Consider the following 288358-nt stretch of genomic DNA (forward strand, 5'->3'; position numbering starts at 1 on the left):
CCTGCAACTAGGAACGGCAACTGGACCTGGAGCTGAGCTGCGCCCTCCACATCTAAGACTGAAAGGACAACAACTTGACTTGGAAAAAAGGCCTGGAAGTACACACTGTTCCCCAATAAAGTCCTGTTAAAAAAAAAAAAAAAGACAAGAAATTCTACTCAGAAATGGCAAGAGAAACTTTAGAAAGAGATCAGCAGTGAAACATTAGGTAACTGGGATGCAGCAATCACTGAAAGATATTTGCTTTCTCAATATATAGTTTATTCATTTTTAATTACACAGTAGTAGTTCTAAAAATAAAATCAAAACACCATGGCTATATTAAGATTCCCTTTGATCCCAGTTTTGCTCTTCTGGTTACCTTTTCAAAACTATCTTCTATTTTTTGCTTAGTACGATAATACTTTCACATGTATCTTTTAACTCCCAGGCCTACTACAATACTTTCACATGTATCTTTTAACTTAAAAATACAATATTATTTGTGTAAGAATGCATGTTCACACAAATGGAATCAGGCTGAACATATCATTCATTTTTCTCTACTATGTTCTAGGTATTATTCTAAATACTAGGGATGCAGCAAAATAAAATCCTATTCTCATGGAACTTGCATCATCCTGCAATTTTCTTTTTAAAGTTATTATCATTTTTTGAGTTTTATTTATGCTGATACATGTAGATCTAGTGTATTTCTTTTAATTATATGATGTTATTCATAGTATTTCATTCCCTTTCTGATGGACATTCAGATTTACCATATTTGCTGTGTATAATGCTCACTTTTATGCCCAAATTTGTGAGGGAAAAATAAGGATGTGCATTATACATGGGTAGTACTAATTCCGTATCTGTAAAAATGTTTTTAATTCTTTTATTTATGCTTATGAGTTAAAAGTGTAACTCTAGAAATCAATAACAAAATCCACACGCAAAATAATACCCTGAAATACGATAACTGGTTTTGTTGATCTTACAATGAACTGGCAGTGACAAAGAGTTCTTGGCCTTCTATGATGCATATTGTAAATTTATTACTGGTACATAAAATATCTTGTACCATAATATGTTAAAAGATAAATGCTAAAATTCCTTTATAATACAAAAAACAAGCACCTAAATATAAACAAATCAAAATTTGAATTAAAATATTAAAATGAAAGATATTTTCCCCCTGAACGTTTGGGCCAACAATGTGGGTGCGCATTATATACAGGAGCACATTATACATGGGAGTGCATTATACATGGCAAAATATGGTACATCAATTAGAATGTTGTCTACTGCAAGTAACAGAAAATATGACTCATAGTGACATAAATATTAAGGATATTTATTATCTCACATCACAGAAAGCCCAGAAGTGGAATGGTCTCCAGATTATATATATATATATATATATATATATATATATATAAAACACAAACACACACACACACAAACACACACACACACACACACACACACACACACACACACACACACGAGGTCTGACAATTAAGTTTGTGAACTTTGTTGCAACGATGTTGCTAACCTTTTTTGATGTCAGAGGGATTATTCATTATGAATTTGTATCAACTGGGCAAACAGTTAACCAAGTTTTCTATTTGGAAGTGCTGAAAAGGCTTCACGAAAAAGTTAGACGGCCTGAACTTTTCGCCAACACTTCATGGCTCTTGCATCACGACAATGCACCAGCTCACACGGCACTGTCTGTGAGGGAGTGTTTAGATAGTAAACAAATAACTGTATTGGAACACCCTTGCTACTCACCTGATCTGGCCCCCAATGACTTCTTTCTTCACTGGAAGATAAAGGATATATTGAAAGGAAGACATTTTGATGACATTCAGGGCCTCAAGGGTAATATGACAACAGCTTTGATGGCCATTCCAGAAAAAGAGTTCCAAAATTGCTTTGAAGGATGGACTAGGCGCTGGCATCGGGGCATAGCTTCCCAAGGGGAGTACTTCGAAGGTGATCGTAGTGATATTCAGCAATGAGGTATGTAGCACTTTTTCTGGATGAGTTCGCAAATTTAATCCTCAGACCTTGTGAGCGTGTGTGTGTGTGTGTGTGTGTGTGTGTCAGGGCCCTCACCTGATTTTCTGCTTTTTTCTTTTCTAAGCTGTGTATTAGTTCTCTGTTGTTATGCAACAAATTGCCCCCAAAATTAGTGTCTTAAAACATAAACATAGTTTCAGTGGGTTAGGAATTTTGGCATGGCTTAACCTGGAGGTACCTTTGACCTCGGTTTCTTACAAGGTTGTGATCAAGCTGTCACCATGGATAGGTGTGGGGGGGAAATCCTCTCCCACATGTGGGTCTTTACACATGATTACCTCAGGACATGGCATTTGGATTCCCCCACATTGAGCACATTCAGAGGGTGAGAGTGCCCAGGAAGGAAGCCACAATCTTTTTATAACCTAGTTTTGGAAATGACATCCCCTCACTATGCCTTATTATATTTTTAAAAAGTGAGTCATTAAGTCTAGTCAGTAGTCCACCTTCCAGGGAGAGGAGGGGATTACACAGAGTGTGATTGCCAGGAGGCAGGATGATTGGGGGCCATCTTGGAGGCTGCCTACCATAAGCTGGCTCTCCTCAGTGTTGCAAAATGGCTGCCAGCAACAATTGCATCACCATTCTTCTCTGAAGTAGGATGCTCCAAACGGACCTTTTTGGCCCTGCACTGAAACTTTTTCTGATCTCCCCTACTTCACAATTCAATTCAATCAACATGTATTGGGTGTTTGCTTTTGCCCAGGCTCTTTGCTACTTGCTAGGGTTACATGGATCATGTCTTCAGAAGGCCCACAGTATTACAGAAGAGATAGGTATACAGTAAACAGTTGCAGTACCATGGGTGACCAAATGTCCCAGAAGCTGAGGAAGCAAGCAGGAGAAATGAACTAGGGTTAGAAGAGGCAGATGAAAAATTGGCCGAGCTGGATTGTGGAGGATCACTTGGAGGTAGGTGACCTGGGGGGATAGGAAAAGGGCATTCCAGAATTAAATGTTACAAAAAAGTACTGAGAATAATGTATAGATCCACTGCCCAACTGTTAACATTTTATTATTTTTAGATTTCCTTTTTTTTTAAAAGAAATCATGACAGATCTATCTGAAGTCCTGTTTATCCCCTATCCCCATCCATCCTGGGTTCCACCTCTACCCTCTCCTGCCTATTATCATATCATTATCATGGTGTGTATTGATCTAGCCATCTAGTTCATTTTCTATGCGCACATATATTTTCTATAATCAGCATATAGTGTCATTCTATGTAATTTTAAATTTACATATATCATTTCACTGTACATATTTGTTGGCATGTTGCTATTTCAATAACTCATGAGCTATCAAATGTTGCTACTTATAGGACTCATTTATTTTGTTGTAATATTTTATTGTAGGAACATATCATATTTTATTAATCCATGTCTTATTGGACATTTCCATTGTTTATATTTTTTGCAACGAAGCAGGCTTCAACGTGAATGTCTTCTTGTGCACACCTGTAGCAGTTTCTTCCTGTATTTTTCTAGACATGAAATTGCTGTGATAAAGTGCACATTTTAAATTTCACCCAAAGTAGCTGTTCTCATTTTACACTGTATCTGAGATCTCTTAAGAGTTGCTGTTTCTCAGATTCCCTCCCTCCTTTGAAATGATCAGACTAACATTTACAGAGAAAGCTTTCAAGTGTTCATATGAACAGATAATTTCAGTGTTAACTCTAGACACATGCAAAGAAAGGGCCAGAGGAGGCTTGATGTGGCAGAGAAGACTTTGACAAGTTTACTGTAATGTTTGGGGGCCTTTGTGCTACTACTGTTTGGTTTCCCTCAAAGTGCTAGCGAACAGGCACTCTGATAGAGCACCAGGATGGGTCCCTGCCGCTGTTGGAGATCGGATCCACTTGCCCCGCCTCGCGCAGTTGGTACGTCCTGGCGGTGGCTTCTCCCCGCGGTGCGCGTTGGTTCCGTTCCCGGACGCCTGCGCCTGCGCCTGCGCACGCCTGTAGAGCGCGTCGCCTCTTGGTAGCGGCCAGCTTCGCGCGTGCTCGCTCGCTTACCCGCCGGTTCCCAGCTCCTGACGTGCCGCGGGCGCTCGCGACCCCCAGCGCCCCGGAGGAGGGGCTCAGCGGAGTGGCGTGGGCCCGTTGGTGAGTACCTGCCGCCTCCGCATTCCCCAACCAGCCCTCTTCCCACCTCGTCTTCCTCACGGGGCTCGCGGCCCGCTCCTCACCCGCAAGGGCGCCCCTAAAGCGGGGATAGGGCCCTCTCGACGCTGAGTCGGGCCTTTCGGGTCTCCAGGTGGGCGCCTCCCCACGCAGGTGTGGCCCCTCGGGATGTCGTGTGGGCACCTCCTGACGCCGGGGTGGGCTCTTCGAGAAGCTGGGGATGGCCCCTGGGACGCCGGGTGGGCGCCCCCCGACGACGGGGTGGGCCCTTCGAGACGCCGGTGATGGCCCCTCGGGATGCGCGGTGGGCTTCCGCCCTCGGGTGACGGGCTCTACCCCCTCACCCCGGGAGTGCGGCCTTCATCCTCCTGGGCGGGACGTTCTGTAATTCCCGCTCTCCGCGGAAGGGCTCTGCTCCCCGCCTGCTCGTTGAAGGCGTCTGCCTCCCGCGGAACCCCAGGAGGAGGCTCCGTCCCACTGCCTCTCGGGAGTTAGGGCAACAGTCGCTTAGTCGCTGCCTTCTCACGCCCCTCCCTCCTCCGGGCTACTGTTTTGTCGGGGAGCGATTCTTGCATTAACTAGTTATTTTGCCAGAAAGCAAGATTTTCCTTGGAAATCCTTATCGTCATTTTCCACTTTCCCCTACAGCAGAACTGGTGCGTTTCCCTTCTGTGCGATGACAGTGTTTCAAGCCTTTTACACACACGCATATTTAATTTTCACGAATAGGTGCGAGACAGTGCTCTTCAATTTACAGATGATCAAAGACACACATTTCGCTAGTGGTAGAGCTGGTTTTGAATGAAGGCAGCTTGACTCCAGTGTTCCTGTGTTTAGTATTATGTCATACTGAATGACACCCAGGAAAAAATGGAAGTTTTATGCTTCTGTTTTTAGTTTTTCCTGTCAGGGAGGAGGTAGTGCTTTGTAGTTGAATGAAAGAATGTGTTTTTGGAATCAGACACATCGGACTTCAATTCTCAACATGGTCTTTTACCAGTTTAACCTCTTACCAACTGGTTGATTTTGAGTAATTTTCCTAATGTATAAAAAAATTGATAAAAATTGTTTATAAAAATAGTGTAAAATAATGATACCTACCACATAGAGTTATTGGGGGGAATATCCTCTAATGTGTGTGAGGTACCTAGAATAGTGTCAAAGGACTCAATAAATAACTATAATTTAGTTGTTACTCAAAGTGTTTGGATTCTGTTCTTACACACTTGTCCTAAACTGAGGCTGAGTATGAACTGGGAAATAAAACATCAGGGGTGTGTGTCGATGCTGGTGTATATTTACCTTTTTTTTAAATTAGAGAACCATCAAGCTGATGTGATCAGTTGATAAAGAGCTTGGTACGAAATTTCTTTTCTCTTTTTAATTTTTAAATGTGTGTTTTTCCAGGACTCACCAGCTCCAAGTTAAGGCGTTGTTTTGAATCTAGTTGTGGAGGGCGCAGCTCACTGGCCCATGTGGGAATCCAGTCTGGGACCTTGGTATATGAGCGAACCAGCCGCCCCCAAATTTCTTGAATAGTGGCTTGTTTAGGGGTAAGAGTCAATCATGTATAAAGTATTGTTGTTAAGGTCCCTGTGCCCCCAAGCTTTCCAAGCAATTTTGACAGGTTTGGTAGGTAGAATGTTAAGATTTTAAATTATCTTGTCAGTGATTGTTCTTCAGATAGATTAAGATGATGGATGTGCTGAAAGGAAAAGACAAATATCCCAAATTGGAGATTTTTAAGGACACTATCAAAGTGAAATAAGTATTGGGTCATCTTTCCTGCTTGTGCATTCTTTTAGAGACATTTTATTCCTAAATGTCATGATTATGAAGAGGCTGTTGGCATCCAGACTCTACTCCTCCTTTATAGACACTGAGCGGTAATTCATTCTATAGTTTCAGTTCAAGTAATTGAAGATAAGCTGTTATTTTAGTGAGTTCTTCATTTTGAAGAGTAGCAATTTAAATAGTTCAGTTATAGGCTGGCTTGCTTGTTTGAATGGCTGAGCAGTGACCTTTTTTACTCTTAGAAATACTTTGGAAACTGGCTAAATCTCATGAAGCACTGGAATTTTGGAATCTGTATCTGGGGCGCCTTTTCTTAATGCTTCTTATTGATCCTTTATCTGCTGTGGTTCTTTGAAAACCTACTTTGAATCTGCAGGTGGTTCTGTGCTAAGGAGAAGAGTTTTTATTTATATACAACTTTAATAAATTACATACATATATTTGTATGGGTGTAGCTGCCCTTACTATCAGATTTGAGCATATTGGTTTAAACAACTCTAGGGTATAGGAAACATTAACTAAGATGGAAACTATTCCATATAAGGTGTTTTCCTAGGGCAGTATGATTCCTCCAGTCTTCCTCCATGCTAATTGCCACTTCCAAGTTCTACTCATGCTATTATTCTATTAGATTCAAAGATCACCTTAAGTCTTACGATCCTCCATATAGCTTTCTTCAGTCTATAATAATTTTGTCCTTCTGTGCCTTTATATAATATTTAATAATTTTAATATATACTTTATGCTATTAATTCAGCAAATGTTTATGTGTGTATACCATACATCAGGGAGCAGTTCTAGTTAGAAGAGGTGTAAAGATTAAGCCATGGGGTATTGGAGTCAGATTTTGGAGACGAGAGCCAGAGGTGGAAGTGCCTGCTTTGTGACTGGGCAAGTTACTTCTGAAGCTATGTTTCCCCATAATAATTATATTTACTTCTTAGGTTTTTATGAGGATTAAAATATCCATTCATTCACAAACATTTATTAAACATTAAAAAACCTGTATTTAATACAGTTTAAAGGTATTTAATATAGTGAAGTGAACCAATCTTAACTGTACTGCTTAATGTATACCTCCATGTACCTACCACCCAAATCGAGATTTAGAACATTTCCAGCACCCTAGAAGGCTCCCTTGTTCCCCTTCCCAGTTAGTACCCTTCACGGGTAACCAGTGTTCTAACTTAGTCACCATAGGTAAATTTTTTTTTTAAACAGCTTTATTGAGATATAATTAATATACCATACAATTCACCCATTTAATTGTACAATTCAATGAATTAGTATTTTCACAGTTGTATAACCATCATAACACTCAATTTTAGAACATTTTCATCACCCCAAAGAGAAACTCCACACTCCTAAGCCATCAGTACCCAATCCCACTGAGCCCTAAGGAATCACTGCTCTACTTTCTGTCTATAGATTTACCAATCTGGATATTTCATATAAATGGAACCATACCATAATACATGATCTTTAAGGATTGGCTTCTTCCACTTAGCATGATGTTTTCAAGCTTTATCCATGTTGTTGCGTGTACTAGTAGTTCATTCTTTTTTATTGCAAATAATATTCTGTTGTATGGATATATCACATTTTATTCCTTCATCAATTGATGGACATTTGGGTTTCCAGTTTAAGGCTCTCATGAATAATGCTGTTACGTAAATTTGTGTACAAGTTTTTGTGTGGACGTAAGTTTTAATTTCTTTTGGCTATTTACCTAGGAGTGGAATTGCTGAGTTGTACCGTAACTCTAATTTTAGCATTTTTGAGGAGCTGCTAGACTGTTTTCTAGAGGCTTCATTATTTTACATATTCACCAACCAGCAGCATATGCGTATGTAGCACTTTTTCTAGGATGAGTTCTAGAACTTAGTTGTCAGACCTGTATGAGGGTTCAATTTCTCCACATTCTTGCCTGCACTTATTATTATGTGTCATTTTGGTTATAGCTGTTCTGGTGGGTGTAAAGTGGTATCTCATTGCACTTTTGATTTGCATTTTCTTGATGGCTAATAATATAGAGCATCTTTTCATGTGCTTATTCGCCATTTGTAAATTTTGTAGAAATGTATACTTAGATCCTTTGGCTAATTTTTATTGGGTTATTTGCCGTTTTATTTTTGAGTTCTAAGAGTTATTATTATTATTTTTTTAATATGTTCTATGTGCAAGTCCCTTATCAGATGTGATTTGCAAAAAGTTTTTCCAATTCTGTGGACTATCCTTTCACTCCCCCCCCCCCACTGATTGTCAAATCATCTTTAATTGAAATATTTTCCTTTGTAGTTCTTAACTAGCTGGGCATTCCACTGCACCACTGTTGATGTCATGAGGGTGGCAGCCATCAACATTGAAGCCCACAGACTGAGCAGTTCCCAAGATCTATTTATTGGTTCCAGAGAGTTCTCTAGCTAAAGAGCAGTGCTGCATCTGTTGGGCAATGTTGACAATCTCATCAAAAGTGATAGTTCCACTGTACTTAATGTTTTTTTGCTTCTTTCTGTCTCTTGGTTCTTTGAGGGCTTTGATGATCAGGGCAGAGGCAGATCCACCTCAATCTGGGCCTGTCTGTTCTGCATGGTCAGTTTCACTGTAATCCTCAGACCCTTTTAGCAATGTCATCACCAACTTTTTTTGGAGACAGACGCAGGGGGCCGATCTTGGCGGCCAGAGCAGATGTAGCACTGACTTCCCCACAGGTGCACCTCAGGTATATGACTTTGATCTCTTTGGGGTTGAACTTTGAACTTTGGCGGCCTGGTGGAGGTGGCTGGTGTCAGATGAAACTGGATTCCCGACCAGGATGGAAGAAAGTTGCTCCTTGGCCTCCTTGCAGCCGAAAGCCAAAAAGCTCCTTTCACTTTCTTGATAGTGCCCTTTGAAACACAAAAGTTCTTAATTTTTGATGATGTCTAGTTCATCTAGTTTTTCTTTTTTCTGCTTGTGCTTTTGATGTTATATGTAAGACACCATTACTTAATTCAAACTCATACAGATTTATGCCGATGTTTTCTTCTGTGAATTGTGTAATTCTAGCTCTTACACTTGAGTGTTTGATCCATTTTGAGTTAATTTTTCTGTGATGTGAGGTAGAGGTCCAATTTTATTCTTTTGCATCTGACTCTGCAGTTTCCCCAGCACCATATGTTGAAAAAGACTATTCTTTTCCTGTTTTTTAAAATTAAATTTATTGGGGTGACAGTGGTTAGTAAAATTACATAGGTTTCAAGTGTACACTTCTGTAATACATCATTTATATATCACATTGTGTGCTTACCACCTAGAGTCAGTTCTCTTTCCATCACCATATATTTGATCCCCTTTACCCTCTTCTACTATCTCCCCTCCCTCCTTACTCTTTGTAACCACTAAACTATTATCTGTCTATGAATTTTTGTTTGTTTGTCTTGTTTCTTTGTTGCTTTCAGTTTTATGTCTCACATATGAGTGAAGTCATATGGTTCTCGACTTTTTGTCTTGTTTCACTTAGCATAATGATCTCAAGATCCATCCGTGTTGTCCCAAATGGCAGTATTTCAATTTTTTTCTTTTCCTGTTGAATGGCCTTGGCACCTTGTTGAAAATCAATTGACTGTAAATGTGAGCATATATTTCTGGGCTTTCATTTTTATTCCATTGTTCTATATGTTCATTCTTATGCCAGTGCCACACTGTCTTAATTACTGTAGCATTTTAAGTACATATTGAAATCAGGAAGTGTGAGTCCTCCAACTTTGTTCTTTTTCAAGATTGTTTGGATTATTTAGGGAACCTTGAATTTCCATGTGAACTTGAGGATCAGCTTGTCAATTTCCGCACAAAACCAACTAGTATTTCATTAGGGATTGCATTGAATCTGTATGTCCATTTGAGGAGTATTGATATCTTAATATTAAGTCTTCTGATCCTTGAACATTGGATACCTTTGCACTTACTTAGACCATCTTTAATTTCTTTCAAAATGTTTTATAGTTTTCAGAATATAAATTTTGCATGTCTTTTGTTAAAGTTATGCCTAAGTATTTTATTCCTTATGATGCTGTTGTACATGAAATTTTCTTAATTTCATTTTCAGATTGTTCATTGCAAGTATAGAACTACGCTTTATTTTGTTTATTTATCTTTGTATTCTGTAACCTTACTGAACTTGCTTTTTTTTTTTTTTTTTTAACTCCCTTTCTTCTGCCTCCGCCCCCTCACTCCAGTTCAAGCCGTTGTTTCTCAGTCTAGTTGTGTAGGACACAGCTCCCTGGCCCATGCTGGTATTATGAGCCTTGCGCTCCCCCGGCTGAGGCAGTTGGTCGCCAGTCGTCGGTCAGCTGCTCACAGCTGCTCACGGCAGCTGTTGCCGGCTGCCGACCACTCGCGCTGGCTGCCGGCCATTCATGGCAGCACATGGCAGCACAGGCCAACCTCCGGCTGCTCATGGCAGCCCAGCTCCAGGAAGAACTGTTGTTCACAGTTTTAGCTGCAGAGGCTGCAGCTCACCGGCCCATGTGGGAATCGAACCAGTGGCCTTCAGCGCTAGGAGCAGGGCACTCCAACCACCTGAGCCACCGGGCCGGCCCAAACTTGATTCTTCTAATAGTTTTTAGAGGATTCCTTAGAATTTCTTACATAAAAGACCTTTGCATCTAAGAATAGAGATAGTTTTACTTCTTCCTTTCCAAGTTGGGTGTCTTTTCTTTTTCTTGCCTAGTTACCCTCACTAGAACCTCCAGTACCATGTTGAACAGAAGAGGTGAGAGTAGACATCCTTGTCTTGTACCTGATCTAAGGGGAAATTTTTCAGTCTTTCACCATTAAGTATGATATTAATTGTGGGTTTTTAGATTATATATGTTATATAATCTGAATCTGTTCTGTTAAAATCATCAAAGATCTCCTTGACATCAAATCCATGTGCTTCTCACCTTTCGTTTCACCAACAAATATTTTCTCCTGTGGCTTGTCTTTTTGTTTTCTTAATGGTGTCTTTTGAAGAACAGAAGTTTTAAATTTCAGTGAAGTCCATTTATGTATTTTAAAAAATTCCACGGTTTGTACTTTTTGTATCCTGAAAATCTTTACTTACTCAAAGTCTCAAGGATTTTCTTACCTTTTTAAAATCTTGTATCCCTGCTGATAACTTTTGTAGCACAATCCATAATATATGCATATTTGTAAATTATGTATGTGTACTAATATACTTATGTATATTAGAAAGCATACACACAAAAAATTTAAAAATGTAAAAAAGATTAGTCAAAGAACTTGGGTAATACAAAGTAAATATGCTTATTAAATAAAAAACACTGGAAGACTTGTGTCCATTTAAACCTCTGGATTGCTTCTGAACATGAAGGGGTTTAGCTAGATTGTTGGTAGTTATTTTGTGTCTTGAGCCCCTTTGAGAATTGGATGAAGCCTATAAAATTTTCCCCAAAGAATATACAGAAACAAGACAATTTTGCACAAAATTTCAAGGAGTGGGTGACTCCTTTGAGGCCTATCCATACATGCTTTAAAGCTTGTGGATTGACGGATTAAGAATGTTTAACCTGGGCGGCTGGATGGCTCAGTTGGTGAGAGCACAAGCTCTTAGCAACAGGGTTGCTGGTTCGATTCCCACATGGGATGGTGGGCTGTGCCCCCTGGCTCCCCGCCCCCAACTAGATTGAAAATGGCGACTGGACTTGGAGCTGAGTTGCACCCTCCACAGCTAGATTGAAGGACTTGACTTGGAGCTGATGGGTCCTGGAAAAAACACACTGTTACCCAATAAAAATAAAAACAAAAACAAAAAACTGCTTAGCCTGCAGTTCTCTAAGTATCAATCTAAGATCTGTTTATCTTTAATTTGCCAGATTCCATATACTTTCCCCTCAGGTAACTTTGCTGTTTCTCTTGGTTCCCAAAGAGATTTGTTTTCTTTTCTTTGGGTGATTTTCATTATGACAGTATCAGACCTACATCTAAGAAGGTGGGGTAAGGTGAGTGGTTAAAACTTGAGACTTTAGTCATTTAGATATATGGCACCATTTGTACAAAGTTTAGTGTTGTGTTTTTTTTTTTTCTTTCCATTTCTATTATAGTTTGGTCTTTAGAGAACTGCCCCCTATTGTGAATTACCATTAATATTGTTTTAATTCGGGAATTAAAAATATATCATCCTATTTGTCTTATGATAACTTGATAAGTTAAATGCTTCTATATATTTGTATTTAATGTGATTTTTTTCCTTGCAAATTGACAGTTCATGTCTAGTTATCAATTTGTATGTACGTACTATTTATATACTAGATCGTTAACCCTTTTTCATATATACTATTAATATATGTATTTCTCTAGTTCTCTTATTACTCTATTTAAGTACAGAATTAAAAATTTATATCTAGTTTAAATTTTTGATCTTTCCTGTGTGATTTCTTTAAGACTTAAGTTATTTAAAAATATGCATTAAGAATAGAAAATAAATTTGTGTTTATGTTTCTGTTGTGATTGGAAATGATTTTGAAATGACTCGGGAATGGAAGCATCTGTGTATATTACTGTCCTCCCATAATACTAGGATTGCACAGATTCTTTTTGATAAACAGGTATAACAACTGTCTAAAGCTATTTGAGAAGTTTGTAAGACAGTTAAAGTTGCTTTATTTAAATCAGTGACTAAGCCAGTGATTCTCTGCTTTGGTTATAAAATAAAATCATCTTTTTTTTCTTTAAATTTAGGTAAAATTCACGTAACATAAAACCCAACATTTAAAAAAAACAAGCCCAACATTTTAATAGTTTTAATATGTACAATTTAGTGGCTTTTAGTACATTGAGAATGTGCAAGTATTACCACTTTCTAATTCCAGAACATTTTCATCATCCCCCGCAAAGCCCTGGATAGCTATTAAGCAGTCACTGCACGTTTCCCTCTCTGCCAGCCCCCTAGTAATAGTAATCTGCTTTCTCTCTCTACAGATTTGCCTGTTGTAGATATTTCATGTAAATAGAATCACACAGTGTTTGGGCTTTTGTGATTGGTTCATTCACTTAACATGTTCTCAGAGTTCATTCATGTTTTAGTATTTATCACTACTTCATGCCTTTTTTTTTTTTTTTACCCCACGGCAGCTGTACCATTTTATATTCCCATCAGCAGTGTACTAGGCTTCCAGTTTCTCCATATCCTCATCAACAGTTGTTATTTTCCATTTTCTTAAATAGCCATCACATTGTGCACTTTGTATTTCCTTAATGACTAATGACATTGAGCATCTTTTTATGTGCTTACTAGTCCTTTGTGTTTCTGGAGAAATATCTATTCAGCTTTTTTACCCATTTTTAAGTTGGTTTATTTGCCTTTTTACTATTGAGTTGCAAGTGTTCTTTTTATATTCTGGATACGATTATTTTATCACATAGATGATTTTCAAATACTTTTTTCTATTCTTTTTTTTGTTTCACTTTCTTGAAATTATGGTTTGAAGCACAAAGGTTTTTAATTTAGATGAAGCCCAATTTATCTATTATTTTTGTTACTTATGCTTTTCATATCTTATGTAACAAACATTGCCTATTCAAGATCACAAAGATTTATGACGATATTTGACTTAAGAATTTTACCTAAATCTTACATTTAGGTCTTTGATCCATTTTTTGCATTTTTTGTATATATGAGGTAGAAGCCCTCTACACTTGTTGAAAAGACTATACTTTCCCCATTGAATTATCTTGGCACCCTTGTTGAAAATTGACAGTAAATGTGTAGGTGTTTTCTGTTTTGTTCCATTGATCTTTACGTCTCTGTCCTTGTGCCAGTGCCACATTGGCTGTTTTGGACCTTTGTGTTTCCTTGTGAATTTTAGGATCAGCTTGTCTATTTCCACAATAAAATCTAATAAGAGATTTTATTAGGGATTATGTTGCATCTGTAGAGCAATTTGGGGAATATTGCTGTCTTAACAATATCAAGTCTTCCAATTAATGAACAATGGATATTTTTGCATTTATTTAGATCTTTAATTTCTTTCAACATTATTTTTAAGTTTTCAGTTGCAAATCTTGTACTTCCTTTATTAAATTTATTCCTGAGCATTTTATTATTTTTGACGTTATTAGAAATTGAATTTTTTAAATTCCATTTTGAATTGTGTATTGCTAGTCGATAGCAATACAAGTGATTTTTGTACATTGACCTTGAGTCCTGCAATATTGCTGACCTCGTTCATTATAATAGTTTTTGTAGATTTCTTAAATTTTTAAAAAAATACAAGATCATGTAAACTATAATAGTTCTACTTCTTCCTTTCCAATTTGGATGTCTCGTATTTCTTTTTGAATAGTTGACCTGCCTAGAATCTCCAGTGTAAATTAATTAAAGTTCAGAGAAATGATGAAATCAGGCATTGTTGTGTTGTTCCTGTCTTAAGGAGAAAGCATTATCTTTTACCTTTAAGTATATTAGCTGTGGGTTTTTTGGATGTGTCCTTTATCAGGTTGAGATGTTGGTATTTAAAAATATCTTAGATAAATTATAATATGTACTCAAGAAAAACAATTATCTGGGCCGGCCCGGTGACTCAGGCAGTTGGAGCTCCGTGCTCCTAACGCCGGAAGGCTGCTGGTTCAATTCCAGCATGGCCAATGGGCTCATGGGTCAATGGGCTCTCAACCACAGGGTTGCGGGTTCAACTCCTCGACTCTCACATGGGATGGTGGGCTGCGCCCCCTGCAAGTAACAACAGCAACTGGACCTGGAGCTGAGCTGCACCCTCCACAACTAAGATTGAAAGGACAACAGCTTGACTTGGAAAAAGATCTGGAAATACACACTGTTGCCCAATAAAGTCCTGTTCCCCTTCCCCAATAAAATCTTTTAAAAAAAAATAAAGAAAGAAAGAAAACCAATTATCTAAGTTAATGTTTAAGGAACTAGGATAAGTTATTATTCCTACTGAAATTTTACTAAAGAGATGAGATTTATACATTTTCCTCTATAGCAAAATATATAAATTTTTTATATATTTTCTCTATAGAAAAATTATATACATTTTAATGAGTAGTGGAAAATTTCAGAAATCCAGCTTTACTTCTGTTTGATGGCTATCTTTTTTTGGGGGGGGGAAGGGGAAGAGGACTTTATTGGGGAACAGTGTGTACTTCCAGGACTTTTCTCCGGTCAAGTTGTTGTCCTTTCAGTCTTCGTTGTGGAGGGCACAGCTCAGCTTTATGTTCAGTTGCCATTGCTAGTTGCAGGGGGCACAGCCCACCATCCCTTGCGGGACTTGAGGAATTGAACTGGCAACCTTGTGGTTGAGAGCCCGCACTCCAACCAACTGAGCCATCTTGGAGGCAGCTCAGCTCAAGGTGCCGTGTTCAATTTTAGTTGCAGGGGGCGCTGCCCACCATCCTTTGCGGGACTCGAGGAATTGAACTGGCAACCTTGTGGTGGAGAGCCCACTGGCCCATGTGGGAATTGAACCGGTAGCCTTCGGAGTTAGGAGGACGGAGCTCCAACTGCCTGAGCCACCCGGCTGCCCCGGTTATCTTTTTTTTATATATGACTAAATTACAAATAGCATCTAGAAAATTTATACTTTGAGTAAATTATTTGTCTTTGTATTTCAGTTAAAAGGATGCCACGGAGAAAGAAAAAAATCAAAGAAGCCTCTGAAGCGCAGAACCTGGAGAAGAAAGATACAGAAACTACTGATCCTGTCAATGTAAAGCGGAAGCGTAAACTTGAAGATGGATTCATTGTGATATCCGATAGCGATGGAGAGGTCAGTATTCTGTAGAGTGGAGTTCTGGGTCTCAAACTAGGCCTTCTAATCCAAGACTGGTTTGTTTTGCCATTAAACCTTAATGCCAGCTTGCCAGACCGTGCAGTTTTTACTTAGCTTCATTTTGATTTGCAAATGGAATTAAGAATTAAAGAAAGTAATCGTACTGTTTGGCTGAGGATGGATCATAGATCCTTAGTTTTGTAATATATTAAGCCAAGATGATGTTTTATAGCTATTTGAATACATCAAATGTAAACCTTAATTGTTGTATGTCTGGGAAGTGAGAGAAAGGGAATGTAAATGCTCTCTAAGTCGCTGGATATATTCTATCTAATGTGGTAGTAACTAGCTACCTGTAGCTATTTAAATTTAAATTAAAGTTCAATAAAAGTGAAAATGAGTTCCTCTGTTGCACTAGTCACATTTCAAGTGATCAAAGCCACATGACTAGTATCTGCTGTGTTAGACAGTGCAGTTATAGAATATTTCTCTTATTTTAGAAATCGTTTTTATTCCCATCCCTCTACCCTCCTCCCCTTTGGCAAACATCAGAATGTTCTCTATATCTATGGGTCTGTTTTGTTTATTTATTTAGTTTTAGATTATGCATATGAGGGAAATGATATGGTATTTGTCTTTCTCTGACTTATTTCACTCAGCACAGTACCCTCTAGGTCCATCCATGTTGTTGCAAATGGCAAGATTTCATTCTTTTTTAATTGCTGATTAATATTCCATTGTATGTATACCACATCTTCTTTACCCATTCATCTATTGATTGTAGAAAGCTGTATTTGACAGTGCTCTCTAGATCTTAATGTCTCTCTTTTGTTTCCTATTCCATTTGTTTATTGGAGATTTCCACCTTCCTGTAGATCACATACAATAAGGCAGTGAACTAAGTCACTGTTTTTTCCTCCAACTTCTCTTTCTTCTTTTATCACATTTGATAGTAGAATTACTCATTTGCCTCAAGTTATAAATCTCAGAATTATCTTTAACTTTCCTCTTTCTCATCTTTTATACCTAATCATTCACCACAAGCTTTTAGTTTTTACCTCTTAAATGACACTACACAGATCTGTCCTTCCTCTTTCATTTCTACTTCTCCTTAATCATCTGTTAATTTAGTTCTTGCAGTGGACTGAACTTGCTTCTCTGCCTTCAGTTTTGTCTCTACATTTCACTTAGCTTACTCTAATTTTCTTGTAAAAGTTCAGATTTTAGATCTTTGTACTTGATAACTTAAAAATCTATGACTCCATGAGATCAGTTTAGAATTTTTATATGGTATACTCTATCGGAGCCGTCACAATATAGTCTCATTTATATTCTTTTTGTTTTTTTCTTTCCTTTTTTTATTTTTACTATTTTTCTTTTTTCTTCTTTTTGTCTTCATTTGTATGCTTAACAGCAGTGCACTCTTTGTCCTTTTGCCAAGATTATTATCACTTTTTTTTATTTTTCCCAATTTGATAAAACATTGTATATTTTTAATAATCAGCAAAATTGAGATTTTTTTCAAATCTCTCTTGGGTATTTTTATTTTTTTTAAATTTCTCATAGTCCAGTTTTTAACTAGGATTTTGACTAAATAGTTTTGTTTTTTTTTAAAGGTGTAAAAGTATAAAGAAGAAAACAAGCAATCCATCAATTCTACCACTTGGATAACCCATCTTAATATTAACACAAAAAAATAGTTATACACATACAGATATGTTAAAAAGTTACATGCATGTTAAAAATCAGTTCAGAATAAAAACAGTTCAAAACTGTTTGAAAACAAAACAGCAGAGAAAGGTATAAAATGAATATGTGTACCTTAGTTATTGTACATTTAATGAAAGTAATAATGTCTTCTGTATTCTTCCAGAGGAAAAAATCTTTATGCATATACCATCAATAAAAACGTTTACAGGAAAGGAATCATGCTACACATACTATTTTGCTTTTTCACTTAATACTTCTTAGAGATCTTTCTATAACAGCACATACATATCATCATTAAATTTTTTACAGTTGTCAAATATGTCAAACATAAAGGAGAATGCATAAAATGTAAATGCATAGTTTTATAAAATAACCTGAACACCTGTATTTACCACCTTAGAAACCCTCTTGACTTAGTGTGATCCTCTCCAATTGCATCCCTTTCCATTCATCTAAAGGTAACTGCTGTATGTTTTGTCTTTCTATGCTTTTCTTTATAATTCTGTCATATTTATTTGTATCTCTAAACAGTGTACATCTATATTGAAAAATTTGAGTCTCAGTGGATAGACCTTTCTATCAATGTTTTTCTATAATCCTTTATCCAAAGATTTACAATTTGAAATTGTAAACTAAAATCTTGTCTATAAAAGGGTTTGTTTTGGGATTTTTTGTTTTGTTACATTGATGTATCACATATTTTTGAAATAATTGTTCAGTTGATTACTTTGGGTTTTTAGGTAGGTACTTGTGTCTGCTAATAATGATCAGTTTCTCTCTTCCTTACCTCATTTTTTTGTTTCATTGCATTGACTATATAGCCTCCAGAGTAATGTTGGTTGATATTAGTGACAGGGTACAATTTGTCTTGATTTTAAATTTAACTATAGAAGTATTCTGATGTTTTGCAATTTTTTTCATATTTCTGTCCTTTACAGAAATATCCTTTAATTACTTATTTACTATTAGTATTTTTAGGAAGGGATGTTTAATCAAATAGCTTTTGATTACTTAGCAAGATGACGATGGTATAGTTTTTCTTCTTTAATTAGTTAATATTTTATGTCATTAATACATTGTCTAATGCTGGAACATCTTTGCATTTCTGGAGGAAATCTTACTTGGTCATGATGTATTACATTAAGGAGAATGTGAGGAGTGGTATAAGGAAATCTCTGGATTGTCATTCCAACATTTTTACAAATCTAATTATTCCAAACCAAAAATTGTATTGAAATAAAAGGATGAAGTAAGACTTTTCAGATACACTAATGCCGAAAGAATTCATCACCAGCAGACTCACTCACAAGAAATGTTAAAGTCCTTTAGGCAGCAGGAACACTGCTGTGGACTGGATTATTTCGCCCTCAAAATATTTGTATGTTGAAGCACTAACCTCCAACGTGATGGTATTTAGAGTTGTCTCCTTTGAGGGTAATTATGGTTAGATGAGGTCATGATGGTGTGCCCTCATGATGGGATTAATGCCCCTATAGGAAGATATACCAGAAAGCTTGTTCTCTTTCTCCCAGTGCACGTGGGGGTGGGGGAGCATATGAGTACACAGTGAGAAGGTAGCCACCTGCAACCTTCAGAGAGAATCCTCACCAAATGTTGACCCTGCTGGCACCTTGATCTTGGACTTCCAGTCTCCAGAACTGTGAGAAAATAAATTTCTGTTGTTAAAGCCACCTAATCTACGGTATTTTGTTATGGTAGCCCAATCAGACCAAAACAAACATGATATCAGATGTAAATATGGAGTTACATAAGGAATGAAGAACACCAAAAATGAAAACTACACGATAAAAATATGATTGTTTATCTTCAAAAGAAAAACTTGCCTATTTAAACAAAATAATAATGTATTATGGGGTTTACAATACATGTACAAGTAAAATGCATGACTAACAGTTCAGGGAGTATTAATTAAAGTAAACTATCATAAGATTCTTATACATGAAATAGTATGACATCACTTGATAGTAGACTGTGATAGGCTAAATATGCATACTAAAACCCCTAAATCGCTAAAATAACAGTTATAGCTGGCATGTCAAAAAGGTAGATTAGGGCCGGCCCGTGGCTCAGGCAGTTGGAATTCTGTGCTCCTAATGCCGAAGGCTGCCGGTTCGATTCCCACATGGGCCAGTGGGTTCTCAACCACAAGTTTGCCAGTTCGACTCCTCAACTCCCGCAAAGGATGGTGGGCTCCACCCCCTGCAACTAACAATAGCAACTGGACCTGGAGCTGAGCTGCGCCCTCCACAACTAAGATTGAAAGGACAACAGCTTGACTTGGGAAAAATCCTGGAAGTACACATTGTTCCCCAATAAAGTCCTGTTCCCCTTACCCAGTAAAATCTTTTTTTTTATTTAAAAAAAGGTAGATTAAATGGGATTGTAAAATAATACTTGATTAATCCAAAAGAAGGCCCTCCCCAAAAACTTCAAAAAAAGTACACAAAGAACAGACGGAACAACTTGAAAACAAGTGGCAAGATGACAAACTCATATCTAATCATATCAGTAATCACAAAACATGAATGATCTAATCACCCAAATTAGAGGCAGAGACCAGATGATAATAAAGCAAGACTCAGCTATACATGCAGCCTACAGGAAATGCACTTGAAATGTAAAGATACAAATAGGTTTAAAATAAGAGGATGGAAAAAGAAATACCATGGTAATACAGGTCAAAAGAATGTTTGATAGCCACAACGTAATGGAAATAACAAAGAAAGCAAACACAGGCACGAAGCCAGCATTAAGAAAATATCACCCAGTAAAGAGATAGAAAAGTCTTTGAAGGATTCTACACTAAATAACTAGGTTGATGCACCTATAATATAAAGTACATTTAAATTTACAATACTTTTCAGTTGAAATATTGAGACTGTTGAAAGTTTTAAAATTTATAGGCATAGGTTTTGATGTTTAAAACAATTTGAGGGAGACAATCCTTTTACTTTGCTTAAAATTAAACAGCTAATTATACTTGTGTAAAATTAACAGCTACATCATATAGTAGAAAAGTGGACAGTCCATTTAGAAAATGATAACACTGCTCAGAATTATGGTTCTGGCATATTTTCAATTAGTGTGTATATGTTAATGTGTAATTGATAGTAGAAAAAAATATTTTAAAAACTACTTGTATAAACCTTTCCCCCAAATACTATAGTTTTTGTGCATAGTTTTTAAAAATTTGGATTTACAAACTGTCTTTTCATTCATGTGTTTTCTAGAAGTTGAAAATTTTTATGATAGATAAAATATTACTTCTATATATAAGTACTGACCCTCTCCTTTCATCAAAAGTTCATTTATAATCTCCCACTCTACACTGTGTTACATTATCCCCGCTTCTCTGTAATAATATGTGTGGTATGTATGTCTTTCTATATCATAACCAGAAAACCATCTTAGGTTGAAGTGACAACTTTACAAAGTAAAAAATTCATGTGTTTTTAAAGATAATTAATTTTATGCCTTGGCATTCAGAAAATCACGTGACTTTTCCCGAAAAGAGCAGAATGGGTTATATGTAAGAATGAATCTGGCTCTAAGGTTATTAATCCTCTTGAAATCAATCATCTAAGATCCTATGTAAACACGAGTAGATAAAATTCAAAACGAAATGATAAAAGTCTATTTTTGTTTTTGTTTTAAAGTCACACTCATTAAGAAAGTGATTTAAGTAGTATTTTTTAATTAGAAAAAAAAATCCATGATGCTTGTATAGTCAATCTGAATATCATATAAGGAAACTAACCTATCTGAAAATATGGCTATATTAGAGGGGAATTTTATTCTCATTTCTGCATCATATACGTGACAGGGTTAAAAAGAATGGAAATACCCATTTCTTCAAGGCAGTGAAAAAAGAGTGACTAGTACTTTGATAGTCTATATATAAACATATGTGAACTAAATCAGGATAAACCAATGTTAAAACAAAATTAATGGGTTATATTAACCAAAGGATAGTGTTTCTAAAATACCATTTTGAATATTAGGTCATTTGGTAATTTTCAATAACTAAAAGATACATTTCATGTTGTAAAACTAAATAAATGGGGGGAAATGGCTTAATATAAAACAGATAATTGCAGGCCTGTGGTTTTTAAATTACAAATAAAAAGCGTTTGCATGTGACATGCATTGTATGTTTTTACCTCATGGATAACTGTTTTCATCTACAGATGGAAAATCTGAATTATTTCAATAATGGGATGTTTTGCTTTTCAGAGGTCATAAAATGGAACTAGGACTCATTGTTTTAAAGGAATTATACAAACCAATCATTCTGTGTTTGGTCCTTAATACAATTTTAATTTGAACAGATTTATTGTAGTTAAGTAATGTTAACATGTAAGCTTGTTTCACTAAAGACTTTTCCTATCAATAAAAAAAAGAAGAAAACTGGAGTAGCCATATTAATGCCATAAGAAGTAGATGTCATTAACTATTATCTCAGTTACAGTTTTTTGGTTTCTGAGTTTTTTTGTTTGGTTTGGTGTGACAGTTCTATTTATTTGAAACAGTATTAAGTCCTATTGCTAGAATAGGTTACTACAAAAAAGATATTCTGAAAGAAAAATAACTTGGCATTATATATAACCAACTAATTTAAAGTATTGCTATTTAAATTACACACCAAGAACATGTACTGTGCAGACACAGGTTTTTCTGTTCATTTATTTTTCTTTATTGAAGTGGATTGATTTGATAGAGGTGTTGAATTACTATGTTTGCTATACATATTATTTAATAATTTTATTCAGAAAAAAAAGAAGTAGATGTTGGAGTAAAGAATATTGCCAGTGATAAAACAAGGTTATTTCATAATGATAAAGGGGTCAATTATCAAGAAAAGGTGAAAATCCTAAATGTTTACACACCTAATAGCAAAACTTCAAAATAGATGAAACAAAAACTGATAGAACTAAAAGAAGAAATAGACAAATCCACAATTACAGTAAAAACCTTTACTACCGCCCTCAAAATATCAGCAGAATATCAGTAAGGATATAGGTTTGACAACCCTATCAACTAACTTGATCAGGTTGACATTTACAGAAAACACCACCCAATACACACATTCCTCTCAAGTATATACAGACTATTAACCAAGATAAATGATATTGTGGGCCATAAAAAGTTTCCATCAATTGCTTTTTTTTTTTTTTTGAAGATGTTCTTTTTTCCCCCCTTTGTTCCACCTCCCCCCTCTCTCCCCTTCCAGTTCAAGCCGTTGTTTCTCAGTCTAGTTGTGCAGGACACAGCTCCCTGGCCCCTGCTGGTATTATGAGCCTTGTGCTCTCCCCGGCTGAGGCAGTCGGTCTCCAGTTGTTGGTGGGCTGCTCACGGCAGCCACCGGCTGCTCATGGCGGCACACAGTAGCCCACAGCAGCCAACGGCCCCACTCAGCGGCCCAGGACAGCTCACACCAACCTCTGGCTGCTCAAGGCAGCCCAGCTCCTGGGAGAGTTGTTGTTCACAATCTTAGCTGTAGAGGGCGCTGCTCACTGGCCCATGTGGGAATGGAACCGGCGAGCACAGCGTTAGGAACTCGCAGCTCCAACCACCTGAGCCACTGGGCCGGCCCTCCATCAATTTTAAAAGGATTCAAATTGTACAAAGTATACAGCTGACCAATGGAATTAAATTAGTAACAGAAAAATCTCTAGAAAAAATTTTAAATATTTGGAAACTAAATACCATACTTCTAAAGAACCGACAGGTCAAAGAAGAAATCAAAAGGGAAATTAGAAGGTATTTTGAATTAAATGCAAATGAAAACACAATATATTAAGAATTTGTAGGACATTTTAGTAACACTTAAGGGGAAATTATAGCATTAAACACCTATGTTAGAAAAGAAAAAAAGTCTCCAATTAATGACTTTAGCCTTCACATTAAGAAGTAGAATCAGAAAAAGAAAGTAAGCAGAAGAAAAAAAATAGTAAAGATCAAAGTGGAAATAAATAAAACAGAAAACAGAAAATCAATAAGGCAAAAGTGATAAACCAGACTGATGAGGATGAAAAAGAAATGATCAATATCAGGAATGAGAGAAGTGATATTAGTATTCATTCTACAGATTTTACAAAAAGGATAAGGGAGTATTGTAAACAACTTTATGTCAAGAAATTGAACAATGTAGTTGAAATAGATAAGTTCTTTGAAAGATACAATCAAAACTCACACAAGAAGGAGATAACTTGAATAGCCTTATATGTATTAATGAAATTGTTGAAGTCCTTCACACAAACAAAACTTCAAGCCCAGATGACTTAACTGGTAAATTCTATGAAACCTTTAAGTGAGAAATAATACCAGTTCTACTGAAACTCTTACAAACAACTGAAGATGTATCTCCCAACTCATTCTAATACAGCCAAACTAGCCCTGACATCAAAAGCAGACAAAGACATTTTAAGAAAAGAAACCTACAGACCAATAACCCTCATGAACATAGCTACTAAAATCCTAAATAAAATTTTAGCAAATCAAATCCAACAATATTAAAAAGGATAATACATCATGAGCAAGTGGAGTTTATCCCAAGAATTCTGTATTTGTTTAACATTGAAAGATCAATGTAATTCACCATTATCAAACTTGAAAAGAAAATTTATAAGTTCATCTCAATACATGGAGAAAAAACTGACAAAATCCAATATCCAGTTTTGATTGGAACTCTCAGCAACTAGGAGCAGAAGAGAACTTCAACCTGATAAAAGGCATCTATGAAAAATCTACAGCTAACAAAAGCTGGTTCTTTCTAAGGATCAATAAAATTGATAAACCTCTAGCTAGATTGACAAATAAAAATAAAAATACTGGGAATAAAAGAGGGTAATTATAGACTCAAACATGAAAAGGAAATAAGGGAATATTACAAAAACTCTGTGCACATAAATTCGACAACTGAGACTTGGATAAATTTTTTGAAAGACAAACTACCAAAGGTTACTCAAGAAAAAAAGATAACCAGAATAGTTGTACATCTATTAAATTGAATTGGTAGTTTAAAACCTCCAAAAATATTAATTACATACTCAAGAATTTAATTATTATGCTATCCCTAAAATACTAAAAAGGACTTTGTAGGGAAAGTCATCATAAATACACCTTAATTCTTTCTAGTCTCAACAGATACCAAATACAGAAGCATTGTTATCATCCATTTGGTGACAATGTTCTGAAACAAAAATTAAGACATAGTCTAAGACAAAGAATTTTTATAATCTTCAGGGTATAAGAAAGTCTTGGAATAGTTTGGATGTTGAAATGACAAAACTTCTGGATTATTTCTATGGTTGGGGAGACCTAGAGATAGGACAATTGAAGTTGGAGCTGTTTGTAAAATTCCTGAACAATCTGTTTTTAACCATTTAAATCAAGTTGGAAAAACAACTTGAAAGACAGTGATTAGTTGGCCAATTTTTAAAAAGGTTTACGGCTTATAGTACCAAAGGAAAATATGTTTAATGCTCTTAACTAAGAAAGGGTTCACTAAAATATACGTTCCATGAGAACAGCAAGTTTGTGTTGCTCATCGCTGTATCTCCAGCCCCTAAAATAGTATCTGACAGATAGCAAGATGCTCAGTGATGTTGAATGTTGAATAAATGTTGAATTAATAAACATACAAAAAATGAAAAATTTTAATTATTACCAGTTTGAGGACTTACAAACATAATAACTTTAGATTAAAATCTTCAATGTTAATATCTGCAAAAGAATTTGAAGAGATAGAACATATTTACTGAATCAGTAAGCTATTTTTTTGTACAAAAAACATTGAAGCAGTGCCTAAGCTAAAGGCTGGGAAAAACTGCTTCTGGGTATATGGCTGATTTTAATTTAAGGTAACATCTTACATTACTACAGTACATTTCTCAGAACTAAGACATTAAAATTAGTACATTACTATTAACTAAACTCCACACTTTATTTGGTTTCACCTGTTTTTCCACTATGACCTTTTTTTCTGTTCTAGGATCTAATTCAAGATACCATATTACATTTAGTAACCTTAATTTTTGGAAGAGTTTTCTGCTTATAGAATTTTAGGTTGATACTTTTTTCTTTGTATTTTAAAAGATTTGGCTCCACTGTTTTCTTGTTTGTATTGTTACTAACAAGAAATCTGATGTAACCCTTATGTTTCCCTCTGTACATGTCTGTTTTCTCTGGATGGTTTTAAGATTTTATCTTTATCACTGGTTTTAAACAATTTTAGTGTGATGTGCTTTTTAAATTTATGGTATTTCTTGTTCCTGTGGTTCATTGAACTTCCTGGATCTGTTGATTTATAATTTTAATCAGTTTGAAATATTATCAGCCATTACTCCATCAAATATTTTTCCTGCCCCTTACCCCCTACAGAGACTGTATATTAGGCCACTTAAAATAGTCCCACAGTTCACTGACGTTCTTTTCATATTTGGGGTGTTGCTTCAGTCTCATTTCAACTACTCAACAGCCACATGTGACGAGTCCTCGCTTCCATATTTGACCCACAGATATTCTGCCGTTACAGATAGGTCCGCTGGCTTGCCCTGCTCCTTTAAGAGATAACCAGGACTAATAGTATCCTGCCTTAAGTCTGTTTACCTGGGACACCGAGAAATCCAAGCCTCCCGGGCATCTCTCATCACCTAGAGTCTCATCCCCGCCTGACTCGAATCTGTCACCTGGGGGGGGAGGGGGCTTTTCTGATCTGACTCAATCACCTATTCTTACTCTCCCTCTGGAATTCCTGTCAGGGATCAACAAAATTCCCACCGTTCCCAACGTCCTCTGAAAGTTCCCTTCGTGGTCTTGCTCTCACTGAAAGATCCTCTGAGGAGAGTGCTTCTCCTTGGACCTTTTCAAGTCCTGGCTTGTTTCTTCTTCCTAACATCACAGTACTACTGGCTGGGGGTGGGGTACATATCCTCTTACTCCTCGTTGTTGCTTCCAGGCGACGGGAAAAATGTAGTGTGAAGCACAAATCATCGTGCTACCCGACCCTGAAGCAGTCATCTCCTATCTTCCTGGTCACCTGCCCCCCACCAGCCACCCACACGTCCCAGCCCAGCCATTCACTGAAAATTTTCACACGTCACTCACCGTCTTTCTCTTCACCACGCCTGCCATCATTCTTGGTGATTTCAATATATACTGTATCAGACTGAAGCACAGGAAGTTGCAGTTTTTGTGGGTTCGACCTAAGGTAGGATCCGTCCGATACTCGGGCCTCTCAGTTGCTCGACCTCTGGGCTGTCGCTCCCGTAGATCACACCTTTTATCTCAGCCTTTCTCAGGTCAGGTGCTGAGAGAGGGGTAAGCCTAATACCCTGCGGCACCGCCTGCATCGAAAGTGGCTGGTACCAGTTTTGTACCATCCTTGGGAGAAGTAAGGTCACAAGAGTCTGTTCTGTTCATCTTCCGTGTTCCGTGTTCCAGGGAGGAACCCTGGTTGAGCCTGTCAGTAATCGTGCCACTTGCAAGGTCTCAGTTTCAGATGTCTATTCTCTTATCACCGTGGCCACCACCAGTCTTTCCAGCTCACGCCCTCGAGTAGCCTAACTCCAGTAACTCTTCAGCCCTCGAGGACGTCTAACTCCAGACGGTCGGTCACCTTTTCCCTGCCCATTACCCTGTCACGTCCTCACTTTCCCTCTTACCTAACTTAGTCCTCACGGTTATCATATTAACAATTCCCTCCAATATGCTCTCGGCTTATTTCTAATTTCTCTTCTACTCCCTGCAAAACCCAATTTTGGTTCAGTCCAACCAACCCTCCACTGTTCTGTGTTTCTACCTAAGCAGCACGGCAGTGCCGACTACAGCCTTCAGGTGGCTCCTCAGCCCTGCCTGGCGGTGCCGGTCTGTTGGCACAGGTTGTTGTTGCACTTCCCGCGGACTATTTCTCATCTTCTCCGCTACCCTCACACCTCCAATGTCCATCCCGACTGCTAGCGGCATTCTTTTTTGTTTCAATGTAACACCTTTATTGAGATATGACATATTGCATAATTCACTAATTTCAGGTATAGTTCAGTGGTTTTCAGTATGTCCAGAGTTGTACGGCCATCACCACAATCAATTTCAGAACATTTTTGGTAACCAAAAATGAAATCTGTTCTTATTAGCAGTCATTCTCCATTTTCCCCCAAACTCCCAGTCCTAGGCAACCACTAACCTGCTGTCTGTATCTGTGGATTTGCCTATTCTGGGCATGTCCTGTAAATGGAATCATACAATATGTGTGGGCTTTTGTGGCTGGCTTCCTTCACTTAACACATGTTTTTAAGGTTCACGCATACTATAGCATGTATCAGTACTTCATTCCTTTTATTATTTTTTTTACAACGTGTACACCACTTTCCATTCCCATCAACAATACTAGGGTTCCAATTTCTCTATGTTAGCCAACACTTATTTTCTGTTGAAAATATTATAACCTCCCAGTTGAGTACGTAGTGGTAGCTCATTGGTTTTGATTTGCATTTCCCTAATGGCTAATGATATTATCCTTTTATGTGCTTGTTGGCCATTTGTATATCTTCTTTGGAGAAATGTCTATTCAAGTCCATTGACCATTTATAAATTGCATTGCCTGTCTTTTTTTTTTTGGTTGTTGAGTGGGAAGTATATTTTTTATATTCTGTGCCAACAGACCGGCACCGCCAGGCAGGGCTGAGGAGCCACCTGAAGCTATTTGCTTTCCTTCTTTGAGTTGTCTTTTTACTTTCTTGATGGTGTCCTTTGATTCCCAAAAGTCCAAAATTTTTTTGAAGTCCAGTTTATCCATTGTTTTTCTTTGTTGCTTGTGCTTTTGGAGATTGATCCCTAAGAGCTTTATTATTTTAGTTCTTACATGTACTTCTTTGATCCATTTTGAGCTAATTTTTGTATATGATGTGTGATAGTAATGTGCGTTTGAAGTTGGAAAATATACTGGAGGAGCCAAAAAAATGTATACACATGACTTATATTCATCTTTTGTTTTTGGTATATATTATTTCAATCTTAATACAATTTTTTCCTTTCTTAAAATGTATGTACTTTTTTGGCACCCTATGTACATAACATAAAATTTACCATTGTAACCATTTTTAAGTGTATTGTTCAGTGACGTTAAGTGTATTCACAGTTGTTGAATTGCAGTTCTTTATATATTGTGGATAGTAACACCGTATCGGGTAAATGATTTGTACTTGTTTTTCCATTCTGTAGTTGCCTTTTCACTCTGTTGATAGTGTCCTTTGATGCACAGTAGATTTAAATTTTGAAATACTTCAGTTTATCTGTGTTTTATTTTGTTGCTTGTGGTTTTGGTGTGATATCCAACAAATCATTGCCTAACCCATCGTCATGAAGCTTTCCCCCAGGCTTTCTTCTAAGAGTTTTAAAATTTTATCTCACATTTAGGTCTTTGATTCATTTTTTGTTAGCTTTTGTATATGGTGTAAGATAGGGGTCCAACTTTCTTCTTTTGCATGTGGGTATCTAGTTTCCCTGCACCATTGTTGGTATTTTAACTTTTAACCTGTCTGTGTCTTTATATTTTAATTGGTTGTCTTGTAGACAGCATATGATTTGGTCAATTTTTATACAATCTGACAATTACTCTTTTAAAACTGGTGTGTTTAGACTCCTTATATTTAATAAATTATTGCTGTACTTTAATTAAAATCTACCATCTTACTGGAACAGGAAGAAGAATTTTTAAGCACTTTCAATAGGATTGTGGTATTTAAAATTTTTATTCAAAATGAGCTAGAATCCTGTATTTCTTTTTTTTTAAAATAAATTTTATTGGGGAGTATTGGGGAACAGTGTGTTTCTCCAGGGCCCATCAGCTCCAAGTCGTTGTCCTTCAATCTAGTTGTGGAGGGCGCAGCTCGGCTCCAAGTCCAGTCGCCGTTTTCAATCTTTAGTTTCAGGGGGTGCAACCCATCATCCCATGGATGGGAATTGAACCAGCAACCTTGTTGTTGAGAGCTTGCACTCTAACCAGCTGAGCCATCCGGCTGCCCCTCTGGAGGCTCAGCAGCAGCTCGTTGTCTTCAATCTAGTTATGGAGGGTGCAGCTCACTGACCCATGTGGGAATTGAACCAGCAACCCCTGGAATCCTGTATTTCAAAATTCATCTTTGATCCTTCTTGGTAGCCAGTTCCCAGCAATTTTTCCTGTAAAGTTATAGTTACATTTCAGTTATCTTTTGAAAGAAATGAAATTGAGATCCATGAATTTCCTATAGGCTAATTTTTTTTGAAGTCACATAAAATTCAAAAGGTCAAATTTGTAAGGTCTTAGATAAATAACTATTTGTGGATGTGTAATGTCAAGATTACCATGTATTTTATTGATGTTTGTTATAAAATTATAGAACATATCACAATCTGCAGAATATTCTTCCAATAATCTTTCATTTCTGGCCTTTGATCTTATCTTCCATTGAATTCCTCCCTTGCATGGGAGCATTAAGTTTATTGAAAATACTGAAGATATCAGACAAATAAACAAGTCTTACTTTCCACTTACATCTTAAGAAGTTGCAGAAACGCTAAGCATTCATTTTGTAGTTTAGAATTCTCCACAGAACTTTTTCCGTTAGTAATATCTTATATATCATCAAGTAATAACAGTTGTTTATGATCCATTTACATATCACACAATAAAGAGAATTTTCTTGAATTGAATGCGTTAGCCTTAATCTTTCTGTAATTTATAATTTCTACTATGCACAGTATTTAGCTGACACTTTTTTCAGTAATGGAATTAGTACATTAACATTCTGGCACAGGCTCCTTAATCGAGGAAATTTTCCTGTTACTACTTCTGGCTACATAAAGTTTAAAAGTTTAATTCTTTATGGTTGGTTTTAAATGGTTCAAAATTTAGTTAAGTTTGTCAGAAATGAAGCTGAAAGAATTTTTCTACCATGAAGCTCATCACACATTTCCTAAAAGTATTCTGTGTTGCCAGTATCTGTGCATTCATGAAGTTGCAATGAAAATTACGTTGCTAGCTTTGTTTTATTAATTGGTCTTCTCCATCGTGATCAAGCTGTGTTGTCATATGAATATGGTACTTGAGCTACCTTCTTTGCCAGATTCACCCAGCATTTCCAAGTTGATAGCTTTGCTCTTTTACTAATTTCTTGACAATTGTGTACAATTTTTTGATCTTAGTAAATCTAGTATTTGTAAGAAATCTACAAAGTACTAATTATATATGAAACATTGAGCATCTGTTTCAGCTTATTCTTTCATAATACTCTTTCATAGAATTCTTTTGATTTTGAACTTATTCTTTTGTTTTGTAGATAAATGTTTAAGTTTTGATAGTTTCATTAGTTAGTGTATATTTAGAAATAAGATACTCTGATTGTTAAACTTCATAAATTGTGAGTTGAAAACTAAAACTAGAATGAAACTTTTGCCCTTTATTTCTTCACAATCACTTGGATCATCGGTTGTTTTATGCTACATTCAGAAAGATTTGCCTTTTCTTAATGACAAAAATCCACTGAAGCTGTTTCGAAATCTGTAAATTAGGATTAAAAATAAATAATATGAGCTTTACTTTTCTTGTTTAGCTAATAGTATTAAAGCATAATTTAAAAAATAGACTTGATTAAAAATGAAAATTATAGTTAATATAATTTATAAATGTCTGCATTTTTTCAGATATTTATATACTTTAGATTTTCATAAATAACTAAGCTTAAAATACCACAAATTATAATTTGGTCCTTTTGCGAATGACTGGTCTGCAGCTTTCACCATGGAAGTCCTCTTATCACGTGCATGGATGTTATAGCAATGTCAAATTGCTGGATAGGTTTCTAAATGCTTATTCTCAATTTCTGTGCTTATTTTATTGCAGCCCAATAACAAACAGTTTGCTGATTGTCACCCATGTGTAAATCATACTTTGAGTAGCATTGATTGAGGTGGTTTACAGTCTTACAATGACAAAACATTCTACTCGGAACGTAATTGTGCACATCTTTGTGCTAATGTGTGAGCGTATCTGTAGAATCAATTCCTTGAAATGTATTGCTGGACAAAGGGTCTGTATATGATGAGGTTGTTGCTAATTTACCCTCTAAACATTGCATCTATTTTATCCCATCAGTAGTATGAGAGTACCTGTTTTTGCACAGTAAGCATTTCATATAACACTTTCAGTTTTACTACTAGTATAGGTAAAAGGAAATAATATCTATATAATTGTTTTGATTTGCATTTCCAAAATGAAGTTGAGCATCTTCCCACATATTTATGAGCCCCTGTGTATGTTTTTCTATGAAGTGTCTTATCATATTCTTTCCTATGGGCAGAGGCTAAATATTGATCTTTTTATTGATTTTAAGTGCACTTTTATATAGTCATGCGCCTCTTAATGACAGGATACATTCCGAGAAATGCATGGGTAGGAGGTTTCATTGTTGTGCGCGTATCATAGAATGGACTTACACACACCTAGGCGGTATAGTCTGCTACACCTAGGCTATGTGGTGTAGCCTCCTGGCCTACAAGCCTGTATAGCATGTTACTGTACAAAACAACACCAGATTCATCAATCATAAGATAAAATGATGCAGTCAAGAGGCTGCTGCTGGTGTAACACAGCACAGTGTTTTACGGAAAACTTTTCTTTATAAGTAGAAAGAGTACATTCAGTTGGTTAGAGTGTGAGCTCTGGACAACGGGTTGCCAGTTCGATTCCCACACGGGCCAGTGAGCTGCGCCCTCTGCAACTAGAATGAAGACAATGAGCTGCTGCTGAGCTGCCACTGAGTTCCTGGGCGGCCGAATGGCCCAGTTTGTTGGAGTGCATGCTTTTAACCGCAAGGTTGCTGGTTCGACTCCCGCAAGGGATGGTGGGCTGCACCCCTTGCAACTAAGATTGAAAAATGGCAACTGGACTTGGAGCTGATGGGTCCTGTTCCCCAATAAAGTCCTGTTCCCCTTCCCCAATAAAATCTTAAAATAAATAAATAAAGTAACAATGAAATATAGTAAATATATAAACCAGTAACATAGTTGTTTATGGTGATCAAGTATCATGTACTGTACGCATTGTCTGTACTATGCATTTATATGACTAGCAGCACAGTAGATTTGTTTATACCATTACCACAATCGTGTAATTGGTTGTGTGCGACATTACCATGGCTCTGATGTCACTCAGTGATAGGACTTTTCAGCTCCATTGTAATCTTATGTCATGTATGCCGTCTGTCATTGACCGAAATGTCTTTATGCGGCACATGACTGTATAAGGAAAATTAGCCCCTTATCTGACAAAATGTTGCCTACTTTCCCTCAGTTGTTCTGTGGTTTTGTTAAGTACAGATTTAAAACAAATGAATATGCAGAGTTAAACGTTACTGATTTTTAAACCTCGAATCAAGCTTTTTCTGAACTTGGGTGCGTGCTTATTGCTATTTTGCAGAATGACCAGTTTTTACATGAGCATGTATATGACACATAATAATGTGAATATATTTAAAATTTTTATTTCTATGGTACTTACTGGTGCTAGATCTACATTTTTTTGTACTGTAAATGATATTTTACTAATGTTTTTCTGTGAATATTTACAACCACTGTTTCTTCAGAGGTTTAGCGGCCTCTTAGCTATAGAGGAGATTTTCTGAAAGAGTACTACTTTTAATGGTAGCTATCCTGATCCTATTTCTTGTTTTGCAACAGGAACCAAAGGAGGAGAATGGATTGGGATTGCAGAAAACGAAGACAAAACAGTCGAATAGAGCAAAGTGTTTGGCTAAAAGAAAAATTGCACGTATGTTTTTATTTCTGTGTTGAGAACGGTTTAGAAATTGCAATAGTCATAGAATTGACACTAGTGTTTCTTCATTAGGAAGAGATTTCTCTGAATAAGGATGTATGTGCTTCCTCTTTATTCTGGATTCTGTTAAAATTTTTAGGAGTCACAATTACCTGTAGCTTATACAATTGACTTATTAGAGGCAGAGCGTGCAATTAAAAATATGACCTTTAGGGGTGGCCGCGTGGTGCTGGTAGCACCAAGGTTGCCGGTTCGATTCCCGCCTGGGCTACTGTGAGCTGTGCCTTCCTTAAAAAAGTGACCTGTAGAGTTAGCCACATTTGGATTTGAATCCTCTCTTCAGCCCTTACTATGTGGATTTCAGGCAAATCACTGCTTTCAGCCCACCTCTGTTTCCTTGTCAATAAAATGGAGATAATTTGACTTACTTAGAAAGTCACTTAGTAAAATTGTAAGGGAAAAACTCTTCTGTGTGTTTCCTCCCAGTATTTCACTCTGGTCATCAGATGTGTAGGGTTTTTCCCCCACACCGAGAGATAGTATCAGATCCCCCAGATTAGGGGCTCGGTCCCACCGGACTACCCCTACTTCACACAGCAATTGCAAGTCCAGGTTGTTACCTCTGCTCTGACCGACTGGCTCTAAATTAGAAGTTCCCATGACTTCCTCTTTATTTGCTAGAATGGTTTACAGAACTCAAGGAAACAGTTTACTTATTAGATGACTGCATTCTATTTTTTTTTTTTTAAAGGCTATGACTCAGGAACAGCCACATACAAGAGATGCCTAGGGCAAGATATGGGGGTAGGGGTATGAAGCTTTCATGCCCTCTCCAGGAGTGCCACCCTCTCAGTACCTCTACATATTCACCAATCCGGAAGCTTTCCAAACCCTGTAGTTGAAGGACATTTATGGAGGCTTCATTAATGCATGTATGATGATTGGACATTGGTGGTTAATTCAACCTTCAGTCAGCCCCTTTCCCCTCCATGGAGATTGGGGGGTGGGGCTAAAAGTTCCAAACCTCTAATTACAATGGTTGATTCTCCTGGTAACCAGCCTCCATCCTTTAGGGCTTTCCAAAAGTAAGCTCATTAACATAAACTCAGGAGTGGTTGAGAGGGGCTTGTTATAAATAACAAAATATACCTTTATTGCTCTTTTCACTTAGGAAATTCAAGGGTTTTAGGAGCTCTGTGCCAGGGAACAAAGACTAAATATATATTTATTATTATAAATTACAATATCACAAAAATCCTTTGTTGATGGTTTTGATCAATTGTGAAGATATTTATTTATTTAAAGTTGTTTCATGCTAGTTCATTGGGGGGGCAGGGTTCCATTTTCATTCCTTAATGGATTTTTATGTGTTTTTCACATGCTTCTTCATTCCTTAGTTCATCTAGCTCTGAAGGGTTACTCAATGTCATTTTAATCAACCAGCCATCTTCATAACAAGATTTGTTGACAAGACCTGGATTTTATGCAAAAGCGTCGTTAATTTCAGTTACTGCTCCTGATAGAGAACAGAGTTCACTACCAGGTTTCACACTTTCCAAAGCACCAAACTCATCTTGTTCAATTTTGTCCCAACTTCAGGGAGACTATAGTAAACAACATTTCTCAAAGCTTCGTATGCAAAACTGTTGTTTCCCACTGTTCCAGTGACATTTTCTATTGTTATCCATTAACGTTTGTGAATTTATGCACTGAGCAGAGCGGGGATGGGCTGGTACCAGTGTCTGGACAGTGCCCACCCTCAGCCCCCAGGGTTGCAGCGGCCAGGGCATGGTGCGTGCAGTGGCCCACTCCTCACCACTTCCAGTGCCAAGTAGGCAGGGGGGTGAGGGGTGGAGGGGGTGGTTCAAGGCACAGCTCCTCGGACCCCTGCAAGCTGGCTAGATTGGGACACGGAAGCCAATAATAATTACATTTTTGTATTTTAATGTGATGTGAAATGTTCAAGTATGTCAGTGAATTTTTCAAAAAGTATGTATGATAACTAGTTGAAATTATTACAACAGTTGATTGAAGATAAACAAGGCTTTTTTTCACTATAAACTTGAGTTTTGGTGATTTAAGGTATAATTCTCAGCCTTGTAAAATTAATCAAAACAGCTCTTTGTTGTTACATCACATAATTACGTCTAGAGGTGGCTGTCACTATGGTTAGATTTGTTGAAAGTACTCAACTTACTCAGACTTGAAAATTATTGATAATAGTTACTTTTTAAGATGCGATAATCTTTATCAATTGAAGTTAAGTTTTTGCCACCATTGGTAGACTGTTGGTCTGGTTGGTAAATCTGGATCTTTATAGTCAAATTGGGTTTTACTTGTTTATTTAGTCATGCTTTTTTTATCCAGTCTGACAGTCCTTTTTATCTTTTTATCTAGGCTGACAACTTCTTTTACATTCACAATTGTATTAAAATCTGCCATTTTGAAAGCTGTTGATGTGTTCTGTTTCTTTTTCTGTCCTTTTTAGTATTTGCTGAGTATTATTTTATGATTCCATTTCACTTGTATTTGTATGTCTTTTAAAAATTTAGTAGTTCCCCTGGAGTTTACAATACACAAATTTAATAAATCACAGTCACCGTCAAATACTGTTAATTGCTTCACGTGTAGTGTAAAAGACTGTGTAACTCCCAATTACTTTCTGCCCTCTTTTGTGCTATTTTTGCAATATATTTTACTTTTGCTTATGTTATAAATACACAATACATTGATACTCTTTTGCTTTAGATAGTTGTCTTTTAGAGCAATGGAGATAAAAAATAAAGAATTGCGTACTTTTTGCTATCCCAAGGGCTATTTCTTTGCATAGATCCCAGTATCGTATTTTTTTTCTGCTGGAAGAGCTTCCTTTATCACTTCTTATAATGTAGACAAGTTGCTAATTCTCTTTTTGTTTGTGTGAGAAAGTCTTTATTTCTCCTTCTTTATGGTAATTGCTTTAAGATGTAACTCACCATGTAATTCATCATACAATGTATTCATCATTTAAAGTGTACAGTGGTTTTTGGTATATTAACAGTGTTGTGCAACCATCACCACGGTCTAATTCTAGAACATTTTCATCACCCCTAAAAGAAACCCCATACACTTAGCAGTCAGTCAAAACCCTCATTCCGCCCAACTCTAAGTAACTACTAAATCTGTTTTCCATCTCCATAGATTTGTCTGTTGTGGACATTTCCATATAAAGGAAATCTCATAATATGTGTTTTTTTGTGTGATTTCTTTTTTTCACTTAATGTTTTTAAGTTTATCCATGTTTTGTCTTGTGTCGGTACTTTATTCCTTTATTGTCAAATATTGTTCCAATATATTGCTATACCACATTTTTAAATGTATTATTTGATATACACTTGGGTTATTTCCTACTCTTTGGCTATTATGACTAAAGTTGCTGTGAACATTCATGTACAAGTTTTTGTGTGGACATAGGTTTTTATTCTTTGTGGTATATACTTAGGTGGAATTACTGGTTCATGTGGTAACTCACTATTTAATCATTTGAGAAACTGCCAGACTGCTCACTAAAGTGGCCACAGCGTGTTACGTTTCCACATTCCTGCCAAAACTACTAGTGCTACTTTTTGTTGTTATGGCCATGCTAGTGGGAATGTAGTGGTTGTGGTTTTTCATTTCCCTCATGACTAATGATGTTGAGCATCTTTTCATGTGCCTATTGGCCATTTGGCTATCATCTTTGGAGAAATGTCTATTCAGATCCTTTGCTCATTAAAAAATTTTTGTGTTAAAATACACATAACATAAAATACACTGTTTTAACCATTTAAAAATGTTTTTATCATGAAGTGGTGTTCAATTTTGTCAAATGCTTTCCCTATGTCTGCTGAGATGATTTGTGTGGGTTTTGTCTTTTATTCTTTTGATTTGGTGTATTAATTGATTTTCGTATGTTATATCAGCCTTGCATTTCTGAGATAAATTCTACTTTGAGGAACTCAGAAACTAAATGAAAACTCAATAAATGTATATTTCTCTCCACTCTTTTGCTTGCATGGTTTCTGTGAAGTCAGATGTAATTCTTATCTTTGTTTTTCTCTTTAGGTAAGATATTTTATCCTATGGCTTCTTTCAGAATTTCTTATGTTAGATTTTCCATAGTTTGAAAATGATGTGTCTAGGTGTAGGGGTTGTTTTTGTATGTTTTAAAAATTTTTTTACTATTTTTTGTTCTCTGAGCTTTCTGGGTCTAGGATTTAGTATTTGACATTAATTTGGGGGAAATTCTGAGTCATTGTTTCACATACTGCTATTGCTCTTCTCTTTCTTTTCCCTCTAGTAATTCCATTATGTGTTTGTTACTCATTTTGTAGTTGTCCCACAGTCCTTGGATAGTCTACTTTCTTTTCAGTCTTTGTTCTCTTTATTTCGTTTTGGCAGTTTCTATTACTATATCCTCAACCTCAGATTCTTTTCTCAGTTGTGTTCAATGTACTAATTGAAGACATTCTTCATTTCTGTTAGTGTGTTTTTGATCTGTAGCATTTCTTTTTGGTTGTTTCTTAGGATTTACATCTCTATTCACATTCCCCATCTGGCCTTGCATGCTCTCTACTTTATCCATTAGAGCCTTTTAGCATATTAATCATAGTTGCTTTAAATTCCCAGTCTGATAATCCCAACATCTCTACCACGTCTGGTTCTGATGATTACTCTGTTTTTTGTGTTTTTTTTTTGCCTTTTAGTGTGTCTTGTAATTTTTTCTTCATAGCTAGACATGATGTACCAGGTAAAAGAAACTACTGTAAATAGACCTTTTAGTAATGGGGGTAAGCTGAAGCATTTGATAGTTCTATGATTATGTCTCAGTCTTTCAGTGAGCCTGTGCCTCTGGACTGTGAACTTCACAAGTGTTTCCAGTTTTTTTTCCTTTCCCTCTTAGGTGGGACAGGATGGCTAGAGTAGGTTGGAGTTTGGTATTGCCCTTTTCCCGTGTCAGTTAGACTCTGATCAATTCAAGCTCTGGTTAACTAGTTTCTTTCCTTCTTTCTTTCTTTCTTTTTTTTTAACTAGTTTCTACTAGGACAGGTCTTGTTAAAAAGAACAGAGTACTCGGGCATATTTCACAATAGTTCCTTTTTCCCTCCCTGTGGGATGCTCAAGAGGAATTTCCCCCCATATTTATTGTGAGAACCTGGTTGAGCTCTTCAAGATAAAACTCACAAAAAAGTGTGGGGGCCCCCTATGAGAGTTCCCCTGGAGGTTTTAACTCTTAGAATTGTCCACACTGAGCCTCCAGCAATTTTTCAATTATAGTTTTCCTACGCTGGGACTGGTTTCTGTGGCAGTTTCCAGTATTGAATCTGCTCTGATAAGCCATGAGCCAGTATTCCCCTCTCTCTCCACCTTGGGGGCAGCAGTTTGTTCCAAGTTCTTTACATGTACAACCAGAAATCAGTGAGTAGTCCCCAATATACTCATTTAGCTTTTACACACTTTATCATTTTTATGCATTTATGATTAGCATTTTGGTAATTTCTGAGTCTCTTGAGTTAACATGCTGTAATTTATTTAACCATTGCCTTGTTTTAGGCATTTAAGTCAGTGCTCTTATAGATAAGTGTAGTGAACATCTTTTTGTGTTTAGCACTTTTCTGTTTTTCAGTGATTGCTTAGGGTAAATTTCCAGAAGTGGTATTGCTTTGTTTGAGAATGTGCATCTGTAAGGGTTATGACACAGTGCCTTTTTGCTTTCAAAAGTGTCTTATAAATTTACATTGTAACTGACAACATATAGGTATATCAGTTTTACCACAGTTGCAGAGTTATATCTGTTTTAGAAAAGAAAGTTCATAGGAAAAGATTTGGGTGGGAAAATAATTTAGGTTGTATGTTTTTTTGTTATATGAAATATTTTTTCAGCCATTTTAAATACTCACAAGTTATATTACAGGTTCTCTTGATATGTACTATCTGGTCTGTGTTCTGGATTGTTAACAGTCTGTTTGCACATCTCAGTGGGAGGCCACCCTGAATGTTGGGAAATGTTAATCTTCATAAATTTTGACCAGCGTAATCAGCTTCACACCAATTGTGTACTGCTCTGTTTAGCTTAGCAGAATCATTTCATAAGCCAAATGGAGCCAGTTCAGTTGGAGAGTCTAAGGTTGATACTTGCTGACAGTTTCCTTAAGGAAGCATGCTCCCAGGTGGGGTTCCAATTTGTTTTTATATAGTAGAGAGGTCAGGTAAAATGTTTTAATTAACAGTGATGTTTATTGGATTTTAGTCTCAGATTAAGGTTGATAAGTGAGAATAAGAGACAGTAACTAATAAATGAGTATCTTTTTAACTCTGATTTAATTCTGATTGATTTAATTCTGAGTGGTTAAGGTAAATTTGTAATGGTAGCTTTGTCAAGTTTTGTGGCTGTGTGCTGTCAGTAAAATATACATAAAATGACTTAGATAATCTGAATTAAAGGTTTGGGTTTCATTAATATGTAACGAATAAATTAATTATTACTAGTAACAATTATTGAGTACCAATGTGCCAAGTAGTATTCTAAGTGTTTTTTCTTTATTTTTAATTGGGGAAGGGGGGAACAGGACTTTATTGGGGAACAGTGTGTACTTCCAGGCCTTTTTTCCAAGTCAAGTTGTCCTTTCAGTCTTAGTTGTGGAGGGCGCAGCTCAGCTCCAGGTCCAATTGCCGTTGCTAGTTGCAGGGTGCACAGCCCACCATCCCTTGTAGGAGTCGAAACCGGCAACCTTGTGGTTGAGAGGACGCGCAGGCGGCGGAGCCCACCATCCCTTGTGGGACTCGAGGAATTGAACTGGCAACCTTGTGGTTGAGAGCCTACTGGCCCACGTGGGAATTGAACCGGCAGCCTTCGGAGTTTGGAGCATGGAGCTCTAACTGCCTGAGCCACCGGGCCGGCCCCCAAGTTGTCAAATTTATTGGCATAAAACTGTCTGTGTTATTCCCTTCTTATTGTTATTTTCCTGACTGTAGAATCTGTGGTGATGTATCTCCTCTTTCATTCCTGATATTGTTAATTTGTGGTTTCTTTTTTTACCTTGATAAGTCTACTTAGAGTTTTATAAATTTTATTGACCTTTTCATAGAACCAATTTTGTTTCTAATTTTTTTTCTCTAGTGTATGTCATCTTCTGTTTTGTTGATTTCTGCTCTTTATATTTGTTTCTACTTACTTTGGGTTAATTTCACTCTTTATTTTCTAGTTTCTTAAAGTGGGAGGCTTTTGGATCACTGATTTTAAACTTTTCTAATATGATCCTGTAAAGCTATACATTTCTCTTTAAACATTGTATTAGGTGCATCCCACAAATTTTGATGTTTTCATTCTCATTAAAGTTATTTCAAATTCCATTGTGTGCATTTTTTAATGTTTGGATTCAATTTTAGGGATCCCTCATCCTTATTGATTTTATTTTACTTTTTAAAAATATGTATAACATTTGCATGATTCTGTAAGTCTCAAAGATACACGAAAAGGTATAGTCAGAGAAGAGTCACTCCCTCTTACCCCTTTCACCTGTTCCCAATTGCATGTAGGTAACCATGTGGATTGGTTTCTGACTTACCCTGCTTGTGTCATTTTTTTTGCAAAAACAAACAGGTGTATGTATTTTTAAAAATTTCTCCTTTCTTACACAAAAGGTAGCATACTATATATATATATATATATATACTCTTTTGTACTTTGCTTTTTTTTCTTTTTCCCTTTAACCTAATATCGTTTTGAAATCATTCTATTCCTGGTCTATAGATATCTTTCTGATTCTTTTTTTACAGTTATATGTATGTGTACCAGAGTTTGTTTAAGCATTGTCCTATGTGGGTCAGTAAGTAGATTCCACTATTTTATAAATTCAAACAATGCTGTGATGAAAAATGCAGTGCTCATTTACTTTTCTTCTAATTAGAAGTCTATCTTTAGAGTAAATTGCTGGAATTGGTTTTGCTGGGTCATATATGTAGTTTGTTAGACATTGCGAAAATCCTGTCCATGTGCATTATACAAAATGGTGATATTCTGTCATTTCTTTTACATTTTTATTAGCTGGAATAATTTTTTTAAAGAGAAACTTCTCTTCATCTATTTCGTTACCCAGTAGTATAGCTTGTGTTAGAAGAGTAGAACAAAAACTTGATTCTCTATTCTTTTATTTATCAGTTTTCAAAATAATTGATTCACTAACATTCTTCAACAATGACCAGTTGTGTTTTTTTTAAGTGTCATGAACTTACAGATTTAAACATATTTAATGTATTTTAATTTACTGCATTCCTTATTTTTATTGATGTTCGTTCCAGTTGTTCCATTTTTGACCAGTAAGAACCTTTTTAAGTTGACTGTTAAATCTTTTGATATGACCCTAGTAGTGTCTGATAGATTTCTTTGCTCACAGGTACGACATATTCTAGTTCATCTTCTACATTTCTAGCTCCAGACTTGGAATCAGCCATTTCTCCAAGATACCCCAGTTACTTTTAGTGGAAAATGGTGTTTGTAGATCACATTTTGGTCAGTAAGGATGGTCTTTTCTACTGGGTAAATAAGAGGATACTGAAGACTAAAATGGTTCTGATTGAGCATAAAGCAGTGTGATATGTAACAAAAAGTGCTGGAGTGGAAGTTCATCTGTTTATTCATTCACCAAATAATTGACAGTAAACAAAATAAGCAAGAACTTGGCCTTCACGGGATCTCCGTCTAATTAATCCAAGATTCTTGTTGTAACTTCTGCTACTGATCTTGGCCAACACCTTACCTTTTGGGGCTTTCCTTGTTTATAAGATTATAAAATTGTATTAAATGGTCTGTAGTGTCTTCACTTGAGAAGTTTAATAATTCTGTTTCTTGCCTCTATGCTTATTCATTGTTTGTTGTGTCCCTCCCCTCTCCCCTATCCTCTTACAGAAATGACAGAAGACGAGCAGTTTGCTCTGGCTCTCAAAATGAGTGAGCAGGAAGCTAGGGAGGTGAACAGCCAGGAGGAGGAGGAAGAGGAGCTCTTGAGGAAAGCCATTGCGGAAAGCCTTAATGTAAATATGCTGTGTTGAAACAGTTTATGAGGATTGATAAGCGATATTCTATTACTTCTGTGGTGTTATGGGGGTTTCAACTAATAGTTCCCATAATAATTTTTAAAGCCCATGTTGAATTGTTGGTGAACCCAATTTGAAGTGTTTTGTTAATTCTATGTGAAAGAGTTTTCTTCCACCTTACAGATTTTCAGTCTATGGCTTAAGAGAGCCGTAGTAGTTGGCAGCTTCTGAAAAGAGTTACCGATTACCAAGAAACCAAAAGGGGCAAGATAAGATGCTTGCCTCCCGTTTTGTGGGGAGAGCAAAGGGAATGAGAACCAGAGGGGGGTTATGGAGAGAAAGAATGGACAGTTTTAAATTTTTTCAAATAATGTTAAATGATGATATGAATACTCGTATGTGTAATTGAAATTATTTTAAATGTGAAGGATATTTGTCGATGGTAAGTCCAGAGCCATTTATGCCATCCACTTCTCTGTATTAGAAAGGGGTTTAGTATAGTGATCTAATACAGCACTTTGCACATAGTAAACAGTCAGTACACATTGTGGAATTCATTTGAACTGAGCATCTGCATTTTAAAGAGGAGACTCTCTTAGGGACAGTGGCCTCCCGTTTTTGTCCTTCCCGTGACCCTTCATGTATAGCTGTTGTAATAATAAACCTGGTCTGGTGTGGGATCACTTGTTTCAGAGTTGCCGGCCTTCTGATGCTTCTGCTACCAGATCTCGACTTCTGGCCACTGGACCATCTTCACAATCCCACCAAGAGAAAACCACAGACTCTGGGACCACTGAAGGCATGTCTCCCTGTTTTGACTCCTTGCACTCATCAAGTAGAACCATATCACAGGGATCTCATACTGAGACTAGATATACAGAAATTCCAGAAATTCCTTGGGTGGTATTAAAGAGGTTAAATCAGAAAGTAGTTGAGGTCTCACTAATATCCAGCATACTTTCATCTCCAAGGAAAAACCAACATTTGGTTAAACCCAAAGAAGAGCCTTTTTTTAACTCACATTATGTAATTCTTGGTAAGTGAGAACTTACCAAGCCCTCTTAATAAAAAACAGTTTGTCCTTAGCCTTACTTTTTCTCAAATACCTACAGGCATATGGCAGCTGGTACCTCCATCACTGTTTAAAGGCTCACATATCAGTCAGGGAAACGAGGCTGAGGAAAGAGAGGAGCCTTGGGACCACACTGAAAACACTGAAGAGGAGCCGGTCTCTGGCAGCTCAGGAAGCTGGGACCAGTCAAGCCAGCCAGTGTTTGAGAATGAGAACGTTAAATGTTTTGACAGATGTACTGGCCACTTGGCTGAGCACACACAGTGTGGGAAGCCACAGGAAAGTACTGGGAGGGGTTGTGCTTTTCACGAAGCTGCACCGGGTAGGGGGGACACATCTAAGCACTGTCTGCCTACCTCAGTGGATGCCAAAGGTCTCCAGGACAGTGGGGGCACTGTGCACTACTTCTGGGGTATTCCATTCTGTCCTGCTGGAGTAGACCCCAACCAATACACCAAGGTCATTCTCTGCCAGTTGGAGGTTTACCAAAAGAGCCTGAAAATGGCTCAGAGGCAGCTCTTTAAAAAAAAAGGATTTGGGGAACCAGTGTTACCTAGACCTCCTTCTCTGACCCAGAATGAATGTGGCCAAGGAGATCAGGCTAGTGAAAAAAATGAAGGCATCTCAGAAGATATGGGAGATGAAGACAAAGAGGAGGAGAGGCAGGAGTCTAGGGCATCTGTCTGGCACTCAAAAACCAAGGATTTCCAAGAAAGCCCAATTAAAAGCTTGAAAGAGAAACTTTTGTTGGAGGAAGAACCAACAACCAGTCATGGTCAGGTAAGGGTCGGTGATGCTGTGATTAGGATGATTTATTCACAGATTAAACGAAGATTTTAGCTATCTGTTATTTTTATGATCTTCCCCTTTATTTTTTTTTTCCCTCCCTTCTTCCGCCTCCCCTCCCTGCCACACACACTCAGGTTCAAGCCGTTGTTTCTTAGTCTAGTTGTGTAGGACACAGCTCCCTGGCCCATGCTGGTGTTATGAGCCTTGCGCTCCCCCGGCTGAGGCAGTCAGTTGCCAGTTGTTGGTAGGCCGCTCAGAGCAGCTCAGGGCAGCTCTTTCTGGCTGCCCACGATGGCTGCCAGCCACTCATACTGGCTGCCGGCTGCTCATGGCAGCACACAGCAGCTCACAATGGTTGCCGGCCACTGACCCGGCTACCAGCCACTCACCGCGGCGCACAGCAGCCCGCCGCAACACTCAGCCGCCAGACAGCTCACGCCCACCTCAGGCTGCTCATGGCAGCCCAGCTCCAGGGAGAGCTGTTGTTCACAGTCTTAGCTGTAGAGGGCGCAGCTCACTGGTCCATGTGGGAATCGAACTGGTGACCTCAGCGTTAGGAGCAGGGTGCTCCAACCACCTGAGCCACTGGGCTGGCACCTTCTTTATTTTTAATGTAACATACTGTGGAAAATTAGGAAAGTACAGAAGAGTTTAAAGAAAAATTACCTATAATCCCAGCACCAAGAGGCAGTTATTATTTGTATACATATAAAAATAGCTTTTATTTTTAAGTTTTCAACAAAATGAAGACTCTTTTGTATAAGCTTTGTTCTCCCCCCCCCCACTTAAATAGTTTATCTTAGGTCTTTTCCTATTAACTATGTTTGAAGACATTCTATCATATGGATGCACCATATTTGTCTTTTGTGCTTTAAAATTTTTGTTTCTAAAAAGTTAAATTTTGAATGGGTAATAATGTTCACATGGCTCAAAATTTAAAAAAGATATAAATAAATCGTTGGTCTCTTACTCCCATCCCCAGCCAACCAGTTCCCCTCTGTGGCGTCAACTTTTATTACTAGTTTCTAGTATATCCTTCCAAGATATTTCATGTAGTAGAATCAACTTTTACACAGAGCATAGCATACTCTACACATTATTATGCCTTTTTCATTTAATATCTCTATGACATCTTCCATAACACTACATAAAGAATTTCCTTTTTTGGGTGTATAATATGTTGGATAAATATTTTATCCAGTGCTTCTATAGGTGGACATTTAGGTTGTTTCTAATATTTTACTATTAAAAACACTACTGCAGTGGTTACTCTTGTTCAGAAGATTTTTTTCATTCACATGGGAGATATTTGTAGAATAATTTGTTGTAGATGTAATTGGATTAAAGTATATATGTGTTTATAGTTTTGTTATCTGTTGTCAAATTGTCTTCCATAGAGGTTGTATAAATGTATACTCACTGCAATGTATGATGCGTACGAGCTTACCCATACTCATACCCGTACAGTATTACCAGGGTCTCTTGATCTTTGTTAATCTGAGAGAGAAAAAATACCTCAGTGCAGTCTAACTTGTCATTTTTCTTACTACGTGTGTAGTTGAGACTCATTTGTATTTTCTTTTCTGTGTTTTAGATATTGTGGGCATTTTTCTTTTCTGACAATCTTTTGCTTAGTGGTTTGTAGGCATTCTTTGTGTGTTAGGGAAGTGGTCCTTTGTAACTGGAAGTAGAGGTAGTTTTGCAGTTTATTCTTTCCTCCACATAATGGTTTATTTCTGATTTTGCTTGTGGTGACCTTCTTTACTGAAAACAGTCCCTTGTTTGGGGACAGTTAGGTTGCCTTGTCATTTTCTGACATCTAGGTTATGTTATATGTGAAAGCTTATATTTATTTACTGAAAACAGTCCTTGATTTGGGGACACTTAGGTTGCCTTTTTTGTCGTTTTCTGACATCTAGGTTATATCTGAAAGCTTATTAATTGTTTTCTCTGAGTATTATAAAAGCAATCATATAATTTCAAACTCTATAAACTATAAATATAAAGACTACTCTGTTTTGTGACTATACTTTTTTGTTGCTATTGCTGTTACTGGACTCTTGAGTTTTGGTTTGGTTTTGCTGTTACCCTATTTGTTCTGTCTCTTATGATAAGGGTTCAAGAAATGGTAGCTGTGAGAAATTTCATAATAGTGTACAGAGCATGGATTTGGAGTTGAAATTTTGACATTTTTGTTTTTGTAACTGGGTGCCTTTTAGCAAGCCATTTAACCTCTGAAGCTCAGTTTTTACATGTATAAAATCATATCTTTCATTAGTTTTAATGATTAAAGTGAATTATGTAAAATTCCTAGTACAATGCTTAGGACACTCAGTAAATGGTAGTTTGCTCTAAGGGACCAGAAGGTCATCCGTTAAGAGTAACCTATGGGAATCATTCTTCATTCACATTATACAAAGATTACTGTATGGGAAGAGAAAGCATTTTTCTTCACAGTTCTTCTAGTGACTTGCCTCTTTTCCAAAGGAAAGTTAGGTTATGCTTATGATAACATCTTTTGTTTCTTAGTTCTTTGCAATTTAGAGACGCTTTCCCTTAAAAGAATAAATTAACTCCACTGAGTTAACACAATGATTTATTGTAATTCAAGTTGTTAGCTTGAAAGATCCCAGGGGCCAGAGTTCTAGAGCATATAGACTTGTGTCAAGTTCCAAAGTTTGAAAACAGTGCCTTTGGAATAGCGTGGACGTGGTCACAACCTAGTGACTGGCCTTATTAGACTGAAGTTCTTACTTCATGAACAGGCCACCAAATACTACAAATAGTATTATTAATTGCTGCTATTTGGCTACAACTAACCAAATCATGATAGCTTAATTAAAACGAGGACTTTATTATAAGGAAACAGGGTGCCTCATAAATTTTGAAACAGGATGGTACCCAAGCCTGGAGAAGGTACTGGGTCTAGAAAATCATCTGTAATTTTTCTGTATCTCAGTGCTAAATTGTATCTGCTTCAGCTTTCTCCTTGCAGACCATCTTCCTTTGCTTCTCTGTTTCACGTGGTATAATAGTGGAAAACACTGATTGTCCAGCTCCCAAACTTAAGTACAGTTTACAGGAGATTTACTCTCTTCCAGTTCCAATTTCAAATGTCTAGAAAAGGACTTATGGCCCATTTGAGGTTAACAGCCCTCACCATCCCAGTTGGGTGTGGCCTGAAGGGGTATGTGTCAAATTGTACGAATGACTATGAGCCCACTGCTCTAACGTAATGGAAGGAATGAGGGGCCGTCCTCAGTAAAAGGAGACCAGGCTGACAACATAGTAGGTATCCATTGTAATCATTAAAATTAATTGTAGAAATCACTTAGAATTATTGAAAAATGCTGAAAAGTTTGAAGAGTGAAGTTGAGAGCACCCACAGTTCTACTATCCAGTGATGTATTCCTTCGTCTTTTTTTCTATACCTATATTTTGTATGGTTTCGATTATATTTTTATATTTTTGTATTTTAAAGTAAAAACATTATTTAAACATTGCCTTGTGATATTAAAATTATTTATAGATTTCATTTTTAATGACTACCTAATATTCTGGCCTATGATTTACCATAATATTTTAACCATTTTCCTTTTGTTGGATGTTTTGGTTGTGATAAACGTCTTTCTAAATAAAACTTTTCTTTATTTAAAACTAGTGTCCTTAGGGGTAGGGAACCAGAAAAATGTGGGTGAGAGTTATGAACATAAAACAAACAAAAAAAAGACCTGCTATTTATTGCCAGATTGCTTTTCAGAAAGGTTGCTCAGATTTGTACTCCTTCCTTCCAACAATGTATGAGACTGCCTACTTCACTTTAGCCTTGCCAACATAGAATAGTATCTTTAAAAAACAAAAGAAATAAACTTACTAATTTTATAGGCAAATAATGAAGGCATTAACGATTGTAATTTCACCTCTTGTACTTGATCTTTTGCATTCAGGAACTGTGGGTAGAAATAATTTGTTTTTTGTTTTGTTTTTTCTTTAAAGTTTATTGGGGCGACAATTGTTAGTAAAGTTACATAGATTTCAGGTGTACAATTCTGTAATACATTAATGTATATCTCACATTGTGTGTTGAGAGAATTTGTTTTTATTAAACATTTTCTATTGATTTTGGCTTCGCTGAAGCTGCCCATTTTTGAGACTACTTGGTTGATAGAGGTAGCAAGACAGTCCCGGGACTCAGAAAAACATTCACCCTGGGACACATTGTTTATATGAGGGTTGTAAAAGCTTTACAATCAGAGGGGAACTGGTTTCTGGCATCACTGAGGTCATAGGGAAGTTGTTAATGCAAAGGTCATCTTGATGTCTGTATAGCAGGGAGGTGGAGGGCTAGTAAATTGATGTAGTGAATACTTTTTAGTATCTTAATTTTTCAGTCCTGATACTGGAATTTGTTTCCCAGAAATGACCAAATTGTGTGGGGGTATGAGAGCTGACTGACTAACCAAACTTCAAGCTGACATGTACACCAAATGACAGTTTGTTAATTTATTATGGAAGAGACATTTTCAGTGATCACAATACTCAGGTACACCATCTAGTGTCCTTCCTCTGGGATGAGGTGTGTGCAACCTGAAATAGTAATCAGAAAATAGAAATTTTAAGGGATGATTCAACTAGTTTATGGAAAGACCTGATTAGCGACCAGTGCTTGACAACAGAGGACATTTCTATGTGTCTGTTTACTTTCACTTCCCAGGCCGTGGTGTTGAAGACACTGCTTGATTCTGGATCTTTGGATTTTTCCTTTAAGATGTTTTGCAAACTACCCTTTTTCCATTAACATTATTTCTTCAGGCAGAGTGTTATGTTTTGATTAGGCCACAGTTTCCTTAAAGTTACATTCCTAGCATGCTCGAGGTATAAGTTTAGAAATTAAAAATGATTTAATGAAGTAAAGACATTCTTGGGATATGTTGAAATGGTTGGGAAGAAGAGTAAAACAATATAACCGTGGTGGTTAAAGCATGGATTTTGGACTCAGACAGGTCCTAGTTCTACTTTTCACCAACTCCGTAATTTTGGGCAAATTATTTAAACCTGTCAAAATTGTACTTTCCTCATTTCTAAAATAATTTAATGGTTTTTGCCTCAAAAGTTTCTTGTGAGGATTAAAGGAGATAATGCATGTAAGTGATTAGCAAGAGCCTGGCTTATAATTGGTGTACAATAATTTAAAAAAAATGTACTCTGGGGAAGGTAGAGATATGCTTTAGCCGAAGGTGGAGGCGGAAATGAAGGTATCTTATACCTTAATGCAGGGGTGTCCAAACTTTTTTCAACGTTTTTTACCAAGGACCATATGCGGTAAAATACACAAACAGCCGGGCCACTCACTCGAGGTGAAGTACATACTGCTTCACCTGGTTTATTTAAGTTAACTAAATATATTTTTGGAATTGGTTGCAGGCCAATTAACAATGGATTGCGAACCGCAGTTGGCCCGTGGGCCGCAGTTTTGACACCCCTGCCTTAATGCCTTGATTCTTCTCAAGCAAGTCATTCTAAGAAGGCTATTAAATGGACACTAGGTGTCAGTATTTACCTTTTTTGAGATTTCAGGAATGAAACTGTCACTACCGAGTTAAAACAAATAGGTGAAGTATTTATTGCTGTTGTATTTTAGTCCATTTGACAGTTTTGTTGAACCCTTATTTTTCATAATGGCTACATTCCTGATCATTGTACAGCTTTATCTTCCCTTTGACTGAAGGGATTCCGTTTTTTTAGTTTATTTCATCATTTACCAGAGTGGTAGATGCCTAACTTGTTTAGGTTATTTATATCCTGTTAGGAGAACCTGTAAACTTCAGCCAGTAGCTTTTCATCTGTTGGAAGAATCCTCACAGCCCAGGCACTTCCTCAGAAGTCCACCTACGTAGGCAGTAGCTGCCTTCTCTGTGCTCTTCTGTGTAACTCCATTTAATGAGTTGACATTTGTACCAACTCTACCATGAATCAAAGAAAATGATCTTTTCCTTATCCACTCTCTACTTGTTATGTTTCTTAAAAGATATCCCTGCAGCTAGATACCAAAACCATAGTGGCAGATTTGTAGCAAAAGAATCTTGCTTTTCTTCTTTAAAGTTTATTGGGGCGACAATTGTTTATAAAGGTACATAGATTTTAGGTGTACAATTCTGTAATACATTATCTATATCTCACACTTTGTGTTCACCACCCAGAGTCAGTTCTCTTTCCATCACCATATATTAGACCCCCTTTACCCTCTTCTAGAGCCCTGCTCCCCTCTCCCCACTTGCCTTCTGGTAACCCGAAAGGAATCTTTAGGACCTTCCCTTTAGGATATTCTTTTACGACTTGGTTGTGCCCAGAGAGTCTTTTGTGGATTGCACTGTTTTTCCCAACTCAGTATTTCCATTGAAAACTGGACTTTTCTCTCTGTTTCTTCCTTCCACAACCGAAGCTTTATAACTGCTTTTCTGAAGTCAGTTCATTTGACTGACCAATTAATATTTATGTTTTGCATTTTACAAAGTACATAGCATATCTTATTTAATTCTCACAGTAACACTCTGTGAGGCAATCATTAATACCCATTTTAAGATGAGGCCACAAATTCAAATGTGACTTACCCAAGATTATAAAGTTAGTAGGTGATTCACCTATAATTTAAATCTCAGTCTTCTGACTCCACAGGATATGTTCTTCTTACTGAAACTTACTGATTTTATATAAAATGTTTTTTCTTATTGCCAGTTGCTGAGTGATAATGTCGAACAATTAATTAAAAAAAATAGGAGAGAAACTAGTCATCTGTGCCTTTATATTTATAACGTTACATATTTCTTTGCAGTCTTCCCAAGGGCTATTTGTTGAAGAAACTTCTGAAGAAGGAAACTCTGTACCTGCCTCACAAAGGTAAGATTATACGTTGTTATGGGTCGGAATTCTCCGATGGTGCCAGAATAAGAGAGATAAACCACATGAGTGAGACTGTATAGGGACAGCTTGCCAGGGATTTTTTTTTTTAGCTCGTTATAAGCACAGACTAGGAGAAATCATTATCTCTCAGTTCTCAAATATGCATCTCACAGAAGCCTAGACTATTTGGGTAAAAGAAATCTGGGTTTTTCTTGTTGGTTTTCTTGTTCAATCCAGCCATCTTGGCACAATCCCATTTACACTATTCCCTGAAAAGTGATTATATCCTGCTACTCTCTTAACTATGCTAGCTTCCTACCGTGTTTCCCTGAAAATAAGACCTAACCGGAAAATAAGCCCTAGTGTGATTTTTCAGGATGACATCCCCCAAGTGTAAGCTCTAATGCATCGTTTGGAGCAAAACTTAATGTAAGACCCGGTCTTATTTTCGGGGAAACATGGTGTGCCAATTTGAAGGTTTTAAACTGATTTCTTTATGCTCCTTCTCGTCCTTATATTCCTTTTGTTTCCTCTGCTTATGCTAATTTTATCTGCATATCCAAAACATGCACATTCTTTAAGTCTACTCTTAAGACTTACCTCCTCTTTGAAGCCTTCATGTTATTCAGGCCACACAGAACCTGTGTGACTCCCACTCTCGTGCCTATGCCACTTTCATTCTGATTGTATCTCATCTTCCCTTTAAATGGGTATTTGCATTACCTCCTCAGTTAATCTCGATGATTGATTAATGGGGGTTTTCCATCTTAGGTCTTCTCGCTTTAATTACATATAATAGTTGACGGGTTACAAACTGCACTATTAACCAGATCAGGCTTCCAGTTACTTTCCCCTTTATCCAGTAGTTGAGCTTTGGGGATTACTCAAGAGCTTAATCTTATGTTGAGTGACCTTCATCTCCCACATGGAAGTTGAGGCCCAGTTGCCATTTGCTGGAATTTAGTTGGTGTTCCTAGGCTTTTGGTTAAGTTAATAGTAGTAGCTCTTCCTGAGCTGAAGAATATGGTTTTGGTTTGATTCTCCTGCTGTTGAGACAGTTTTGGAAGTGGTTTTAACTGGAGTAGGCATTCTGCTTCCCGCAGGCTTCTCTGCTTTGTTGTAGGGAGCCTTGTGCAGAGCAGATGTAGGTTTTAATAAATGATTATATGCTTTGTCACCAGGAGAGAGTTGGAATTGCAGGCAATGCGATTTGACTTCAAATTGATTAGCCCATTTTATAAATGTCAGCAAATTGTTTTGTGATGGACCTTTGAATAGAGCCCTAATGTTACATGCAGAGTAAACTGTGTCTGGCTTGGGTTTATAACAAATGCTATGAGATGTTTTATTTAGAGAGAGAAATCACTTGTGGTTTCCTATCAGGATTTAGTTATTTATCATGACTCAGTCGTGGTTATTTTCTCTTCTCTGTGCTTCGGGGTTGATGTGAGGGTTTGCATCCTCATACAGACGTGATCAAACTAATCGTGAAAGGTCTGACGCATGAGAGGGCTTGATAGCTCAGATGCTCAGATTTCTCAGCCTTCTGTCCTGTGTCGGGAAGAGATGGCATTCCATGAGCAGGCAGGGTAAACCCGAAGGCCGGATGAGGGGAGCCATTGATAATTACGTTCTTCTCAGAAGACATAGTCCACTTGTGTGGGCAGATTTTCGCTGTAGGGCAATTTGGAACTGTATCTTATTTTTGTTGCTTGGAAAGCCACATCTTGAGATAAAGAAGATATTTAACTGCAAGGTGCAGGAAAAGCTCATGTGTTGTCAGGAGAATCTCCATATCTTCTCTTATGAGTTTATAGATATCTAGCCTTCAAAAGGCTCAGCTGGAGGCTATGAAACACCTTGGACATCTTCATATAGGAGTGGAGTTTTTGTCTTCTGTGGTTTCATAGATAGTCCTTACCTTTCACCCTTCCTTTGCAAAGACTCCAAAAGGGGGTTTCTTTTCATTCAGTGATTTTACTGGAACCAAAGTTGTAAGTATGTTTATTTCCCCTATTTCTGGCTTGGAGTTTTCACTACTGATTCCTTGCTTCCCTGTTGTGCTTTTGTGGTATTGGACAGCAGGTATCAGATTACCTGTGGCTTTATTAATAACTCACCGTTGCTTTTGGTCCTGTGTTCTGATTCATTTTACTGGGAATTCACTTGGGGTTTGGTTCTTTTTCAGCATTGCTGCTTTGACAAGTAAGAGAGACTCAGTCTTTATGCCAGAGAATTCTGCAGAGGAAGATACTGTGTGTCCTGGTAAGTACCCCACTGTGATTTCACTGAATTTCTGATCCCTAGCTATCTACCTTTTTGTGCCTATTAATTTTCCTGACTTTTCCAACCCACCCCCAGGAAATTTATGTGTGATTGGTTGTGTGTATCTCCACACATACATATGTATATACACATACATTGTGCACACACACTTTTTTTTTAACGGACTTTGAATCTGATTCTCAATCTTTTCTCTTAGAGATATTTGAGTTTTGAAATTAACATGGCTCTTTTGTCTGCATGTTTGGTTATTAGGCTCATCAGCGATGGCAGCAAAGCATCGGAAATAGCACTTAATTGTACATTCAGGGCTAAGAGGACTTTATGTTTTGGTTTATGGATTCTCAAAGTTGGGCTGTTCTCAAAGTGGCCTGTCATTTAGCAGATTTTTCTCAGAGCTTTTTATTTTGCATTGCCACTCACAAGGAATTATATAGGGAGTCAAGAAATTGAATTTTGTGCACTGTTTTGTTTATTGACTTATATTTTAATCTCAGACAAACATTTAACCTGATTAAGCACTGTACTTTGCTTTTTGTTAATTGTAGAGATGAAAAGACGTGTATCTTGCTTTAGGACGTATAAGAGCTGTTCATTCAGAGATGCACATGAATATATTTTGATAAACCAATAATTTTAAACGAACTAAGATACTAAGAGAACTCTTGAGTTGAATCATTGTATACTATGAACAATATTGTGTGATATGAACCACTACTTTCTAAGGAATTTGTTTTAGCTTGTATTTTCTTAAAAGTGGGCCTATTACATTTATCAGTAACCTCATTCACGTGAGATTGAGTGGATTTCCTATTAATGTTTAAACTCTTTGGGCAGCAAGTGGTGTACAAACGTTATTATAAGTCATACCTAGTTTTCCTTTAGGTCTCATATAACCTGTCAGGGTCAGAGAGACTAGTATAAACTAAGTTTGAGTTTCTGTGGAAAAAAACATGAAAGAAACAAAAATAAGAAAACTATGGATACAGAAGAGACCACCTTGAGACTAGTAGGAGGGTCTGTGGAATGGGCTGGTTCCATACCCATGTATGACCATTAAAAATCAGGAGGGATATCTGAGCTGCGGAAGTTCCCCCTGGAGGAGCAAGGGGTCCCAGCCCCTACACCAGGCTCCCCAGCCCAGGGGTTCAGTGCTGGGGAGAGAATTCCCTATAACTTCTGGCTGTGAAAACGAGCAGAGGTTGTAGCTGAGTGGGACTAGAGCAGTTGTGGTCCCAAGAGCTCCTCTTAAAGGGCCTGTGACTTACTCGCTGATGGACTCACTCGCTCTGAGTTCCAGCACTGGGGTAGCAGCTTGAAAGGTGCCAGGGACATATGGGGAGAAACTGAGCTGTCTGGCTGCAGGGCGAGAGCTGGAAGGGCACCTTTCTCCCAGTGGAGGAGCTGGTGGAAACCAGTGTTTCTTTGTTGAGCCTGTCCCCATCCCGCATGCAGACACAGGCAGCTGCCGTATCTCAGTGTCCATCAACACAGCTAACACCGTTCGTTGGCCCTAATTCCCTGAGACCCCGCCCCACCCAACTTTTGGACATACCAAAGCTGCTTCTGGTGGCTTTTCCATATAAACGGCTTGTCTTGGCTTATCCAGCGGACTTTCCCAAAATCTCTCAAAGGTTCACAAAACCCAAACATGTAGCATCTGGCTTCAGCATATCCTGTATCTCTGGCTCAGCATCCCTAAACCTGACAGTAGCGACAGCTGGCGTCGGTTTGTAGCTTGGCCTCTTGAGGAACCCTCAAGTCCAGTGTGGTGGCAGTCATCTGTGGATGGCTTTGTGGTTCATGCCAGATGGCTCTGGGCAGGGCACAGGCTGTGGCTGAACCTGGCCTGAGGTGGGGTTCCTCCCAGGAGGCCCTGGGGCTGGTACGCCCGGAGGCCAGCTTCAGACCCAGGTGGAGCATCACCCAGCCACCTCCGGGGATATCACAGCCAAAGGACACACTGGGCAGGCACCAGAGCATGCTACAGTGAATCCTGCTTTTGTGGGGTCAGTCTCTGCATAGCAGCTCCTTTACTGTACTCACAGCCAATCAGCCCGAAGGTCAATCCCTCCCATTAATGTGCAGACAGCAACTAAGGCTCAACTACAACAGGAGGGTACACACAACTCATACAAGAGACACACCTGGAGCATCCAGCTCAGGTGACCAGGAAGAGTGCACCACTGGGCCCCACAGCACACCTACTACATAAGGCCCCTTTTCTAAGACTGGGAGACATAGCAGCTCTACCTAATACATAGACACAAACACAGGGAAGCAGCCAAAATGGGGAGACAAAGAAACATGTCCCGAATAAAAGAACAGAACAAAGCTCCAGAAAAAGAACTAAACAAACTAGAGACAAGCAATCTACCAGATGCATTGTTCAAAACACTAGTTATAAGGATGCTTATTGAACTCAGGGAAAACTTCAACAAAGATATAGGAAACATAAAAATGGAGATAAAGAAACATAAAAAAGAACCAGTCAGAAATAAAGAATACAATAGCTGAAATGAAGACTATATTAGAGGGCATCAGCAGTATATTACATGAAGCAGAGGATCAAATCAGTGATTTAGAAGATAAGGAAGCAGAAAACACCCAATCAAAACAGCAAAAAGAAAAAAGAATCTAAAAAAATGAGGACAGTTTAAGGGGTCTCTGGGACAACATCAAGCATACTAACATTCACATCATAGGGGTGCCAGAAGGAGAAGAGACAGAGCAAGGAATTGAGAACCTATTTGAAGAAATAATGCCTGGAAATTTCCCTAGCCTGGTAAAAGAAATAAATATACAAGCCCAGGAAGTGCTGAGAATCTAAAACAAGATGAACCCAAAGAGGCCCACACCAAGACACATCATAAATTAAAATACCGAAGGTTGAATACAAAGGAAGAATCTTAAAAGCAGCAAGAGAAAAACTGTTAGTTACTTACTAGGGAGCTCCCGTAAGACTGTCAGCTGATTTCTCAACAGAAACTTTGCAGGCCAGAAGGGAGTGGCAGGAAGTATTCAAAGTGATGGAAAGCAAGGACCTACAACCAAGATTACCCAGCAAAGCTATCATTTAGAATCGAAGGACAGATGAAGAGCTTCCCAGACAAAAAGATAAAGGAGTTCATCAACATCAAACCAGAATTACAAGGAATCTTAGAGGGACTTATTTAAGATGAAAAAAAAGGTGAATAATAAAATGGTAATAACTACATATCTATCAATAATTACTTTAAATGTAAGTGGATTAAATGATCCAATCAAAAGGTAGGCTGGCTGAATGGATAAGAAAACAAGACCCTTACATATGCTGCCTGTAAGAGACTCACTTCAGATCGAAAGACACATACAGACTGAAAGTAAAGGGATGAGGAAAAGATATTTTATGAAAATGGAAGTGAAAAAACAGCTGTGGTAGCAGAGAAAATAATTCTTTAAAACAGAGGCTATAACAAGAGACAAAGAAGTACCCAGTAATCCCATTTCTGGGTAATTATCTGAAAAACCCCAAATGCTACTTTGAGGGGATGAATGTATCCATATGTTCATTGCAGCATTGCTTACAATGGCCAAGATGTGGAGGCAGCCTGGATGTGTATCGATGGACGAGTGGATAATGTGTAGGTGGTAATATATACAATGGAATATTGCTCGGCCAGGGAAGGGAATGAATGGGTTCTTGCCATCTGCAGTGGCATGGATAAACCTGGAGGATACTGTGCTGAGTGGAGTATGTCAGATAAAGACAGATGCAATGTGATTTTGCTTATGTGTGGAATCTAAAGAACAAAATAAACAAAACAGAAACAAACTCATAGATACAGAGAACATTTTGATGGTTGCCAAATGGGAGGAGGTTTGGGGGTGGGTGACAAAGGGGAAGGGATTAAGAAGTACAAATTGGTAGTTACAGAATAGTCCTGGATGTAAAGTAAAGCACAGGGAATATAGTCAATAATATGGTAATGACTATGTATGGTGTCAGGTGGGTACTAGACTAGTTAGGGGGATCACTTCTTAAATTACATAAATGTCTACCCACTATGCTATACACCTGAATTTAATATAAAATATTGAATGTCAACTGTAATTGAAAAATTAAAAAGGAGGGGGAAAGGTGAAGGGGAATAGAAGGTTCAAATTTCTAGGTATAAAACAAATAAGTCATGCGGATGTCATTCACAGCATAGAGAATATAGTCAATAATATTGTGATAGTGTGGTATGGTGTACGGTGTCAGGTGGTTTCTGGACTTACGGTGATCACTTCTTTAGGTATATAAATGTTGAATAACTATGGTGTATGCCTGAAACTAATTTTATATTATATGTTAGCTATATTTTAATAAAGTTTTTAAAAAAGAAGAAAAGTATGTCTTGTAAATACTTGAAAACATTTGGCAGCATATCATAAAGTTTAACTTGTTGGTTTTTATTGAAAGTGTTTTCTTAATTCATCTGAAATGTATTGGGATTAGTGCCTAATGATACCTACTAAGAGACCCATTATTAAGTGCTCCAGTTTTGGTAGGAGCACTCCGGAATGCTGTGCTTATGCCATCCTGCTCGGAAGTCACTCAGTTTGTTTAGGAAGATGGCGTGTGACGTCACCCTGGGATCTCGCAGGAGGAACCTGAAAATACAATAGTCTTGAAAGCCCTAGTCAATAAGAGAGGAAAAAGCAAGACCTTTATGACTGAGGTTAGATAACTTTTACGATCATGACTTGCTGTTATTAGCCTGCTAATTAAGTTCAACTGTTTGCTGACATAAGCCACTTCTAAATTAGATTGCAAAATACTGTTTTACTAAGGAAGTGTAACTGTTCCTGTTGCTAAGGAAGCGTAACTTCTTGGTGGAGCTAGACTCCTGAGTCCTATGTAATTCTAAAAATAAAATTTAGAAGCTGTGCATCTAAATGTCCAAAAATTCTGTTCTAAATGGGTGAAACACAGATTGAGTGTAGTACTTATTTTGTGTTACATATTTCTGACAGTTCCAAGGGTCTGATATTCAAAATTATAGCATCTTTTTAGAATTACTCTGTCGAAGAAGCAGGATTATATAGCCTTATGCCCCCATTGTGTATGATAACAGCGTTGTTTATTTCTAAGGAACTAATGCCCTCTTAAATTGTCTTTATAGTTGAACATTTTAGCCATTCACAGAAAAACTTAATTAAAGGCCTTTTATTGTTACAGGAGTGCAAACAGTGAGCAGCTATTATTTTTTAACAGACTGTCTTTTTTGGTAATGACTCTCAGAGAAACTTGACAAAGACTTTGAAGTTTATGCACTGTAATCCTTTTTCTAATAAAGTAGTAAAATTTGTGTGTGTGTGTATCCAGTTTTCAAAAAATTATGATGTATTAAACTGTAGTTAACATTAGAAATGTATTTAATCCTTCTTTTTGATTGAGAAGCTACCTCAGTGTCTTGCAGGTACTTTATTTGCCCAACATTGGCCGTTCATTGTATTTGTGAAGCACAGAAGTACCAGTTAGATGTACAGTGTATATAACAGAGAACTTACTGGATTTGTGTTCTGAGGCACGTTTCTTTTCCAGATTTATTGTCCTTCTTTGAAATATAGTTATTGTTCTTTTGTTATATTAAGAGATGGGGGTCTAGACCAGAGGTTGGAAAAGTTTTTCTATAAATGACTAGATAATAAGTATAGGTTGGTGCAAAAGCAATTGCGGTTTTTGCAATTACTTTTAACCTTTTAAATTGCAGTTGCTTTGCACCAACCTAATATTTAGGCTTTGTGTGCCATGCAGTCTCTGTTGAAACTACTCAACTCTGTCATTTTAGCACAAAAGCAACCATAGACAATACAAAGAAGAATGAGTGTGGCTGTGTTCCAATAAAAATTTATTAACAAAAACAGGCAGCTGGCTAGATTTGCCTCATCAGCTATAGTATGCTGACCCCGGAACTGTGAGACTCTGAGGGACCCCATCTTACATCTCCATATTGCTAGTAGCTCCAGGCTATTACAATGCCTGGAACTTATTGAATAAATATTTGTTTAATTAATGTTGAGTGAATAGATGCTGCTTAAAAAATAAAGAAAGATATCTTTGTTGAGAATGTATTTTCTTTTTCTGCTTCCAATTTTTGTTGTCTCTCATCATCTCTCTAACCTCAGAACTAAAATTGGCAGGTTTTTGTTTTTTGTCAAAGTTAATCTATTTTAAAACCACAGCTCTGCTGGAAAGAAGCCAAATGAATGAATGGATAAACAAACTGATATATCCACAGTGGAATACAACTCAGCTGTAAAAAGGGATGAACTACTGATACATGTAATAACATAGATGCTTCTCAAACACATATACTAAATGAAAGAAGTAAGACACAAAAGACGATACATGACATTCTAGAAAAGGCAAAACTATAGGAACATAAAGTAGATTGGTCATAGCAGGGAGCCAAACGTGAGAGGATTGACTGCAAAGGGGTACACTTTAGGGGTGCTAGAAAGAGAGAACTTTTTGGGGTGCTAGAAATGTTTTATATCTTGATCGTGGTGGTAATGACGTGGTATAAATAATACCATGTATAAATTACATGTATTTGTCAAAACATATCAAATTACATACTGAAAATCGGTGAATTCTGTTGTATGTAAATTATGCCTCAGTAAAGCTTTAAGAAGAAACAAACTAGATCTCTGTTGCCACTGCAATATTACCATAACTTAAGCTTTAGGGGAAATAGATGTTTGTTTTTTTAATTGTGAAAATACAAAATGAAAATTAATGAGATTTAAATTTTTTAATTACAGAGACACAACTAAGTTCCCCTGAAACTTTTGACCTTGAAAGAGAAGTCTCTCCAGGTAGCAGAGAGACCGTGGATGAAGTAAGAATAATAATGGCAGATAAGGAGGTGAATATTCTCTCTAATTTTTTTCTGTGTTTCTGTCTATTGGTAGCCCTCTCCGATGCTACATTGACCTTGGCTGAAAAGATTTAGGTGACAGAGGGTTGCAGCTTTTAGGACGCTTATCTCAGAGAGAGATTCTTATAGTTAGGATCAGTTCAGCATTGTTTCCAAAAATAACAGTAGTGACCATTTCTTGAGTCTTTTAATAGGCTTTATTATTTCTATTACAGATGGGGAAACGGAAGCTTAGGATGTTTAAGTAATTTGTTCAAATTCAAGCTGCCAGTATTGGTAGAACTAGAATTTGAACACAGATTTCTCTCTGAAGTCTGAGGTATTTTATTTTCCATTATATACTGATAAGTAACAGAGATGAACAGTCTTGGAAATCGTTACTATATTTGTAAGTTACTATATTTGTAAGTAGCCCTAATTTGTAGATGTGATCAGAAATGCAAAGTCAGAATATCAGCATGATAAAATAAGCAAATCTCTATTTGCAATACTACCTTTCCTAACTTCACATTAACCATAAAGCTGTTTGACATAAGTTTACACTTCTGATTAAGGTTCTCTGTATATTTTTCATATTGAGACTGATAAAACATTTAATTACCAAGAGTTCCTTTAAATAATTTAAAGACTTTAAAATCTGTTGTTGTGAAAGCAGCCTGAGAATTAAACTGATTTTTCTGTGGAAATAAAGAATTTGGTTACGTTTGTATTATATATACTATCTTTTCCTGAGTACCTTAAAAAGGCTACATTCTTACTCCTTTCTATACTCTAGGTTTTTTGAAAACAGTTTTTACAGTAGAGGTTAGATCCTCTCCCTAGTTTCTGCACTGCAGGTAACTGGGTAGAAATTCTGCTTTCATGAATCATGCACACGGCTTGGTTTCCTGGAGCCCGATCTGTCACAACTGACAGACCAAGATTCCCTGATGCCAGTGGTGGTAGGAAAGATGATGAGACTTCATGCAGCAGAGTGACTAAGGGACAGATCCTGCTAGACAATGTCAAAATGGCCTCAGGTCCTTTTCCTAGGGAGGGACCAGAACCTTCTAAATGGTAATGGGGGAACAGAGTGTTATTAACACAGTCATCCCAACATATAGAAGAAGCTCTCTCTGCAAGCCTTTAGTTAAAGCTGATTTCTTACCCATCCGTGACTGCGAAGGAGACTGTTCTTTGGGGCAAAAAGCATGAACCCTATTTAGAATTTATAGTGTATATGTCTGTACCACTACACATGAAATAGATGGAATTGTATGGCCTTTCCTGCACTGAATGTCCTCCTTTTGTGTTGCTCTTTGCTGATATCTGTGGATGTCTCTAAATCGTCTTAAAAGTTCCATTAAAAGAAGTTAGAGATGCTGTAGTTTTTAAGTAATCACTTACTAGTTACAAGTCACTTACTAGAAAGATAGAAAATCTGCACATGTTATATATATAAAGATAGTATAATGGGTATAGACTTTTGCCCTTAGAATCTGTGTATAGGGTCATTTGTCCTAAGGTTTTTATTTATTTATTGGAAGGTAGTTTGGTGTAGTGCAAGGAGCATGAGTATTGGAATTAGGTGGCATAACTTTGAATCCCAATCCCACCACTTAGCTTTGTAACCTTGGGCAAATTATTAATCATTTTATTCATTTATTTAGCAGATAATATAGTTAGTATACTGCAATCCAGTCGTCATTTTAGACTCTTGAGCTATGAAGATAAATAAGACAAAAATAGTTCCTGTCCTCAAAGGGTCCTGTTACGGGAGGAGACAGACACAGAAACAGAAAATTATAATTACAATGTGGTCTGACAAGTGTAATGATAGAGAGATAGAGGCCTAGGAGCATAGACGAGTAATGTTTTTCTGGATTTCAGTTCTTCGTATGTATAATGGAGCTATTCACTGGGTTTCTCTGAAGATGAAATTCGATAAAGAATGTAAGACACAGAGATTTGGCACAAGTAGAAGTGTGCATGTGGAACCAGTTATTATCCTCCTGCTTTGTAATGTATCGTGTCTGTTCAGTGATATTACCTTACTAATGACAGAGAACTGCTCGACAGTATTCGACAGTTACCTTACTAATGACAGAACTGCTCGACAGTATTCCAGAGATATTTGGAATACCTGTGGCAGAACTGTAATCTCTCTTGATTTGATTTCCTGCAGTGGTCAGGTTCCTTTGGAAGTAATGTTTTCTGAATATCTTGCCTGAGAGTTTCCCTTACTTGGAGTCTCAGATAATCTGTCCTCAGAAAAGTTAATCGATATTATTCAGAACCAAACAGCCTGTTTAGTCCATTGGTTTTTTTTTTTTTTTTTTTTTTTTAAGATTTTATTGGGGAAGGGGAACAGGACTTTATTGGGGAACAATGGTCAAATTGTTGTCCTTTCAATCTTAGTTGTGGGGGGTTATGTTCAGCTTCAAGTTGTTGTTCTTTCAGTCTTAGTTGTGGAGGGCGCAGCTCAGCTCCAGGTTCAGTTGCCGTTGCTAGTTGCAGGGGGCACAGCCCACCATCCCTTGCGGGAGTCGAACCGGCAACCTTGTGGTTGAGAGGACAGGCTCCAACCAACTGAGCCATCTGGGAGCTCAGCGGCAGCTCAGCTCAAGGTGCCGTGTTCAATTTTAGTTGCAGGGGGCGCTGCCCACCATCCCTTGCGGGACTCGAGGAATTGAACTGGCAACCTTGTGGTTGAGAGCCCGCGCTCCAACCAACAACTGAGCCATCCGGGAGGCAGCTCAGCTCAAGGTGCCGTGTTCAATCTTAGTTGCAGGGGGCAGAGCCCACCATCCCTTGCGGGACTCGAGGAATTGAACTGGCAACCTTGTGGTTGAGAGCCCACAGGCCCATGTGGGAATCGAACCGGCAGCCTTCGGAGTTAGGAGCACGGAGCTCTAACCGCCTGAGCCACCGGGCCGGCCCCTAGTCCATTGGTTTTTAAGTAAACTGTGTTTTGAGTCCTATCGGAAGAGGAGACAGATCTAAACAAACGGCTTTCTTAGCTACACATGTGATTGGTGGGGGAGGGGGAGGAGGTGGTGATTTGTAGGACATACTTTTATTTTCACTGGCTTCATTTCTTGAGGTGAAGTTTCTTTTGAGGCCAGAAGGTAAGAGCTCTTTAAGAGATGAAGGTTCAGTGTCCAACCACCTCTTTTGAAAATGGCTGTATAGTGTTTTAAAAGAAGTGGAAGCCGTTCTGCTGAGACTGAATCCCTGACTGCATGGTCCTAATAAAAGGTGTTTTGCTTGTATTTTTTTCTCTTGTGGTTCCTCCATTGTAGTTAATATTTAAATAGACCATTTTAATGATGCTGGAAAAAATCTTATTTTAATATAAAAATGTTTAGAAACCTTCTGGGTTGCCTATGAGTGTGAATGAAAGTCATCTTGTATTCACAATAGGACAATAGACAGACTATCCCCTCTTGAATGCATTAATGGTTGAAGGTACATTCTGTACGTTTTATAGAGCTGGTGATGGATACAAAGGAGCGTAGCACTGTGACATTCCTGTCATATAACATTTCTGCACTTGGTGAACTTTAGAATGCCTAGTAACTGCCCAGTCACCACTAACTTTCAGTAACCCAGCCTACGTGCAAATTTTAGGATATATTGATTTTTCTCCCCTTTGCTCAAATGGCTTTACATACACAAGAAACTTTTCATTGTAAAACTTACGAACAGAGGAACCTGGGTTTGTGAGAAGCTGTGACTAAGCTTGGAATAAGTACCACTGAGAACTTGTAAACCCACTTGACTCCCCACCTCCTAGAGAAGGATAACAGTGCCTGGCACAGTCAGCTTCCAGAAACAAAGTGGGAGGGTGTGCTTTTTGCTCTTGCCGCGCCAGGGCCGAATGAAGTACTGAAGGTTCTGATGCCACACGGGCCTAGGCTTGAGTCCAGGTGGTCTACTTACTAGCTCTGTGATCGGTAGGTTACTTGGCCTTTCCAAGCCTCAGTTTCCTCTTCTGTAATACAGCAGCTCGTAGTACCTTTGCCAGCAGGGTTGTTGTGAGGGATGCAGATGGAAAATGCTTGGCCACGCCTGGCATTGTATGGGAGCTCAACCACCGTTAGTTCCTTTCTTATCTTTTTTTTCCCTTTCAGAGTATGTTTTCTTAAGTAAAAGGCAGGTATGTTGAAAACGTTTTCTGGCAATTGTAGAAACTACTTGACTTGGTATTTAGATGGCCTGTTTCCCACTCTGCTGGGGCACGTTCACAAGCAGCAGATTTTAGGGATGGCCTAAAACTTATAGAGACCAAAAACACCAAAAAAACCCAGTTGGCTTAGAGCTCAGATTATCTACCCATTGCTGTTTTGGTCCTGTTTTGTTCTTGTACCAGAGAAGATGGTTTATTTTTTCCCTGTAGTAAGGCATAAGGACAGCCCAGGTGCTCCTTGCTCTTAAATGGAAGCAATGGCTATGCAGGACAGTTTCACATTGATTGGATAGGACATGCTGTCCTTTGAAGCAAGTGTTAGGCAGTAATGCTGCACTGCTCACTCATACTGTTGAATTAATCACTGCAGAGTTCTCAGTTCTGACCTGTAAAGGTAAAATATAACTGCCTCTGCGAGATACTGGTGACTATAGGAAAAATGGTGACTATAGAATACTGAGGGGCAAAAGAGATCAGGTATAAGAATGGCTTTGGCAGAATTCTCTTAATGACTTTTCTTGGGCCTTCTGAAATATTTAGGTCTCAGTTGTGTTTCCTCTTTCAATCCATGTCACAAAACACAAGAGGTGGTATGTTTTACTGGTCTAAGCTGAGGCTTTAGTTCTTAAATTTTCATTGTGCTGCTTTTGCTTAGAGCTCTTATTTTCTAACTCCTTATGTCTGAAGTCACTTACAATATCACCGTTCATTTGTCAGATTGCAAAAATGTCTTTGAGATGCTGTTGATATATACAGACTGTTGAAACACAGCAGACACGGTGCACTATCCCAGTGCAGACAGTGCCTTGCAGTGCGATCGGAGAGGCACGCCCTCAGTTTTTGGAGCCAGATAGGCCTTGGTTTGAGTTTTAGCTTTGCCACTTATTTGTTCTGTAACTTTGGGCAAGTTCCTTTACTGTGTTGGACAACTCTTTTTCATGTGTTAAAAGGGTATGTCAATACCTTTGTAAGGTACTATGAGGATTATATGAGTATTACATGCAGAGTGCTTAGCACATACTAGGTAGGCACTAAATGTCTCTCAATCCTCAGTCCTGAATTTGGCAAACTGGTATTGTTTCTTTGAAAGTACATGAAGTATGGGATGGAGTCTCTTGCGGTTCTTTGGGGGAAAATTTATTTTATAAAGTAAAGCTGTTACAGTTGCCATTTGTCATGTTCTTCAGGTTGGTAACAGGGAAGATGCTGAGAAGGAAATACCTGCTTTTACCTTCTCAGCCAATACCAACATATCCTGCCCACTATGTGACCAAGGCTTCCCACCCACAAAGATCGAGCACCATGCCATGTACTGCAATGGGCTGATGGAGCAAGATACAGGTAAAGACTTAAACCAGGACTCTTCCTTGTCTGTGCGATGGCTTTGTAATAGTGTACAATACAGTGCAGGAAAAACAGACAACTCTTCTTCAAAGTTATAGTTGTTGGTTTTTTATTTTGTTTTCTATCTAGTTAATTCTCTAGCACTTTCCATGTTCTTTATTACTTTGGCAGGTATTTTATTTTGTTGCACATACCTGAGGAAAAGGGGAAGGCAACATTCATCTTTTAATGTTTCAACTTGTCCCTTGCCATAGGTGAGCCCAAAATCAGTGCTTATAGCCCAGACCTTACATCTCAACTTACATATTCAAATATTGAGACTCCTATGGAACTTGAGGAACTAAGTTCAAGAGTTGACCATTTTTCATTCAAAATAAGCCCTTTGTGGAAGTGTGTGTGTGTGTGTGTGTGTGTGTGTGTGTGTAAATTCTACCTAAAGACAGCAGCTGAAAAATACTCCTAATTTCCACGTATGTCCTACATGTGCCTGCTGCCTCACCCTGGAGCTGTTGGTTATCTCTTGAAGAGTGTATGCACCTAAAGCCTTAGTTTTGATGCAGTGTGAGATACTGGCCAAGAGAATTTGCTTGTTCATTACAGCCCTTGAAATTCCACCCCTGATCTATCTATGACTTTAAACTCTAAACATGTACAATAGTGTCAGCACAGTTTTCTGTGGTCCAACATGCTGAATGTAACCATACCTTAGATGATCAATATTGTTGCATCATTTTTCTCAGTGCAGTTTGATTTCCATAAGTTAGAGGTATTTAATCTGAAATTGTATAATTATGAGGTATTTTATAAATTAAGAGTTCCAGGAAAGAAAGTTACATGTTATTTAATTTTTCTAAAGTAATACACTTCTTATTTATTAAATAAGGAAGTACTGAAACTTATAATTTAAGTAAATTTGTTGATTTTTCTGATTATAAAGTAGTATATGTTAATAATAATAATAATAATGGCTTACATTTATTGAATACTTAAAACGAGTCAGACACTATTTACATAAGTGGGACCATGCTGTATATATATTATTCTGCAACTTGTCTTTTTTTATTTAACAGTAAATAATCTTTCCATGTGTAGATACATTTTTTATATAGTTGAGATCTGACGGTATGTAAAATTTTGTATTTTGCTTTTTCTATTTATAGCATAAAATTTCCTCCATGAGTCACTAAAAGTTAGATATAAAAATATTTTTAATGCCTACATATTTTATAATCCGATTTGCTTCCATTTACTTAACTGTTATGTATTTAGAATGCTTCAAGTTGAACCTTATGCACTGAGCCTTATGCCTAAAGTTGTTGCTTTATTTTGGGGTTGTTTTATTTTATATTTGGGGTATTTTGGGGTTATTTCCTAAGATATTCCTAGTTTGGGTGGTAGTAAAAAAGATGGGCTCTGGAGTTCAGTCAGTCTGACGTGGACTCCCACCTTCGTCACTCACTAGTGTATGACCCCATGCTAGTTTCCAAGCTTCCCTTTATGCATCTGTCAAATAATAGTAATGACCTTCTTTAGTTTTTGTGAGGTTAAGTGAGATATTTTAATAGGGCTCAGCACAGCGCCTAGCACATAGTAAGTACTTAAGAACTTGTAGCTGCTGTTACTACTCCCAGTAGTGGAATTACTACCGTGTTTCCCCGAAAATAAGACCGGGTCTTACATTAATTTTTGCTCCAAAAGACACATTAGGACTTATGTTCAGGGGATGTCATCCTGAAAAATCATGCTAGGGCTTATTTTCCAGTTAGGTCTTATTTTTGGGGAAACACAGTAGGTCAGAGATTTTGTCATCATTTTCAAGGATCTTTATGAATAGTATTATAGTCTTTTTTAACTACATTGAAAAGTGAAAACCTAAACCTGGTCATCAACTTCTTAATAGAAGAATGCTGAAGGCCTAGGATTCTAGATGCAGTTTTAATTTGACTTAGCTCTTCAGTCAGATTTTTAGCACAGCGTTCCAGTGCCTGAAAGAATTCTGGGGCTGGGCGCTTGGTGATCAGAGAAGGAAGAGACTATCTTGTCTGTCTCACCGAACATGCTTATTCAATCGGTATTAGTTATGTGAGTCAACAACCTACTCAGCATTGAGGTCCAGAAATAAATGAGTTTGAGAAGCTGAATGCCTCTTGAGCTCCAGGAATAGGTGACCTTCTGATCAGAATTATTAGGAGCAGTATAAAGCCGCTCCGACTGACATCTTCCAGACTGAACTCTTGATAGGTTGTCCTTAAACAGGAAGCTTTCGTATTCATTACCATCAGACATCTTTCAGCTATGTAATATTTGCTTTTTAAGCCTGTTCTCCTTACTGGGGTGTGGTGGGATAACTCACAGCCCCAAATATTTGCTGTTGAAATTGATTCGGGCTTGTTTCTGAGTTTTTCCAAACCAAATGCAGACTTATACCACCAGAACCAGGTCATTCTCCTTGAACTTGAGAAGCTGACACCATCAGATTTGGACCAAGTTGATTGAGACTTGCATCGTCATCCATTCAGGGAAAGCCTTTCCAGGTTCTCTATATTCTATTGGACCAAGGGTCAGTGACCCTGCCTAATACTACTTAATTGTATTTACACTTTGGTCTGGAGGACTCTTTCAGACATTATAGATGTGTGTTTTCGGATATAACTGGAAGCCCTTATATTTTTGGCACTGTATATCTTACAGCTCTGATCCAAATGTCTCAGACCTCTATCCAAAGACATCTGCTGTGTCCCGAATGATAGTCACACTTGGTTTTTCATAGGGAAAGTTGTTTTAAAAATTAGCTCAGAAGTATAATAAAGACAAATCTAGAATACTACAAACTTCTTTTCAACACCAGCTTTCTACCTAGAACCAGAGATTTGATTCCTTTCTGTCACCTACTGCCTTGTAACTTTAATTCATCTAGATATTAGACCTTATGTGGGTTACTAAAGAGGTTTAAGACAAGATTTCTGCAGCTAAGAAGCTTGCCGTCTCACTGGGGAGATAAGCATTAACCTAAGAAGTTAATTACAGGGTGACACAAAGTGAATGATTGTGTACCCCAAATGAATGACCCTGACAATAAGTGCAAGAGGAAAGAGCAGAGCTGCAGTGAATAGGGATGGTGTCCCGGAGAGAGTGGGCTTAGCCTGGGCTGTAAAGGCTGGATAGGTTTGGGTAAACCCACAGTAAAGTGGGGGTCTCTTTATCCTCCTGTGGGTTAGATAAGATAGGAGGCAATGGAAATCGCACTAAAGAACAGCTCCCTCTTCATCTTAGTAGTGTTAGCTTGCTAACCTAAGTTACTCTCTCTGGTGACATTTTAGGCTCTGTGAGAGAATTTGGCGGATGGAGGAGGGAGTCCTCACTGGAACTGTCCCAGTCTCTGCTTACTCCTCTGCTTGCCTAGGAACAGAATTTGGGGCCACAGGTAGGGTGGGGAAGTTAGAGGAATTATGCATTATGCAAAGTACCTACTAGTATGCCTGGCATAGGTCCTCAGTAAGTTTGCTATTTGGTTTTTCTACCAGCTTGCCTGCCCCTGTTTTCCTGGGGCAGTAGTGATTGCCCTGGTTCCTCTCAGCTTTATAACTGGAGACAGAGGCCAAGCCCTCAGCCTAATTTTGTAATCTTTGGTAAAAGGAAACCTCTACTACTATGGAGGGGAAAGAGTTACTCTTGAAGATGCATAACCCAGGCTGGGAGACCATTCGCCCAACGCCTCAGGGTATGAAATAGAGAGGTCTTACCTCAGACTTAGGTAGCCAGCTTTCCCTGCCTTCCTGTTTTCCCCCAAATCTGGTCCTAGACATGCTTGGTTTGGTTGGCTGTGTAAAAAAATAGTAATTAGAGTCATTTACATGAAGTGTCTACCATTTATGCCGACTTACCGTGCAGCACAATGACAATTATGCATATCATTAAATATGTGTCTGATTAACTTTGCTGTAAGTTTTATTTGATTATAATACTACACTCTGGTTAAGTTGGCTCAGTCTGTACTCACTCTGTTGCTCAATGACACAGCTATCAATTCACAACTATGGAAAAATTAGAGGGAATGGTCTTTAAAGGCATTGTTTGAGGCTTTGCTAAATTAATCTAGACTAGAACAAAGGCAGGTTGCCTTTGCATTTGCTTTCTGGAAAATGTCTTTGATACCATTTTTATTGAAACACCTAGAAAGGATAAGGCTCTTCATTTACTTATTCGATAAATATTAAGTACCAACTATATACCAGATACAGTGAACAGAATATACAGATCCCTGTTCTCATGGAGCTTTTATTCTAGTAGTAGGATACTGACAATAAACAAATAAACATACAATATGTCAAGTAGTAATACATATTTTGGAGAAAAACAGAAAGCAAAGAAGGGAGGGGATAGGGAGTCTGAGGTCACGAGGTAACAATTTTAAAATAGGTGTCCTGGGAAGGTCGCATTGAGAAGGTGGCATTTGAACAAGAGACCTAAAAGAAGCATGGGAGTAAGCTAACAGGACTTTGAGGTGGAGAAGAGTGTTACAGGCTGATGGAACAGTAAGTGTGAAGACCCTGCCCTAAAGTGTGAACAGGCACGGTGTGTATGTGTAAGGAATGACAAAAAAGCCAGTGTGGCTGGAGTGGAGTAACTGAGAGAGACAAACAGACCGGAGAGGTAATTGGGGAGGGGACCAGTGGACAGATCACATGGGGCTCTTAGGCCATAGTAAGGACTTCAGCTTTTACTCTCAGCAAAGGAGGACCATTGGAGGAATCTGATCAAAGAAAATTAATATTTGAACACAGGGTCACTCTGGCTGCTGTGTGAATCGATTGTCGGGGTGAGGGACAAAGGTGGAAGCTGGGAGAACAGCCAACATTTTGTTTTTGGCCATATGATAGCGTGGGAGAAACACGGGCTATGGAACTAGGTGGAGCTGAACTTAAATTTCAGCTGTAATACTGTCAGCCGGGTGATATTTGAGAAGTTACCTTACCTCTTTGAGGCTCAAGTGCCTTGTTTGTAAAATTAGTCTGACATCATCAGGATTATCATGAGAATCAGAGACACTTTATAAAGTATCTAGTGCTGTATCTAGATTGTAACAGACATTCAGTAAATGATAGCTGCTGCTATTATTTGAATATTTTTCCTGCCTGTGTAGTCTCTGTGAGGTCCGTCAGCCAGGCAGAGCTAAGGGAGAGATGAAAGGCAGGGAAAGGCAACCTGATTGTTAAAGTGGTAAGAAAAAACTAGTGGGAAATAGATCATAGGAGAGTTAGGGAAGCTCTCTGTATGCACTCGGGGCCTACATACTGGGTGTGGCTTAGGTCAGGATAATGCCAGGAGTAATTTTCTCTTCATGGATATCTCCTGGGAAAATAATGGTGTGTAAGTAAGTGGGTGGGTGGAGCTAATAGAGAAGGACAGACTAGAATTGGCTCAACTTGGGAGATTCGGCAAAAATCATAAGATGTGAACCTCGATAAGTAAAACATTTCTTAAATTAGACAAAATTGATTTTTTTTCTGTTTTATATACTTGTATTTGCCAACCTAAATGTAATTTGTACCTCCTTCAGTCCTCTCACTTCTATTAATGTGGCTTTTGTGCTACCTAGGACAATATTGCTATTGACACCTAACTCCTGAAGATGTTAACTATATGCTATTGGGAAGTACCATGGGTTTAGTAGAAATAACATGGATTTGGGAGACAGACTAACCTGTGAAGAGATACACAAATCCAAACACACTGAGATTACAGTGCAGTTGGGTACATAAGACGTGCACATGACTAAATGTAACACAAGGTCAAATATAAGGGACATACAGATAAAATCCTGTGGTTTCAGAGGAAATGTGATTGGCGACGACTGAGAGAGAAGGGCATTAATGTAAAGGACAGTAGGCAAAAATCACATAAATAGAAAAATGTGAAGGGTGTATAGGAAAGCAAGAGATTCAATGTGGTTGTAGTGTGGGCATTATGAACGGAAATAGCAGGCAACTGGAGAACGACAAATGTCACTTGAGTTATGTGGGTTAATACGGGCAGTTTTTTCCAACTGTAAACATTATTGTATGCTTACTCCACTGTAGTATGTGGGACTCTTTTAGATGTAAGTGTTGGAAATATAGTTCAAATAACCTTAAGCAAAAAAGAGACAGTTGGCACAATTGGGAAGTCTGGTGTAGGCTTCAGGCAGAGCTGATGTCTCCATCTTCTGGCTCCATTTGTCTGTATTCAACAGATAGGCTTTTTCCAAGGAGCAAGCAAAATGTTTGCCAGCAGCCATAGACTTAGCCTTTAATGACGAGAAGGAGAACACACAAAGCAGGCTAAAGAAAGACTGATTGGCTTAAGTGTCCACCCCTGGCCTAGTCACTATAACCAAGTGGATGGGTATGTGTGTATCGTTTATAAGTCAGAACAAGTAATGGAAAATTCTGTTAGTATCTATCAGAAAATGCTATCAATCACAGTAACAGAAAACACCATTAACAATGGGTTTAACATGTAGTTTTTCTTTTTCTCACATAACAAGATGTCAAGATTGAGGCAGTAACTCAGTGATGTAATGAGAGGCTTTTCTCTTTGGGTTGGTTCTGCAGTCCTTGACTTGTGGCTTCTTGACTTACAGTTTCAAGATGGCTGCTGCATCTCTAGACCTCACATCTGTGTTCCAGGGAGAGAAAGGATAAAAGGGAATGACTGCAGATTCTGACTACTACAATTATATTAGAATGCAATCCAATACTCATTCCTATAATCTCATGGAATTGAGTTTATTCCAAATTGTGGTAGAATTAGGTTGGTTATAAGTTTAGTATTTGTTCATGTCTTTTACGTGTGTGTTCATATGTCTTTATGTGTATAAAATTATACTATCAGAAGTCATTGATTAGTTGCCTTCAGCTTAACAAATGTTTGTGTCCTGGTATTAGTGAAGTATTGTGCTAGGGCCTAGGGGTGTGCTCAAGAGGTGGAAAGGAGCTGAATGGGACCTCAAATTTGTATTCAGGGAATTCATAGTCCATTGAGGCAAACAGACCTGGGCATGACTAAGTATGATACAAATTGGTGAAGTGCTAAAACAAAGGTAGTAACCACTCACAAGATTGTTGAGAAAAAGGACATTCTTACTTCTCTGTTCCCCTAATATCAAGCATGGGTTTTTTTACCTTCCCCCCAACCCCCGGTCTAAAATAGCAATGAGCCTTATAATGTATAAATTGTCTGAACTTCTGATTAGTTATTTCTTGAAACTGGATTACTAAAAGTAGAATTACTGGATTATATGTATAAAGTTTTCAGATTGCTTTCTGGAAGGTTATGCTCATTTAAATTCTCACTAGTAACATGAGAGTATTACTCTCATCACACCATTCCAAATACTGAGAAATAATCTTTTCTTTTTTTTAAAAGCATGGCATGTTTATAGGTAAACAATGGCATTTCATTATACTTTATATTTCTTTGATTAGTAGTAAAGTTGAATATTTTTTCTTTTTAAAAAAAGCCAATTTATATTTCTTCTTTGAAGACTTGTTCTTTAAGTATCTATTGGGTTCTTAGTATTTTGCTTATCAGTTTATATAAGTTCTTTGTAAGTCATTTGCCTTTAGCATCAAAGGTGCTTTCCGGATTTTTTTCACACACCTATCAGTTTTTACCAAGTTTCCAGATTTATGCTTGGGATGGCAACCCCCTTCTTGTGTGAATGCTGTGAAAGCTTTTATTTCTTGAAGCACAAGCAGTGCTGATCCTGCAGAAAGTCCTAATCGGTATGAATAGAAGTGGCACTAACATGGGAAAAAAGAGTGTTGGAATCCATGCAGAATTAAGAGGGGAGTGGGCAACAAGAAGAGAGGATAAAGAAGTCATTGCCACTGGTAATGAGAGGAGGAAGCTAAAAGGGAGGAGGAGGAGGGGGCCTGGTATAGGGGTCGTCTTAGTTGTCTTCTGAAAACTTTTCAACCTTTCTGTGGAGCATTTCCTCATATCGGCCCCACTATGGCGCGTTCATAAAGTTGCTGTGTGACGAGGCATGTGAAAGGGCAGTCGGAATGCATGCCAGGTCCTCAGTGCCTCGCTCTTCCCGTCTTGTTCCTGTCGTGACTCTGCTTACCTCCACTCATTGTGCCTGCTGCTGAAGAGCCAGGCCTCGGGATTGCTTTGAGCAGTTCTGTTTGGTTTGGTTTTGTTTTCTGCCAGATGTGCTTATTCCTTCCTTGAAAAATAAATTAGCTCTTATTAGCACTTGAGTTAATTCTCAAAGTACTATGTGTTGAAGATATATTAACAGCTAAAAATCACTTTAGAGAAGTTCTCTCACTCATGATCTAGTCATACTTTTAAATTTAGGCATCTAGAGCATTTTGAGAAAGAAGAAAGGCCAAGAAATTAATATTAGGTCAATCATTTCCATTAGAACTACCGTGTTTCCCCAAAAATAAGACCTAGCCGGACAATCAGCTCTAATGTGTCTTGTGGAGCAAAAATTAATATAAGACCCGGTCTTATTTTACTATAATATAAGGCCAGGTCTTATATAATGTAATATAATATAATACATAATATAATACCAGGTCTTATATTAATTTTTGCCCCAAAAGATGCATTAGAGCTGATTGTCTAGCTAGGTCTTATTTTTGGGGAAACATGGCATCTTAGAGCTGCAGTCAGGACAATAATTACCTTAGAGAATAAGTATTATCTCCATTTTACCTGTGAGGAACCTGGTATCAGAGAGGTTTAGTACTTGTCCAGCATCAGACAGTTAGTTAATCAGCAGGAGAGCCAGGGCCCATGCCCAGGTCTGCCTGTCTCCAGAGCTAGCATTCCTCTTCATTGCTGTGTTCTGTCTGCCTTCCCCTCTGTAGAGATGGGGACATCCACACTCAGGGGAAAGTTTGAGGAGACCATAGAAGCCTCAGTAAGTTTTAGGAATGTAGAGTAGTAGAATCCTTCACCTCTGAATGCAAACACGAAATCTCATATCATTAGAATTGACCTTGTCAGCTTTTCAATTACTTGGAAGAAACAGTTTGATGGATTCAGACTATTTCCTGGTGAACAGAGTTAATGTGACATAAGTCACCTCTGGGAAAGCATGTGTGCAAAGTCAAAGGGTCAGACGAACTATCAGAATTACTTCTTTGGTGGCTGTGGAGATCGATTATTCACAGGCTGACTTGCTACTAAGGAATTTTCTAAGGGCCTAATTAATATAAAGGAAATACTTGATAGCAAGATATTATTTTTGCGTTAAATAAAAAGATTTAATTTGCCAAGTCTTTATAAATCATACCTAATTTTAAGCAACAATAGCTACCATTTATGAGCACGTGCTATACACTAGTAAATTGGATTGTTTGACCTTTTATTGTTGAGACAAGAATTCCTCATATGTCCTGAATACCAGTCATTTGTCAAATATATTTTGTACAGATATTTTCTTCTAGTCTGTGACATGCCTATTCATTTTCCTAGTGGTGTATGGAACAGAACTTCTAAGTCTAAATATCAGTGTTTTTTTTTATAGTTATTGTTTTCTGTTTGGGTTTATGACACATCTTGAATTGATTTTTGTATGTGGAGTGAGGTAAGGGATGAGGTTTATTTCTTCCGTATGGATATCTAGTCATTCCAGCATCGTTTGTTGAAGATTTCCCTTTCATTGGGTTACTTTGGTGCCTTTGTAGAAATTCAGATGATTATATAAGTGCAGACTTCTGTCTGGGTTCTTTGTTCTAGTTCATTTTGATCTGTTTGTTTTTACTTATGCCTATACCACAAGTATGTTGACTACACATAGTCCCATAGTAAGTCTTGAAGTCAGATACCTTTGTTCTCTTTTTAAAGATTGCTATGGATATTCTAGTCCTTTGCATTTCCAAAAATATTTTAGAGCCAACTTGTAAGTATTTTGTTTAGTTTCCAACTTTACCTCTAGTAATATTTTCTTGATGTATATTTCATCTGCTAGAACAACTAGGCATGGTTCTAGCAATTTCAACTCTTTTATGCCTAACATATGCCTGGATATCCTTTTTCTGTTCATTTACTTTGAACATACTTGTGTTTTTAAAGTGCATCTCTGGTAGATAGCATACCATTGGGTCATGCCTTTTATTTTTGACAGTCTCTAATTTTTAATTGGAAATTCAGTTAATTAACATTTAATCATTGAGATAGTTGGATTTAGGTATACCATTGTATTGTTTTCTGTTTGTCCATTTTGTTTTTTCAGATTTTTTTTCTTTCCTGCCTTTTATTGATTATTTGAATATGTTATAGAATTGCTTTTTTTGTTTGTTTTTGCTATACCTCTGCATTTTTAGTGGCTGCTCTAGGGATGGTAGACTTTCATAGTCTACTTAGAGTTAATACCACTTTATGAAAACTGTAGAAAATCTTGTAACTGTATTAGGTCCATTTACTACCCTCTCCTTTCTTTTATGCTCTAGTTGTCATATGTACAGCTACATACAGTATAAACCCCTTAAAACATAGTTTTGCTTTAAACAGCCCTGTGTATTTTAAAGAAATTGAGAGGAAAATAGTCTTTCACATTTACTGGATATTTACCATTTCTGATACTCTTCAGTTTTTCCTGATGATCTGAATCCATATGGAGTCATCACCTTTAGCCCGAAGAATTGCTGTTAGCATTTTTTATAGTGTGAGTCTACTGGCAACAAACTTCCTTACACTCTTATTATCTGGTAAGGGAGCCCTCTTCTGGGTTATAGATTGCCGGATTCTTGCTGTGTCCACAGGTGGTGGAATGAGAGAACTCTGGTCTCATGAGCCCTTTATAAGGGCACTGATCCCATTGCATGGAGGCTCCGCCCTCATGCCCTAATCACCGCCCAGAGCCCCCACATTCTAATACCATCACATTAGGGGTTAGGATTTCAACGTATGAATTTTGGAGGAACATAAACATTCAGTCCATAACATAGCACATCAGGGAGCAAATGATATTTGTACTATTAGGATTGTTAAATTTGAACCTGTCTCTTAGGTGGTGTCTGTCAGACAGATTTTCATCTGTAAAGATACCTTTTCCCTTTTGTGATCAGTAATGCCATCTGTAGGGTAGTACTTTGAGGCTGTATGAATATCCTGTTCCCAAGTAGGCATTCACCCGTGGTTTTAGCATCCATTGGTGATTCTTGCTCAAATTAGTTTTTTTTTTACTAATTATTAGTTATTATAGTAGTGAATGGTGATTTTTTTAATTTTTATTTTATGCCTGTCATTCTTCTATGTTAATTAGCTAACATTCTTCTGTAGAGGAACTTTTTCTCTCTTCCCCAGTTAATATTTTTTTAATGTGGTATAGACTCATGGTTTCATTTTTTAAATTTAATGTGTTATAATTCATTCTTTCAGCAGTCATTTCGATGTTCAAGTTGTTCCAAATGTGAAAGTCTTCTGTAACCTTTTGGCATATGCCTGTTAGTTCTTTGAGCACTTCCTTTTTATTATAAGAGGTCGTGGGGTTACCTTGACTTTTCCTGCTTCATCCCTGGAATTTGCCATTTATCCAAGGGCTGCACTTGTAATCATTGGCTGTTTTTTCTTCTAACAGTTTTTTAAAAGTAGAACATCTTTATTATAGAAGAATTTAGGGAAATTTTACTCAGAAAAAATTCATCCATGAACCAGCCGAATTCAAACAACTCTGTGAAGAGTTTGATGTGAATCCTTTTCTTACTTTTATTTTTCTTTTAAACTTTTATTTATTTAGGTGTATTTTTCCAAGACCATCAGCTCCAAGTCGTAGTTGTTTCAATCTAATTGTGGAGGGCGCAGCTCACAGTGGCCCCTGTGGGGATCGAACTGGCAACCCTGTTGTTAAAAGCACTGTGCTCTAACCAACTAAGCTAACAGGCCACCCCCTTCCTTACTTTTTTGTTTTTAAATAGTTAGCTTTTAACAGCAGGCTTTATTTTGAGCCTGTATTTTATTTTTATTGTTTAATAGTATAATGAATCCCTGTGAACCCATTTTGCAGCTTTAGCAGTTATCAATATATGGCCAGTCTTTTTTCATGTACAATTTGCCTCCCATCCCACCACCCCCAATACATTTTTTTGAAGCAATTTTCAGGCCTAGCATTTCATCTATAAATATTTTAATATGTATCTAAAAGACAAGGACTATTAAAAAAAAATAAAGCCACAGTACCATTATCACACCAGTCAGCATCTCCCTTTTCCCAATTATCTCATAATTTTTTTAATGGTTTGTTCAAATTCGGGTCTAAACAAGGTTCATATAATACATTTGGTTGATGTCTCTCTTAAGTCTCTTTTAATCTATGTTATCCTCCTCTCTCTTTTTTCCCCATTATGGTTTATTTGTTAAAGAGATTGGCTTTTTGTCTTTTAGAATTTCCCTCTTGGATTTTGCTGATTGTTTCCCTGTTCTATCTTTAACATATTCTTCTGTTCTAGACTATAATTTCTGGAAACTTCTAGGTAGAGTAGAGGTTCGATCAGATTTAGTTTATTTCATTTTTTTGACAAGAGTATTTTATAAGGTGGTATTATATATTTCATATTGCATCAGATTGGGAGGCACAAACTATCTGGTTATCTTTCTTTTATGATGTTAAGATTGACCAGTGGGATCAACCTAATCTATCCATTAGAAAGCCCAGCTTTCAACTAATGTTCACTGATGATCATTGCCTAGATCAGTTATTTCATTTAGGGTGTCTCTCAGTATTTAAACAATTTTGTAAATGATTGAAGTGGTATATGCTCATTGAAAAAAAATTGGCAACATAGAAAATTAAGGATCCAAAAATAATCACCCAAAACCCAACCCCCTCTCCCTCCTGAATTACAGTTGATATGTTGGTATATTGCCTTTCAGTCTTTAGTTTGAATTCTGGCATATTATTTTATTCTGTATTTGAAAATTGGGTTGTTTAAATGTTTTATTGTTATAAATAATACTTTGATAAAATACCTTTGTCTTAACGATCTCATCTAAATTCAGATGATTTCCTCAGAGTAGATTCCCAAAGTATAATTCATGGGTCAGAAGATTGAATTATTTCAAAATTCTAGATATATATTGTCAAATTGCTTAAATAAAAATTGCAGCTGTTAAAGAAAAAGATTGAGCAATAAATATTACACACAAGTACTAGTAGGAACTAGACAAGGGGTTGTTTTTCTAAGACCTCTAAATTATTCAGTACCTCACAGACTGAGAAATTTTGTTCATAAAAATATAATGGTTCTAGACCCTTTATTTTTATATCCTAAATAGGAATTGTGTGGTTTTAAGATTTTTCTCAGTATTTACTCTTCCCTTTAGCCTTGGGGTTGGGGGCACTGCTAAGAATATTTTTATATGAATATTTTTGTCTTCATGTGGAAAGGTGTTGAGCAAGCCATGCCAGACACTTCAGATGCAGGGGTAACTGCAGCAGCACTGAAGGTTAAGATCAAGAGCTCAAAATTCAGGTGTACCTCTTGAGAAATAAAGCTTATCTTTAAACTTGAAAAGACATTGCTACAACTTGAATATGGACAGGGGGCCTCTGTGGCTTCTCTGTAGCAAAGTAGGCAGTTTAGTATTGTGGTACTGGCTTTGGAGTCTTAACAGACTTGGAATCATAGCCTAGTCCAGGTAGTTACAGGATTGAGCCTTCTGAGCCCTTATTTGCTCATCTGTAAAATGAACCCAGGGATGCCTGCCTTTTTAGGGTGTTTATAATTAGGAACTATCAACATACTCATTAGGATTTTTGAGATAGAAACTGTCTCTGGTAGAATAAGATTATCAAGTCTAGTACCTGAGAGAACAATAAGAATTTATTTATTGAGTGGAGTGAGGCAGATAGGGCCTTCCCATTGCAAGTGTTATTTCAGATCAGGCTCTGGAGACATTTTCATCTAAGTTATAAAACTATTTTATTCTTTTATTTTTATTTTTTAAGATTTTATTGGGGAAGGGGAACAGGATTTTTATTGGGGAACAGTGTGTACTTCAGGGACTTTTTCCAAGTCAAGTTGTTGTACTTTCAATCGTAGTTGTGGAGGGCGCAGCTCAGCTCCAGGTCCAGTTGCCGTTGTTAGTTGCCGTTGTTAGTTGCAGGGGGCGAAGCCCACCATCCCTTGCGGGAGTCGAGGAGTCAAACTGGCAGCCTTGTGGTTGAGAGCCCACGCTCCAACCAACTGAGCCATCTGGCCACCTGGGAGCTAAGTGGCAGCTCATTGACTTCATTCTAGTTGCAGAGGGCGCAGCTCACTGGCCTATGCGGGAATCGAACCAGCACCCTGCTGCCCAGAGCTTGCACTCTAACCAGCTGAGCCACCCGTCCGCCCATTTTGTTGCTCTTAAAGCCAAGAAAATACTCCACCAAACTTGTTAATAAGAAACTACCTTACCAAATTGATTCATTAAATATACATTTATATTGAGGGTCAATTTTATGCCAGGAATGTGGAATTCTGAAATGATGAAGAGACATTCTGCTGGGGGAGATAAATAGGTAAAGCAATAATTAGGACGTTGTGTAAGAAGTGCTATGATAGATTTTCACATAGGGTCCTGTTCAAGTGCAGAGACTGGGGTCTCCCTACGTCAGGGAAGGTCCTGGGTACTGCCTCTGGTAATGAGGGGCTGGAGTTATTCTTGGAGCAGTATGAAAGGTGGGTTGGAGGGATTGAGACTAGAAACAGGGAGATGAGTAATGAAGCAGTGGCAGTGGGAGTGGATAGATTTGATCTGAGAATCTTTTGATGAGAGAATCAATCAAACTTTGTGACTCAGGGTCGGGATGAGAGGAGGCAGCTTTGGCTCAGATTTCTGGCTAAGCCCACTGCAGGATGCTCAAATTAGAGAGTCCCCCTGAATAATTCATAAGACAACAGTGTTGTTTATAATGTATTATTTATACTCCTTTAACTGACAGCACCAATCAATATTTATTTAGCACCTACTATAACCCAGATACTGTTATACAAGCTGAGATACACCACTGAACAAAAGAGAATTCTGTGCTCTCCTGAAACTTACATTCTCATGGGGGGAAAACAGATAATAAGATTTGAGGAAAATAAGGCAAGAACAAGGATAGACAATGTCCAGGGCAGGGAACGTGTGTGTGTGGGGGCTCTTAAATAAGAAGATCACGGAAGACTTCTTGAGCTGATATTTGAATAGTCATTCCAGGTAAAGGGGATATGTATAAAGGCCCGAATGCAAGTGTGTGTTTGGCATGTTTCTTAGTGCCACAGGGAAGTCACAATAACTGAAATGGGATGAACAATAGGGGAAAAGCGCGGGAAGCAGAGGTCAGATCACGTGGGGTTTTGCACTTTATTCTGAATATGATGAAAAGCCATAGAAGGGTTGAGAGCAAGGGAGTGATGTAATCTGACTTTGTCTACTGTGTGGAAAGTAGTCTGTAGGAGGGACAGGAGCAAAGTAGAAGCGAACAGACTACGCAGGAGGCTGCTCAGTGTTACAGGCAGGGTCCAATGCTTACTTGGGTCAGTGATCGCTGTGAGGTGAAGAAGTTGTCAAATTTGGGATGTGTTTTGAAAGTCAGACCTACAAGATTTGTTGGGAGTGGGAGAAAGAGAAAACTCAATGGTTACACCAAGGTTTTATACCCAAGCAACTGAGTTAATGATGACTCCATGTGTTGAGATTGGGAGATACAAAGGATCCACAATAGCCAAAAAACAGTCTTGAAAAAGAACAAAGCTGAGGGTTCACACGTCCCGATTTTACAACTTATTAAGACAGCGTGGTACTGACAAAGATAGGTATATAGATCAATGTAATAGAATTGAGAGTCCAGAATTAAAACTGTACATTTATGAACAATCACTTTTTGACAAAGATATCAGGACAGTTCAGTAGGTGATAAATAGTCTTTTCAACAAATGTTGCTGGGACAACTGAATGGCCACATGCAAAAGAAGTTGGACCCTTACCTCACACCACATACAAACGATGGATCAAAGACCTAAATGTAAGTGCTAAAACTGTAAAACTCTCCTGGGGGTAAATCTCCATGACCTTAGATTTGGCAAAAGATTCTTAGCTTCTTAGACACCAAAAGCACCAGCAAAAGGAGAAAAAAAATATATTAGTTGGACTCCATCAAATTTTAAAACTGTCGTGCACCAAAGGACATTATTAAGAAAGTGAAAAGAAAACCTACAGAATGGGAGAAAATAGTTGCAAATCCTGTTTGTACGGATCTAGATTCCAGAATATATAAAGACCTCTTGCCATTCAACAACAAAAAAAAGATAAACAACCCAATTGAAGCAAAGGACTTGAATTGACATTTCTCCAAAGAAGATACACAAATGACCAACAAGCACATGAAAAGATATAATCAACGTCATTAGTCACTAGGGAAATGCAAGTCAAAGGCACAGTGAGGTCACACCTCGTAGCCACTAGGATGGCTATTAAAAAACAAACAAATCTGAAAATAACAAAGGTTGGCAAGAATGTGGAGAAATTGGAATAACAGTATATTGTTGGTAGGAATGTGGAATGGTGCAACCACAGTGGGAAAACAAGGAATGAAGTACTGATACATGCTATAGTATGCGTGAACCTTAAAAACATGTGTTAAGTGAAGGAAGCCAGCCACAAAAGCCCACACATATTGTATGATTCCATTTACAGGACATGCCCAGAATAGGCAAATCCACAGATACAGACAGCAGGTTAGTGGTTGCCTAGGACTGGGAGTTTGGGGGAAAATGGAGAATGACTTCTAATAAGAACAGATTTCATTTTTGGTTACCAAAAATGTTCTGAAATTGATTGTGGTGATGGCCGTACAACTCTGGACATACTGAAAACCACTGAACTATACCTGAAATTAGTGAATTATGCAATATGTCATATCTCAATAAAGGTGTTACATTGAAACAAAAAAGAATGCCGCTAGCAGTCGGGATGGACATTGGAGGTGTGAGGGTAGCGGAGAAGATGAGAAATAGTCCGCGGGAAGTGCAACAACAACCTGTGCCAACAGACCGGCACCGCCAGGCAGGGCTGAGGAGCCACCTGAAGGCTGTAGTCGGCACTGCCGTGCTGCTTAGGTAGAAACACAGAACAGTGGAGGGTTGGTTGGACTGAACCAAAATTGGGTTTTGCAGGGAGTAGAAGAGAAATTAGAAATAAGCCGAGAGCATATTGGAGGGAATTGTTAATATGATAACCGTGAGGACTAAGTTAGGTAAGAGGGAAAGTGAGGACGTGACAGGGTAATGGGCAGGGAAAAGGTGACCGACCGTCTGGAGTTAGACGTCCTCGAGGGCTGAAGAGTTACTGGAGTTAGGCTACTCGAGGGCGTGAGCTGGAAAGACTGGTGGTGGCCACGGTGATAAGAGAATAGACATCTGAAACTGAGACCTTGCAAGTGGCACGATTACTGACAGGCTCAACCAGGGTTCCTCCCTGGAACACGGAACACGGAAGATGAACAGAACAGACTCTTGTGACCTTACTTCTCCCAAGGATGGTACAAAACTGGTACCAGCCACTTTCGATGCAGGCGGTGCCGCAGGGTATTAGGCTTACCCCTCTCTCAGCACCTGACCTGAGAAAGGCTGAGATAAAAGGTGTGATCTACGGGAGCGACAGCCCAGAGGTCGAGCAACTGAGAGGCCCGAGTATTGGACGGATCCTACCTTAGGTCGAACCCACAAAAACTGCAACTTCCTGTGCTTCAGTCTGATACAGTATATATTGAAATCACCAAGAATGATGGCAGGCGTGGTGAAGAGAAAGACGGTGAGTGACGTGTGAAAATTTTCAGTGAATGGCCGGGCTGGGACGTGTGGGTGGCTGGTGGGGGGCAGGTGACCAGGAAGATAGGAGATGACTGCTTCAGGGTCGGGTAGCACGATGATTTGTGCTTCACACTACATTTTTCCCGTCGCCTGGAAGCAACAACGAGGAGTAAGAGGATATGTACCCCACCCCCAGCCAGTAGTACTGTGATGTTAGGAAGAAGAAACAAGCCAGGACTTGAAAAGGTCCAAGGAGAAGCACTCTCCTCAGAGGATCTTTCAGTGAGAGCAAGACCACGAAGGGAACTTTCAGAGGACGTTGGGAACGGTGGGAATTTTGTTGATCCCTGACAGGAATTCCAGAGGGAGAGTAAGAATAGGTGATTGAGTCAGATCAGAAAAGCCCCCTCCCCCCCCAGGTGACAGATTCGAGTCAGGCGGGGATGAGACTCTAGGTGATGAGAGATGCCCGGGAGGCTTGGATTTCTCGGTGTCCCAGGTAAACAGACTTAAGGCAGGATACTATTAGTCCTGGTTATCTCTTAAAGGAGCAGGGCAAGCCAGCGGACCTATCTGTAACGGCAGAATATCTGTGGGTCAAATATGGAAGCGAGGACTCGTCACATGTGTCCGTCGAGTAGTTGAAATGTGGCTCATTGCACTGAGGAGCTGAATTTTAAATCATTTTAAATTCTAATTAAAATTTAAATAGCCACGTCTCTCAGAGAATGGTAGATAATTTGTTCTATTGATAGCCTTTCGGTTGGGATTGGTCTCTTAGGGGAGGCCAGCAGCGTTGGTTGAGGCAGGTGGCAGGCGCCCTGCAGGTGGAGCTCGCCGGCCCTCCCTCTTAGCACGTCCGGGAACCTACACAAGTGTGTGGCCGCCTGCTGTTTTCTGCTCAGGCAGTTTGCAGGTTAAGGGAGGCAAATGGAGGAGACTAACCGCTGTCATTCTCCTGAATCTCTCTTCTTTGTGTATAAAATTTCTACTCTTCCCGGGAGCCATTGTTTTCACTATTAACAGTTCTAGGCCACGTGTGTGTGTGTGTGTGTGTGTATACACACACACATATATATACACACATACTTATGTGTGTGTGCATGTATGTATGTATGTTATTTTTTCAGTTTCAGGTGTACAAAACAACATAGTGGTTAGACATAGTGGTTTATGTAGCTCACAAAGTAATAACCTCAATAAGTCTATTACCCATCTGACACTATACATAGCTGTTAGGCTGTAGGCCATGTTTTTATTTTTGATGGTTTGTCTTTGGATTTTGGAAACAAATGTGCTGATGCTTATATAGTATTTATAATTGTTCTGTGATACTTCGGTTATTTGTCCATTTTGTTTGTACAAATTAGTATGGGACCACTTAAGACTAAGACCTAACCCAAATTATAGACAGGCTGGCAAGGGCTTGCTCTAAGGATGAGCAGAAATGTTTGGATAAGGTTAAGAAATAAGTCTGGAAGAATAATGGTGACAATTATATAATAATAATAATAATAATAATAATTTAGGTTTGCTGAATGCTTTCTGTGGCCTGGACACTCATATCTTATTTGGGTTATCTGATGTGATCCCTACCAAAATTCATGAGGGCAGATGCTATGTCCTCTCGTTTTGTGGGTAAGTCAGCCAATACACAGAGCAGTTACTTGCGTGTGGCGACACAGCTAGTAGAGTCCCAGTTTGGATACCATTTTGTCCATTTCTGAAGTTGGCGCACTCTATTCTGCGAGGCGTTACTGCTTCCTTGTGTCTTCACAGTGCCAGGACAGGTCCCAAGCGCAGCTCCTTAGAGTGTTTTCCAGCCGGGGTATGTAAAGGGCTGAGTACATGTCGTCGGTTTATATAGGTGGCTGTCTCAGCTCTCAGCGATGCCCCTCCTCTCCTCCATTTGACTTACATTACACTAGTAGTTGTTTTCCTGGTAGGTGTCTTCAGACTCCATTGTTTCCTTTTGAAATCTTGGGCTGTTGTCACTACCAGTAAGGGTTTTGGATTTCAGTTTCATACTGAAGTCTCTGCCTGCAGCTAGTTGAAATGGCTGTCTCAGCCCTCATAAACTGGAGTTGGAGGCTCCTTTAGAACAACTTACACTTTTCTGCTCCTTTGCAGGGGCAGTAGGTTTCAAAGGAAAAACTTTACTGCAAGGCCCAGTCCAGTGCACCACAATCATAACATTTAATAATAGAATTAGCATATAATTCCCAGCCATCTACCAAGTCTCTCTCCTCAGATTCTTCTCCACCTGCCACTCACTTACCACTTATTACTTTTTCTCTTCTCGTCCTTTACCTTCTTATTTCTCAGGAGAGGCAGCCTGCTCTTGTAGAAGGACATAAGCTTCTTTCCAGTCAGACTTGCATTGCATTCCTGGTGCCATGATGGCGGCTGTTTTGTTACTGTTTTAGCTTTGTGATCTTGATCAGGTTATTTACTATTCCTTCATCTATACAATACAGATAATGATATATGCCTTGCAGGGTTCTGTTGTAAGGATTAGAGATTATGTTTATAAAGGCCCTGGTACAGAGTAGGCCCTCATAAAACAAGGACCTACTTTTTCCCCTTGAATCCACTGCTGTGATTTAATTTGGCAAATATTTATTAGTGTTTAATATATGCTAGGTTCTGCTAAGGATGCTGAAGAGATCAAAACAAAACCCAGAATCTCTGAATTCAGAAAGTTGTACGGTATAGAAAGGAGACCGAGACAAACAAATAACAGCAGAAATGTGCTAGGTGCAATAGAGGTATACATAAAGTGCTAGAAGCAAATAATTCTTTTTCTAGCCCTGTCTGTGGAGTGGTTTCCAAGTATTTCTTTTGGAAAAATACTTGGTAGTCAAGATGGGGGACAAATGGAAAGAGAGAGAAAAAAACAACCCTTAAAGTTTTCTGTAATCTGTGAGGTGCCAACCTTTTAAGAATTGATTTCAGCAAGGCACTAGATAAAACCTCTCATGAAGTCTTTGTACATAAGATGGAGAAATGTGGGCTAGCTGATAGAATAGAAGGTGGATTTGAAGGTAGATATACAACTATGTCCAGGATGTTTTTCTCCTGCAGTACTTTATTTTTACTTATAAAATCTCTGGGTTGGAAGGAACCTTAGAAATAGATTATCTACTATCTCTATAATATTGTCTCTTTTATCCCCCTTTTAATTTTTAATTCAGCAGGACAGAAAAGGATGTAGTAAAAAATATGCCTCCCTCCTCTTCCAGTCCTTACGTCATCCTCCCCAGTGGCAAACACTATTAATAGTTGCTTGTGTGTATGATCTTGTTTTATTATGCACATCTCTTTGCACTTGGTATTACAGTTATTTGAGTGTATGTGCTCTCTCCCTTTGTAAATTGTAAGCTCCATAAGAGCAAGGGTCCTGCCTCACAATTTCCTGTGTCTCCCCAAATTACTTGCACATTGAAGATTCTCTCTAAATATTTGCTTGATGAAGTATTTAAAGGAGACTTGGACCAGGGGGAAGAAGACAGGTTTCTCTGGTAACGTGCACAGTTTTCTGTCCTTGGCCATAGCTTTACCACCATTCTTCCCCCCAGTGACTTGGATGAAAATGTAGAAAGTATGCTTGTCATATATTCAGAGGACACAAAGCTAGCAAAGAGAGCGAATAGCATCAGATGACAGGATCAAGACTGCAGATGATCTAACAGACTGAATGTTCACCTGGAAACAGGGAGAAATATAAAGTCCTGTGTTTAAGGGGGGAAAATACCCAACAGCATAGTTACCCAAGTATAGAATTAGGAGACCTGTCTTGATGACATTTTGTTTGAAAATGATTTGGGAGGATAGGGGATGGACCTTAATTACCTTTAAGCTCAATTTAAACCAACAGTATATATACCAGGATTGTCAGTCAGTAAAGCCAACAGCCTTGGCTAAGTTAGTAGAATGGGTCTGAGCGGGGTAGTTTATGGTTCTTATGTTCTCTTTACTGGTAAGATTGCTTGTTGAGTATTGGGTCTACTTTGGGGTGCCACACATATAACGAGAGACAGAAATTGGGGTGTATGTAGAGGAAGTTAACTAGGAAGGTAAAACATGGGTATAGAAATCAGACCGATATAAATTGTATCCTGGGTTCTACTACTTACCAGCTGTAGTAACTTGGCGAAGTCAGTTCCTCTGAGTTTGTTGCCATACCTTTAAAACAGGGCAGAATCATAATACCGATCTGGAGGATTGTTTCAAGGATTAGAAGTAACCTAGGCACTCAAGGTTCTGCAACCCAAGTCTCATTCGAGATTGGTTCAATGACTAGATACAGTCCCTGTTTTGAAGAAGGTTACATTTTTGTAGGGAAGATAACTGAGTAAATCCAAGATTGTAATGCAGTTAAGTGTTAGAGTTGACCTGTGAAAAAGGGGGGCAAACGTATTCATAGAGCCTCCAGTAAGTACAGATTGAGCCAGGTTGTTGTGTAGCAGTAAAATGGGTTTCCCTAGGAGGAAGAGAATTCCCCTCAGTGAGTGGATAGTCACATTGAAAACTGTATGATTACTTGTCAGGGATACTCACAGAAGGCATTTTTTTATGAGTGGGAGGTTGGACTAGAGGGTAGGCAAACAAACTATGGTAGCTGGGAGCCAAATCCAGCCAGAAATCTGTTTGTTTGTTTGTTTGTTTGTTTGTTTGTTTGTTTGTTTTAATAAGTTTTATTGGAACACACCACACCTAGTTATTTATGCATCGTTTATGGCTGCCTTCTTGCCACAGTGCAGAGTTCACTAGTGGTGACAGAGACCAGATGGCCTGCCAAGCCTAAGGTATTTACTGTCTGACCCTTTACAGAAAGTTTGCTGACCCTTGGACTAGATCAGGGGTGTCCAAACTTTTTTCAACATTTTTCACCAAGAGCCATATGCGGTAAAATACACAAACTGCCGGGCCACTCACTCGAGGTGAAGTACGTATTGCCTCACCTGGTTTATTTAAGTAAACTAAATATATTTTGGAATTTGCTGCGGGCCAATAAAAAATGGATTGCGGGCTGCAGTTGGCCCGTGGGCCGCAGTTTGGACACCCCTGGACTAGATAAATGCTTCACAGTCTCAATTACTTTGTGAACTAATAACTTTCCTAAATTCTCTGTCATGAGAATTTCAAGTGTCAAGAGGGAAGAAGGCAAGATTTGAAATGAGATGGTCACAGTTTTTTTTTGTTACTGCAAAGAATGAAGATGGGAAAACAGTTGGTTAAATAACCTCCAAGATCTTTTAAGAGACTATGATTTTATAAACAGATGCCTTTTGGTATAAGATAAAGTATTTGTATGCCACCGGGACCGGGACCAAAGGTGTTCATACCCGTCTAGAATTGGGAGGTGGTTGGTGTAGTAGAAAAGGCTAGTTGTGTTTGCGTTCTCAGTTCCAGTGTCCTCACTTGTAAATGGAACACTTTGCAGAGTTTTGTAAAGATTGGAGATAATGTGGGCACTCAGGTGTAGCTACTATTACTGTGCCTCACAGAGCACCTCATTGGGATGTGGTCACATCAATCAGAATTTTAATTGGGAAAGTAGAAAGCCCTCCCTCGAGGGCTGCAGGTTGGGGTAGTACACAAAAACCTTTCTTGGTGTAGATGAGGTCTGTAGGGGATAAATAGATCTCATTAGCAAATACGGGACTGTGTTGTGGTTGGCAGCGTCAGTACATTCATCACGGGCGTTACTCTCTTTATTAGAAAGGCTGAGGCTTCTCAGTGCACGTCTCCCAGTGGAATTGGATTTTAAACTTTGCTTCTTCCTATACATTTTGTCTGTTATATTCAGAGTCTACCTAACAGTTTTTCTTCTTCTTTTTTTGTTTTTGTTTTGTTGTTGTTGTTGCAAGTGTTGACTCGGAGACAAAAAGAGGCCAAGGAAAAGAGTGCCAGTGGGCCAGCTGCCCAGGCTTTCCTGGACATTGACAAGTAAGTAAGTACGCTGTGTTCAGAGTTCCTCTTGGTTTTTGTTGTTTGTTTGTTTGTTATACATTTTATTGGGGAATATTGGGGGACAGTGTGTTTCTCCAAGCAGTTGTCCTTCAGTCTAGTTGTGGAGGGCGCAGCTCACTGGCCCATGTGGGAATTGAACCGGCAGCCCTGTTCAGAGCTCTCGCGCTCTAACCAGCTGAGCCATCCGGCCGCCCCAAGAGTTCCTCTTGTTTGGTAGACCATTGCTTGGACCAAATAAAGTGACTAATTCCTCCCTCACCTCTCTTGGGTTTCTTTGGCCTGCCAATCACTTTGATGCTTGGATACCTTAGTTTCTTTTTCTTATTCCCGGTTTATGTCAGTGTAGGTGGCCTCTGTAGATCCCTTTTTATTACCCTAAAAAAGTCCTGCTATCCATTCCACTTCCTCATTGCTGTTAGCTTTGGAATCAGAGTGTAAGCAAAAAAAGGAAAGCTAAATTTCAACATGCCAGTTTCATAAAGCAGTTTAGGTTGTGGTGATTTAACAGAACACAGGAAAGCAAGAAAATGTGTCACACTTATACCAAATGAAGGATGTTGGGTTATGTTACTAACGTATGCAACTTTAATTTTGTTTAACACTAGTTGCCAAAATAAACTTTATTCCCTATAACTTAGTGTGTGTATATGTAATAGTTTATTATGTATAGTTAATCCCACTGTTTCGGCTACAATAAAACTGATGTTGAAATTTAAAAACTTTTTCTATGAATTTGCATATTGGTGTTTGGCGCTTTGGGGAAGCAGTGAGCTGTTTTGCGATGTAGTGGTACAGAAGCTGAATTGCAAAAAGTTGGGCAATATAGAAACTTCCTGGGTTGTGGGTTGTGGCTTGACTAAGAAAGCACATTGTAGGGGGCCTGGGAGGGTCAGGCTTAAGTGCTGCCTCCCGAAAGTGAAGACTTTATTTACCAACAGTACCTTAGAGCTGTTTAGTCACTAGGTGGAAACATTTATCTTTGAAACCCTGATCTCAGACCTTAGATTTTAGAGTTGTCTTCTGTAATCCAGTTGAGCAGAGCTGATCACTTGCTCCTTTTGGAATCCTGCTGTCATGGGGACATTCCTCTAGGACTGGATTCATCACAGTGTACTGCAGTAATTATTTTTGTTTCTTTTGGACATTTCTGTTTCCCTGGCTAGGCTGTTAGTTATTTGAAGGCAGATACTTGCCTTCATTCATGCTTTACTCCCCGGCATCTAATAAAATGTGTCTGAGTCAGCAGTAACAATTATAGCTATTTGTTGAGCACCTAATACTGTATACCAGCCATTGTGCTACGTGTTTTATTTACTATATAACTCTCACAATAGCTGGTAAGGTAGTTACTTTTTTTTTTCTTTTTTTTTAAAATAAAGAAACTGAAGAGAAATTATAATTGGTTAAGGTCATGTGGTCAGAACTGGCACAGCCTATCTGACTTAAGTGCCTTCCGGTGCTGCGTCTCTCACGCAGGAGGCATTAATGAATGCTTTTTATATTCGTTGATAAACCTTGAAAGCTACACTGGTCTAGCTTTTCTCATAAGGCAGAGTTTTGCTTGCATTCTCTCAGATGATTAAGTACTTGAGAAACTTAACTTCTATTTAAAAGACCTCCAGAGAAATTTTTTCTTAGAGCTAATCCAAATCTCTCTTGCAGTAGAGATTGAATAGTACCAGCCAGAAAGAGAAGTCTAAGATAGCAAACTTTGGAAAGTTTTCTTCAGCTTCTTAAAACTAAGGTGATCTGACATGGCTTCTGACAATTATTAGCTATAGGACCTTGAGGAGAATAGTATCTTCCTAATAGGGCTAAATAATTAATTGAGAAATAGTGTTTAAAGGGCCTTCCACCAATTCTCACCACAGAGGAAACACTTAATAAATGTTCATTTTCTTCCTTTGTCTCCACGATTCCATTTTCACCAATGCCCAATAAACATTACCTCAAGGATACAATTTCCTCTTTCCACAAATGCAACTCTTATAAAAAGATAAAAATAACTATGTATATAAAATTATGGAGAAGCCTCTGGCAGAACCACATGCTTTTGTAACTTCCTAGTTAATACTGCAGGTTGTAGAATTAAGGAAGTTGGCATATGGATGGATTTGATTTACTAATCAGACAAGTTCATCCACCCTGGCAAAATTGTTATCTTGATTTAATGCTCTTGGTGCTCCCTTTTCTGTCTAAATTTTAACTTCCCTTTGAAAAAACTATTACACTTAATTTCAGATGAGTTTGACAGATATTTTATGTCTAAAGAGCAGACAGCGTTGTTTGTGATAGTTAAAAGAGCTGATTTCATTACCATCTCACTGCTGCAACAGCAGGGTACAGAGAATCAGCCAGGGAAAACCGCTAATCACTCAGTCCTTTTGATTGGTGTTGGGTTAGTTTTATTGGCAGTCCCACTGAGCGAGTCTGCATTGGTTGACGTGCCTTCTCAGCAGAATAACTTTGAGATGTAAAAACACAATTTGAGACTTATCCAGGAGCCCAGCGGCAAAAGCAAATTTTAAAACTGCTTTTTCTTCTGATTGGCTAGGAATGAGAAGTGCTATCTCTGTAAATCCCTAGTCCCATTCAAAGAGTACCAGTGTCATGTAGAGTCCTGTCTCCAGCTTGCAAGGTGTAATCAAAGAGATGGGCCTGAAGAGAGTGAGAGAGTATGCTCAGACGTGCAGACCAAACGGCAGCAGCGGCCGAGGAACCCAAAGGTATGTGTGGAGTGTTGTAGGGAAGGCTGCCTGACCCTCCACAGCTTTGTTCTGGGCTTTTTTTCTCCCTTCTTGTCCTCCCTCCTTTTCTTCTGTTTATCTTGAAACAAGATTTATGCTTCTTAAAATTAGTTTTTTTTTAAATAAAAAATATATGCTCATTGTAGGAACTACGGGAAATTTAAAAAAAAGTATGAAGAATTGAGAAATTATCAATCATAATTTAGCTACTCATTGATAACTTTTAGTATTTTGGCCTATTTATTTTCTTCCAGTTTTTTTCCTATGAGTTTTTAATGTAGTTGACACCGTACTGTACATGTGTGTATACACATAACATTGTAGCATAAATACCTTCCTTGGTTTATTTTTAAACTATTTTTTAAAACTACTCTTAATGTTTATATCACAAGTCACTTAACCATTCTTATATTATTGGACATCCAGGTTCTTTCCACTTCTTCTGTATTATAAGACTGTTTAAAACAGTCAGTCTTTGTTACACTGACTATTTCCTTAGAATAAATTTCCCCTTAGGGCAGTGGATATAAACATTTAAAAATCTCTTGGAACATACTGCCAAATTGCTTTCCAGAAAGGATATCCAATCATATATCCAACCTCCAATCTTCAAGACCAACTTTGTTGAACGCTCTGTGTGCCTGGCCTTAGGAAACCGTGGGGTTGGGTCACTGGAAAAATGGATGTGCTTTCTGGGCTTTGTGATTAGAGATTAGGAAGAGTAAGTCTTGGCTTAGAGATCAAAAATAAAACAGCAGCTCCATATTCTAGGCTTACTCACATAACAATCACTGTATGCTAAGATGGAGAAGCCATTATCTGTCATGACACAAGAAAGAGACCCCCGAGTGGGGTGATTTTGAGGTGGTGACTTGGAGTTGGATTTTAGAGGTATGTGCTTATGCCCTAGAGCCAGCTTATTCCTCTGGGATCACTGACCCTAGGAGCTACCTTGAAACTGTTTTCTGCTTTAGATCACTCCAAATCCATCATAGGTCAAAGACCACTGTTCTGTAATATGATCTCGGTGGAATAATTTGCCTTCACTCTGTTATTCATTCTTGGATAATATTCTTGGCATAAAGATGCATCTCTTCATCACAGTTTGCTTTTCTGCTTGTGTGCCCTCATTTATTAGAAAGCAAAAGACTTTCCTAGAGGTGTGCCTCCACACCTCTTGGTCCTGGAGACAGGTGTGATCTGGGCTAAGGAAGTGGTATTTTAGATTCCCTGCCAAGAGGTAACCCTTTCATCTATTTATCTCTGTCACAGGGAAAAGGCCGCAATGAAGGCCGACTCCTCAGTCTCTTGGAACAATCTGAGCACAAGACTGCAGGTGAGGACCCCCAGACCAGTTTTCTGGGCCTTTGCCTAAAGCCTTTCAGTGAAAAGAACCACTGCCAACTCCTTATTTGTTGGAGTTATGTGGGTGTACATTTGACCTTGGAGACTCGATCTAGGTATTCTCTCCCTAAGGAAAATGGGAGATACCCTATCTTACTCACAATGCGTTTCATTTCAGGCTTCATAAAGCCTAAACTTGCAGGACTGCCTGTTGAATTGGGAAAAACCATTTCCAAATCACAGGGGAATAACCCAAGCCCCAAATACCTTCTAAAGGAACAGGCATGGAAAATCAGGCATGCAGGTGTTACTGCCTCCTAATGTTTTGTGCGTCATTCCTGTGTTACCTTTAGCTTAGTGTCCCAACTTGTGCTCCTGAGGGATTGAAGGAAGTAACTCTGTCTCTTTGTGCCTAGGATTTAGGGAACAGTAGAGTAGATTGGAGCATTGCATGGAGTTAGTAATACCAAGTTCATGAAGTGTAAGGACTATATCTGTTAAAGCTCCAAACATATTTCCTGGCATAAATAGGCTCTTGATAAATGTTAGCTGCTGTCATTACTGTGGTGGTTATTAGTTGCTATTGTTAAAGTTCACTAGATGCAGATGGAAAGGAGCTTTTCCTTAAGCCTCTCTGATGACTGTAAAAAGGCAGCCTCTCTGAGCCCCATGTCCTACTGCCTCTAGATTAGTAGGTTGTGAATCTCTGCAGGTGCCAGGTTTCCCTTGGCAACTCCTTGTTCCTCAAGTCCAGATTCAGAGTAGATTTATTCAGTTTGTTCATTCAAAAGCATTCACCTCAGTACTTATGCGGTTGAGTCTGTTGGATGCTAAATGCTCACATTCCATTGGTCTGGGGTTGGGGAAGAGCTACGTGGATGAGCCTGGTGAAAAGCAGGGCCCAGAGCATAGGAAGCACGTGATCTGTGAGAGGTGGTTTCATCACAACTCTGCTAATGACGTTATTACTTTTTCTCTCCTATCACAGATGCAGAAGTAACGACCAAGTCTTCAGAAACAGTGGCCTTCAGGTGAATTGGGGTATATATTGAAGTGTGGCTGTCAGCAGTTCTAGAAAAGTGCAGGCATGGTCCTGGGTTTTGTGTATAATGTGATATTCAAACTGTTGAAGGTAGAAATCACTGGAACTGTGTGACCTCTCTATGTGAAACTCTGTGACCCTCATGTATCTGAGCTAAAAATTGAATGGCTAGCTACTCAGTTCACACATGGTGTTAAAACAAGCAGAGCCAAAGCTGTGTCTTATTCCTCCCTACCTCCCTATCCCCACCCAGCCTCGGTCTTCTGACTTGGATTTTAAGCAGCTTGGGAATTGGGTCTGAATCCTCATTCTGTCACTGTCCAACTGGGCTTTAGGTGCACAATTTTCCCAATGTCCTCATCTGTGGAAGCGGAACGATAGTACTTCTCTGGTTGGATGACTACAAAGATTATATGACTTGAGGTATGTAAAAGCCCCCAGTACAATGCATGATGCATTTTTCCTCTTCTCTCTAGGGTACCCTCACCAGGGACAGAAGAGGCAGGCTGCAGCAGAGAGATGCAGAGTTCCCTTGCACATTTCGACTTAAATGAATCTCCCATCAAATCTTTTGTTTCCATTTCAGAAGCTACAGATTGCTTAGTGGACTTTAAAAAGCAGTTTACTGTCCGGCCTGGCAGCCGGACACGGACCAAAGCAGGCAGAGGAAAAAAGAGAAAATTCTGAGTTTCCAGGATCCGAAGGTTGACAAAACCAGTTTAGCAGCAGGCGTGGGCAATGTTCATTAAGCCTTAGTGACCCCCAGTTCCTTGTTGAGAAAGTTTGGCCCTGCAGTTTCCACCACCAGCACCTACCCAACATTCTGGTTTTTATGTTTTCTATGATTTATACAGACAACCGTGTATAATATTCTGTTTTATAACAGCCTGTTTGAATTCACTTATAGTTAAAAGAAAATTTAAATATATTTATCTATGTTTGTATGAAATCTTATTTCAGTACGATAGAGATTTTCCTTTTTTTCCTCTGTGTTACAGGGTTTCGGGTGGGGATATTTTAATTGTGGAGCTAGTTCTCATGCTCATAAATTACATGGTTCTGAATGAATTTTGTTACTGGTCTTTGATATACTGCCTGTATTCACTGAATGTGTAGTGCACAGTTCCAAACACTGTGTGGTTACTCCTTTGACCTTTTCTGACACCATTCTGGAAGGTGCCAGGGCATTGAATCCTACTTCTTTTTCTGATATTCCTACCATTCAGTCACCTGTTACTTCATCTTGCTGTCCCACCCAGAGCATAAGACCTCTGAGGGATGTGTCCTGCCATTCTTCCCAAGAATTTCTCAGTGAACACCGTTATTAGTTCCTGTACAATTATTTTTTCCTTCCTAGATTAGCCAGTGGGGATGCCAGGAATATTCATCTGTTAAAACTGAGATTGGTTCTCTTACTGTGAGAGGTGATAGAAGCAACAGGAAATACGTTTTGTTTTAGCACCTGAGGATGAGAGTGCACCTTCTCCACCACATTGCCCAGGAGCTTCCCGTACAGAACCAAGATGCCAAATGGCAGAAGTAGCTTCCCGAGGGCAAGGAGCACACAGGATGTCCAGAAAGCTAGCTTTGGTCTAGACCATGTGAAGCTGTAATGAAAGACTGTGGGAGGTCGTTGCTGACCAGGGAAGGTTCCTGGGATGGATAACAGGCACCACTCACTCTCCTAACTTCTGGTTTATCAGGTCTGAATTCACATCACATGAGTCATGCCTGTTATTTTTTGAGCAACGACTGTGGTTCAGGCAATGTATGTACCTTCATTGAATCCTCACAGGTATGACCTATGAGGTAGGTATTATCCTTTCCAATTGTCGGACGAGGAAACAAAGGCTGAGAGGAACAAATAAAGCCGTTTTTTGTCCATGGCAGTGACACCATGGTAGCCCTCCTCTTCAGTCCTAAAGAAAGTGCTGTATTTTGACTCTAGTATTGATTATTTTCCTGTTTTCCTTCTAATGAAAATTAGCTTCTCAGTTATGTCCCATCAGCTTAACTCTCACTAGTCTTCTCATTAAATGGCAATTTATTGGAGGTAGACCTCTACAAATGAGATGGTATGTTTCTCTCTGCCTGAAGATAAGAAAAGGGAAAGGACTGATTCTACAAAGTGAATTATTTAGCTTAAAATTGAGCAGTCTCCCTAGAACATGGGTCAGTAGCAAGTTGTTGAAGGAGGGTGTGGACCAGCAGGGCCAGGACCAACAGGGTAATTTGTTAGCTGATGGGGAGTGTGTGTGCGTGTGTGTGTGTGCGCGTGCGTGTGTGTGCGTGCGTGTGTGTGGACAGCCACCTCCCCAGCGCCCCTCCCTGCACCCCAGTCTTTGCTCAAGTTTGTCTTCTCCCCTCTCCTCTCCCCTGCCAGTGGTCCTATGGGAGGGGCACTGTGGAGACAGTGAAGAGACAAAGTCAGTGGAAAGAGTATCATCTCAACCTGAGTCTGAACCCTCTGCTGATACAAGTTAACCTCTGCGAGACCTAGTTTCCTTGTCTGTAAAATGGGAAAAATCAGACAGGGTTCTCAGGGTTAAGATAATGTGTATAAAGGCATAGTATCTGTCACAGAAGATGAGGAGTAAGTGGCAGCAGTTGTTACTAATGTGATGCCAGTTTTGTGTGTCATAAGTAGTGTTACAGTGAGAGGAGAAGCCAGAGAGAGGTGGGGTGCAGACGCAGGAGGAAACAGTTCTCGGAGGAGCAAGCCCTCAACTACCTTAGCTCCTTCAGTCACGAGCTTTCTGCAGCAAGGGCCCCGGGCCTTTGGAGCTCTCCTGGGGACGCTGGGGTTTTGGTTGGTTGGGAAGCAAAGATGGGAAGCAACTGTTCTGCTGGTAGTGTTGACTCATGGAAAGCTGGGAAGCTCCATGAACTTCACAAGCGATTGCCATAAATTGAGAAAGAGAAGGGGACTTCTCTGTGTTAGGTATTGTGGTTGTTCCTTCCTTTCACCCTTGCACCAGCCCTCTAGCAGAGGCGGCGCCTGGCCCATTTCCTCTGGGCACTCACCGTTCTATTACATACCCCACAGGGTGCTATTGCAAGAGCCTGCCACTCTGCCTTAGCACTTCTCCAGGCTTGTGTGGCATAGGCTGGGAGTGCCAGGGAGTTAGGGGCCCTGAAGCATCCCTCAACTAGTGAAAGATGGAAGTTGGAGGATAAATACCCCAACTTCCTCACCTCTCAGGTGGGTGCATTCTACCTGTCTCCCAGAGTTCCTCTGTGGGGTTTAGCTCCCAGCAACAACCCCATTTTATATAATGTCCTTTGGCTTCCTACCGCACTTCCAACTGCCCTGTCAGTGCTTCCTGGGTCAGGGCTGGGTCTAGGGTGAGGGGCACTTGCGGGGCAGGGTTGGCACTTGCGTGAACCTGAGGGCCTCTTCACATTTTACAGCAGGGCACCTCACATGCATCACCCTAATCCCAGCCCTGGCCGGGATCGCTTCCCAATTAAACTATTTGCACTCAAATTTGATTTGATTTGGGGGGAACCCAACCTAAGGCATATCCTATGGAGAAATTAGTCTCCATGTTTTATACGTGGAAAACCGGGGCTCAAGAGAAGTGAAGAAATTTGCCTAAGGTCCTACAGCTGGTAAATGGCATGGGATTTGGATCTAGAGCTGACAACAGAGCTAATGCACTCGCTACTACACTGTATTAGCTCCTGCCGCCCCCTCAACTCACAAAACTCAATGGAAATTGCAGGTTTGGATGGGTTCTTTGTCACCTGTGAGGCCGGGCAGCTTGGACCTTAAGTTGATTTAGCAGATGGGAATTGGTGTGAGGGGAAGACAGGTAGTACCAGTGGGAAGATGGAAGCATGTATAAACCCAGAGTAGAAAGGCTGCTGAAGCCATATGCACCAGGAAGGCAGGAAGAGATTTTCTCTGTTTCAAAAGCCCTGGACTATTGAGGTTATGGGCTCTTCCAATTTGACAAAAATTAACAGACCTATTCCATGTCAGGTCTAGAAATGGGCCCAGCGCCTCCAAAGGTGAGTAAGAAGCATGCTGTGGGAGCCCATAATACAGTGGGGGGAAGACAAACACTGAAAGTGACTTTTAGTAGACTTGTCGATACAATGGTGGAAGAAAGTCCAAGACACTAGGGGATCAAGAGGCCACACCCAGCTGGGGTCCAGGCCAGGAGGAGCGTATCAGGAGGCTCCCCAGCATCGGTAAAGATTGAGGTAATTTAAAGGTGAAAGGGCTGGAGAGGGCAAAGGGGGAGTCATCCCAGACAGATCAGCATGAACAAAGACTTAGCAGTAAAGCAGCGGGATGGGTACAGGAGAGCTGCAAGGCACTTTGGAGTGAGAGGCCGCGGGGGCAAGGGGAGCTTATTGAGGGCTGGTGTGCCTTGCTGCTGGGCACTGCCTGCTGGGAAGCAAACCTGGGAACAGCTCAGAGCAGGGAGGGCCTGGCTCCCAGCCCAGCAGTGGCACTCTTGCTTGGCCCGCCTTTCCTCCAGCTGACTGCGTCACCCCATTCCTTAGTTCCTTCTGGACAGCTGGTGATTGGCACTAAGGGGCTGTGAGGGCGCCTTATCAGGGTTTGTCCTTGTTCATCGATGGCCATCTGGCGTCTGAAGAGAACTGCCGTGCCTCTGCTACAGCGAGGGCTCTCACAGCTGCTCAGGGTCAGGGCCAGCCTGCCTCCTCCCTCCTCCCTGACACAGCCCTTCCCTGACACTCGGCCTAGGGTGCCAGGACCTCTGCTCCTGGGGAAATGAACATAAGACTCGCAAAAACAGACAAGGAGCCCTGACGTTGCTTGTCGGGGGTGTATCTCACTCGCTCTGGAGACTGCAGGCTGGTCGTCAGCATGAATCACAGCTGGGCCTTTCACATTCACTTCCATATTCTCTCCCAACTGAACCAAGTTGAGAGAGACTGCGACTCGAGGCTAGGTAGGATGCTATGTTGTGGGTGACGGTCACTCTGTCCTTCCCTCCCCCTCCCCTGCCTTTCAGAGCCAACATGCCTGATTGGGACCCAGTGAATTGTGCGGCAGGGCTGATGTCTGGCATGTTTCCAGGCCCAGTCACACCACAACTGACACAAGAGCTCACGTCCCTGGTCTCCACCCTGGTATCACATGGAGGTCATGTACTATCTGTGGGTAAATGGTTACTGCTGATGAGGTAGCCTGAAGTTTTAAAGTGTCTGCCCACTAGTTGCCCTGAAATGAAAATTAGTGCAGTATTTCTAGTCTACCGTGGTGGGTGTCTCAGTCTGCTCAGGCTGCTGTAACGAGGTACCACAGCCTGGGCGGCTTACAAACAGCAGAAATGTATTCCTCCCAGTCCTGGATCCTGGAAGGCAGATCAGTCGGCTGAGGGCTGTTTTCTGGTTGCGACTTCTGATTGTGTCTTCGTGTGGCAGAAAGGGGGGAAGGGTCTTTTGGAGCCTCTTTTATGAGGAGACTAACTCGTTCATGAGGGCTCTGACCTCATGACCTAATCCCCTCCCAAAGGCCCCACCTCCTAATACCATCACCTTGGGCATTAGGTTGTCAACATGACTTTTGGGGGGGACGCAAACATTCAGACCATAGCAGTGCGCACGGTGATGAGCCGCAGTTCTGTGCGTGCAAGAAGACTAGTTCTGGGGAACGCCAGCCTGGCGGCCAGCAGCTGCACTGCAGCCTGAGACCCTCCCCTTCCAGGAGAGAAGGCCCACGTTGTGAACCTGCTCTCCCCCCTTGGCCGACAGACTCCAGTTTGGCTGCTGCCTCTCCCACCATGTACCCCACCTACGTGTTTCCTCTTTAGGCCTTTGGAGCTGCACCCCGTTCCATGAAGGTGCCTTATGCTGCATGATGTTGGACGTGCCCCTCTCTGCCAAGCACCACCTCTGCCAGCACACTGCCGTTCGTTCTTCAAGGCTCAGCTTCCTCAGCTCACAAGGGCACAGTTAATCTCTTCCTCTGGTGTGCCCCCATTGTCTATTACTCATCAGTGTTTCCACTTTTGCAACATTGTCCACTGGACTGCTTCTTTCCCAGGCTAGCCCTCCCTCTCCCATCTCCTTTCCAGGGGTGAAAAACCACCTCAAAATTCAGACTCTGAGTGTTTGTAAAAGGGATGGAGCTCCCAGCATTGCGGAGGGGGTATCCCTGGGTGTCCACCTTCCTGTGGTCATCTTGCTTAAGTTTGCACCATGGCCCTGCCTACCCCGGGTTCCTCTTAGGCCAGACTCAGAAGGAAGTGCATCTTCCTGAATTAGCTGGTGTCTAGTAAGAGGGTGGAGCTTGGGGGCAGTATAACTCAGGTCACTTGTGAGTTTCCCTTTTGCGTGCAAACCAGGTCAGTGGGATACCTCATACTGAGAGAAAAGAGCTCAGGCCTGAGGAGAGTGACCAACTGCTGCTTCACCCGGGTAAGAGCCTCCTCCTCTGTCTAGTTCCTGCTTGCCACAGCCCAGCCCTCCTCTCACCTCTCCTGCTTGGCCCATGCTGGAGGAACGGAAGCTGGAGAGAGCTGCTGGTCCTCGGTGGTGACTCCCTCCCTAGCAAGCATCCCTGGCATGCCTTCCCGAAGGAAGGCTCACTCCGTATAGCTGACTCAGCTGAGGGAAGCCAAGAGGCCCAAAGTTCTTCAAATGTGTGCAGACCCCGGGCTGGGCTCTGCAGAGCTAGTGATATGGGAGTCACATGCCTCCCCACAAGGACTTTCAGCTGGAGAAGACGGACGTGATTACATTTACCGAGAGTATAAATACTGGGGTTTCTTGGGGGAAGTTTCACGGTCCCTGGCATGTAGAAATGCTGAATAAATGTCAAATATAAGAGAGGAAGGAGAAGAGAGTGAGTGAGTGAGTGAATGAATGAATGAATGAATGGGCTAGCCGGTGTTTGAAAAGAGAGTGTAATCTCACCACATATGTACCCCTTGGCCCTTTCCAAAGGTAATTGCCTCAGTTGCCCCATCTTATCTTTGAAATAGACCTGCAATATATGTGGAACTAACATTCCCATTTGACAGATTTAGAAACCGAGTATAGATATATGTGACTCCGGGGAGATTGATTAGAAACTGATTTCTTTGTTCTCTGAATAAGAGTCCTCCCCTCAATTTTACAAAGCTATATTAACACCTACCTATGCTGAACCCCTGTGCTGGGCATTGAAGATGCAAAGATGACCCAGACAACGGCGGTTCCAACTCGGGGACAGCAGGAGATAGGGCGAAGCTTGTAGTCAGTGTGGCTGGAGCATGAAGAGAAGTAGCAAGAGGAAGCTTGGATTGAGGACTGCGTGAGGGGCCTGCAACGCCACAATAAGGAATTTTGGACTGTGTTTTTTTTTTTTTTCCTACAGTGGGAGCCATCACAATGTGATGGTTTACTTTCTTAGGGGAGCTAGAGCTGGGGAATGACATGATGAGATCTGTTTTAGCACATTCTGCTGACGTGTTGAGCGTGTGTAGGGGCGGGTGGGAAGTGGACCCACTGGAGAAGTATCAGTCAGGAGGCTGTTGGAATAATCAGATGGGAGGAAGGTCTAGGGCAGTGGCAGTGGGAACCAGAGGAGGAGACACACGGGAGAGCTCTTTCTGCTCTCAGTTCTGTCTGCCTGAGAACGCTGCACAGAGGAGGCGAGGGTCAGGCGACCTGGAGAGTGTGTGAGGGAGCAGCCCTGAGGCCTCCAGCCAAGCTGGGGCACAGGAGGAGTCGTGGGCAAAAGTGAAGGAGAAAATGAATGTGGCTTTGACTGTTGAGTGTGAGGAGACTCTCCAGCATCCGTGTCGTGAAGTCTAACAGACCACTGGAATTTGGGATTTGGCTCAGGACAGGGGTATTTTGGAAGTCCTCACGCGGAGGTTTTAATCAAATCTTGGGGACTAGGAGATAAAGAGAACGTGGAAGGGAGAGGTGTCAGAAACCCGGGAGCCCAATGTTTAGGGCAAGAGGGGAGAAGAAGTTACGGAAACTACAAGAGACTCAGCAAGGAGGCCCAGGAGAGACTGGCTGTTGAAGGGACAAGAGAAGAGAATGCTGGTGGCTTTGCATGCCTAAGAGAGGTCAGTGCAGGTGGAAAAGGCTGGGATTGGGAGGTCAGGAGATCATAGGTGACTAGAGGAGGCCAAGTTCATGGGAGTGTTGGGGTAGAAGGTGGGGAGGGGCTGCAGGGCAGGAAGGTACCTTTCCTGCATTTGCTGTTCCAGGAGGGGAGGTAGAGTGATTCGGTGGACAGATGCCTCCTGCCAATCTTGGGTCCTCCACTGCATTTCCCTTTTCCTTCACCCCTGAAGGGCACCTGGATCACTGAAGGCTCCCTCAGGAACCTCCTGGAACAGCAATACCACCTCTGGCTTGAGTGAGCACAACACCTGACGTTTCTACAGTCCTTTCCAGGGTGCAAGGACTTTCAGAATCATTAACTCCTTTAATCCTCACAAGAACTGAATTTTTGTCCTGTTCTAGAAGAGGAAATTGAGGGTCAAACAGTTTCCACTCAGATTCAGATAAATACATCTGAAGACACTGAACAAGCTTTTGTTGCTCTCGTCTTCTCATTTCTGCCCTTTGACCTATGTTGGTCCGCATTTGGCAGAAGAAGGAAATCAGGCCCCGAGTCGGACCCGGGGCAGTGGCTCTGGGCACAGGGTCCTTTCAGCTCTGCATCACTGCCCCTTCCAGTCCCAGCCAGGAGCCAACGTTCTTGCACCTTACATTTCCCAAAGCATGTAGCCAGGTGTGGTTCCACTTAATTCTCACAACAACCTGTAGAGGCAGACATTATTTCCTCCTGTGTTACAGATGGAGAACTGAAATTCAAAGAAGTCATCAATGACTTGCCCGAAGTTTGTGCCGCTAGTGGGAGCCCTTTCTGAAGCACAGACCCACCCCTGTCCCCATCGCCCGTCAGAGAGAAATCCATGCACCTCGGCTTGGCATAAAGGCCGTCCGCATCTTTGGCCCCTTCTTATCTCACACCCTTTGTGCCGAGGGCTCTAGCACATCCCTGAACTCCCAAGCACTGCAGCGTGCCCATCTCGCCAACTGCCTATGTCAGCCCTACTGTGACTGCTGGTCTGGCTGTGAGGTCCCTGAGGGTGGGGCCTATGTCACCTTCCTCTGTACTCCAGCTCCCAGCAAGTAGGCATCAGGACTGGTAAATGTGAATGAAGGACAGGAGTGAACAGCATTAGGGATAGAAGTCAGCCTTCCCGGTGCTCTCTCATTATGGATCCTCCTGGAAAATGAGGGCCTTCTGGTTGGTGACTAAGGATCTTTGCTGGTCAGAGGTTCTGAGCTCTGTCCATAGCTTCCTTCCTGGTCCCCTTCAGAAGGAAGAAAGTTACGGGTCTGGGTCATGGCCTCCCAGGGCCTGTAGAGTAAGTGGTTCACATGGGCTCTCTCTTTCCTCTCTTAGGTGGCCACCCCCCCCCCCCATTGTGGAGCCACATGGATTCCGTTGGGCCTGTAGGGTTGTGGCAAGGGGACGGAGCTGCCCAGGAGGGCTTGCCCTGCCCGCCAGGCAGCTCTGAGCTGGTAAGTTTTGCACTGGCTTCCTGTCTCATGTCCATTCAAGGCCATCAGAGCAGGATTGGCTCACACCCACGCAGCCCCTCCTAGTTTGCCAAGACTTTCATATCTGATGTGGTAACTCTCTCCTTCCTATGAGGCTCCATATAGTACTACAGGTGGGATTATCTCCTCATTTTCCAGCTCAGGAGGAGGGGGCTCAGAGAGGTGACGTGCCTTGGTTAAGGCATGGCAGGAGCCTGAGCCGAGCTGAGGTGATTCCGCCCCAAATGGATTGCTTTGGCCACCTTGCCACACAGGTGTCGCCCTGCCCCGAATGGGTTGGGTCCTAGAAAGGACCCTCCTGGGGTTCTCTTGTGGAAGACTGTGTTCTTAAAGCCCTTCCTTTCCCCGCTTCACTAGTCACTCCTGCAGATCTCCCTCCCCTCCACATGGCCATGCAGTCAGACAGGCGATTTCAGTGCCGAACCCAATTGAAGGTTAGAGAGCAGCTTACTCTGCATGCCTCAGGTTAGCTCAGAAGTGAGTCTTCCTTTTTTCTGTCGTCTTGACCAAGGTTTAGAACCCTTGCATACCACATTCTCGAGCGGGAAACACTTGTGTAAGTCATTTCATATCCCTTAGTCTCTGTTTCTTCATCAGTAAAATGGAGGAAAAGGAAGTCGAGTGCTCCTACCCCTTGGAGGATTAAGTGAGATGCTGGATGGATAATAAAGGACCTGCACAGAGGAGGGCCTGCAAAGGGCTCTCCAGTCGTCCCCTGCAGCTTCTTTAGTTTTCCGTCTTGTTCAGACATCTGCTGGACTTAGCTTGTTGCGCAAACTGTGGGCATGTCGTGACTCACTACATTTCATGTTCTCACTTCACCCTTATTCAACCTCTGCCCCAGACCCTGCTGTAAGCATTTCCTCCGTGTGCAACTCACAGCTGGGCCACAGGTGGTGCCTGGCCTGCCACCACCTCCTGGCTCACTTCCTGCCCCTGCCCCTGCCTCCTGAGGCTCCCGTGCCTGACCCCACACCTGCCTTGCTGGCTTCATTGCACCTGCATTTTAAGGACGATTCCCTTTGGTTTCGGGGGACTTCACAGGGATGCCACATTTCCCGTGGCCTTGGCCCCCCTCGACACCACAAGCTCACCCTCGGCACCCCTTCCCATGGTCATCTGGTCATCCAAGGAAGTTTGTTGGCCATGTGTGGTCAGAGCGCAGCCTGTCTGGAGCCCCGCCCTTTCCCCCAGGGCTCCTTTTATCACCACAGAGTATGCAGTCAGGCTCTCCAGGCAGCTTTTACCTCGAGTCCTGGGGAAAGGGAACTCACGTTTCAGTGAGCATGTCCTATAGGCCAGCCACTGTTCCACCCCTTCCTTCTCAGTCCTCACAGCATCTCTAGGAAGTGGGCACTATTTTTGTTCCTGCTCTGTCGAGTGGGAAACCTGCTCAGAGAGGTGAGGCGATGGGCCCAGACCAACTGCCACGCAAGGTGTTTGAAGGAGCCAGCACTGAAGCCATATTGGATCCACCTCTATGATGCTTTGCTTCTTGCTCTCCTGCCTGAGGTCTCTCCCCACTCTTCTTGGGGGACGTTCTGGTGGGGGAACTCCAGTAGCTCCTTCCGGCTTCTGTGAGCCCACTAGAGTCGGCCGGGGAAGTCCTTTCGTCTTTCTTGTGGCTTCTGCGTCTCCGAGTCACTCCTTTTGTACCTCTCACTGCACCCAGGAGGAAAATGAAGAGAAACATGCAGCTGTCCAAGCCACTGACTACTCCATAATTCTGTTGTCATTAAGCAATAATAACACACCCCTCCCACCTACAGCACTTTACACTTTCACATACATGACCCCCTTTAATTCTTATGCCCTCACAACCACTCAATCAACACATCCTTTCTTAGTGCCAGCCTTGAGCCAGCCACTCCATGCGGCGCTGAGATGCAGCCGTGAGGAAGACATGGCCTCCGGCATTCGGGGCCGGGGGGCTTTCTGAGCTTGATTATTGTTATCTCAGTTTTGCACAAGAGAGATGTGTGACTTGCCCAGAACCACACAGCCAGGAAGTGGCAGGACGAGGACTCAGATGTAAGTTTCTTCATCCCAGGTTCTATGGGGTTTCTTTGCTGTGAACGTCATCAGCTTCGGGTTCTTTTCAGGTGAAATTGCTAGTTTTTATGCGGCTTCACATTTATGTAGAAACATCTCTGCAGTCAGACAGTGGGTTCAAATCCCGTTGTGTTCCTTCATAGCTTCTTGGGCTGGGCAGATGACTGTCCATCTCTGAGCCTCAGTTTCCTCATGTATAACACAGAACTAACCCCTGTGAGCGTACATGCTGCTGGAAGCATCTGCTGTAGCGTAAGCATGGAACATCTGGCACTCCTGTTAGAGTCATTTGCAGCTGTAGGGATCTGTTTCCCATTCTCTTCCAAAGCAGAGGTGGGACGGAGTCATCCCCTCTCCCTCAGTGGGCAGCCTCTCTCCCCAGGCTCTCCCGCCTCCTTATCCAGGTGCCCGAGTGGTTACTTTGCAGACACAGGTCAGGCTAGGGCAGCAGGAGGTGGGGGCCTGGGAAAGGGGAAGCCTAAGAGAATGGAGTCATGGGTTGGGACTCTCCAAAGGACCTCGGGAGGCTGCTGGGGCTTCTGAAGGATGAGCCAGAAGGTCGTCCAGGGGAGGTTTCCACACAAGGGGAAGGTGTGTGTGGGGGTGCTTTTAAGCTCCCCACAGTGGGCTTCTGGTGGAAGAAGCTGGGGTGTCCTGTTCTCTGCTCTCCCTGGCTCACCCCTCCCTTTGTTCTGATCCTCTCCTGGTCCAGCCTTTCCCCCAATTCATCCCCTTACACTGAAGAAAATCCCTTTAGTTCTTCCCCCAGATTTTCATATGGCTCGTTCCTTCCCTTCATTTAGGTCACCTCCACAGGGAGACCTTCCCTGACTAATGTCCAAAAATATCTCTTCCTCTCTGGTCACTCTCGGACTTCTATTCCTGCTTTATTTATTTATTTTTTAATAGCTACCATTACTACCAGAACATGTTATCTGTTTATTTGCTCATTTTCTGCCCTGACACGAGTTGAACTCCGTAAGGCAGGCCTCAGCTGGCCGTGCAGCGTTCGGCGCTCAGAATAGAGCTGGGCGCGTAGGTGGGCCTTGGCCAGTATCCGTGGGAAAAACCACTGACTAAGGTTGCTGGACTGTCACTTTGGTGTGGCCTCCAAACTCTCCTCACCACCTCACCATCAGACCGTCACTTTTTCCAAGGTTCTACCTTCTCGCCTCAGTTTCTCTCCTGGACTTGGAAGGTTCTGAGGCATCACGTGACCTCTTCCTATATGTCCTGCTCCTCCAGAAAGCAGCTTTCCTAGGTCTGCCACAGGCGCAGGCCCCACAAGGATTCGGGCTGGGAAAGCGTAGAGGGAGGACTGACAGTCCCCAAAGCACATTAGGGTGGTCACACTGGGCCCCCAGGCCAACCGCTCCTCATGCAGGCCCAGCCCCCCAGCTCCAGTACTGGCCTTTTGGGGAGAGCTGAGCAATAAATGTTGATGGTGTATTTAAAAAAAAAAAAAAAAAATGAGGGCTGGGCTTGCTCAGGCTCCAGAGTGGAGAGGATCTGGAGAGGGGCACTTCTGAACTTGAAGTTTGTTTACACCTGTGTTCATTCATTTGCTCTTTAAGTGACAACTCACTGAGTAGCTTGGCTCTGGGTGCTGGGGAGCCAAAGCGAATCCTTCGTGGTGTGACAGGAGAAAGGCCTCGCCTAATCCTGATTTCAGTGAAGTAGAAGAGAGAAGAGTATAGGGAGCTGAGAAGGAGCCAGGAGGGAATGGAGCAGGAGGGGGTGGGTGGGTCTTTCCTCCAGAAAGGAGCCTTCTGAGGATATGGGAGCTGGGTGCAGGCTGTGAGCTGTAAGAGAGCCAGCGTGTGTGATGAGGGGCTGGGCAGGCTCAGGGGAAACCAGCAAGGCTCAGAGAGGGCTCAGAGCAGCCCTGGAGAAGCCGAGGGAGGGGACCTGGGCAGGGCTGGCCTGTCCTGCTTGAAGTCGGGGAACTGGGCTGGGCCGACAGGGCTCCTGCCCAGATGTCAGCCTGTTTCTCCCCAGGTGCAGCAGTGCTTGCAGCAGTTCAAGGTGACAGAGGCACAGCTGAGGCAGATCCAAGCCAGCCTCCTGGACTCCATGGAGCAGGCACTGAGGGGGCAGGCCAGCCCTGTCCCTGCTGTCCGGATGCTGCCTGCATACGTGGGGTCCATCCCACATGGCACTGGTGCGTGGCATAGCCTAAGAGTGGTGGCCAGGCCTGGGGAGAAGTTCTCTGGGAGAGGGGGAAGCTCCTTATCTCTGTCCCCGTCTCTATTCCTAAGTTCCCTTACAAGGCTTTGCAAGCCTTGGGAATGTTTCTGGGAGGCAGTGAACTTGGTCTCAACAGTTGCATTGTCTCTGTGACCTGCTTGTCCCCAGAGCAAGGAGACTTCGTGGTGCTGGAGTTGGGAGCCACAGGGGCCTCACTGCGTGTTCTATGGGTGACTCTGACGGGCATTGAAGGGCACTGGATAGAGCCCCGGAGCAAGGAGTTTGTGATCCCCCAAGAGGTGTTGCTAGGTCCTGGCCAGCAGGTGAGGGCTCACTGCCAAGGCTCTGGGATCCCGGAGGGCAGCGGGGGCTCCAGTGGGCAGAGCTGAGCCCCCACGTGTCCCACAGCTCTTTGACTTTGCTGCTCGCTGCCTGGCTGAGTTCCTGGATGCGCTTCCTGTGGGCAGTCGGGGCCTGCAGCTTGGGTTCAACTTCTCCTTCCCTTGTCACCAGACTGGCCTGGACAAGGTGAGGCAGAGTGGGCACAGGGACATGGGGGAAGGGGCTGCAGCCTCGTGAAAGCCATTGGAGAAGCGACCTGGCTTTTTTTGCCCCCAGAGCACCCTCATTTCCTGGACCAAAGGTTTTCGGTGCAGTGGTGTGGAAGGCCGGGATGTGGTCCAGTTGCTTCGAGAGGCTATTGCGAGGCAGGGGGTGAGTGGGGACAGGGCGATGGGAGGGCTGCCCATGTGGCCTGGGCCTCGGCCTGGCACACGGAGGCTGTGCCTGTGCTTGTGTAAGGGCCTGCTTTCCTCTCCTGCTTGTATCCTTTCTCCAGTTTAACCCTGGGGTAAATGTAGCTACCATTCCCATTTTCTAGGTAGGGAGACTGAGAGCAAGAAAGGTCAAATCAATGCTCAGGACCATGGGGTGTTGGGGGGAACACAGATGAGAAGGCTTGACTCTGTCTTCAACAGCCTCACAGTCTAGCCGGGAATGCACTGCAGTAAAAGATTGTCTCTGTCAAGGAGGTGGTTGCTATGACTGTGGGAGCACTGGGTAGGGGCCTGGAGGGGTTTGTCAGGCGCATAAGCTGGGGCTGGGGAGGAAGACTTTGTTTCATAGAAGGGCATATTCCTGAAAAGGCAGGTCCATCTGGGCTAACCGCCACGGTGCATGGGCTTGGGGAGCCAGGCCAGGATGAGGGGGAGACAGCGAGGTATCTGCAGTGCAGTCTTCAAGGGGCCACGTTGGCTCCTTCCTATCCTGGTCCTGTCGGGGGCATGGGTGCGCTGGAGGGATGGTTGAGGTTGGGAGCTACTGAGAGCTTCAGGACCTGAGCTGGGGGTGGAGGAGCCAAAGGGGTGGCGAAAGGGGTGGGAGGGAAAGCTTCTTCTATGGAGCTTCCTCTATGGGCCAAGAGCGCCTGTGGCCCAGACGTGAGGGGCATGCGGACACGCGTGTTCATGTCGGCATCTCCATCAAAGACGGAGCCCCAGCCCTGCCCTCCCCCAGGATCCCCGCTCTGCCCTCTCATTGCCCAGGCCTACAGCCTCGATGTGGTTGCCGTGGTGAACGACACGGTGGGCACCATGATGGGCTGCGAGCAGGGGGCCAGGTCGTGTGAGGTCGGGCTCGTAGTAGGTGAGCTGGGGGCCCCTTGTGGTGGTAGGCGGGAGGCACACTGCCCACTGGGCAGGCCCTGATGGGTCGTCCCTGCCAGACACTGGTACCAATGCGTGTTACATGGAGGAGGCACGGCACGTGGCAGCGCTGGATGAGGATCGGGGCCGAGTCTGCGTCAGCATTGAGTGGGGCTCCTTCGGCGATGATGGGGCCCTCGGGCCAGTGCTGACCACCTTCGACCACACCCTGGACCAGGAGTCCCTGAATCCCGGCGCCCAGAGGTGGACTGACCTGCTCTAGGCCTTATCCCAGCTCTGCAGCTCCCCCTCCCCCACTGTCCCCACAGTCTAGCTCTTAGAGCCTACCCTCTCCCTCTGAGTGTCTCCAGGTGGCTCCCTGGGTGGCCCTGGCCAGGCTCAAAGAAGGAAGGGTTCAAGGTTCTAGAATTCAGAGTTTTCACCTCCTGGCCCTCTTTTATTCCTGTCTCTGACTAGCCCTGACAAGAGCTAGAGCTTGGGGGTAGCCGATCAAAGTGTCCCCTGCCCTCCTCTGGGTCCTGCCACACTCCAGAAGGCCCCTACACCTAAACTAAGCCAGAGAGGGCAGTGGGGTCACCTGACTCCTGGGAGGCCATTTTCTTCTGGAACCTCCAGTCTGGGGACCCCAAAGAAAATGACCCCTCCTAGGGGCCTCTCTCAGGTGGGGCCAGGTGGGCCAAGGGCTTAGGAAAGGCTCTGTCTAGCCACCCTTCGTGCCTGCAGGTTTGAGAAGATGATTGGGGGCCTGTACCTGGGTGAGCTGGTACGGCTGGTGCTGGTTCACCTGGCCCAGCTCGGGGTCCTCTTTGGTGGCTGCACGTCCCCCGCCCTGCTGAGCCCAGGGGCCTTTCTTCTGGAGCACGTGGCTGAAATGGAGCAGTGAGTGCAGAGGCAAATGGGATTAGACAAGGGGATTCTCCGCTGGGGAGAGGGAAGGTGGCTCTGTCCCCCAGGTAGCCATGGGGCTTCGGGGGAAGGGGGCAGGGAGCATCTGGGCTGCTTGAGCCTCAGGGTAGCACCCTGTCCCCTCAGCCCCTCTGCCGGGGCAGCCCGTCTGCACACCCTCCTGCAGGACTTGGGCCTGAGCCTGGGGGCCTCAGACGCTGAGCGCGTGCAGAGCGTGTGTGTGGCTGTGTGCACGCGCGCTGCCCAGCTCTGCGCTGCTGCCCTTGCCGCTGTCCTCACCCGCCTCCAGCACAGCCGGGAGCAGCAGACGCTTCAGATCGCTGTGGCCACCGGAGGCCGAGTGTTTGAGCGACATCCCAGGTATTGGCAAAGCACAAGATCCTGTTTGAGCAGGGAACACGTGCGTTTGTGCCAGACACCCAGAGGGCACGCTGGTACCCAGGTGCAGGGCACCGAGTATGAATGGCACCCAAGCAGAGCGAGGCTAGACGGGGTCTGGGACCAGAAGAAGTCAGAGAGAAAAGATGCTTTCCTTGGGTGTGCAAGGGAGGGATCCCTGGGGCACTGGGCGTGTGACTGGTGTACAGACAGATTTAGAACTGAAGTGATCAGGGCCAGGTGCCAAGCCAGGGTGCGCCTGGCATGTGTCTGTGTAGGTTCCTCAGTGTCCTGCAGGAGACGGTGAAGCTCCTGGCCCCCGAATGTGATGTCTCCTTCACCCCCTCTGTGGACGGGGGCGGCCAAGGTGTGGCAATGGTGACCGCTGTGGCTGCCCGCATGGCCGCCCACCGGTGCCTGCTGGAGAAGACCCTGGCGCCGTTCCGGTTGACCCTCAAGCAGCTGGCAGTGGTGCAGGCACAGATGCGGGAGGCCATGGTCAAGGGGCTCCGAGGGGAGGCCTCCTCCCTCCTCATGCTGCCCACTTATGTCCGGGCCACACCTGATGGCAGTGGTGAGGGCCTGGACTGAGTGTGGGGCTGGGACACGGGTCCGTGCAAGTCAGTGTGTGCTGGGGGTATCCACCTGCTCTGGCCTAGCATTGACAGTCTCTGCCCCACAGAGCGTGGGGATTTCCTGGCACTGGACCTCGGGGGCACCAACTTCCGGGTCCTCCTGGTACATGTGGCCACAGGAGGCGTGCAGATCACCAGCCAGGTCTACTCCATCCCTGAGTGTGTGGCCCAGGGCTCTGGACAGCAGGTACCCACAGCCTGGGGCTGAATCAGGGTGGGGGAGGGCTGGGGTGAACCCCGCTGACCTGTGTTGCCCCTCAGCTCTTCGACCACATTGTGGATTGCATCGTGGACTTCCAGCAGAAGCAGGGCCTGGGCGGGCAGAGCCTGCCCCTGGGTTTCACCTTCTCCTTCCCGTGCAGGCAGCTCGGCCTCGACCAGGTGAGGGAGGGAAGGCCGGGAGAAGCCATCCCTAGAGGCTTTCCACCCACATATACTTCATGGAGTGGGCAGGAGGCGGGGACAGGCTTCTGGTGCCCTGGACTAGCAGGAGGGGCGGGCTGAGGGGCTGAGTCTACACTCAGCCACAGTTTCACCAGACGTCGATGGGTGTGGTGAAGTGGCCTGGAATCCAGGGCCATGAAGAGGCCTAGGGTGGAGCAGGACACGGGTACCCCTGGGGGCTACCAGTGGACAGGAGAGTGGAGCCAGGGTTGAGTCTGGGCACCTGGGCACCTGGGAGAGATGTAGGTTCAAATCTGGGCTGACTACAGGCACGTGGCCCGTGCCACCCGCTGCAGCCTAGGGACCTGCGGGGAGCAGCCTTTCCTCCAGCCTCTCAGAGGGGCCTGTGCTTGCATGGGTTCTGTGCCGTCCCCCCCCCCCCCCCAGTGTCCCTCTCAGTGCCTGACTGCGGTGGCAGAGCAGCAGGCACTCAGCACACACCTCTGCAAGTCCTTCAACAAGAATAGTAGACTTCATGCACACACCGGAGGCCAGTCATGGAGGCAGCTGTGCCTGAAACCCTGGTCCAAACTCCCAGGGATCCCCTCCTCAACACCCCCAACTTCTGCCGAAAAATCTCTGTGCTGAGGAGCTTGCGGCCCCTGCAGGCGTCCACCGCATTCTTCCACACCCACGTCCCTGAAAAGCTCTGCCGCCTCCCCTCCCACCAGCCTGCAGGCCTGCGGCTGTCATCTGCAGTGGCCCTGACCTCTCAGACACGTGCTTCTGTACTCCCTGCGCTTGACCCGGTCAGTCAACCAGCAGCGTCTCTCTGCTGGTCCTGTCTGCTTCAGGCGAAGCACCTGGCACCTTTTCATTATTCCTTTAGAGGTGTAAGAAGCAGGTGGGACTCAGGATGCAAAATCAGGAGTCCAAGAAACACGGTCCAATTAATCTTCCATCACCGAACTTAACTTCTGTGTTGAGCCCACATTCTTTGGAGGGGTGAAAACTTAATGTTGATCAATTCGGGGACCCCCTTCCCCAGGCTAGGGCCCCTCTCGGCCACACAGTGCCCTTTACTGTAAAGAACGTGCAGACACGTGGGATACACCAGGGGAGATGGCCCCCCCCACCCGCCATCTGCACTCTGGCACTTCCTTTGGTGGGAAAGGAAAACAGGCCTCCTCTGCTCTCAGATCACCCCAATCCCTTGTCTACTCCCCACCCCCCAGAGGTGTGCCCAGGGGGTGTTTATCTTGCCTGGGAGCAGGGAAGCCATTGCTACTCCTCACAATCTGGCCTCCCCCAAACAGCCCTCCCTCTCATTCACTCTCACTCTCTCCGGTTTCTGTGTTTGAGACAATGAGCACACACTACCCTCACTGTGGTTACATGGGAAAAGGGATAAAAGGAAATATTACTGGGGAAATGTTGGTTAGTGTTTCTAAAATCTCCTGCTCCAAAGATTTGCAGACCTGTTTTCCATGCTCCTACCTGCCGGAGCAGTCGTTTGGTCCTAACGGTGGTGGAATAATCCCCCTGCCCCCTCCCTCAGGGGAAGCACACTAAGAAAAGTATAGTCAAGCCCGTGTCACTATGCTCACCATTTAAGGGCACTTTCTCACAATAAAGGTGTATGTGTCTTGTCCCCTCCCGTCCTGCCCAGGTGTCTGGGTTCTGGCTTTTCTATTCGTCCTTCACTAATACCTGGAACACACGCCTGAGTCTCCCATTGACACAGCTCTGTCCCCACTCCGAGAATTCCTTCTCTTAAGCGACTCTTGTTAGTCTTTCTGGAAAAGCAGAATCTGCTTTCCTGTGGCCCTCTGAGCATTCTGTGTTCTCCCCTTTCACACACACACGTACCCATTTTACCAACTCTGTTCCTTCCTAACCCAGTGATGAAGGGCCATTCCTTCTGAGCAAATGTCTTTAAATGGCCAGACTCTCAGACCATTTGAGCATTCTGGCACTAACAATGGAAGGCATAGGTTGGATGGTTATTAATAGATTTCTTCACACCAGAAGGCTCCTGGGGAGGGAGGGGGCAGAGGGCAAGGCCCTCAACTGTTAGGCAGAGTGAGCCTGGAATCCTGCTTGGGGACGGGGGACATTGTATGTTTCTTACGAGATTCCAAGGGGCCTCCAGCTTCTAGCCCTGCCTTGTTCCCACCCCAGGGCATCCTCCTGAACTGGACGAAGGGTTTCAATGCATCTGACTGCGAGGGCCAAGATGTCGTGTGTCTGCTGCGAGAAGCCATCCAGCGTAGACAGGTAAGGATCTGCCTTCAGGGGTGCTTTAAGGCTGTGGCAAGCCTTGAGGGGAGCAAAGGGTCTCCTGCTTCCCAGGGTGGGGGCCCTCTGCAGTAGAGACCTCTGGGTCCTGCGCTGGTTGCCGTGACGACCATGTTGCCCAGCAACTAGCAGCATCCTTTTGTGTGCAGGCAGTGGAGCTGAATGTGGTTGCCATTGTCAATGACACGGTGGGAACCATGATGTCCTGTGGCTATGAGGACCCCCGTTGCGAGGTCGGCCTCATCGTAGGTAAAGAGGGCCCTGCACTTTTGTGCCCCTACTGCCTGATGCTAATTCACTGTCTCCTGTTGCCTCCTCAGTTTGGATGTTCCCCTGGCCTTGGGGATGTGGATCATTCCTGTTTGACCTGTTGGGCTAGGAGTCTGGAGTTGAAGTGTCGAGCTCAGCCCAGTTGCTGACTCACAGTCATTTAAGCTCTCTGAGCCTCAGTTTTCCCTTCTGTTAAATGAATCTGAGCTTTGATGTCATACAGATTTGGGCGGAAATACTGGCTCTGACATTCCCACCTTGTGTGGCCTTGGGCAGGTCACCAGAGCCTCAGTTTCCTCATCTCTAAGATGGAGATAATGATAACGCCGTCTCGAGGGGTCTTGAGGATGAAAGGAGGGCTGAGCATGGCACAGTGCCTGGCGTGGGGTATACACTCAGTGCTTGGAGCTGGGTGGCGGCCGGGGGTTGACAGAGAATGCGCTGTGAGTGTCCTTCCAATTGTCCACGACTCTAAGTCTTTATTAAACGGCTATCCTATGGCCAGCGGGGGGCTGGACGAAGGGACAGGAAGACACATGGAAAAGGGGGGAACACCTACCTTCTCAGAACTGGTGCTTCAGCAGGGGTTGAGCCCAGAGCAGCACATGGCAGTCAGAGAGAGCTGAATCTGACTGCGCCAGGGCAACAAGGCTGAGCTCGGAAAGGAGGGGGTCCCAACATGAGTGGGACTTGCCGTGAAAGTCTTGAAAGAAGGGTTCTAGGCGGGGGAGGAGGGCTCACAGGTCCTTAGAGCACGAGGTGTGTGGTAGCCTCCCATGGGACTGAGAGCTACTTGAAGAGAGCCTGGCACAGGGAGGTACTGGGAGGGGCATACCCAGATGGCCGTGGGCATAAACCACTGGATGGAGGAATTCCAAGTGGGGCCGACAAGACCACCTGCCTAGAGCTGACCCTGTGTTGGGGAGAGGTAGGGGATGCCTTTGCATCGGGTATGCCCTCTGCCTGGAAGGCCTTTCCTTTCATTGCTTCTTGGCTTCAAGGCCAAATCCAAACGTCACTTCCTGTCTGTAGCTTTTCTGACCCTTTAGGCAGGAAGACTCACCATGCTCAGGGCTCCCATGATGCTCTTCCCTGCACCTCTATTTGGGCACATACAGGCAGTATTGAAGTCGGCTGCGTATTGCCCCGCCTCTGGCCACTGTGGTGTCCTCGTGTCTGGCTCTTGTCTACATCCCTGGCTCTTGGCCCAGGGCCTGCTAGTTTGACTAAAGACCTGAAGGCCAGTCCAGGGAGCTTAGGCTTCTCCCCTGTAGACAGTGGGGATGTCACACATTTCCCAGGGAAATGACATGACAGATGGCATTTTTAGGCATGCCCTGGGGGAGCATGGGAGATGCACTGAGGGTGGTGCTGGTAGAGACAGTAGTGGAGGCCCTGAGGGCTTGGTGCTGGCAGGGTCTGCAAAAGGAATGTCGGGAAGGAAGGAAGACAGGACCCGGGGCAGGGTGTGAGCATGGGAGATGGAGAGGTAGGAGATGAGCCCAAGTTTTGCCGTCTCAGTGTGGGACGGGCTCAGAGGCGTCTTGTGTGCATCAGTAAATGGCTCCCACCTCATCTGGCTTCCCACAGGAACTGGCACCAACGCCTGCTACATGGAGGAGCTCCAGAACGTGGCGGGTGTAGCCGGGGACTCAGGCCACATGTGCATCAACATGGAGTGGGGCGCCTTTGGGGACGATGGCTCCCTGGGCATGCTCAGCACCTGCTTCGATGCAAGTGTGGACCAGGCGTCCATCAATCCTGGCAAACAGAGGTGTGGGCTGGGCTAGGCAGGGGTGACTGTTGGTGGCCTCCGCTGGTGATGGTAGCTAGGGTGGGGTCTCCTGCCCTGTGCACACACATGCTTTCATGCAGGTTTGAGAAGATGATCAGTGGCATGTACCTGGGGGAGATCGTCCGCCATATCCTCTTGCATTTGACCAGCCTTGGAGTTCTCTTTCGGGGTCAGCAGATCCAGCGTCTTCAGACCAGGGACATTTTCAAGACCAAGTTTCTCTCTGAGATTGAAAGGTTCTGAGACCTGCATTACTTCCCCCCACTGCCCAAACGGGTCTGCCTGTCCACTCTGGGTGGAATGCTGGTTGGAAGGAGGTCCAGTCTGGAGGATGGAGAAGTCACGAGAGGGCGTAGCTAATGCAGGACCCTGCCTCTTTGTGCTCTATTCCTTCCTGTCCCCAGTGACAGCCTGGCCCTGAGGCAGGTCCGAGCCATCCTGGAGGATCTGGGGCTGCCCCTGACCTCAGATGACGCCCTGATAGTCCTGGAGGTGTGCCAGGCTGTGTCCCAGCGGGCCGCCCAGCTCTGTGGGGCAGGTGTGGCTGCTGTGGTGGAGAAGATCCGTGAGAACCGGGGCCTGGAAGAGCTGACCGTGTCTGTGGGGGTAGATGGGACCCTCTACAAGATGCACCCCCAGTGAGTCTGGGTGCTGGGCTGGGCAGGGAGGCAAAGCCAGGTAGGGCTTGGATGGCCTGGCTCACCTCAGCCCCTTCCCCTCACAGCTTCTCCAGTCTGGTGGCAGCCACTGTGCAGAAGCTGGCCCCTCACTGTGCAGTCACCTTCCTGCAGTCAGAGGATGGGTCGGGCAAAGGTGCGGCCCTGGTCACCGCTGTAGCCTGTCGCCTGGCCCGGCTGGCCCATGTCTGAAGAAGCCCAGGGCCCAGACCCATCTGTCCCCCAGCTGGGCCCAGCCACCCAGGACTCCCAGAACTGCCCCTGTGTGACCCCTCTGTGGCCACTAGCCTCAACCTCTGGCTTCCTCGACAGAAGCCGCACTCGGGTTAGCAATATATATATATAATTTATTTACATTCACGTCCGCTAAAATCCCTATGCGCCCCGGCGGCCGGGCAAGGCTGTGTACATAAGGCCAAGTGTAAGTGCGCGAATGCACTTAAGACAGAGTCAGGGCACGAGCTTCACACGACAGGCCCCAGGGCGGGCACGCCACGGCACGCACACTCGCCATTGTCCAGCCTGGGACTCCCGTTGCATATTCACACGCCCCGTCGGGCAGGGTTCCTCGCAGCTGGGGACAGGGCAGGATCAGGGAGGAGCCATTGGGTGTCCCTGGGTGGGTGGGAGCAGGGCAGCATGTGACAGACAGATGTGGACTGACGCCGGGTGTGAGAGACGTGAGTGGCCTCCGGGTGTACAGCATGAGATGTGTGTGCGGGGGCATTCGTGTGAGATGACGCACGAGACATGCGTGGGCACGTGCCCATGTGGGGTTCATGTGCCTGAATCCAGGGGCCGCCCCCCGTCTGGCTGTGGCCCTCAGTCCCACAGGCTTGGAGCCGAGCCCCTCAAACATGCTCCTACCCGGCAGGCACAGAAATGTTTGCATAAGGTCCAGCTCAGGCAGGAGCTCTGGGGCTACGTCCCAAGCCCAGCGTGTTCGCGTGTGCCATGTGTGTGCGGCCCCCAGCCAGGGGCAGAAGGAGAGGTAGCACCACACACATATACACACACAGATGGGCTGGGCTCCGCCCGGCTCCTGGCACTGTCCACCCTGGGCCTTGGGGGCAGGTGGCAGTGCCAGCCTGGCCAGGCAGGCCATGGAAGGGCAGGAGTGTGGGCAGGGTCTGAAGGGCCAGTGTGAAGAGACAGTGTCCGCCAGGAGGGGACCTGTCCACACAGCTCCCCCAGGTGTGGCGGAGGGACCCCATCTGGCTTCTGCCTGTCCCTGGTGGGTTCCAAAGCTGGTGAGAGTGTAGGCGTTGGGGGCCTGGCTGGCCTCAGCACTCAGCCTCCGACACTGTGAAGAGGCCACCATCCGGCTGGCCCAGTCCTGCCACTGCTGCAGCCAGCTGGCTGAGGTTGCCGTTGGGGAAGTGCCTCGCCTCCCACAGGTTGAGGATCATGGCTGTGGGGCTGGGCTTGGAGGCAAAGAAGCTGAGATGGCTGCGGAGGGGTGGGGGGGAAGGGTCCGTCAGTGCCTGGCCTCACCCCAGGCTTCTGCCTCATCCCCCAGCCCACCCGAGGGCAGGGCCTCCCTTCTGCCCAGCATACTGGATGCCCTGGCTGTGGGCGGATGGGGCATAGGCCCCACCCACAGAGCGTCCTGTCCACCCCACCCACCCTCCCAGCCAAGCTGGACTGCAGGTGGCCTTTGCAGCCCCTCCCTGCCCATCTCCCACCCACCTGTCAAGGTGGAGTTTCTGGGCCAGAGTCCGCCAGTCAGCACCCCGGTTACAGGGGGGGTCCAGGCTGGTAATGATCTTCTGCCGAATGAGGAAGGGGATCTTGAAGGCACTGGGGCCCACTAGGGCTGGAACCCCCCCTTCACTCTCCAGAGCCAGCAGCTCGGTGAATCTCGTGTCCTGGGGCATGAAGGAGTGGAGATAACTGTTAGAACTTTCCCTGGTCCAGGCCATCTGCCATCTCCCTCGGGGGGAGCATCCAAACCACCCCAGAGCATGGTGGCACATACACTGGCACTTCCTGGGCACCCCCCCATTGGGGCTCAGAGCTGCAATGACACGGCCAGAGAGCAGTCTGGCTTCATCCCCTCCTCTCTTCCACCAGCCATCCCCAAGTCACCCCCGGCCAGCCTCTGCTGACCACTCAGAAGTCACTGTACTGCTCTCACCTTCCTCAGTGCTGCCTAGCTCTTCCTGACTCTTCGAGGCCAGTACGAAGTCCGTCTGCAGGGAGGCCCAGGGCCCCGGCTGCTCCCCCTCTCCCTCTTGCTGCTCCCACATCCTCTCCTGAACCCTCCCCAAGCCCCACGGCGTCTGTGTGCATCTGTCTGTGTTTGCACCCACGCCTCTCCCCTGAGACTGTGGAGGCCACGCAGCATCTGGTTCCCAGGAGGAGATGGCAGGGGCGGCCCGGGGTGGTGATGCTGGTGGGCTGGGTTACGGTGGTGCCAACGCCCCCTGCCCACCTTGGTGATGTTGACATTGATGCTGAAGCTCTGCCCGTCACCCTCCACCTGCCACACCCACACCTTGCAGGCCAGGTCACTGGTGCTGGGGCTGACACGCTCCAAGGTGAAGGTGCAGTGCAGGAACTGCTGCGTGCCATTCCAGATGTGATAAAAGGGGATCTCCTGGGGGTGGGGGGGGACAGAGGTGCGGCATTAGGTGTGCCCCGCAGCAAGTGTGCCCACTCCAGGACCTTGAGTGCCCTCACCTGGTAGCTGACGAGAAGTTTGCTCTTCCACAGGGAGCTGGGCACGTCATGGATGGACAGGCGCAGGTTGTGGTAACTGTCTTTCAAATGCAGGACACGAGGCTCCTGGATCAGCTGTCCTCCCAGCTGCTTCTCCAGCTGCACCACTTCCTGTAGCAGTGTCCCAGGTGTCAGCTGAGCCTGGGGAAGGACCGCAGCCACCAGCCCTCCCCCAGGGCCAGAGGCCTCAGCCCTCTCTGCCAGGCACAGCCTCCCCACAGGCGGGCGGGGGCAGGGGCAGTACCTTGAGTGCATCGCGGGTGTCGTGCAGGCAGTAGACTCGGATGTTGTACTCCAGGGAGGTGCAGGCCATGGGGGCAAACAGAAGCAGCTTGAGGCGCTTGGCAGCGGCCACGCTGAGGGCTTCTCCCACCAGGGCGAAGCGGCCCAGCTGCTCGGTGAAGACGTAGCAGGAGCTGGCCTCCAGCTGGCAGTAGTAGAGGTGGGATGGCGCCTCCTCACCCAGGTGCAGTACGTCCTGCGTACAGGGCCCGATGGGTCAGCTCACGGCCAAGTGCAGGGGTGGCCAGAGACTGGGGACAGGGACATGGCTCAAGGGCCAGGTGGGAAGCCGGGTTCCACTTGGAGCCCTGCGCTGGTTCCCTTGGGTGGGCCATGGGGCCGTCCCTGCTTACCTCCCAGGTGCCCTCGCAGGATTGCTTTTTGAGGCGCAGGCTCCAGCTCTCAGGGCTGGGCTCCCCACAGTGGTCCATGGAGAGGATGACAGGCCGGGTTAGCAGGACACCGGGGGGCCCGCAGCTAACGATGGGACTCAGCAGGGTCTGACAGCCGGCTAGGGGCAACCTCAAGTGGGGAAATACAGGTGGGGAGGGAAAGGCATCAGTGGGCCGTCCTAGAATAGGGCAGGGCCGGGCGGGGGGTGGGAACAGGGCTGCAGAGCTTACAGGCAGCTGACCCCTGGCCCTCCCTCCCCCAGGCCAGACCAGGCCCCGCAGTGGGTGGGCAGGGGGCTTCGTGGTGACTGCAGGCAGGGGGCAGGACCCACCCAGCCCCAGCAGCAGGGCCCATGCCCACACCTCACATCCTCGGGCTTGTGCAGTGTGAGGTAGATCTCGTAGATCTTTCCACGGGGTATGGAATCTGGGGGGATGAGGAGGCTGATCCCTGGGGCAGAGCGGGAGGGGCGGGCTTAGCACCAGAGACACCAAACACCCCCCCTGCCAGCCCTACATGAGCCGCCCTTTGAGGACTGACAGACCCTGGCCTGGCCTGGGGACAGAGGTGCCACAGGGGCTGTCAGGCTATCCAACTACACACACACAGGCATGAAGCTGAATCACAGTGACCCTAAGAAAGGCTGAGGGGACTCAGATGGGAAAAGCATGCCCAGTTAGCCTGGGCACAGAAAACGCTGGAACAAAAGGTGCCAGGTATGCTGTAGCTACTTTCCCTGCCTCCGGCATAAAGTCCAGCTCCCTGGCCTGGCACCTAGGGCCCTTCACCGCTGGCCGCTACTGCCTTTCCAGCAGCATCTCCAGCCAAGTCTGTGCAGCATACTTGTCTTTCTGGAACCATTGCCCGGAACAAGGCTGGTGCCCCGCCCTCCTGCCCTGCTCAAGCTTCCCCCGCCTCTGTCGGCCCTGGCCACCTCCAGGCCACTCTCAGCCACCAGGTAGGACTTGGCTCCTCACTTGGCAGTGGCCCCCTGCAGGTGGGGCCGGGCCTTTAACAACCTTGCCCACTTTGGTAGCCCGCCCTGGTCTGGGGCCATCGATTCACCTGTCCCAGCGTCTTACAGGGGCAGCACCAGAAAGTGCTTGCTGAGGGGGAGTCGTTCCAGGGAAGAGGCAGTGGGGCAGGACATTTGAAGTCGGGGGCTAGGGAGTAGTTGTGGGGCTGGCGAGAGGTGGTTCTGCCCCCACTTCCTGCCCTTTTAGGATAGGGAGCCCCTACATTAGGAAGAGGGGGAGAAATTCTGTGACTTTACCCCACCATGTCCAAAAGCACAGGCACGCTCTCCAGAGAGGGTGACCAGGTAGGCTGATGGTAAGTCACCACCTCCCGGGAACTGCAGCCTGGCAGAGGGGAGCCAGTGATGGCATTTACTGCTACTGCTTCCTTCACCAGCCTGCACTGCCCCCGGTACAGCCAGCCAGTGTTAGTGACAGTCCCAGAGATCTGCGCATGAATGCTCTCTGTGGCAGAGGTTCACACCCCCCCCATTCTCATTCAATGAATGCTCATGCTGAGTACAGGTACTCAGGAAAGTGAGGGAAAACCACGAGCCCTGCTCTCATCAAGCACCAAGCCCAGCAAGGAGAGAGATGAGTGGATGGCAGTAAAAGGTGCTGGGTGCTGGAGGAGAGCGGGGGGAGCTGCAGCTCACCCACCCCACCAATGGTCACCGAGCACCCACTGCGTGCCTGTCCCTTTTTAAGAGCATGGCATGGCCCATCTCATGTCTTTATCCTGGCAGCTCTTTGGCAGGGATATGAGGCACAGAGAGGGAGGGCTGCCAGGCTAAGACCCGGTGCACGGGGGAGAGGGACTCGTGTGTGCAGAGGGCAGCACGGTGTACGTGGGGCGCTGAGAGCCTACATGGCTGCAATGTGCAGAAGTGTGCTTGGGAGGGGAGAGGCCACTGCAGCTGGCCAGCAGGGGACGGGCCATTGTGGCCTTGTCATGTGGGTTTTGCAAGGGGTACTGGGGAGCCCCAGAAAGGTTTCAAGCAAGGGAGGGACAAGATGAAGTGTGGCTTCACTGGGTGAATGCTAGGAGCTGTGAACCAGATGACCAGTAGGTGTTGCGAGGCAGTGGGAAAGACAGGAAGCAGGAGCGTGCAAGAGAAGTTGAGGAGGAAGAATGACAGGATGGGTGTGTGACTAAAGCTGGTGTAGAGGTGAGGAGGCAAGTGAAGAAGAGCAGGAGGTCACGGTGGCCCCGAGTTTCTGACTCCAACAACCCCACTGTGCTGTCCCTGAGGTGGGGAAAGCCGAGGAGCAGGAGCTCCTGGGGGAGGGTGGGAGACGGTGCTGTTTTAGGCACAAGGAATCTGAGCTGCTGTGAGACATCCAGATGGAGCTGCCCCGGAGGCAACTGGGTGTACGAATCTGTCACCCAGGAGAATGGCAGCTGGGGTTGGAGGCGTGGGAGTGATCTGCACAGACATAGCGACTAAAGCCACCGAGTGGGGGAGGGAGCTCTGATGAACACCTACATTTAGGGAACAGGCACCCGGAGCAGCTGGAGAGGGGCCAGGGGCCAAACAATCAGGACACGTGGGGTCATCTAAGCCGAGGGAACAGAGAATTTCAGGGTGGGAGTGACCAGCCACACCAGGGGCTTCCCCAAAAGGTGACCATGGAAAGGGTCCCCGGAGTCCATCAAGGTGTCTCAGGGACCCTGTTAGAGGGGTTTACATGAGGTGGTGGGTGGAGGAGCGCCCTGCCCAGGTGTTGGTCCTTTGCTATCTCTTCACCTGTTCCACATAGGGGCCCAGGGCCTGGACAGAGCCCGGCACACGCACACTGTCCGCTGTGTATGTGAATCCTATGGCCTAGGCCACAGAAGGGAGACAGCTAGGGCCAGGGCCTCCATGCTGGCCCCCTGCCAGCCATGACTGCATCCTCGTCCAAACTCTACCCCCTTTCCTTGCTGGCCTGGCTCAGCACTCGGGGTGAGGCTGAGCGGCACAGGGAAAACTTCCGGGCTGTCCCACCCTCCTCCATGAGGGACACGGAGGCTAATCTTGCCCCTTAGAGCTACCGGAGCACTCTGTGGCCCGTCCCACCTGTATGGGGGATCATCAGCCGGCCCCCGAGGAAGTTGAAGGTCCCATAGGCCATGTTGCTGGTGCCGCGTGGCAGGGAGCGGAAGTAGTTCTGGGTGGACAGGCGGGAGACGAAGTCCTCGGCCTCCGAGGTTGGTGAGCTGTGGTGCAGCGTGTGGCGGCCACCACTCAGCGGGCTGAGCAGGTGCCCATTGGTGAGCTGGAACTTGGGGCTGGGCCCGTCCTGCCGGGGACACAGGCTGCCCTGGTAGGTGGTGGTGGTGGTGCTGAGGTCTGGCTGGATGGTGAGCAGATGGGGGTTGTCTGCGGGATAAAGACAGACTCAGGGAATGGCAATGGGGATGGCCCTGTCTGGGCGACCCTGGCGTGGAGGCCCCAGGCAGGAGTGTTGGGGGCTGGAGCATCCCACCTGCTTTGCTGGGCTTGATGCTGACTGGCTGGAAGCCTGAAGTGAGGATGGACGAGTCGGCCACGTCCGAGTCCAGCCCCTCCTTCTTGCGGCAATAAACCAGGACGAGGACGAGCAGCAGCAGGAGGAGGCACACAGCCACCGCAATGAGGCCCACGTACAGGGCCACGTCCTCAGGCCCGGAAGTGGCTGCGGGAGAGAGCACGGCCTTGGGAGGGGCAGGGTGCAGGAGGCCGGGAAGGAGAGGTCAGCGGTCTCCACCCTAGGAGGATGAGGCCCCCACTCCTTGGGCAGCAGCACCGGTGGGGCAGTGGACACTAGCAGGGAGCGTGAAAGTCGGCACGTGTGTACCCCAGCCCTGCATCTGCCACCACCTTGCTGTGTCACTCGGAGCACGTTGCATCCCTCATAGGCTCCATTCAGGTTGAGGTGGCTGCTGCTGGAGAATGGAGGGGAGGAGACACTTCCCGGGCAGGCCTGGGGCCAGGCTGCTAGGCTGAACCCTGCTCTACTGGGGCCCAGGGCAGCGGGGGCTGGGAGGAGCATCCCAGATCCCCAAAGCAGGGGATTTGCTTCCTGGGGGGTCTGCCACTCTGGTTCTTGGCAGGTCCCTGACAGGGTTCTCCTAGTTGGCCTCTCCAGGCCTGGGGCAGGGCCCAGGAGGGGTGATTGACTGCTTGGAGGAAGCTGTATTGACTTTAGAAGGGCTTTGCATAATGGAAGAAATGTCCATCAGAAAGGAATTGACACAGGTAATTAGGTTTTTAATTGAAAGAATGGGGGAGGGTGTGTTCTAGAGAAAAAAAACCCAACAGAGATCTTTAATTGTTAGTTATGGCCTTGTAATTAACAGGCCTCACAAGCCCTGTGTCCCCACAGGACGTGCACGTGCACTTGGGGAATCGGCAGCAGGTGAAGCTGCGGGAGAGGAGGGGGAAGGGTTTGGGGACTGATCCTGGGTCCGTGTGTACACGGAAAGGCAAAGGCTCAAATGTACGATTGTCTTGGGACAGGCGCGGGAAGTACTGTGGTGTGCAGGGGCACATGTGTGGGTGTGTCAGGGATGGCAGGGGTCCCGGAGGGTCCTGAGCTTTGGAGAGGGAGTGGCAGGGGACTGACTCCCTTAGCCACCACCTCCCGAGGGCTGGGCAGGACCAACTCTGGCAAACTGAAGAGGACTCCCGGGGCAGAGAGGACTCACTGTGCACACAGAGATCGCTGGTGCAGTTGCGGGTGTCCAGGTCAGTGCCCCTGCACTCCTCGCCTCCGTTACGGGGCGCGGGGTCAGAGCACTCCCGGCTCCGCCAGTGGGTACAGTCCAGCCCACAGGCCGACCACTTGCTCCACGGGCTCCAGCTGCCGTCAACTAGATGCAAGACAGACACAGACAGAGAAGAGATGGTGTGGTCAGCCTGGGGGGCCAGCCCACGCTCTACGTGCAAGGCCAGGGCTAGTCCCGCTGGTCTGCACACCCTCTGGTGTCCAGCTGGCCTGGATGACACATGCTCATGACGGGAGGCGCATGATACTGGCCTGCTTAACTCTCCTCACACTAGGGGCCGTTCTGGCCCTGGGGCAGTGTGGGCTCTGGGTCCCACGATGGCCCTCCTGCAGCCTCAGGCTGAGCCCTGCCCCTGCCCCACACTGACTGTACCTGTCCTGACTGTACCTCAGTCCCTGGGACTCAGCCCCTCTGCTGAGGCTGAGCCGGACATGGACGGAGTTCTGCCTCCAGCACAGTGAACCCCATCTCGGCCTCGCACTTAGCCTGGCCCTGTGTGTGGGCAGGTGGGATGGATCCATGGGGGGCAGGCTGGTGGGCAAGATGGAGCCAGGGTGCGGAGATGGTGTGGTGAGGAGCGATGCGGGAGGCGGCGGCCACTGGTACCTGGGCACAGGGTGGCGCAGGCTGTTTTCTGGACATTCTGCCCCTCACAGAAGGCGCCCCCGTTGAGAGGTGCCGGGTTGGTGCAGCTCCGGCTCCGTTTCTGCCAGCCGCGCCCACAGCTGGCGCTGCACACGGACCACTCAGTCCACGTCGACCACCCACCGTTCACTGGCCGGACAGAGAAGGACTGGGGTCAGGGAGTGGGGGGCTTCCTCAGACACGCTGGCCTAGGGGCCAGGGCAGGAAGGCACAGGGCCTGCGGCTGTGCTGGGAGGGAAGCCCTGGAGGGGAGGCCATGCTCTGCCCACTGCCCCTGGGCAGTGCCTGCTTCACAGCCCATTCTGCCAGCGGGTACTGCGGGCGTGCAGGGAAGCCAGCCCTAACTGCAGCTCCCAGGCCCTCTGGCTCACACCCCAGCCTTTCACAGGGGCAACTCCCGCACGCCCTCCCTGTGCCTGCTCCTGGGGGTGCCCAGGGCACTACTCCCCACCTGGGCTTGCCTTTCCTAGATTCCCTCTGTCCCCTCATTTCCCTCTGCACAACGCCCCATGCCCACAAGTAAGCCAAGGAATGGCCTGGCCACAGATGACCGCAAACCCGCCCCACACCTTTTCCCAGAAATGCCCCTCAGCCCCCTGACAGCCACAGCGAGCTCTCTGCCCTTCCCGGTCAGGCCACAGCCTGGCCCACCTGTCCCTGGCTCACTGGGGAGCCAGCCACAGTGCTGCCCTGAGGACACCTTCTGTGCCTCGCGCGCTGCCCTGCTGGTGCTGGGGCTCACCGTAGACAATGACGGCCGCGGAGGTGCTGCGACGGCGTGCCACGATGTTCTTGGCCACGCAGGTATAGTTGGCCGTGTCGGCCAGGCGGGCCTGTCGCACCACCAGGCTGTGCTCCCGTGTGATGTACACATTGGGGTCCAGGGACGGGTCCACCAGGTCCTCGTTCCGGAGCCACTCCACCTGCGAGAGGGAGCCATGCTGCTGCACTGCCTGCCCACGCTAGCCCCACCGGGAGCAACAGTAGCCCCTGGGGGTTCAGCCCGGGGGGCTGGGCAGGCAGGACCCAAGCCTGGAGTCCCTCTCACCTCGGCCGGGGGGATGCCCTCTGGCGGGCGGCAGGGCAGCACGATGCCCTGCTCCAGGGACACCTCCTTGGCTAGTGGCTCCTGCTCGAAGTTCTTGCGTAAATCTGGGAGAAAAACAAGAGTTGTCCTCCAGCCTGAGTGCCTCACGCCTGGTCAGCCCAGCCAGCCTGTCCCCTGGTCTCACAGGGGCCATGACGCATGGTCGAAGGAAGCACCAAGTGCGCAGGGTCATAGGGGTGGCTGGGCAGTGTCCATAGGCACTTCCTCCTGGGGCTTTCTGACCAGACACCCTTCCCCAGTGACACCCCGGGGCCACCCCCGCCTGTGGGCCAAGCCCTGGACTCACAGGCAATGCGGATGTAAGCCTTCTGACTCTTGGTGGTGCCCGAGGAGCTCCAGGCCACGCACTGGCACCAGTATTCCTCCAGCCCGAACACCTTCTCCACCTGCTGCCTCGAGACATTGATGCGAACCTCCATGGCGGGCAGGCCTGGGGGCATGAGGGGCGGATTACCAGGGCCCTGGGCCACACAGACCCTCCCAGTCCCATCCTGATGACAGCAGACACAGGGGCAGCCCTCAGCCTGGAGGGAACTCTGGGGGACCCACAGGGAGCTCCGTTTATATCCCCTGAAGGCATGGAGGGGGAGGTTCTTAGCACTTCCACTCTATACTTTGTCACCCAAGGCCTGTCTTCCTGGATTCACTTACAAAAAGTCCCTAATGGGGCTTCATGTTGTTTCAGAGACCAGGGCACAGAGGAGCTTCTGGCAGCAGTGGCTGGCCTCCCAGGACCAGAGGCAGAGGGGTGGGACACACAGGTCAGCCCTAGGGGCCTTGTGGGTAAAAAGGGTGAGGAAAGATCTGGCTCAGCTTGCTGGGGGTTAGCAAGTGGATCCTGACATGTGATAATATAATAGCAGCTATTAACAATATAATTACAGCTATTACATAGTATGATAATAGACCCCTGGGCTTAGCAAGCAGTTCCCACATGCTGGTTTATTATCTTCCAACATCCACTGCTCCCACTCTATGGATGAGTAAACAGAGGCTCAGAGGGCGAGGGGCTTGTCATAGGTCCTCCTTCTATGGCTGTCTGAGTCTAAAGAATGTTCAAGATGTTCTATAGTCACCCTGGGGTGAGCTGGGGCTGCCCAGGCCATAGAGAGAATTGTTGGTGAAGGTAAGGGGGTGACCCACAGGGGAGGATGCCCTGTGATGGGTATTGGGACCATCTGGGCTGGGAAGACCCCTCTCAAGAATGAACCGAGCCCTCTGCCCTTGGCCACTCTGGGACCCAGGTACGGGGGATGCGGGGGCAGGTCTGAGACCTTGTGAGGACCCAGAAGTCCTCAGATGGTAGCCCCGGTCCTCCAGCCTCCTGGCCCTCAGCCAGAACCAGTGTCCCAGGAGTGAGAAAAGACTGTTTGTTTCCAATTTCTCCTCCCCCTGACCCCAATTTCCCTCGGGTCATTGGCTTATCAGAAAGAGGGAGAGAGTCCCGGCAGCAATGTGTTTCCATTGTTAACAGAGAAATTTAATTAGAGCTGCATTGCAGGAGGAACAGCGGCCCAGCTGAGCAGGGAGGCTGTTTTCTCTCTTAGTTTCTCTAACGTGTCTTTCCCTGACCCCTGCCTACACCCCTCCTTGCGAGTCTTTCAGGCTCCCACACTGGACCCCCAGACTTTTCTACCACTCACCCTTGCCCTGGGAGTTCTCACAGGAAACTGGGGGTGGATGTTGCCTCTGGCTGAAGCCTTATCAGGGGTTCACTGGGCGTGGGATGAGGGCTGAGAACCAAGCGTCCCTCACAGAGTCTGTCTGTAGAAGGGACCCTGGGCACCAGCCTTCTGTCAAGCACACCGAGTCTTGGAGCAGCTGAGGATAAGCCATGCACATGCTCAGGTGGAGCCCTCCAGAACATTCTCAACTGGGAACTTTTTCTCCTGGTGGGCAGGTCTACGGGCCACTCCATCCCCTTGGGGGCGGGGGATAGGGGAGCTCCCGCACCAACCTGCAAATCGGCCTAGGAGAAAAGCTCTAAATTTAAGCACCCTATTTCTTTATCCCTGACTCCTCCCACTTCTGTCCTGCCCCCGTTTCATCTCCTTCCTGCTGCCATGAATGAAGACCAAGTTTGTCTGCCTCGTCCCACCTCTAGGCAGCGCCCTTGAGCCCCACAAGCTCCCGGAGGGCAGAGGACCCAGGGGGAGACCCAAACCCTGCTCTGCCCCATCATTGAGGTGAGGGGCTGCATCCTCCACTCTGCAGGTCACCTGGTAGCCAGGCTCCTGGGAGCAGTTTCTGGACATGGCTGTGTCTGCACCTGCCTAGCAAACGTGAGCAGATGCCAGCCTTGGGGAAGGGTGGGGAGGAAGGAGGAGTCCCTGCTGGCCCAGGAGCATGTGGGGTGTGAGCGGCTGTGACAATGCCATGGGCACATGGGAGACGTGATGGGGAGCTGTGCTGAGTATTTCTGGGAGGTTGAGGGTTGGCGGGGTGGGGGCGGGGGTTCTGAGGCCAAGCTGGGGCTGAGGTTCTCACCTTCTCACCAATCTACATCTCATACCCAATCAGTTTGTGTAACACACAATAAAGTATACTCCCAGACTGGACTCTGAAGCCTGGCTCAGCAAATTTCAGGCTTTTACAGCATCAGCAGGTTTTGGGTTGAGGGTTTTCAGGCTTTGGTCCCTAACCCCTGGCCCTCCGGATGGGGAATAGGGGCAAGGGATGGGGAGATAAGGGTGTTCACTATTGGGGAGTCCACCTCCAGCCCACACAGGAATGGGTACAGCCGCAGATCTGGGTTGACTTCCGATTGCTGTCATACTTGCCTGACCACAGAATATTTCTGGGTCAGCGTCTTTGGTCTGTGTGTCGGCATGGTACCACAGTTGTGACATCTGTTTGTGGGTAAGGGAAGCCTATCTCTGCATCTCCAAGCAGTCAATGGCTTTGGGTTAAGAAATCAATAAGATCAATGAAAACTCAGACGTGCTGGCCACGGGAGGCCTGAGGTTGGATGTTGAGGGTAGGAGAGGGCCCTGGTGGTTACAGGTGGGACATGTCCCCGTGAGCTCTGCTGCTTGTCTGGCTTGAAGGGAGCAAGGCCTGTTGGGGACTATAGGCTGGGGGCTCTGTGTGCACGCTGGGCCTGGGTTTCAGCCAAGCCATGGTCCCAGGCCTCATGCTTGCAGGAGACAAGGAGGGGTGTGTGTGGGGAGCCCCGAGGGGAAGGCTGGGAGCAGCAGGGCGCTAGGCTGGCCTGGGGCCTCCCAGAGGTTCCAGGGCAGACCCTCAATGCTGCAGAAAAGCAGGTCTCTGGCTGTCGCTTCCTCCCCCTTACCTGTGCTTTCCCTGGGGGACCTGCGACAGCAGTGGGGAGACTCATTATGGCCCTGGGTGTCGGGTGGGGAGAGAGGAAAGGCCTGGAGCTGAGCTCTGACTGGGTATGTGAGATCTCATGGCTTCCCCCACCAACTTGCAAGGGCGCTCTCCTCATCCCCATTTACAGATGAAGAAACTGAGGCTCACAAAGGGGAGGGGACTTACCTGGGAGGGGTAGACCCTCCCACTGGGACAATGTGGGCCCCAAAGCTGCCCACGTGAGCAGGAGGGTTCTGGCAGCTCTCCTGGGTAACGTAAGCAGAAGCTCTGGGAAGTGCTTAGGGGGCCATGGACTCTCTTGGGCCACACAAGTCATTGTTCCTCCCAAGGGTGGCGGGCAAAGCAGGGCCACCTGCTCCAAGAGTCTTGGGGGCTGAATTTTTAGCCCCTAACTTAGCCCCAGGCCCAGCACAGAGCAGCTGCTCAACTAACACCTGAGGACTGCAGGAAGGAAGCTGCCAGCATTGCACTGTGTAGGCCAGGGCCCTGCCGGGATCAAGGGCCTGGGCAGGAATCACTGACGGGAAAGGGGTGCGGGCAGGGGGAGGACTGACATTTGTGGGGAAGACCAGCCCCTGCTGACCCTGGTAGGGGAGGAGGGTGACTTCTGCGGTCAGAATGCGTGGTTGGAGCCCTTTTGTGTCCCTGGAGGAGTCAGAGCCAAGGCCTCCATCCCGTCTGTAACGACAGGCTGGTTCTGAGGACCAAATCACACCTGGCCTGAATTCAGGACTTGTCGGCTCACATCCAGGTTACTGTGAGAGCTTCCATTTCTGCTGGGCAGAAATGGCTGTCCTCCAGCCTCCCTCTGCCCAGCACCAACTTCCCACAGTGCAAGTCTGGCGACAGCCTCCTGCCTATGCCTGGGCCCATTTCTCCCACCCCAATCTGGCCCCATGGCTGGCCTGTCATTCCTACTTCAGCACTTCTGGCCCTTGGCCTGGGAAATGCTGGTCCGAGGTGGTCTTAAGACTGAACTTAGATGGTACTCTCCTCTGGGATCCTTCTCGGGTCACCTAGTGCCTTCTGCCTGAAGTATGGGCCACCCCTGTGGGCCTGCTGTCCCCTGCCTGCCTTGGCATCAGTGTGAGTTGTCCTGGGTGCAGCCTGCCTGTCCCCGGCTGCACTATGGCTCTGGCCTCACCCTGGTGGCTGTATACCCCACAGGGAGTGTGTGCTGTATATCTCAGGCTGGCTGAGGTGTCCAGGAAAAGGGGCTCAGGACTTTACCCGAGGGCTCCACAAAGCATGAAGGCTAAGGAAGAGGAAATAAGCTTAACTGGGCTCCAGTTAGTGAGGAGGAGAGGCTGTTGTCAGCTCCACCCGCCTGCTGGTGGGGAATGCTGGTCCCCATGGCCCACCTGAAGCCGATGGCCAGGCTGGGGGCAGGGCATGGGGTGTCCCACAGAAGAGGCCCTTCTTGGGTCTGCTCACTGCCTGGAAACCCCTCCCTCCACATCTCCACCGAGTCCCACTGGTTCCCCCTCCCCAGCATCTCTGGATCTGCCCCTCCCTCCAGGCCCCCTACACTGGCCCCCGAATGTCACCCACAGGTCTGTCCACGTCATTCTACAGCTTGAAACCCTATGGGACTGTGACCTCACTCCAGAGCTGAATGGGTGAGGCTCCCAGATGGCACCACTGCCCCCTGTGCCCACTCCCTGCTGACCCCCAACCTGCACACCGCTCATCTGCCGCCAGGTCTTTGTTGTGCCGTGTCCCTTGCCTGGGGCGACCTCTTCTCTTCCTGACCAGTTACCATGCCCCTTCTGCTTCCATGTCACCTCCACTAGGCAGCCTTGGTCCTGCTGTCCTCTGGCTGCCACAGCTCCTAGGACTCGCTGAGAGGTCACCAGGCTGCCCCCCTCTCTGCGGGGCTGTGTCCCTAGCACAGAGCCGGTGCTCAGGGAATGTGTGAATGAATAAGTGAATGAACGAATGAATGGACGCAAAAATTAAACAATCAGAGTGTGAGGTCCCTGAGCTCTTCGATCATCTGGGACCCACTCCCTCCAACTCCGCTTTCTTTGTTGGCATGGCTGTCCAGGCCCTGCTCAGGCTCAGATACAGCCCCTCTATTCTGGGCCCCCTGGGGCATTTTCCGGGGCTTCCCTCTTACTCCCTCACCATTCTGTAAGGCCTCCCAGGGCAGGCCTTGGTATATATACAGGGGCTGGAGGTGTGGGCTCCTGCCTCTCCTGGGGACCTGGTCGCATCGTGGCCTCCTGCTCACAGGCATGCAGCCAGCCCCACAGGGCCCTCTCTGGATCTCCACGTCATGTGGCCCCGCCCACCGCCCTGCCCCACCCGCCTCACCGCTGCTCCCGTCAGTGCTGCGCTCGATCACGTGGTCCACCTGGCGCACCCACTCCCCGTTGCACTTGAAGAAGATCTGCGTGGCAGGTGTAGCCTTGCACGCCAGCAGCACTGGCTTGTTCTTGACGATGTACACGTCCTCGGGCTCCACCAGGAAGTGGGGAAGCAGGTCTGGGTTGGCACCGGGCACCGGGTTGGCCACCGTGGCACTCTGCTGAGCACCTGCAACAGGGCAAGGGGGGAAACTGAGCCAGGCCTCTGGCCCTCAGGGAGCTCCCTGCCCGTTCAGGGGTGGGGCTGGGCCATGGGAGCCAGCTGGTGGGGTCCGTGGGAGGAGTGAGGCCAGGCTGCCTCCCGCTTCCAGCCTGGCAATGTGGATTGCCAAATGCACCCTCCCAAGCCTGACTGTCTCCCTCTGTAAAGTGGGGGAAGAGGCAGCCCCCCCACACACTTCTGAAGACTGTGGAGAGATGAATGAGACAAGGGCAGCAGCAACCCAGCTCATTATGTCCCTGGTAGGAGTTCAGGGATCTGGTGAGGCAACCCAGCACCCTGGGGGTCCAGGGGAAAGCTGGGGGGAGGACCCCTGCAGGACAGGATTCCCTTCCTCTGGTGCTCTGGCTGCCTCCAGGCTGCTGCCAGGTCCATCCCTATTCCTGGCCCCTCATTCACTAGCTGCTCAGAAAATACCAAGTGAAGAAAACAGTGAGGTCGCAGAGCTACGGGAGAGGCCCCAGGGAGGGCCATGGGGGTGGGCCTGGACTGCCGGTGGGCTCCGCAGGATGGGAGCCAGAACAGTGTCTGGGAGCCTGAGGGCCTGGGCCACGCCCCACCCTTCAAGGAGACCTGGATATGGGTTTCCTTCTAATTTTAACTGAAAACCACAACCATCCCACAAGTCATTTGTTGCTAATTACACAGGTAATTGGCTCTGAGGCTTTGGCAGAGGTAAACCTTACAGCAGCCTGACAGGCTGCTGGACCAGCAGGACTGCTGAGAGGGAGGGGGTGAAGGGGGGGAGGATGGAGTGGGGACATCCTCAGCCTCCCCACCCAGCTGCCCATCAAACAGCCCCCTGACGACCTGGCCTCCCTCAGGGCTGCGGTGATGTCCCCACCAGCATACTCACAGTCCACATGTGCCTCTGTGCAAAAAGAGAAAAACTTGGCTTCAGAGACCCACTCTGCTCCCTGCTAGTGGTAACCTTGGGCAAACTACCCTTTTGTCATCTGTGCTATGGAGGGTTCTGTCTGCCTGTCGGGGCAGCTGCCTGGCTCTACTACCCTCTCCACAGGCAGTCTCAAACCCACGGAGGGCTTCTAACAGGAAGGCCTGGCTTCTTGGGCCTGGACCCAGCCCCCAGGGGGCATCCACACTGCCCTTGTTTCCTGCCTGCTCAGGAACCCTCTCTTTCTAAGGTGGCAGTCAGCCCCCTCCCCCGCCAAGATTGTGATTTGGGGGAGGGGATTTGTGTCTGGTCCTGTAGCCTCCTGGGCCGGGCAGGTGAGCTGAGAATGCCTGCCCAGAGGCTGAGAAACCTGGTGTGGCTTCAGGCAAGCTCCCCTTCCCGCCCCCGCCCCCTGCCTTCCCCCACCAGCCTGTTTCCACTCCTGCGGAATGAGGAGATGGTACCCAATACTTAGGGCTGTTGTGAGGATGAAATGAAAAAACGGCACTTCGCACGTGCTCAATGAATGTTGGCTGCTGTCAGGACCCACTGGTTTTGCACTGACGATGCCAAAGGTTTTCATCTCCTTCAGCTCAGTAATCCTTATAGCATTCTCTTCAGGGGTAGGGGCTGATGAGGAAACTGAGGCACAGAACTGGCAGGTGTGTTGCCCTCAGGATGGGGGTGGGGTGGGGATGCAAGCAGAAGGGAAGAGCCATCTGGACATCTTATAAGTGGGGACTCTGAGGCCTGAGAGGGAGTCACTTTCCCCAGACAGCCCAGCTCTGGCCCTGGACTCACACAGTGTCCGGAAAGCCTTATGTCCCTTTTGTTATTGCTCTTCACAGTCACTCAGCAGTCACTTGCCGCCCCTGATTCAGACAGCAGGCTCAGCGAGGTTAGGGCTGCATCGGGCTCAGGATGCAAGGTCTAGAGAATGAATTGGATGGCGAGCTCCCAAGGCTGGGCCTGGAGTGGGGGGCTGGTAGGTCCAGTGGCCTCTAGACATTTATAGGGGAAACCACAGCATCTCTGTGGACCCTGGGGGCCAAACTGGATCCCTTAGTAGGGACCCCAGGGGGCTCAGGGCAGTTGTCATAGGCTCTAGAAAGGTGTGGGAGCCCCAGTAGCAGGTACTGGGCCTGCCCGGGCCTCACCTTGCAGAGGCTCAATGCGATGGCCTGTGCCAGCCTACTGGCAGGAGGCTAGGTGGGCAGGGGTACTGGCTTAGGGTGTGAGCAGGGGGTGGGTGCGTGGCCCTCCAGCCTCCCTATCGATCAGCGTACCAAGCACTGCTCGCGTCATCTGCCCGCTGAACCCAGCACAATCCCTCATGTCTGCGTTTAACTGCTAATGAAAAATAAATGTACTGTGACCAATAAGGGACATAGCTCACTTCTCCAGGGCCTCCGTCATGCCACGTTGGCACGGCCTTCCCTCCCTACCCCGGGGGGTACATTTATCGGGTGGAACCCAATGGGTACCCTCCAGGTTACAGCTATGCCTTCTAGCAAGGACACTCTAAGGGCATGGGGTGGGGGTAAATTCAGACCCCACTGGATGTCCTCGTGGGGCTACAGAAGCTGACTGGGCAGCCACAGCTGGCTTCCCCTCCCTCTGACCCCTGCGCCTTCTGTGTGACCTTCACCCTTGTGGGCAGCACCGGCAATCTGCCAGATGCCTCACTGTCCCAGTTAGGCCCAGTGTGAACTTTGGGTCTCTCCCCACCACGTCGCAGACCAGTAGACTGAGTATTCTTTCTCTCTGACGTGAATCCCATACTCGTCTAACACAGACAACAAGCTCACTACCAAATGATCCAGGATCCTTTCAACAGGGCAAGAACTCTCTAGTTCGCCAAAGTCCCCGCCACTCCCTATTGCTGCAACCCAGGCCTGCTTCTTCTATTTCTGTTTGCTGCCTGGCTTCCATGGGCATTTCAGGACAGCACCAAACGCTTTTGGCTGGTATCCCTGGGCCTTCCGTTCTGGCTCAGACACCTGGCCAGCTTCCCTGTGCAAAAAGCCCACTGGTCCCTCCAAGGCACTGCCTCCCACCTCCAGGTCTCTGCCCAAAACACCCTTCTCTCTAAAACACCCTTCCTTCCTCCTCTGCCAACACTTTCCTACCTTCTCAGGGACCAGCTCCGCTGTCACTTCCTCTGGAAACAGGGGTTCCCCCACCTCATTCTTCCAGGAAACCATACATACTGTTAGTCCTCTCTGCATCGGGCCCTGTCATCACTGGTGCTATAGTTGTCACCACAGGAGAAGCAAGCGAGTGGTGGACCCGCCCCATCTGGGAACCTTTACCCAGCCTTCAAGTTTCAGCAAATGTGCTACCTCCTTCAGGAGGTCTTCCTGGATCTATACTCTTTGTCACCTGCCCGAGTGTCCATCCTGTCCCCTGAGCCTTCTTCCAGGGTGCACGTCACATTCAGGATGGGGGTGGATTTGTTTGCACACTGCCTCTGCTCAGGGCAGGAGCCCAGGTCCGGCCTGGATACTGATGGAATATTTGTAGAGTGATTGAGTGACCACCTCTCCTTCTCCCTTGAATTTCAGAAGATCTGCCCAAGGGTGGCCCTTTTACTCTTGTTCTGCAGGGAGACCCTGAGGGTCACAGAGCAGCCCACAGGCACATTGTGCAGGGAGAGGGCTCTGCACTCCAGGCTGCCCCCACCACATCCTGACACGTTACTGCTCTGAGACTGAGCCCCCCTTTTCTCACCTGCAGTCTGGGATGACAAGGCTTGCCTGTGTAACTCTGAGGCCCAGGATGGGTGTGAAAGTGCTTTCAAATGTTTTATTTTTAAAGGCACCACAAAAATATGAGGTGTGATTAATCAAGCTATTAATGAACTCATATTTACTGAGTGAGGGCTCGGTCCCTGGGAGTGGGGCAGGAGGGGTGGGGGCAGGGTGTCACACCGCTGCTTCCCAAGAGCAGCCCTGCCCGGACCCCGCCCACCACCTGCTCCTCTCACCTCCCAACAGCCCAGCCAAGGGCCATGGCTAGGGGGCCGCAAGTCCCTGTTTTTTCTACTTCCCTGAGAATGTTCTGGATTTGAAATGGGGTGGAGGAGGGTGCTGGGGGCCCAGCAGTCCACATTTTTCTCCAGCCTGACCCTCTCCTGGCAGCTCACGCAGAACTGAACCCCGGCGCCCTGGGCGTCCACGGTCCCAGCTGGCCTTGTCTGGAGATGTGCGTTTCGTGGGTGCTCTTGGGGCCTGAGTGTTGCGCTCCACAGGCCCAGGCAGGGAGAGCAGAGAGCCATAGGCTAAAAGGCCATGGCCTTCGCCTGGTGTCGGAGGCTTGCAGTGGCCCAGGACCTGAGCTGCCACTTGGCCTTGCCTCTAGGGCCCCCTCCCTGTGCATTCTGTGGGGTGACATTTTGACTGTTGGCAATTCCTCAAGGGCTTGTGTACATTCTGTTCCCAGCTCTGCCCCCTCCTGCTTTGGCTAACAGCACCTGATTTTCTGCAGGGAATGCCCCACCCCCAGGTGGGATGACCCTATCTCTGACCCTAAAGGTGGGCATAGGACACTGTCTGGTTCCCAGATGGGCAGATCACCCCATCCCCACAGATGGGATTCCAGGATTTGGGTTGAGCTGCCGGGAAGGGAGTACCCCTTTCTATTGTTCCAGCATTGCAGGCCACAGGGAGGCCAGGTGAAAGTGGAGGCTGTGCAGGGGTCTGAAGGGAGGGGCTTGGAGAGGAGAAAATCAAAGAGGGATCCACTCCTCCCGGCAGCATTTGAGGCCTGGGATCCCACGGACCCCTGGATTCCTTTCTTTTGCTAAAGCCAGCTGGAGTGAGGACCGTTTCATCGCATTGATTCACCGTCTGCACTCTGACTGGGTGACTTCTACTTGCCCTTCAAGGCCTGCTCAAACACCCCCTCCCCTGGGAAGCCTTCCCTGACAGAGCCGGCCCAGCCACATCTGCCCTGGGCTCCCACAGGCCCTGAGTGAACTCACTTCAGTGCCTTCCACACCATTTATGAGTCTGTCAGCGCCTTGAGGGCAGGGACAGAATGGTGCTAGCCCCCCACCCCTCGTGCATCCTAGAGCCTGGCCAGGGTGAGTGCCTAGTGAGTGTTTGTTGAATGAATGTTGAACAGCGTTCCTTCACTCGGGACCAGAGCCCAGAAAGGAGGGTTGGAATGTGTCACATTCATATTTGTCTGGGAGCCAGCTTTGCACAACTTCCAATCAATCAATCAATCAATCAGTCAATCAATTCGTGTATCAATCAGTCAATTCTGGAAAGCCGTCCTGGACCCCGGGGAGGCAGAGGCTGATGTGCATTATCCGGGGGAGGGCGGTGGGGCCGGGACTCACGGCCAGTGGTGGGGGCAGAGGGGATGGAGACATGCGGTGACTGGGGATTTGCATTCTCCTGCACCCTGCATCCTGACATGGCTCCATGAGCTATTATTTTTTAAACATGCGCATGCTATGATGAGGGGGCTTCACTCAGGGTGTCTGAGGGGCAGAGATGGAACCTCTGCCTGTTGTCAGGCAGACAGCTGCTAGGGGGTCGGGGGACGGGTGGCTGGGAGGTCCCGGGATGACAGGTCTGGGGCCCACAGGAACCCTGAGGTTCCAGAGGCGTGGACCTGCCTGGGGGTGACAACAGCGTGCCATGGGGCCAGAGCGCGCCTCAGAACTCTTCCAAAGCCAACACGTGAACACCTCTGCACTGCCCACCAGCTGCTTCCTGGGGCCCGCTGACTGCTCCAGCCCCCTGTGCAGGCCACCTGTTTCTCGAGCCTCAGTTTCCTCATGTGGGGCACACCCTTCACCAGGATGAGGTGGGTCACGACTGCCCCCACCGAGGGTCTCAAGTCACCCATCAATACTTCTTTCTCTTCCTGGCCCCTTGGTCCATCCCTTAGTCATCTGTCTTTCTGGGTGTCTCTCCCAACAGCAAGGACTTCGGGAGGGCAGGGGCAGGTCTGAGTCCAGGCTCTTTGGAATGAGGGAGGGGACGACTGCAGTCCCTCCTGCCTAGGCGTGTGTAGGAGGTGGAGGTGACCAGGTGGTGGTGGCAGCCCCCACTGTGTCCCTTGGAACGGAAGGCTTCTCTACCAACCGGTGCTCATACACACGTGTGCAGCACTCTGGTTTCCATGGTAATGTGTGTTGAAAGTGTCAGAAGCAGCAGCCACCTCCCCAAGATCGGAGGAAAGTCACCCTCTTCCCCAGTGGGCTCCAGGGGCCTAGTCACGAGGACAGACACACACCACGAGGACATGCATACAGTCCAAACTGCAAAGGACAAAGCGGGTCTGGGGGTGGAGGACGGCACCACCTCACCCGCTCGGAGGACGGCCACGCTGAGTGGGGAGCGCGGTCAGGCCACAGGGCCCAGCAGCTGCCACAGACCAGGCAGCTGCACTGAGGTGTCTCTGACCCGCCGCTCATTTTGCAGACAAGGGAAGCTTAGGACTTACCTAAGGTCACAGCCACAGAGGGCAGAGTGGGGGTTCGGGCATTTCCTGGACCAGTGTCTGGCTCCACCCAAAATGCCACCCTCTGCTCACTCTGCTTACACGCTGACCCTGTTTCTTAGACCCTCCAAGCTGATCCCGGCAATGGGCCTTTGCACTTGCTGTGTCCACTGCCCCTGCTCTTCCACAGCTGCCTCCCTCTCATCCCTCAGGTCTCAGCTCCAACGCCACCTCCTCCCAGAGGCCCTCCCTGACTGCTGTGCGCCCACCCCTTTCCCAGTCTGTTCTCACAGCACTCACCGCCATTTGAAATCATCTTGTTACTCTGTGTGTCCCCTTCCCCTGAAATGGGCCACGACAGCGGGGACCACACTGTCTGGCTCACTACTGTAGACCCAGAACCCAGCACAGCGCCTTGCACAGAACATGTTGATAAACATGCTCTGAAAGCACAAACGAACAAATGTGGGTCTGCCCGCTCTGCGCCCAGAGCCCACACTGGGTGTCACACACCTGCCATCGCTCGGAGACCCCAAACGCACCAGTGAAGGGGACTTTAAAACTACAGAGATGCCTGGGGGAGAGTGCTGTTTTGAGGAGACAGGCCCCAAGGGACCCCTTCCGGGACCCCTTCCCACCTCAGGGCCTTGCTTCAGGCCAGAGAAATAGTTAATAAAGCTGAGGCCTAAATAAGCATTTGATTAACAAACGATAAAATAGCTATTGTGTCCCCGAATTAAGCTGCAATTGTGGCTGATAATTGGCTGGTTAGAATTTAATAAGCTGCAATTAAATAGAATGGAATCCAGGGTAATTATGTGGTCGCACAGCCCAGAGAGAACTGGGAAAGAAAGGCTTTTTTCTGCTTTGGAATCTTTTGCTGGTGCAGTGAGTGCTGCTGTGGGTGTGTTTCTGGTTCGGGTGATTGTGTGTGTGTGTGTGTGTGTGTGTGTGTGCACCATCTTTAACATGGTAGAGGCACCAGGTGGGCCTGGCCCCCTCACCACCACTCAGCACACAGGCTCTGAGCCTGCCAGGGCCTGTGGCAGCCCCAGCTGAAAGAGACATAAAAGGACCCCTGGCATAGTTCCCTGCAGGAGGGTGGCCCGCTGTCTTCCTAAAGAGGAAACTGGGCTCAGAGAGGGGAAGGACTTGCTCAAGGTCACATAGCAATCAGTGGCCAGGCTGGGCCAGGTTCTCAGCTTGCCCATGGATCCAGGGCAACTCCGACTGGCCAGCAGGCTGAAGGAAGCCACATCCCCCACCAGCTCCCTAGGCACCCTCACCATTCCCATCCGTGTCCTTCCCCAGCTAGATATACAAGCTAAGGAAGGATGGTTTGACTTCCACACACACACCCTGAAGAGAAGGTGCGGCCCCCCCCCCCCCCACATTCCCCTCTCTTGACCCTGGTGGCTGCATAGCTCCCTGGCGGCCTCAGCCCAGCACGCCCACCCCCACCCCCAGCCCAGGGGTGGCCCCCAGCGAGTCCATGGGGATGATGAACAGCACTGCCGACACGCCATTTATGACCCGTCAGCATTTTTACAACATTGCCGGCAATTAATTTAATTAAAGACCCTGTCCCAGTTATGGCGGCATTTCATATCTCACTGGTTTAATGGGAGCCTGGCTAGAGTGGGGGCTGGGGGTGGTCCAGCAGTGGCTGCACTTCTTCCCGCCCGGCTCGGCTTGGCATGCACAGGGCAGGGCAGTTGTGGCCTTGGGACAGAGACTGGAGACAAGAGGGAGGCCATACAGTGACCTGTCTTTGGGAGACACCACCCACAATCACGGCCAGCACGGCACACCCACACAGGCTCTCACAGGTGCGTGTGTGCACACGCTCACACACGCACACACATACAGTCATGCCATTACCACGTGGCTTTTCTTATTTAACCCTCATGACAATTCTAGGAGCCAAAGAACTATTTTCAAACTCCAACTTCCAGGCAATGAAAACGAGGCACGGGAGGTGGAGGAAGTAGTGAGGGGTGATGGACTGCTACCAGGCAGGCTGGTTCCAGGGCCCCCGTCTCTTACCTAGGACACAGGCAGTTGGCTAATATGTGACTGACACAATGTGCCAGGCACTGTGCTAGGCACGGGCCACAAAGCAGTGCCTGAGACGGACCCAGTCTCTGCCACATGGGTGTCCAGTGGCCACAGCCCTGCCGGGGAGGTCTGGGACACACAGTGCCCCAGAATCACACTCACCATTCCTGGGTACACACACCAAGCCCCCTACACACACAACGTGCATACCACCACTGTCCTCTAGGCTACATGTCACCAGGGTGGCCAATGCCATTACCAGGATGGTGACCCTGCAGCCACAGGTCATCAGTCATCCTGTGACCCCATTCATAGCAGCTGAGCTCACCGGGACTGGTCGCTTACAGGGTCCCACAGGAGACCCAGTCACAGATCCAGCAGCTACCGGCAGGGGCAGTGGCCAGGCGCACCCCCCAGCGCCTCCTCGGCCCCCGTCCATGCAGCCACCTAGCTGTGTTCTGCCCTCCTTGGGGATCCTGCTTCCATGCCACACCCGGTGCCAGCCTCCCACCCATGGCTCCCCATCTGGGGTCCCCGGCTCCCCTCACTGCTGAGCTTTCTCCTGACGCTTTCCCTGACTCCGAGTGCCCCATCCACTATCGTGGCCCTGGAATGCGCCCCAGCGTCTCCACTCACTTCCTCCTCTCACTTCATGTCTACCACTCACTCAGCCCCACCTCTAGTTCCTGTGACCACCTCCTGGCTTTGGTGCCATCAACTATGCTGCCACAGCGCTATTTCTAGAAAGAAAATCTGATCCCACACTTCAGACCCCCACCTCAGTTCCCACTGACCTCAGGGTAAATGTCGCCCCCCTCCCACCCCATAAACACCGACCCATACCCTGCAGCCAGATCAGTGCTTCCACTAATTCCCCCTCCCTGCACCCCAACTTTCCCCTGCACCTGCAGGGCACCCTGCCCACTCCCAATGCCCTCCAGCCCTGTTAACTCATAAGTCAAGGTGTGTGTCCCTTCCTCCAGGCACCCTCCCTGGTTCCTCTGCACAGGGACACGGCTCGCTCTTCTGGTTCCCTGGCTGAGACCATTACCCGACTGATGCAGGCTGCTTGTCGGGGGGCTGCCTCCTCCATCAGACTGCTCACCCTCCCGTGCACAGGGCAGGTCCAAGCCACCTTTTCTTAGCAGTGCCCAGCTCAAGAACCGGCAAGTTGGAGGTCAGTGACTGGTTGAATCAAAGTGTTCCTCCAACTCTTTGCAAGTTCTGGGGGTGGGCACTGTGTCATTTCTGTTCCTGCCAGTGACTGGCCCAGGGCATGTACTAGCTGAGGGCAGGGACAGAGATCTTAGTTGGGCATCAGGACATTGGGTCTCCAGTTCCCACTCTGCCTCTACCTGGCTGTGTGGCCTTAGGCAAATCCCTGCCCTCTCTGGGCCTCAGAAGGGTCAGGGGTGGCAAACACAGGCACCTTCAGGGGCTGGGAAGGGGCCGGGAGAAGTGGAGAGTGAAATGCCCATCCAAAGGTTCAGTTCAGCCCAACCAACTGCTGCCACCGTGGGCAGGCCGGCCAAGAGGTGCCAGACTTTTTTCTTTCTGGAGAAGCTGGAAATCCAGTTTTACATGAAACTTCCTGTTTAAAATGTTGACAACTAATTAAACATTTACACACTGTGTGGGCCAAACAAGTTGGCAGGCCAAAGCCAGACTGGACAACGTCAAAGGTCACCTCCGACTTTACAAATGTAAGGATCAGGGTCACAGCGGGGCAAAGTGGGGAGTCCCCCCTCCAACACTGCTTTGTCTCCTGGTCTCCTCCCCCCCCACATTCTTCCCACCCTCGCCAGCACCCCGGCGTCCTGTCTTCCCCAGGACCCCTCCTCATCCCAGCCTCCTGAAGGAAGTCTCCTAGTATCTGGGCAGAGGCTAGAGGGGTTGTCTGTCGTCTGTCCATCATTCCAGGTGGCTGGGATGTATTCATCTGTGCAAGCTACACCCCTAGTTGAGGCTCAAGGGTCCTAGAGACAGCTACTCCCTGCTCGGGAAAGCAGTGGGGTCAGGAGAGGGGGCAGACTGCAGGCTGGGGGCTGCCCGCCCTGCCTGCCTTTGGTTGGGGCCTCAGGTCCTGCCCCGGGAGAAGGCTGTTGGAGACAGACACAGGTAGGTGTGTGTGGGGAGGCACTCCACAGAGGAAACCCCTGGCAACGACCCCCCAGATCTGGGTGGACAGGAGCCCAGGCCCAGATGTGGCCTTGCAGCTGGGAAGAGTGTGTTTGGCCACACCCATCATACCCCCCACCCCCGACAAGACAGTAATGAGCCCTCACCCCATTTTAATTACCCGCTGTCCAAATAATTACCAGCTTGTTTATTTCACTTAATGGCAGTAGTATTTTTTCTCCTAATATTGATTTCATGTTTTCCTGGTTTGTTCATTATCTTTCCTGCCCCTTTAATGGGCTTTGAGGTTTTGCAGGTGGAGGGGAGGGGGCTGGAGGAAGCAGAGGTGGGTGGGGGGAGCAGTAGGGGTGCGAGGAAACAGGGAGGAAGGAGAGAAAAGAGGTGGCTTTGGCCTTGCTGTGCAGCATGAGGCAAGCCACTGTCCCTTCTGGTCCTTGAATCCCGGAACCCTAGAACCCTGCACACCCTCTCGTCCTTGATGCAATCAGGGTGGGACATTTTAAAATGAAAGTAAGGAAGGAGAGGGCAGCAGAGGAAAGATAAGCTGGTGTACCCCTCCCAAGGGCCCCTAAAGGGAGGGGCAAACTCAGACAAGCGTGAGGGTAGGAGGGACAGGGGGACAGGAGCGGCCCTGGGCAACACTAATGCCAGAGTGAGGTGAAGAGGGGGCTCCTGGACACCAGCCCGGAGGAGGTTGCCGTGCGGAGGCCGCTGCTCAGCTGGGCTCTGAGAGGCCTCCTTGTCCGCTTGTCCCTCAGGTCTGGTCAGCGAGGGCGCAGGAGCTTCCGCTCTCATGCAGCCCAGTCCTGCCCTGGGCCTGACCTGCCTCCGTGGCCTCTGCCTCACCTGCCTGCCATCGCCATGGAAATGTGGGTGATGCTGTGATGTCACCCGCACTGTGGCAGAGCAGCTAATTTCTCTGATTTGGAGGGGAACTGTAAGGCAAGATGAGGGCAAAGGGAGAGAGGCGGGCCAGGCCCTCTTTGGGCAAAGATTTAGACCCTCTTGAAGGGGTCATTAGCTCTTAATAAATCAGTAATAATTGCATGAATATTTAAATCTTAATAAAAAAATACAGTGGGCCCAGTGGGTCTCCTTGTAGGTATTTATTGCTATCGAGCTGGAATATATAAAAGTTGGTATCGGTCTGATTGAACTGCTGTTATCGCCACAGCTAAATGGGTAATTGGGAGTGAGACGCTATCAGCGGATATAAATTACATACAGTAAACCAAGGGCATTAACTGAGGGTTTATTATCAATTATCTCTGCACTTGTTCCCCTTAAAACGAACTTTAAGTATATTAATGAGAAATTTACAGGTCTTAATTAATTGAGGGAAGTCAGAGGCTGCTGAGGCTCCCCACCTCGGCCCCTGTTCCCTGGTGGAGGCCCACACACAAGAGAAGCCCTGGAGGAGGGCTCACGGGTCAGCGTGTGGGTCACACACACCAGCTGTCCTACCTGGACCAGCTGGGACGTCAGTCCCTAAGGCCAGCCCTGCCCCTCTCCTGCGCCCCCATCCCAGACAGGGAACGGGAGCTCCCAGCTGTTGTGTGTGGAGCCTGACTTCAGCTGGACGTGACAAGGCAGGCCTTCATCTGCCCCCAAACCAGAATGTAGCCACCTGCCATTAGAGCAGCACAAATGGAATGTGGGGGGTGGGGTTGGAGGGGTATGCAGTCGGTGGGGATGGGGTGGGAGAGGGGTTCTCCTGTGGAGACTCTGGGCGGGCAGAGCATTTATGTAGCATCTATGTCCGCCCCCTGCTAAGATGCTTGCATTGCCCATAGGCTAGCTTGCTTCAAGGACAGCATGACCTCCTCTGGGCCAATTCACCAGCCAGCAGCCTCAGCTCCCTCTGGAGCCTCCACGCCAGGACTCTGCCCGTTCACGCTTGTGTCCTCTCCTGCCACCCTTGGCCTCTCCTGCCAGGCCCTGGGTGGCAGCCTGGATTTACCAAGGAGGGCAAAACCCAGGCCACCTCTGAGGAGTTCACCCATTTGTGGGAGACAGACACTGGCTAGGTGTCAGAGCAGTAAGTCCAAGGTTACAACAAGTAGTCGGAGTTCTGTCAGAGAAGCACTGGTAGCACGAGAGCAAATAGCTGGGGGCCTGATCTGAGGCATCAAGGAGGGCTTCCTGGAGGCAGAGTCATCAAGCTGCATAAAATAAAATGCCTCAATGGCTCAAAGGTCTCCAAGGATGTTCAATTCTCCTCCATCAAGGACAAGGACACCACTTGTTTAACTTTTTGCTCCTCTCCAGCCTAGGTCCCGTGTCTCTTGCCCTCTGGCCGCCAGTTCTGCCCTTTATCCTGTTCCTGCTCAGCCCCTACAGTCTGGCTTTCACCTCCCTCTCCTCCTGCCGGATGCTAGAGAGGGCTAATACGTTCCCTGTCAGGTTTACGTGGTATTTCTTTGTTCTCCACCTGCCTGGAACTGGACGGGAAGCTCCAAGAGCAGAGATGGCCTGTCTGTCTCATTCACCTGGAACGGGGCCTTGCACACAAGAGGTACTCACTACATATTTCTAAGTGAAGGAATGAGGACATTTCTGGAAGACTTGCTCTGTGCCAGACCCAAGTCCCGTGGACTTTTGGGATACTCAGCGTCCCAGGGGAATCAGCAGGCACAGAATGCAGCATGGATGCCTGCCTTGGGGACCACGGGGTGGGAGGGGCTGCGTGCTGCCTTGGGGAAAAGGCAGGGGTCCCCACGGGGCAGCAGGGAGGGCAGTCCAGCCTGGGGGAACAGAGGAAACAAAGAATTTGAGGCAGGACATATCTGGTGGCAGCATGGGTTGGGTCAGAAAGGGTTTGAGTGCGCCCAGACCCTGAGCATGGGCGAGCAGGGAAGGTTCTGGAGCAGGGCCTGTGGGACCAGGGAGCTGTACAGAGATGGCTCTGTGGTGGGAGCAGGAGAGTGAAGGCCATCCCCACAGTACAGAGGGCTGCCTGACAAGCCGCTGGAGAGGAGCAGATGTGAAAGCACATGGCGGGCGGGATGAAGAGTGGCCATCCTGGCTGGGAGGGAGATGGGGGGAGCAGAAGATGGCTTTGTCCTTTCCTGCCTGGTTGAGTAGGTAGATGGCAAGGTAGTCAGGCATAACTAACTGGAAAAGCCTTGGCCCACTGCTCGTATTCAGGGAAGGGCCAGATTGGTACCCTCTGGCAAGCTGAAAGAGCCACCAACCCAGCCTGCCACAGACCCAAGTGTGTCATGACTGCTCTTGTCAAGAGCACGGAGCTGGGAGTCCATGGCTGGACGGAGCTCTGACCGCTGTGACTCACTGCGAGCAGAGCAGGTCTCGGCGAGTCACTGAGTCTCCGCCCTGCCTGGGCCTGTGTCTTCCAACTGGAACAACAGGAGGCCAGGCTGGCTTTTAGAGGCTGCAAACCGCTGGTCCACAGGCTTAAATCAACACTTACGGATGGGGACGTTTCACATGAACAATGGTTTCAACCTCCTGGAGAAGAAGTGGAAGCTGGGGCCACACCAGGCCCATCCGCCCCTGAGCCACAGCTGGCTACACTCTTTAGGCATGACACAGCTCACCCAAGTTCCCTCTGGCCCTTCCTCACCAGCCTGCGAGAACCAGTGGGTGTGCACGTTGGGCTCAGGCTGGCTCCCACCTCTGTGGGTGGGAATAAACGCCCCTGACAGGACCGAGGAAAGCCCAGGAAAACAGAGCGAGGCTGGGTACTGGTGCAGACACGTGCCCACATCCCCTGGGATTCCAGGGGAGGGGGGCGCGCCACACCCCCCAGAGAACCCTGGTGCCTGTGGGATCCCAGTTCATCTCGAGGACATGACAGGCTGGCCTCTGATCTGTCAGCTGAGACACTTCCATCAGCTTAGACCTGAGTTTAGTTATAGCTTTTATTTAAAAAGTGCTTTTACTCTTCCAAACACGGCCCCAATTGCTTAACTCTCCCAGCCCTCCACCTCGTTTCCACGCCTCTGGGCCCCTCTACCTCCCTGTGGCTTCCTGATGTAAATAATCCTGTCCTCAGTGCCTATAATTAGCCCCAAGTAGGATAATTCATAACAAACTTTATTTCTTGTGGCATCTTTCTTGCTAACGTGTTGCTGAGTGCTTCACAGGCTCAGCGGGAGGGAAAACAGACTCAGGAAACAGCTGAGCCGCCTCCCTGTGTGCTCCCCACACATTTGTCTGCACCCATGGGAGCTGTGTGGGCTGAGAAGACCCTTCATGTCCTCCTCTGCCAACCCAGGCAGGAGGGTGGGCGCTGGGCACAGGCGCGGATGTGAATGACCAATCCAGAGATGCTTCCGTGGGTAATAATAATTGTAATAATAATAAGAAGAAGAATAGCAGCTAACACATAGTGTTTACTATGCTTGGCTCTGCTTTTTAAAAATCAGGGTTGTCTCATTTTTTTTGCCAAATAAAATAAACTCAGCCTCCTTTAAATCTATAGTCTGATGAGTTTTGACAAATGTATCTACCACCAACGATAATCAAGAAAACAGTTTTGTCTCCCCAAAAACATCCCCTGGAGCCCCTTTACCATCAACCCCAGCAAACCACTGATCCGCTTTCTGTCGCTGTAGTTTCGCCTTTTCTAGAATGCTACAGAAATGGAGTATTACAGTGTGCAGTCCTTTGTGTCTGGCGTCTTCCACTTAGCACCATGCGCGGAGCTCCTCCGATGTTGTTGCTGGAGGCGGGAGTCGGTCCTGTTCCACTGCGGAGCAGTGTCCCCCTGCAGCTGTGCAGCCACTCACCGGGGCTGTTTCTAGATTCTGATGATTACAAAGCTGCTATGAACTTTTACAGACAGGCCTTGGGTGGACACGTCTTCGTTTCTCTTGGGAGTGGGATTGTGAGGATATACGGTAAGCATGTGTTTAACCTGATTAGAAATTCTTTGTGTCATGTCATGTATGTCTTTATATAGAACATCTCACTTAATTCTCTCAACAACTTCATGAGTAGGTAGTATCATTATTCTTATTTTACAGGTAACAAACTGAGGCTCAGAGAGGTGACGTAACTCGCTCAGGGTCACATTACTAGACATGGCAGAGCCAGCAGCCCCACTGCAGTCTGTGTTCTAAGGGCCCTGCTATGCTGCCACTCACAGCCCTTCGGGGCTCAGCCCTGGGCGGGGCTTGGCGTGGTGGGCGGAGCTCGGACCTGGGGCCTGAAGGCCCGCTCTCCCTCAAGTGCCTCAGACTCTGGTGAATCTGTCTGCAAACCGCACCCACGATTGCCTGCAGCCCTGAGTAGCTCTGTGGCTTAAAGGAAACAAATTGGAGCAGACATTTGGTGCTTCCTTCAACTTTAGCTTCGAGATCATTACTATGCTGTCTTGATCCCAGGACCTTACAAGTTTAGCAGAAGAGACAAGAATGGTTCCTGACACTCCCATTGCCTGCCATGGCTTTCAATGCACGACCAAGTGATACTGCGTCCATCCAACGCCCTCTGCTGTGGACTGAATGTGTGTGTCCCCCAAAAATTCATACGTTAAAGCCCTACCCCTCAAGGTGATGGCATTAGGAGGTGGGCCTTCGGGAGGTGACTAGTTCATGAGGGTGGAGCCCCAGGAATGGGATTAGTGATCTTACAAAGATGTCCCAGGTTGCTCCTTCACCCCTTCCACCATTGAGGACACAGGGAGAAGATGACCATCTATGAAGCAGGAATCGGCCCCTCACCGGACACCCAATCTGCTGGCGCCTTGGTCTTGGACTTCTCAGGCTCCAGGACTGTGAGAAATAAATGTCCATTTATGAGCCACCCAGTCTGTGGCATTTTTGTTACAGCAGCCCAAGCGGACTGAGATGCCCTCTGTCTGCAGGATGGAGTTTTCCAGTAAGGGAACCAAAGCCCACACACCCAGAGCGAGGGGATCATAGGGCAGCAGCCGTCCTCAGTGAGGCCACTCAAGGACAGAGGGGGCACCCACGAGGGGACATGAGTGGGGGAAACAGGATGCTCTCCCAGCCCCACCCCACCTTTGCGAGGCCGTCAATGTGGGGCCCCCTGGGCAGGTCTCCCCCACCACCGTCTCCCCGTCATCTGGTCCCATTCGGCCGACTGCAAAATGAGATTTCTCTGACGTTGGCTTGGACATTAAAAACAAACAAACAAAAAACCCTTGGTTAGTGATTTAGAAGACAGTGGTCAGGGAGACCTGGGGCCAGGGTGGGACAAGCTTTCCTCTTGTGCTGCCCATGTGCTGCCTTCAGAAAGTGTTCCCAGGGCTCCCGGGTCACAGAAAGCCCCCACTTGTCCCTCTCATGAGCCCTAGACCAGCGGCTCCTGGGCTGGGGGAGGGTCCCTGTCAAACAGAAAGAGATCAGGAGATGTGCTCACGTCCTCACAGAGCCAACTTTGTATTAAAACAAGAGCATGCCAGGGAAGGTGCTGATGGGAGTGTTACGTTATGGAGGGAGCTGTAAGACTTGGCGGTGGGAATGAAGAACGGCCCTGGGCCCCTCCCCGACTCCCAGCCCAGCCTGTCACTTCACCCTTTCAGCACTGCCGCCCCCAGCGCCTGAGTCTCTTCCCTCCTTCCTGACACTCAGTTCATGTCCTTCTTAGAGCAGTAGGTTCCTTACACGTCCTCCTCTCCCCCCGCCTCCCCCACCCTTGGCAATGCCAGAGACCTGAAGAAGGTTAATACTTCAAGGAGGAGGAGGAGGCGGTGAAACCACAGTGAGAGAAGGACCCTCAGATGCTGCCTGCATAGTGTCTGTCCTCCCAGGGCGCCCAAGACCCTCTCCCAAGGGCCTCCACTCCCTTCCATGTATATCCTCTGTCTTCCTGTCACACTCAGATTGGCCCTGCCAGGGCGGCTTCAGGGGCAAAGGCTCTACCCACAGACTGGGCAGGTCCAAGTTTTCATGAGTGGGCAACAGCAAAGGACAGCCCAGGCTGCGTGGACCTGGGCACCGGGCCAGCCCTGGGCCTGCCCAGCCAGCCAGCCCTCCTGGCCCGCCCGCAGCTCAGTGAGGCTGTTATCCCACCCCACTGAGCCAATGTGACAGCTTGCATCCATCACCCAGCTCCAGCACGGTTCTGGACGCATGTCCACCCCGCTCTCTGCCTGTGCGTGAGGGAATGGCGAGAAGACAGGGGGAGAAGGGAGCCAAGAACTGAGAGGGATCAGAGGAGGCGGATGTGACTCCCTGAAGGGCTGATGGGAGTGCTGCTGGGAAGGCAGCGACGTATGAGAAGGAAGGGGTACAGGGCACCAGCAGGCCGGACAACAGACAACCGGCAGGGCAGCACCACAGAAGCAGGAAACAAAACAGTGCCCTCAATGACCGGACACCTGTCGGCTCCTCCCCAGTCTCCAGCTCTCCCACTCCACCAAACAGCAGTCCAGCGTCTTTGGGGATCCCCTGTTGTTCCATATTCAGCTGTGTGGCTTGGGTGGAAATGACCACCACCAGCTCCAGGAGTAAACCAATTGTATTTCCTGCCCTGGCTCTGGTGATTGGTTTGTGTAAGGCATGGGAGCCAGTCAATAAGGACATTGGCTTCCCTGAATGGTGTGTGTGGGGTGAGGATGTGGGGGTGTATAGCTGGGCTGCTACAGTCACTTCGTTTCCAACATAGGGAGGGTGTGGAGTTGCCAGGGGCCGCCCTGAGGAGGTGAAGGACGTAGCCAACAGCGTAGAAGGCAGAGCAGAGACATGGAGAAGGCAGTGCCAGGGCAGTATTGTTGGAGCCAGCGGATCAAGCCCCTCCTGAAGCCAGCCATACCTTTGGGCTTTCCAGTTACAAGAGTCAATAACATCCACTTACTCTTTAAGTCTGTTTGAGTTTGCTGTCATATTGCAACCAAAATATTCTTAACTGAGAATCCAGTTTGGCTGGAGTGTAAGAAACATGAGAAGAGAGGTAAGAAGCAAGGACTGGCAAGATGGATCAGAAACATTTTACAAAGGGGCTTGAGTAACAGGCTGGGACACTGCTATTTATTTCCATAGGCACTCAGGAACCATGGGAGGCTCTTTAGCAGGGGAGTGACTGGATCACACTGGGTTTCTAAAATCCTAAAATACCATCTGAATCCATACTCCCTACTTCTCCAGCTCCCTCCCATTAGTTGAGCAGCAGAAGCAGTTTTGCAAGAAGGCAAATCTGTTACCCCCCATAGGCCTGCTGGGACACCTTGCCTGGAACGAGCTCTGGGGACGTCAGTGGAAGCCTGTGAGGTGGGAGTCCACGCCCTGGAGAATGGAGGCTGTTTTCAGTAACGTGCTCTCAGCATCTAAAACAGTGACTGGCGCATAGTAGGCAAGTGCTCAATAAATCTCAGCGGATGGATAAATGAATTCTCTGGAAGTGGTGGTGGGGGCCTCCCTAGAGGAGCTGGCAGAGGTAGGTAGTGGAGCCAGAGAGGGGCAGTCCCAAGAGGGGGCAGCGGCAAGGCGCGGGGCTGTCCATGGTGCTGAAAACGACGGCTGCACTCAGGACCGCTATCCGTGGTGCTAACACAGAGACCACAGCAAGCTACATAGCCCATCCACAGCGACTTGGAAAGGGTTCAAAACATCTTAGGAGCCACGGTGGGGAAGCAGACTCCATAACCCTACCTCCCCTCCTAATTCCAGTCTCCCGAGTCCTTCTGCATGAGACTGATAACCTGGCAACGATGCAAGCAGGCCTGTTACCTGATGGTGACCCTGTGTCCAGTGTGGATACGAGTCCATCCTCAGGTGCCTAAACTCTCCAGGGTTGTGGGTCTCTGAAGGGCTTGAACGTCAGCCTTCATTCAGCCAGCCTCTGCTGGGGACCCAGGGAGAGGCAGCCAGTCAGAGACGAGCTATGCACAGGCAGCCAGAGAGAGGCTACCTGCCAACAGCATTAAGTGGAGGGCCTGGCAGGAGCTTCAAGCCCTCAACGGCCTACGGGCACTGCCAGGCAAGGTGCTTGTGAAGAAGACAGTGCAGAGGGAGGGAGTGGCTGCTCTGTGGTGACAGGTGCGCAGGAGCACAGGTCGGCACTGTGAGAGTGGAAATCTGGGAGTGGCGCTAGGAAACTCTGTGGAATGGAGCCTAATGGGGGTGTGGGAGCAGGAAGTAAAGGGAGTTTCAGAACAGAGATGGACTGGTGAGAGGGAAGCCACCGTCATCAGATAGGGGCAAGTTGGTCCTAAATACAGACTCTCATACATACAGACAACAGGGTTGTGGTTGCTAGGTCTGGCCCAGGCACCTGGCTCTGCCGGGGACTTCCTCCACGACGGCAGCCTCACAGGGCAGAGGCCTCCTGACATTCTCATTTTGTCCAAGAACCCCTCTGACTCTGGTATCTACGAACTTATCCAACCCTTTCTGGAAGCAATTTATATTTCCAACCTGTATCACCTCTAGAGGAAATGATTTTCAAAAGTTTATTCCCAGCTGAGTGCAGCAGGATTTCCTGTTAACTGGTTTTAAACTTACCTCCGGGGCGGCGTCCATTTTGTCAGGCTGGGATTTACTTAAGGAGCCCATGTCCCCTTCTTTGTGCCCTTTCTGATTTTATAGATTTCTACCATATTCCCTTAGCCTCTTTCTGTGCACTGAAGTTGTCCCAGGCGGGCTAGTCGGGTTTTATATGGCAGTTCCCTTCTTTCTTGATAACAACCACGCACAGTTGAACTGAACTTCAGTTACCTACACATGGTCACCTCTGTGAGTTGCAGTCTCTCTCACACCCTGCGAAGCAGGCTCCCAGGGATCATTACCTCCATTTCGCAGATGTACAAACTGAGGGTCAAGGAAGGGAACGAATTACCCAGATCACGTCCGTCCGTAATAAAACCCAGGTTCCTCCCAACCTCGGGCTGCTGCTCCCCTAAGAGGGCATGACCACGTCACACCAGACTGTTGGCTCCAGGCCATCCTCTCTCCTGTCAGGATTAGGGAACACGTAGGGCTTGTTTCAAACTCCCTTCCCAGCCATGTCCAGCTTCTCTTGCCTGTCTGAGAACCTGTTTAGGAAAGACGCTCCAAATACCCTCCCCATGCACATAATTTTCTCAAACTGAAAATGGCTGGCCATTCTCTGTCCAGTCTACTGCCTTTGGAGATTAGATTTTCCTAAAGCTTATCCTTCACCAGCATGGTATCGTACTACCATCCAGGAGAGTTCAGATTTCACTGTAAACTTGGTGATTTCACTGTACACATCCTCTTCCAGATCTTTTATTTAAATGTTAAAAAAAAAGATTACCTCCAACTCTTGGCTGAGCTCACATCTTATACTTCTCTATCCAGAAAACTGTTTATTCATTCAGACCTTTTGTTTCCTTTCTTTGTCAGCTCCTTATCAATGATAAAACAGTTGCTTCGAATTCCAGATGAATCTATTTTTAAGACAAGTTACACATGGGACCCATACCCTAGAACACTTCAGATGTACACAGTCGGAGGACAGACACACAGACACACGTGTCAAGGCACCCACAGACACTGATGGATGCCTCGACACCCATGCTCAGACACACAGTGTTTACCCCACAGCCCTCCCCTCCCCACACGCGCTCACACATCTGCATGTCGAGGGGGACTCGCGCTGCCCTCTGAAGCGTGGGGATTTCGTATGTTTGAGGAGGGGAGGAGACAGAGCCAGGCAGGGAAATGCCTGCACGTGGGAGGACTGGATCAGAGGCGCGGGAGCATCTGGAACTGCTGGGAGGGGACCGGGGAATTCCCTGAAATTTGGACCAGGGTGGTTAGAGAATCCTGGATGAGGACCTCTCTCTTCCATGGGCGGGGGCCCCAGCTAGCTGCCCAGCTGCCCCCACCTGGAGGCATTCATGTGAAACTCATACTGAGCACACGCCAGCCTGGGCAGGCAGCCTCTGCTCACACTTAGAAGAGAGGCAGGCCTGGCAGGTGGTCCTGAGCCCCTAGGGGCTGGACTCAAGGGGAAGGCATCCCTGCTTTCCAAGCCTGCAGTGAGGTCACCTTCACTTAGGGCCAGACTTTCTCGGTCGCACCAATACCATGACCACCTCCATGTGTACGAGCCAGCCTCTGGCCGGAGGCCCATCCTAGGCTTCTGTGATGTGTGAGAACACTTGTCACCCCACCAAGCCACTCTGAGACTACCTCTCTCCCTGGCCAAGCTGCCTGCAGAGAGCACGGGCTGCCACACTGCAAAGCAGGAGCCTGGAATTTCCAAATGCTTCCGCCGTCTGCCCCAAACCCCAAAGGCGTGATGACTCCCAGCCTAGAGAGTCCTATGAGCACCAATCAGGGCCCAGGGCACTTGCACCGACCTCTCACACTCCTTCTGCTCTGGGGTGGTCATACTGGCACACGTCTCCCCTACCCACCCGGCTCAGGGTGGGCCCAGCCTGCCAGCCACCCTGGCCCAGCTGCAGGGGACAGAGCACACTGAGGCTGGTCCCCGCAGGAGCCCTCACAGCACAGGAAGGGCCATGTGGCTCCTCAGAGAACTGGGAGGGATGAGTGAGGGACACTGGCAAATTGAACTGTAATCAGGGGCGCCATCTCCCAGCACCTGTGGGGAGATTCTCCCTGGGAAGGCGGGATGGGGTCTCAGCCATCTGCAGGAGCACTGACAGCTCTGGATAGATCCGTCTCTGAGCAAGCAGGGCCCTGCTTCCTTCCTCATCTGTCCTGCTGCTGGGAGCTCTGAAATCAGATCCCTCTTGCTCTCTTTTCCGTCCTCTCCCAGCATTTTTCTTCCCCTCAGGGTCCTCAGAGGAGAAGGCTCCACCGAAAGATCTTTAAATGAATGGCCCCTCCCGGGCCCCAGGGAATATATTAGAGCTCTGAAGTGATGGCCAAAATGGGGGAGTAATCCAGAGAAGACAGAGAGACATATGGGGCAGGCTGGGCCGCTCGTGCCAACCATGCATCTTGGCAGGGCTGGACAGCATGAGCCACTTCTCACAGGCAGACAGGACAGGGACTGTGAGGGAAGGGGGGGGCTCTGTCTCAGCCCCTTCTTTGTTCGCCTCTGCACTCCCGACAGCGTGCAACGATTTCATTTCTTCATTTGTTCTCTGGCTCGTTGCCCGACTCCTCCAGCAGAACATTGGTTCTGGGAGGGCGTGCATATAGCTCAACTGTACTCCCTGACTCCCCCAGGGTCCGGCTCAGAGATGGCACTTAACACACATTTGTTGAAGACATGAGTTGAAGAATGAAGAAATGAGTGGGTGATGAATTAGTGAGTGAAGCCATCTAGGCAGACTCACAGCCTGCACCCGAGCCGGGCCAGGAGACGCAGCCAGGCTCCTGAGGTCGCTCAGAGAAGCCCCATCAGCCCCAGACAATGGCCTAAAGATTTTCTTGTGTTGAGTTCTTCTCTACCCCAACTTGCCCTCAGCCTGCGATGATCCTGCTGGGCCCTGGGCCTTGGCCAATTACCTGAGTCCTGGAGGCCAGAGTGGCTGCCACATGTGCCAGTCCTGTGCTTGGCACCGGCTGGGGAAGAGAAGATCTCAAAAGGTATGAGTCTCATGAGAGGCCAGCCCCATGCAGACCCCTGAGGCCTCCAGCTCCTCGTCTGCCTGAGGGGTGACCAAGCCCTGCCATCCACCTTCACCATGGCTGGTAGGGTTCCTGCCATGCTGGGGTGCAGGCCTTGCCAGCCCTCACTGGATCACTCTGGTACTGAGCTTTGCTTTCTCATCCATCGATCTGCCACTGGGCCACCAAGATCCTTCAAAAACCTATGAATATATCTGATCACATGGCTCTCCTGCCACTATCTCTGCAATGGCTCAAAACCCCTTGGTGTGGCATGAAGGGCCTTGCACAATGTGGACTCAACTTATCTTCACAGCCTAGACTTCTGCCACCATTACTATGGCAACAGCAAGGACAGCAGTGAACAGGTCCTGAATTCTCACCACATACTATGACACTGGCTTATTTGATTCTCTCGCCCTATGGAAGAGGCGAGCACTGTCCCATTTTACAGATGAAAAAAGTGAGGTGTAAGTGAAGAAGCTAAGTGATCTGTTCCAGGCTGAAGAGCAATAACAACCATGAAAATTATTATTACAGCTGAAATCCACTGGGCATGAACTCTAGTCCTGGCACTGTTCCAAGCATTTCACAACTGTTACCCCAGTTCTTCAGACCAGCCCTCTGAATCAGACTGCCAGACTGAAGTCACGCTTGTCTTCACCACACCTCAGTTTCCACATCTGTAAAATGGGAGCATGATGACAGCATCTCCTCAAAGCTCTGTTGTGAGGCTTCAATGACACTACTTGTGAACGTGCTTCAGACAAAATAGGGCTGGTTCCTGGGCAGGGGCATCCACGTGGGCTTTAAGAAAGATGCAGACATAGCAGTGGGGCCAGGCTGGTGGGAGACAGGAGGACAGATGATCTCCGTCAGGGGCAGTGGCCAGTGGTCAGGCTCCAAGGGGTGGAGGTGGGCAGGGGGAGAGGAGACAGGTTCAAGGTTACCAGCCTTACGGGGAGGACCAGCTCTGGGCAGTACAGGAGTCCAGGGTGGTACCAGGGCCCCCACCCTGTGTGGCTGGGGGATGGGGGTGCCACAGCAGAGCAGGATGGCATGGAAAGGGCCTGTTTGGGGAGACAGGCACACGTGCCAGCCCCAGTCCCACACAGGCGCAGAAGGGTGAGGAAGGGCCTCCTGTGTGGCCAGGATGGAGAGAGGCCTGCAGGAGCCTGGATCTTGCTCAGCAAAGCTCTGAGCACATCCTGTCACAGCAGGACACAAGGAGGAAAGAGAAGTGCGGGTCCAAGGTTCAGCCTGCAGGGAGGGGATGAGCCTCCGAGACACTCTTGTGTGTGTGCTCTCTTGAGCACTCTGGGCCAGGAAGCAAGTGTCTCTGCTGTGTCAGTAGAAGTTTGATGGACAAAAGGCTGTGCCCAGGCCCCTGGCACTGGAGACCTGGCCCCAGGGGGCTTCATCCCAGCTGACTGGAGTTGCCAGCGGTAGTCCTGTAAACTGCACCCTGGCCCAGGCTAGCAGTCCATCAACATGAAAGATTTTTATCGCACTTCGCAGCCTCCCTGTCTTGTACAGCGACAGCAGGTGATTAAAATAATGATTGTTTTCTGATATTGCTTCTGCTGAATGATAAAGGCTTTCAGTTATTTTCCTTTCACTGGGGTAGGTGGTGGGAGGGGTCTGATCTGGGGGTACAGGGGTGGGGTGCACGGCCACAGAAATTTGGGAAACGCAGAAGGGTGAGGAAGGGCCTCCTGTGTGGCCAGGATGGAGAGAGGCCTGCAGGAGTCTGATTCTCCCTCGGCAAAGCGCAGCACATCTGGTCACACCAATGCACAAGCAGGTACACGCTACACACCTGCTCACTGCGGGCATGTCCTTCATGCCCAGACCTTAGCTGTCCTGGGAGCGGCTCTGGAGAGGGCCACCCTGCTTGGGAGCCCCCAGAAGGGGAGGAGAGGGTCCCTAGCTAAGAAGGCTGACAGCAGCTGGGACCTGGAGGAGTTGGATAGTCCAAAGCTCTAGGGAACCTCTCGGTGGCTCCCATCCGCACGGAGAGGGAGCACACACGGGCTCTAGAGTGGGGGTGAAGAGGAAGACCGTGTGGGGGTGGAAGCTTGTGAGTACCAGCCCTAGTCGTAATGAACTTGTACTTCCCAGGTGCCTTCAAGCCTGGCACACCAGAGGTAGCTGGCCTGGGAAGGGCTGCGGTTCCTCGAGTCCCCGAGAGAGCTTGACTCAGGACGACACGATGCACAGTATGGGGAGGGATCTTCTGTGTCCCCTGAACAGGCATCTACCCTCCCTCCCTCCCAGTCATCCATCCACCTACCCATCCAACAAATACTGAGCTTTTATTTAGGGCCAGGCATGGTGCTAGGCACGGGGACACAACAGTGGGAGGCCACAGTCCCTCAAGAAGCTTATGTTCTAGTGGGGGGAGTAGGAAATAAAGTCAATAAAGCTTATCTCTGATGTTGGCAAGTGCCATGAAGAAGCCACAACAGAGAGTGCCAGGCTGCTACTTGAGGTTACAGGCCAGGGAGGCCTCCCTGAGGAGGTGACTTTGAGTGAGGTTTGAATGACACGGAGAAGAGGGGAGAAGATGGGGGGCTGAGGTTTCTGGGCCCCAGTGCCCTCAAGGGCACTGAGACCCCACGCCCTGCCCCCACCTGGGTCCTGTGCCTTGCCCACTCCTTGCCACCTCCGGCCCCACACCCAGGAAGCCCACGGTGGGCACAGGGTGATGACTGGCATAAGCCCTTGTTGCACTGGTGCCCATGAATGACATCACACCCGGGGGCTCCCCCACCCCGCCCCCACGGCCCCCCAGGCCTGCGGTAAATCACCCCGGTGCTTTAAAACAAATACTTCTTAATCACTAAAAATTGAAATGATTCCATGTGAAAATGTTAATGTATTCAGAATCACAGCCGCACACTGCGTCTGACAAATTAGCACCCAGCGAGCCGCATTGTTTTTAGCTACATTTATCCTGGTGACGCGACACACACACAAAACGGAGATGGGGGCATGTGGAGGAAGGTGGAGGGGGCGGAGGGAGCAGGGATCCCAGGTGGCAGAGAGAGGCACAGCCCCTCCCCTGGCAGCCCGCCTGACCGGCCGCCCTCGGGCCCTTGTGCCCCCAGCTCCCCTGGCCCCCGGCCTGCTGCCAGCCCTGGACCACGAGACCCACACTGGTGGCAGGCTCCACCCAGACCCCAGCACCTGTGAAGCGGGAGCACCAAGGCAGGAGGAAGAGAATTTTCACAAGAATTTAATAACAAGCATTAGGATGTGGAGAAACGGGGACCTCATGCATTGCCAGGGGGAACATAAAATGGTACAGTTCCCGAGGAAAACACTTTGGCGGTTCCTCAAAAAATTAAACCTAGAATTACCACATGACCCAGCAACTCCTAGCTAGATGCCCAAGAGAACTGAAAACAGGTGTTTAAACAAATACTTGCATATGAATGTTTAAAGCAGCATTTGCACAATAGCCAAAAGGGGGAAACATCCCAAGTGGATGATGATGGATAAAGCAAATGTGGTCTGTCCATACGATGGAATATTACTCGGCCATAAAAAGGAAGCAGTGCTGACACAGGCTACACCTTGAAAACATGATGCTAAGTAAAGAAGCCAGACACAAAAGGCCACGTATTGTATGATTCCATTTACATGAAATACCCAGAGTAGGCAACTCCATAGCAACAGAAAGCAGGTCGGTGTTTGTCAGGGGCTGGGGGGAGGGGGGATGGGGAGTGACTGCTCGTGGGATCGCCTTTGGGGCTGATGAAAATGTTTTGGAACTAGATAGAGGTGATGGTTGCACAACACTGTGAATGTACTAAGTGCCACTAAATCGTGCACTTTAAAATATTATGTGATATAAATTTCACCCCGACTCAACGTGCACGCACATACGCATCAAAGGGCTCGAGAAGGGGTGAGGCTCCACTTCACTGGATTTCAGCTCCTTTTATAGGCCAGTGTTTGCTACTGGGAGGCGATGGGGACGGAGGCACTGAGCTGCAGGACGGTGCTGAGGTGGCCTGCCCTGCCTTCTCCCCACAGCCTCCCCATCCCCGCCCTCACCCCTGCCCTGCCTCAGGATTAGCTCTAGGAGAGCCCAGATCCGGTCATTCTGGATCATTCTCACCCTTTCACCAGTGAGGCAGAGAGTGTTTCTGGCCCAGGACTCACACTCTGAGCACATGGCAGGACTGGGACCCAGGCCTCCTGACGCCCTGTCCAGGGCGGTGTCCTGCCACCCAGATTTGGGTTCTGTCATGCCGCATCTCCACCTCCGATCACCTGCCTCACCCCCACTGGCCTTATCAGACCTGCCTCAGCAACTCTGCACCTTTCTGGAAGTCAAGGGACACACAGTATACATGAACAGAGATACGTCATTATGCTTTCTCTTCACCCAACTCCACTTCTCTGTGCCCAGACCACACGGACCCTTTGGCAACCAAGTTCACGCCCGCCTCTGGGCTGCTGAGCCCACGGCTGGCTCCTTCCGGTCATCTGGGTCTCAGCTCACATGTCACTTCCTCAGAGAGGCCTGACCATCCAAACTTGCCACTCAGCATGCCCACGTCCAGCTCACATGGTCACGTGGCCCTCTTTGCCCACCTTCCAATTCCTGCAGAGCAGTCCTCATTCTCTGAATCTGCCTCTTGTTTATGGTCAGCTCCTCCCACTAGAATATGGGTTCCTGGAAGGTGGGGACAGTGCCCGCCTTGCTGGCTGCGTATCTGTAGCGCCTGACACAGGGACGGCACACAGTAGAGTTCCATCAGTGCTTACTCACTGATTGATGCACCCCATCTTCACCTAGCCCCGTCCCCCAGTCCATCCTCTCCACCCCACCCCTTTGCATAGCCGCGTGCTCAGAGGGGCTGGGGCTGGGACCTGGCTCTGTGGTGGCTGCCCTGTGACATGGGCAGTCACTTCCCTTCTGAGCCCACCTGCAGGGAGCTTCTGTGCAAGTGCTTTGCACACGCCAAGCACTCTCCCTCGTCCTCCCTGCTCCTCCTCCTCTGAAGCCTTCAAGGGCCCCCACCTTTTCTGGCTGATAGCCTTCCATCCCAGCTCTAGGATTCCGAGTGGCCACTACGACCTGCCCACCCACGTCTCCCCAGCTTGGCTCTAACGTTGGCTTCATGCTTCTGAGCACAGGCCCCATGGGCCCGTTCGGGCCTCCGCCAGCACATGTGTGCTGCAGGCCTCATCTTAGGGTCTTCACCTGCAGCCTTCCTCGTGGCTGCCTCCCCTTCCTCAGAACTTTCACTCCTGCCTGGGTGCCCACTGCCCTCTCTTTGGCCCCCTCTGGCTGCCTCAGAATCACTCCCTAAATCGTCCTTTTCCCTCTCAGCCACACCATTCCCCAACCACCCCTTAGAATGGGATTTGAGGTCAGGTGCCCAAGACCACTCCTCACGAATGGGCCTCTTGTCTCCTGCATCTCAAGTGCCTGTCCAGGGTTTCCAATGATCTTCTGGACATTTCTACTGGACTATCCACCACCACCTCTAACTGAACAGGTGAAAGCTAAGGCTCCAAGCACAGGCTCTTAGAGCTCGAGGGGAGGGGAGGGGAGAGAGGAGGGGAGGGAAAAGGGGAGGGGAGGGAAGAGGGGAAGCTCCTGAACATATCCTCAGTGCCTACCACACACTGAGCAGCGTGTGTGGTGGAGAACACAGCAGCTTCAGTATGCATGGGTGATGGGGGTGCCCAGGGTGGTGGGGGTGCATGGGAAGTGGAGCTGTGCAGGCAGTGGGGGTGCACGGGAGGTGGGGGAGCCGCCAATCCCAGCTCCTGCCCATCCAGGAAAATGGGCTCTCAGTAACCAGGTCTTATTTTTCAAGAGAAAACAAATCTGGTCTTTTATGTGAATTCTCTATTTTTTTTTAAATGTTCTATGTGCCACCTGGGGGTTAAACGTGCTATATCACCTGGACAGCTCTGGGTAGATGTCTTGCCCACATGGTCGTGTCTTTCTCCCAAGATCCTGTGCTAGATGTCTTTCAGGTCAGGGGTACCGAAACCCAACCCAAACTGGTTCGCCTAAAAGCAGGAAGGTCTTGGCTCAGGGACTGGGAAGGCTGTTGAGGCAGCTCACAGGACAGAGCAAAGCTGCAGGGCCTGAGTCTGTGTCTAGGGTCTCCGGGCCACCAAGAGGTCTCCCTCCTGCTGCTCTCTGATATCCCCATGCAGGGGCCTCACTCACCTCTGCAGCCAGAAGGGGAAATGGCTGCCACTGGCCCAACTTGGACCAATCACCATGCCCGAGCTCTCCTCCAGGATTCCAGAGCCCAGTCAGATGTTTTCCCGGGGGCGGGGGGGGGGGGCGGGAAGATGGGCCCCATGACTGAGCATCCTGCCAGGACGACGTGGTGTTGGGGAGGACGTCATGGGCATGTGACAATGGGCTGAGTAGTCCACAATGGGAAGCTGAGAAACGACAACACGAGGCAGGGTGGGCTGCCGTGCAGTCCGAGTCCGTTCTGAAGGCCCGTCCTCACCATGGCCACCAGCCGCCTGACCACGGGCTCCCTGACACACCTCGCTGACAGCGCCCACTGACTGGAGCTGCTACTTCGGGGCACCCGTGTCACTGCTTGTTAGGAAGGTCTTCCTGTGTCTCCCCTGCTGGCCCTGGCCCTGCCTTCTAGGGCTACCCAGAGCACAGCAAACCCACGTCCCTCCTGCCAGCAGTGCCCTGAATTAAATAGGACAGCCCCATTGCCACCCTGACCTTTTGAGGACCTCTCTCTTAGGACACGACTTCATGTCTGTCCGTCTGTTAGTCACCGCATCTGAGCCCTGACCCCCCTGTTATGTTCCCTTGGCTTAACGTGGCTAGAGCCAGTTCCTGTCGCTTGCTTGTGGCCAAAGCACCGTGAGGGCGGCGCTGTGGGTAGGACCTGGGGGATGGGGACTGCCCTGTGGAGCGCCCCCCATGCGGTTCGCTTGCTCTTTCGCCGTCTCCTCCATCTTGGCTCCCCATTCACTTTCTGTTTCTGACATCACTTCCCCAGGCTCGAAATCTCTGAATCATGTTTGCCTCTTCCCCATCCCTCGCTCCCCACGCGACTCCAGAGGCTCCGCCTTTCCACTGTCTCCCACATCTATCTCACCGACTCCATCCCTGCTGCCTGCTCGCTGGGAAGGCAGCCCTTGTCATTTCTTGCCTGGATGACCGCCGCGGCCTCCTGGCTGGTCTCCTTGCCTCTGGCCTCTCCCAGCTTCCATCCATCCTCTGTGCGCTGCCAGATTAATCTTCCTTAAACACTGCTCACTGCCTGTCACTCCCCAGCTCAACGATGTAGCCAGCCCTGTCGCTCCCTGGTCCCCTACAGGCACCGTCTGCTCCAGCTGGGTTGTGCCTCCCGGCTCCCCTGTACACACGCTGTCACCAGGGAATGCCTGGGCGCTCTTCCCCTCCCTTTACTGTCTGGCCCAATCCCACACATGCCAAGGTGCCAGACAGAGTCCCTCTCCTCCTCTGGCGTTGGAGTCCCCACAAGTTGGGAGTGTGTGTGGGTGGGGGCGGTGGCCAGGGACCAGCCCTGAAGCCACAGGCCAGCTTGCAAACCAGCAGGTGTGTTGTCCTTGCTGGCCTGTCTGGGCTCTTCAGCGTCACTGTAGCCTCTGTAAAGGTGAAATTCGGTAAATCAATAATGCCGTTAGACTTAGACAGTTTGCAGGTTGACATCGCTCGCTATCTAGCCGCCTGTAATTAAACTTAGTTTGCAGTTTGATCCATCCTGATATTCATCTGTTTCCTCTTTGTTTCTCCCATCACTGATTAACTGAGGAACTCTGTTTTGTTCCCTTTCTCAAGGCTACACATACCTCGTTAACTAACAGAATCCTAACCTGAAAAGAGCAATTTCCTAGTCCTCAGACGCCCGGACACCGGAATCCAATTTACACTTCCCTTGCAGTTTTTACTGGTGACGCATAAAGTCCCAGGCCGGGATGGCCGAGGCCAAGTCCGAGTCCAGAGATAACGTCATCTTCAAACAGACCAGACCCCAGGAAACAATGTCAGCCCTCAGACCTGCCTGACCGACTCCCCCTTTCCTATATAAGAGAAAGCTAACCTGAAGTTAGGGGCAGTTGTCCCTATCAGACTCTGCCCTGGCAAACTCCTTTGTGCCAGTATTTCTCTTCAAACAGAAACCTGCAGCAGCTTTCTTCTTTAGACATTGCCATGGGCATTCTCTCTGCCCGAACTTTAATAAACCTTTTCTTGCTCTCCCACTTTGTAGAGTCTCGTGAATGCTTTCACATTCTGCAAATGGCCAGGGGTAAATTCTACGCCAGGACACAGGGGACGGGGCAACAGCAGGGTCCGTGAGTCAAACTGCAAACTAGCTGAATCTAACTGCGCTATCGATTTGCCAAATTTCACCCTTACAGTCCCCTCATGTCCTGGGAGCCCACCTGGCTTCCGGGCTGTCAGCAGTCATACCTGGCCATGTCACTCTGGGTGAGTCATCCTTCACCACGTCAGCCTTCCTTCTCAAGCCCTCTAGTGAAAGCTTGTCACTGCCAAATGAGAACTTACCAAGATTCTAGACCTGCAGAGCCCTGCCCTTGATGCTCTTTGTCAGTGATGTCAACCACAGACCCTGTGACCCCCCAACCCCTGTCCAACACACACACATGCACTTCAGGGGTGTGTCAGAGGGAGGTCAAAAGCGGGCATACCCACTACTATCCACACAGCATGGGCAGCAGCTCCCATTTATACAGCATTCATTGTGGGCCTGGCATTGGGCTAAGGGTTCCACATGGAATAACCCATTTCATCCTCACAACCCTCTGAGGTAGGAGTCTTTCATTTCCCACATTTTCTGGGTGAAGAAACTGAGGCACCGAGAGTGGAAATTGCCTGCCTGAGGTCACCCAATTCAGGATTCTAACCCATACCATCAGCTCCAGAGCTCTGGGCCTAACCCAAACCCTCTGGTGCCCCACCCCTTAGCCCACCAAAGAGCCTGGTGCCTGGGGGAGTTGCCCCTCCAAGCCTGGGGAGGTCAATGGGTCCTTGAAGCAAAGGCCTAAGGAGCCTTCGTCACTCCCTTTCTGTGACCAGAGGGCTGGGGTGTCCAGGGAACAGCGGTGTGCTGCGGCCAGCTCAGCCTGGTTCTGGTGAGCCCATCATTAACACTTCCAGAACTTTGTAAGCTGGTCAACATTACACTGGTAGCTTGAAATAGGCCGTGGTAGAAGTATTTACATCATGGAAATTGGCATATCAGTCCGCCAGCGCAGTGCTCCCAGAGAGCCAACTGTTAAACATTTACCACCATCTCAATGCTGGGAGGGAATGCTGACCACCCTCAGAAGAGCATCCTGGCCTCTGGGTGCTGGGCTTCAGGCAATCACACCAGAGACAAGCTCCCCAGTGGAGCTAGGGTCTGAAAGGAAAAGGGTCTTCAGAGGACTAGGTATGTCTCAATGATAGACCTCTGGCTGTGTGATCCCAAAGGATCGGGAGAAAGGACTCTAGAAAAGTGTCAGGGTGGCTGCAAAAGACATCTATGTAGGCTCAGAGTCCGGCCAGACATGTCAAAAATGGAAAGATGGCCCAAACCTAAGGACAAAGTCACCAATGAGAGGCATGGAGCAGAGAACCATGAAGAGCGGGCTGAAGCTTGTGGAAAATACAAAAGCAAAATTGGGCTGGAGGGGGCTTGGAAGAGCAAGACCAGGAAAGGGTGGGCCTGCTGATTGGGATTGGGGGGACATTGGCGGGTAGGCCTCCCCATTCCACCATTTTACACTGAAATGGAGAGTGAGGACTAACTCTAGTACAAAGGCACTGAAGACCAGAGGTGATGGCAGGACAGGCTAAGTGGCGGTTCTGAATCAGGTCCCTTGGTCCTGGTAAATCACACCAGGTCCAGGCAGGCGGCCTGCTGAACCCACTGCTGACCTCTGAGACAGTGGGAGTGGGAGTGGGAGTGGGAGTGGGAGTGGGAGCGGTCATGGGCAGGAGATGCATGAGCTTCAGTCCAGTTTCCACAGAAGGAAGTCGAATTTGCTGAAGATGTCAATTAGTTTCTTCGAGTGCAAGCAACAGAAACCAATTCTCATGAATTTAAGCAAAAAAGAGAAAGTACTGGTGAGAAATTCAGTTATTAATAGAAGGGAAAAGAGGCTTAAAAAGTGGGCTCTGAAAGAGGAAAGGAACCAGGATGGGGAAATCACTTGTTTCACTTGGGCCCTGCTGCTGAGATGAAGGGCCCCCCCAAACACCCACTAAGGCTGCATTCTGGTAGGAGCGGGGATGAAAGCTAGACAGATACAAAACCCAACAACTAGAATAGCCAGACTGGTGAACCCGATACAAACCTCAGGCGCAATTCTGGTAGGGTATCTCAGTCAGCTGCAGGTGACCCAGGAGACAGGAAGACTGAGACATGCTGGGACCCCCTCGGCCCCAGCACACCAGGTCAGCTTCCCTTATTATAGGGTTACTGTTCTGGTAGATCAGGGCCAGACTGGAAACAGGGTGTCTGGATTTCAGCCAGGCACCTGATAAAATATCCCGGGATCAGCAAACGGAAATCTATGGACCAGATGACTGCACATTTAAGGGAATGCAAAACCTGTTGCATGGGGCCAGCACTGTTTTCTGGCAGCGTCAATGTGGATCCAGACTCAGGGCTTTACCTTTGAGTCTCTGGTTATGTCCCTGTGCTATTCAGCGTTTTGATTAAATACTTGGGCAAAATGTATTGATGACATACTGGTTAAATCTGAGGATGATGTGCCCACCCATTCTTTCTCACGGGACAGAAAATGTGAGTGGTGGCAAATAGACTGGGTAACAGGACAGTAGCATAGGTGGCTTGGGCCCAAGCTCACCTGCATAACCATGACCCCTGGCTGTGGGGACTGGCTCACACATGGCACAGCACTTGAGCTGGACCAATGAGGAAAGACCTGGACATCTGTTGGATGGCTGTGGGAAGAGTTGCTGTCTGCACCCTCGCCCCCAACACACTCCCAGAATGGGCCTGCACGGATATAGCCATGGTAACTCCCGCCAGCCACGCTGGGACTGTGAGGGGAGAGGTTGCTGGAGTGGTACCAGTGCCCCAAGCGTGAAGGGGTTCTGGTCACAGCGTTCTCCCTGGATCCAACAGTGCCTGAAGCCAAAGTTGTTATCCCTGGCTTTTCAGTTACATGCACCAATAAATCTCCTTTTTTGGCTTAAGCCAAGTTGGGTTGGGATTTCCAATATTTGCAACAGACACACTTAGTATCCTATGCTGGTCCATGTGAGGGCACTGTGGGGTGAGCTCCTGGGATGGACATCCAGGGGCAGGTAAAGAGAGGGCTCAGAACCATGTACATGAGGAACAGCGGAGAGGACTGGAGGTGCCAGGCAGGAACTCTGTCTTAAACAAATAAAAAGGGGGAAGCCATCCTGAGTGGCGCCAGAAGGAAGAGCCAAGAGCCACTTGGGGGAGCTTACTGGGAAGGAGTCCCCTTCATTATAAGAAAGTGGCTTTGAACATGAAGGCATGTGGCCCTGAGCAAGTCAGAAAGCCAACACCAGGGTCTTTTGTAATCAAAATCCTGTGGTCTGGACAACAACCCTGCCAGGGTTTAAGAAGTGAGGGGGTGGTGGGTCAGGAGGCGGGATGTAGAGAAGGAAATGGGCTCCCTGATGTGAGGGGATTAGCCCCAGAATCAAGGTCCCCTGACTTTCTCCTGCAGTCTTTCAAATTCATGGGGCACCAGACAAGGCCCTGACAGCAAATGGCCACATGGGAGGAGGGGAGCTAGGGGAAGGATCAGGCTGAGCAGTAACAAGGTCCCAACTCTGCCACTTTTCTGAACCCCGGTGTCCTCATCTGATAAATGGGACTAACCTCACCTACCTCCTGCATTGTCCTGCGGCTCTGATCAGATAATGCGGGCCGCGCCCAGCCCTGGCTACGGTTACTACCAAGTTCATTAAGAATAAAAAAATAGGACAGGAAGGCTCTTGCTCATCCTGCCCCAGGTTGCTTTCCTTTTAGCAGAAGTAGAATGCGTTTGGGTATCAAAGACCTGGATTGGAAGCTCAGGATGGCCGGGACCTTGGGACACCGTGCCCTCTCTCATCTGTAAAATGGGACGACCACAGCGGTACACTTGAAGCCACTGGCCTACAGGAGGTGATCAGGAGATGGGGCGGTCTCCCCTCCACGGGGAGGTCAGCCGCGGGCTCTGCAAGTCCTACACGCCCCAGACCATCAGTGGGGTCCGCCGCCAGGGCCAGGAAGACGGCGGTGGCCTCAGCTGGCGCCGGAACCTGGGAGCGGCGGAGGCCGCCAGCCGCCTGCCCAGAGGCTGGACGCCGGCTCCCTCGGCGGCAGCCGAGCGCTCAGCCAGGAACTTGTTAACAGGCCCCGAACAAAGAGCCGCTAATCCGGCGGGCGGCCGCGGGCGGGCTAGCGGGCGGAGGGACCCCGCCCCTTCCCCGCGCCGCCGCCGAGTTCACCGCGCGTTCCTTTCCCGGGCTGCGCTGGGGCGAAGGCGGGGGGCGCGCGGCAGGATGCGCAGCCCCGCACCCTGACGCCCTGGGCGTCCCTCCCCAGAGCTCGGGCGGCCAGGCGCCGCTGCTAATCGCTAGTCCCCTTGGCTCGGGCTCCCATTGGCTCGGGCGCCGCCGCCCCGCGGCTGCTCACGTGTCCCGCAGCCCGCCTGGCCCAAGGCTTGCCTGTAGCCCGGGACCCCGCCCGCCAAGTATGTGAATGACGGGGTGGGGTTGTTTTGGCAAGGGGGGTAGCTCCCATCACGCCAGGGGCACGAAGGTAGCACTCCTACCTGCCTGCGCCTGGCACCCCTTTTTTTGTGTGGGTGGGTAAGAGCTGGAAAGATGCAGACATGGGAAAGCCCAGGAGCCCCTCAACTCCATCTGGTCTCCGCCCCAATTAGGGGGGGTAGGGTCTAATTCGGGGTGTACCACCCTTCAGGCTGTCAGCTGGACATGCTGGGGTGGGACACTGACCCACCACCCTAGCTGGGGAGGTGTATGGCAGAGGCGGGATACAGGGTCCAGAGCTCCTCCCCAGGGGTCCTGCAGCTAGCTGGCCCTTAGGCTCAGTCATCAAGATGACTACCCCTCCCCAAATCCCAGCCACATATTTGCCTGGAGCTCAAGGTGACCCTGAACCTTCCAGAGGGGCACAGCTCTGCCATCCAGGCGTGGGGAGGAGCTGGTCTAGGAGTCTCACCTATCAGGACACTGGCCCTCCGAGCTCTCACCATGGCCGGACTCCAGCAGGGACTTCAGGGCTCCCTCCCCCACCAAAGTGGGATCTAAAACTTGCCCCTTTGTGGCCTGCTCTGGGGATGAGCAGCTGCCACTCAGGCCTTTCCTGATCTCTATGAATCTCCCCTCTCCCCCACTGCAAACAGCGCTGGGATGGGCTGCCAAAAACCAGACCGGGGTGGGGAGGGGAAATGACACTACAACTTCTATATGCCCTGCCCCTGGGCATCAAAAGGGGCAAAGAAAAGATGCCTGGCCTGTCTCCATCCCAAAATGGAGGCCTCCACTTAGGCTTCTGTCCTCCCACCTGGACCCCTGGCTGTACCCTCTCCCACGAAGAGGGCACCAAAGACTCCCCTTTTCTCCAATGAATGCCCTCTGCCAGATCCATCACCATCAATTGCAAACATTTATTGAGTGCCTACTGTGTGCTAGGATTGACATGCATCAGGCCTTCTAATCTCCATGACTACTCTGTGAAACTGCAGGGAGGAGAGGATGGAAAGCCAGGACTAGTGTGATGCACGAGGGTACCAAGGGCACAAAGTTCAAGGACGCACTCACTCAGGGACCGACCCTGCACTTGTGTAACTTAAACTTTGCACCCAAGGCACCTCCCTTGCCTCACCCTAACACCAGCCCTGGTCTAAACCCAGACCCCTGCCAATTCAACCATCCCACCACCTCCTCCACATGCCTGGGGTTCTGGCTCCTGGGACCAAAGGCTGCCTGGGAAGAGGGTGGGCCTCAGGCACTGACTGGCATTCTGACCTTCTGGGGGTCTTAAAAAGGCCTGTTTCTGCCACTGGGGGTGTTTACCAGCTAAAGCAGAACCCTGCTCCCTGGCTTGGGTGCAGGGTTTCACAGTGTCTTCCCCTGTCTCACAGCCACCTTCAGCGCTGCCACAGCAGCCACCTCGCTCCAAGACAATGCAGGCAGCTGCCGCCGGGATGGTTGGTGGCTTTAGCAGGTACTGGGCAGGTACTCATACCTGGGGGAACCTGCTGCTAAGTGCACAGTCCACCCCAGACTCCCAAGGCAGCCTCCCTGGGTACCAGCCTGTGCCCCAAGAGAGTCGTCAAGTCCAATCCTTTAGTATACAAAGAGACAAACAGCCCAGAAAGGTTAAGTGATATGTCCAAGATCACACAGCAATCAAATAGCAGAGCCAAGACTATAACTGAGTTCCATCCCGGGCTCCCACCACCTTCGCTGCTACGTTCTGAGTGTCAGGGCTGATAGTCAGCACACAGGTCCAGGACAAGCTGAACCCAAATCATCACCTTCACAGAAAACCCAAACAAAGCTCTGGAGGAATCAGGCCTGAGACCCTGCATGGGGTGGTGTATGTGCAGATGGAGGGTGGGGGCAAGGACTGCTACCTAGGGCTCCTGCTTGGGGCTGGAGCAGTTATAAGTGAAGCGGCTCTCTTGAGGGAACTTCTCTCCTGTCTCTGGGCTTGGGCTCTGAAGCAGCTTCAGACCCCACCCTGTCCTAACTCGTGCCCCTTCAAATGCCAGGAAAATGGAGGAAAGAGACAAGCAAGCCAGAGGATCTTGGTCCAAGTCAGGGCCTACCCTGGGGCACTCTCTCTATGCTGTTCATCAACTTATTACTATAACCCCCGGAAGCAGATGTGACCCCATTCTACCGATGTGAGAGGCTGGGGAGTAAAAGTTACTTGTCAGGTGACTTAGACTGAAACCCAGGCCCATCTACCTCCAAAGCCCCTACCCTATGTACTCCACTTGACAGAAAGAGGGGGCCGAGCCTCCCCCAAAGGCAGGAGGACTCTCCAGTGCCACTCTTATGGGAGCAGACAAGAGGAACCAAGGGGTGGGCTGGTATATAATTGGTCACAGGAAACTGAGCGCCCATCTGGGTGGCAAGGATGGTTGGGGCCCAGAGGCCAGGCTCTCCTGGGGCTCAGCCTCAACCAGGAGCCCGGAGTAGGTGCTACACAGAGCATCCTGAGTCTTGGTGTCAACTCCAGCCATAAGGATAGGGGGTGGGGCCCGAGGAAGAGGCCACCGAGACAGATGGTCAGTCAGCATGGGCAATGCTATGGCTCGGTGCCCCTCAGCTCCACCTTCCAGGGGTTTGAGTCTGCAGATCTGGGACCCAAAATGACATCATTCACACAAGAAGACACCCATCTGGGGACATTTATGCCTGGGAGGGGAGGGGATGGGCAGGGCGGTTCTTAGTCAACAGATACAGACATACGCCTTGTGCAAGGAACCCACAAACCTAGGCACTCATGAGAGCTGCCTTGCCATCTGTGTAAGGGGCCGGGGCACAGCCACCCTGTGGTGGGGGTTCATCTTGCTCATCCCTTCTTGGACAGATGCCATTTCCAGCCTCCCTGAAGTAGGGGACAGGGATGGGGAGGACTGCTGAGGGGAGCAGAGCAAGCTTCTTTCCCTCTCCTCAGGCACAGCAGCCCTCTCTGCCTAGCCAGAGAACCCAAACTTAAGAGGAGGAAATGAAAAAAGAAGCACTTGACTGGCTGTGACTCTGAGCATGTTGAGGGCTGACAGCAGGGTCCTAGCACCATAGACAACGGCAATGCCTATGGGAAGCACTGGAGTGAGTGACAAAGTGGCTGGGGCCATAGGCATCTGGCAGTGGCCCCAAGCCCCACGTGCCTTCCAGGGCCAAGGAATGAGCACCTCTGCCCTGCAGCCCACTCAGAGCTCATCTATGCTACAGCCTCGCATGGGTCCTGGGAGGGGGTGGGGAGGCCTCCTAGAGGACTGGGGGCTGATAAGCAGAACAGTCTAGATAGAGCCACAGATGTTGGGGTGTAGGGTAGGCAGCATGCCTGGCAGGGCCAGGGGGCATGGTTCTGTAAGCAAGGGAGCTACAGTTCCGAAGCTGGGGCTTGTGGGAGTATGGATGCCCAGCCCACCAGCAGGCAGAGCCAGGGAGGACACCCCCCTCCCAATGGATCAGCCCAAGGAAGTGTGGTAACTCAGGGGCTTCCCTACGGGCCCCCAGGCTGGGGGTGGAAGGCAGGCACTGGGGAGGCACAGAAAGCTTTCTAGTGGGGTTCCAGCCTGGGCACCTGGAGCGTTAGTCTAAGCAGAGGCAGCTGAGGAGGGGGAGGAGTGAGGGTGGCCATGGCACTGGTCTAGGTGAGGAAGGTGAAGGATAAAGAGCCTGGGGGGTATGCAAAGGAGGAGAGGGACACAAGCAGTGTCACCAGTAGGACTGAGCTGGAGGACTTAGTTACAGATTAGACATGAAGCGTGAAGGAGAAGGGAGAGCTGAGAGAGCGTCTAAGGTTTCCAGCCCTGGGTGGGCGGGATGGGGGGTGGCAGGTCCCTGGGAGGGAGGGGGCAGCAGGACAGAGTTGGCCTGGAATGAGCAGGCCCAGGCGTGCATGTGTATGGACACGTGAGTTCCCAGCCAACAGCCAAGCTTAGCACTGGGGTCTTTACCTGGAGGAATCCCCCACCCTGGGGCCTAAAGCAGCACTGGGCAGGGAAGGCATGTAAAGGTGGGGGGGCTGGACTCAGGCTAAGGCCAAAGTTGGCTGTTCCTAGGAACCAGGCCAGCGCCTCTTCGTTGGGGGTTTGGTACCTGGATCAATGCCAGTCCCTGGGCTCCTGAGGGAAGCCCTTCCCAACACAGGCAAAGGGGAGTCAGAAGACCAGCCGACACCTGGGGCCCCCAAAGTCTAGCCCATCCCATCCCCAAAGCAGAGTGAGTGACAGCAGGGTATCTCTTAGCCCTAAAGAATTAAGACACTCTCCCCCCAACCAACTGTTCCAGTCTGGACTTGGGGGATGGACAGAGGGGTCCAGGAAGAGATCTGAGGATGGGGGTGAGCCCTGAGGAAGAGGCAACCAGGACAGATTATTGGGGTCAGGATGGGCAATTCCACGGCTCGATGCTCCTCAATCCCTCCTTTCAGGAGAGCCAGCTCCCCCTGGCCCCTCCCCCAAGGACTGTGGCGGTTTGTGTGGAGAGAGAGGACAGGTGTGTGCGGTCCACAGGGGCAGGGAGGCAGGTACCTGCTGTGTGGCTGGGTATGAATGGGAAAATCCTGTGAGACTGGTGGGTCCCTGTGTGCGAGGGCACAGAGAGGGGCCTCCTAAGTGAGTGCGCTGAAGGGACAGGCTTTTGTGTGACACAGGGTGGGTGTCTGGTCTGGGGAGTAGAAGGCTGCTGTCTGTGTTGGCGCCCGGCGCCCCCTGCCACCTGGCTGGCAGTCCCTCCTTCAGCCACTCACACATTTTTTTCACTGGCTACGGTTGCCGAGGAGCTGGTGGGCGGTGTGGCAGGAGCCGGGGTCATTGCAGGGACAGAGCTGCCTGGGCACATGTGCCCAGAGCCTTGGGGGACAGCAGCAAGGGACCCAGGCTAGAATGAGGGCCCTTCCATGCCCTTCAGCAGCTCTTCCCACAGGCCTGGAGTGGATGCCTGGAGGCAGGCTCTGCTCCAGGGCAGCCCTACGGCACTAGGGCCTACCTGTCAGCTCCCTGGAAACCTTGGACCAGGCCCCAACAGGTGCCCCACCAACCAGGGATGCAGTTCCCCTATTCTACTGCCTCCTGAGGAATCCATGTGGCATCCCTGCCCCCCTGGCTGTGATGTCCTGACACAACAGCACCTGTCACCGACTTATCAACACATGCTCACCTGTGCAACTGCTCAAAACCATCACAATTGTGGGACAGGCCACACACATACTGGTGCTACACACACACTACCAGGCCCTGTCGTCAAGGGTACACATGCCAACCCACAGCCCTCACACGTGTTCACATAGGCAACATGCAGACATGACCACACAGACCTCTCATATATCCGGCTCAGTAAACCTTTCCTGGTCACCTACTCAGTATCTGGAAATACCTCCCTTGTGTGAGCAGCATGAACACCCTCAGCTCACCATGGTCAGTGGTGCAACCTGCACCCCTTGAGTGTGGCACACACACTCCTGACACGCACATGTGTGCAAATGAACACACCCCCAACGGCAGTGCAGCCTCCCAGCTCAGTCAGGTTTAGAAGGGGAGGTCATGGGGCAGAACGGTTTGCTAAAGTGAGGACTGTGGGGTGGGGGGGTGATGGGGTGACGGAGAGAGTGGATGGGATGGGGTAAGGGAGGACTGAGGGGGCAGGATGGGAGGGTGGTCAGGCAGTGGCGCAGGATGCACTACACAGAGACCCTTTAAAGAAACAGCTATCAGCCTCAATCATCCGGCTGGTCTCTGAGCAATCATTCATCGATCTCCTATCAGTCTGGCTTTGCATCTCAGGAACCCCAATGCTCCCTCCTGACACCCCTAGGAATAACAATGGCCTGGACAGGCTAGGAGACACCCCCCAGGTTCTCGGGGCAGCAAGAATCAAGAATTGCTAGGGCAAGCCCCATGGCCCCTTGATCATGTAACTGACAGCCCCCCACCATACACATGTAAGTTCAGCTCTGCTAGGTGCATGGGGTGGGGTGGGGGACAAAGATCAGGAGGCCCCAACAGCTCATCTTGGGTGGAAGCTCAGGAATAGCAGACAAAGGATGCAGGGGACATCCCCCCCCCCCACCTCGCCGAAGGAGGTGGGCTGAGGGCTGAGTTACCAGGCAGGTTAGGGTGGCCTACGGGACATGAACGGAGGACGAAGGGCTGTGCAGCGAAAGGGAGAAGGGAACCGGCAGTGGACCCACCGCACACAACTCTGGCCCCCACGCACCAGGGGAGCCAGGGGCCTCAGCCCCAGCCCGGGGGCGCAGTGCTCTGTGCGGGCTGCAAGGGCTGGGGGCTGGTGTATGCGCCTCCACGCCTGAGTGTGTACGTGTGCGAGCGTGTGTGGCGGGGACAGAGGAGGACACAGTGTTCTGAACGTGGGCAGAGGCCAGGTGCCAAGCTGAGAACTGTGAGTAGCTGTTTGAGGCAGATGCTACCGCGAAGAGGTATCTTAACCCCCCTCCTCGATTTCCTGAGGACTGGGATGTGATCAACACCCTCTAATCTACGACCCTCAAAGTCAGGCTCCCCCGGGAGTTGATTCAAACCCCTGACCCCGCTCCGGGGCCGGGCAACCAGCAAACTTCCCCCGCCCGGAGGTTGGGGCGTCTACACCCGCCAGCCCCGCGTGCTCACAGCTGCTCCTGGACTTGGCAGAACCCAGGCTTCCGGGGTAGCGCTCGGGGAAGCTGCGCAGCAGCGAAAGGCGCCCCCCGCGTCCCGCCTCTCAAAGTTTGGCCTCGGGGGGCTCCCAACTGGGTCCCGCACCGCGGGTCATAGACCCCCAGAGCAGCGAGCTTTCGCGCGCACGGTTCCCCGCAAGCCTCCCCAGAGCGTGCGCGTGACTCACCCGAGCCGCGGAGCCAGGAGGCGAGGACTATGCCCAGGAGCGCTGGCCACAGGCCGGGCCGGACGGCCATGGCCGCGGGCGGGCGGGCGGGCCGGGCGCGGGGCCCCGCGGGCGGGAGGGCGGCTTTCAGCGCCTCAGCCCAGAGCCCAGCCTGGGGCGCCCTCGGGGCCCATGCCAGAGGACTGCGCTGCCTCCGGGCGGCGGGCTGCGGGGCGCACGCGGCGCGTGGCTCCCTCGGGCACAGGGAGCGCAGCAATGCAGCCGGGGCGGAGCGCAGCGCCAGCCGCGCCGCGCACCCAGCCAGCCGCCGCGCGGAGTCCGCAGCCGGGGAGCGGGCCGGCGGGCGCCGCAAAACCCGGACTGGAACCACGGAGCGGGGCGGTGGCAGGGCGGGGCGGGGGAAGGAAGGAGGGGCCCAGCCGCCCAGCGCCGCGCGCGCGGGCCACCCTCAGCTCCGGGGATCCCTCCTAGCGATGCTCGAGGCCCCCCCGGGGAGGGGCTGGGGTGGTGGGCGGGGAGGCCTCCCCCCACCCCTCGCGGTCTCCAGGGACCGGGCCAGGAGTCTGAAACCCGGAGTGGATTGCTTTTTGGATCCGGGCTCTCCCAGGACCCAAGTCTGCGCACAGGTGGCCCGGGAGGGGTCCAGGCTGCGGCGACCCCGGCGCGGCGCCAGCCTGCAGAGAGCCGCCTGGGGCAGGGGTGCTCGGGGCAGGTTCCGCTGCAGTCTTCTCCCCCCACCCCACCCCACTCCCCGCCTCCGGGCTGCGCTCCGAGGCCGTCAGCGCGCCGCGGTACGCCACCAGCCCGCGGCTTGGATAGGGGACTGCGGGAGAGCGCCCCGGCCCCGGCCCGCCCGCATAGGTTCCCTGGCAGGTCAGATTCCGGACCACCTGCAGTCGCAAGCACGTAACCTGGTAGGCCCCAGCGTGACCCAAGGTTTCCCTAACCCCACGGTGCCGTTCGCCTAAGAAAAACAACCCCAAGGTGCAGCGTAACCGACTGGGCGCGTAGTGTTTGCGTCCGGAGCGTGCACAGCGCCGGAGACGTGGGCATGAAGGCGATAGCTGCGCTTTAGGAGCTAGAAGAGACCTGGCGTAGGGTCTAGGCGCCTCCGCTTTCAAGCTCTGTGACCTTGGGCAAGTCACGTCGTCTCCCGGAGCCTCCAGCAGTGAGTGCTGCTGGAGTCTCCTGTTCCCCACCCCCATTCCCTAATCCGGTTAAAATAAACAGAGGGTTACCTAGAATGAGAAAGGAAAAGACAAGCGCACCGGGCGAGTGGTCAGAAAAAGAGAGGGCCCTGCGGTGGGTGGGGAGAGGGATGAGAAGGGTGAGAGCAGGGTCGCAAACTAAAACGTCTACAGTACCCGGGCGATAATACAAATTGATGCTGCATGCTGGGCAATATAAGAGTGGTTTTCGCTTCCACAAAGAGATATCAGCTCGCCTACATTTCTTGAAATACGAGGCCCTCTCTTGGTCTTTTGTTTCCCACCTTTGATAGAGAAGGGTTATGAGAAATGTTTTTGCTTTCCTTTTAATTCTACTATTGAAAATATCAACCAATGTCCGGATACACATCTGCAGGCACTGGGCGTCAGCTCCAAGGGACAGCTGTCTCTTCTGCTTCAGGTGCCAATTGGGAGGTGGTGGAATTGGGGCCCAGTATTGGCCTTATCTTCCAATATTTCCATAGATTTCAATAGAAGCCATTGTATGTAAAATCTTCTGATTTAAAATCTTTAACTAAAAATTAAAAAAATTAAACCTCTTATGAGCCCAGATGAAAATGTCCACAAATATCCACCAACTTGTGGTTTTTGAACACTGCTTTGGTGGTTGCTTGTATGTATGCCATGCCAGGAGGGCCAGTCTATCCAACTGGTGTGTGTGTGTGTGTGTGTGTGTGTGTGTGTGTGTGTGTGCGCGCGCTGGGGGGAGCAGTGTGTTTCCAGGCTGCTCCCTCTGACACCAGGTCCCACCCTGCTCTTAGGGAACAGGTGGGTGGTGAGGTGAAACAGTAACAGGACTTGTATTTGGGGTTTCTGGGATGGGGGAAATGATTAGGAATGGGGTTTTTGGCACTGGGGAGAGGTGGTTGAGGATGAAGGACTTGTATTGAGGGTTGGAATGTGAGATGACATCATAATTGTGTGTGCTAGACTATGCTATGTCCTTGCCTCATGTGGAATGTGATTTGATCCTCACATGCAATCTGTTAAATAAACTTTATTATCCCCATTATACAGATGAGGTAACTGAGTCTTGGGGAAAGGGAAGTGCCTTATGCCCAGGGACAACTTTGTTCAGTGATTGCAGGGCTAGCCAAGATAGGTCCCTGGGAGGTTTAATTTTAGTGTCCACACTCCTTACATTTCCTCCTCCTTCAGTTTCTGCTCTGGGATTGGAATTTGGGAATAAGGTTTGGAGTATAGGAAAGGAAAGGCTCTTCTCTGTTCAGTTCTGTTGATGTCCACTTCTCTGGCCCTCTCTCTTCAGCCAGAATAGAATGGTCTGTGTAGCAGTCAGGATAGACTAGGTTATGCCATGGTAGGAAACAGTCCTCAAATCTCAGTGGCTTAAATCAACAAAGGTTTATTTCTCATTTGTCCATCACGGGTCTACTGCTCCAGGTCACCCTCACTCATGGACCCAGGCTGACAAAGCAGCTCCTCTCTGGGAGCTGTGAGGTTGGTCAGTGAGGCAGAGGAAAAGGGAGCTCTGGAAGTCACCTACCAGCAATCAATGGCTCAGCCCAGAAATGACACATGTCACTTTCACTCAGAATTCATGGGCCAGAACTGGCCCCACAGCCCCACCCAAGAGGGCCAGGAAGTGCAATCCTGCCACACGTACCTGGACGGCAGCAGCTGAAATATGTAAGAGCAGCATTAATGATGACCACAGTCTCCAGGCCCAGTGCGACTCGCCCCCCACTTAGTCTGCCCTGGCCATGCCCCCCTTCTGTTTCTCCAGCATCCAAGCTCATCCCCACCTCCAGTATTTCCCATGTGTATTTCTTCCTGGAACACCCTGTCTCCAGATCTTCACATGCTGGTTCCTTTTAGTCACGCAGATCTCAGCTCAGCTGTCTCCTTCCAAGTGATACTCAGGGCATGTCAGGGAAAGGAGCAGGATGCCCTTTTGAAGATGAGGGAATACACATTTCACTTGAATTCTGCTGAAGAATCAGGAGGGCTGCCAGGAAAGTTTGCCTCGGAGCTGAAGGCAGATGACTAGGTGGGAGAAGGGTTCCTGGCTTCTCCAACCGCCTTTGCCCTTGAGCCCCGACTCGAAGGGAGAGAGGGCCCAAATGTCGTCTAGGTGGTACCCTCCAACAAGTGTGTAAGGAAGGGTTTCCCCTATAACCACTCTGCTGGCCAGAAATTTCTCTCTAGGGAGCACGAATCAGCTCCTCATTGGGTTCATTCTCTGGGGCCACATCAAGCATGTGTGCTCCCTATTTTGCTTCTGTTATTTCAGAAGACTTTTTCTTTTTTTCACTTCAGGACACAAAGTCTAGGTCTATCCAGAATTTTCTCCCTCCAGGCCAAACAGTTCTGCTTCTGTCACTGGCATAGTAGTAGGGCTCTGAGGGCCTGTTCTGGACAACCTGTCCCCACTGCAGGTGCTCTCCAGTGAGGCTGCTCCTCTGACGGCACCTCCTAAAGGGAGTCAGCACATCTCTTGCCCATGGGGTCTGATGCACAAGCAGTGTCCCAATCAGATGTTGGTTGTGAAATTGCACTGTTAGTGCATACTAGGCCAGGGGACCTCAGAGCCTGTGGCGAGGCCATCACTGCCTTAGAGATGTGCCCGAAGATCCTGTGATATTGGTTAACATGCAAATATCCAGGCCCTACCCTATCCCAATATGTCTAGGAATCTGTGCTTTTACCAAACCCCTCCCCTAGCTATTTCTACTGGTGCCAGTGGTCTGAAGACTGCACTTTGGTGCACACTGCCCTACATCTTTGCCATAGGTGCTGCCAACAACTGAGTGTTCCCTATTTACCCTTGACTTGCTGGCTTTCTGAATTGAAATGTAGAGACTTCATTTCATTCCAATTCTTTTCCATCATATCCCGTTTAATATTTCTTTCCCATATGGAACTCTGTCAGGATGTGGAGGCTGTCAGGCAGGGTACTTGCTGTTTTCTTCAGTTTCCTCTCATTCCAGATGAGATGAGGGAGTCATATATACTTTCAATCAAGTCCTTACTAACAGGTGGCTAAGGGCAGGACCAAGGACAGAGCCTAGCAGGTCCCCACTCCACAGTACCTTGCAAGTTGCACTGGGGCAATAAAGTCTGCTTCTCTTTCGTCTACTGGGACCACACCATTGTTCAGCTCACATCTCACTGCTGCACCCACAAAATAAATGGAAAGCCCGTGCAGAGCCCCAGACTCATGAGCATCCAGCTTTACCCTGATCCACCAGGCCAATAACCCAATCAAACAGGAGTTTAGTTCAGCAGGTTGGACTTGCTCTTGGTGACCTCACATTGGCCCTTAATGGTCCTTGATCCCAACATTCAAATCTGCCCACGGCTCAGCATCCAACTTCTGTCTTCTGGAAGCAGCATCTTCCTGTCTTTACTTTGAGGGATCACCCCTCCCCACTGTCAGTGTATGAGATTCGTGTGGGGTTACTCTACCCCAGTTCCCGAGGATGGCACATGCTTCAGGCCTGGCCTCTCAGCCTCTACTGTCCCCTGAACTACAGTGATTCATTGGGGTGAGATTCACGTATGACCCAAGTCAAGCCAGGGAGGCTCATTTCTAGGACTTTTGTAGGAACTAAGGAGAGAAAGAATTTCTCTTCTTGTTGGAGAAGAGAAGAGGAGACCCTGGAGCTGCCGTGATGTGAGGAGCACATGTTTGAGACTGAAGCCTGGCCAGAGAAGAGCAGAGCCTGAGGAAGAGAGAGATACTGAATCCTAATTCATCATCATTCAAGACTCTTTGATCCAGCTGCTCCTGCAGCTGTCAGATATGTCCCTGGTTTTTCAGCTATATGAGCCAATACATTCCATTCTTTGTTATTTAAGCCCATTTGGGTTTCTTTCATTTGCATTTGAAAGAATGATACAGAATCATCTGTTCTAGATGCCTGTTCTAGAGCCTTTCCCAGGATAGGGCAGGCATTTGTTAGTGCCTACTGTTTGCAAAGCTCAACGCTACCCATTGGGGGAATCTGCAGCCTGTGGGAGAAGACATAGATGTCCTTCCAGTTGTAAATTAGGGTGGAATGACAGCCGCGTCACCAAACAAATGAAGAATGTGTGGGGGTGAAGAGGGGAGAGAAAACTAGAAATAAACCCCTTCAGAGGACCCCCAGCAACATCTGGACCAGTCCCTTCCACACACAGAACCCCAGTATCCACCCATGCCCTGAATCCAATACACACACGCGCGCGCGCACACACACACACACACACACACACACACAGAGCATGCCAGCACCCATACAGCTCCTATCATAAATTCACTTCCCACACCCAACTCACACAGGTGCACGCCCACAGCAGAACACAATCGATAAAAACACATAAGTTCCCTGTATATATTTACATACACATAAACACACTTCCACATATCCCCCCTTCTTTCCTGCACAGACTATTCTCGTGCCCATTCTCCATGCTGCCCCATGCTACTTGGGAACTTTGTGCCTCAGCACGGCACCTGAGAGCTGCTCGCCTCCAGGACCAAGGACAGCACCGGGCATTTCTTGAGACCTCAACATGTGCCCAGAACAGGACTAAGCTGCTTATGGTTTATCTGTTTCGATTCTCACAGCCCTTTATAAAGTAGATGCTATTATCATCCCCATTGTATTGATACAAAAACTGAGGCACAGAAACGGAGGTAACTTGCCGGAAGCCACTCAGTTTGTAAGGGATCAAGGAAGGATTTAAACCTGGATGCTGCTCCAGAAATGTTTGCTGAGTGATTGAAAGAACATTCAGTTTAACAAATGGTTATAGTAGAGATACATGCTCCTATGATGTATGTGCTATCACACACACACACACACACACACACACACACACACACACTCAGAAACACATGCACACAGAAATGCTCACACCCAGAGACAACTTTCCAGCTCCAGGAGCTCCGCGGCATTGGCATCTCAGACTCTCAGGTTTCCCTGGCTACACAGTCCCCATTTCTAGTGTCCCCACTGGGCACTCTCAGGCAGGTCTGGAGGTGAGGTGTTCCCTGCTGGGGGCCTTGTGAAAAGGAGGGGGCGGGGAATCGTCAGGGAGGGGCAGGGGGAGCTGAAGAGGAGGAGGAGGACGGGATTGGACCAAACTGAAGCCTGGCACTGTGCCCTCTGCAGATGACCTGATGAGCATTTTTCAGAGTTAATTTCATTAGCGTCTCTGGGAGATGAACAATTAGCAAGATGCTCTGATGCCTTTAAAAGCTTAAGAGAGGGAGAAGGATGCCTTCCTGGCTTTCCCACCAGGCCGCAGTGTCCCCGCCTCCCTGCTCTCTCTCCAGACTCCCTCTATCTCCATCTCCATTTCCCATCCACTCTCATCCCACCTTCCCCTCTCCTGCCTTCATGCTGTCAGAGTTATTCTACCCCCGACCCACTCCACTTCTTGGCCACCGTGATGACCCCTCCCTCCCTCCTTCGGGCTCCCATCTGTCCCATGGCAGCCCTTTGCTGGACCACTGCCCACTGCACGTTAATTGGTCCCCTGTGTTCTGATCACTCAGACACCCAGGGCTGTGGCTTGGCACTGGTCCAGTCCTCCAAAGAGGCAGATCATTTCTTTGGCACCTACAAAGGGCAGGGCCAGGTAGGGAGTCTCTGTTTTTTATTGATTTTGCCACCAGCTCCTTGGCAACGCCCAGATGGGGTTCCAACCCCTGACAGCTTGGAGCTCCCCTTCCAATCCCTGGGATGGTGTGGTAGGTGGGCCGAGGTAAGCTGCCTCCTCTCCCAGTGCCTGGCACACTGAGTACCCAGGACTGGGAGGAAGCTGGGGCTTCCAGAAAGGAGGCCTGGGTCAGTGTAGGGGGGACATCTGTGGTGCTATCGAACAGATGGAAAATGGGGCTGCAGACACCTTGAGTCAGTGTTTGTTCCAGACTCCAGCCACATGGTACTGGTCTTGGGCACACACTCTTCATCCTGTCTTCTCTAAGCCCTGGTTGGTGGCAATGATTCTGGTCCAGCCACTAGTTTCCCCCAGCCTCCTTTGGGGAGGCCGGAGCAGCTCTGATACAGAGAGGTCCACAAACCCCAGCCTTTGTGGGTTGATACCCAGTTCTCTAGGATGGGGTGGGGGCTCCAGACAGACCTCTCCCCTCAGATGAGGTGGTCCCTGATTGCTCTAAACCCCTGAGGCCCCAGAGTTCTCCCTCAGCCAGGGATCAGGATCCCCCAGGAGCTTGCTGAAACCCAGGTTTCTGGACTCCTTCCCAAGTCTATTATGGGATCTCCAGGTGGGACCCAGGAATCTGCATTTGCAGAGGGTTCCAGGTAGGCCCTTGAGACTGGGAATCATGGGACATAATGTCAGGGGCCACAGGCCCCTGGAGCCAGAAACTCTTGGCTCTGCATCAAGAATTCTCAACAGGGGCAGTATCGCCCCCAAGGCAGTGAAAATTGTTTCTTTGGGGGTGGAGGTGGGTGAAAAAAAATCTGACTCTTTCTCTATATATAATATAAGCTCCGATCTATATATAGCACATAAACAGATATACAGTGTATCTATGGTATTACAATTTCAGAGAGGGGGTGATTAGGAAAAAAATGTCTACTAAGCTCCTTGTAGGGGGTGCAAGAGTGAAAAATACGTTGAGAAACACTCGTCATGAACTAAAGGTCCCAAGAAGCATGAGCATAACACAACCCCACACTCCACACCTGGACACATGCACACACGCGTGCACACACGCATGCTGGTGCATCCTACATGCAAATGCATAGAAAGGCTTCTGTCGCGCACATATGCAAATACACACGCTCCCCTCTTCACCCTCCCACACAGACATCAGGAGGCTCCAACAACTCTGCATTAGGGAAGAGGAGACTAGGTGAGGGTTTTGATAAGCTTTTAAATAAATATTTAAAAAAAAACTTTACCAGGGCCTCTGCGCTTCTTATGAATGTGACATCTGTGGGCTCATGCTTCTGAGAACAGAGGAGCCAGGCAGTTGTCTTCATGCATGTACATGTTTTTGAGATGCTGTGTGTTCTGTTCATGGTGGTGAAGGAGAATGTGTATGCCCGTGTGTGGTGTGCAAGAGTCTGTGAGGTATGTGCTGAGTGTGGGGTGCTGTGGGTGACTGGTCAGGAACATGGGGGGGGGCGGTTCTTAGCCAGATACTTGGTCTCTAAATTCTCCCCATTTGTCATTGCTTACTTTTGCCAACACATAGTGCACAGTCCATAAGTATGTGCTGACTGAATGGATGAACGACTCATTTACAAGGCATCTTGACCTCTGTTCTCTTAATTAAACCTCATAAATTGTCCGATGTCCTAGGTATCACTGTGCTCATTTCACAGATGAGAAAACTGAGGCTTGGGCATTTAAGGCAGCACCTGCACCATCACCGTCCAGTAAGTGGTAGTTGAACACAAGTCTTTCAGTTCTGGGCTTTAGCCGGGCATGTTGCTACCCTGCACACACTTGGGAGACACAGCAGAGGTGGCCCAGGCTGAGTTCTCTGTTGTCACCTTGCAAAGCGTCACCAGCAGAAGTGCTGCTGGAGAGGCAGCCATGTTGGAATCCCAGGGCAAGATCCTCCCAGAGGTTCCTGACAACCCTGCCCACTATTTCCCCTGCTCCACCCCTGGCCCTGAGAGCCTACTGCCCTGGCCCCTTGAGGGCCAGCTGAAGCTAGCGCACAGCAGATGGGTGGTGTTCACCCAGCAATCCTGATTCAATCCCTTGGGGGTTGGTACATACTGTGTGCCAAGGTTAATTAAACTGGTAATTAGAAGGAGTGGTGCTTAATCTATCTGGTTAATAAAATAAGCCCCCTTGCATGAGCACACGGTCACTGTCATTTGGCTGGGTGGAAGCAGAGACACTGCAGCCCCGGCACTGTGGGATCAGTGAAGCAGAATACTCTGCTTCCTCAGGGCCTGGCTTCCCATCCTCCCTGCTCCCAAAGTCCTGGAACTGATTTCTGCGTCTGCCTCAGCCACCTCAAGATGGGGTCTTAGAGGGCGCTGCAAGGAGGGTGAGTCAGAGGTGCCCGGTCCCAGGGAAGCACCAAGGGGAAAGGTGGCACCCACAGAATTTGTCTCCAGCGGGGCTCAGCTCGAGGTGGGTGGGAGGGGCTCCTATACCATCAGGAGCCCTCTCGTGCCCTTTCATGACCCTTCATGCCACTTCCTTCAAGAGCTAGGTCTGACCTTCACACTCTGAATTATATGCTTGGTGAATACGTTTAAAAATTAATTTAAAATTTCACATATAAAACATAAATATCTTATTTTTGTAAAAGAAAAAAAAAAGGCTACAAATAACCCCGTTCCAAATCTCAGATTTTTCCAGGGACTTGTGAAAGTCTGGCATGTAGTCTTCTGGGCCTTTCTCTGCACGTATACAGGTCTATATATTGATATAACTAGACATAGTTTTGCTTCATTTTAGGGTTTTTACAATATGGCATCTTACTGCGTGCATCCTTCTGCAGAGTGCTTTTTTCCCTCCACTTAACAATGACTTGGAGAGTTGATGTTTTCTTCAAACAGATTTCACTGAGATGGAATTTTCCAGATGGGGGAGCAGTCTCCCTGACCCTTGGAATCTCATGTTAAGAATGACCTGGTACCCGTGCCAAGATGTCCCCTTAATGTGGTCTCAGCCCGGTGGGTCTGCTCCTGGCAGGGTCGTCGCCCACTGAATGTTTCCTGGGACTGTTTCTCCTCAGCGCTCAGAGTGAGCCAAGGTCACAGCAGTGCCTCTTCCCTCCTCCAGCCTCTGTCCCTGAGACACTAGGGCAGCTCACAGAAAGCTGTCTGCATGGAAGGCTGCTACTCCCAGCCAACCTCGCCTGCCCCCCAGCTCAGGCGCAGGGTCCTCAAAGAGACAGCTGTCTCCCACTTCCCACCTCCCAGAACAGCCTGGAGGGACAGGACCGGAGGCACACGGCTCTCTGGGGGCTGCTTAGCATCTGCATGGCTGCCAGGCAAGGGGTTTGGTGAGCTCTCTACCCGCTCCTGACAATAGTGACAGTGGACCCAGCTGATGGGCAGTGGGCAGCAGGCGAGGGCAGAAGTGTGCCCATGCAGGGGAAAGGGTTTTATTAGCCTCCTAATGATTGGTTTAATGGGCTTTGAAGTCAGGTGAATTCAGCGACTGGAGCAGGTGTGACTAGAGCAACAGGGTGGAGCGGGTATGAAACGGGGAATCTGGAGGGTCTTTAGCGATTAGTGCTCCAAGTCAGTTCCTAACCTAAAGGGAGTGACAGGGCACAGCTTTTTAAGGACAAGACAGGGCACGAGCTCAGCCCAGCCATCCACCTATCCACTCATCTACTCACCCACTCACTTATCCACCCATCTACCCACCTACTCGCCCATCTCCCCGTGCACCCATCCACTCACCCGCCCACCCACCATACACCAACCATCTGTCCATCCATATAGATCATTCAACAAGTATTTATTGATCCCCTACTATATGCCAGGGCCTGTGCTATGTGTAGATCCTCTTTTCTTGGAGCTGGTTATCCCAGTGAGGGTGGCAGGCAGGAGAAGAGCTAACAATAAGTAAGCCAACAAATAAACCAGTGAGATAATTCCCACTGGTGAAGAATATAAAAATGGGTAAAGTGAGTGTGGAGGGAGAAGCTGTGGAGAGCGTCAACTCTGGAAGCAGCCAGGGGAGCCTCTGGGAAGGTGACGTCTCAGCAGAGACCCTAGTGATGAGGAAGTGGCAGCCGTGGGGGCATCTGAGGAAAAGTGTCGGGGGCCGAGGGGATGGCAAGTGCAAAGCACCTGAGAAGGTGAGCTTGGTGTGTTTGTGTAACCAAAGGAAAGGAAACGCAGCTGGGGCACATGGGGCGGCGGGAGAGAATGAGGGGGTGTGGGGCCTGAAAGGTGGGCAGGGACCAGATCCCAAGGGCCCTTGAGACGGAGAATCTAGACTTTTCCAAGAGCAAAAGGAAGCCAGTGGAGGGTTTAGGCAGGGAAGTGACTTGGTGTGACCTGCCTGTGACATTCACTCTCCTGGCTGCCTTGCGGTGATGATTACAAAAGGGGGCTGGGCGTTGGCCAATGATTCCTAAGCCCCTTTCAGTTCCAGAATCCTGTAGTTCCCCACCCCCCATTCTAAAATAACGTTAAGGACAATCTCTAACATTTGAAGGATGTTTTCACTGTTTACAAATCACGTTCACAGAATGATTCTGTTTAACTCCCAAAGCAGTTCTGTTCGATACTTTCCCAGGGAAGTGGTGTCCTGTGAGCCCCTGCAGGGCAGCCCCAGAGTGGAGTCTCCTGGGACCTGGAGCCCGAAAGAGTGCTGCTCTAAAGCAGTGCTAGCTGGAAGGGTGAGGATGCCACCGTTAGTCTTGCCATGATTGGCTGTTATTGCCAGCCAGGCTCCCAGTCCCTCTCTTCTGCCAGCAGCACCCCCATTTTCTTTTGGAAAGCCTGCCCCAGCCACCACTCAGAGTCTTCATGGTTCATATGGAGGCAGTCTCATCCCTGTCTCCAGAGCTGGCCAGTCAGAGCTTCCCAGGATCCTACTTTCCATAGTGGTTGGTTCACGTTGGGCCTCCTGTTTGTTACCCATGAGACTCAATCCTGGGACTTAAGCTGGGGCTTCTCCAGGAGATGCTCCCTTTCAGGTGGGGTTGGTTGTCTGTCAGTGTGGGGGCCTGGAGTGGCTAATGCCACCCACTGATGAGTCTGCCTAAGAACGGAGCCCCACAGAGGAGAGAGACTCATTCTGTTGGAGCACCCTGATCCAGCCATGCCTGAAGTTAAACCTCCACTGCCTTGAGAACTTTTTATTTATAAGAGCCCATGAATACCTTTTTGAATTTGAGCCAGTTTGAGGTAGATTTCTGACCCATGAAGCCAGTGGATCCTCACCAATGCACATTTGTACAACCCTTGAAGGGTTATAAAAACACTCACACACAGGGCGTGGCTCATTCTTGGAGCAACTCTGGGAGGTAGGCATTACTATCTCCCTTCCATAGAGGAGGACAGTGAAGGCAAAAGGGGATGTGTTGCCAGAAGCAGGGGTAGGACTGAGATCTAAACCTGCGGTCATTCCCATCCTGGCGGTCTCCTCCAGAAACTTCTTTCCAGTCAAGAGCCACACCTCCATTCACCCTTTGTCCACCCAGCACCAGGACCAACTTTCCCGGTTTCTCTTTGCCAGCCACCACCCTCTTCAGCCTGGGGTCTTTGGAAGCCTGCTGCCCACGGTTCCTCTCTGTGGCCATCTCAAGCAGGCAAAGCCCTCTGAAGAACGTGACCGTGAGGGACTTTAGGGACACAGCTGGGGCCCATAAGGCCTTTGTCTAAACAGCTGTGTGGCCACGTGCCATGGAGGAGAAAGTGTGGGATGTGGAGTCACAACTCTACTCTTTTTTATAAGCAGTGTGACTTTGGTCACATGATTTAATCTCCTGGCTCCTCAGCTGCCTTGTCTGTAACATGGGTCTGATAATACACCAGCTTCAGGCAATGAACATTTAATGAGGTAAACCGAGAAAACCCATGGTAAATGGACATTTGCATCGTGAGCCCTTTGGAGTTCTCTCCAGTCCTAGCCTACCCTCCAGCTGCGTTGCCTTCTGTCCTATTCAGTTTCTTGGGCACGTGCCCCCACTCCGGGGCCACTTGGCCTCTTCCTCTGTGGTTCACTCATTCATGGAGGGAATTTATTAAATGCTTATTGTGTTCCAGGCTCTGCCACAAACAGTGGGAAACAGCAGTGAACAACACAGGAGCTTGCATTCTACAGGGTAGAGCCAGACTAAAAATACACAAAGGAAATATTTTCACATAGGGGTACATGCTATGCAGAAAACAAATGAGCAAAACCCAGGGAGATGCAATAGTGCCTGGAGGAAGGAGGGGGCACTAAATAGGACTGGGAAAGACCTCTCCACTGAGACCTAAATGAAGAGAAGAAAGCAACCAAGGCAAGAACTGACAGTTTGAGTGTCCCGGCAGAGAGCACAGCAAGTGCAAAGGTCCTGAGGTGGAACTGGGTTGGAGGAACAATAAGGCCAGGGTGGATGGAGGGCGGTGAATGAAGAAGAGCTGGGACATGAGGTTGGAGAGGTAGGCAGGGCAGACCTGGGCAGCACTTGTAAGCCATGGGTAGGATTTGAGCTTCATTACATATGCATGGGAGGGGGGAGGTAAGAAAGGGAGGGACAGATCTGACTCCCATTCTCAAAAGAGCAGTCTGGCAGCTATGGAGGATGCATGGCAGAGGCACAGAGGAAGCAGGGCGGCTAGCCTGAGCCCTTGTCTGTCCACACCCTGCCGGAGCTGGCACCCTAGCCCACCCCACCCCCACTAATCAGATGGTGCGGGACGGGAGCCCCCCAGCTCTGGGCACCTTGGGAAAGATTCACCTTGACAACCTTGAGCAGACACTGTGTTTTTTCCACCAACCTCTTTAGCTTCTCCTTGATGACTCATCCCCAGATTAACCCAACATCCCTGCACTTGCCTGTTACTAGCACTGACACAGGCACACATCCTCAGACCCCACGTAATCTGTGCCAAGAGGAGATCCATTCTGCCAAGTGCCAGATTAATTCCTTTCTCAGTAGCCTCTCAGAATTTGGAGGGCCCAGGGCTCCCCTCACCCCACCCTTAGCCCCACCCCTACCCCTCCGTGGCTGCAGGAGGCAGTCCTGTGAGCAGCAGGGAGACGGGTGGAACTCTACACCCACATGCCCGCAGGTCCCCGTGTGAGAGCTGACGACCGACCGAGGGCAGGAGGCAGAGAAGGGCCCTGCGGAGCAGAGAAAGGCCCCCGGCCATGGGAACCCAGCTGCCACGTCCTGTCTGTTCCCATCAGGAGAGCCATCAGCCTCACCAGCTACTTCATCTGTGTTTATTTGTCTGTCTGCCTATGTCTTGCTCTATCTTCTGATGTGTCTGTCTCTCAGCCATCAGATGCCCCCTCAGCTGGAGCTAGGATTTCTGAAGACAGACACAGCTGGCATCTTTCTTTCGGAGGCCGGGTATACACGTGCTCTGGCCACAGGTTCCCGCCACTTCTCTGGGAGCTGGTCCACACTCCATGAGAAAGCAAATTCAGATCCTCGGCTGCACAGTACTTTACAGTTTGCATTTCTCAGTCCCACGCATATGTTTAATTATATCCCTGCCTTGTCCCGAAGGAATTCAAGGTACCAGTCCTCTGTGTTCTTTGCAGTGACATTGTAGGGTGGGCAGGACGCTGGTTCAGAGGGGTTCTGCCAAGATCAGGGAGCCAGCGAGCGAGTGTGGGGCAAGGCTGGGTCTCAGCCTCTGGCATTGATGGGACTGCTATTGCAGGAAGCTCTGGAGCCCTCCCTCTACCCAAGGTTCAAAGCTTGCTCTGTCTGCATGTGTCCCAGGCCACCTGTTCTGTTATGGACTCAGTGGGGAAAGCTGGACATCTCCTAGCTCTCTCAGGCCCCCGTTTCCAGCCTTAGTCTTTTTTTCTGGAGTTCCTGCAGAAGGCTCCTGGGAGCAGTAAGTTGGGGAACCCCACGACAAGTAGGGGAGAGGAAGGGAACTGGGATTCTGGGCTGGGGGTGGGGGCAGACAGGGTGGCAATGGCCAGCCACTGTGAGCACCCCTGCCGGTGCCCTACTCTGCAGTCTCACCATGAGGGGCAGAGGGCTGGTTAGGTCTGGAGGGGTCCAGCAGGGTGTGGCGATGAGAGAAGGGCCTGCCCAGCTGACAGCAGGTGACAGGATGTCTGGGAGCCCAAGCTGCTACTGCTGCAACAAAGGAGGGGAGCAAGGGAAATGACGAGGCTTGGCAACAGCTCTCCCAGCTGCTCTGGGTTTGAAGCTGAGCCACTTTGCTGGCTCCAGCACAGCGCGAACAGGTGGCAGCAAGATTGGCACAGCCAGGAAAATTCATCTTGTGGAGGCCAGCGTGCAGCAGAGCGGGAGAGGAGCAGCCAGACGGAGGGGGAGGAGGGGGAAGGAGAGAAGGGAAGGGGCTGTGGGGAGGAGACCCTCCACTCTTCACAGGCCCAGCCGCTTCTGGGGCAGATCCTCTCTACCCCTCCCCAACGGGCACCTACACGTGCCCACGCAGCCACCTCTGCACACCCAAACCAAGGTGCTCAAGGGCCCTCAAGGACACTCAAGGCACACAGGCTACCAGGTCTCCCCCCGCCAAAGGCACTCACAGGACACTTACCTTCCCCTCTCACCCTGCTGCTCATATTTTCCAGCCAGCTCACTTCTCCAGCTTGTGACAGCTGGGCTACCTGGCACAGGGCACACCTGAGCCCCTTTGGTGGAGGGAGGCACCTGGGCCTCTCAAGTGAGCTCTGAAAGCCAGGAGCAGCACGTCAAGTTTTCTTGCCCAGTTTCTTACTGTCAGGATGGGAGCCCCCAACACACATTGGGGTGTCTAGCGATTTGGCTGGGAAGAGGTTCACTCTGCAGTGTCCTGACTCAGGACCACGTGGGCTCCAGCAGAACCTTGTGAATTCTGCCACTCAGCATTCGCGAGGCTTTGTGTGATGCTACCTAAACACCCGGTTGATGGCCAAATAAACCAGGTAGCTCTGAAATTCATGAGGTCCCCATTTAATAGATGTCTGTGAAGGGCCTACTCTGGGCTAAACACTGATCCAAACGCGGAGGACACAGCAGGAAAGGACAAAGTCCAGGAGTCGTGGTGCTTAGGTAGTAGAGGGAGAAGTCAAAGAAACAAGCCAGGTAACTTTAGGTATTGATAGATTATGTAGAAATAAATAGAGTGATGTCAAAAGGAACTAGAGAAGTGGCTTTCTAGATGAGGCGGCTGGGGAGGGCTTCTCTGAAGAGGTGGCATTTGAGATGAGCCCTGAATGCGGAGCTGGTTATAAAAAAGGCAGGGGAAGAGTGTTTCTGGCAGCGAGAACTACATGTGCAAAGGCCCTGAGGCAGAATGACCTTGGCCTGTTTGACAGAAGGAAGACCAGTGACATTGGCAGCAGGTAGGGCCCGGATCATGCAGGGACCAGAAGGCCGTGGGGAAGAGCGGAGATTTTATACTAAGTAAGATGAACAGTCTTTAGAGAACAGATCCGCCTGGTGGCTGTGGGGAGGAGACTGGACCAGGTGGGGAGGGAGGCAAGGGGAGCCCAGGCAGAGGTGGCTGCTGGACGGGAGTGGGGGAGGAGAGGAGGTGAGAAGCAGCTGGACTGGGTGTGTTTGGAAGTTGAGCCTGCAGGACTGCTCTGGCCTTAGATACAGAAGAGGAAGAATGAAAGCTAGGTTTGGGGTTGAGCTGGGGGAGGGGGCATTCCCTGGGCTGAGGAGGATGGGCCACTCCCGTGCGGTTAGGAAGGGGACACAGAGGACATAGTTCCTCCTTGTCCAAAAGTACAACCAAAGGTGATTCCCACACTCTGCATGGCCCAGGGTGGCACGTGCCCCAGCGCCTCATCCCCACCTGGGAGGTGGGTGTCCATCCTTACCCCGTGGACACGTTCTCCCAGACCCCAGCTCTCCCATGCATTTGAGCAAGTCGTGTCCCTTCTTGAAGCTGGACGGCACTTTACAAACTCCATATGCTCAGTTTTCTTTTATTATTTTAATTTCTAACTACTTGGGATGGTTTCCAGCATTGGCTTCTGCTGTGATTCTTGTGCCAGCAGACACACTTTGCTCTCTCCCCCTCCTCATCCCTTCCTTCATCTAAACCACAGAGATTTCTTCCAATTCAGAGGAGTACTGGGATTCAGGGAGGGAAATTCAGCCAGCACACGAGTGCCCTGCGGCTCTGGTCAAAGACGACACCCCCAGAGGCAGTGGGGGCAACAGGCAGGGCCTGGCCTGGTGGGTGGGAGCCCAGGGTCTCCCTCAAATGGGGAGTTTCTAAAGATACCACCACAGGGCCTGGCACCAAATGGGAACTGCAGGCTCCCTCAGGCACGGCATCACCCCAGGCTCTCCTCTGCCAGAGCCCCACAGGGGCTGACACCTTCTTCCTCTCCTACCACACTCCCAGTGCCCACTTCCTCCAGCAGCAGACTTTCTTTCTGTCTTGCAAACAACTCCCAGGAATTTTGCTCTGTCCTCTGCCTGGAGTGCTCTACCCCAAACCTTTACAAAGCTCACCCCTTCTCGTCCCAGTGTCACGTCTTCTGCAAAGCCCTCCTGGATGCCCAATCTGAGTTGGCTCCTTGTGACTAGCTGAAATCTCATATGTTGCTTTGATGACATGTTCCCACAGGAGCCGGACCTTATCTGCCTTTATTTTGTTTGCTGCTGTACTTTCAGTGACCGGGACAGTTCTAGCAAGGGCTAATATACATACTTATTGAATGAATGAATGAATGAATGAATGAATGAAAGAAAGAATGAATGAATGAATGAATGAATGAATGAATGGGTTTCCTGCCCATCTCCTCCTCCTGCCAGCTCCCGTTTGTAGAAGGGAGACGGAGTGTTCTGGGTAACTCAGACTTAGGTATATGGAGGAACAGGACAATTATTGACTGGCCTCAGGTGCCAAGAGCAGTACAAATGACCTCATTCAATGCGTTACCCTATTTTATATGCAAGGAAATGGACGCTCAAATGAATAAAGGAACCTGCCCTGAAGCAGACAGCTCGCAAGCAGTTCAGATTCCCAGCTTTTCTACCCACCAGGCTGCAGATGGACCGAAGACAGATGACCAATTTTCAAACAAGTGGAATAGTAAGTGCGCTTAGCACCCCATACTGTTATTGACCACAAGTCAATGGCACTTTGATGACTCAGAAGGCCATGATTTCAGAGCCTCAGGGGGTCCTGTAGTGCTGCGTCCTGATCTCTCATGGGGCCGCTCCTGGTTACAGTATGGGGCCAGGATAGAGCAGCAGTGACCCCGCTGTGCCCTGGGGCTGCTTTCGAAGCTACACCTCTCCTCTCTGCAGACCCTGGTTTGTTTTTTCCTTCTGAGGAAAGGGGGATAGTGCACTAATATGGGGTTTCCTGTGGTGTGTCGTTGTGGCCAGCGGGAGTGTCCAACACTAGCCTCAACCGGGAGGTACGGCAGCACGACTGCATTCTTCGGCTCCTTCTGCCTGCCGGGCTCCTTCCCAGGGTATCCGTGAAGCCGCAGCCTCACCCCACGCCTGTACTGGCTGCCAGGTTTCAGTGAAGCCTGGCCCAGAGGGTCTGCATCCCCTTCCGGCTTCGCATACATACCATCACCAACCACCATCAAACATCCTATGTGTTTTATTTACTTTGGTGACATCTTCCCCGCTTCCTGTCCCCAATGGTCTATACGCTCCATGAGCACAGGGATGTTGCCTGCTTGGGCCCGGTTGTATTCCCCACGTGTGCACAGAACAGGCAAGCAGCATTTGTGCAATGAATATTCCCCATACTTGGGTCAGTCATATCCTGCCGTCATAGTTTTGGTCAACTGTGTCCCGCTTGTCCTATCTAATATTTGTCTTTCAATCAGCCATCTTAAAAAAATGTAAAAAAATGAAATGTAAAGGAAGCTTTTTATCACTGTCAAAATGAAAAGCCAATATTATTTGCCATAAATAGAAGACAACTGTTAAATGCCATGAAAACAAAACAGTGTGAGGAAATTTGAGCAAGAGCGTGTTGCCTTGGGAAGGCAAGAGGCTGAGGCCTGCACTCTGTCTCTACTAAAAGGAGTGGTCAGTGAGCGCTAGAGAGGCACTAAAGATAGGCTGGCACCACACTGAGACTTTGTCCTTGGTAGAAGGTTTCAGAGAGGGCTGTATAGGGAGTAACTGTCTCACCAGCTGAGTGACACAGTGTGAATTGACACCTCCTAAAATACACCCTGCCATGGTCCTCATCCCATGCTTGGGGGAACACAGAATCTGGAGGACTCAATAGGGCTAGGTGTGAGGGACTGCTCCCCAAATGCACCTGGCGCTTGGGGCCTCTTTAGCCCCCTAAGGTGTCTGTGCACGCTCTCTCGGTGGAAGTAGCACCCCATCCTCTGGATCCTGCCTGCCCACACCAGCCTGCCTTCAGGCTCCCAGAGCCCGTGGTTGTATCTCAGTCTCAGCACTTCTCCCGGTTCTGTTTGCAACCCCGTGAGTTTTGTCTGAGGCCGTCTCCCTCACCTGACTAAGAGCTCCCCGCTGTGGGGACTGTCCTGTTCATATGTGTGTCTTCCACCATAAGGCAGAGTGTCTTGCATACGACTGGCTTTCAGGAAATATTTGTGGACTTGAATGGAGTTGGTGATCAATCAGACCCCAAATAGCCAACATTTGTTCCTGTCCAGACTAATAATACCAAAAAATGCATCTGCCTTCTCAGCCCTGACTTTTCCCTGAAGTTTTCCCAGCACCACGTGGGTGGGTGGGTACTCTGATCTCCCACATCCTTTGGAAGAATTTTGTCTTCCTGACTCCTGAGCTCTCCTTCTTGATCTTTTTTCTGTCTTGCCTAGTCCACAGGGAGTTTCAGTTAGAACGCTGTGCATCGCAAGTGACAGGAAAACTCAGGTCTAATTGGTTATATCATGAGCTATACAGTTTTAGTCTACAGGTAATGTTCGCATTAGGTGAGGCTTGGTCCAGTAGCTCCAAAGATGTCAGCAGACCTTGCTTCTCTCCATCTTTCTCATCTGAATTCCATGTTGCGAGTTTCACCTCAGGTTCCTCACAGAGCCTTCCCCGACCCCCACCGTGAGCAGTGCCAGGCTAACGCTTCCTGGTAGCAAAATGGCTGCCTTCATTCTAATCTTATACCATATTATTTAGGGGAAAATGAAGATCTCTTCCAGGCGTCCATGTAAAACAAAGAAGACTTATCTTTCCCAGAAACACTGGGAATACTCTCATGTTTCATTGGCTCTGACTGGGTTATCTGACCATCTCTGAACCAATAGCCAGAGCCAAGAGGAGGGGATATGCTGAGTGGCCAATCAGGGTCTGCCCCTGAAGGTGGACATGGAATCAGCTCATCAGTCATAGGCTGATACATGGGAGGGATGTTCCCAGGGGGAACTCAGGAGGACTCTTTCTAGAAGGAAGAAGGGATGGATGCTGGGGCAAACCACATATATCCTGAAAATGGGGGAGGTGAACTAAGCCAGGCAGCCACCTTGGGACTCATTGCCCTTTTTAACAGCTTCTTTTCCTCCCCAAGATACACCTAGGGGTAGAACTACAGGCGAGGGCCAGTCTGTATATCCACGTGCTGCTGGGTCTGGAAAGGACCAGAGTAACCACGTGAGACCCACCTCCAGGCTCCCCACAAAGACACAGAAGGTTAGGACAGGAGGAACCATCAGCTCAGGGGTCTTAACCAAGGATCCACGGACAGAGTTCAGGAGGTACAGGAACCTCTGAAATATCAAATCTGTGGTATCCTGCGTATGCACTTCTTTGGGCAGAGGATCCGCAACTTAACCAAGTCTCACAGGGGTGTGAGGCCTAAAATGTTCCCTGCAGGGGTCACGTCGTGCTCGAGGTTGAACAGGAACTAGAGGCAGAATCCAGAAGAGAAGCAGGTCTCTCAACAGCTGGTGTCTGGGAGGGAAATCACCACCAACATTCTCACGGTGCACAAGCCTCGTCTCATGTAATTGAATCCTCGCATGTGGCCTAGGATGCTGTCATCCCATTTTACAGATGAGAGAATACTTGATCCGCTCAGGGTCACAAGTGGCACAGTGGGATCAAGCCCAGGTCTGACTCCCCAGAGCGCTTGCGCTTCCACGCAGCACACCCAGCTGCTGCCCTTTTGTCCCCGCTATTCCTTAGAGCCTCCCAGTTGTGTGTGATCAGCTGGCGAGGGTCACAAAACTGCCAGCCGACGGTCTCTAAACAGGAGTCCGTTTTTGCTGTGCCTCTAGGACTCTCTCCTGGGACTGCCAGGCACCTGGCTTGGCTTCCTACGAGCCTGGTGATTCTCAGCACGCTGCGTCCCCTTTCGGGGCTTAGGTCCCTCAACCTGAAATGGGACTAACAACCCTTCCCTTACAAGACTGTTTGGTGGGTCCCCATGGGTCCTTGTTGTGACAATTCCCTGTGCATGCCTGGCCAGGTGCAGGTGAGAGGTTGCACTTCATCTTGGCGGACCCACAGCATCTTTTAGAGGTTGTCTGGTTGCTCATCAGGACCTCCACTCTCCCCGGCAAGGGGATGATTTCCCCATGGCCCACAGAGGAGGTGGGAGAATCATTCCGAGTTACAGCGTGGCTCAGGAAAGCCAGCTCACATGCCAGGTGCTTTGCATATATGATCACCCTTCATTCCCTCAGCACCACCAGACAGGTGCCGTGCACCTCCCATTCTGCGGGCCAGGAAATGGTAGCCCAGGAGAAGTCACTTAGTCCAGGTGGCTGAGCATTGACGGGGGTCAGGATTTGAACCCATGTGCATCTGAGGCCAAAGCTGATGCATTTGCCTCCTCCCTTGCTCACTGTGAGCCAGAGGACAGTCTTCCACTCTTTAATTGAGGCACTCAGGTCGGCTGCAAGGCTGCCTGACCCGTCATTTAATTTAGACTTGTTCCTTGCAAGCTCAACAAGGAGGTGCCAGGGGCCATGGCCTGGTTGGGGACAGCCTGGCCCAGGCTCATTGCTCCTCCCTCCCTCCCAGCCTGCTGCCTCTGAGCGTCTCATCCAGTGCAGAGGTCACCAGCCCCACTGCCCACCACAGGGCCTGGGTGCTCATGGGCTCGACATGTGGGGATGGTGCAGGGGGCTTCTGGTTCCAGTGCGTGAAGCCACTGGCACCACACACAGCTCCGAAGGCTCCGAAAGCCATAAAGCAGTGGAGGAAAAATGACAGCGGGCGAGAAAACGAGCCACAGAGGAAATTAACTCGCACCCAGGGAGCCGCGCGGCTTTCTGCTGACAGAGAGGGCCGGCTACCTCATAAAACTAAACACTTAAACTCTCCTCTTTACAATAATTACAGTGCCTTGAATGCCTCTTCCCCTGCCCGGGCTGCGCAGGGTAGGAACTGGGGCTCAGAAGAAGGGTTGGAGCAGGTATGGCTGCCAGTGCAGAGTCCCCTCGGCAGCGGGGCTGGCCAGAGAGCCAAGAATGTTAGAGTTGGAAGGGGAATTGGGGACTGGCTGCTCCAACCCCCTCTTTGACAGATGAAAAACCTGGGGGCCCAGAGAGGGTTTGCACTAAGTGAAGTGAAGGTGACGCAGCCAGTTGTAGATGGGACAACTAAAAGCAGCTTCTCTCCTGTGGCCCGAATTCCACAAACATTTCCTGAAGCCCCTTTGTGAGCCAGACCCTCCGCCGGAGCCCAGGGCCTGTCCTTGGCCCCAATCAGAAAGTGAGCTCCTGAGGGCCAGAACCACATCTGTCCCCTTCATGCCATGTCCCGGCCCCCAGAGCAAGGCCCGACTCTCAGGAAGCCATTTGGGGGACTTCTGAGCAGCAGCCCTGAACCCCCTATGAGAGGACAGGTGTCCTCACCACCTGGCCACGTGGGGGAACCCCAGGAAGACGGGTAGCCAACGAGAAGCTTCCCAGCAGCAAAGAGCTTCAGGAGCCAAGGGTGTGCCTGCCAACAGGGGCAAGTATCAGACTCAAAGTCAGAGACCACAGGGCTTCCCCTCAGCCGCACTAAACTGCTCTCTGAGCTTTTGACCCCAGCTTGTCTCTGCCCTGCTTTCTGGGCTGCCCATCAGCTCTGCTGCGGAGGACCCCTGCCACCTGTGGCTGCACACCTGCTCCCAGCCCCTCTACTTCACTCAGAGGCCTCCCCCAGCACCAGCCTTCCTCTCCTGCTTGGCACCCCTGCCCTCTGTTCTTCAAACACTCCCCCCACCCCCCAGTGAGAGACAGCTGTTGTTTTTTCCTACGGGCATCATTGCCCTCCCCCTTGCTCAGTTCCTGAGGTTGGGAAGAAGCTGATCCCTCAGGGAGGGGTGGGGGTGGCACATGCCCCAGGCCTGACCAATCAGCGTATCTCAGCACCCTGGCTACAGAGAATAGTTTGGGGATGGACAGGGAACCCAAACTCTAATGGGGTGAATCCTGGGCTTATGGGGAGCAGGCCTTCTTTTTCCGCTGGGACTGCTGAGTTGAGAGTGTAAGCCTGAGGCTGCAGAGGACTCGTGAATGAAGCCAAAGCAGAGGAAAGTGACCTAAGATGGGGACTTACAGCTTCCCGGTGACTTGAGCACCTGGATCCAGCCATGTCTGAAGTTACATGAGTCAGGAAATAATGTTGTTTATAACAATAACTATTATTATATCATTATACATAATTATATCACAGGTAGTTATGTTATTAATTATATAATGGTATATCAATTATTATTAATTGTAATAATTATTGTGATTTATGTATCATGAATAGTAATTTTACTATTAGTATTTTGCTTCCGCCACTCTGAATTCAGTTTGTGTCACTCACAACCAGAAGATTCTGAATAATATGGGACCAGCTGAAAGTGCCCTGGCCTCTCCCCAGTGCCTTTCCATGGAGCAGCCTCAGGGCCTGCCTGAACCTGAGCTCTTGGCTCAGTCATTTTACAGCCTCTACGAGCGAAAGGCCGGACCTTTCTGGTGTGTTCAAAACTGCTGTCTGCCACTCTGGAGACAACTGCAATAAGCAGAAGGATCCAGCTGCCCCTTCCCCGACCTCTGAAATGCAGAGCATGCTTTTCCTAGACCCTGACTGCCCAGAAGGTAAGCAAGAATCCAGCCAATGTAGCCAGGCCTGGAGTCTGACATTTTCTCTGGTGAGTCATTGTATTCGCAGATCTGTTAGCACAGACGTTCTTGGCACATTTAGGCTATTGAAAATGAAAGAGAAAATTAGAAATGAACACGGTGACCCAGCATGCCCCCTCCTCCTCATTCTCTGTACACTGACACTTTCCCTCTGGAACCACTCCTCTCAGGACAGGCATGTGGCCACGGCTTGTCCTTCCAGAGTCTGCCGTTCACTGATGTCAAGATGGACGCATGACTCTGGACAAGCCAAACGGATTCTGTTCTGGGATAGTTATCACATCCATGAAAAATGAAGCCCTCTGTTTCCTCTGGGGCACTTGGCTTGTAGAATGTAAACCTGGAGCTGCTGTGGACCACGGTGGAGAAAGGCTGCCAAAGAATGAGGCTAATGCAGAGGAAACCGATCTGGGTGGCAGAGGGAGCGGAGTCCTGATGACAGTTCTGCTCCTGGACCCAGCCCGGCCTGACGCTGCAGCTCACACCCTCAGCCTTCCCAGCGCCTTCCTTTTCTTGAGCCACTTTGAGTTAGGGCTCTGACTCTTGCAAACAAAAAAGTACTGATTAATAGAGAAAGGTGTTCCAAATAAGTCGTTTTAAGGAAGTGACGATGACAACATTTTACACGATGCCAAAGTCTTATATGTGACTGGTCTAGCAGACAAAATAAATAGCAGGATTAATGGGCTGAGCGGAGACTGGTCCCCCTGTGAAGGCCAGACCCTGAGTAGCCAGGGAGACCAGAATGGCGCTTTTATCTTGCCCCTTTGGCACACACAGTGACTCTGAAGTGATGGGATGGCTTCTACCACCTCATTTACCAGGTGACTTTGTGCAGCTTTGTTGACAAGCTCAAGTTTTTCCTTCCTTTCCTGTCAGAAGGGAACACACAAGGCAACATTAGTTAGCAGGAGCCTGGAGGCTGGCTGCCCACACACCTCCATGCCCAGAGGGGAAGGGGGGGAGCTCCAGGCAGAGCAGGGGCTGTGAGTCAGGTCCCCGTGAGTCCTCCTCCCGCTCTCGCGGTACAGCTGGACAAGCTGTGCCCTGCAGGACTGCAGGGAGTGCCAGCCTGTGGGCCACGAGGAGACGGTCCTCCCCCAGAGCACTCAAATGGTGGTCCTGCATGTTCCCAGCCCACTCCTGAACACCAGGTTGGCAAAGAATTCTAGCTGGAAGACACAATATCCGGAAAACAATTGCTCTCAGGACCCAAGTTGTCAATGAACTGCTTCTGGAGTTCTATTTACCTCTATTTCCCCTTTTTGCACAAAGAAAACAAGACACAGATGGCTTTGAAAAATTCTCCAAAGGAAGTTGCCAGGGACCCTTGCCCTTCTAAATTCATTCTCTCTCTCTGTCACCATGTGTCCCTCCCCTGCACAAAACCCTCACAGCAGCCTATTGAATTCAATCCAAAATTTCTGCCCTGATTCAAAATGCTTCTGGGCCCTGCTCCCCAGTGCCTGTCTAGAGACAGGCCTTCCAATTCCAGGAGCCCCATCGGCTTTCGGCTCCCTGAGCACATCGATGAGGGACTGTTAAAAGCCAGTGCTTCTCTGTCCCTGGGATGTCCCCGGGGGCCTAATAGCCCCCATTTACGGGGCTTCCAACATGTGCCAGCCACTTCACTCCTCACCTCGGCCAGGGAGGTGTACATACCACTGACCCTTCTAGGGACAGGCAAACGAGCTCCAGAGGTCAGCCGAGCTGCCTAAGCTCCCATAACTATGGGAAGAGTCGAGAATCCAAACCTCCGTGTCTGGCTCAAAGCCAAGACCCCTTTTCTGGTTCCAGGAACACTTTCCTACCTGTGAAGACGTTGCAAAGGCCACAACAAATGCCCTCCTTCCTGAAGCGTTCTCCCAACCTCCCCACAGAAATTCACTGGCATCTTTTTTGATGGTCACACCCACAATATTAGGCAGGTTTCCAGCAGGTGACAGCAGGCCGTTCAGCTGGGACTCGGAGGGGAAATTGAAGAGAGGTTCGTTTATAGCGGTGCAGACAGGGTTACAAGGGAAGCCACAGTGGGTGTGGAGGCACCAGGGACAAACAACAGGGAAACCACTGACACCTTGAGCAGAGGGGGAGAGAAAGGAGCAGTGGGGTCAGAGGTGGGGAGAACTGTGGCAGGGAGGGAGGTCGCCCACAGGAGCTCAGGACGCAGTCCCCAGCAGAACCCCCACCCAGGCAGGGAGGGAGGCAGAAAGAAATACCCTGCCTCTCTCTCCTCTCACGCTTCAGTTTCCCTCGGATGCACCCAACTCTAAGCCAGAAGCCCAGGGGTCCTGTGTGTGCGGTCATGACAGAGGTCACAGCCTCCCAGGCACAGAGCTGAGCGAGGAGGCGGCAGAGTGGGAGGGGGTGTGACAGGGAAGGGTGCTGTCCTGGTTTCTGATTGATGCTGGAACAAATCACCACCAATGTGGTGTCTTGGAGCGCACATATTTATTCTCTTACAGTTCTGGAGATCAGAAGTCCAAAATCAGTCTCACTGGCTGAAATCAAGGTGTCAGCAGGGCTGCATTCCTTTCTGGGTGCTTTCAGGGAGAATCTGTCCCTGCCTTTTCCAGCTTCTAGAAGCTGCCTGCACTCCGTGGCTTGTGGCTTACGGTGCCTTCTCCATCTTCAAAGGGAGCAGCAGCAGGTCCAGCCTCACGTCCTGCTCCCTGGCTCTGCCTCGTCTGCCTCTTTCTTCCCCATCTAAAGGCCCCATGTGCCTCCCAGTTCCCATTCCCCCCTGCTGTGCTAATATTTTGGTGTTTGGCCCCCCTACCCCCACTGAATTAGTTTCCTAGGGCTGCCTAGTAGCAAAGTACCACAAATTGAGTGGCTTGAACAACAGATTTTTATTGTCTCACAGCTCTGGAGGCGAAAAGTCCAAGATCAAGGTGTCAGAGGGGTTGGTTCCTTCTGAGACTGTGAGGGAGAATCTGTTCCACACCTGTCTCCTCGTTTCTGACGGCCTCAGGTGTCCTTACAGATGAAGTGCGCTCTGTGTGTGTGTGTGTGTGTGTGTGTGTGTGTGTGTGTGTGCGCGTGTGCGTGTCTTCACATTGTGTGCCCTCCATGGATGTCTGTCTGTGTCCAAATTTCTCCTTTTTGTAAGGACACCAGTTATATTGGATTAGGGCCCACCCTAATGACCCCATTGCAACTTGATTACCTCTATAAAGACCCTGTCTCTAAATAAGGTCATACCTGAGATACTGGCGAGGAGACATAATTCAACCCATAACACCTACCCTGTTCCTTCACAGCCTTACATGTCCTGCCCGGGTGTCCCCGCCATTAGCAGTGAGGACCCAGCAAAGTGTTCTTGGCTCAGTAGGCTCTGCCTGCTACAAAGATTGTGTAGGTGACAGCATGGAGGATTCATTTGGAGGGAGCAGGGCCTGGACGTGGGGGCCATGAGGTGGCCTGGCCCAGGACAAGAGGTTGCACGAAAGACCTAGGAGGTGAAATTCACAGGCTTGGCAAAAACCTGGAGCAGAGGAGAGGGAGGCAAATGTGGTGTTTTAGGTTTGAGAGGACACATGGGTGGTTGTGCTTTTGCTGAAGGGGGAGCAGAGGTTTTGTACAGGATGAAAACCGCAGGCTGAGATGCGGAGGAGACAGAATTGTACGCATAGAATTTCCTCTGGAAAAGACCTGGGCCCAGGCGAGCAGAAAGACGCAGGGGACAGTTCGACAGGAGGAACGGCATGAAGGCACAGAGCGGGGAGGGAATGAATCATCTCAGGACCAGCGCCCGTCGGTCGTCCTCACACGGCCTTCAGAGACCACGTCGTCCGGGCGGACTGGTTTGTTGGTCTGATCTCTCACTCTCTCTGTATCTATGCCCCTTTTCACGTGACTTTGCAGTGGCCTCTCCTCCCCACTTCCTGCAGTGTTCCCCTGCATTTACTTTTGGGTTCAGTCATAGGACAGGCTTTGGCCAGTGGAATGTGGGCAGAAGTGCCTGTTCTGAGCCTGGGCCTTCAGAGGCTTCTTCATGTTCCCACTTATCTTATAGTGCCTCTGCCATCACCATTTGAGGGTCTCACCTGGCTACCCCACTGGTCCAAGGAAGATGAGAAATACACAGAGCAGAGCCAGACCCAGCCAGCCAGCTTGTGGAGCCCAGGCTGAATCAGCCAACACACAGACAAACGCAAATGCATGAGCCACATAATGCTGATTGCCAGGTGTTGCTCAGAGTTGAATGGTCGTTTGTTACATTAGATATAGCCAAATCACACCATTTTGCAGATGAAGAAACTGAGGCCTCAAGAAGGTAAGAGACTTGCGACAACATGGATGGACCTAGAGGGTATTATGCTAAGTAAGGTAAGTCAGACAGAGAAAGACAAATACCATATGATCTCACTCATATGTGGAATCTAAAGAACAAAATAAATGAGCAAACAAAACAAAAACAGACTCATAGATACAGAGAACAAACTGATGGTTGCCCGAGGGGAGGGGGGTTGGGAAGCTGGGTGAAAAAGGTAAAGGAATTAAGAAACACAAATTGGTAGCTACAAAATAATCATGGGGATGTAAATAAAGTACACCTTAGGGAATAGAGTCAATAATGTTGCAGCAACTACATATAGTGCCAGGTGGGTACGAGACTAATTGGAGGGATCACTGCATAAATTATATAAATGTCTAACCATTATGCTGTACACCTGAAACTAACATAAAATAATATTGAATGTCAACTGTAACTGAAAAAATAATAATTTAAAAAAGAAGGTAAGAGACTTGCCCAATGGTATACTCATATAAATAATAAATAGCAAAGGTCTCCTGATACCTAGTCTGAGAGTCTTTCCACTTCATTGCAGTGACCGTCTCCTGGCTTCTGGTTTGTTCATTCATTCATCCAACAAATGTGTTAGTGGAGATACAGAGATGACTGGGTTTTTCTTAGCTCTCCAAGAGCTCCATGTGGTGGTGATGGGGAGACAGACCCCAAGCAGATAAATGTGGTAAGTGAGACCATAGAGATATGCCCAGGCACAAAGAAGGGGTACTCAGCTAGGGAAAACCAGGGTAGGATTCTTGGAGAAGGGGATGTCTGAGTTGAGTCATAAAAAATGAGAAGGAATTGACCAGCAATGCTGAGGAAGCAAGGAGGTGGCATGAGTGTGGGCTGGAGGTGAGGCACAGCCTGGGGCTGTGTGTGTGGTGGGACCTGGGCCATGGAGGGCAGCAGCAGGTGAACTTCATGTTCCTAGGAGCTATTCAAGCTCCTAGGGGAGCTTGAATTTCGGGGGAGGCAGGGAGTGGCAGGAACTGGAGCTGGAGAGGAAGGTGGGGCCTGCATCCCAGCACTCTATTGCATGGAAAGAACTCAGTTCTTTCACCAGAAGGTGATGGAGGCCTTTGTGGGCATGGCCTTGGACCAGTCAACTCATTCCCTTGGTTTATCCATCCCCCAAATGAGGGACTGGACAAAACGTCTCTAAGGGTCTCTCCAGCTTTAAAACCATTGCGGGGGGTTGACTGGGGTGGACACACCACAGAGGGGACCATCTGTCCTGGCACCAACCCAGGCCAAAAGCAGAGGACCGAGTGCCCCTTTGCCTGCAAGATGGGCTTAGGTGGCACCTCAGGGAACCAGGCCCTGCTGCTGTCTGTCTTGGTGAGGAGCAGGGAACTGTCCTCTGAACAAAAGGCTGGTCCAGGGGCATGAAGAACATGGACACATTGGACATTCGACACGATACCAGAGCATCCAGATGGGTGAAGTGACTTTCTGTTTCCCTTCTCACAGAGGGAACATGGAGGTTGGGAGACGGGCAGCGGGGACGAGTCAATGACGGGAGGGTAGGAGGCTTTTCAGACCACCACCCAGGCTCAAAGAGCCACACCCTTGCACCCAGCCTCCTAGCCACGGACAGAGGCCACCTGGAGGACAAACAGACACCTAACACAATCACTCCCATTTAACCGAAGAGGGCCAACCCAGCCAGGCTGGCAAGAAAATGTCAGGTAATTGATGTTATTTTCCGACTGACCATGTTTTGCTAGAAAAGATTCTGGTTAAAGGGTGTAATCAAATCACACTTAAGAATTCTACTAAAAGATTACTTTTATAGTGAGAAAGAAAATGTACTTTTAAAGGGAATCTGTGGTATTACCTCCCCAGAGGCAATTTGGCAATAGCTACGAAAATGGTAAATGCACACACTCTTGGATGCCATTCCACTTGTGGGAAGTGGTCTTATGGGTGTTTGCACATGCGTGCACACCTGTGTGGGAAAAGATGCACACACAGGTGTGCGTGCGTGTGCAAACACTTGTCACAGCATTGTCTGTGGTTGTAAAAGATTGGGAACAACCTCAGTGTCGTCAGTAAAGGAGGGGGTAGGCCAAGCAACAGTATGTCCATAGGATGGATGATTACACAAGCATAAAGAAGACTGTGAAGACAGCTGACTGGGAGAAAGATTTTCAAGCACACTTGAATGATAAAAGCAAGAGGAAATAATTGAGCATGATATGCTCTGTGTGCATAGAAAATGAGGAGGAGAAACACAGAGATGGGCAGGAACCCTATATTAGTTTCCCGTGGCTGCCATAACAAATTCCCACAAACCGGGTGCCTTAAAACAACAGGAATTTATTCTCTCACTGTTCTGGAAGCCAGAAGTCTGAAATCCAGGTGTCAGCAGTGCCATGCTCCCTCCTGAGGTTCATGAGGGGAATCCATTCCTTGCCTCGCAGCTTATGGTAGCTGCCAGCACGCCTCGGCTTGTGACCACATCACTCCAGTCTCTGCCTGCAGGGTCACCTTGCCTTCTTCTCTGTGTCTCATGCCTAAAGATATTTTCGTTGGATTAGGGCCCAACCTGGCTAATGCAGGATAATTTCCTCATCTCCAGATCCTTACTTAATGACATCTGCAAAGACCTTTCTTTTTTCCAAATAAGGTCACACTCACAGATACCAGGAGTCAGGGCATGGGCATATCTTTCTCATTATAAAAGTAATCTTTTAGCAGAATTCTTAAATGTGATTTGATTAGCCTTAACCAAAATCTTCTCTAGCAAAACATAGACAATGGGAAAATAACATCAGTTCCATTTCAGATTCCAGCTCCATGGGGAGAGCAGAGGCCTCTGGGAAGGGAAACCTAGAGACCAGGGCTCTGGGTGAGTGCAGACTTGCTTTTCACAACAACCCTTTCTGTAGTGTTTGACTTTTTTCCTGCGAGGATGCCTTACCTATTCTTACAAATTTCAAAAAGTAAGTAGTCCAACAAGCCAGCTTTCTGGGCACCTTCAAAAGGTCCTTTGCCACGTCATCGCACCAGAATGCCCACTGTCCTTACTCAAAGCTCTGACCAGAGTGTCCAGCTCCGCAGGGCGGGGATGGGCATTAAACATCTTTAGTGGGTTCCAAAGCTGGACCCAGGGAAAACCTGCTGATAGGGTTTGAAACCCATATTCAAATGAAAAAATGGTAACTTTCAGGTTCACTAAGAACACGACTCAGGATTTCATAATATTTCAGTGGACTCAAAGCAAGTCACACACTTCAATTCCCAATAGTGGAAACTTAGTTCTCAGGGTTGCCCACACAGTAGCAATAGCCCCCGGTCCCTGGAGGGGGGTAGGGGGGAGGCAGGCAGAGATGTGGGGGTTTACCATGGCATGTCAGTGGGTTCTTTGGAGGCAGACACTTTGTTTGCATGCCAAACATATAAGAATTGTCTCTACTTCCTCAGGAAATAGTCTCTCCCCCAGTTTTTCTTTCTTGATCTGTGTTTTGTTTGCCAACTTTTCTTTTTACTTCCCCTCCGCCCTCCCCTCTCCCTCTCTCCTCTCCCTCTTCCCCACCCAATTCCAATTCAAGCCGTTGTTGTTCTCAGTCTAGTTGTGGAAGACGCAGCTCACTTGGCCCATGTGGGAATCCAACCAGTGACCTTTAGGAGCGCAGCGCTCCAACCACCTGCACTACCCAGCCTCCCCTGCTTGCCAACTTTCGGTAAAGAGGAGCTTTGAGAAAAATATTCCTTTTCCTTCTTCTTAAATCTCCAAAGAGAACTTTAACTGGGCAAACTTATTAATAAATAAGATGTGGGGATTGGCCTCAGGGTGGGGAGTTCTTGGGGGATGGTGGGGAGTTCTTGGGGGATGGTGGGGAGTTCTTGGGGGATGGTGGGGACTGCAACAAAGAGGACCGAGCCGTAAGGGACGGTTACCCATCCCCAACGCAGCCCTGAGGCCCAGGGCTGCCACAGCTTCTGGCTTTTCATGAGAAGCTGAACATCAACATTTTGATGTAAACTCTCCTAATAATTTACAGTAGGAAAGTGATTTAAATTTTTGCTAACTGCCGTGTAGGCCAAATAAAACATATGTGCCTCAGATTTAGCCTGCAGCCCTCGTTTGAGATCTTCTGTCCTAATGCATTAGCACTTTAAGTCCTAACCAGCCCCAAGCCATGTCTTTGCTCCCACTTACACATTCAAGCAAACCCTTATACTTTTTGTTTTGCATTTTTCTCAGTTCTTAGACTAACAGCTTCATGTGATAATGACAAAATAGCCCGTGACAGCTTGCAGGGCTAGGGACTTACAGCTCAGGGAGATTCAGGCAGATCCGGGGCTCCCGGCTTGTTTGGGGAGGGGGCGGCTGCCCAGCATAAGCAAGGGGGCAGTGTCTTCTCCCAGGCTAATCGCCTGGTTGTTTTGGACGTTGCTTTTGTAGACTGTTCTGTTCACAACCTAATGATGCCATCTTTAGTGACTCATTACGATCCTCATTAAGAGTTGTTAGCACATCAAAACAATGTTGGTGAGGGCTGGCAGAGTGCGGCTGCCTGGACATTAGCAATTGCCTGGATTTCCCTGGCAGCAGGGAAGGGACAAAATGGCAGCAAACAGATTCCCAAATTCTATCAGTTCAGAGGGTGCTGTTTCTGCAGCAAGCACTTATTGGGCACCTACTGTGTACATGCATTGGCGTACAGTGGCTGTCCCTGGGGCAAGAATGAAATGCAAAGTCATCAACTCCCATCCTCATCCCAGCTCACCCACTCCAGCTACAGAGACCTTCTACTCTGCAGACATATGGTTTTGTCCCTGCCTCAGGGACACTTGCAGTGTCCCCTGCTTGGCATGCTCTCCCCAACCCTCAGCCCCAAAGAACCCCCTCTAGAGAGATTTTTCTCTGAGTCTCCATCTACTGTTGCAAACCCTCACCCATCACTCTCCAACCCATGGCCCCCTTTTATTTACCACATATACTTATCACCAGTTGAAATTACCATATTTATTTGCTTATTGGTTTACTGTCTATGTCCCCTCCCCCAAGAATGTCAGCTCCATGAGGGCAGGAACTTCTCTGTTGGGTCCCCAGCTCCTGCAAGATGCTTGGAACATAGTAGGTGTTCAGTTAATATCTGCTTAACAAATGGGAAACAATGAGGAAGACAGAGCCCCCATACCCTCAGCCCAGGGTTGTAAATGATCTGGCACACCCTGGAGACCCCTCCATTGTGCATTTCTGAGGTGTCTTTATTAAAGAACTCTGGGTTTAATAAAGAATTGGTTTATATAATAATGCATGAGTTTCTTCAGTTCACAATTCTCATCGGCAAAGAATACCTGTGCAGGAGTGCCAGCCCTGGTCCCACCTCTGTTCCCTCCGGTCAGCTCATGGGGTGAGCCTCAGGTGCCAGTGGCAGCAGGCATAGATCAGGCAGGGGCATCCCAGGGCGAGGATGTGCCAGTAGATTATTTCTCTGAGTAATTAAGATGGAATTAAAAATTAATTCTTTGCTTCAGCCTGATTGCATTTCAAGGGATAAACTGAGCGCTATGGCCTTTGTGAATGTTTTTCTCCCTAAATTAAATTGGATCTTGTTTTCAGAGGTGGGGGAAGTGAGAATGCTGGGATTGACCCAGCACCCAAAAGTCCCCTGGGAAGGAACCAGGTGATTCTGCCTTGGGAGTGGCTGTTCTGCTTACACCGTGGAGCCACTTGAGTCCATGCTAGAGACCCAGCAATTCTGATCTGCTTTTGTCACTGTAATGCAGGAAGTCAAACTGCCTTGTCTACTCCCCACGGGGAAGTGAGCTGGATCAGCCAGAGTCAGACCAGGGCTCCAGGCTGGCTCTGCCACTTACTGGTGGCAGCTTGTCTCTGGCAAGCTCTTTAAAGAAAGAGCCATGCTTCCTCATCTGTGTAATGGGTGTAAACCACCTACCTCCCAGGAGTGCTGGGAATATTATATGATAAGTAGGTTAGCCTGATAGCAGAGATATCCCATATGTGTGGTTCCCTCTGTCTACAATCTCCCCATCCTCCAGGCTGCAGGAGAAGGGATTTTCTTCCTTTCTTTTAGATTGCATTCATTCATTCATTCACCAGGGTAATGTAGTCCCATGATTTAAAAGTCAAAAGGTAGAAAAGGGTTTACAGTGAGAGTCTCCCTGACACTGCTGTTCCCAGAGCACCAGCTCCCCACTGCAAAGGCGACTAATGTTATCTGTGTCTGGTTTATCTCTCTAGAGATATTTTATGCACCTGTGAGAAAATATGTTTGTATCACCCCTCCCCTGTTTGTTACACAAATGGAAGTGTACTAGATGCATCCTTTCCCTTTTGTTTTATTTTGGTATTTTCCCCCCAACTTAGCAACTTATTTTGGAGAATATCCCATATCAGTGCATTAAAATAGTTCCTCGGTCATTTCTACATCTGGATGGGTGTCCATTGCATGAATGTTTCAGTCCCTTTCTTGATGGACATTCATTTTGTTTCCAATTTCTTACTGTTCCAAACAATTCTGTAAATAATTTCGAAAATAAGTCATTTTGCTCATATGCATATATATCTCTAAAATAAATTTCTAGACATGAAATTGCCGGTCAGAGGGAACAAACTACATTTCTTAAAAATAAAAAAAAAATGCGCGTATGAGAGAGGGAATGGATGAAACAAGAACTGCAGAGTGTTGTAAAAGTTGAAGCTGATGAGTACAAAGTCACAGCCCAAGGACACAGACTCAGTAAAAGACAGGACTAATCATAGAATTATAGACTGTTTCTCCTCACTCCACACCTTACCACCACATCGCTAAAAGTTCCTTTTATTCAGCATATCACATCCAGCTTTCAACAAAAAACCCACAAGGCATACTAAATGACAAAGAACACGAGAGAGAACTAGCATCTGACTAGACTCAGATATGGCAGATACTAGATTATCAGATTGGGAGTTTAAACTAACTATGGTTAATATGCTAAGGGCCCTAATGGAAAAAAGTAGACAAAATGCAAGAACAGATGGATAATGTAAGACAGATGGAAATTCTAAGAAAGAATAAAAAAGAAATGCTGGAAATTGAAAATACTCTAATAGAAATGAATGCCTTTGATGGACTCATTAGTAAAGTTGACAAGCTGAAAGAGAATCAGTGAACTTGAAGACATGTCAACAGAAACTTCCAAAACAAAAACTGGAAAAAAAAAGAAAAAGAAAAAAGGAAACCAAAATAATGAAACAGAATATCCAGAAATTGTGGTATAATTACAAAAGGTATAATATACACATAATTTGAATATCAGAAGGAGGAGAAAAAGGAAAGGAACAGAAGAAATATTTAAAGCAATGACTGAGAAATTCCCCCAAATTAATGCCAGACACTGAACCATAGATCCAGGGAGCCCAGAGAACACCAAGCAGAATAAAGGCCCCTCCCCCCAAATTACACATAGGCATATTATATTGCACTTAAGAAAATCAAAGATAAAGAAAACTCTTGAAAGCAGCCAGAGGGAAGAAATCATCTTACTTACAGAGGAGCAAAGTTAAGAATTATATTCAACTTCTCAGAAATCTTGCAAGCAAGAAGTTGGTGGAGTGAAATATTTACAGTGTTGAGAGAATCCCCCCCACCCACCAACTTGGAAATTACCCTTCAGAAATAAAGGAGAAATAAAGACGTTCTCAGAAAAACAAAAGTTGAGGAAATTTGTCTCTATTACACTCACTTTGCAAGAAATGTTAAAAGAAGTTCTTCATAAAGAAGGAAAATGAGGGGCGGACGGGTGGCTCAGTTGGTTAGAGCGTGAGCGCTCAACCACAAGGTTGCCGGTTCGACTCCCACAAGGGATGGTGGGCTGCGGCCCTTGCAATTAACAACAGCAACTGGACTTGGACCTGAGCTGCGCCCTCCACAACTAAGACTGAAAGGACAACAACTTGAATCTGAACGGCACCCTCCACAACTAAGATTGAAAGGACAACAACTTGACTTGGAAAACTCCCGGAAGTACACACTGCTCCCCAATAAAGTCCTGTTCCCCTTCCCCAATAATTAAAAAAAAAGAAGGAAAATGATACAGATCATAAACTCAAATCTACATAAAGAAAAAAAGCTTTAGAGAAAAAATAAGTGACAGTAAAATAAAACTTTTATTCCTTTAATTATTAATTGATCTAACAAATAACAACTTGTTCAAAGTAATAATAACGACAATGCATATGATGATTATAGTTTATGGATAAGTGAAATGAAGGACAGAAATGAAGGAACGAGATGGAGAAATTAGGTATTTGCACTACCTGTGAATTATTATTTGAAAGTTGTAAAGTTTTAAAAAAAGAAGAAGAATCAGTATGCTAAGAAAGGAGAGAAAATAGAATCATATAAAATGCTCAGATAAAAACCACAGAAGAGAAAAAACAATGGAAGACAAAAATAGGAATAAAGAATGAGGACAATGAAAACAGTAACACATATGGCAGATATTAATCCAACTATATCATAACCACTTTAAATGTCTATGGTATAGCAGCTTTATTCCTAATGGCCAAAACTTGGGAGCAACCAAGACGTCCCTCAGTAGGCGAATGGACAAAAAAACTGTGGTACATCCAGGCAATGGAATATTATTCAGCACTAAAGAGGAATAAGCTATCAAACCATGGAAAAACATGGAGGAAACTTAAATATGTATTGCTATGTCAAAGAAGCCAATCTGAAAAGGTTACATACTGTATAATTCCAACTGTATGACGTTTTGGAAGAGGCAAAACTATGGAGACAGTAAAAAAATTAGTGACTGCAGAACAAAGTTGGAGATGTCACATTTTCTGATTTCCAAAGTCACTACAAAGCTATGGTATCAAAATAGTGTGGTGCTAGCATAATGACATATGAACAAATGGAATGAAATAGACAGCCTAGAAAGAAACCCTCACATATATGGCCAAAGGATGTTTGACAAGGATGCCAAGACGATTCAATGGGGGAAAGGACAGTCTTTTTAACAAATGGTGTTAGGAAAACCGGATATGTTTGTATAAAAGATTGAAAGTTAGACCCTTACTTTATACCATATACAAAAATTAACTCAAAATAGGTCAAAGACCTAAATGTAAGAGCTAAAACCACAACATTCTTAGAAGAAGAAAACTTCTTGGCATTGTATTTGGCAATAATTTCTTGGATATGACACCAAAAGCACAGGCAATAAAAGAAAACATTGGTAAATTGGACTACATCAAAATTAAAATCTTCTGTGCATACAAGGGCCCACTCAACAGAGTGAAAAGTCAGGAAATATTTGCAATTCATACGTCTGATAAGGTGTCAATAGCAAGAATATATAAAGAACTCCTACAACTCAACAACAACAAAACAAACAACTTGATGAAAAATGAGTAAAGGACTTGGTGATACCATAGTACAATAAAAAAATTTTTGAAATACAATAATATATCTATATCCTTGGTCTTCATCTCTGATTCCTGACACAAGAGCTTCTAAGACCTTTGGACTTGAGTATGCTAATAAGGTGACCCTTTGTGGGGAGGGCCCTGGATAACTTCAAGATGGGGGCTGGTGACCAGAGGAATCAAACCATGTGATTAGAAGGTTGGAACTTTCAGCTCCACCCCCAACCTCCAGTGTGGGAAGAAGTTCTGGAGATTCAATTAATCAATGGTCAATTTAATCAATCTTGCCTATATAACGGAACCTCCATAAAACCCTAAACAACAGGGTTCAGAGAGCTTCTGAGTTGAATACATCCATGTGCTGGGAGGTTGGTGTACCCCAACCCCATGGGGACAGAAGCACCTGCACTCAGGGCCCTTCCAGACCTTGTCCTATGGGCCCCTTCATCTGGTTGTTCAACTGTATCCTTTCTAATATTTTTTATAATAAACTAGTAAGTGTAAGCAAATGTTTCCCTGAGTTTTGTGAGCTGTTCCAACAAATTATGGAAACTAAGGCTGGGGGTGGTGGTGGTTGTGGTTGACTTTGTAGCCAAGCCAGACAGAAGTGTGGGGACCCTGGGGACCCATTAGTTGGAACTGGCATTGGAAGTAAGGGCAGTTTTGTGGGACTGACCCCTTAACCTGTGGAGTCTGACTGTAACTCTGTGTAGTTAGTATCAGAATTGAATTAAATTATAGGACATTCAGTTGGTGTCCAGAGAGTTGGGAAGTTGGTTGGTGTGGGGGAAAATACTGCCACACATTTGGTGTCAGATGTGTTGTGAGTAGAGAAACAACTTTCCTTTAGACATGAGTAGACATGTCTCCAAAGATATACAAATAGCCAATAAATACGTGAAAAGATGCTTAATATCATTAATGATTAGGAAAATGCAAATCGAAACCATAATAAGGTAACACCTTATACCCATCAGGATGGCCACTATCAACAAACAAACAAACAAACATCACCCAGAAAATAATTGTTAGTGAGGATGTGGAGAAATTGTAACCCTTGTGCACTGTTGGAGGGAATATAAAATGGTGCAGTTGCTGTGGAAAACAGTATGGTGTCTTCTCAAAATATTAAAAATAGAATTATCAAGGTTCAGAAATTCCACTTCTGGGTATATTCCCAAAAGAAATGAAATCAGGATCTCAAAGAGATACTTGTATATCGATGTTCATAGCAGCATTATTTGCAATTGCCTAAAAATGGAAGCAACCCAATGTCCATCGACAGACAAAATGTGGTCTATACGTACAATGGGCTATTATTCATTCTTAAAAGGGAAGAAAATTCTGACACATGATACAATATGGATGAACCTTGAGGACATTATAGTAAGAGAAATAAGCTAGTCACAAAAGGACAAATACTGTATGATTCCACTTATATGAGGTACTTACAGTAGTCAAATTTATAGAGACAGAAAGGAGAATGGTGGTTGCCAGGGGCTGGGGAGGGAAGAATGGGGAGTTATTGTTTAACGGGGCCAGTTTCAGTTTTGCAAGATGAAAAGTGTTCTGTGGATGGACGGTGGTGATGGTTGCACAACAGTATGAATTAATAACACTGAGCTGTACATTTAAAAATGGTTAATATGGTAAATTTTAATTTATATGATTTTACCACAAAAGAAAGCTCAGTGGTTGCCCAGGTCCCAGGGGAGAGAGGGGTGAATAGGTTGAGCACAGTCAATTTTCAGAGAAGGGAAACTATTTTGTATGACACTTTAATGGTGGCTACATGTCATTAGACATTTGTCAAAACCCGCAGAATGTACGACACAAAGAATGAGCCCCACGTAAGCAGTGGATGCTGGGTGATAATGACGTGCCAATGCTGACTCGTCGACAAATGTACCACACTGGTGCAGGATGTTGATGGGTCAGGGACATATGGGAACTCTCTGTACTTTCCACTCAGTTTTGCTGTGAGCCTAAAACTGCTCTAAGAGACAAAGTCTATTAATTGAAAAAGAAGATGTGTGCATATGTAACAACATATATTGTCAGATTATCCTTCATGAGAGTTGTATCCACCTGCAATGTATGAGAACGCCTGTTTACATACACCAAGCTAGTATGCCATCCAATTCTTGGATCTCTGCCAGTTTTTGGTATCTAGGTATAATTTCTTATGAAGTTTTTATTTAAGCCTGACATACCTACAGAAAAAAAATCACACATCATAAATATACAGTTTGATAAGTTTTCAGAAAATGAATGCATATAATAAACATCACAAGATCAAGGTTATAGAACATTATCAGAGAGTCCAGAAGCCTCCCTCTCCCCCCGTTCCAGTCACTATCTTCCCTCCCCATGGAAACATTTAACCTACTCATAACTCTACCACCATACGTCAGTTTGCGTATTTTTGCCATTTATATAAATGAAATTTCATAGTACATGCTCTTGTGTCAGCTTTCTTTCATGCAACATAACGTTTGTGAGATTCATTCAAGTTGTTATGTGGAATTGAGTTCATTCATTTGCACTGGTGTATAGCATTCCACAAATACTGCGATTTATTTATTCAACTACTGATGGTCATTTGGGTCGTTTCCTATTTGGATCTATTACAAATAGTAATGCAACCAACATTCTTGTACACGTCCCTGGTGCAATATGCACTCATGACTGTTGGACATACCTCTCGAAGTGGAATTGCTGGTCGTAGAATGTGCGCATTTCGCTTTCAGTAGATAATGCCGCACAATTTTCCAAAGTGGTTTTCCTGATTTACATTCTTGCTGTGATAAGAATGCCACCAGATCCGTATCCTTATGAACACTTGGTAGTGTCAATCTTTTTAATTTTTGTAAAAGTTATCTCAGCGTGGTTTTAATTTGCATTTCCAAGATGACTAAAGAAGGTAAACACTCTTTCATGTGTTTATAGATCAATTAGTAGTCCCTTTTGTGAAATGCCTGTTCAAGTCTTTTGCTAGTTTTTCTATTGTCTTCTTTCTTTTACTTCATTTGTTTGAGATTCTTCCTATGTACCAAATAGAAATCCTTTGCCAGTAATATTTCAGAAAGTATCTTTCCCCACATGACTTGACGTTGCGCTGTCTCAATGGTGTATTTTGATGAACAGAAGCACTTGATTTTACTGTAGTCTAATATATCAATATTTTCCTTGATATTAGTGCCATTATGTCCTGTTCAATAAACCTTTGCCTTCCCCAAAGTCACAAAGATATTCTCCAATGCTATCTTCTAGAAGCTTTATTATTTTACTTTTCACATGGTGTGAGGTAAGAGCCAAGATTTATTATTCCCATATGGATATCCAATTGACACTGCACTATTTGTTGAAAGACCATCCTTTTCTCACTGCTCTGTGATATCGACTTTGTAAAACATCAAATCCCTACTTGTACACCTGTTTCTGGACTTTATTCTGTCCCATTGGTCTATTTGTTTACCTTTGTGCCAATATGATACTTTCTTAATGACTGTAGCTTTATATTAAGTTTTGATATCTGATATCTGATAGTGTAAGGCCTCCCAATTGTTTTTCTTCAAGATTTTTTTCCTGAAGGCTATTTTTCATCCTTTGCTTTTCTACGTTAAATTTAGAACTAGCCTGTCAATTTCCACGCAAAAAAATCTGCTGAGATGTAATTGAAATTTTGTTGAATCTATAAGTCAATTTTGGGGGAATTGACCCTTTTATAATGCTGAGTCTTTTATTCCATAAACGTGGTCTCTCTCTATTTACTTGGGCCTTGTTTAATTGCTCTCAATGATTTTTAATAGATTTCAGCATAGAAGTTTTATTCATCTTTTGTTAAATTTATCCCTAGACATTCAAATTTTATGATATTATAAATGTCACCACTTTTTAAATTTTCATTTAAATTTTTTTCCTGGTAAATAAAAATATTGACCTTGTATCAAGTAACCTTGCTAAACCCAATCATTAATTCCAATGGCTTATCTATAGATTTTTGGTGATTTTCTCCATACACAATCATGGTATCCATGAAAAATGACAGGTTTATCTCTTCCTTTCTAGTACTACTTTTTATTTCATTTACTGGCCTTGCTGCACTAGACCCGTACAATATGGAAGAGACGTAGAGACAGAGGATATTCTTGTCTCTTCTGTAATCTCAGGCATACTTAATACTCATCATTAAGCATGGTGTTTGCTGTATGCTTCTTGTAGATACCCTTTATCCTATTAAAGAAGCTTCCATCTTTTTCTGGTTTGCTAAGAGCTGTTTAAAATTGTAAATGGGTGTCAAAATTTTACCAGTTGCTTTTTCTGCAGTTATTAAGATGATCATATGATTTTTGTCCTTTATTCTATTAGTGTGGGAAATTACATTGATTTTTTTTTTCTTTTTTAAAGCCAACTTTGCCTTTCCTAAATAAATCCAGCTTGGTTGTGATATATTCTTCTATATTTCTGGATTTGGTCTGCTAATAATTGATTTAGGAATATATGTCCATGAAAAAGATTGGTGTGTTCATAAGAGAGGTTTTCCTTTCTTACACTTTTCCTAATCAAGTTTTGGTATGAAGATTATACTAGCTTTATATATATAAAAAAAATTGGGAACTGTTCCCTTTTCTTGTATTCTCTGGAAGACTTTGTGTAAGATTGGTGATATTTCTCCCTTACATGTTTGGAAGAACTAGTCAATGAAAACATATTGGCCAGGAGTTTTCTTTGTGGAAAGGGTTTTAATTATGGGTACAATTTCTTTAACGGATATGGGAATATCCATATTTTCTATCTCTTCTTGCAACAGTTTTAGTAAGTTGTGTTTATTTAGTAATTCTTCTATTTCATTTAAATTTTCAAATCTATCAGCATATAGTTGTTCATAACATTCTCTTATCTTTTATTATCTGTAATGAAATCCCCCTTTTCATTTCTGATATTAGTTATTTGTGCCTTATCTTGCTCTCTTTTAAAAATCAGCCTCCCTAGGGGCTTATCATTTTTATTAATTCTTTAAAAATTGATTTTATGATCCTCTCTATTCTAAATTTGTTTCCCATTTTCATTAATTTTACTATTATTTCTTTTCTTTTAAATTTCTTTAGAAGATAAATATGCTGTTTTTTTCATCTCAAATTGATATTTTCAATCTTTCTTGCTTTAAAAATTTTCCTCATCTAAGGCTGTCCATTTCCTCTCATCATGGCTGTACCCACACAGGTTTTGATATGTTGTGTTTTCATTATCGTTTTATTTAGATGTTTTTAAATTTTCATGATTATTTTAATTTTGAGCCAAGGCTTTTTAGAAGAATACTTTATAATTTCCAAATATTTGGAAATTTTCTTGGTTAAAAAAATTTATTTTTTGTTGTTTTTTAGCTTAATTCCAATATGGTCAGGAATTTCAACCTTATGAAATTTGTTGAGACTTGCTTTTAAGGCATAACATGGTTAATTTTGATAAATGCTCCATGTGCACATAAAAAGAATGTGTATTAGGGGCAGCTGGATGGCTCAGTTGGTTGGAGCGCGAGCTCTGAACAACAGGGTTGCCGGTTCAATTCTCACATGGGCCAATGAGCTGTGCCCTCCACAACTAGATTGAAGGACAATGACTTGGAGCTGATGGACCCTGGAGAAACACACTGTTCCCCAATATTCCCCAATAAATTTTTTTTAAATGCTTTAAAAAAAAAAAAAGAATCTGTATTAAAGTTGTGGGTCTCAGAGTAATTATGTATGTCAAGTCAAATCTGTTAATCAAATATTTTAAATCCTCACTGGTTTTTGGTCTGCTTGTTCTAAACATTGTTGAGAGTAGTATGTTAAAAATCACCCAATGATGATTGTGGATTCATCTATTTCCCTGTTTAGTTCTGTTCATTTTTGCTTTATGTATTTCAAGGCCACAAAATTAGGTGCATAAAATATATAATTATTGTATCTTCCTAGTGGATTTAAACTGTATCATTAAGAAATGTATCTTATTATATCCAGTTAAGTATTTTCTTTAAAGCTTACTTTATCTGATACTAGTGTAACTACCTCAACTTTTTATTGTTGTTGTCAGTATTTTCTTCATTTATCCTTTTATTCTTCTCCTTTTTATGTTTTTATATTTAAGATTTGTCTCTTGTAAATAACTTAAGTTTTTTTAAAAAATCTAATCCAACAATATTTGTTGAATTTTTTCTTCTTCTTTTTTTTTTAAGGAGGGCACAGCTCACAGTGGCCCATGCAGGGATCGAACCGGCAACCTTGGTGTTATTAGCACCATGCTTTAACCAGCTGAGCTAACCGGTCACCCGTACTTGTTGAATTTTAATTGAAATAACTGAGACATGTGTTAATTGAAATATTTAATTCATTTACTGTTAGTGTAATTATTTACACGATTGGGTCTAAATCTACCATCTTGTTTGTTTTCTACTTGTCCCATCTGTCCCTTGCCTTCCTTTATATTAATTAAATACCTATCTAATTCCATTTTCCTTTCCTTCCTCTATTACCTTGGTAGCTTTAGTAATCACCTTAAAATCTCGTCCTTGGCTTAGTTAAGTGTAAGCTAATTTTATCACTTTCCAGTGTTAGAAAGACCTTAGGACACTTAATGTCATTTACTCTCCTCCCACATTTATGATGTTTTCATTTTAATTCTTTATTTTAAACCCGAAAAGACATTTTTATTGTTTTATAGAGTGGATAATAATTCAATGTTCCTTAAAATTTTCATATTTTGTGGCTCTTCTTTCCTTCCTGCATCTCAGTGTTTCCAACCGGCGTCATTTTCCTTCTGCCTGAAAAATTCCTCCTAGTATTGCTTCAGTGCACATCTGCTGGTAATAAATTATCTCACTTTTTGCTGAAAATGCCTTTTCATTCTCTGAAGAATATTTTTAGTGGAATTTGAGGTTGGCAGTTACTTTCTTCCAGCACTGTCAAGCTATCAATCCAGTTTCTTCTTGATTTCATGACTTCTGTCGAAAAGTCGGCTATAAGTCTTATTTCTACCTTTTAAAAATAGTTGGCAGTTTTTCTCTGGCTACTTTTAAGACTTTCTCTTTGTCTCTGATTTTCCGTGGTTTCACAATGATATACCTAGGTGTGGTTTTCCTAGCTCTGCTTGAATCTATGGCATGTTATCTTTTGCACATTTTTTCAGAAATTCCTAGCCACAATCTTTTCAAATATTGCTTCTGCCTGCTCTTCTGTCTTCTTTCTTCTTCTTCCTGGATTCCAAATACTTATTACATTAGCCTTTTCATCATGACTCTTATGTCTCTTACGTTCTTTTCTGTATTTTCTATTCCGTATTTTTTTCCTACTTCAGTCTGAGATATTTCATCCTGATCTATCTTACAGTTCCAATCTTCTCTTCAGCAGTGTCTAAACCCAATTATTTAGCTTTTGCTTTTAGTTATTGTGTTTTAAAATTTATTTTCTATTTTATGTAACTTTACTGGATCATAATTGATGTATAAAGAATTGCACATATTTAAAGTGTGCACTTTGATCAGGTCTGACATATGCATAGACCTGTGAAACCATCACCATCATGAGGATAATGAGCATATCCATCACCCCAAAGTTTCCTCATACCCTTATCTTTCCTTCCTATCCCCATTACTAGGCAATAGCTGGTCTGCTTCCTATCATTACAGATTCATTTGCGTTTTCTATAATTTTATATAAATGGAATCATACAGTATGTATTTATTTTGGGTCTGGCTTGTTTTTAACTGAGCATAATTATTTTGAGATTCATCCATGTTGTTGTATTAATATACATCAGCCCTTTGTATCAATAGTTCATGCCTTTTTAGTGCTGAGTATTCTATTGCATGGATACGCTGCAAGGAGTTTAGCTCTTGCCCGATGATGGACCTTTAGATTTTCAGTTGTTGGCTATTACAAATAAAGTTATTATGAACATTCATGTACAGGTCTTCGTGTAGACACATGCTTTCATTTCTCTTGATAAATCCCTTGCAGTAGAATGGCTAGATTTTATCGTCGTTGTATTTCAATTTTTGAGTAACTGACAAATCACTGTCCAAAATAAGTGTACCAATTTATGTACCCACCAACAGTGTATGAAAGTTCCAGTTGCTGCACGTCCTCACCAACCCTTGGCATAGTCAGTGTTTTTAATTTTAGTCACTCTAGCAGGTGTGTGGTGGAATCTCATTCCATTGGTGTTGATTTGCTTTTCCCTGACGACTAATGTTGAGCATCTTTTCATATGTCTACTTGACCACCACGTATCTTCCATGGTGAGGTGTCTGAATAAATATTTTGCCCATTTTTTAAATTGGGTTGTTTGTCTTATTGTTACATGGTAGTAGTTTTTAATATATTCTAGATGCAAGTCCTTTGTTAGAGTACTTTTCGTAAATTTTCTCTTGGTCTGTGGCTTGTCTTTTAATGTTCTTAACACTGTCTGTTCCTCCCACTTTGAACAGCTTCATTAAAATATAATTTACACATTGTATAGTTCAACCATTATAAGTATACAGGTCAATGAGTTTTAGTAAATAGTACACTTATTGAGCTATCACCACAATCCAGTTTCAGAATACTTCCGTCACCCACAAAAGTTCCCTTGCACCTGCTTATGTCACTTCTCTCTCCCAATGTGGGCCCTAGATAATCATGAGATGCTTACTCTAGCTGTAGTTTTGCCTTTCCTAGAAATTTCATATAAATAAGAACATACAATATACAGAGGGTGACAAAAAAATGTACACACATTTTAAGAAAGGAAAAAACTGTATTAAAATTGTAATACTCAATATATACCAACAACAAAAGATGAATACAAGTCATGTGTATACATTTTTTGGGCACCGCCGGTATATGCTTTTCCATCTGGCTTCTCTCACTTACTAAAATGTTGTTGAGGTTCATTTATCTTGTTGCATTTATCAGTAACTCATTTCTTCTTCACTGCTGAGTGGTATGCCACTGTATGGATTCACCATTTAGTGGACCTGTGGATTTTTGTCAATTAGGGGCTGTTATGAATGAATAATGCTGCTGTGATTATTCAGATGCAAATCTTTATGTGAACATATCTTTTCTTTTAGGAATAGAATTGCTGGGTCATATGGCAAGTGTATATTTAACTTTTTAAGACACTGCCAAAAAAATAAATAAATAAATAAATAATAAAATAAAATAAAATAAAAAGACACTGCCAAACAGAATAGTGTCTTTTGAAAAATAAACATTTTTAATCTGATAAAATCCAATTTATTGATTTTTTTCTTTTATAGTTCATGTTTTCTGTGACGTATTTAGAAATCTTTACCAAACTCAAGACCACTAATGTTTTAGTTTTTACATTTAGATCTATGATGAATTTCAAGTTAATATTTGTGTGTGGTGACGGTGAAGTTTTCTTTTTTCTTTTCTTTTCTTTTTTATTTTTGCATATGTTTATTCAAATGTTCCAGCACCACTTGTTAAAAATAATATCCTCTCCTCGTTAATTGCCTTAGTATCTTTGTCAAAAATCAGCTTACATGGTGCACTGCTAGACTCACTTTTCTGCTCCATTGATCTGTACGCGTATATCTATCTTTATGCCAATACTACATTGCCTTTATAATAAGTCCAAACTAAGGTAGTGTAGGTTCCCCCAACTTACTCTTCTTTCTCCAAATGTTTGGCAGTTCTAGGTCCTTTGTATTTCCATGTAAATTTTAGAATCAACTTGTTAAGTTCAACAAAAAAATCTCACATTGAGTTTATAGACCAGTCTGAGGAGAATTGACATCTCAACCACACTGAGTCTTCTGATCCACGAACACAATATTTCTCTGTTTATTTATATCTCCTTTAATCTCTCAGCAATGTGCAGGTCTTGTACATCGTTTATCACATTTATCGTCCCCTTTTATTATTTTTAGAATTTTCATTTGATTATTTTTTTGATAGTTTCCAGTTCTCTGTTGAAATTCTCTTTCTTGTCACCAAACTTGTTGACTATATTAATTACAGTTATGTTAAAAGCCCAACCCTGATACCTCAAATATCTAGACGCCCATGGATATGTTTCTAATGTGTTGTTTTTCTCTTGACTTTTGTCCCATTCTTGTATTTCTGCATTTCTGTTGTTCATTGAATATCAGATGTAATAGATGAACATGGGAAGATCATTTGAGGCTCAGGATGCTGTAATCTTCCTCCAAAGAGAATTTGCTTTTACTTCTGCTTAAGCCAGCCATCTCAGGCTATATTTGTCCAATCAAGAATTGAGATGATTCGAAGGGGCCGTCCTCACTCAGAGAGGGCTGGTTTAGTTCTGGGTCCCTTACTCCTAGTGTATAGCACTTCGGGGTCTCAAATGAAAGCCTAGGCTATTAACCAGGCTTCTTACTTTTATTTTTTAAATTGCAATTTTATATATATATATATATATATATATATATATATATATATATATTCTCATAAAATTCTCCATCATAACCATTTTCTAAATGTACAGGTCAGTGGGATTAAGTCCATTCACACATTGTTGTGCAACCATCCCCTCCACTACCCACAGAACTCTTTACATCTTGCAAAACTGAAACTCTGTCTGCATTAAATAGTGACTCCCCATTTCCCCATCCCCTAGGTCCTGGCAACCACCATTCTCCTTTCTGTCTGTATGGATTTGCTATACAGCATTTATCTTCTTGTGACTGGCTTATTTTGTTTGGCTGACATCCTCGAGGTTTATCCATGTTGTAGCCTGTGTCAGAATCTCCTTCCTTTTAAAGGATGAATAATATTCCATTGTGTGTATACATCACACTGTGTTTATCCATTCGTCTGATGGACACGTGGGTTGTTTCCAACTTTGGGCTATGATAAATAATGCTGCTGTGAATATGGGTGCACAAATACTTCTTAAGAGAAACTGAACTCCAGTTTTTGTCTCCCCAACCCCTTGAAATTGCCAAAAGCTCTTCTCAGCCACTCTGTCCCTGCTTTAGAGCTAGAATATGCTTCAGAGGTAGAGCACGGCTGGAGAGCTGGCTCCCGTCTCCAAGCTTCCCTTCCATCTAGGATCATGGCATCTTGATAGCTCTTCAATATCTTCAAAGAGTTGGTTTTCATAAAATTTCATCCAGTTTTCCTAATTATTCCCAACAGGATGATTGGTCTGATACAAGCTAATCCATCGCAGCTAGAAGCAGATGTGTCCGTATAATTTTAATTTGCGTCTCTCTTATTATGCATGAGGTTAAGCATCTTTTCTGATTATTTAAATGTCGTTTGTATTTTCTTTGAAATCCTTTCCCATTTCCCTACTGGGTCTTTCTTCTTATTGGATTTGTGGGTATTTGTTACACGTCTGGGAACTTAAGCTTTTGTCTTTTCCCTTGAAAAAGCTTGCTGAAGCCAATTCTAACTCACCATAGAATCATGTCACTTTTGTCCCTGGGACTTGGTTTCTTCATCTGTGAAATGGGTGAGAGGGCTCGTCTTCACCACATGCTGTCAGTTTCCTTTGGATCGATCATTCATGGCTTGATTATCGCCTGTGTAAATGAGACCCCTCAAAATTGGGGAGGGGGAGGTTATTGAAACAAAAAAAGTCCTTCCTTCCTCTTGCCTCCAAGGTATTCTACTGTAACTATATGTATCGAATGCTGCTCTCTGGCTTCAGAAGCTTTGATGGCTGTGACAGGAGGTGGAAGCAGGGAACTCAGTGTGGATGTGCTTTTATACGCAGGACCACAGCAGCGAAGCACAAAGCCACACTTCTCAAGCTTCAGTCATCCACATGAGTGTTGCCATACCTGTGTACCACACACACTACTACTTACATGTTTCCAGTAAGTTGACTCACTTGTTTTTAGCCTCCTCCTAAAAATGATATGTGTGCGATCACAGGTTTGCTGTGCTAGGACATTTTTTCAGACATAGATTAACACAAACAAATAACAATTATAATTTAAAATGGTTTTTTTACCCGTAACCCCTCGATCCTTCGTGATCAGACCCCGGACTAGGATCTCTGGACCGGTGGCCAAGCCGCGAGCTGCAGCCAAGACGCCCAGAGCCTCCATCCCCTTGCTGGGAAACTTTGCCCAAGCATCAGTCAGTCGTTACTCATGATTACCGGGGTATTGCCCACGGATCCCCACACAGAAGCAGAACCCCTCCTGCTTTGTGGCTGTGGGTTGTTTTTGTACTGAAGTGTTTGCAGCCTTTGATGAGAGGCAGCCTAAGATGGCCCCCCAGACAGAGGCAACTAGCCGCAGCTACCACCTGAGGTCTCCGGAAAATTTGTTCCTTTCAGAAGCTGTGCGCTTGTGATGCAGAGCCTTTCTCTTTCTTCTTCTGTGGTTGGTTATTGCTTTTAGCCCAGAGCCATCGCAGGACTCAGAGAGCAAAGATACAGCAGGAGCCCTAAAATAAATTATAAAGTCCAAAATGGAACGCATTTAAAGTGAGCTCCGAGTGAAAAATAGGTAACGCTTTAGAGCTGTTTCATAAAAGAAAGCACCAGCCCAATATATCATTGGGTCTTTTAAGCTGTGGCATCTGAATAGATTTAATTCTGATTTCGGACATGGCCAGTGCAGCTCATATATTTGAGCAGATGCACCATCTCCATGCTGGACAGTAACTAACTTAGCACTTCCTGTCTATTTGGGAGCAGATATTCGTATCTTCTGCAAATATTAACAAAGACCTACAGAGTATGGTAGCCACCCCCTCATCCACGTTTTCACTTTCCACGATTTCAACCACCTGTGGTCAACCATGGTCTGAAAATATTACATGGAAAATTCCAGAAATAAGCAATTCATAAGTTTTAAATGACATGTTGTCCTGAGTGACAGAATGAAATCTTGCTCCATCCTGTTCTGTCCTACCAGGGACGTGAATGATCCATTTGTCCATCGTCACCACACTGTAGATGCTTCCTGCCTATTAGTCACTTAGTGGCTGTTTTGGTTATCAGATTATCGCAGTGCTTGTGTTCAAGTGACCCTTATTTCACTTAATAATGTCCCCAAAGTGCAAGAGTGGTGATGCTGACAATTCAGATATGCTACAGAGAAGCTGCAAAATGCTTCCTTTAAATGAAAATGTATATATGTACGTATGTATGTATGTATAGGGAAAAAAACATAATATATATGGGGTTTGGTACTACCGCAGTTTCAGGCATCTGCTGGGGGTCTTGGACCATATCTCCCGTGAATAAATGGGGGACCACTGTACCGGCTTTCTGCCAGGCACTGAGTTTTTGGTGGTGAGCCACACCGGCCGCAGGGAACTCAGGGTCTGGTGGACAAGTTGAAATCATCCTGGGAAACTCCTGGCACAGTCTTTGAGATACCTGAGGGGCCCATTTGAGGACCTCGGACCTGGGAATTTCCAGGAGAGGTTTGCTGGACCACAGGGCTCAGTGCTCTGGGCTGTCCTTTTCAGAACCCCTTCCTGCCCGTGAGCACCCTGGCCCAGCACTCCCTGTAGTGGCGCTCACACGCCCTCAGGCATTGGCAGGTACAGCCACATCACAGGGCAGATAGCTTCTGAGCTTTGGAATGTGAATTAGCTGAGTTCCACATGTGACTGCACTATGCCTCCTTTCTGGATGTGTAACTCTGGCGCGGACACCAAAGTTGAGAATCCAGTGCTGTCCCAAAGGGAGCCATCTGTCTCTCTAGATGTACAGGGCAGGCTCTTAGCCTGTGAGCGGGATGCTGTGTCCTACAGTCATGGTGGCTCTGTGGGTGATTTCAAAGGTGTACCCACATCACCTTGGGCAGGACACGTGTTTTTCTTTATGTCACTGTCCCCCTCAATGTGCTCCCACTCTCCATTCTGGGAGACAGGCTCAAGCTGGAGGGAGGGCTATGATTCCTGGGGCTCAGACAAGCGTCACTCCTGTCGAGAGCAGTGACAGGGAGCAAGCTGACTGCTAACCATTCGTGACCACTGGAGACTTCTGAGACCACTCAGGGTGACTCAGCTTCCACAAAGCAAACGACTGGTCCTCCTGAAGGACCAAAAAGGAAGGTGCTGGAATGGAAGTGAGGCACGTGATGCTCCTCCCTCACAGGATCTCAGCCCCTCCCACTTCCTTCTCCCCCAGCTTCAGTCCACCATGTTGTCTCGGAGAACATGAAGCCCCTCGTCTATCAGCACCCTCCTCTCTCATGCTTGGGCCAGCGGCTCTTGAGCCTTTGCAGCCTGGAAGTCTGGTTCTGCAGAAGTGACTCATGCTTGGCTCTGGAGGCTGGGAGAAGAAAGACAGCCTCAGGGCAAGGAGAAGAAATTGGTGACTGCAGAGGTGGATGAGTGGGAGCTAAACACACTGATGAAAACTTCAACATGCATTGAGCTCATTCACTGAGCAACTTGCCACCAGTGAGCCAGGGCTGAGCCTATTGCTCAGACAAGAAACGAGGACTGCTGGGAAGTTCCAGAAAGGGAAAGCCCCTTGGCCATGAGGTCCACCCCCTGGGGTCTGGCTGGGAGCTAGAAGCAAGGGGCCAGGCAGAGGCTTGTGAAATTCTCTCCCCTCCAGGTCTGGGGGCAGCCTCCCCTGAGACCAGGACTACAGTGGACAGGCTGGAGCCCTGGTTTGACAGGAGCCTGGGCTTTGTGAGCATGTTAGGAGGATTCTGGGGCTAATGTAAGTAAAAGGAAATTATTGGATAGCTACTGGGGCCTCCCCAAATCAGGGGGAGGCTGGCGGACCAGGCCTGGGGGTGAGCAGGAAGTGAGATGAAGAGTCAGGAAGCCTTGTCAGGATGGCACTGTGGCCACCAAAGTGCCAGAGCCTCGGGGGAGGTGGGATGAGTCCTCCTGATGTCCCCACGGTGCCCGAAACACCTGTTCAAGAGTCAGGGTCCCAGGAGCAGGCATCTGATGGGAAAGCTCAGGTCTCAGGCCTGTACCCTGGCTCATCTGCGGTGGGGACGGGGAACCCAGTACCTTCAGAGAGAGAAAGAAACTAGGTCCTGAAGACCCCATTTGGGTCCTGCATCCAGCTGTGCCTGAAGACCACCCTTTTCAGTTATGAGAAACAATACATGTCTTGTTTTGCATAAGCCAGTTTAGGTTGAGTTTTCTGTCACTCACTAGCAAAACTGACCTGGCCAATAAATATAATGAGGTGGGAAGACCCCCTCAGTGCTCCCAAAAGCTCAAGTGAGAGGCAGGAGTGAGCACGTATGCATGTGTGCATGTGTGGGTGTGCAAAACATTTTTTGAAATTCCAGCCCTATTCAGCAGTGCTAAGTGAACCTAGGGAAAGTTTTGAGAGCAGGAAGCCACATCTTAGGAAATGCCCTTGGTAGTAGGGACAGAACTGACAGCTCATCCTCAAGGGGAATGTGAAATTTGGGAGGGAGGTGGTCCCAACCAGAGACTCCTGTCCCCACTGCTCAGCCCCACATGGAGACCTCCTGCAGCTTTTCTGTTTTCTTTTAATAAGGGACCAAATTCTTTCCTCCAGTATGTAATCTCATATTTTTTTAATGCAGCTTGACTCAGCTCTCAGAATCAACAGATAATACTATTAGGTTGGTGCAAAAGTAATTGCAGTTTAAAAGGTTAAAAATAATTGTAAAAACCGCACTTACTTTTGCACCAACGTAAAATAAATGCCGGGTTTTGTGCATTTCTGTCACCGCCTGCCCCGCCCCTCCCTTTCCCAGTCCCACCCCCTTCCTGGTGCCAGAGCACAGCCACCATCCTCAGTCTGGGTCAGCGGCTCACTCTCCCTCCGTGGCCTCCGTCTACTGTCCACTCATCCTGCACTGTGGGAACCATGATGACAGCAGCCTGGATGCTGCTCACAGAATGGCCCTGCGCTGGGTCATGTCCCCCGGTGTCCACACAGCCCTCTGCTCCCCACCTTCTACCTTGTTCTCCTCAGAAGCCAGTTCACACCCCCATTGCCAGCTTCTCCTCCCCACACTCAGATACACTCCCATCCTCCCAGAATACCCCATCATTTCCACCCTCTCACCTATCCAGTCCTTAGTCCTGCATTTTCTCTCTCAAAACCTCACTGGACAGAACATCAGCCCGTCCAGAGGAGCTCACTTCCACCTGTGGCAGGAGGGCTCCTGGTGCATAGTGGATGTTGGAAGAATTGGTTTTACTGAACATGGCACTCTCTCTGGGTCACCACCCCTTCCACACGCCCTGTCCCTAGTGCGCACATGCTACTTCATTCACAAACCCCCACACCCACACCCCCAGGTGTCTCCCCGTGCACACACCTGCCTACTCCCCCCTTGCCTCGACACACACACATACTCCCACTGTCTTCCTTTCTGCAGACGCGTGCCCACACACCTCTGACATGGAAGGTGGGGGAATTTCGTCTTCTGCAAGTTCTTACCCTCAGGTGGACAGGTTGGGGGGATCAAATACAGGCGACTTGCGAGTCTGAAGGAACTTACTTTGCTATATCCTACAAACACCGTTCAATTCCAAAGAGACACTGGAAGTCGAGAGGGAAGACAGGGGGCACAGAAAGGAGGGAGGGGTCCTAGCCGTGAGCAAATCATTGGTCTTCCTTGCGATTTATCCAGCACCTGGCCCCAGCGCCTGGAGACCCACTAACAGTTTAATCCGCTTCCCAGGTGCTTTATAAACACGCTTTCAGTGTTGGAAAACCATTGATTAATGTTTATTTTTCTACCTTCAAACTTTATTCCCCAACTTTGTGTAAACTATTATACATAATAATGTTTACTATTTAGTTGTTAGGTGTATGCCCTGGTCACATACTGCACTAAAGCACCATATGCAGTGTTAATTTAAATCTGCACAGCCCTATGGGTAGATATTACTATAGCCCCATTTTACAGATGAGGGTACTGAGGCTTTGACTTGCCCACGGTCATACAGTGAATATGGCGGAATTGCAGCTCCAGCTCAGGTCAGCCGACAATTCCGTTCTAATCTCAACCACCAAGCTGTAATGCCTTACGCTTTCAAAATTTCCATTAGATCTGAAAAATCTCCACTTATTTTGCCAGAGCAGGTGGCTACAAAATAACTTAGCTATTCTCTGAGAGAATAACATTATCTCATATGTATGTGTTAATACTTTGTTGTTCTGAGCCTTTCTTTTAAAATTCACTAAATGTGAGCTTCCTGTGGCTAGAAATATATTTGATTCATCCTTCTCAGTATTCTGCATAACATCACTTGGCATACATGAGCTGCCCAGTCGATGTCCAAAGGAAACGAAATAAAATAAAATTCAGGTTTTTGCTATAGATGTTCTCCCAAATAAGCTTATAAATAAGGGAGTGGTGGGGGGACCAGCAATAACCAAGTAACACTAAATGAATAATTCCTCACGGGTCAAATGGCCTAGCCACTCTTCACAGCTCTTTAATGACTCTTATTAAACTTTCAGAGTCTCTAATCTGGTTAGGAAGGCTACGTGCAAAATCCACACTCCTGGCTGCACAGGCTGCAACCTGGTGACCCATTTTCCAGATTCTGAGAACCCATCTCTCCCGTTTCTCATGGGCCTGTGGCCTGCACCAACACACCTGCACTTCTTAAATGGATAAAGCATCCCTTGTATACTTAACAATATGGTGCAAAGGGGCAGGGTATACAGTCTGGACATGAACCTGGGTCTGAATCACGGCACGCGTGTTCTTATCTGTAAGCTGCAGCTTCTGCTCGCCTGGCAGTGCTGCCATGAGCCTTGGGGATGCTATCTACGGGACACTTAGCACGGAGCCTGGTGCCCAGTGGGCACCGGGGAATAGCAAGTGGTCCCAACCCCTTTCCTGCACATTTCTGCCATGGCTGCTGGTTCCCTTGGTAAATACAGAAGTATGTTCCGAGAGCCCAGGATATGTTAAGACGTTCTCACCTTCTTAACCCAGTTTTACTCAAGTCTCAGCTTTTCGTAATTTTCCCAAAGATGGTTCCCTACCCCAGAGAGCCCAGCCTCCCAATCCTTGAAGTGAATCCTAAACCCACCCCTCCCATCCCTGCCATGTGCCCATTTCCAATTTGCTCCTTACCTAGCCCTTATTCTCCAACCTGGCCCTCAGGACCTGTGAGATAGAGCCAGACAATCGAAAACGGAATTCAGCCACACACATAGAAAAAGAAGACTATGAAAATGAAAAGTAAATAAATATGGATGTTGAGGACCTAATTCTGATAAGCGGATTTTCAAAATTAACCATTTGCAAGAGTAGATTAAATGCATTTAACGTGGTGGAAGGAAGGAAGTCAGTTAAGATGCACGGCAAACCCCGTTTCAGCAGATTCCGGGCGAAGGCATTACAGGCCCCGTTTGCAGAGAGCTTGTTTGCGGGGATAAACGCTGAATGCCTTTTAAGAGCACTAATTTGCCGTTGTGCTGGTAAACAGGCCTCCTGGAAAGGGGCACTCGCTGCCTTCTGTACATGAGGCAAGGAGGCAAGGCTGATGGGCAGAACAGGGAGGGGACCCATGGGGGGCTGGGGCTGCCGGGGGGCCAGCTCCGGGGGTGTGGGGGGACCACTTACTGTCTGTGGGGATGTGGAAAAGTCCCAAGGACAAAAGAAAGACACTGGCTTCCCCATCACCTTCCCCAACTATCCACCCCACACACACACACACCAGTCCCCTGCAGTGAGAATTCTGATCCCAGAATACCTTGCACCTCCTTCCATGGCAACAGTCGCTCTCCCTCCCTGCACTGCCTCTGCCTCCTTCCTTCCTGCTCCCTCTCCCTGCAGCCCACTCCTGTCCCTAGAGCCAGGCTTCCAGAGGGGTTGCGCACCCTCAGGTAGGTGGCCAGTCTGTCCACCCTCTGAGGAGGGGCTAGCCTGCATAACCCAACGCAGACACCGAGCCCCACCAAAGCCAGAGCCCCAGAACCACCAGGCCCTAGGGCATCGCATTCAAGGACCTGGCTGAAAAGCTCTGGCTGGATTTTAAGTTTAAGGAAACAAAGAAGATAAACAATATTCTTTCCTGTCACCCATGGCAGAGAGGCAGGAAGAAGCCAGTGGTCTATACAAGCACATCCAGGCGTCTTCGAATGAGATCCCAGTGCTCAGACGTAGGAACAATCATCTGAGTTCCTTAGAGGTACCAAGTTACCATGTGACCTTATGTCAGAGGCCCTGCCATCTGCCTGCTGCTGACCTCTCTGATCCCATCCCCGCCCCCCCGCCCCCCCCCCCCAGGACTCCCGCCACAGCAGCCATCTTTGGTTCCCTTCACACTCCACACCCATTTCTGTCCCAAGACCTTTGCACTCACTGTTCCCTCTGCCTGGGAGGCTCCCCCACTGGTTATACCAGGCCACCTTCCGGCTGTCACTGTCAGCTCCCCCTTTCTCTTGACTTCATAACAGTTAGCACTGTTGTCAGTCACTTGGCTTCACAGATTTGTTGCTGAGTTGATCGTCCATGTCCTCGCTCTATGAAATCAGGAAACTTGCCGTCTGGGAGAGCTGTGTTCCAGCACCTAGAATGGACTTGCCCAACATCCCGCAGGCAGGACTGCAAGCCTCGTGGGTCTGGCGCAGAGCTTTTTCCACCTGACAAATCCCACTACCTGGTCCCGATAGGGACGGTGACCAGGGAGGGGCAGGTTCCCATCTGTGACAGCTCCTTTCTGAGTTGCTCTCAGCGAACCATAGCGCAGGATGTTGCCCGTCCCCTTGGAAGCAGGGCTCAGACGAGGCTGAGCTGAGCAGGGGGTTCTGTGTCTCCCCCACTTCAGACGAGGCATCTGAGGCAAGGAGGGGAAGTGCCCAGCCAAACTCTCCCAGCTTGTAAGTGGCAAAGATGGGGCTGAAACCCAGGCCATGTGGGGCAAAGGAGGAGGGAGTTAAGGGAGGTTTGGTGCCAGAAGCACGACAGCTCAGTCTAAGGTAGTGGCTCTCAAACACTTTGAAGCAAGAGAATCCCTGGCGTCATCTGTTTGAAAGATCAGTTTCACGGCCCTACCTCAGTGATTCTCACTCCACAGAACCACTTAAAAGTGTCCCAGGTGACTCTCATACAGACGCTACAGGGACCCCCACACTTTGATGAGAGGGTGTCATGGACAGAGAACAGAGGAGCAACCACTGCCACAGTCCCTCCAAAGCCACCATCCATTTCCCCCTCCCCCTGTCCAATCCAGTTCCCTCCCAACCCCCTCACTGCAATGGCAGCCTCGTTGCTATTAGTCGATGGACTCTGAAAGTCCTCTGTGCAGCTTTCTGTGAGGCACATGGGGTGGGTGGACAGGAGGAAGAAAAGGCATTTGGTCAAATTCTTCCCTGTCACCCCTCGCCCGGCTGGGTCCCCCCATCCCCAAGGATAAACATGGTCTTCCTCAGCTGTGACACTTGCAGGGGGGGAATAGGAAGCCTGGTGTCAAGGGACAGGTCTGTCTTCTAAAACAGTGCATCTCGTTTCAGAGTAAAAGGGCCCCTCCCTGAGGCCCCCAGAAGATGGTGTGTTGACGTCAGGCCCCTCAGGTCCCTGCTTGGTTAGGGCCAGCCCTGTTCCAGCTGAGGGTGGGTGTCATGTCTGGATGGGGTCCTCCAGAGCCCAGCCAGGAAGCCCAGGCTGTCCCTACTTTGCTGTCACAACCCCTCAAAAGGACACTGAGCTCTGTCTGTGCAGTGCTGCACGAGCTGGCTCCCAAGGCTGTTCCTGGAAAAGGAGCCTGGAACAGGGAGGGCAGGTATGGCTGCAGCTGCCCTGCTCTGTTCATATGTACAGAAGCTCTTCTGTTGTTACCATAACTCACCTCACTGCCTGATGGCCACATTTCTCACAAGATGGGAGCTGGGTGGACATAGGGCGGGTTTGGACATCAGAAGTACAGCAAACATTTATTGTCCTAAGCTAAGTGCTGGACAGGGTCGTCTTTTCCACCCAAAGTTCTGGAGCACCGGGTGCAAGAGTTGCCCCCAACTTGTGAATAGGGAAACTGAGGCCAGAGAGGCCAGCCCCCCCCCCCCTCCAGACCTCCTCCCAGGCCTGTGTCAATGAGGACGGGCAGCTTCTGTGGAAGACCTGTCTGCATCCAAACACCAGTTGGAGCCACGGATCACCCAGGACACGTGCTGCTGTGAGCCAGTTGCTGAAACACTGAAAGGCTTCCCTCGCAGGTGGTGAGTAGCTGCTGCCTCCAGCTCCCAGCTCCTCTGTGGACCACTGTGGCCTCCTGGGCCTCCAGGGCCCTCTGGACCTGTCCCATCTCATGGCTGGCTTCAGCTCTGATGGATCCGTGCCTAGCCCTGCAGTTGTTAATTATTTTGACTGTCACCCTAGGGTTTCAGGAGAGGATTTGTCACAGATCTGACCTGTAGTCCTCCCTAAGCTACAGGAATCTCTCTGTCCCCTGGGAGACTGCCCTCTTGGTTCAGCAGAAAGACCCGAATAGAGCTTCAGACCATCATGGATCTGGACCCAGTTCTGCTTAGAAACAATCCTCTTTCTAAGCCTCAGCGTCCTCTTCTATCCAAACCAACCACAAAGGCTAACGCTCCCTGACCCTCTCACAGAGGGTCCCCCAGGTAACTTAGCTGGCCACCGGGAGGCTTTGCCTGTGTCAGCTTGTGAGCACTCAGAGTCTCCCAGGCCACAAAATCCTCAGGGCTCTTGCAGAAGCAGACTCCGCTCCCACCCCCATCCAAACCCTTTCTTTCCTGACAACCAATATCGTAAAATTAGTCTTCAGTTCTGAACAAGAGCAAAAATCATTCGGATTTTTCAGCAGAGACTTGCTTTCATCTGTATTTGCCGAACCCCAACCCGGGGTCTCTGCTGTTTGTTATTTGTATTTTTCCTTTGTCACCGACGAGCTGTTTTCTGAACCCAGTTGTCCGTGCCCCAGGGAAGTGTGGGCCTCCCACGCGGTGCTCAAACCGGCCTTCTCGGCTCCCACGTGGGGGGAGAGGGAATTGAGATTCCAGATGGCTCAGGGAGCCATGGTGGGATGGAGGAGACAGAGGGAGAGACGCGAGGGAGGGGGAGTGTGGAGCACTGAGGTAAACAAATTCGAGGCCAATTACCCGTGGCAACCTTGTTCCCCCCCACACACACCCATGAGGGGAGGCGGCTAAAAAAATAACATGGAACCAACCACATGATGGTGGAAGTTGGTGCCCAGCTGGGAATTTGCTGCCACCCCTCCCCCAACCCCATGCGATTGTAGGGGGAAGGAGAAAATTCCAGAATCAAACAGAACAGAGGTTGGCAGAAGGATCTGTGAAGCTAACAAGTACAAAAACAATTAGGAGGGAGGGGTCTGTGATTAGGAAAGAGGAGAGAGAGAGAAGGAGAGCAGGTGCCTGGAGCCAAGCTGCTGTCCACCCCTCACCAGCCACCCTGTGCCCCCTCCTGCAGTGCCTGCTGGGTAATGAGGGCCCAGGTCTGTTCTAGACACAGAAGCTCCCTTCCTGTGAGAACATCTTTTTGTCCTTGAGCGGGTGGTGATAGATAGAGAAACCAGCTCTGAGTAGGGAGGTAAGTGGCCCAGGGTCACCGGGAGAATTAATATCATAATTGAGAATAACAGCTAGGCCTCCTATTTACTAGATAAAATAGCACCAGGGGATGTGCTGAGAGATGGGAAAATAGAATTTGAAATCATTTTTTATTTCTCTGCAAATGTAGTTGGTGTTGCATTTTTCCCCCTTCCTCTCCCCCGGAGAGGCTGGAGCTGCCACTGTCTTTTTCCCATCCATGCACAGATGCTAAGACCCTGTGTTCCCCTGGATTTCCTCTCCTCCCACCCACTAGGACAGCTTCTCCCAGCAGGACCCAGGGACTGGCAGAGAATCACCATGGGTGGGAGCAGCATGGCCTCCAAATTCACTCCAGGGCTACCCCGGAGTGTCAGAAGTGCACCTGGGAGCCAGCTCTCCCGGTACCAAGAGCTCAGGACGGTAGACGGGGGTGGCAGTTCAAATACCAACTCTGCCCATATCAGGGCCCCAGACCTTCAACTTCACGCTCTTGTGAAATGAGGCTCTCTCCAAAGGCTGTTATGAACATCCAGTGCAACAAGTGTCTTGGAGGTGGCAGATGTGACCAGGTGACGGTGACCATGCTGCTGGAGATGTCCTCACCCGAGCAGAGGCTAAAGGAAAGGGCTTTTAGGGCAACTTATGTGAGAATGTTCAAGAGCTATGGAATTAATTGGAAGGTGTTGACTATAGAAATAAAGTAACAGAAAAAATTTACCTCTAAAGAATTAGAACAAAGCAATTAGAGAGGAAGAAAAATGGTCTAGAGGAGGAGTAAGACACATGCAAATAGCTGTGGTGTTGAGACCCAGGAAAGCACAGCCCATCAGTCAAGGCGCCCAAGCTGCAGGAGCCTCGGGAACTGCTTGAGGCCTTGGGGAGGTGAGAAACTGAGGTCGGCAAGCCAATAGAGACCAGGGCCACACAGGCAAGACCAGGTTCCCAAGCAGCAGGACAGACGGGAGGTAAGTGACAATTAGATCTGAGTTCTAGTTTCTGTTCTGCATTCACTGGCTGTGTGACCTTCAGCGTGTCACTGAAGGAGATCGCAAGCAGTGAAAGCTAAGATCCTTTCCAAGACCCAAATCTAGCAGCCTACGTGCTCTGGAATATTGGGGGCTGGTGGGGGACAGGCTGGACCAGGAGGGGTTGGAAAGAACTTGGAATAAAATAGACGGAGGCTGAAATCCCTCTCTGGGTAGTGGCACTGGGCAAGTTCCTCTACCTCAGTGTGTTCATCTGTCAAATGGGAAGAAGAATCTCTGCAGAGGCTGTTGAGAGGGGTAACACAGATGGAGCATGTGAACGCAGGCTGCACCTTGCTTGCTTCCTAGCCAGGACAGCCCTGCTCTGCGCCCCCTGCCTTCTTTGAGACTTGGATAGAATTGACACCCTCCATACCTTCGCTGGCCCCTTGGAGTGGGCCAAAGAAATTAGCGTATCCCATCCTCCTGGCCACAGTGATTGGTTTGGGGAATAGGCATGTGACCTAAGCCAGACCAATCAGAAAGAATCTCAGGACTTTTGGAAGAAATGCCTGTCCTCTGACAAGCTCTTCCCACCAGGATAAACAGGAAACTTGTGGTCTGAGAAACTACTGAGTGTTCTCACAGTGCGTCCTGTATCCAGCCATACCTGAAGACAGATTGCCACATGAGCCAGCATATTCCCTTGTTTGCTGAAGCCACCTTGGGTCCTGGGTTATTCTCAGCCACTATTTAATAAAACCTCTTCCAGCCAACCAAATCATCAGCTCATTTGAAATTGAGAGTCCCTTCTCCTAAGTGCCCGTGCCTAGCTCCCAGGTGGGAACTGTCACCTCTAGCAGGCTCCATCATGCCCACAGCAGCAGGCACCGAGTCCTCAAATGTGGCCACTGCTGCCTGGCTCAGCCACTCCTCCTACTCAGGAGCTCACCTTGCTATTAAGCATTGCCAGGAGCCAGCCTCCTCTCCGCTCTGGGCCCCTGTGCAGCCAGGCTCGGAGCTGCATTAAATAAAGACTACAGCCCTAAAACTGTTCAAATGGATCTACATCAGTGAGGACAGCGAGGGGACGCCTTTAAACAGAGTATCACCAAGAGCCAGCCAGGGCAGGCAAAGTTTGCCTTCAGCATTCTTCTCTCCCTTGTTCATGGGTTCTCCTCCTGCCCCCCACTTTTAGCTCGCTTCACTCCAAACCCTGTCATAAATTAATTCACACGCTCGTGGCTTAATACATTACTCCTCTAGATTTGAGAGAGGAACAGAACATATGAGTGGACAACCTTTAACCTAAGGAGAGGCTCAGTGATGATGGAATTTTAAGCATCTTAAAACCACAGCAGAACCATGAACTATATGACTGGGAACAGAGGGACTTCTCCACCACCTCGAGCCACATCTCCCAGACCCCACTTTCCCCATAATTTCGCTGACCATGAACTCTGCATCCTTTCCTTTCTTCTGGGAGGCTATACCTCAAAGTCCATTCCGTGCAGAGTCCAGTTCAGGTGTGTGTGCTTCCTCCTCAGGGAGGATAGAGCAGGAAGCAGGGAGCCTGGTTCTTGGGCAGGGGGGCTTTGGGACCTAGGATCAGATTTCCTGCTTGGCCAGGGGAGAGATCCATCATTGGTGCAGGACCTCGAAGGAGAACCTCCGGGAAGGGCTTCCCTGGGGCGAGGTTGCTACAGACCCCACTGCATAGCCAGGTGCCCCCACTCTCACCCAAAGAGCCAGGCTCCCCAACTGAAAGGCGCTCAGGGCTTTGTTTGCATCTTTGCCAAGTGCCAGGCGCTCCCTAAGGGCCTCATATGCATTATCTCTTTTAATCCTCAACACTAGATTATGAAGTAAGTACTATTTTAATCTCCATTTTATAGATGGGGAAAGTGAGGGCCAGAGAGATCAAGTGGCCTGGCCGAGGTCACCCAGCCAGGGAGCCACTGAGCAGGATTCAAGCCCCAGGAGGCTGCTCCAGAGCCCAAAGCCTGACACCTACACTACCCGTCTTCCCTGTTAAGCCCTGTTTCTATATCCTGCTGCATCTATGGCTATTGGTTATTGCCTACCATACACCAGACAACTGAGCTAGGCCTATGCCGGTCCCGTTCATTTGCTTTTCATAACCAGCCTACAAGTTAGGCCAATGAGCCCCATTTCATAGACAAAGACACTGAGGGTGAGGGAAGAGATATGACTGACCTCAGATCACTCAGCTCATGAATGGCAGTGCTGAGATTCGAACTCAGGTCTGTCTGATTCTAAAAGCCATACTGTCTGCCCTTTAGGGTCCAAGAACTGCTGGGCATGACAGCCTACAGAGAATTTTTTAACTTTTTATTTTGGAATTATTACAGATTCACAGGAAGTTGCAAAGACAGCACAGAGACATCCCATGTACCTTCATTCAGTCCCACCCCACCCCCCCGGGTTACATCCTACATAACTCTAGAATAATGCCAAAACCAGGAAACTGGCTTTGGTACAACGTGTGCATATTGTTCTGTCATGTTATCACCTGTGGAAATTCCTGAAATCATCACAGCAATCAAGATACAGAACTGTTCCATCACCACAAAGATGTCCCTTGTGCTGCTCCTTTATTGTCACCTCCATCCCCTCCACCATCCCCAACCCCTGGCAACCATGAATCTTTTTGCCATCTCTGTAATTGCCAGGTTGAGAATGTTATGTAAATGGAAGCATATGATATGTTAGCTCTTGAGAATGGTTTTTCACTGTCAAAGTATTTATTTTAAAATAAATAGTTATTGAGTGTCTACTGCATATCAGGCAGGTGTTAATCCCTTTCATGAATATATCACATAAGATTCTGTTGGTTTCAAGTGATAGAAACCACCTCATACTCTATTGTAAAAGGGAATGTACTGGCAACGATAATGGGAAAGTCCAGAGGTGGGGCTGGCTTCAGGCCCAGCTGGATCTAGGGCCTTGTTAGGCCTGCTCTCGTTCCCCATATTTTGGCTCTGCTCTCCTCTGTGCTGGTTTCCTTCACAGGCTGGCTCTCACCACTTGGCAGCTGCCAATAGCTCTGGCCCAAAATCCTGCCCACTCATAGACCCAGGAGAAAGGAGCACCCCTTTCCTTAGAAAAGTTTCAGCAAAGGTTGTGGCTCGGATTGACCTGGCTTGGTGCCTACCTGACCAGGAATCAATCACTGATAGAGGAGTTTGCAGTGCTCTGATTGGCTACTTCTTGCTCATGTCCCCTCTTCTGGAGCCAAGCCTGATGTTAGCCATGCCTAAATCACAGGAATTGGGAGGAGGGGCATAAGGAACATTTAGGGTGTTGTTGCTAGAGGAAGGGAAAATAGGTATTGGGCCCATGGGATACATGTTGGTTTTATACTATCTGAGCTCAACTCATTTGTTTTTCAAAAAATATGAAGAAAATCGGACTTGGAAAAACAATGGTCAGCCCACACTCAGAGCTCTGCTGGGATTTGAATCCCAGCTGGAGATGCCCACCCTTTCTCACTTCCACATTCAGATGCAAAATGGAAAGGCTCTGGCATCCAGTAAGGCCTGGGGCTGGCTGTGGCCTTCAGCAGGGTCACCCTCTCTGAGACTCAGTGAATGGAGCACAGACTCTCCGGGCTGGCCCTGAAGTGCCCCCTGCCCCCTCACCACACATACATGCAGGCTGGCACGGAGCTGTTCACAGTCCCATCCCTATGCGTGTGTAGGCCCTGGCACTCGCTACACGCGTGGGCTGCCACGTGGCACTGGGAGAGCCAGGAAGAGACAGCCGCCATCCCTCAGTGAGGACGGGCAGATGGAGCAAGTGACTCAGCACAGAGGCCAGCTGTGGCCAGATGAGAAAAATAAACACGAAGGCTGGAGGCCAAACCTGCCACGGCCCCCCTCAGAGCCGGGTGGGGATGGCAGGGCCAGGCGGACAGTGACAGACAGACAACAATGGGGACAGGGGAGATGGATGGCCCCATCAGGCCCAGCAGAGTGAGGAAAGCCAGACAGATGGTCTCATTAAAGAAATCGGCCCGCATGAGGGAACAGGGCTGCAGTGCGGGAGTGGGGGGACCAAGGCGGGCTCCTTCCTGGCAGGGCTCCTCCAGGCCTGAGCTTCAGCTGGGGCTTGGGCCCTGCCCTCATTCTGTCTAAGGGGGCCACCAGGTGTGGGCATTGCTGGGACCAACAGTTCAGAAGCCCTGGCTACAACAGGTGGTCACTGAAGCCTTTGACCTGACGTCCTGTGTCAGCAAAGACCCCTCACCCACCCACCTCCCCATTGCTGACAAGTTTGTTGAGCAGCTGCCACCCAGACACCATACTGGGCATTCTAGGTACATCACCTCCACATTTTCTTTGCTGTCTCCTCAACTTGGAACCCTGTTCCCCCAGGTCCCCACATACTGACTCAGCATTCACCTCCTCCCAGAGGCCTTCCCTGACCACCCCATCTGAAGCAGTCCCAACATTCTCTCGCCCAGGACACCATTTTGTTTTGTCATAACCTTACTATTATCTGAATTCATCCCATCCATTTATTCCCTGGCTGGTCCCTGCTAAAACAAGAGGTCCTCCAGGATGCCGCCAGTTCTGTCTTATTTTTGGCTGAGTCCCACATCTTAGAACAGTGCCTGGAACGCAATAGATGTCCAATAAATGTGTGTGGACTGAGTCTTCACAGCCCAGAGAGGGGCCCTGCCTGATCCTCCTCTCCCTGCCTCTGCTTCCTTTCTCTCCTTAGCACTTCCTGCTACCCGTCATTCCTTGCCTTTGTCTTCTTCATTCTCCATCTCCCCACTAGAAGAGAGACCTCACAAGAGAAGCAATCTTTGTATCCCTAGTGCTTTGTTGGTTCAATGAATGGTCCCAGGGTAGATATGGTCACCAGAGAAAGCTGAGCATAGGAGGAAGGGACCTGCCCACAACCTTGTAGAGAGTAGGGTCCAGGGCAGGGTCAAAACCGGGCTGCCTGGCCCCAAGACCACAAGCCCCCATATGCTCCTCCTGCCTGCCGGGGGAAAGCACCCAGGCCCTGAGCTCATTGCAATAGCCGTCTGGTAGCTGAGTAGTGGCCCCCAAAGATAGCCACATCTGAATCCCTGGAACCAGTGAAAATGTGACCTTGCCTAGCAAAAGGGACTTTGCAGATGTGACTGTTATGGATCTTGAGATGGGTAGGCTTTCTGGTTTATCCAGGTGGACGCTAAATGCAATCACATGTGTCCTTATGAGAGGGATGCAGGGAGATGAGACATATAGTAGAAGCTGGAACAACAGAGAAGAGGTTGGAGCAGTGTGAAGGGGTGCAGCCATGGAGGGCAGGTGACCCCAGAAGCCAGAAAAGACAAGGAAACAGATTCTCCCCTAAGACTCCAGAAAGAGCCAGCCCTGCCTACACTTTGACGTTAGCCTTGTGTGGCTGATTTTGGACTTCTAGCCTCCAGGACTGTGAGAGATTAAATCTGTGTTGTTTTAAAAGTCACCAAGTTATAGTTTCAGTATTGCCAGATGAAAAATGTCTGGAGATGTTTCAGAACCAGGTGAATATACATTTCACAACTGAACTATACGAGGTCAGGGAATTAAGTTCCTGAACTCATCCTAGAAAAAGTGCTACATGCCTCATTGCCGAATATCACTACGGTCACCTTCGAAGTACTCCCTTTGGGAAGCTATGCACCGATGCCAGCTCCTAGTCCACCCTTCAAAGCAATTTTGGAACTCTTTTTCTAGAATGGCCATCAGAGCTGTCGTCGTATTGCCCTTGAGGTCCTGAATGTCATCAAAATGTCTTCCTTTCAATATTTCCTTTACCTTCGGGTAAAGAAAAAAGTCATTGGGGGCCAGATCAGGTGAGTAGGGAGGGTGTTCCAATACAGTTATTTGTTTGCTGGCTAAAAACTCCCTCACAGACAGTGCCATGCGAGCTGGTGCATTGTCGTGATGCAAGAGCCATGAATTGTTGGCGAAAACTTCAGGTCGTTTTCATCTAACTTTTTCACGCAGCCTTTTCAGCACTTCCAAATAGTAAACTTGGTTAACTGTTTGTCCAGTTGGTACAAATTCATAATGAATAATCCCTCTGATGTCAAAATAGCTAGCGACATCGTTGCAACAAGTTCGCGAACTTAATTGTCAGACCTCGTACACTTTAAAATAGTTAAGATGGTAAATTTTAGGTTTTGTGTTTTTCAGCACGGTAAAAATAATGCAAGAAGTCACCACGCTTGTGGTAATTAGTGACAGCAGCCACAGGGAATGAATACAGCCAGCTTGCAACTAACCAGACCAAGGGCACTGACCTGTGATGGCTCAGGAAGGCCAGGCCCGGCCCCTTCCCTGGACAAGCCTCCTACAGTGTCAGAGAGGGGATATGCCAGGGTGGGGAGCCAGCTCTGTGCTATTGACTGGCTGGACAGAAAGCGAATAGGAACCACAGAGCTGGCATTATCCGCCCTACCTGAGAGCTGAGCACTGTATGCACGTCTCACTTCCTCTCATCAACATCCCTGCGAAGCAGTTTCTACGATGAACCCCAACTTCCCCACAAGGAAACAGAGTTCAAAGAGGGGAGGCAACTTGCCCAAGGTCACACACCAAATAGCAGAGCTGGGTTCTTAATCACTGTTTCCTGCCTCGCTCAAGGCTGATTCAGCCGGTGTCACATAGCCACTGTCACGGGCACTCAAACGCCCTAATGCTGCTTTTCAGCAGCTTTTAAAAGAGCTATACTATTGCCTTCTTTCTCTCTGGTTGTAACCTGGCATTCTCTTTCAGTTAATCATAGACCAGAGAGTCTCATTCTGTCCCGATACGCCCACATGTATATGAGATTGCCTAGAAAAGTGCAAAAAAAATGAGTTAGCTCCTGTTTTATGTACAGTTCTCTAAGGCCCTACAGTGGAGTCTGAGATGGTGGGTTGCAAAGCAGTGCCACCAGGCCATGCCTGGCCTGTAGAGGGATTTGGCTTGGCCTGCACTATATTGGGTGTTATTTTTAATTGGTGCCCAATGCATAATATCAGAAGACTTCTCTTCACATTCGGAAGTCAGGGCAACGCTTGTGTGGGTCAGGACAGGCTGGACTCTGCAGCAGTGACAAACGCCTCTGCTCTCAAGGACTTCCCACGCAGACATTTATTTCTTTCTTACACCACATGTCCAGTACAAGTGGGCCAGGGCTCTGCTCCACACAGTCACTTAGGGACCCAGGCTGAGGGAGGCGCTAGCATCCTTTAGTGGCATCTGAGATGCATGGCCTTCTCAGTTGCTGCTTCAGGGGAAGACAGGAGACAAGCACATGGATGTTGCTCAGCCTTAGCATGTGACACACATCTGATTTCTGATCACTTTCCATTGACTGGATGTAGTCAAGTGGCCCATCATTTTCCAAGGGGGCTGGGAGGTACCGTCTTCTGTGAATACTTGTATCACTAGTTCTATATTGGTGAACACTAGTCTACCACACTTCCCACTTGGCAGGAATTCACTGGAGCTGCATGAGCGTGCCCCTCTCAGGGCTGCCATGGTTGGGTGTTCAGGATGTGTACTGCACAGTTCCAGGAGGCACAATTCATGTTCTAGTTTCTGGGATTGGTGCTCCCTGCAGGTGTGCAGTGCAAAACCTACAGAATTGGCCCCTAGCAGCGCTTCCCTCTTTAGATGGGTACATGGGCTCTGCTTCACCCTTGTGTCCAGCCAACCTCTTCAACGAAGTCCCTGTAGCTTTCTGATTGCATCCCGTCTTCGAGTCACTAAGTAGATCTAAATGAAATGCAAATCCCTCATTAATATCAGCTTCCTATAGGATAAAGTCAAAACTCCTTTGCAGGGCATTCAAGAAATTAACAAACGGGCCTCAGCTGCATCGCAGCAGCATCTCTTCTCCATCTGCCCTCCCTCCCTCCCTGCCCCACGCCAGCCCCCTCCCTCGCCTGCCGTGGGTCTCTATGCTCTTGTCAGTAACTCCCAAGGTGACTTAGATGGGCCTCTGGGCCCTCAGAGTGCTCCATGAAGCAAATCAGTTTGGGAAATAAATGGACTCAGCCACCCACATCCGTGCTCACCCTCGGAGGCTCTCAGAAGGTAGGAGACTCTCAAGTAAACACTATTTTTTGATTTCTCATATGTTAAAAATGCAAGAAGTAGAGAAATAAACATTAAAATGTCAGGTGGTGATGAATACTATGAAGAAAAACAAAGCAGGGACAGAGGGTGGGGACTGCAAGAGGTCGGGAAGGAGGACCTCCGCTTTTCTATGGGTGGTGACATTTGAGAAGACATCCAAGGAAGAGAGGGAGTGAGGCACATGGAGATCTGTGGGGAGAACCTTCCAGATAAAGGGAACAGCGAAGGCAGAGGCCCTGGGCGGACCATGTCTGCAAGGCAGCTTGTGGCTAGAGCAGTGGGCAGGAAGAGACGCTGAGACCTGACGCTCCCTCCCATGCCCCCGCGAGGTCACAGAGGGGTGCTGGACAGATCCTGAGGACAGAGTTACAGAGACTGCTGAGAGTACCCTCGGGAGGGAGCAGGACAGAAAGAGCAAGGCCAAGACGACAACAGTTAACACTGAGTGATGACCGTCTTCTCTTTCCCTCCTGAGAGAGCGTCTCTGAGTCCATCCATCCATCACCTCATCTCGGGTCTGAATCTGAAGCTTGCTAATGCGAGGCCCAGGCTGCCAGCCTCCCCACCCGGACCCCTCACCTCCCCTGTCAGATGCCCGTCCCTGCAAAATCTTGTTTACTCCCTGGGGCAATCTACAATGTATGGATTGTGGCCCATTTTTACAGGCTAGGAAACTGGGGCTTGGATGAGAGACCAGGCCCATCTTGGGTCAGCAAGGCCCCCGCACTCCAAGGGAGAGGGTCCTGATTCTGGAATTCTGCTGAGCCTCCTGCCAGGGGACACCTTGTGGGGAGAGGCAGGACGGCAAAACAGTCTGATGCCCAGAGCATGACCGGAGAGACAAAAGAGCCACAGGGCCAGGAAGCTGGTCTACTGAGGAGGGTGGGGCTGGCCACAGCTGGCGTTTGCCCCACTCCATTCTGTCCTGCCCTCCTGGGCAGAGAGGGGCCAGACAGGCTGAGGGTGAGGGTCGCACACATGGAAGGAACCAGCATGCAGGAGGCGAGAAGAGGACGTCCCAGCAGCCTCCCTCCAGCTGTGGTGGTTTCAGGGGAAGCACCTGGAGTTGAGGGCCCTGGAGGGAATTGAGGCCACTAGTCAGCCTGTGGCCTCAGCACTCGGCCTGACCCCTCCAGGCCACGGGCCTCCTCACAAGAGCCTCAGTGTGTGAGTGAACTGGGGCCTCTCGTCCCCGCCACAGCACAGCCCCACCCCACAGGGGCTGGGGTCCTCCGATCCCTGACCCCCTCAAGACCCCTCCATGGACACTCATCGCGGCTAGGGGGCCACGTGTGACCCACACAGTGCCTACAAAGCAGGACAGTTCCTATTCTAAAAGTCCAGGGTTTCAGTTCCTCTTCAAAATGTAATGTGACCTCCACACTGGCCTGCCTTGCACGTCCTGCCATCAGGCAGAACCCACGGGTCTGCCCCTGCCGTCTCCCTCTCAGCTGGCTTGGCTGTGGCCATAGGAGTTTGCAAACCCTGGCCTCACTGAAGTGATAGAGGGTTCCAGCGAGAACTTCACCCCTATCACCCCTAGAACAGATAGACAACTTTCTCCTGCAGGTCCCAGGACCAGGGTCACTCATAGCCCTGCAGGCTGGGACCCTGTGGCATGGCTGTTCCCATGGCAAGTGGCATGAGCTACCCCTCCATCCTCCACCAGCTACAGGGGACGGTGCGCCTGGCGTTTGCCCCACCTACCATGCTATTCTACTCTCCTGGACAGAGAAAGGGGTTGGAGAGGCTGAGGTAGAGGGGCAGCCACATGAATGGTTCCAGAATCCTGGTGGAGGAGAGCTAAAGGCGTACAGATGCACACTGCCCAGGCCTCCATGCAGGGAGAAGCAAGGACTGAATGTCTACCACAGCCAAGCATGAAGGAGGAGCAGCAGCTCAGTGCAGGAGCTGCCCCCTTTGACCACAACTCCCAGACCAAGGGCAGGGCCTGTGGCGGCTGCCCACCCACTCTGGGGCCTGGAACGAAACGAAACACAAGGGCAGTCCTGTAGCCAGCCTGGAGACCCAGCCAGGGTGGCCCCACCTCTGTGTGACTCCAGGTGAGTCTGTTAACCTCTCTGGGCATCACTTTGGGGTGGTGAAAAAGAGGAGATGGCCTCAATGGTCTCTCGGGACCCGTTTGACTCTGAAAGTCTCCACTTCCATGTGGAAAAGGAACGTGTATAGACTCACATTGCTTGTCGTTTATAAACAGCCCCACACACCGTGCACGCACAACCTGGCCCTACAGCCAGCCGGGTCGGGAGGAGATGACTTCCTCTGCGCAAAGCACTCGGGGCATGCCGGCCATGCTTTGTGTGAACAGTGAACACTTCCTGTGATTATTATGGCAGCGCTGCTCCCATTGTGCAGATGAGAAAGCCAACACCTGGGGACGTTCTGAGACAACCATGGGCCCAGGGGCCGCCATGCTGCCTATGGTAAAAGTCTCCCCTGGAGTTGTGCCCCTGAGTGGCTAGTCACTTAGTGAGCAAGTGACAGTACCAAAACCCCGTGGGGCTTCCATGTCACACCCCCAGAATCAGCCATACCCACCACATCCTGCCACAGGCCCCATCCTGTCCTCAAGGAGAGCAGCTCTGGTTTAATTAGCCACATTTGGGGCTGCTCAGTGGTCTTATACTCTCCCCCAGGAGCTGGGCTGATCACGCCAATGTCGCATCAGCATTACCCACTACCCCAGATTCCTGTCCCCACAACCTCTCTGCAGTTCAGGAAGTGGACCAGCTAAAGGTTCCGTAAGGTTACCCAGAAGAACACAGGTGGGCATCAGTGGGGCTGAGCGGATCCAGTGGCTTCTAAGCCCTGTGCCCATTTGGATGAGTCTCTGCACCTATCTTCTGGGGCCATGGACCTGGGAAGTGGGGTGGGAGACAGAGCAGCTGGGGCCCCCTTAATGGTGTGGGCCCTGGTGTCCTCTGCAGCACTCAGGTCCGGTGGAAACCCCCCACTGCTCCAAAGCAGATTCCAATACAAAGCCTGCTGTGTATTTATCAGTGGGACACTGAAGAAGGCCAAGTGCATCATTTGGGGGTGTCTTTCTTATCAGCTCCGAATGTCTCTCCTGTTCATTATGCTTGAGGGCAGTTTTAAGAAAAAGGTTTTACATCTGCTGAGGAAAGAGTAAGTAATGCAAGACGGGAAAAAGCAAATTCACGGAGTCTTTTCTGCAAATGCTTGCGCGCTGACAGAAGCAGATAGATGACCGACAATTACACGCCTGGATCCCCCCAGCGTTGCACAGCTCCCTCCCGCATGGTCTCCAAGCAATTTCAGACTTTTTGTACATCTAAAGCAGAGATTGTATACGGTTCCTGTCTCCGGCAGAGGCAGCTTTCAGGTGGAGGAAAGAGGAGGCCACCGCGTGTTTATTCACGAACAAAGGCAGTTGGAGACAGAACTGATGCATGGCCCTCCCCCAGCCTCCCACTCCGGCTTGCTCCCTGAATCCCACGGCCCACAATCCAACTGCAGGGGGAGATTTGAAGGTGTGTGCCCAGCTTCGACAAGGTGCCAGGTCCAGGGATAAATGTGTGGGCTGCTCTCCGGGCTCCCATGTGTGGCTGCACTGGCGGGAACAGGTGGCATCTATGAGTATGGGAACTGAGCCAACACGGCCTGTCACTCGACACTTCCTTAACCTTGCAGGCCCCTCTGGTGTCTTCTCTCTTGGGAGGGAAGCAGGATTTAAGGTGTCCAGTTTCACCAAGAGGTCCCCTAATCAGCACCCCTGAGGGCAGGTGGAGGAGAAACAGGATGCTGTGGGCGGGGACACGAGCTGAAGGCAGCCGCGTGCACTTGCAGGGGCTACCCCCACTCTCCCCATCTCCCTGTCAGCTCCTATGGGTGAAGGAATAGTCTGGGTAGAAGAGATAGCCCAAAGCCACAGTATGGAGACTTCCCCAATTCAGCCACCATTGGCTGTCTTCAGGATTTGGGTCATACCTACTTGCCACATCTGCACTCATTTATGTGTGGTTTTTAAACAGTTAATACAGCCACGTGGTTCCCAAAGCAAAACAAGGCTAACAGGTGAAGGGGGAGGTCTCTCCCACCTTTGTCCCTGTCAACCTGCTGCCCACGCCTCCCACCCACCACAAATGGCAGGTATGTTTATTATTAGCTTTTTGTCTCTCCTTCCAGAATGTCTTTATGGAACTATAACAAATATGAAGATATATTCTTATTTCCCCTCTTTCTTATGCAAATCATAACATATCCTGTAGACCATTCTGTATCTTGTTTTCTCACTTGGTATATTGCACAGATGTTCCACTTGTACATATGAGACGGCGTGTGTATAACAGCATTCACTGCCCTATAACAGCAAAAGAGCAAAAGCAACTGAAGGTGTCCACAAAGAGGGCGCTGGCTCAATGAACTAGGGCCCATCCATACAATGGAACATTCCACTGTAAAAATTGGAGGAGTGGGGAGATGAAGAAGGTTTCTATGTTCTGATTAGGAAAGATCACTAATCTCCAGGCTATATTAATCGATTAAGATAGGCGTAGGATAAATTCCCAAAAGCGGGGTTATTCGGTCAAAGGATATATGCATTTGTAATTTTGATTGACATTGTCAAATCTTTTGTGGCTCTGGATTTTTAAGTTATAATTTAAAAGACTTTTATCTTGCTTTACATCAATTTATTTTTGAAACTTAATAAATGTATTTTAAAGAATAGATATTAGTGAAAGCTAGATATTACTAGAATAAGGGGGAAAACAAATTGAGAAAGGTAATGGACAATCAGGGTCTTCCAATGCGATAGAACTGAGTATAATTTATAGAAACATATTCTGGCTGTTAGAAACAGAAAGAGCACTTATAAAGTATACTTGGACCCCAGACACCCTCTGGGAAGCCCAAGAATCATGCTTAGAAGCTGAGCCTCCAGGAAGAAGCCACAAAGACACCACTGCTCCTCCCTTGGCTTTGACATCCCAACCTACCCAGCCAGGCCCTGGGTCCTGCCCCCACTGCCTCTGGAAGCCGCAGGAGACTACTGCTGCCATCACCATTCGATAGATAGAGTCTGGGTGGTCTCTGTGTCTTTGTGACCCTGGCTAGTTGGGGTGGGTGTGACTGATGCGGGATCCTAGCGGTCAGGAAGGCCTGGAAAGCAAATGTCTAGCATTTGAGCTTATACACAGGGAGCCTGGCTCTTCTTCCTTGACAGGAAGAAGGTTCTAGTACTGTGTAGCCAGAAAGAAAGATGAAAGTCCACGCGCAGAAGGACGGGCCACACCCCCCAGAGAGACAGTACTACGTGATGTGTCAGAGCTGTGCAGAGACAAGAGTCTGGGACTGTGATCCCATTGAGGACCCAATGGTCTGCAGACTGTGGAAACATGTGAGGCAGCCGACCCAGAGGCCTGGGAGCTCCAGGAGGTGGGAGGGAAGACTAGGCAGAGGGACAGGAAGAGGGTCTGAGGTACCGGTGGCAGGAGGGGAGTCTGGGAGGAGTTTGAGGTAAGTGGAAGCTCTGATTTGGGCTTGAGAGTAGGACGGGGTATGTAGGGAGAGGCACTGAGCCCTTAAAGAATGGCAAGCTGAGGGGAATAAATGGAGGGTGATGGGGACACAGAGCGGGTCAGGGACAGGTTGATGCCCAGGAGAAGGGGCACAGAGCGTATACCTCCAAACTAGGTTACAGGGGCACCTTCCCGAGACTAGCAGAGAAGGTGTGTCTGCCAGTAGGGTCCAATAGGAAAGCTTTCGTGCTCTCTGCATTTCCCTTAAGTCCCCAGGGATACCTGGACCCCACTTTGGGAAACTGAGATTGTATTTTTCCTACACCTGAGCGTCTGTCACATGCATGCAGCCACAGCAGTGACAGAATCCCCATAGCTGAGGATACTCCAGCCCCTAACTCCATCCTTAGCTGCTTTTTCCATTTGTGCTGGCCCTGCTGGAGATGTTGTGCCTCTCCTACTTCCTGATGGCAAGGCAGTGTCTTTCAGCAAGTTGAGGGGGACATCCTCTCCTCCCACACCCCAAACAGCCAAACACCCTGAGCTGTGTGTGGCTTCTCCACTATTCACAGCTCTCAGGTCTCGGCAAAACACACAGATCCAGACTGGACCAGGCACTGTATCATCTGTAACTCCCAGTCTCCTTCTTTCATGATGCTTTTGCATTTGATCTGCTGCAAATTTGCCTCTTTGTTCTTTAGAAAGAATGATATTGCCAGGGGCTCCCGATGGCCCTTGGTGGCACAGACTGCCACAGAAATTCTCTTTAAATAAAAAAATAAAAACATCCCCAGAGCAGTAAGTGGGACACCCCCAAGTGGAAATGTCACAACCTACCATGAGACAACAGCTCAGAGCAGAGAACAAAGCAGCCCGAAGCAGTTGTGCATGAATGAGTGTGGAGAACTTGCAGGAAGAGAGGCAAGGACAGTCCCAGTTTCCTCCCGTATTTTGTATTCTAGGCTTGAAAGTTGGTTGATAATAATACTTGGCACTGACAAGGCTGCAGGGACACAGACTCCTGAGGCATTGCTAGGGGTAGCATGTGTTTCTAGAGATTTCCAGCTCCTGTTCATTCAATTATCTATTTGCTCATTCAACAACAATGATTGTATCAGGCCTCAGGGAGCCAGTGGCAGAGAGTCCAGCTGGAACTTGGTCTAGATAGAGCAACTATTGGCTCCTATAACTGAAAGGTCAGGGGATAGCAACTGCTTCAGTTACTGCTGGATAGAAGGATTCAAAAATGTCTTTAAAACTTGTGCATCCACTCAACTGTACACATCAAAATAGTTAAGATGGTAAATTTTATGTATGTGTATTTTACCACAAAATTTTTTAATTAAAAAAAAAAAACCTGGAGAGGAGATCCAAGATGGCGCAGTAGATAAACACTGTGCCTGCTTCCTCCCATGAATACATTAAAATTACAACTAAATTATAGAACAATGAACCTGGAAAACCATCTGAAGTCTAGCTGCACAGAAGTTTTATAAATAAGGGTATAAATAAGAAGCCACGTCGAGACTGGTAGGAGAGGTAGAGACAGGAAACGGGCCGGCCCCAAACTTCTGTGTGGCAGTTGAGAATCAGGAAGGATATCTGGGCCACAGAGGTTTCCCCCAGGAGAAGCAAGAGACCCAACCCCCCACTGGCGTCCCCAGCCCAGAGTACTGCGCTGGGAAGAGGAGCTACCACAACATCTGGCTGTGAAAAACAGTGGGGATTCCAACCATCCAGGTGAGATGGAAGCTGCAGGAAATCCAGATGTCCTCTTAAATGGCCCGCACACAGACTCTCACTTGCAGGCTCTCACCTTGGACTCCGGTGGAGGACCAATAACTTGGGGGACATCAGAGGCATACCACGGGGGAGAGGGGTCAGACTGAGGTATGTAGTATTGAAATGAGGGCTGGAGGACAGTTGCCATTTTACTTGTGTGGCATCCTTCTCCCAAGCAGCCAGCAGGCAAGTGCCATCTTTACTGTGTTGAACCCTTCTCCACAGGCCAAATCTGAATCTGAATCTGATTGGCCTGGTGACTTCCGCTGCTCCACCCTGCTAACTCTCCACCCAACTTGCCCAACACCAGAGGCCCTTTCTCCGAGAGCAGTTAGCCCTGCTCACATTGCATTCTTTCTAGAAAAACTATCAGAGCCTACAGATGGGCAGCATCTTGCTTTAGTGTGCTCTGTCTGAGACTTTTGCAGAGTAACTCCAGGCTTAGCACTGGAACCAAACCAGAGACTACATTAACCTGTTGACCACAATTCTTCCCACTCTAGTGACTCCCTGAGACCTTGCCTCACCCAACTGGTGTACTGAACAAGGCTGTACCAGGGGCTGAAACTTAAGGGAGCTGACAGGTAACAACAGGCCTCAGGGTATCCTGGCTTTTTGCAGAGCTACCCCCGGCCCAGTATTGGTTCCTCAGTTCACATTGTGGCCTCTCCCACATGCCTCCACGGTCAGCACAGGCAGCAAACCACCATGGATAGCTTTGTAGCTCCTACCAGATAATCCAGTGTCAGTCACAGGCGGTGGGTGACCTGAGCCTGCACCAAATCCCCTCACGAGATGCTGCAGAACCAACATACTTGGAGGTTGGCTTCAGATCACAGCAGAGCACAGCCAAATTAGCCCCACAAGTGGCACACCCAAAGGACGGTCTCAACAGGCACTGGAGCTCCTGGGGTGAGCCCCCCAAACAGCAGCTCATAAACTGTGGATGTGGCCAAACCCCACAGCCAATAAGCCTGAGGGTCAATCCCACCCAGTGATGTGCCAATAGCAATTAAGGCTCAATTATAACAGGAGGGCACACACAACCCACACAAGAGACACTCCTAGAGCACCAGGAGCAGGCGACCAGGGAGACTGTGCCAGGACCCCACAGGGCACCTACTACATAAAGCCACCTGGCCAAGACTGAGAGACATAACAGATCTACCTAATACATAGAAACAAACACAGAGAGGCAGCCAAAATGAGGAAACAAAGAAATATGTCCCAAATGAAAGAACAGGAAAGAACTCCAGAAACAGAACTGAAAATAAACATGGAGGCAAGAAACCTACCAGACACAGAGTCCAAAACAATGGTCATAAGGACACTCAAGGAACTTAGTGAGGACTTCAACAAAGAGATAGCAAACATAAAAAAGGACATAGAAACCATAAAAAAGAACTGGTCAGAAGTGAAGAATACAATAACTGAAATGAAGAGAGCACTGGAAGGAATCGCCAGCAGACTAGATGAAGCACAGTCTCAAATCAGCAATTTGGAAGACAAGGTAGCAGGAAACATCCAATCAGAACAGCAAAAAGAAAAAAGAATCCAAAAAAAAAGAGAATTGTTTAAGAGATATTTGGGACAACATCAAGAATAACAACGTTCACATCATAGTGGTACCAGAAAGAGAAGAGAGAGAACAGAAGATTGAGAACCTATTTAAAGAAATAATGACAGAAAACTGTCCTAACCTGGTGAAGGAAATAAACATACAAGTCCAGGAAGCATAGAGTCCCAAGCAATATGAATCCAAACAGGCCCACACCAAGACACATTATAATTAGAATGTCAAAAGTTAAAGACAAGGAGAGAATCCATGAAGCAGCAAGAGAAAGGCAACTAGTAACATAAAAGGGAGTTCCCATAAGATTGTCAGCTGATTTCTCAACAGAAACTTTGCAGGCCAGAAGGGATTGGCACAAAATATTCAACATGATGAAAAGTAAGGACCTATAAACAAAATTACTCTACCCAGCAAGGCTATCATTTGGAATCAAAGGAAAGATAAAGAGCTTCCCAGACAAGAAAAAGCTAAAGAAGTTCATCACCACCAAACCAGTATTATAAGAAATCTTAGAGACACTTCTTTAAGAAGGAAAAAAAATCAAAATTATGAATAATAAAATGGCAATAGCTGCATATCTATCAACAATTACTTTCAATGTAAATGGATTAAATGCTCCACTCAAAAGACATAGGAGGGCTGAATGGATAATAAAACAAGACCCTTACATGTGCTGCCTACAAGAGAATCACTTCAGATTAAAAGACACCCAAAGATGGAAAGTAAAGCGATGGTAAAAGATATTTCATGAAAATGAAAATGAAAAACAAAACAAAAAAAGCTGTGTAGCAAAACTTATACCAGACAAAATAAACTTTAAAACAAAGGCTATAACAAGAGACAAAGAAGGACCTAGGAATCCCACTTCAGGGTATTTATCTGAGGAAACCCAAACGCTACTTCAAGGGGACATGTGTTCATTTCACTATTGTTCATTTCACTATTGTTTCCAATGGCCAAAATGTGGAGGCAGCCTGGGTGTCTGTTGATGGAAAAATGGATAAAGAGAATGTGGTACATACATATAATGGAATATTACTCAGCCAGGGAAGGGGATGGGTTCTTGCCATCTGCGGCTACATAGATGGTCCTGGAGGGTACTGTGTTGAGTGGAGTGTAAGACAGAGAAAGACAGATACAATGTAATTTCATTCATATGTGAAATCTAACAAACAAAATAAACAACCAAACAGAAACAAACTCATATAAACAGAGAACATTTTGATGGTTGCTAGATTGGAGAGGGTGGGGGTGAGTGTGAAAGGGAGAAGAAATTAAGTACAGATTGGTTGTTACACAGTAGCCATGGGGATGTAAAGTAAAGCATGGGGATGTCGATAATATGGTAACAACTATGTATAGTGCCAAGTGGGTACTAGTCAGGGTATCATTTCTTAAATTATATAAATGTCTAACCACTAAGCTGTACACATGAAATGAATATAGAATAATATTGAATGTCAACTGTAATTGAAAATTTTAAGAAGGGGGGAAAAGGGGAACAAGAGGCCCAAATTTCCAGGTATAAGACAAATAAGTCATGAGGATGTAATGTACAGCATGGGGAATACAGTCAATAATATTGTGATAGAGTGGTACGTGTCAGATGGTTGCTGGACTTGTCATGGTGATCACTTCTTTAGGTATATGAATGTTGAATAACTATGGTGTACACCTGAAACTAATATAATATTGCATGTTAGCAATATTTTAATAAAAATCTTACAATAAATTGAAAAACAAAACACAACCTATACACAATGCCCCCTCCCACCTTGGCAGTACCTTTAGTTGGCTGCTTCATCTGGAATGCAATTTCCTCACATCATTCAAGTTCCTGCACCAACGTCAACTTCTCAGACAGGTTTCCCTGTGGGCTAGTCCAAAGCAGTCACCCTCCAACAGCCACTCATTCTCACCCCTCAAAGCACTTGCCACTTCCAGAAATTATCTTGTTTACATATATGCTTATTTGTTGTAGAGACTACTTCTACCCGCTGGAATGTCCATGTACTCCATGAGAATGGGACCTTTGTCTTGTTTATGGCTGTTTACCCAGGGTCGGGGACAGGCCTAGCACAGAGTGTAGCTGAACAAATAGATGTGGAGGGAATAAATGAATGAATGTTCTCTCTGCTTCTCTTACTCTTATTCTCCTTGCACTGGCACCATTCTCAGGTGGGGTCTCGCTGTACAGTGGCAAAATGGCTGCAGGCAGCTCCAATGTCCCACCATCAATATTACTTCATGGTCAATATTACATCAACAATATGACATCATCAATACTGAATCACCCTTGCAGTTACAACTTCAATGGGAAGAAGTTGTATGTCCCAAGGTTGCAACACATTGGCTCCGACTGGGTCACACGACCTTCCCTGAGCCAATCCCTATGAGCAGGAATGCAGCGCTCTGACTGGCCAGGTCTAAAGCCCAAGTACACCGCTGGCGTCAAAAGCAATGGTGTCAGTAATGAACCTACATGCAGAGAGAGGTGATTTCTTGTGGGGAAAATTAGTGAGCTGATGCCAGAGGAAGGGGCACAGGTGTGAGGCAGGCAGATGGTTCAAGCTGCAAGCACCTCAGACACACCAGGTTTTATACCAGGCTCCAGAAAGTGCAAGATAAATAGCACTTTAATAACCATTTGCTAAATGAAGTCAACTCAACCCCTGACCACTCAGCAGAGCAGGGGACACAGGAGGTGTTTATGCTGAAGGAAGATGGAGTTATAAGGGCACCTGTGTCCCTCCTGTGAACTGGGACTAGGTGAGTCAGTTGTTGCCAGGTTGAAATGGGCTTAAAGTCCCAGAGATTCCATGAATTTACTCAAAAGGAAAAATTAACTATATTGCACAAGTATAGTTGTTGCAGCCTTGTTTGTGATAGGGGAAAAGAGCTGGAAACAACCCAAATGTTCCCCAATAGGGAACTGGTTAACTAAATTATGAAACATCCACTTGATGAAATATTCTAGAGCCATTAAAAATGATTGTTATGAAAACTACGGCGCACCAGGGGAAAAGGCATCTGTTCTTATGCACAGTGGCAGCACCGAATACAAACTGTGACTGTGAGAAGTGCCCACTGAGTGCCCTACCTGTGGGTGGGACACAGAGTCATAGGATGTAATTCCTACTCCCTGGAAACTCCTGGTCCCATAGCTTGGAGAGTCGTGAAAACAAGTAATGACTCTTGGGGGTGAGAAAAGCAATGACAGGGGGTGAAGGAGTTACCAGGGTCTGAGAAAGCAGCCCTGGGAAGTGGTCTCTGCGCTGGATTTCATAGGGGGTGAATACTAGGACTGGAGCCATGTAAATATGTGGACACTTATAGAAAAAAGGCTTGAAGGCAAATATACACACAAAATGAAAATAGTGGTACCAGGTAGGGGAATGGGTGATTTCCACCCCCCTCTTTTTTCCAAAATTTCTTTCATCTTATAGTTCTTTTGTTTTGTTTTGTTTTGTTTTTACAACAAAATCCAGTAGAAAACTAAGCACAGATAAGAGAGAATAATTTTCACTACCAACATTCATATCTGTAAATCATACATGAGTTCATATCTACTTTATTGCCTCGACAGAGGAGGGAAGTGGGGAAATATTTATTGAACGTTTTTGCATGTCATCTGGTCCTGTGCCCTGTAGTGAAAACATGAGACACACTTCTAGTGGGAAGAACAAGGAATAAACACATGAAATAGTACACTGTTAAAAATATTTAAATAATGGTTTGAGATGGCTTTGGTGGTCAAGGGCTGGGGCAATGCCCTGTGGGTGTCAGGGAGGGTGGAGCTGGCTGAAACACAGAGGAGTAAGCATGGCCAGAGCAGATGGACGTACGCGACCAGATGGTTTGGTTTTGGGTGCAGAGATGCTCACAGCCACAGAGTGGGGCTCATCTTTGATAAGGGACAGGAGGTTAAGGGTCAATGACTGGAAAGGGCAGGAGAGGGTCAGTTCAGAGACTGAGGTTGTGAAAAGTTTGCAGGTGGGAAAAGCCCCCTTTGGGGAGCTTCCAAGTGCAGCTTCAAAGGGCCTGAGTAGACCTGACAGTGTGGGGAGGACACCGTATCACATTAGAGACCTCGGCCCTGACCCCAAGCCTACCACTAGCCAGTTGCGTGTATCATTCAGAGTTCTCAGCTGACTGTGGTTCAAATCCTTCAGAGAACCCAGCCAGTGAGGACAAACGCTGCCAAGAGCCTGACTGTGGCCCCCGCAGCTTGAAGGGACACAGCGCGGCCCCTGCTACCATTCCATCCAGAAGATTCTCCCCTGCCCCTGCTTCTTTGCCCACTGGCTTCTGACCCAGATCTGGGGGAGGAGCATCTCATCGGCTAAGCTTGGGCACAGACTCATCCTAGCTGCTAGGGTGACAGGACAGTGTGTGTCTGGCACTTTCCATCTCCACGTGGTAGGTGGGGCCATGAAATGAGGCTCTCCATCAACACAGGACGGAGTTCAGATGTGTAGCTACTGTTCATCACCGTAGGAAGCCTGAACTCCCACCTCATCCCCTCATTTGTCAGATGGCAAGGGGGAGACAAGATGGTGGACAGAACATCAGACCTTCCAGCACTCCCTTCTAGCCCCACTAAAATGACAGAAGATCTTCTTTTTTTTCCTAAAGACATCACTTGATAGGAAGGATAACAGGGGAGGAGATGGCAGCAACGTGATTTTGGAAGCAGAAGCAGAGCGGGGAGCGACACCTGACTGAGAGGTCTCGAACAGATGGAACGGTAGTTCTTTGATTTGCTAGAAGAGACTTAAGTCTGTGCTCACCCCAGAGCCCTCAACGCTTCAGGAATGTGCTGCTCTGGGGACACCTAGAAACGGGGATGAATGGGAGTTAAAACAAGAGAGAGCAAAGCAAAAGCTTTTGAAAACCTGTGGGAATCTGGATCCCCAGCCTCCCTCCAAACTGTTGGGTAACTGCCCCTTCCTTCCTCAGCAAAATCCAGGGTTTATTCTCTGGATTGGAGGAGGCGAGGCATAGATGAGCTGAGCTACTATACTGAAAAGAGGATACAGAATGCTGTGACCCCAACCTCCAAGTCCCTTCCTATACTCAGCTCTAGGAGCCAAGAGGCCAGACCTCTTGCCCAGGCAGGACACTTGAGTGGGTTTCCCGAGGGAACCTGTCCGACTCCTAGTTAAAGGCCTCGAGGGACCCAAACTGGAGCATTCCCCATCCAGTTGTTCACTGAGATCTCAGCACTTCTAATCAGCATTCGGGTACTTAGTCGTGATCTGGTGAACCAAGGTCACCAGACATCTGAGGAACACCTCTGTCATGAAACAGAGACAACAAAGCAGACAAATAGAAAAACTGTGTGGAAACAGAGACCATGCAGGTGGAGAAAAGCTTTAAAGATTATTATTAATAACCTCAGGAAGGTAAGAGATTACATCCATGGAGCTGTAATAAAAGGAACATTCAGAAAACAAAGAATTAAAAGAGAGTTCTTGAAAATTAAAAGCAAAATGGAGCAACTTAAAAAAAATGAATAGATGGATTAGAAGCAAATGTGAGGAAGTTTCCCAGAAAACAGAACAAAAAGACAAAGAAATGGAGAGGAAAGGTAAGAACACTGAAAGATCAATTCAAGAGAGTCAACGTCTGGGTAATGGGAGTTACAGGAAGAGAAAATAGAGAAAAAGTAATGAAATATGTCAAGAAAATGTCTCAGGAATGAAGGACATGCATTTGGGGATTGGAAGGACCCAGAGCGTGGACCACGATGGATGGAAAGACCCACACCAAAGCACATTGCTGCAAAATTTCAGGAGCCTGGGAACAAAAAAAAAGGAGTCTACAAGTTTCCAGACACTAGAAAACATGGAGTAATGCTCTCAAATTCTGAAAGAAAATGAGTTCCAAGCTAGATTCTATACCCAGGTAAACTATTCATCAAATGAGTGGAGAGGAAAAAGACATCTGCAGGCACCAAAAAATCTCAGAAAATTGAACTCCCTTCCACTGTTTCTCGGGAAGCCCCTGGAGTTTGTGCTCTGTGACAACGGGGAAGCAGACTAAGAAAGAAAATGACCTGAGACACAGGGAACAGAAGACCTGACACAGAGAGAGGGTACAGGAACCCCTAAGGGTGCACAGCCCAGGGCTCCATAGACATAATCACTCTTCCCCCCAAATCAACAGGCTGGCGCAGGGAAAGAGAGAGGAGCCACCTCTTCTACAAGGAAACTGGCCTGTGGCTGACTCAGAGTGAGGTGGCAACCAAGGACGTTCCTGATATGAATGGCCACACTGAAGCTGGGCCCTTGGCAAGTCTTCTTACATCAGTCCCCATAGGCCACCTCGCAGAAGAAAATGCAAATGAAGGACTATTTTTCATGTGCATATACACGTGCATATGAGCAGGCAGTGCGCAGAGCAGTGAGCAAAACTGAGTTTCCCTCCTCGGGTGGAGCATAAGTATAAAGTCTATAAGTTCAGACGGTTCTCAGTGCTTTGGAAAAAAATAAACCAGGCGAATGGGTTTGAGCATGACTGTGGTGGGGAGGTTCGGGCAGGCCTCTCTGAGGAGGTGACATTTAAGCTGAGACCTACAAGATGCCAGTGAGCTGGTTGTGCAAGGATCTTGGGGGAAAGACTTCCAGGCAGGAGGAACAGCAAGCGCAAAGGCCCTGACGTGGGAATGAACTTGACATGTAAAGACATCAGTAGAGAGGGACGAGGATAGTAGTAGATGAGTCAGGAGGGCATGGTATCCAAAGTACAGGGGCTACAGGTAACTGAAGGCTCGGGGAGAGTTTTTGGCAGGGAGATGGCTTGAGCTTATTTACATGGTGTCACTATTAATATCCTGGGACAGAGGTGGCTAACTGCCTTCCAACATCCATTCCCCTTTCTGCCTCACTGCAGAGTCCTGGGCAAAGGGCTCAGCTAAGAGAAACTGCATTTCCCAGCCTCTCCTACAGCTATGTATTGTAAATGCACTAAATTCTGGCTGATAAAATGTAAGCATTTTTCCTCTCCCATGTTTTCTCTTCCAGCATGACGTGCTGCTAGGAAGCCACATGCAGGGAAGAGACCGTGGATAACTAGAAGGATTCTGGGTCCCCAACGACCACAGGTGCTCTTATCAGCCTCAGACTGCCAACCTCCAGACTTGCTTAATATGAGAAAATAAACCTTGCACGGCTAGGCTGCCATCTTTCAGTTTACCTTGATTCCTAAGTCACCTCCAGGTATGGTTGAGGTTTTGCATGGGACCTTTGGAATCATTGATAGTTTGGGGGTGCCGGCCTCTTGTCTGACATTTCCTCCATTCACATTTATGTAGCAGGTACCTCAAAGATTCCTATGTCTCCCGAATCTCAAAGTGTAAGAAGAAAAGGGATCTTTGAAGGGAAGGGGTCCTGGGACAGGGCACCTACAACCTTGCTAAGAGAGAGGACTCTGGGTGGGGTCTTCCCTTTCCTGTCTTCATGGGGAGAGAGGAGTAATGAGTGAAATGACAAGTGGTTTACTCATTTTAACCTTTGTATCCTGATCCCTTACTTGGCAGCAGAAAGCCCCAGGGTATGTTTTTTTATACACATAGAGTTCAACTTCCAGCCTTGGAATTTGAGAGCTCAGTGTTTCACCAGAATCAGCTGGAGGTCAGCTCATTAGAAATACAGATTTCCAGGCCCACTCCCCTGACTCAGGTGTCCGGCAGCTTCCCTGACTTCTTCCTACACCTTTCCTGGCCTCTGGGACTGGCTGAGGCTCCAGATCCCCACATCCTTCACCTCAGCCCCTTCCTACAGGCAATCAATCCATCAGCAAGTACTGCTGGCTCCACCCCCGGATCCATCCCAGACCTGTCCACTTCTCTCCCCAAGGCCACCGCCTGGCCCTAGCCCCCTCCCTTCTCACTACAGCCTCCCGAGTTTTCTATTGCTTCCTTCCCATTCTCTCCATTCCAAAAGAGCACCCTGGGTGGATGTTATAATCAGAACCCGCCATTCCCCATTCCCACTCACACCCTTGCTCCCTCTGCTTCAGTCGTTCCCCTTCTTTCCGTCCCCTGAACGTCCTGCACTGGCTCCCACCTCAGAGCCTTTGCTCCTGCTGTTCCCTTGGCTGGCCTGCTCTTCTCCCAGATTCTCCTCATCTCTCAGGTCACAGCTTAAGTGTCACCTCCCTCTGCTGCCCCCAGGGAATTCTCCACACAATGCCTGTTGTATATTCTGTACTGCAGTTACCAGGTGCTATCTTGTTCATGTATTTGCTCACCTGTCTACTGTCCTCTTCCTTCCCCACTGGAAAGTGAGCAGGCACCTAGGCAAATATGTCCACCAGACCCCCAGTGGCCAAGTGACATCTGGCACAGAGTAGGTGCTTCATACATATTTGTTGAATAGATGAGCAAATGTGTGCCACACTTGCCCACCCACTGTGCTATTTAATCTCTGCAGCACAGGAAGACACTGAGGCCCAGAGGTGAGTGTCCAACTGGCCGGGCCCTGACCCACACACAGTTCTCACCCAGGCTTAGAGGTTCACCTGTCTGCCACTCCCAGCCTCGAGCCCATTGCTGGGGGATGGGGAGAACCTGTGCTTTTCGGCTTCCCTCCCTTCTTTAGCTCCCAACATTGGTCTGGTGGCCGCCTCCCCGCCTTCCTTCCAAAGGAGGCAGCACCCTATGTTCTCAGTCCCTCCCTGTGTAAATGGATCCAAATGCCCAAGCTGTAGAAGGTTCTCTGAGCTGCTGCCTGGTGGGGGTATGCCTGTCCTCTCTCTATTTAGATGTTTTCCCAAGCTCCTCCTGGTGCTAAATCATTCCTCCAAATCAGCAGGAATGTTCATTACCAACCCAACCACCTCCCATTAGGCCAGAAATGTGTGTCTCCTGCGGAAGCTCTCCCAGGCCCCAGGCCATCCCCCCTCACTCCTGGATGGGGGTGAGGAATGGGGGCTGACTGCAGGGTGGGGGCAGGCAGCTCCCCCTAACTAGCTGGAGGGCTGGAGGGCTGGAGGGCGTGAGGGTCTTGCCAGTGGCTGCAGGTTCCTGTTCTGTGCTCTCACCTCTAGTTACCACCTCGTACCATCCCCTGCTGGAAGGACACACGGATGCCCTCACTTCCTGGAGGGTTTATGGTCCCGCCTCTGTCACAGGTCTGTGGGTGGGATTTGCTGCTGAATTTGAAAGAAGACTGTAAGGCAGGGGCGTTTGTAAAGCAGCGAGAGCCAGAAATCATTTACTTAAAGTTGTCCCTCCACAACCGACAATTTGATGAGAGCTTTTAAAACAGCCTGTGGATGCTCTTGGCTCTGCTCATTCCCAGACATGCAGGGCTCTCCACTGCCCAGCCCCAAGCCTGGAAACCACCTTGAATCTCAGTTGCCGGACAGATGTGCTGCAAGGCTCCAGCTCACGGTGGGTCTTTATAGGTTGCTCCCAAGACTGTCTTCAGGGAACAGGAAACTGATAGAAACCAGGCATGAAATGGTTCATCCTACACAGTATGTATAATAAATATTAGATAACAACAACAACAACCATTTTGCCGATACCTTCCGTGTTGTCTAAGGAAGAGTCGGAAGCACAATTATAGACTGATTGGTGAAGAAGTAACATTTGACTGCTTGCAAATAGCCTCCTTTAGCTCATTAGTGGAGCATGTGCCCGGGGGCAGGGAACCTGCATTCAACTCAGGGATTTTTATCACCACAGCAGCTCACATGTCATGCTGAACTCAGGCAGATTTTCTGAGACCTTACTCCTAAGCACAAGGGGAGCCCTGGACATCACAGTGTGGGGTAAGCTCACTATTTATCCAACGCACACTGATTGAGCCCCTGTTATGTGCAGTCACTGTTCTCGATGCTGAAATACTCAGGAGGTGGAAAACAGAATGCTGTTGTCTTTATGGGGTTTAGTCTGCTGTCGTGGAGATGGGCAAACAAACAAAACTGGAAAGATAATCACAGATAAGTGCTATGAGGGAAAGAGAGAAAGAGGAAGGAAGGAAGAAAAGAGGAAGGGAGGGAGGGAGGAGGAGAGGGAGAGAGGAATGAATGAATGAATGAATAATAAATAAATAAATAAGGTAAGGTAAGGAGGGACGGAAGGAGGGAGAAAGGGAGGAAGGAAAGAAGGAAGGAAGGAAGGAAGGAAGGAAGGAAGGAAGGAAGGAAGGAAGGAAGGGAGGGAGGAAGGAAGGGAGGGAGGGAAGGGGGCGGCTGGCAGCGGCTTCCCTGGCTTTCGTAAGACTGTTCCAAATATGCCCCAGTCCTCTACCTTCCTCCTGGCCTCACCTGGTGTGGTATTAACACTCTGGATTTCACCTCCCACCTCTTTCCTAGGCATAGGGCAGGGACTGGCTGTTAACTCAGGCCCCACCTCTCAGGAGTTTTCAGGCTTGATCCTGAGTGTAGATGAGTTGACTGGTCATCTCTCTCTTTTGGTCTAAGATGGCAGCGAGAGGTGGAGGAAAGACTCTGCTATTCCTAAAAATAAGGAAGTGAGTGTGGAGGCCACCAAAATGGTAAAATCTGAAGGAAAAGTGGGGAGGGCCCAAGAAAAGCAAGCCGTGATGGTGGGAGTGAAGCCATGGGGAGGGCCGAGGAGCAGCTCAGGTGAGATTCAGGTGCCCTCACTTTCTCCCAGCATCAGCAGGGACATTTGAGGGGCCCCAGAGCCCCAGATCAAGACATCTGGATGCTGGAGACGCAGGTGCCAAGCCTCCCGCCCCACCCCACCACATGCTGCTTCAGGGACCACATGGAGAACAGTGCAGTGTGTGTCTGCCACCACGCCCATCACAGCAACCTCACATTGGTGATGTGCAACTCAGTGGGAACAGACAAACGAGCTCTTAGGGACCCACTGGGGCATTTCTCCTGCAAGTCAGTACATTTGCACGTCTCGTGGACCCTGCCTCAACATTCAGGTCAGTACAAAAGCCTCCTGCCCTCATTGGTATTCCAGCAGCTCAGCTCACAGGCTGGTGGTCCACAGACAAGCCAGACTGCCAAGTGGAAGGCAGGACACACACGAGAAGGGCTTGATTAACCAAGAAATCAGAACAGTGCATTGTGAACTCCATGAGGCCATCATTCACTCTTTCCATTGTCAAAGTATTTCCTGAGCACCTACTACATGCTGGGCCATGAAGGTCCCACATCCGGGAAGAAGATGGACAAGGTGCCTGCTCCCCTGGAACTTACCATTCTAAAGGGATGAGATAATGATAAGCAAATTAATAAATGGGATGTTTCAGATTGTGGGTAGTGCTTAACACATGGTGATGTTTATGGTGGTGCTATTTAAGGATGCCTCTCAGAGGGGCTGAGAGACTTGGAGGAAGAGTGTTCCAGGCAGAGGGAACAGCAAGTGCAAAGACCCTGACGGCAAGAAAATCTGGCCCTCCTCATAGCACTGGGGGTACAGGTCAGAGGAGGTTGCACAGACTCTGTCCCTTTCCGCCAGAACAAGCCCAAGTGCTCACCTAAGTGAGGTTTCTCCATACACCAAGAGCTGGTAAAAAAAAAAAAAAAAGGGGGGGGGACCAAATCAAGGAAGGAAGGAAGGAAAGAAGGAAGGAAGGAAGGAAAGAAGGAAGGAAGAAATCAGCTTGACATTTGCAGGTCCCTGGAGCTCACATTTGAGGGAAGATGTGTGGGTGTGTGTATAAAGCCCAGGGCTTTACAGCCAGACAGACAAGGGTGAGGGTCTCAGCTCAATCCCTCATCAGCTGTATGATTTGGGAATATTACTTCACATCTCTCAATCTCTATTTCCTCACCTCTACCTTATTGTTTAAATGTTAGTAATTCCTGAAAATGGTATTTGTAAAGTGCTGGTGTAGGTAGCTGCTCCATCCACAGTAGCTGTGACACCAAATTTCAAGCCGTATTCTATTCTGCAGGGTTTAGTAAGCACCTACTAATCACAGAAGGGAAGATGACGTGATTGCCACCCTCGAATTCTACACACAGAAAAGGAGGTGTGTCTGGGGAACGATGCAGAGCAATACAGTGCGGGCAAAGTCACTGCAGGCTGTTGTCTTCCCTGTCCAGCTTCCAGGCCTCCTCTTCTGGAAACAGCATTGGGACTTTCCATCAGGCCCTGCGGGTCAGGTGGGGCTCCCCTCCCCCAGATGCAAGGGCCCAAGGACCCAGGCCCACTAGCACTCACTGCTGCCAGCCCCGCCCCACCTCAGTGATTGGTCAGGGATGGACCAATGAGAATCACCCTGGGAGTTTGGCAGAACACTAGGCAAAGCAGCCTGATAACGGTCTGGACTGCTGGGGCGTCCTGCCATTCCCTGGGGAGGGTCTCCTGAGAATGAAGTTGCATAGAGGAGAGAAGAGCGGAGAGGTGGAAAGAGACCAAATACTGATGACAGTCAGAGAGTCCCTGAAACCACCCAGGCCTACTGCCAGCAGCACTATCTCTGGATTTTACAATTATGTGAAACAATTCCCTTTTGGCTCATGCCAATTTTAATTGGGTTTCTGTCACTTGCAAACAAAGAGTCCTGACTGATACAGAGGGTTTCTATGGAGGGATAGAGCTGGAGCTTCCACAAATGGTTTTGGAACAATGATTAGGAAGAGATAAGAGTATAAATATTGAGGAATGGTAAGAAGTGAGATTGAGTGGCGGTGTGGCATGTGTTGCTTCTCCAGCATCCATTTCCTCCCCTCCTCCTTCCTTAGAGAATCCCAAACTTCCCAGCCATGGATTTGGATAGAATTGACCCCACATGCAGCTTCAGGGTCAGCCCAGGTTAGCTTAGCCAATAAGCATTTCTCGATGCACAATGACAGGTTAATTAATAAAGGAGTACATGACCCATGTCAACGGGATCAGGGCCAATGAGACTCATTTCTGGGACTCTTTCCCACTGGACATAAATAAGGGAGCAGATGGCCTTGGAAGCTTCTAGCAGCCATCTTGCAACCAAGAGAAGAGAGCCTGCTGAGAATGGAGCCTGTTCCAAGGCAGATCCAATCTATGGAAGGACTGGTTACGTTGATAGAGTCCTGGACTGAGCTGCACCTGAAGAAGGAACTATTCAGCTATGGGAGCCAGTGACGTCCCTTTGGGCTTCAGCCAGTTTGGTTCAGTTTTCTGGCATGTGTAAAAAGCGTTTCCTGTCTGCCTCCAATGGGACTCACTAGGGTTCCCATTTCCTGCTGTCCCACCTCCCACAGGCATATGCCAGCATCTAGTGCTCTGTTCTCCCTTTTTGCACCTTGGAGCCTTCAGGAAACTATTTTGTTTCCCTCAACTTCTCAGACCACCAAAATACAGAGGCCTCTCTGGGACCTTGGAACTGAGATTCCTAAAGTGGGCAGGGATTGATGGATGTCTGTCTGCCATGCCAGGCCAAGCCCTAGACTCTCTGGGAAAGGTCATAACTCACCCTGGGTCCTCTTCTACCCTTCCCCCAGCCCAGTCTGGGCAAGGACAGCCATCAGTCCCACTTATTAGGCCTCTTATTTCATCCTTTATCTGGCTGTCTCAGGTGTCACTCCACATCCTTAACATAGAGTTATGAGAGACTGAGCGCTCAGGCCTGGGCTGGCTGAAGGATTCATGGGTCCGAGGCTGCCCGTTCATCAGAGATAAATCTCAATGGCTTCGTGGGGTGGGATACACTATGGTTGACTAGGCCTAGGGGTAGGGGCTTTGCTGTCAGCAGCCAGAAATATCAGAGTCATGGAGAGGGGGGTGGCAGTAATCGTGGTGAGAAGTCCCCCACATTTGGTGAGAAGTCCCCCACATTCCTGAGAAGATACCTAGGCCTCTCTCAGTATGAGAAGACCCACTCCAAGAGCTGCAGTTTTATTTCTCAGCCAAACTGGCAATTCACTCAGTAATTGTGGGGCTTCCCAGGCAGAGAAACCCTGGAAGGTAAGGAGCCCAACTTGTCCCAAAGCAACCCAAAAAAATCTTTTTAAAACTTGTGTCAGACCATGACTTACCCTGCTTAAGACCCCCTCAAATGGCTGCCCATTACAGTTACAATAAAATCCTACCTTCTCACCCCAGCTCACAAAACCCTCCTTGACAAAGTCCCTGCCAACCTTGCCTGGCAGACTCCATTCCCTCCAGACTCTACCTGTTGTTCTTCCAACACTCAAGCTCACTCCTGCCTCAGCACCTTTGCACTCACGGTCCCCTCTGTCTGGACACACTCCCCCCAGGCTGGTTTCCTGTCTGCATTCAGGGCTTTGTGCAGATGACATGTCCAGAGAGGACTTTTTCAACCCCCTCCAGAGTCTCCCTCTGCCACATGGCCACATTCTCTTTATCGCGCTTAGCACTGGCTGAAATCACCTTGCTCCTTTTCTTGAGTAGAAGCCGACTAGAATTCTAGTCCCCGAGGGCAGGTTCTGTCTGCCTTCTTAATTGCTAGGTCCTCTGCCGGCACTTGGTGTGTTGCTGGACATCACAGGCCGTCCCTCAGTAAAGGTACAGTGCAGCCCTAGGACTAGGCAAGTTAGGAAAGGGGCCGCCAGTGGACAGTAGTCCTCTGTCCAGGGTGCTGAGGTCTCTACCACACACCGCTGCTGTGGTTCCTCCAGGACAGTGAAGAAGGCTGTCCATTCTGGGAGGAGTTGCTGTTTTGTGTTGCCAGAAGGTTGCCATGGGAACACCTCGCTGTCTATGGGGGGAAAAAAAACTTAACGTTAGAAATGTGGAGATATGAAACGATTGCAGGAGTCAATGAAGTATTGACCAGATGTGGGGCCCTCAGCCATGGGCAGGGAAGGACTTTCGGGTCACCCTCACCTGCCCTCAGCTTCATCTTGCAACTGATTTCTCTGTCCCTTCCTGTCCAGCTTTAGCCATCCCTAGCCTGCTCCCATCTGGGTGGCCAGAGCACTCGCCCAGGGTCATGAGCGAGAGGTGCAGAGCTGAAGAAGGCCAATGTCACACCAAGGTCATCCCAGGCATCAGTGCCCAACAGGGCAGCAATCACAAAAGTCACAGATGAGGCATGCCAGTACAAATGCACGGAGCACTTACTGTATGTGCGTCAGACTCAGTGCTTAGTCCCCTGTATTAGAGGATTGAATCCTCACACAGCGAAAACGAGTTGTCATCCTGATCCCTATTTCACAGATAAAGAAACTAAGGCTTAGAGAGGTTACATGTAATTTTTGGAAATTCCCACCTAGCAAGAGGTCATTCCAGAATTTTAACCCAGGGAATCCAAATCCAGAATTCAACACGGCTATCTCAGCAATTCTAAACACAACAAATAATGTGGTAACGCCTATTTGTTGAACGGCTGCTGCGAGCCAGGCATTCTGTTACGTGTGCATCTTTTATTGCAGACTGGGAAGCTAGGGATTGCAGGGGCAAAGGCATTCACCCAAGTTTGGATCTGCACTTCTGTCCAGAGTCCAAGCTCATTCTCTGACATCAGTGGAGGCCCTTCAGGGCCACAAAAGACTCTTTGGTCTGGCCACCCTGGACTCCAGGAGAGACTGCTGACCCCTGCCCCACCCTGGCCAATCCCAATGTTTACAGAAAGGCAGCAACCCCTTTCTCTAAACCCCATGCTTCAGGCCCAGAGAGGGCACCAAGGATGCCCAACAACCTAACAGCAACAAATGTCCCCGGATGGACAGCAAGGTACCATAGGTCCACAGCCCAGAGGAGGATGGCACCCATCACTGTTCACCCTTACCTCCTCTGAGCCCAGCTTTCCTCGTCATCTGTGGACTAAGTCCCCTCCCCATTGAAACTCATAGAGGAGTTGAGGCTACGTGTGAGTGCTTCCTACCCTGCTGCAGTGCAGGCAAGCCCACCGATAGGAAGTCAGATAAATTCGAGTCAATACTGACCATTGTGAGGCTCCCTCACCCTCCCACTGCATTCTCTTAAAGGCCTTTCAAATGGAGATTAAGTTATAACATCTTAATTTAAATGCTGTTTTCTAGGAATGTGACAACTGCACACGTGGCTTAGAGCCAAGCAGCTATGCCAGGGCCAAAACCAGCCCATACTGTGGCTGCCCTGGGCTTGCTGGGAGCAGATGGTCCCCTGGGTTCTGCATTACCAGTGAGAAGGCAGCAGAGCTGGGGACTCGGTGGGGAGGGCTGAGGTCTCATTGTTCTTTTAGGTCATGTTCTGGCATCTTACTTCCCCAAAATACCTTTTTCCCAGGCACCCTGGCAAGAAAAGGCATGAGACACCCTGACAGAGGGAAAACCAGACACCATTCTAGATTCCAGAAAGCAAAGGGTTCCCCGCAATTTCCTCTCTGATACTGCTGCCCTCACCCTGCAAATGCAGGATGTCACAGCTCCTGTTAACTTAGCAACCTCTTTGCATCGGCATTAAGTCAGCTAATGCCGAGATAACGCTATGTGGCAAACAACCCCAAACCTCAGGGCTTTAAAACCACAAACATTTATTTTGTTATTTTTCTTGTTCATAGTCTGAGGGTCAGCTGGGTGGCTCTGCTTCTGGGACCAGTGGCTACCCGGGGCGTGCTTGTCTCATGGTTCTGCAAGAAGTACAAGAGGCCAATCTAAACCACACACACAGATGTAAAGCCTCTGCTCACATCGTATCCCCTAAACCTTCCGTGCGTCAAGGTGTTGGGCCAAGCCCAACATTGATGATGTGGGCAGACATCCTCAGCCCATTCAAGTGGGAGCCACTGCAAAGTCACGTGGCACCCCAAAGCCTAAGTAAGCCTCTATGTTAAATAAACAGCAAAAGAACCAAAAAAAAAAAAAAAAAAGCCACCGGGCAGAGGGTGTGGCTATATACTCACATTACAGGGAGGGAGTGACTTACTTGTGGTCCATTTCCTTGGACTTGAAGGATCCATCCTTCCCGACTTGGAGCAGCCTTGTTTGCAGTTTGAGTGGGACTGACCCCATGACCAGTTCTGGAGGACAATCTGACAGCCCATCCCATGGACACAGTCATTGAGTCACGGATGGCATGTGACTTAATTCAGGCCAATGAGAGATGCTGAATCCCAGAAAATAATCCAGAAAGATCCTCCCTTTCTCACTGGACAGAACAAAGAAACATGGAGTTCAAGGAGCTTCTGGCAACAAGCTTGTGGTCCTGAGGGAACCCAGCCTTAGGATGAAGCTGTGAACAATGATGCAGAGAGCAGGAAGGAAATCGGGTCATAGGGTGATGTCATTCAGCTGGATCAAGCATTACCTGAAACCTGCCCTACCACTTGACGTTTTACTAATAGGAGCATATACGTTCCCGTTTTTGTTTAGGCCACTTTGAGTTTTGTCCTCCATGATTTGCAACCCAGAGATTCCTAAGTGGGATTAGGTCAGCTCTGCTTAGAACATTCAGAACCAGCTAGACCCCCTGGCATGTCACTGTCCCAAGTGTGGGCCTCCAGCACCCAAAAAATCACCCTCCTCATCCAGACCTATTCACCTTCTTGATATGGCCGTGAGTCTCTGGTCCCAAAGCCCTGGGAGTCTGGAGCTGCCGCCTCATACATCAAAGGTGCTTTTGCATGGAGGGGGAAATGTAGGTCATTCTTCAATGCGTGTGGCTATCTTTGAGCAACGCTGAATGCCAGAGTGGGGCTGGGAAGGCAGATAAATCAGAGTGGTAGGCTTACATGTACATGGGTAGGCTTACATCTGCCTACTGTCTCCACCCAAGGTGGGGGGAAAAGGGAAGAGCTGGGAAAGGGGTTGTGAGGTGTGTTCCCATGCCTTACACACTCACAATACACAGGGATGAGTTTGTCTCTTGGACCCCAAAGCATTGTCCCCAACCCTTAGCCGCTCAGAGAAGAGAGAACTTTCCTTGTTAGTGTTGTCATTTTCAAACCTTGTTTTGTGAAAGAGAGGAAGAAAAAAGGCAAGGCCATTAAGTCATTTATTCCTAGCACTCCAGCCATCAGCGGCTGCTGGGGCTTGAAGAAAAATCAAGAAAATTAGTGCTTGTGAACGGGAAAGAGCCACAGTGCTGGCCCCACGCAGCTCTCCTCCCCATTCAGCCCCCTTCCTACAGCCCACTCTGCCCACCCCAAACCGCTCAGGGCTCCTTCTCGCTCTGTTCTTACTCCCTTCCCTGCCCAGCTCCTCCCGGCTTCTGCACAGCCCACCCCTGCCAGTGTCAGGTCGTTCCTCTCCCACCCTCCCTGCTGCAAATTCGTGTTTTGCCTGCCATCAGCTCCACAGCCTGGACAGACAGTGCCCCCCTCAGGCCACACTAGGCCCTGGGCCATCACAACTCACGTGACAAAGACAAATACCATGGGGGCTTAGGAGGAGGGCACAGGCAAACCTCCACTGGTGACCCCAATTCCAGATTCGAACCTGGGTCTCCAGAGGTGACAGTGGAGAAAATGCCTAAATTAAAATGCTAATTACTGTCTTTAGCAATTCGTTACCAGGCAGTTCCTTGTATCTATTATTAACAGCTTCCCGCCACAGCCCTGGCTCATCGAAGGACTCAGATGATTTAAAGATTCAGGTGCAAGAGAAAATAACAGAAAACTATGCGCTGTGATGGTCAGCCTGTGAAGGTGTCACCCCAACTCTGCGCACCCTGTAGAGAGATGATGAGAAGCCCCGCGAGGGTGGCACAGTGATGCTGGCCCTGGAGGCCCCCGGGGGCTCCCCCAGGTGGGCACTTGGGAAGTGGTTCTGTTCGCCCCACGCACAGGATAACCTAAACCCTCGTGTTTAAAAATATCTGCAGAGCCCTTTATGGTTCACAAAGTACCTCCACGTTTTCATAATTAAATACCAGAGATTGGAGAGGAAGGAGTTTGAGCTCCGCTGGCCAGGTAGGAAAAGGCCCAGGTAAGATGCCTGCTCGTGGCATCTGGGAGGGTTTGCCACTGGAGAAACGATGGCTGTGGTGAAGTACGTGCCGGCTCTTTGGAGAGCCTGGCGCCATGCCTCAACTCCATGGTCAAACTGACCTTCAGAAATAAGACAGAGCTGGTCTCAAAGGATGCCTTGGGGCCTTGACAATGCCCATGGAGGCTCTGCCCTGGCCAAGGGCTTAGGCGGCTGGGAGAGAGGCGGCGAGGAATAAAAGAGGAGTGTGTGACACAAATAGAGGAGAACACCGAGGGACAGAGTCAAACTAGCCCAAGCATGCACCCTCCTCTGTCACAGTGGGCAGAGTGGGACTGACCTGCCCAAGGTCACAAGGAACGGCCCAGTCAGGACAGAGGCAGATCCAAATCTCCTTCTTGGTCTCCCAGTCTGCCCTCTGACGCTGCTGTCACTGACTCCATCCCACTCTGAGATGATCCTGTCCATGTCTGTGCTCACAGAAGAAGGGCTGGGTCTGCCTGGCCTCCCTGGAACATGGTTCTGGACACGTAGAGGTTGCCGTGATTTCTTATGAACCACTGAATAAATCAATTCTACGCTGTTCGTGAACAGCTTCATACACAGGGTGTCTGAGGCTGGCTCCTACCGGCTCCCAGGAACCAGTTAAATATTCAGGATGTGTGAGCTGGGTTTTAAACAATTGGTAGCTTGAAATCAGCCTCAGTGAGAGTATTTACACCACTGCAATCAGCAAATGCTACAAATCAGGGTTTTTCTCCCTACCCCAACCCTATCCCCAGTGAAACACCAATAGCCAATTTTCTTAATCTCCAAATTTTCCAAATACAGAAAAGCTGGAAGTGCCTCCTGCATTTTATTCCTTCATTCTGTTTCCTTGGGTGCATGAGTCCCCTACATTTTCAGCCACTGCCTGGCAAGCCCCAGCACCTCTCCTCTGTGTTGGGAGGCCAGGGCCCCTTCCGGAGATAGCGCCAGAACAGTTAATCCCCATCACCTCCCACTCCCTCTCAATGCAACACCTGTTCTGCCTGGGTTCTGGCCTTAGGTCGGATATAAACGCCCCCAGTGACGAATGGCCCCTGGCCCACAAGCCTCACGCTGCAGCATTCTGCTCCCTCCACCACCTGTTCTGTCCCAGCTGGAGGGAGGGGTAAGGAGGAGGGGGCTTCCATCTGGGTCAGAATCATTCATCCTAAGTCATTAGCTGCCAAAGAAAACTCAAACCTGCCCAAGGGGAGCAGAGGTCCCCCCACCAGCTTCTCCAAACTCCTCCTGCCCCAGGCTTGCCTCGGAGCCTGCTGGGAGAGCCAGAAACCTGAAGAGGTCAACAAACCATCTGCCAGGATGCAGTTTCTTTGCAGATCAAAAGCTAAGACACTCCTTTCAAGACTGTGGCTGCCAGGACTTGCCAGGGCCCAGCACATCTCTCTCAAGGCTGCTGCTCTGGCCTCTCACCCACCCTCTCCTCAGCCTGGGAATGGAAAGTGTTTGGCAGATTCTATTAGTTGCCTGCCAGCATCCTCTTCCTTCTTCTCTGATATTTTTCATGTTGACTCTTGGTGGTCCTATGTCCCAGCCCCTGATTTGTTTAGGGGAGTGGGAGAGCTGTCCAGGTACAGCCAATGACATATGAAGGGTGGTCTAAGGTTTCTTTGATCCTATGAGAGAATCATCACAGGGAGAGATGCTCTCTTCTATCTCTGGGCATTATGGCATCTGGACGTGAATCCTGGAGCTTCAGCAGCCATGTTGTGATGCTGAGGGATGACAGACTGAGGTTGGTGCTGACACACCAATGAAAGCAGAGCAGTGGCAGGGATAGAACCCAGGTTCCTGATGACTTCACTGGCTCTCTGACTCCGTGCCTGAAGGCACCCCTCCTCTAAACCTCCTACGGTGTAAGATAAGGTCCTTATTCCTTTTGAGTTGGATTGGGTGCCTGCAGCCAGAGGCACCCCACTCAGGGAAAGCAAAGGCTGAACATCAACACTCAGCTGAGCCAGGCCCTGATCTTGGACTCCCATTCAGGTAACTGGGTTTAGGTTGTGCCTGATGCCCAGGCCTCGTCCTCTGCTCATTTGGGTGCTTTCCTGAGGCCTTTCTCTGGTATCTGGAAGGCCGCTCTTCCCTGTATTATTACGGCCAGAGTGCTGGAAAATACAGCCCCCATGAATAGCCCTCAATCAATAACTGATGGGGGATGGTGGAGTACCCCATATCCCTCTCCCCTTGAGTGGGCGAACTCTGAGGCAAGCCATCTACACTAGCTGCCAGGGTTCCAGGATTACACTCTAATGGCCCACGGCAGTAACCTGCTAGAGAACACTCCCCTTATCAGCTGCCCCCCCACCTCGTTTCCCCTCCACCTCCCAAATAAGCCACTTACACTCAAAGCCTTGTCTTAGAGTTTGCTTCTAAGGGATCCCAAACTAAGGCTACTTCCTTCCAATGCTTCACTAAGAATTGCTCTGTTGCAGGCACTGCAGAGAAAACAGGAAACAAATAGGTTCCCTGCCCGGGGCTCACGTTCAAGTGCAGAGACAGGTAGTCAACAAGTCAGCCAGTCAGATCATTTTAGGTCATCTTAAATACAGTGGTCATATCAGCAGTGATGGGGAAGGGTGCGAGGAGGGTAGGGGGTAAGAGAAGATCTCTCTGAGGGTCAGCCATGCCAAGAGCTTCACGAAGAAGATTCCAGGCAGAGGGAACACAAGTGCAAAGTTCCCAGGCAGGGGTACGCATGGTAGGTTTGAAGAGAAAATAGAAAGCAGTGTAGCAGGAGGTGGGGGAGCCAGGAGAAAGTGGAGGAGGTGACGTGAAGAGGAACGCAGAGGCCACCCTGGATGGACTTCCGTAGGGCTTGAGGAGTTTGTGGGTTCAGGGGTAATGAGAATCTATTGCAGGATGGTAAGGGGAGGGTGGGGATGGGGGCTTGCTCAGCCCAAGGCAACAACCTTCTGCCTACTATGTGGAGCCGGGATGGTTGGGGGACAGGGTGGGGGTGCAAGAGTGGTAGAGAGGCCTCCTGGCACCATCTCAGTCATCCAGGTGGGAGATGCTGGCACCTGGAGCTCCTCATGTTCTCCATAGGTGGATTTTCCATTTGCAAAACTGCTTCTTTCTTCTCCCTGCCCAGGACCAGACCTTGGCCCGGATGTGCCATTTCTCAGACCCTTCCCCCGCTAGAGGTGACCTCTCAACCTGAATCCTTGTTGTCCCTGGATACTTCCACAGTGCCAACTGTCAATGCTCACCCATCTGCCCAGGGACATTCTTGCTCTGTGGTTGGGCACCTCCAGGAGGCTCTCAGCCCTGCCCCTGGTTCCTCCACTCCTGAGTGAGAAGGTATCATTCCAGACCCCAGCACTACCCCCATCCTACCCCAGACTGAATGGTTAGTGTGAACAGCTCCCTTGCTGTTCTGGAGGGAATCCCCCTCCCAGAGCCCAGAGCAATTATCATTTAGTGGCGCTGAGGGGCTACGCTGGCACTGAGTGCAGCAGCTTCCGCTGAGTTCCTCAGAACACATTACCCATATTAGTTTTCACTTGATACCCGTCGAGAAACCCTTGAGAGAGCTGAAGGACGCGGCTTAGTCCTACTTTCCAGAAGGGCTGTGCAAACGGGAAGGTAGGCACAGCTTTTGAAGCCCAGAGTGACAGAGCCCATATTTGCTGGAGCCTAAATAAGCATCACTAACAAATGGGCACAGTTAGAGGAAGATTCATAAGCCTAATACAGAGACAAGCCTGCAGATTTGGGCCACGCTGCCTGGCCCTGCTGGGGAACAGTCACTGCAAACCCACGGGTGGCCCAGGCTGGTGACCTGAACCCATAGACAAGACAGCAAAGACCCTGCTCCTTAAGCAAATCAAGGGGAACTGAGCTGTGCTCCAGGTCCAAGACAGGTGCAAGGAAGTTAGCAAAGGAAGGAGAGAAAGAGAAAGAACAGAGGTCATGCTGGACAAACCTTTCAGTCTCTGCCTCACCTTCTTCCTCTGTAACATGAGAAATATAAGTTCCCTCGCCCATGGCGGTTGGTGAAGTCAGGGATATGAACACATTTAGGGAGTCCGAGCTATAACCGGTTTCAGCTGCTTCTTACCCCCCGTTATCCATTCCCCCCTCCCTCTGATCTGTAGCTGGGCCCATGGCTGCCTGGAATGAAGAGTCTCTTCCCAGCCTCCCTTGCAGCCATCTTGCCCACATGACTAAATTGTGACCACAACGCTGTAAACACAAGTGTAGTGTGCAGTCCTAGGGAGTGTCCTTAAAGGGAAGACGAGTACTTCTTTGTCCCTTCCAACTCCTGGGGCTGGAACCAAATAGCCATCTTGGATCCTGGAGCAGAAGCACTTGAAGACGGCTGAGCATCAAGAACAATTGACGTCGACTCTGAGAAACCTCTCTTCCAGCTTCGAGGCTCTCGATTGTTTAGAAAAAATAAATAAATGTCCATGTTTTCGGCACTGTTTTTCTCTTTGGGGTGGTGTCTGTCACAGCTGAACCTAATCCTGGTCCCTACAGACTAGAACGTAGATCTGTGTGTCCCCAAAGCTCAGGCCACCCACCACAGAGCCCACCCCTCCACCATAAGCCCCAAAGGAAGGCTCTGGAGCTTGGGCCGGGTGGGTACCGCTCAGGATGTGCCCATGAGCGGCCGGACAGACAGGCTGCCCTGGCTCCAGACCGTCCAATGCTGAGTTCCAACTAGAAGGCGTCAGAGGCCGGCCCCACAGGGTCCGGGACGGCTGGAGGTTTGGCTTTTGAGAAAGGAGGAAAAGCGCTTGAAGAATGGAGGCTGAGGGCAGGAGGACTGGCTGGCAGTGACTCACTGGCTGGCTTAAATCCAGCACTTGGGAAAGCAGAAAGTACACTCTCAACCCGCCAGCAAATGGTGAGAGGAACATGGTCACCAGGATGCCTCAGGGGTCCGACCTCATCCTCACAGTGGCTGGTGAGCGATGCCTGGGACCCACCATGCAGAAAGGACCCTTCCACTACCTGGGAGGACAGAGTGCCACAGCTCACTGGTGGCCACATATTTGCCGTCTGTGTTCCAGCAGCCGGGCACCTGTTCACACTTTTCAGTGTTAACAGCCCCCAGTTTGCCTCTGGGAATCCCCATCCCCCTTTCAACCCACACACTTCAAAAGGAGCTGACCCCACTCCCAGGTTCACAGATACCATGTGACTCAAGCCTGGCCAATCAGAGTGCCTGTATGCCCCCAGCCACCCTGATTAGTCAGGGATGAGCATGTGACCCAGTAAATGTCTATGAGACTCGAGATTGGCTGAGTATGTTATGCGAACAGTCTCTGTCCCTGGATTTGAACCCAGGAAGGGTAACCTGGGGCTGCTGGCAGCCGCTTTGCTACCACAAGGAGCCTCTGAAGGAAGCAGGCAGGAGCAGAGCCAAGACACAGAGAGGCAACCTGGTCCTAGCTGGATTCCGGCCTGAAGCTCATCACCCCTCACATTTATAGATGTCAATACATTTCTTCTCCCATCACCGCCCAGAACTACTTGCCTGTGCACATTCTGGTTTAATTGGAACACCATTTCTTCTCCAGCTGGCAAAATTCCCCTCTAGCATCTCAAGGCCAGCTTAAACCTCCCTTCCCCTGAGGAGGCCAGCTCTGGGTCCCTGCCTGGGTTCAGCACCATGGATCCTGCTGAATTAACCGTTTGCTTGTCGGCTCCATCACCAGTGTGGGAGTCCCTCATGGACAGGAACTGTGTCTTCTTTAACTCTGTATCCAGTAGGCGCTCACTAAATGCTGGTTGAATAAGTAAATGAATGACTGCAGAGATGCAAGCTAATCTAATCGTTCATCAAGTTTATGGATGACATGAAATTGGGAACAGTTTCTAGCCAGAGGTTAAAATCGTAAAGCAGATTGGCTTTCGCAAATGAGAGTATGGCAAGGCTGAATCAGAATTGGATGATGTTCATTAAGTAACTAGTTTGAAGAAGTCATCGCAGGGAGTTTGTGAGGGCTGGGGCTGTAATTGAGTCTGTGCACGTTCCAAGATAAGCTGCGCGTGGCAGGCTGGACGTGAAGCGAAAGAAGCTGGCCATCGAATGCCGGTCTCCCCGTCAAGGTCAATTCATGGGTTTGTGACAAGGAAGACCCAGGCAAATTTTTCTGCCTCTGGGAAGGCACTCCAAGGTCTGTGTTTTGGGAGACATAGAAGATGCAGGGAAGCAAGAAAAAAGCATTTAAAATAGTGAAAAGGAAAACAAATTGGATTTCTGAAGTCAGGTTAAAGAGACTGGGTTGCTGCATCTGGAAGGAAAAGAGAGAAAACCATTTCTTCAATGGGCTTTAATGAGGGGTGTCACCTCAGAGTGCAGAAGGTGCCCCAGAAGAGGAGGGATGAGCAGGGAGGCGGTGGCAGTCTGCCCTGCCCCCACTGCAGCCGCCAGAGCTGCTGCCTCCCCTGCTGTTTACGCTTTTTATCGTTTGCAATGAAAGACATGATGTGCGTGCGGTTGTATTGATTGTGCCTCTTAGATTTTTATGTCATTGTGGAAAGCGGCAATTATGCCCTCTCTGAAGGGAGCAAACGGCCCGGGGGGAGGACAATTCTGGGCCAGGAAAATTCAGAAGGCAGCCAGAGGGGTCCAGCTCAGGAGCTGAGGCGTGAGGCAGGCGGGACAAGGGAAAGGGCCAGTTATGACTGAGAAGGGACAGGAATCCCACCAAGTGGATGCACTGTCTACTCAGGCTGTAGACATGTATTAAGCACCTACGGTGTGCAAGGTACTCAAGTTGTGGTCCCACACTCCTCTAAAAGCCCTCCAGTATCATGTCTATTGCATTTAGAATAAGTCCATTCTGCTTACCAAGACACATGTCATCTGATCCCTGCCCACCTCTCTGGCATCACCTCCATCCTCTCCCATCCTCACTCACTGCCATCTAGCCACCTGGCCTTCTTCCTGGTCTGCCCACTCGCCTAGCCTGGCCCTGCCACAAGGCCTTTGCCCTTGCTCTTCCATCTGCCAGGAATGCTGTTCCCCACACTCTATCCAGTCATTCATTATCCTCCCATTCAGTTCTCAGTGCAAGTGTCACTTCCTCACAAAGTCCCATCATAGGATCTCTGACAAACCACTGACCCATTCTCCATCGCTAGAGCTTTGTTTTCTGGGACTGTTACATAAATGGAATCACTCAGTATATAACCTTTTGAGACTGGCTTCTTTCACTCAGCACGATGCCTGTAACGTTTATTCAAGTTGTTGCATGTATCAATATACTTGACCCTTGAACAACATGGGTTTGAACTGCAGAGGGCCACTTATACGTGGATTTTTAAAATAAATACCTGTACAGTTTCGATCTGTAGCTGGGAGTCTGTGGATGAGGAGGGCTGACTGTGTGCATGTTCTACACCATTTTCTACAGAGGACTTGCACATCCGTGGATTTTGGTATCCATGGGGTGTCCTGGACCCAATCTCCTACAGATACAGAGTGACAATTAAATTTTTGAGGAGTCAAAAGTTGTACACAAATTTTGGACTGTGCGGAGGATTGGCGCCTCTAACCTCTGCGTTGTTCAAGGGTCAACTGTAAATTGTTCCTGTTTATTACAAACTGGTATACCACTGAATGGGTGTACCACTGTTGATTCACTCACCTGTTGGAGGACATTTGGATTGTTTCACATTATTGGCAATTACCAATACAGCTGCAATGAACATTTGTGTGACAGTTTTCATGTGAACATAAGTTTTTATTTCTCTAGGGTAAATGCCCAAGAGTGGGATTGCTGTGTCATATGGTTAGTATATGTCAACTGTATAAGAAACTGCCAAACTCTTTTCCAGAGTGGCTACCGTTTTGCATTCCCATCAGCAATGTGTGAGAGCTCCAGTTGCTCTGTATCCTTGTGATACTTCGTTTTGTCTGTATGTTTTTCATTTCATCCATTCCAACAGGTGTGCAGTTATAACCTTTGGTCCTAATGACTAATGATGCTGAACATCTTCTCATGTGCTTGTCTTTATCATTTCTTGGGGGAAGCGTCTACTCAGATCTTTTGCCTAGTTTTTAATTGGGTTGGTTTTTGTTTTTGTTTTTGTTTTGTTTTGTTCTTTACTGGGGAACAGTGTGTTTTCCAGGACCCATCAGCTCCAAGTCAAGTCGTTGTTTTCAATCTAGTTGTGGAGGGTGCAGCTCACTGGCCCATGTGGGAATCGAACCGGCCACCTGGGTGTTATGAGCAGTGCACTCCAACCGACTGAGCCAACTGGCCGCCCCAGGTTGTTTGTTTTCTTACTATTGAATTTTGAGAGTTCTTCATCTACTTTGGATACAGATCTTTTGCTGGATGTGTGGTGTGTAGATATTCTTTCCAAGTTGTAGTTTGCCTTCCATTTCTTAACAGTATCTTTCTCAGAGCAGAATTTTTTGATTTTGGTGAAGCTCAATTCATTTTCTTATGCATTGTGTTTTTAAAGTCATAACTCTGCCTGCTCCTAGGTCACAAAGATTTTCCCCTATGTTTTCTTCCAAAAATTTTATCTATAATCTATTTAGAATTAATTTTTGCATGAAGTATAAGATTTAAATTAAGATTCATTTTTTTGCCTATGAACATATCCTATTTTATCTTTTTTTACTATATCTCTTTTAATAGCTTTTTCAGTGGTTGCTCTAAGAATTACAATAAGCATACTTAACTTTTCCAGTCTACTTAGAATTAATATTTTACGACTTCATGTGGAATATTAAAACCTTACCACTATGTAGACCCCTTTACCCTCCTCCTCTTGTGTTGTATTTGTCTTCTATATTATGTCTACATCCATTTAAAATCCCATCAGACAATGTTATATATTTGTTTTATTTTCAGCCATCAGACGTATTTTAAAGAGCACAACAGGAGAATCAACATGAGAAAAAAATAGTTTATCATATTTATCAAATATTTACCATTTCTGCTACTCTTCCTTTATTCCTGATGTTTCAAGTTTCTTTCTGCTCTTATCTTCCTTCTGTCTGAAGAACCCCCTTTAGCAATCTTTTACCGCAGGTCTCCTGGCAACAATTTCTCTTAGCTTTCCTTCATCTGAGAATGTCTTTATTTTACCTTCATTCCTGAAGGATATTTCCTCTAAAGAATTCTGAGTTGAGAGTTCTTTGCTTTCAGAATTTTAAAATGTTGTTTCACTTCCTTTTGGCCTTTGTGGTTTCTGATGAGAAATCCGCAGTCATTTGAATCATTGTTCCCCTATAGATACTGTTATTTTCTGTGGTTGTTTTTAAGACTTTTTTCTTTGTCTTTGGTTTTCAGAAATTTAATTATGATGTGTCTAGGCATAGATTTCTTCATATTTATCTTGTTTTGGATTCACTGAGCTTAAGTCTGTCAGTTTCTGTTTTTCACCAAATTTGGAAAACTTTTACTATTATTTCTTTAAATGTTTTTTTCTAGACCCTTCTCTTTCTTTTCTTCTTTCAAGATTCCAATGACTTGAATGTTATTGTCCCACAGGTCCATGAGGCTGTGTTCATTTGTTTTTCCAATATTTTTTCTCTCTGTTATTCAGATTAGATAACTTCTGTTTGTCTCTCTTCAGGTTTACTGCCTGTTTTCTCCATCCTCTCCACTCTGCCATTGAGCCTATCCAGTGAGTATATTATTTCAGTTACTGTATTTTTTGCTTCTAACTTTCCACTTGGTGCTCCTTGATACCTCCTATTTCTTCTTGATACCTCCCATTTCTGTGCTGAGACTTTCTATTTTTCCATTCATTTCAAGAGTGTTTGCCCTTATGTATTGGGCCATTTTTATAATCACTACTGTAAAAGCTTTGTTTGATATCTCAGTAACATCATCTTAGCATTGATATCTATTAATTATCTTTTCCCAAGTGAGCTGAGATTTTCCTGGTTCTTCCTATAGGGAGTTAATTTTGATATTTTTCATTTACCAGGCAATTGGCCCAGTTGGGTTACCACCAGCCTCCTGCAAGTTGTGGTTCAGACGTCAGTCACATTTTCAAAGCTTTTGCAGTGAGTGCTGTTTGGATCTGTCCCATATATGCACCACCCCACGGGCAGTCTGGGGTTTGGGCAGTGGTCTGTCCTGTAGTTTAGTTCCATACGTTGTTTGGAGTCAGAGCACGTACAGCTTGGGGACGAGCCCAAGATTTCATAAACAACTTGAAGGGGCGCTTTTCCCTCCTTCCTCTCTGTGATCTTTCCTGGACTTTCCAGTTCGCTGAAGTTCCCCTTTTCCAGTCCTCAGGCCAGAAAGCTGGGGCTTTATTTACTTCTCCCTGAAGTACACTTTCTCTAAGTGCTTGTGTGGAGCCCAAGCAGCAGAGAGAGCAAAGCAGCAGGGGCTTGCCCACCCTCATGGACCATAGCTCCTCTCAATGGAAAAGAAGCTTCTCCTCCTCCAGCGTATTAGGTTCCTGCCAGCCCATGATGCTCCTGCCGCTGATGCCAACACAGGATTGTTTGGGGGCTGCAGGGCAAGAGAATGGAAAAGGGGGGAATGAAAAAAATAAAAGATAAACAGGAGACTTCACGCAATAGATGACAACTTTCTTGGTCCTCAAGCCAGAATCTGAGGGCTTTTCCTGGAATTCTCCCCAGAGATGGTCAAACCTGCTTCAAGATTTCAGACTGCACGGAATTCAGCCCAGGGAATACTGGAGGGGGGGAAAATAGCAGACTTACCACTGATTTGGTGTTACTTTGATATCTGGCCTTCTTTTCAGAGAGTTCAAATAGCTAATCCATGCATTGCATCCAGGTTTTAAGCTGCATTCAGTGGGAGAGACAGGGTGGAGTGTGTTTACCTCACCTTACCTGGAACTGGAACCTCCCAGTAATTTTTTGATACATGCCTACCCACACAGTGCTAACGCCATCATCTAGTGAGCACCTCTTGTGGTAGGTACATGAACAGAGCTTTATGTTCATTATGCTCTGGCTGTCCCTCTTTCTAGCTGTGTGACGCTGGGCAAGAATCCAAACATATTCAATCCTCTGCTTCCTTGCCTATAAAACAGGAGTGTGGAGTGGAAGAGACACAATAATGTATATAAAGCCCTTTATCACAGGAGCCAGCACATAGTAGGTGCTCAAGAAATGATGGCTACTTTTGATGTTATTATTACCACTTATATTGTTGCAGTAGAGTCCTGGGGTTGCAAGCTACGGAGGTGGCCACCGGTATTAAGCAAAAAGGGAAGGTATATGTGGAGCTCCCCGAATCCAGGAGCTGGCCGACCAAGTCTAGGAAACCAGGGACCGGAGGCTGAGTTGAGGTTCACACCTGAGTTTCATTCCTGGCCCCACAGCGTGGGACACGCTGCCTCCAGGCTCGTACTGTGTGAGGTAGGCACCATCACAGCTCTCCCATGAAGACCATACTCACTGGGGACTTTTACAGAGGGAAATGGAGACTCATTAGCAACGGGGGGTGTAGATTCTGAAAAGCCCTCTTCCTCTTTCTAGTTGTAAGACCACAGGCAGTTAGCCTACCTCTGTGCACCTCGGGTTTCTCACCTGTGGAATAAGGCTAAGAATAGTATGAACTGAAGATGTCATCCAATAACGTCAGAAAAAGATTATAACTCAGGATCAGGCACTGAGCCAGTGCTCAATTATAAAATATTATTATTGTTGTTGTTATTATTACTATATGTGGCTGCTCATTCAATCCTCACAACAATCTCTGGCTGTTACTGACCTCGCTCTCCAGGTGGAGAAACTTACAGGGGTACAATGATTTGGCCAAGGGCACAGGTGGGACTGCTTTTAAAGCTGGTTTGATTCCTAAGAAACCTTACCTGTCGTCAAGGTGGGGGTAGTCAGTGTCACCAACGGAGGATCAGGCCCCCAGTGTGTGCAGCTGATGAGAATGGGTTGTGGCCACAACAAGGGCAGCATTTGGGGGAGGGACTTGTAACGAGGGGTATGGGAGCCCCCTCCAACTGAGGTCCTGCATACGTTGGAAGAAGGTGTTTTCCACAGTGTGGGTGCACTTGCGGGTGCAAATTGTGTCTGCCCTCAGCACACACGTATCCTCCTCTGTGCTTTTCTCATGAAAAACATCAGCTATTTGAACAAGGCTGTCAGGATGAGAAATGTATATGAGAACCCACTCGTGGGCTGGGGGCCAGGACAGGGTCGCCACCGGTTGGGCAAGAGAAGCCCAGAGCTGACCAAGCACGCTGGTCACATCTGGATGACACAGCTGGGGCAGGGTGGGGGCCAGGACTGGGCTGCCAGCAAGACAAGAAGGCTGGGGTAGAAACAGGGACTGAGAGGGACCTGTGGTGGGGCGGGAGGTGATGGTACTACAGATGACACTTCATTTTCTTTCCATTTCTTCTTTCTCTCTCTCTCTCTCTCTCTACTTAAGAAAAAGCTGTAACGAGACAGACTATGGAACAGTAAGATTGATTATGTCATTCTGCCCTTTAAGGGAAGAAGGGGGAAAATATCAAATTATCAGACAGAGTCCTTTTAAAGAGCTGCTGCTTTAATTTATTTTCTTATATTTTGTCAATAACTGTTGTTTTGTTCTTAAACAAGTGCTGCACTTTATAAATGGATTTTGCTTGGGCAAAACAAACACAGTCACTTCATATTTTCCCTTCCTTCTAAACCTTACTTAAACTATGCTGAGAGGCTATGATGGTTACACCAACACTCAGGCTTGTCGAGCACTCAGTAGGGTGACAATAGCTTTAGAGAGACCCCCAGCCCCAGGTGGCGTGGGGACAGGAAACACCTTGGACACAGCGGCAGACCTGTGGCACAGATGGTCACCTCCTGGCCACACAGCCTGGGTCCCAAGCCTGTTCATATCCCTCACCCAGGGGGACATTTTTGAAAACACAGATTCCCTCACCCTGCCTGGAAGAGTCTGACACAGTGGGTCTGGACAGGTCCCCACACTCTGGATTTTTTAAGCTCAGTTGAGTGGATAATAAATTCCAGCTCCTTAGCTTGGCCTTCAGTCGCCCCAGGTGACCTCCCTGCCCAGGTGACACCCGGCCCTCACCCCACACCACCCCGCCGCGCACACCCTGGCTACCTCCCGTGCCCCAGCCTCCGTCCCTCTGCTTCCTTGGCCTACAATCCAGACTCGTCTTTTCAAATGGCGTTCAGCCTCATAACCCTGCACAGACACAACCATTCCTTCACTCATTCATTCCGCTGCTCATTGAAAATGTATTTATTCAGCACCTTCACATGCCAGGCACTGGGCTTGGCATTACAATGAGTAATAGACAGAGGCAGAAAGAAGAGAGGGAGTCTGCCCTCCAGAAACCCACAGAACAGCCGAGGGAGAATGAGGGGTCTCTGTCTTTCTGGCCTCTGCTGTGCCACATGCCAGCAGGGGTCCAGATGTCCCCAGGGTCAGGCAGGCCCAGGTGAGTGAAGAGGCAAGCAGGGCTGTGGATAACCCTCGTGCGGGCCGCTTCCAAACGCGGCTGTACCCAAGTTTGCCTCGTGGAAGGCAGCTCAGTGTTGACAACCAGTTTTCCAGAAGCTAGAAATCCATGTATTTATATGAAATTTCCTGGATTTTAAATGTAACTCTGGTTTTCTTTAAATCCACCCTCCCTAGGAGCTGCACAAAACCCATCTTCCTGGAGGCTGCCTGGCAGCTAAGTCTTGGTATCTCATACCCTCTTGGAACCCATCACCTGACGAGCTTGGGAGCTGGGATTGCTAAAATGTCCCCACTCTTCAAGGGGCCTCTCTGGGTGGGTGATGCCTCAGTGGAGAGCCCAAGCTGGAACTGGGCTTAGCTGCCTCCTGGGGCACCCCCATCCCCGGTCCTGACCCCATAGCAGGCATCCTTCGGTTGCCCCAGGAGATCCCGCCAAGGCCAGCCTCTTTTCTCCATTGCAGCCTGTCTCCCAGGAAGCCTGCTTCACCCTGGTCTCTCTGCAGACTTTAATAATAAATTGCAGCAGAGACAGGGAAATTAAGCAATGCTGGGTGGGGTGGTGGGCACTGGAGGCCGGAGGCTGAGATGGAAAATCTGATGATGAGTCAGTGAAGTGGAAAGGGGCAGGCATGTGGGCCTCCACTGCAGGCTGCAGGGGCCGCACGGGGTGGGTCTCCCAGCCGCCCCATCCCCTGAGCTTAGGCCTGGAGCAGAGCTGCATTGCAGCCTCCATCTGTCGGAAACAGGAATCCAGCTCAGTCCTGCCACTGCTTAAAGCAAGATGAAGCCCACTGCCCAGCCCTCACCCCTCAGCATACCCTTTCTGTGCCAGCCTTGCTCACATATGCTGGGCACCCCGGACCTTTCAGATTCACCCCCTTTGTGGTTCATCCTGACAAGTTGGAGTGGGGGTACCCCAGCATCTTTCTTCCTTTCACCCCTTGTTGTCCCTTCTGCTCAGCATCCTCCTTTCTCTGAGGACCCCAGGGAGACCGGGATGGCCTAGGACTAACATTTATGTCACAAGCAACAAATCAGAGCAGTTTCTGGTCAAAGCACACTAGGACGACCTCCAGGCTGGCGAGAGCCCTGGAGTGACGTAGGAGGAGAGGTTTTGCCCCCTCCCAGCTGGAAGAGGAGGGGAAAGGTAGCCTGGCCATGTGTGAAGTTTGGGGGCCCCAGGGCAGCAGGACTGTGCCTCAGTTCTGAAGCAAGGCCTGGGGAGCATCAGGGCCCACAGAGACCCCCACCCACCCGGCCCCCAGCCAGCAAGACGTAGAAACTCTTTTAGGAGGGGTCAAGACAGACAGGCCTGGGCAGCTCGGAGGGTCCCCGTATGCACTATTGAGGCAGAATGTCTTGGAGTGAGACGGTCACCAGAGTGGCCCTGGAACGTACCGAGGGACTCCATGGCCAGAAAGGGACATGTGGCAGGGAATGGACCCTGGATGGAGAGGACAGGAGACTTCAGCAGCAGCCAGTGTGGAGGGCCAGGGAGCCTGGGGAACATGGATTCAGCATGGATGCTGGCACAGGTGCAGATGAGCCCCTCCCAATTTGAGGCCTTGACCCTTCATGGGCTCCGTCCCATCTCAAGTGCAACCCTAGTGAGAAAGGGGGAATTGACGGGACTGAGAAGACCCAGAAGTGACCAAGAACACCCCAAATTGACTACATCTCCACTGAATTTACTATAATGGGGCTAAGATAGAAATTGAGTTTCTTTTTCAGAAACCTGAGAGCCATTTTTGCACACCTGGGTTTGTAGCCAGGAGACTCTGCCCAGTGCTGGGCAGAGTTCTCAAGAGGCATTTGGTATCCAGTCAGGGATTCTGCTGAGTGTCTGCTCCGTGCTGGGCTCTGCCCCAGGCCTGGGATGCAGCAGTGAGACAGGAGGTCCCAGCCAGTAGGAGGAGACCATCAACACCCAAGTGAAAGGAACTGCGTGAGCTCATTTCAGATGGCGGTGACATAGCACAGGATCCTGGGATCACACCTCAAAACTGCTCTGGAGGGGACCCACGGGGGCCCTCTGAAGAGGGAAGCAGGGCTGGGAAGATGGAGCTGAAGGTGAAGGTCAGTGGAGAAGGCATTCCAGGCGCGGGGACAGCAGGTGCAAGGGGCTGGCAGTGGGACTTGGCTTACAGGAGAACAGTAAGGCAGGGGCCCAGCTGGTGACAGCTGGTGTGCGCAGTCAT

At 47.4% G+C, this 288358-nt stretch overlaps 3 protein-coding genes and 1 pseudogene across 6 annotated transcripts; 2 read left to right on the forward strand and 2 right to left on the reverse strand.

Annotated features, from left to right (window-relative positions):
• Positions 1-4028: 4028 nt before the first annotated feature.
• Positions 4029-95766, forward strand: UIMC1 (ubiquitin interaction motif containing 1). 3 transcript variants are annotated; one of them, XM_074313430.1, is made up of 16 exons: positions 4042-4171; positions 15354-15509; positions 15596-15750; positions 33199-33289; positions 42222-42346; positions 43043-43148; positions 43462-44201; positions 51043-51107; positions 53299-53375; positions 60186-60289; positions 65657-65810; positions 89467-89545; positions 92124-92295; positions 93589-93652; positions 94649-94691; positions 95179-95766. In XM_074313430.1, exons 3-16 carry the CDS (start codon positions 15604-15606, stop codon positions 95387-95389), a joined length of 2178 nt encoding a protein of 725 aa, XP_074169531.1. In that variant the 5' UTR covers positions 4042-4171; positions 15354-15509; positions 15596-15603; the 3' UTR covers positions 95390-95766. The 3 variants fall into 3 exon arrangements, with proteins under 3 accessions (XP_074169530.1, XP_074169532.1, XP_074169531.1); XM_074313429.1 differs by lacking the exon at positions 15354-15509 and having other exon boundaries at positions 4029-4171; XM_074313431.1 differs by lacking the exons at positions 15354-15509; positions 43043-43148; positions 43462-44201 and having other exon boundaries at positions 4033-4171.
• On the reverse strand, positions 8285-10722 carry LOC109434218 (large ribosomal subunit protein uL11; annotated as a pseudogene).
• Positions 95767-100750: 4984 nt separating the features above from the next.
• On the forward strand, positions 100751-117863 carry HK3 (hexokinase 3). The gene is made up of 19 exons (XM_019756088.2): positions 100751-101101; positions 104100-104218; positions 108308-108470; positions 108665-108819; positions 108905-109024; positions 109115-109210; positions 110041-110140; positions 110220-110403; positions 110884-111039; positions 111193-111426; positions 111723-112018; positions 112127-112266; positions 112341-112460; positions 114645-114740; positions 114911-115010; positions 116622-116805; positions 116907-117062; positions 117231-117464; positions 117551-117863. Exons 2-19 carry the CDS (start codon positions 104132-104134, stop codon positions 117693-117695), a joined length of 2766 nt encoding a protein of 921 aa, XP_019611647.2. The 5' UTR covers positions 100751-101101; positions 104100-104131; the 3' UTR covers positions 117696-117863.
• On the reverse strand, positions 117830-176315 carry UNC5A (unc-5 netrin receptor A). 2 transcript variants are annotated; one of them, XM_019756090.2, is made up of 16 exons: positions 175952-176315; positions 133069-133290; positions 127706-127849; positions 127360-127463; positions 127054-127234; positions 126273-126440; positions 125586-125750; positions 124385-124573; positions 123976-124278; positions 121262-121349; positions 120860-121028; positions 120469-120702; positions 120186-120335; positions 119938-120102; positions 119193-119371; positions 117830-118952 (listed from the first exon to the last, which is right to left on the reverse strand). In XM_019756090.2, the coding sequence occupies exons 1-16, from the start codon at positions 176019-176021 to the stop codon at positions 118787-118789; spliced, it is 2697 nt and encodes an 898-aa protein (XP_019611649.2). In that variant the 5' UTR covers positions 176022-176315; the 3' UTR covers positions 117830-118786. The 2 variants fall into 2 exon arrangements, with proteins under 2 accessions (XP_019611649.2, XP_019611650.2); XM_019756091.2 differs by lacking the exon at positions 126273-126440 and having other exon boundaries at positions 175952-176312.
• Positions 176316-288358: the final 112043 nt, after the last annotated feature.

Source organism: Rhinolophus sinicus, linkage group LG10, assembly GCF_036562045.2.
Source record: "Rhinolophus sinicus isolate RSC01 linkage group LG10, ASM3656204v1, whole genome shotgun sequence".
In the NCBI taxonomy this organism is placed as follows: domain Eukaryota; kingdom Metazoa; phylum Chordata; class Mammalia; order Chiroptera; family Rhinolophidae; genus Rhinolophus; species Rhinolophus sinicus.

Bases quoted from the DNA above. Each gene is read 5' to 3' on its own strand.
- HK3 (XM_019756088.2), top strand. From the start codon at position 104,132: ATGGATTCCGTTGGGCCTGTAGGGTTGTGGCAAGGGGACGGAGCTGCC. The intron at 112,019-112,126 runs GTGAGGGCCTGG...TCTGCCCCACAG, and splicing joins GGCCACACCTGATGGCAGTG to AGCGTGGGGATTTCCTGGCA. The intron at 114,741-114,910 runs GTAAGGATCTGC...TTTTGTGTGCAG, and splicing joins AAGCCATCCAGCGTAGACAG to GCAGTGGAGCTGAATGTGGT.
- UNC5A (XM_019756090.2), bottom strand. From the start codon at position 176,021: ATGGCCGTCCGGCCCGGCCTGTGGCCAGCGCTCCTGGGCATAGTCCTC. The intron at 126,441-127,053 runs GTGAGCCCCAGC...CTGTCCGGCCAG, and splicing joins CGCGGCCGTCATTGTCTACG to TGAACGGTGGGTGGTCGACG. The intron at 120,103-120,185 runs GTGAGGGCACTC...CCCCACCCCCAG, and splicing joins AACTTCTCGTCAGCTACCAG to GAGATCCCCTTTTATCACAT.
- UIMC1 (XM_074313429.1), top strand. From the start codon at position 15,604: ATGCCACGGAGAAAGAAAAAAATCAAAGAAGCCTCTGAAGCGCAGAAC. The intron at 65,811-89,466 runs GTAAAGACTTAA...TGTTGTTGCAAG, and splicing joins GCTGATGGAGCAAGATACAG to TGTTGACTCGGAGACAAAAA. The intron at 92,296-93,588 runs GTATGTGTGGAG...TCTCTGTCACAG, and splicing joins AGCGGCCGAGGAACCCAAAG to GGAAAAGGCCGCAATGAAGG.